Here is a 288,358-nt window from a genome sequence, read left to right on the forward strand (position 1 = left end):
CGTCATTAATGTTTTCCCATGTAAAACGGAGAAGGCCAAGGTTGTATCCTCCCTTTATTTTGAGTCACATGATTGTGTAACTTACCGAGATTCAGATTAAGTGTTAATTATATTTGTGCAATAAAGAAACCGAAGCTACCTTGGGTTTAATGAATATGTGCTTAATTAATTTTGATAGCTTTTATCTTTATTACCCTTGGAATCACCCTCACCAGAATAACATTTTTCAGTAATTAAAAATCACAACTCACTTAATGATAATATGTATTTACATTTCTTTTTTGAGTTCACATCAGGGAAAATAATGTAAAAGTTTGCTTATCTTCTACGAAACTTCTTATGTGAATGTTAAGTAACAAGAGAACAAGTTCTTTAGGGTGTTAGAGTTTTTCAAATTAGACAACTGACCCAAGTGTTTGAAAGAAACACATAGCAATAACCCAGAAACACAAAATCACGAGGTTACACCTATGAAACTCCAAACCTATTTTTATCTATGAAATAGTTTTAAAAACTTTTTTTTTCCTGAGGACGGGAAAACTGGGAGAGGTGAAACCCTAGGAAGAACTGACAAATTCGACTGAAATTTGAAAAAAAAATTTTTTTTACAAGGTAAGATCTGTAGTTTCCTATAGAACTGATGATATACTGTGCTGTGCTTAGTCCCTCAGTCGTGTCCGACCCTTTGCAACCCCATGAACTATAGCCCTCCAGGCTCTTCTGTCCATGGGGATTCTCCAGGCAAGAATACTGTAATGGGTTGCTGTGTTCTCCTCCAGGGACATAACTGATCAGTCCAAACGGAAGTATATAACTTTGTAATCAGCGAATATCATCATATAGTTTGTACTCTGCAGCAACATCTACGACATCAACGTAAGTCAAGGCAGAAGCTGTAGTTTCTGCTCCTTTTAACATATTCTAGGGCTCTTCTGGGCAGTGCTTTTTTTTTTTCCCATCTGAGCGATGCAATGCCTGCGGTAGTGGCTGTGGAACACAGCTGTGTATTGGAGAAGAGATATTCTGTGGCTTGTTTATTATCTGTGAAGCTTTTGAGTAGGGGAAGCCCACTTATCTTCAGTTCCACATTTAGTTAATTTGTATCAAACTTGAATTCCCAAAATAATGTCTTTGAAAAGTTAGCCTCTCCCCATACAGTTTTCGTAGGAAAGCCCCGTGGTTTCTTCTTTCCCTTTTATTACCCAGTTTTGTCACTTGAGTACACAAATGCCCTTGACTGGAAGCATTAGTTTTTAAACTTGGAGTTATTCATGAAAGAAAGTGAAAGTCTCATCCGACTCTTTGTGACCCACTGACTACACAGCCCATGGAATTCTCCAGGCCAGAATACTGGAGTGGGTAGCCGTTCTCTCCTCCAGCGAATCTTCCCAACCCCGGGATCAGGTCTCCCGCATTGCGGGTGGATTCTTTATCAGCTGAGCCACCAGGGAAGCCAAGTGCTTGGCTTCTTCCCCTGTGCTGTCTTCACAATAGTATCTGCAAAGTGCAGTCCACATGGGCCTCCCAGTGGCTCAGCGGTGCAGAACCCGCCCGCCAATGCAGCGGATGCAGGAGATGCAGATTGGATCCCTGGGTTGGGAAGACCCTTGGAGAAGGGAATGGCAACCCTCTCCAGTATTCTTGCCTAGGAAATCCATGGACAGAGGAGCCTGGCGGGCTACAGTCCATGGGGTCGCCAAGAGCTGGACATGACTGAACAACTGAGCATGCACACACACAGTCTACTTGGTGACTGCCCAGTGTGTGGGGGCCCAATACAGCATCCAGAGTGGTTTCCTAGGGAATGCATTACAACACAACTTACGGCCAAAGAAGCCCAGTGTCATGGAAAAGTGCATATAGCCTTTGGGGTCAGGTAGATCTGAGTTTAAATTTGGCCTGTTTCTCACTAGCTATGAGAACTTGGGTTTGACTTTTCTGAGCTTCAGTTTCCTCATGTTTATAAGGTATAATAATGCCTTGAGGGTTGGTGTGAGATTTAAAGATGACTGTGAAGTGCTCAGCACAGGATCACCTATAGTAGCTGCAGTAGAAATGGTGGTTACTATTGCTACCAGGCTTCCCAGGTGGCACGGTGGGAAAGAATCCACCTGTCAGTGCAGGAGGCACAAAAGAGGAGAGTTCAGTCCCTTGGTCCGGAATATCCCCTGGAGAAGGAAATGGCAACCCACTCCATTAATCTTACCTGGAGTGTTCCAGGGACAGAGGAGCCTGACGGGCTACAGTCCGTGCAGTGGCAAAGAGTTGTGCGCAACTTAGTGCATACATGCACACACACACCGTTGCTACTACACCAACACTTCTGCCCTTGAGGGCTGGTCTGCCTGTGCAATGCTGTGCTCCCCAGCGCACCTTGTTTTCTAATTGTGTGCTCAATTTCTAATTGTGAGGTTGTTATCTCACCTCCCTAAGGCTAATTAGTTCCTCCTCTCTAATATGGGGATGATAAGAATATATACCTTTTGTGCTGTTGGGAGGAGCAGGTGAACTGAGGGTGGTAATGTTAATAAGAATAGACATAATGACAACTATTGACATTTATTGAAGTAGAGCTCAGTCCCAGGCACTGTTGTTTTTTTTTTTTTAATGCACATTATCTTACTTAATGCTCATGGCACAGAATTTGAAACATAAATAAGTGCTATATAAATAATTAGCTGGCTTTGTTGTGCTTACTGAGAAGCCCTTGGAGTTGTTGAAGAATTTCAGCTCTGCCAGTTTCTTCACAGCAAGGAGATCAAACCAGTCAATCCTAAAGGAAATCAACCCTGAATATTCATTGCAAGGACTGATGCTGAAGCTGAAGCTCCGATACTTTGGTTACCTGAGGCGAAGGGCCAACTTATTGGAAAAGACCCTGATCCTGGGAGAGATTGAAGGCAGGAGAAGGGGATGACAGAGGACGAGATGGTTGGATGGCATCACCAACGCAATGGACATGCATTTGAGAAAACTCTGGGAGACGGTGAGGGAAGGGAAGCCTGGTGTGCTGCAGTCCATGGGGTTGCAAAGAGTCAGACAGGACTGAGTGACTAAACAACAACAACCACAACCTGTATCTCAGATTCTTCATCTATACAATTAAAAATTGTGGAGAAATAGTATTTACTTCATCAGGGATATTGCAGGATTCAGTGATATAGTAATATATGTAAAGTGCTTGGAACAGTCCCTAGAACAAAGAAAAAGCTCAATAAATGTTAATATTGATATGTTAACTACTCCCAGAATATTTCCATTCAGAAGGAGGCAGCATTTAATTGGGGAAAATGGTGGGATTTTTCAGCATAATCATTTGCCTGGAAACAGAGGTCAGTGAGAGAATTAGAAAAAGGTGATCCAGTTCTCTCAATCGTATGTTCTAGGGGACAATTTAGTGCTGCTGCTTATTCTGTAGTTTGAAAGGGAAACACAGATCCTAAATAGTAATTCCAAGCCACCTGGTGCAGTTCTGTCACAGAATGAGAAGCTTTTAAAACGGAAGTTCTGAGAACAAACCCACTCCCACTGGGCAGAACCTTCTTCTTCCGCCACTCTTGCCTCCTGCTCCGTGCTTGCCTGGCTCCCTCTTTTTTCTCTTCCTCCATCCCCCCTTTCTTACTGTCTGTCAATGTCTTCCTCCTTCCCCTTCCCTTTACCCTTCCTTCTTTACAAATTAGGTTGTTTGACTTGGAGAACAATGTTGGTTGGATTTCAAACCCATAGCTAGATGTCCTTGCGCAAGACAACTTGGTCAACCATCTGAGACAGCCCTCATCCCATTTTGAATTCTCCTATCTGAGCCCTTCTAGTGGTCATTGTTTTGTCTTATTTTTAATCGTGATAAAATACACAGAGGGCTTCCCTGGTGGCTCAGGGAATGCAGGAGACGAAAGTTCAATCCCTGGGTCGGGAAGATCCCCTGGAGAAGAGAATGGCAACCCGCTCTGTGGGAAATGGGGAAGGCCTGGGAAATCCCATGGCCAGAGGAGCCTGGTGGGCTACAGTCCATGGGGCTGCAAGAGAGTCAGACATGACTTAGCAACTAAAGCAACAACAAAATACGCAGAACATGAAAACTTATCATTATGATCATCTTTAAGTGTGCAACTCAATAATATTAAGGATATTCACATTGCTGTGCTGCCAATCTCTAGAATTTTTTCATCTTGCAAAATTGAAACTCTACACCCATTAAATAACTCCCATTGTGTCCTCCTCTCAGCTACTGATAACTATCATGTTACTTTCTGTCTCAGTGAATTTGACCATTGTAGGTACTGCATACAAGAGGAATCTTACAGTAGCTGTACTTTTGTAATGGCTTATTTCACGGTGTCCTCAAGTTTCATCCATATTGTAGAATGTGCCAGAATTTCTTTCCTAAGATTGAATACCACTTCATTGTACTTATATACCACATTTTGTTTATTCGTTTATCCTTTTAGGCATTTGTATTGCTTCTACCTTTTGGCTATTATGAAAAAGGCTGTGAACATGAGTGTACAGATATCCTTATGAGACCATCTTCTCAATTCTTTTGCATATGTACTCAGAATCGGAATTGCTAGATCATATGGTAATTCTATTTAAAATTATTTTTGGAACTCCCATACTCATACTGTTTCCTCAGTGACTATGCAGATTACATTCCTATTGTAATGCACAGGGGTTCCAGTTTCTCCTCATCCTTGCCAATATTTGTCTTCTGGTTTGTTTTTTTTGGCGGGGAGTGGGTAGTAGCCATCCTAATGACAGGTGGTATCTCCTTGTAGTTTTGATTTGCATTTCCCTAATGATTAGTGATATTGAGCATCTTTTCAGGTATTTACTGGCTATTTGCATATCTTCTTTGGAGAAATGTCTATTCAGATCTTTTGGGAATTTTTGTATTAGGATATTTGATTTCATTGTTGAGTTTCAGGTGTTTTTTATGTTGGACATTAATCTCAGATATCAGAGTTTCACATACTTTTTCCCATTGTGTGGGTTGTCTTTTACATGGTTGATCCACAAAATTTTTGTCCACTTTTTCTTTTTTTACCTACGCCTTTCACATCATATCCAAGAAGTCATTGCCAAACCCAATGTTGTAAGGCTTTTGTCAAGTTTTCTAAAAATTTTATAGTTTCGGGCCTTACATTTAGGTCTCTGATTCTTTTTTTTTCAAATTTTTTGACTGTGCCATGCAGGCATGTGGGATTTTAGTCTCCAACCAGGGACTGAACTTCTACTCTCTGAAGTGGAAGCCCAGAGTCTTCACCAATGGATCACCAGGGAAGTCCCTAGGTCTCTGATCCATTTTGAGTTGATTTTTGTATATAGTGTCAGGTGAGAGTCCAATTTCATTCTTCTACATGTGGATGTCCAATTTTTCCAGCACCGTTTGTTGAAAAGACTGTCCTTTCCTCATTGAACAGTCTTGGCACTCTTGTCAAAAATCATTTGACATATATGTGAGAGTTTCTGAGCTTTCTGTTCCATTCCATTGTTCTGTATGTCTGTCTTTATGCCACTACCACACTCTTTTGATTGCTGGAGGTTTGTAATAAAATTTGAAATCAGGAAGTGTGAATCCTCCCAGTTTTGTTCTTTTTCAAGATTGTTTTGACTTTTCGGGGGTCCCTTGAGATTCTCAATAGGACTGCATTGAATCTGTAGATCACTGTGGGAAGTATTAACATTTTAACACTATTAAGTCTTCCAATCTATGATAATAGGATTGGTTTCCATTTATAAAAAATGTGTTTAATTTCTTTCAAGCAGTGTCTTGTAGTTTTCATTATAACTTGTCAAATGCTTTTTCTACACCAGTTGAGATGATCATGTAGGCTTTTTGTTTGTTTCTTCGTTCTGTTAGTATGGTATAAAATATTGATTGGTTTTTGTATGTTGAACCATCCCTGAATTGCAGGGACAAGTCTCACCTGGTTATGGTCTCCGTGCTGAGAGTCAGACAGTATGAAATCTGCTCCTGGCACATGGCTGCCTGCCACATGGCTGGGGTGGGAGATGAGTGGCTGCTACTGTGCTAAAAACTGAGATTAATTAAAATTGTCTCAATTCACAGTCCAGTCCTGCTGGAAGTTGTAACCTTCAATGGCCTCCAGTGTTCCAAAATAATTCCATCAGACAGATTCTGCCAGTGTGATTATTGTCTATGTGGGGAGACAGATTTTTGGTGCTTTCTACTTCTCCATCTTCCTCAAATCCTTCTCATTTTCTTAATAATGTCATTCAAAGTGGAACTTTAAAAATTTTGATAAAGTTCAACTTATCAACCTTTTCTTTATGGCTTGCCTTTTTTGTGTTCTTTAAGTGCAAGCCGTAAAGAAAAGGTTGATACGTGAAAATTTTGTGCTTTCTTTTAGAAATTTTTAAAATTTAGTTCTTAAATTTAGATCTGTTTCCATTTTAAATTAATTTTGTTATATGGTATGAAGTAAGGACTGAGAGGTTCTTTTCTTTGCACCTGAGTATCCAGTTGTTCCAGTAATGTTTCCTGAAAAGACTGTCTTTTACTCATCGAATTACCTTTGCACCTTTGTTGAAAATCAACTGATGTATGTATGGTCTTTCTCTAGATTCTCTTGTGTTACATTAATCTACATATGTCTATCTTTAAACCAGTACTCCAGTGTTATGCTTGCTATATAGCTTTGTATTGTCTTGAAGTCAGGTGGTGTAAATCTTCCCACTTTTTTATTTTTCTAAATTGTATTGGCTAGATCCTTTGCGCTTCCATGTAAATTCTGGAATCCTGAGCTGCCCTTTGGATACAGAAAGTATGTCCAAATCTTTTAGTGTCACCCACAGTGTCTAGCACAATACCTACTAAGGTACTTTTCTATGTTTGTTGATTTATCAGTTAATAGGAACTGATGGAATGAGCAGGATTAACTCATTGAATCCTAGAATCTTAGAGCTGGAAGAGGACTTACAGGGATACTAAGATGCAGATGAAGCCCAACCTCCTGGTTTTTGACCCACCTGTTTCTAAATTAGGCACTGGGCTTACCTGGGTTGGTGGGTCTGTAGAGCTCTGTTTATAAGCCAGATATAAGATTTCATTTTGCCTTCACAGCCAGAACTCATCAATAATGTGTCGGGTCAAAAGGATACATAGAGGAATGGTTCGTGTCTGTTTACGTGTGAGATATTCACGATCTACTGGGAGCTACTTAAGTATGCTTCACTGAAAGTGCCCCCAGGCCAAGTCCCCGATGTATGTGTGTGTGTGGTCCAAGAAATGTTTCTAAAAGTGACTTTAGACAACTATGTTTAGTGGCAGACCTAAGGCAAGTCAACACCTGAGTGCGTTTGATCAAAGACTCTTCAGAGACACAGGCAGCAATGCCAATGACAAAATTCTAGAAAAACAGACAGCCTACCCATTACAGGTACTGCCATCTGCACACCTGTATTGGAGGTCTTGCTGAATATAGACCTTTTGACTTCTTAATGGACAACCGTGAAATTGACAAATTAGGAGGAGGAAAGGAAATTTCATCTTTGAAAGCTTATGTTACATCATTCTACCGAAATGACTCAGCTTCTTCCCTTTAAGCTGTAATTTCAGTTTCTTTTTCTAATGGATGCATTGATTTTTGTGTGTGTGCTTATTTCTAACCTTATGGCCTGAAAATTTCCTTAAAAGGAAATAGAGAAGTTAGGAGGTGTAATTTGAAAAATAGCTTTTAGGTGAAGTAACTTAATCAATATCAAGATTTAGTCAGTGTTTTATAGTAGAATATTTCTAGACTTGAATCACCTGTAAATAAATGCTACTGTTTTTCTGTGATAAATGAACATTTTCATTTCTTTTAAATACTTTTGTCCATAATTGTTAAACAAAAGCAAATGTTAGTTTCATCAGAAAGCATTAGAATATGCTGTTTGTTTCTCAAATAAAAGTTTTTTTATAAAATTTTGTATTTAGACTTTAAGTAAACAAAATTAGATTAATAATATGAATTTTTATGAAGTTAGCTTGAGAACTAGAAATTAGTAGTAAAACATAATTACCACTGTCTGTGTGTTCTTCCTTATTCCATTTTCACCTCTTTTTCAGAGGTAGAAATTTAATGTTTTTACACAATCCTAAATTTTGTGTTTATCATTACCATACTTCTAAGTTGTGAGATATGAACAATGTATTTGTATAAGCAATAAGTGTATATTTGCCTAAACAGTAGTCTTGCAGATATTTGAACTTTATGAAATGGTACATCATACAGTCTTTTGGAATTTGTTTTTTTCTATTCCATTTCAACTTCATTTATTTTTATTGCCGTATAATATTCTATTCTGTGACTATGTCACATTTTATCTGTTATCTTGTTGATTGTGTTCTTCCTAGATTTTTGCTATTATGAATGTTGATGCTATGAATATTTTTGAACATGTCTATGGATATACATTACAGTACTTTCAGCTATATATGTAGGAGCAGAATTGTTGAATTATAAACTGTGTCAATGTTCAGTTTTGCAAGTTACCATCAAATTATTTTCCAAAGTGATTATGGCCATTTAAATTGTGTCCCCATGTATAGGGCTTCCCCAGTGGCTCAGGGGTAAAGAATCTACCTGCAATGCAGAAGACATGGATTCAATCCCTGGGTCAGGAATGTCCCCTGGAGAAGGGCATGGCAACCCACTCCAGTATTCTTGCCTGGAGAATCCCATGGACAGAGGAGCCTGGTGGGGTACAGTCCATAGGGTCGCAAAGAGTCTGATGCAACTGAAGTAACTGAGCACGCACACACACTGGCACCCACACCACATATGAGTCCATTATTCATCTATTGTCAATTCTGCTATAAGACAACACTTGTGTCCTAGAAGTTACCATGCCATGCACAGTCACCATGCTATGCCTCAGTTCAGTTCAGTTCAGTTGCTCAGTTGCGTCCGACTCTTTGCAACACCATGAATCACAGCACGCCAGGCCTCCCTGTCCATCACCAACTCCTGGAGTTCACTCAAACTCATGTGCATGGAGTCGGTGATGCCATCCAGCCATCTCATCCTCTGCCGTCCCCTTCTCCTCCTGCCCCCAATCCCTCCCAGCATCACAGTCTTTTCCAGTGAGTCAACTCTTCACATAAAGTGGCCAAAGTACTGGAGTTTCAGCTGTAGCATCATTCCTTCCAAAGAACACCCAGGGCTGATCTCCTTTAGGATGGACTGGTTGGATCTCCTTGCAGTCCAAGGGGCTCTCAAGAGTCTTCTCCAACACCACAGTTCAAAAGCATCAATACTTCAGTGCTCAGCTTTCTTCACAGTCCAACTCTCACATCCATACATGACCACTGGAAAAAGCATAGCCTTGACTAGACGTACCTTTTTTGGCAAAGTAATGTCTCTGCTTTTTAATATGCTATCTAGGTTGGTCATCAGTTCAGTTCAGTTCAGTCGCTCAGTCATGTCTGACTCTTTGCAACCCCATGAATCGCAGGACGCCAGGCCACCCTGTCCATCACCAACGCCTGGAGTTCACTCAAACTCATGTCCATCGAGTCAGTGATGCCATCCAGCCATCTCATCCTCTGTCGTCCCCTTCTCCTCCTGCCCCAATCCCTCCCAGAGTCAACTCTTCGCATGAGGTGGCCAAAGTACTGGAGCTTCAGCTTTAGCATCATTCCTGCCAAAGAAATCCCAGGGCTGATCTTCAGAATGGACTGGTTGGATCTCCTTGCAGTCCAAGGGACTCTCAAGAGTCTTCTCCTACACCACAGTTCAAAAGCATCAATTCTTCAGTACTCAGCCTTCTTCACAGTCCAACTCTCACATCCATACATGATTACTGAAAAAACCATAGCCTTGATTAGAAGGATCTTAGTTGGCAAAGTAATGTCTCTGCTTTTGAATATGCTATCTAGGTTGGTCATAACTTTTCTTCCAAGGAGCAAGCATCTCTTAATTTCATGGCTGCAGTCACCATCTGCAGTGATTTTGGAGCCCAAAAAAATAAAGTCTGATACTGTTTCCCCATCTATTTCCCATGAAGTGATGGGACCAGATGCCATGATCTTTGTTTTCTGAATGTTGAGCTTTAAGCCAACTTTTTCACTCTCCACTTTCGCTTTCATCAAGAGGCTTTTTAGTTCCTCTTCACTTTCTGCCATAAGAGTGGTATCATCTGCATATCTGAGTTAATTGATATTTCTCCCGGCAATCTTGATTCCAGCTTGTGCTTCTTCCAGTCCAGCATTTCTCATGATGTACTCTGCATAGAAGTTAAATAAGCAGGGTGACAATATACAGCCTTGACGTACTCCTTTTCCTATTTGGAACCAGTCTGTTGTTCCATGTCCAGTTCTAACTGTTGCTTCCTGACCTGCATACAGATTTCTCAAGAGGCAGGTCAGGTGGTCTGGTATTCCCATCTCTTTCAGAGTTTTCCACAGTTTCTTGTGATCCACACAGTCAAAGGCATAGTCAATAAAGCAGAAATAGATGTTTTTCTGGAACTCTGTTGCTTTTTCCATGATCCAGCGGATGTTGGCAATTTGATCTCTGGTTCCTCTGCCTTTTCTAAAACCAGCTTGAACATCAGGAAGTTCATGGTTCACGTATTGCTGAAGCCTGGCTTGGAGAATTTTGAGTGTTACTTTACTAGCATGTGAGATGAGTGCAACTGTGCAGTAGTTTGACATAATTACCTAATAAAAACCACAGGGCTTATGGGGAAAAAATGGAGTTGGGGAAATGCTTGAAAATTTTGTCAGTGGCATTTCAGAACAGTAGCAGAGTTTTATACACATTACATACTTGAGAAATATATAAATATTATAATAAATATAGCCCTTTACCTTGAAAAAGACCTTAAGTTTGCTCATGGAAGTGGATTTTGGAAGGGAGTTTGTGAGTTACTGTGCAGTGATGGAAGGAAGGTTATCTGAAATTGTATGGAATGCTGTAGCACAAAATGTGGATGAGTATGGCTCATAATCCAAGGTGAACTGAGGTATTGATAGATATTATTAATAGAAGTGTGTGTGTAACGTATATTCCTACGTGTTTTGGTTCAGCTGGATGCAGTTTTCTGCATCTGTCAGGATGAAATTGTGCATAATCAAATACAAAATTATCTTATGCTCAAATTGTTCATTAATATATTAATTGCATTGGTGTTTTCATGACAAATATTATGGCACATCTGACTGTACTCCAATACTCAATTGTGTCAGTTTTTTACTTTTGCCAACAAAAAATGTATTAAATTATTTCTTATGCGGTCTTTACTCTCATTTCTCCGATTCTAGTAAGACTGAGCATCTCTATCATTTGTTCATTTGCCAAGTGTGTTTTTTTTTCAGTACCTTGCATATTCTTATATTTTATCTTTTTTTCTGTGAGTATTTTGTCTTTGTGTTTTCTGTAGCAGACTCTCAATATAGTCACTTAAGAAGTCCTCTCCTACATATGTATACCTATGGCTGATTCACACTGATGTTTGGCAGAAACCAACACAATACAGTAAAGCAATTATCTGTCAATTAAAAATAAATAAATTTTAAAAATTAAAAAAAGAAGACCTCCCCTAAAAGGGCACCATTACCTTGATACCAAAGCTCAATAAGAATACTTAAAGAAAAGAAGACTACAGGCCAATATCCCTGAGGGTTATAGATGCAAAATTTCTCAAAAAATACTAAGAAACCAAATTCATCACCACACTAAAAGGATCATACATTGTGAAAAAGTAGGGTTTACCCTTGATTTGCAAGGATGGTTCAACATATGCATGTCAGTAAACTTGATACATCACATCAATTGAATGAAGGATAAAAATCATATGATCTCCTTGATACAGAAAAAACATCTGACAAAATTCAATATCCTTTCATGATTAAAAACTCGATAAATTGGGCGTAAAAGGAGCACACCTCATATAATAAAGGCCATATACGACAAACCCATGTTGTTGTTATTTAGTCACCGAGTCATGTCCAATTCTTTTGTGACCCCATGGACTGTAGCCCACCAGACTCCTCTGTTCATGGGATTTCCCAGGCAAGAGTGCTGGAATGGGTTGCCATTTCCTTTTTCAGGGGATCTTCCCACCCAGGGATCGAATTTAAATCTCCTTCTTGGCAGGCAGATTCATTACTACTGGACCACCTGGGAAGTCCCACACTTAATGGTGAAAGGTCGAAAGCTTCTTCTCTAAATTCAACAATAAGATAAAGATACCCACTATCACCTTGTGGCTCAGCTGGTAAAGAATCTGTCTGCAATGCAGGAGACCTGGATTTGATCACTGGGTTGGGAAGATCCCCTGGAGAAGGTAAAGGCTACCCACTCTAATATTCTGGCCTGGAGATTTCCATGGACTGTATAGTCCATGGGGGTCACAAAGAGTCGGACATGACTGAGCGACTTTCACTTTCATCCACTCTCACCACTCCTATTCAGTGTAGTACTATAAACCCTAGCCAGAGCATTCAGCCCCCTAAAAAAGAAATAAAAGTCATTCAAATCATAGAGGAAGAAATAAATTGTCTTTGTTCGCAGGTGACATAATCTTATATATAGAAAATCCTAAAGATGTTAGCAAAAACTATTAGAAATAATCAATGAATTCAGTAAATTTGCAGGATACAAAATAAAAATTAGATATATTTATCTATACTAATGACAAACTATCTGATAAAGAAATAATTTTATTAATAATAGCATAAAAATAATAAAATATAAATTAATCAAGGAGATGAAAGATCTGTAGGTTGAAAATTATCAGATACTGATGAAAGAAATTGAAGAAAACACAACTAAATGGAGAAATATCACACATTCATGGATCTGCTAAGTCACTTCAGTCGTGTCTGACTCTGTGCGACCTGATAGACAGCAGCCCACCAGGCTCCGCCATCCCTGGGATTCTCCAGGCAAGAACACTGGAGTGGGTTGCCATTTCCTTCTCCAATGCAGGAAAGTGAAAAGTGAAAGTGAAGTTGCTCAGTCGTGTCTGACCCTCAGCGACCCCATGGACTGCAGCCTTCCAGGCTTCTCCATCCATGGGATTTTCCAGGCAAGAGTACTAGAGTGGGGTGCCATTGCCTTCTCCGACATTCATGGATAGGAAGAATTAATATTATTAAAACATCAACACTACCAAAGTTATCTATAGATTTGATATAGCTCCTCTCAAAATTCAATTGCATTTTTCACAGAAATAGAAAAAAATCCCAAAGTTTTTATGGACCCACAGAAGACCCCAAATAGCTAAAGTATTCTTGAGAAAAAAGAGCAAAGCTGGTGGCATCATACTTTATGATTTCAAACCACAATACAAACTATAGTAATCAAAACAATATGGTATTGGTATTGGCATAAAAACAGACACACAGACCACAGAAACAAGGTCCAGGAATAAACTCACACTTCCCCAGTTCAAAAGGGAACCAAGAATACTCTACAGGGGAAAGACAGTTTCTTCAAATAATGACACTGGGAAAACTGGATATTTACTTGCAAAAGAATGTAATTGGACCCCTGTTTTACACTGTGCACAAATATTAACTCAAAAGGCTTAAAGACCTTAACATGGGTCTTAAATATAAGACCTGTGTTATAAAACTTCTAGAAGAAAACATAGGGAAAATTTTCTTCACAGTGGCCTTGGCAATGACTTTTTGGATATGACAGCAAAGCATGAGCAACAACAACAGCAACAAAAATACTTCTACATCATACAACTAATTGTAGAGGTTTTTCTGCCCTTGAATCCTCTAGTGGATCAAGATAGTGGCTATACACACAGTGCCTTGTGCAGCAGTGGAAGAACAGAAGCCCAAAGGCTGAGCATCTTTTGTAGTAAGCAAGAAGCAAGCCAGTCCCCTTTCCCAGAAAGTGATCAGTTGCATGTTAGTCAAGCCATGGTCCTGTGTCCTACTTAATTTCCTGTGACTGGCTGCTGAAATAACTCAGGACAAGATGATGGTTTGACCTTGCAGTTTGACACACACAGCAAAGGTGTGCAGATATCTTCAGGATACATGGCAGACTGCTTCTCCCAACATTTTGCTTTTCTGGAAATATGCATATTTCAGGTTGGTTTTTGAAGAGTATTTTTACTGGGTATAGAATTCTAGGATGGCAGTTATTTATTTCAGCACTTTAAAAATGTTATTTCATAGTCTTCTGTCTTTCATAGTTTTTGGCTTCTGGTTTTCATAGTTGAGAATCCATCAATTCTTTGGGAGTTGCTCTCCGCCAAGGCAAAGCCTTTTGCTCTGTACATTACAGCTTCTTTCCATGAACCTAGATATGGCAAATACTTCATGGGAAAGGCTACAAAACATCAGTTGACTTCTGCACAGTTCTCTCCTCTCTGGAATCAGCCTCTTGGTCTTTGTTTCTATCCTGTGCCTTTTCCAACCCAGTGGTTGCAATAGCTTCCCACTCTTGCTGGTCCCAGGGTGAGTCCTTGTACCATATTGGTTCCCTGAACTCTGCCTAAACTTTGTCAACAGTCCTTCCTTAAACTTTCTTCAGTTACTCTCTTTGGGTGTGATATCTGTTCCCTGCTGGGATACATGTCCAACAGGTTTCTTTAATGTGGGACTTCTGATATCTTTTAATGTACTAATGCATCGTGTGAGTTTTTCAGAAGGGTCTTAAAATATGTATCTTTCTAACTGTTTAAGGAGCCTTGTCTTTAGAAATAGCATTACATGAATGTGGACCTAGAGCGAAAGGGCTGACATTTCTTAGAGTGTATAAACAGAGGCTTCCCTGGTGGCTCAGTGGTAAAGAATCTGCCTGCCAATGCAGGAGACCCGGGTTCAATCCCTGGGTCTAGAAAATCCCCTGAAGAAGGAAATGGCAACTCACTCAAGTATTCTTGCCCGGAAAATCCCGTGGACAGAGAGAAACCTGGCGGGCTACAGTCCGTGGGGTCACAAGAGAGTCAGACATGCCTTAGTGACTAAATAACAACAATGATAAGCCTCCCAACCTGGCTAATGAGGGATTTGATATCTAAGTCTTCATCCCTCTTGTCAGTTTTTCCCCAGAGACTTTCTACCTCAGTTAAGATTTCAAGGTACAGATCTTTACTCTGCCAGTTACTAGCTACATCACTTTGATAAATTACATAGTTTTTCTGAGCCTGTTTGCTCATTTAACATATAAAATGGTTATATTCTTATCTCTCTTATCCATCTTTTGGAGAAATTAAAGGAAATAATGCACTTCGTTCATGCAGCATACTCAATCATGTTTTCCTCTCTCCCTTCGTACCTTATTCCCTCATAATGATAACCAACTGAAGTCATTTGAGGGAGATGGTTAGAGATTCCTTTTTGCCTTTTCAAGTAGAACTTTCGTGGAAATATGAAATTGACTGTAAAATTGCTGACCCATATTTTTTCCAATTACTTAAAAAAAATGTTTGCTCTATTTTCAATTGGAGGATAATTGCTTTGCAATGTTGTGTTGGTTTCTGCTATACAACAACATGAATCAGCCACAAGTACGCATATGTATCCTCCCTCCCAACCCCTCTAAGCTGTCATAGAGCACCGGGCTGAGCTCCCTATGTTATATAGCAACTTCAATTCTATGTTTAAGAATTTGATCTTAAAACTCTGGCTTTTGGTTTATTTTATGAGTTGTATTTCTTCCGTATGCAACTGAATACATTAACTTTTATTTAGTTAAAAATAAACTCCTCTTGCATCAATAATAGTTAGTCTTTTTGAATGAAGTGTTTCATGTTTAAGAAGAAAATGATTTGAACTTTTATTCTTTTGCCACTGGTTCTTTTCTTCTTTTGGTCATGCAGAGTTAGTGATCAAATAAATACAGTTGATGATTCCTCCAAAGTGGAACCTTGTCCACCTAAATCATTATTTTAAAGATTTCCATGATTGCTCTATATAGGGCCTGAGTGCTCCAAATTCCTAGTTTTCCTCTCTGCCAGGGGCAGACTTGCCAATGAAAAACTCATTTTCCTTAAGTACACAGATGGAGATGTTCTTTACACAATACTACTGACAAGATCAGAAATTACATGACATTCCAAGTCTTTCTACTTTAACACCATTGTCTTCTGTCTAATACATACTCTTTAGAATCTCACTTCCTTTAATACCTGTTTCTGATCAGTCATTAGGGAAAAACTGACATCCTTCCCCACTGTTTGCTTGGGGAAAATCCTTTCAAAACTCATAACTCCTTTGCCAGTTAAGAAAACTTATTCCTGGAGGTGAGGCATTTTAGCTTTGTAACTGCATTCCTTCTGCAACTTCTGTAAAGGCTTTTGTGCTAGAGTAGCTCAAAATATAATATGAAAAAATAAAATGAGAGATACTGAGGTGTGAGCGTAACAATGAAAGCCCTTAAACTTTTCTTCCACTAAAATAAAGCAATAAAGTCAGCACACGAAACATAACACCAATGAAATTTTATGTATCTTATATTAATAATAACAGATACTATGTAGTTATATTCCATTTGCCACTCTTTTCTTCAGAATCTTGTAAATCTTTTTCACTTTAATACAGCTAATGTGCATATTCAAGACTTCTATATGACCTTTGGCAAATTAGTGAGGGGTATTCTTTCCTTTTCCAAAAGTTGAATGTTTTTCACATTCAATGATTTTCAAAATGAATATTGACTTTTCCTTAGAATTCCGAGCTTTGAGTCAGAGCTTTATTCAGAATAACTCTGGATGCTTGAAATGATGAAATCGCTTGGTGACTTTCATCTCTATGACTTCAGTAAACTTAGTAATTTGCCACCTTATATGAAATTATGGTTTGCAACATATTTATTTCTGCACAGTGTTTTGGGAGCGAGCTTGAGAATTTCTATGCCAGTGTTGGTATTATCAGATCATGGGTTTGGGAATGGAGAAGAGAGGTGAGTAAATGTTGGAGAAGGAGTGAGAGTCTTCCCAGTAAACTCCTGGTAAAGAGAAAGTTGAAGCCAAGAAAACTTGGGCCTTAGATCAGCAATGTAAGGATGTAACTCTGCAGCAAATCAGTTCTCTCCTTCCTACCCTTCCTGTCACTTTCCTTAGTTAGACAGCCATCACTTCCCTTTGTCTTTGTAACTGGTTTCTCTGTCTTCAGTCTTGGCCCATTTTATCTGTTTCTGAGATACCCAAAGTTATCTTCCTAAAATACAAATCATCCTATCAAGCTCTTGCTTGAAGTCTTTCAACACCTCTCTATTGCTCTCAAGAAAGTCTCAGGTTTTAAACATGACTTACACAGATTTACTGCTCTGGCCCTCTGTCTACTGTATCTCCTTTGTGAGATTATTCTAGTAATACTGATTATTATTATTGTTGCTCTAAGTGGTGTTTGTCATGTGCTTCCAACTCTTCTCTGACCCATTCTTTTCTTTTATGTTGTTGCGTTGTTCAGCCGCTAAGTCATGTCCAACTCTGCAACCCCATGGACTGCAGCACCCCAGCCTTCCCTGGCCTTCACCATCTCTCAGAGTTTGCTCAGATTCATGTCCATTGAGTCGATGATGCTGTCTAACCATCTCATCCTCTGCTGTCCCCTTTTCCTTTTGTGATAATTGCTTCTAATGATTAGTTTATATCTCCCACTAGATAGGAAAGTCTATGCGGGGTCAGGCCATGCTTGTCTTGGTCACCCTTGCATTCTCAATGCTTAGTAGAATGCATGGCATTAAAAGGTACCCAGAATTTATTTGGGAAATAATGAATGAATGCCGGAGCTGTAATTTATGTGACAGGCTGACCCAGAGCCATTACCATCTCAAATGCACAGGTTATTCTGTGATTTGTATGGAGATCACTATGTTGTTGTTCAGTTGCTAAGTCATGTGCGACTCTTTGCAACCCCATGGACTGCAGCACACCAGCTTTCCCTGTCCTCCACTATCTCCTGGAGTTTGCTCAAGTTCACATCCGTTAAGTTGGTAATGTTATCTAACCATCTTATCCTCTGCCACCCTCTTTTCATTTTGCCTTCAATCCTTCCTAGGCAGGGTCTTTTCCAATGAATCGGCTCTTCACATCACTGTAAGACCCAGGAAATGGAACTCAGGTCAGGAAAGGACAGCTATGACTCATCCCCGCACCTGAAAAGCCTCTATGTGGCTTGTGAAATAGTGACTCCCAGGATGCAGAGTATCTCCAAGGAAGCAATGAAGATTTCTGAATATTATATTGAAACTCTGAGGAAAGGAGATCCTAGAAATGTTCCTTACCAATCAGGAAAATGCAGATGAAAAATAATAGAACAGTGTCCATTTCTACTAACTTCAGATGTGTAAAATTCAGTTAATTATGCCTATTTTGTTTTATTTTAGAAAATACAAAAAGATTTTTTTGTTCATAAGACCTTCATTTTTCAACCCCAAATGTCCTGGAGGTGTTGAAGAGTTGAACCCAGGGAGGACGTCTCTATTTCTTAATTCCTCCAGTTGAGAGCCTTAACTTTGACCCAGATGATTTCAAGCTGTAGCAATGCTGTCTGCCCATCCTCCCTACAGACACGGGAGGGCAGTGCAAAAGCAGATTTATTTTTCCTGAACTTCTTTATTTCCCTCAAGATGTTGTGAAAAGTTCTATTCCTGTCTTGCCAACTACTGCATTTCCTGCCCCTATTCTCAGTTCCCTATTCTTCTAATTATCCCCAGTAGAAATGACACGAATGACTGAAATTGAAATCCTCATAGTTTCCCCAAGCAACACAGAAATAAATGTACACATATCAAAACTGTATAAGAGAGGAACAAAGGTTTGTGGTGGTATCACTGAAATATAGAAATTCTTGGTTGTTTGGAAGTTGTGTTTTATTTCAGAACCTGATGAATGGTAGAGATCCTTTCCCTAGAAATATACACACACACACTCAACAGTTTTACATACAGTTTCAGAAGGTTCATAAACTATGGATTAAGAGCCTCTGCTGGAATATATTTACTGAAGACGTCTCCTAAGTTCTAAGATTTGGGTACGGGGGGCAGGGAGTGAGGGTTATTAGAGATTCTTATGCTTATGAATTTGTTATTAAAAATGAAATATTTCCAAAACATGTAGCCAGAGTTTGATTACATGCTTTGATATGTACTTTATTAATTTATGATACTGTGTCAGCCCAAAGCCTATTCAGTTTCAGTTTCAGTTTAGTCGCTCAGTCGTGTCCGACTCTTTGCGACCCTATGAATCGCAGCATGCCAGGACTACAAAAAGAGGATCCTTTGGGGTTGCTGAGAGTGGTTGGATACCATCAGCCTTTTAGTGAACATACATGGATGTACAATTAGAAAAAGGAGAATTGGCTGAAAATAGCTAAAGGGGGAAACTATGTGCTTTAAACTAATATTTTCAAAATGCCAAGACTTAAAAAAGCCAGTGTCACTCTCCCACCTTCCACATTGATACTACCCTTTAAATCCAGGCAGCTGGGGCTCCTGCCCTGGGCAGTGCTTTGGAGGATCCTGCTCTGACTCTCTTCCAGCTGTGTCCCACTCCATGGGCAAACAGTTCATAGGCTAAAGGCACATGTCTGTGTCTGCTTCTTCTAGGCCTACTTCCGATACTTGAGATCCCAGGACTCCCTGCCCCAATAGCTCGAAGCAAGCCTCCAGAACTCACTGGGCTTTTCCCCAGGTCCATTCTCCCAGAGCTGGTCTGTGTCACTGGTGTACACACTCTGAGATTTTATGGTAACTGAGGATCTGCTGTGTGCAGAGTGGGAAGATGGGCACAGCTCAAATGTTTGAGCCAGGGTGTGTATACTGATGGCTGCAAGGTTCCTCGTGGAGTGAAAAATATGCTGCAGGTGGGGACTCTGACCAGGATCCTCTAATTACCCTTGCTTCTAATCTGGCAAATGTTAGAGACAGGCCAATATTTCCTTATGAGGATTAAATGAGATGTTACTTGTAAAGCTTTAGAAATGGGCCCAAGAACTAAACAGACATTTCTCCAAAGAAGACATACAGATGGCTAACAAACACATGAAAAGATGCTCAACATCACTCATTATCAGAGAAATGCAAATCAAAACCACAATGAGGTACCATTTCACACCAGTCAGAATGGCTGCTATCCAAAAGCCTACAAGCAATAAATGCTGGAGAGGGTGTGGAGAAAAGGGAACCCTCCTACACTGTTGGTGGGAATGGAAACTAGTACAGCCACTATGGAGAACAGTGTGGAGATTCCTTAAAAAACTGGAAATAGAACTCCCATATGACCCAGCAATCCCACGGTTGGGCATACACACCAAGGAAACCAGAACTGAAAGAGACACATGTACCCCAATGTTCAGTGCAGGACTGTTTACAATACCCAGGACATGGAAGCAACCTAGATGTCCATCGGCAGATGAATGGATAACAAAGCTGTGGTACATATACACAATGGAATATTACTCAGCCATTAAAAAGAATACATTTGAATCAGTTCTAATGAGGTGGATGAAACTGGAGCCTATTATAAGAATGAAGTAAATTAGAAAGAAAAACACCAATACAGTATACTAACACATATGTATGGAATTTAGAAAGATGGTAACAATAACCCTGTATGCAAGACAGCAAAAGAGACACAGATGTATAGAACAGTCTTTTGGACTCTGTAGGAGAGGGAGAGAGTGGGATGATTTGGGAGAATGGCATTGAAACATGTATATTATCATATGTGAAATGAATCGCCAGTCCAGGTTTGACGCATGATACACGATACTTGGGGCTGGTGCACTGGGATGACCCAGAGGGATGGGATGGGGAGGGAGGAGGGAGGGGGGTTCAGGATGGGGAACACATGTATACCTGTGGTGGATTCATGTCAATGTATGACAAAACCAATACAATATTGTAAAGTAATTAGCCTCCATTAAAATAAATAAATTTATATTAAAAAAAGAAAATGCCTCCTATACTGTAAAGTGCTCAGTAAATATTAGCTGTTATTATTATATCTATTGGCTTAGCACAGCACCCATTGTATAGTAGTTATTTAATGTTATTTTTTGAATGAGTGCATAGATGAATGATTGATTGAACAGCTTGTTAACTGGGATACTCTCTTGGTTCTCCTGCTAGGTAAAATCACCTGTGTGTTAGAAATAAAGCTGTCTTCATTTATTGTAGTCATGATTAGTTGACAGTAAGAAATCCTGGCTTGGCATTCATAGCCAAGTATCAATTGCAAACTTCTTATCAGGAAAAAGGTCTTAGCTGTTAATTTCACAGAATGGCAGTTTTCAGAAAGGGTCTGCATTTCATTTAAGCTAACAAATGATTATTGTTCATAAGAAAACCACAGGGGATTTGAATTTATATACTATTAGCTCCCTGTTAGCTTGAATATATTTGCAATGACATATAAAACAGTAGGATTGACAAGAGGGTTCTCGACCTTAAGACAACTGCAGTGGTTTTCTGGCAGCGTATAGGACCCTTAGCATAAAAAAGAAAGCATCTGATGCTCAGTTATATTAAATCTGGGTTGGTGAGCCGAGAGCCAAAAGGAGAGCTTCACGTCTAGACTGAACTTGTGCGTCCATTCAGGGGGCTGCAGCCAGTGGGACCCAATGTCAAGGCCTTGAGCTGCTTTCCCCCAAAGAGAATCTTTTGCTTGCCAGAATATGCAGACTTCATTATACAAGTGCTTCTTGGAAAAGAGGACTTAACACTCGTGATAGAAAATTAAATGACTGAAATCAGTTAAGTTCTTGGCCGTAATTTTGCTGGGGATACAGAAGATGAGGAGAAAAAAGAGTAAGAAAGAAGAGAAAGGCATATGGTGGAGGGAAGAACAGAGAGCAAGAGTTGAAAGGGAGCTCAGAGAAAACCTCCGCTGGCTGCAGTTTTAAATGAGAATCTGAAGTTTTGAAAGTCTTTGGTTCTAGCAATAGGCTTTGATTTAAACAAGAGAAAAAAAAGACCAGAATAGACACACAAAATGTACTTTATGTATCCATTTAGTGGTGGTTTGCAGCCATTTAACTAACATGCGTGGTATTGACTTCAGGGTCCATTATGGGCATCAACACAGCAGCCTGGATTTTTTTTTTTTTTACAGTTTGATTTTCAAGACTTTCCCATAGCTTTTAGTACTGTTTTTTGGACTCATCTTCATTAAGGATTTTAAAAGCAAAGGTCTTTGCTTACACTGAAAGTGCTACTTTCCCTTGCATCATAGTTCCTTGCTAATGGGTTTCTGAATACCATTTTCATTATTTAATTTTTATAGAACTCTACTTCCTTTATTATTAACATTTGCCTTTGTAATATGTACAATCTGTTGGCTACATATTGCTAGGCTTTAAATATTTTTCCTGTTTACCATTAATAGAAAATGGTTGCTGATTCATTTGCTTTGCAGAATAAATCATAACCTCGTCCATACCCAACAGAAAAATGGAATGTATTATTTCCTGATTATCTTCACTATCTATTTTGCTGTAATCTCTCTCTTTCCCTCTATACTGGTGAAGATATAATGTTCTTTGCTTATGGAGAGGAAGCAAGCAGAATGGGAAGGCTGCTTGGACTTTACAAATTTAATAGTAGTCATCTACCTACTTCATAACAGTAACATATATAACACCCAACAGTTTACTGAAGACTTTCCCTCATGTTACAGGGTTTGAATCCTGAAGGGTTGTCCTAATTATTATCCCATTTTACAGATATGACTTGTACAAGTTCATGATGAGTGACTGAGGGCACCTCTTCTTTCCTGTAAGTGGGCTCAACTCTTTTCCATCCGAAGACCCACAATTCCTTTCTCAGCCTCCAAAAGTTTTAGCTACAACTCCCTTTATCTCTCTTCAGAGCTCAGCTGCTTGAGAGCAATCTGTACCCCTTTTGCCATTTCATCATGTCTCATTTATTCTTCAGCTCACTGAAATCCAGCATTGGTGTCCACCACAGCACTGGACTGACTTGGTAAAGGGTGTTGCATCTATCTGATCCAGCTACCTGGTTGAGTTGCTGTGCTTGAGTCGTCTGTGCTATTTGATGCTATTGGTTATTCCTGCCTTCACACAGCTCTTTCTTGACTCCGGGGACCTCACCTGCTTTGGATTTTCTGCTATATCTCTGTCAGGCTTCAGGTCTCTTCGGTGACTTCTCTTCCTGTGCTTTTTCTTAAATAATGAGATGCTTTAGAATTTCAGCGTCCACTCACCCCACTCTCTTTTTCTTCCCTTTGCTTCTCATCCCAATTACCCAATTCTTACTGTTTCCTCTATAGGTAGATGACTTCTTTCTCTTAACTAATACAGATGTTTTCAAACATAAAAGTAGAGATAATAGTTTAATTAATGCCCATGGGCTCTTCACTCAGCTATAATAGTTACTGACATTTTGCATGTTGTCATTTCACCTGCAAATATATCAAATTTGTTTCATAAAGGCTTTTAAAAATAGCCACCATGCCATTTCTGTACCCAAGTAGAATTAACGGTAATGACTTAGCGTCGTCTAGTGCTCTCTAAACTTCTGTGACTGTCTCAAAGTTATCTTTTTTATAGTTGCTCTGTTTGACTCCAGCTTCAAAAGAGTTGATGGTTCTTAAGTGAGTCCCCATTTCTAATCCTGCCAGTCAGACCTCTCTCTGGGGCTCCAAACCCAAGTATCCAGCTGATCTTTGATACTTTCATTTGAAGGCCTCAAAAGTATTTCAGACTCTTTGTCCCTAAAATCTGATCCTCATTTTGGGTTTCCCCTCTTATTACTTGTCCACGCAGTTGTTCATGTCAGAAACTTGGGTTTCATCTCATTCCCTTCCTGCAACCAATATATTACCAAATAGTCCCAATTCTATCTCCTAAATATCTTTTCGGTCCATCTTTCCATCCTCCCTGCTGTCTTAGTTTAGGCCATAATTTGCCCCCAGATTTCTGCAACAGCCTCCCAAATGTCCCCCCTATTTCTAGTCCTGCCTCCTCCAAATATTCTTTTCATTACAGCCAGGGATCTTTCTATAAAGTGTAAATTTGGTCATATCACTCCTCTACTTAAAGTTCTTAAATAGCTTCCCATTGTTTTCAGGATAAATTCTAATATACCAGGCTTTTAAAACCCAGTGCTTGCCAATGTCTCCAGCTCCATTTCCGCTTTCTCTCCTGATCCTGTCATTCTCTGCCCTTTTTCACCTTGGGCCATGTGATGCTCCTTCTACCTGTAATGCTCTTCCATTTCCTCTTCCAACCCTTTCCATATTGATTTAAGTCCTTGTCTTTACATCTTTGATTAAACAATACTTTTGGGAAATCTTCCCTCACACCCTAAGCCTAAGTGAGTACCTGGTCTCCAGATGTCTGGAGTACTCGGAGGTACTCAGTTCTAACTCCTTTTGTAACATTTGTTCCATAGGTTTCTAACTGCTTATTTGATATTTTATTTGTGGTTATAGCCTAAATGTTAAGCACAGTGTCTGTGTGTGTGTTAGTTGCTCACTTGTGTCCGACTCTTTGCGACTCCATGGACTGGAGCCCTCGAGGCTCCTCTGTCCATGGAATTCTCCAGGCAAGAAGACTGGAGTGGGTTGCCATTCCCAGCTCCAGGGGATCTTCCCAACCCAGGGATGGAACCCAGTTCTCCCACATTGTGGGCAAATTCTTTACCATCTGAACCACCAGGGAAGCATAGTGTCTGTTAACAGACAAATACTCAAATTTTAGTTGAATGCATGAAGCAGTGGTTCTTCTAAGTCCCAAGTTCTTTCTAGTATGCCATTAGATTCTCAGTGTTGGAGGTATTATCTGACAGCCATTGCTCTAGCTTCAAGGCCTTAGAAAATTCCGTTGAATTTCCAGAAAATAGTTGAAACATGGAAAAATGGTAATGTAGGGTACAGTTTGTATGTTTGTTCCTGTCTTAGGGCTAACTACTCACTCACCTTGGAATATTTTCATAGTTGATTCCTTGTTGTTTAGACTTAACTATAAATATCACCTCCTCAGAATGGCATTTCCTAACCACACTATCTAATGTAATCACATGGTTCCTATCACACAGCCTAGTTTTAATTTTCTGCCTAGCACTTATGACTGTTTATTGTTTCTTTGTTGTTCTTTTGCCTCTTTCTCTCTTCTCAAAGGTGACAGGGACCCTGTCTATCTTGTTCATTCCTGCGTAGTGAGTACGCTATAAATATATCTTGAAATAATGGAAAAATGAATGAATGACTGCTCTAGAAGTTGAGGTGATACCTTGCAGGACTGATAAGAGAAAATGACAAGCTTAGTTCCTAAGGGGTAATTTTTTTAAAAGTAAACAGACCCTTTGTGGTCTTGTTATTAGTTAGACATGAGATCTTGTGTGTAACCTTTTTCTGTACTGTTCCTAATTTCCCTTTTTCTTATGGATATGTGGAGAGCTGTCTGATGGATGCTTTCCATTAAGCCATCTTACACAATAGCCAAGACATGGAGACAACCAAAGTGTCCATCAGCAGACAATTGGTTTAAGAATATGTTTATATATAATACACACACATAAACATCTATATGATACGATATTACTCAGCCGTAGAAAATAATAAAATTTTGGCCTTTGCAGCAACATGGATGATCTGGATAATCTCATATTCAGTGAAGTAAACAGAGAAAGACAGATATATATCATTTATGCTGCTGCTGCTGCTAAGTCGCTTCAGTCATGTCCAACTCTGTGCGATTCCATAGACGGCAGCCCACCAGGCTCCGCTGTCCCTGGGATTCTCCAGGCAAGAACACTGTAGAATCTAAAAACTAATACAAATGACTCTCTCTATAAAACAGAAACAGACTCATAGACATAGAAAATATATTTATGGTCACCATAGGGAAAAGGAAGGTGAGGAGGGGATAAATTAGGAGTATGGGATTAACATTTATTAATATACATAAAATAGATAAGCAACAAGGATTTACAGTATAGCACAGGGAACTGTATTTAGTATCTTGTAATAAATAGATGGAGAAGCTCTATACAGTCAGCAAAAACAACACCGGGAGCTGACTGTGACTCAGATCATGCACTCCTTATTGCCAAATTCAGACTTAAATTGAAGAAAGTGGGGAAAACCACTAGACCATTCAGATATGACCTAAGTCAAATCCCTTATGATTATACAGTGGAAGTGAGAAATAGATTTAAGGGCCTAGATCTGATAGACAGAATGCCTGGTGAACTATGGACTGAGGTTCATGACATTGTAAAGGAGACAGGGATCAAGAGCATCCCCAAGAAAAATAAATGCAAAAAAGCAAAATGGCTGTCTGGTGAGGCCTTACAAATAGCCATGAAAAGAAGAGAAGCGAAAAGCAAAGGAGAAAAGGAAAGATATAAGCATCTGAATGTAGAGTTCCAAAGAATAGCAAGGAGAGATAAGAAAGCCTTCCTCAGCGATCAATGCAAAGAAATAGAGGAAAACAACAGAATGGGAAAGACTAGAGATCTCTTCAAGAAAATCAGAGATACCAAGGGAACATTTCATGCAAAGATGGGTTCAATAAAAGACAGAAATGTTATGGACCTAACAGAAGCAAAAGATATTAAGAAGAGGTGGCAAGAATACACAGAAGAACTGTACAAAAAAGAGCTTCACGACCCAGATAATCACACTGGTGTGATCACTCACCTAGAGCCAGATATCCTGGAATGTGAAGTCAGGTGGGCCTTAGGAAGCATCACTATGAACAAAGCTAGTGGAGGTGATGGAATTCCAGTTAAGCTATTTCAAATCCTGAAAGATGATGCTGTGAAAGTGCTACACTCAATATGCCAACAAATTTGGAAAACTCAGCAGTGGCCACAGGACTGGAAAAGGTCAGTTTTCATTTCAATCCCAAAGAAAGGCAATGCTAAAGAATGCTCAAACTACTGCACAATTGCACTCATCTCACATGCTAGTAAAGTAATGCTGAAAGTTCTCCAAGCCAGGCTTTAGCAGTAAGTGAACCGTGAACATACAGATGTTCAAGCTGGTTTTAGAAAAAGCAGAGGAACCAGAGATCAAATTGCCAACATCCGCTGGATCATGGAAAAAGCAAGAGAGTTCCAGAAAAACATCTATTTCTGCTTTATTGACTATGCCAAAGCCTTTGACTGTGTGGATCACAATAAACTATTGGAAATTCTGAAAGAGATGGGAATACTAGACCACCTGATCTTGAGAAACCTGTATGCAGGTCAGGAAGCAACAGTTAGAACTGGACACGGAACAACAGACTGGTTCCAAATAGGAAAAGGAGTATGTCAAGGCTGTATATTGTCACCCTGCTTATTTAACTTCTATGCAGAGTACATCATGAGAAATGCTGGACTGGAAGAAGCACAAGCTGGAATCAAGATTGCCAGGGGAAATATCATTAACCTCAGATATGCAGATGACACCACTCTTATGGCAGAAAGTGAAGAGGAACTAAAAAGCCTCTTGATGAAAGTGAAAGTGGAGAGTGAAAAAGTTGACTTAAAGCTCAACATTCAGAAAATGAAAATCATGGCATCTGGTCCCATCACTTCATGGGAAATAGATGGGGAAACAGTGGAAACAGTGTCAGACTTTATTTTGGGGGGCTCCAAAATCACTGCAGATGGTGATTGCAGCCATGAAATTAAAAGACACTCCTTGGAAGGAAAGTTATGACCAACCTAGATAGTACATTGAAAAGTAAAGATATTACTTTGCCAACAAAGGTCCGTCTAGTCAAGGCTATGGTTTTTCCAGTAATCATGTATGGATGTGAGAGTTGGACTGTGAAGAAAGCTGAGCACTGAAGAATTGATGCTTTTGCACTATGGTGTTAGAGAAGACTCTTGTGAGTCCCTTGGACTGCAAGGAGATCCAATTGGAGATCAGTCCTGGGTGTTCATTGGAAGGAGTGACATTGAAGCTGAAACTCCAATACTTTGGCCACCTCATGTGAAGAGTTGACTCATTGGAAAAGACTCTGATGCTGGGAGGGATTGGGGGCAGGAGGAGAAGGGGACGACAGAGGATGAGATGGCTGGATGGCATCACCGACTCCATGCACATGAGTATGAGTGAACTCCGGGAGTTGGTGATGGACAGGGAGGCCTGGCATGCTGTGATTCATGGGGTCGCAAAGAGTCGGACACGACTGAGTGACAGAACTGAACTGAACTGAACTGAATAACCTATAATGGAAAGGAATCTGAAAAAAGATATCTATATACACATGTATATGTATATATATACCTGAATCACTGTTTTATACACCTGAAACTAATATTGTAAATCAACTATACGTCAATGAAAATAAACAAACAAATAAATAATTTTTATTTATTTATAAATAAATAAATAGTTATTCCAACTATTTGTTGGAAAAGTCTATCCTTCTCTACACTGCTTTTGTCAAAAATCAGTTGTCTGTATGTGTAAGGGTGATTTCTGTTCTGTGCTATTGGTTAATTTGTCTGACTTTATGCCAATATCATTAGTTCAGTTCAGTTGCTCAGTTGTTTCTGACTCTTTGTGACCCCATGGACTGCAGCACGCCAGGCTTCCCTGTCCATCACCAACTCCTGGAGCTTGCTCAAACTCATGTCCATCGAATATCACACTGACTTAATTACTGTAGCTTTTTAAGTCTTGAAAAAAGCTAGTGTTAACCCTCCAGCTTTGTTCTTCTTTTGATGATTCTAGGTCTTTTTCCTTTCTTTTTAATTTCATTTCCATTCTAGATCTTTCCCATTTTTCTTTTTCATGTAAATTTTAGAATCTGCTTGTCAACTTCTGTAACGATTTTAACTGAGATTACTTTGAACCTACATAGGTCAATTTGGGGAGAATTGACATCTTAAATATATTGGGTTTTCTAATCCATGAACAAGCTATGCTTCTCCATTTATCTAGTTCTTCTTTTGTTTCTCTTAGCAGTATTTAGTAGTTTTCAGTTTACAGATATTTCTCATCTTTTGCCACATTATCCATATTTCCTATTTTTGATGTTATTGTAAATGGTATACTTTTACATTTTTACTGGTAAAATTTTAACTTCTGATGATTTGTTGGCAGTATATAAGAATACAATTGAGTTTTGTATATTAACCTTTGCTAAACTCACTATTTCTAGTAGATGCTTTATAGATTCTATCAGATATTCCACGTTGTGGTTTAAAATGCTGAATGAATCAGAAATACTTCGTTGCACTGAGAGAAACTTGGTCAGAAGTGTTTTGAATTATTGAATTTGTTCCTCTAAGTGAATTTAAAAAGCTGAAGCAATAATAATTAGATTTCTGCTATTCTAATTGGACCTTAGGAGGAAATAAGACTATAAAAGAGAAGCCTCTGATTTCGCTATAACTACTCTAGGTGAGAGGACCCTGGAAAAGTGCTCTCTTGAAAAGATACTTTCTGTTAGTAAGGGACCTAGTTGTAGAGCTCGCCACAGAGTTCTGTGGCTGCCTCAGAGCCTGGGCCCACACTTCTGGCTCTTTCCAGAAGAGGCTTTAGGAAGTGCTCAGCACCTGGGCTCTGATCTAGGAAGGGTGAAGGGTCATTGTCCCTAATTATATTCACTGTCCGCAGCGGTTAACAGTCCCAGGTTCATGAGAATTTTTCCCCTGGGACCTGAGGTAGACCAGAGGAGTCAACAAGCAGTTTCTACCTCTTCATTTTAGATTCTCAGTATTGAGCCAAAAGACTTTCTTTATTCTTCTTTAAGTGTTCAACTGTGCTGGTGGCCTCTACGTTTATTTCGTTCTGGAGTATACCACAGCTCTGTCTGGTCAGATTTGGGTCATTTCAGGTTGACTGAGCTACACGTTGGCTTCCATCTCTTGGAAACTGGGGCTCATTCTTTTCTCATATCTGCCTGATTTAACCTCACAAAGCTATTGTAAAGATCAAAGGAGATAATGCTGTGAAGATGTTTTGTTTACCATTTTCTAAGTATGGGTAAAGGATACTTATTATTATTTAACAAAGACTTATTGAATATTGACTTTATTTGATGCACACCAAGTATAAAGCAGAGAACAGACCTAGTCTGTTCTTGTGTCCCTTAAAGTTGATAAAGGGAAGACAAATATTGAGCGAATAAGTAAACAAGAGATTCAGTTCAGTTCAGTTCAGTGGCTCAGTCGTGTCCGACTCTCTGTGACCCCATGAATCGTAGCACGCCAGGCCTCCCTGTCCATCACCAAATCCCGGAGTTCACTCAGACTCACATCCATCGAGTCAGTGATGCCATCCAGCCATCTCATCCTCTGTCGTCCCCTTCTCCTCCTGCCCCCAATCCCTCCCAGCATCAGAGTCTTTTCCAATGAGTCAGCTCTTCGCATGAGGTGGCCAAAGTACTGAAGTTTCAGCTTTAGCATCATTCCTTCCAAAGAAATCCCAGGGCTGATCTCCTTCGGAATGGACTAGTTGGATCTCCTTGCAGTCCAGGGGACTCTCAAGAGTCTTCTCCAACACCACAGTTCCAAAGCATCAATTCTTCCGCGCTCAGCCTTCTTCACAGTCCAACTCTCACATCCATACATGACCACTGGAAAAACCATAGTCTTGACTAGACGGACCCTAGTCGGCAAAGTAATGTCTCTGCTTTTGAATATGCTATCTAGGTTGGTCATAGCGTTTCTTCCAAGGAGTAAGCGTCTTTTAATTTCATGGCTGCGGCACCATCTGTAGTGATTTTGGAGCCCAGAAAAAGAAAGTCTGACACTATTTCCACTGTTTCCCCATCTATTTCCCATGAAGTGATGGGACCAGATGCCGTGATCTTCGTTTTCTGAATGTTGAGCTTTAAGCCAACTTTTTCACTCTCCTCTTTCACTTTCATCCAGAGGCTTTTTAGTTCCTCTTCACTTTCTGCCATAAGAGTGGTGTCATCTGCATATCTGAGGGTATTGAGATTTTTCCCAGCAATCTTGATTCCAGCTTGTGCTTCTTCCAGCCCAGCATTTCTCATGATGTACTCTGCATATAAGTTGAATAAGCAGGGTGACAATACACAGCCTTGACATACTCCTTTTCCTATTTGGAACAAGTCTGTTGTTCCATGTCCAGTTCTAACTGTTGCTTCCTGACCTGCATATAGATTTCTTAAGAGGCAGGTCAGGTGGTCTGATATTCCCATCGCTCTCAGAATTTTCCACAGTTTTATATGAACACAATTGTCATAATTGTTATGAAGGAGAAGCCTGAGTGCTGTGAGAATGTAAAATCTGATTTCTTGCGATTTGGGATCGCAAGAAAGACCTCTTTGAGAAAGTGACGTTTAAGCCGAGATCTGAAGGATGAATAAACATTGCCCAGGTGAATAATCTAAGGAAGAATTTTTCAGGTAGAAGGAATTATACGTGTGAAGATAATGAGGCATGATGGAGACTGGAGTATTTGAAGAAGTTTATTTCAAAGGCCTTGGAGAGTCAGAGAAAGACGATCAATAGAGAAGCTTGGGAGGTAGGTGGGGATACAATCATGTAGGATCACGAGGCCACAACAAGGGCTTTGGGCTTTTACAGAAACTTCTCTAGTTTCAGCAGAAGGAAATTGTTTACACCCCACTGGAGGGCTGAAAAGCAATGCGTTTCTTTCGAGATAACCTGATATTAGTACCACACTTTGAGGTTTCAACCCCATGGAACTGTGGTGGTAGAAGCCAGGAGTGCCCAAAAGGACCCATGTGGCAGGTGTTAGGACCATGGAGTCGGATGGAGTAGGGGCCTTGGCGTAGGAGCTACAATCCCCAAAGGACAGAGCTACTTAACTTGCTGTCAGGAGAGAGGCGAGTAAGAGAGAAGAAAGACAGTGAAAAGAGAAGAGAGAACTTTCCCCCTACCTTTTGCCTTCTGTTCTCCTGCCATTATGTTGTATTGTAGAAATTAATAGGAGAGTGTAGTTTTAAACTCTTGGCCACAACATTGCGAAGCAGAGCAGAAAAGAGTGGGTGTTCAAAAGAGTAGAAAATGATGGATTAGAGACAATGAGTGTGAGTCAGTACAAATTTTAAATGAGAGGAGGGGTAAGAATCCCTGAATTGCAGCATTGTGTATTATAATAACGACAACTTCCCTTCTGGGGCTTACAAAGTCATCTCCATTTATGGGTCACATTATCTAGTGAATTCCCCAGTTGCTTAACTTAAAGCCTATTGATTCATACATTCTCTTTCCAGTAGAGACCTATGAGTTCTACAAAAGGACCTGCTAAGTAGATATCATTTGTGAAGTATCTGTATGTTACAGTGCATTAGAGGGCATTCCATCTCATTTAATCAGCACAACAAACCTACAAAGTGAACACTATTTTCTCTATTTTTTGGTAGAGGTGACTGAGACTGAAGGAAGTAAGCTAACGTGTGAAACTAATACATGGCAGTTCCGGTGTTTGCACTAGGACTTTCTGACCCAAAGTCTGTGCTCCTACGATTCTAGTGCAGCATCCAGCCTAGACCTGGGATGAGTTCCTCACCATGACCCTCCAAATGTAAGTTTTCTCTCTGGTGAGTTTCTTCTCACTGGTGAGAAAATTCCCAATGGGAATTCTGTGTTAGGTGAGCTGGAGACCCACCACTCAGGATCTTTAGTGTCTCAGACTTACCTTTTTTACTAACGATACTTCAAATTTATAGTCAAGAAACTTTTTTGATTTTTGTTTTTACTGTGGGGTAAATTTTCTCACTTTTACCCACTAGTCATATAGTTCTCTTCATAGTGGAAATGTCATAAAATTTACTCCCCTTCTCTGTAGGTTTGTTGTGAGGATTAAATGAGACATTGTAATATCTATAGGGCTTCCCAGGTGGCAGAGTGGTAAAGGATCTGCCTGCCAGTGTAGGAACCAGCAAGAGTTGCTGGTTCAATTCCTGGGTTGGGAAAATCCCCTGGAGTAGGAAATGGCAACCTGCTCCAGTGTTCTTGCCTGGAAAATTTCTATGGATGGAGGAGCCTGGCCGGCTATGGCCCATGGGGTTGCAAAGAGTTGGACACAACTGAGTGACTGCTCAGGCACGTTGTGTCCTGTAACATAGTAGGTATTCAACAAATGATATTCAACAGTGTTTGACTTTAATATGCTTATTTTGTTGAGAACACAAACTTTAATTAAGATAGACCAGTGTAAACAGTTTTGCAGTATTTTGATGAGGCCACAGTGATTGAAGGGGGAAAGAATTCTTCTGGAAGAAGAGCTTAAATTCCTTTTCAATACCATCTGACCCTTTTTTGAGGTTAGTAGCAATGTAAAAGCTAAATAGTGCTTGGAGTTCATTTAAACCTGAAGAAAACCCACGAAATAGGTTATACTTTACCTACAGTTCAGATGAGAGAAACACCATGCACACATTAGTAAGGGAGTGCTGTTTTAAAATGTAGCCTGGAATATGGCTTATAGAAGTAGGTTAATTAGTTGCTATTGATTGTTAGGTTTCTCAGAAGCTTAAGTACAGTGACTTGCCCTTTCTGTATAAAATCTATAGAAAAGATAACTGTTATCTAGATACATATCAAAGTTTCAGGCAGTACAATAATTGTAGATTTCATCTTGAATATCCATAATAATAATAATGTATTAACATCATATGGACAATGCCAGAAAACATTGACCAATACGGGGAGGGAGGTAGGAGGGGGGGTCTGGATGGGGAACACGTGTACACCTGCGGCAGATTCATGTTGATGTATGGCAAAACCAATACGATATTGTAAAGTAATTAGCCTCCAATTAAAATAAATAAATTTAAATTAAAAAAATGTTTCTTTCAAACTGGATTCTTTGCTGGTTCAATATTAGTTCTTCTTCTCCTAATATTTTAAAATTAGAAGCCAACGTCTCTAACAGACAATTCAAGTAGAGATGTTTTGTTCCAGGCACTGTATTACTTCAGGATTTTGTTAGAGATGTGACCATTCCTAACCTTCCTTTCCTCTTACTTCCCATATGGAAAGTTGCTATATAACACAGGGAGCCCAGCCTGGTGCTCTGTGATGACCTAGAGAGGAGGGGTGGGGAGAGGGGAGGGAAGCTCGACAGAAAGGGGATGTATGTATGCTGCTGCTGCTGCTAAGTCGCTTCAGTCACGTCCGACTCTGTGCAACCCCATGGACGGCAGCCCACCAGGCTCCCCCATCCCTGGGATTCTCCAGGCAAGAACACTGGAGTGGGTTGCCATTTCCTTCTCCAAAGCATGAAAGTGAAAAGTGAAAGTGAAGTCTCTCAGTCATGCCCGACTCTTCGCGACCCCATGGACTGCAGCCCACCAGGCTCCTCCATCCATGGGATTTTCCAGGCAAGAGTACTGGAGTTGGGTGCCATCGCCTTCTCCAGGATATATGTATGATCATGGCTAATTTGAGTTTTTGTATCGCAGAAGCCAACACAACATTGTAAAGCAATTTCCCTCCAATTAAAAAAAATAGCAAGTTTCATGTTGTATATATTTTACTACAATAAAATATTGCAATGAAAGAATAAATAAATAAAATTATAAGGGAAAGTAAAAAAAAATCAGAACTTTCTGCAACATTAATTCTTGAAAGAGCTATTAGGCTGTGAAATAAACTTCAAGGCAATACAGTCATCATGAAAACAGCATCATCTGGTTGAAATTGGTTACCTTTTGTATTCCATGTTATCTACTCAAGGTGAAGTTCATGTGTATTGTGTACGCTTCTGGCATGTTGCCTTGGTTGGTTTACTGTTGGCAGCTGTTATATAGATAATCAAGGTTGGAAAGACCTTACATATCGATTACTGTTTCTTAAATCTTTGAAATCACCTGAGTTCCAAGTTAAAAAATCACTATTCATGCTTTGCCATGAATGGAGAAATCTGAATCTATTAATATTAGCTATAGGGCACAGGAGCAGTTCTGAAACTGTCCATTTTTAAAAATTATTGAGGACCCAAAGAGCTTTTCATTAAGTGGGTTATACTTATTAACATTTACTCTATTAGAAATTAAAACTTAAATTGAAAAATATTTATTTCATTCCATTAAAAATAATAATCTACCCACTAAATGTTAATAACAACATTTTTAAATGAAAAAATAATTTTATTTTTAATCAAATTTTTTATTTTGAGGTAATTATACATTCATATGCAGTTGCCAAGAATAATGCTGAGATACCTAATCCCCAGGTATCCTTTACTTGCTGCTGCTGCTGCTAAGTCGCTTCAGTCGTGTCCAACTCTGTGTGACCCCGTAGGCAGCAGCCCACCAGGCTGCCCTGTCCCTGGGGTTCTCCAGGCAAGAATACTGGAGTGGGTTGCCATTTCCTTCTCCAGTGCATGAAAGAGAAAAGTCAAAGTGAAGTTGCTCAGTTGTGTCCGACTCTTAGCGACCCCATGGACCTCAGCCCACCAGGCTCCTCTGTCCATGGGACTCTCTAGGCAAGAGCACTGGAGTGGGGTGCCATTGCCTTCTCCGATCCTTTACCTCATTTCCTTCAATAGTGCATCTTGCAAAACCATACTGTAGCATCACAATCAGGATATTGACATTGATACAGTCAAAATATAGAATACTCTCAATATGTTGTCATTGTTCAGTCACTAAGTTGTGTCCAACTCTTTGAGACCCCATGAATTGCAGCACACCAGTCTTCTTTGTCCAACACCATCTCCCTGTGTCTGCTCAAACTCATGTCCTTTGGGTCAGTGATGCTATCCAACCATGTCATTCTCTGTTGCCCCCTTCTCTTCTTGCCCTCAATTTCCCCCAGCATCAGAGTCTTTTCCAATGAGTCTGTTCTTTGCATCAGGTGGATTGGAGCTTCAGCATCAGTCCTTCAAATGAATATTCAGGACTGATTTCCTTTAGGATTGACTGGTTTGATCTCTTGGTCCAAGGGACTCTCAGGAGTCTTGTCCAACACCACATTTTAAAAAATTAATTAATTTTTTTAATTGGAGGCTAATTACTTTACAATATTGTAGTGGTTTTTGCCATACCTTGACATGAATCAGCCATGGGTGTACATGTGCTCCCCATCCTGAACCCCCCTCCCCACTCCCTCCCCATCCCATCCCTCAGGGTCATCCCAGTGCACCAGCTCTGAGCACCCTGTCTTATGCATCGAACCTGGACTGGTCATCTATTTCACATATGATAATACATATATTTCAATGCTATTCTCTCAAATCATCCCACCCTCACCTTCTCCCACAGAGTCCAAAAGACTGTTCTACACATCTGTGTCTCTTTTGCTGTCTTGCATATAGGGTCATCGTTACCATCTTTCTAAATTCCATATATATGCATTAATATACTGTATTGGTGTTTTTCTTTCTGACTTACTTCATTCTTATAATAGGCTCCAGTTTCATCCACCTCATTAGAACCAATTCAATCCAATTTAAAAGCATTCTTTTAAATAGCGGAGTAATATTCCATTGTGTATATGTACCACAGCTTTGTTATCCATTCATCTGCCGATGGACATCTAGGTTGCTTTCATGTCCTGGCTGTTGTAAACAGTGCTGCAGTGAACATTGGGGTACATGTGTCTCTTTCAATTCTGGTTTCCTCGGTGTGTATGCCCAGAAGTGGGATTGCTGGGTCATATGGGAGTTCTAGTTCCAGTTTTTTAAGGAATCTCCACACTGTTCTCCATAGTGGCTGTACTAGTTTCCATTCCCACCAACAGTGTAAGAGGGCTCCCTTTCTCCACACCCTCTCCAGCATTTATTGCTTGTAGACTTTTGGATAGCAGCCATTCTGACTGGTGTGAAATGGTACCTCACTGTGGTTTTGATTTGCATTTCTCTGATAATGAGTGATGTTGAGCATCTTTTCATGTGTTTTTTAGCCATCTCTATGTCTTCTTTGGAGAAATGTCTGTTTAGATCTTTGGCCCATTTTTTGATTGGGTCATTTATTTTTCTGGAATTGAGCTGCAGGAGCTGCTTGTATATATTTGAGATGAATTCTTTGTCAGTTGCTTCGTTTGCTATTATTTTCTCCCATTCTGAAGGCTGTCTTTTCACCTTGCTTAGAGTTTCCTTGGTTGTGCAAAAGCTTTTAAGTTTAATTAGGTCCCATTTGTTTATTTTTGCTTTTATTTACATTACTCTGGGAGGTGGGTCATAGAGGATCCTGCTGTGATTTATGTCAGAGAGTGTTTTGCCTATGTTTTCCTCTAGGAGTTTTATAGTTTCTGGTCTTACATTTAGATCTTTAATCCATTTTGAGTTTAGTTTTGGGTATGGTGTTAGAAAGTGTTCTAGTTTCATTCTTTTACAAGTGGTTGACCAGTTTTCCCAGCACCACTTGTTAAAGAGATTGTCTTTTCTCCATTGTATATTCTTGCCCCCTTTGTCAAAGATAAGGTGTCCATAGGTGTGTGGATTTATCTCTGGGCTTTTTATTTTGTTCCATTGATCTATATTTCTGTCTTTGGGCCAGTATCATACTGTCTTGATGACTGTAGCTTTGTAGTATAGTCTGAAGTCAGGCGGGTTGACTCCTCCAGTTCCATTCTTCTTTCTCAAGTTGGCTTTGGCTATTTGAGGTTTTTTGTATTTCCATACAAATTGTGAAATTATTTGTTCTAGTTCTCTGAAGAATACTGATGGTAGCTTGATAGGGATTGCCAACACATTTTGAAAGCATCAGTTCTTCAGCACTCAGCCTTCTTTATGGTCCAGCTGTCACATCTATACATGACTACTGGAAAAACCATAGCTTTGACTACACAGACTTTTGTCAGCAAAGTGATGTCTCCACTTTTGAATACACTGTCTAGGTTTGTCATAGTTATTCTTCCAAGGAGCAAGCAGCTTTTAATTTTGTGGCTGCAATCACCATCTGCATTGATTTTGGAGCCCAAGAAAGTGAAATCTGACACTTTTCTCACATATTCTCCATCTAAATGCCATGAAGTGATAGGACCAGATGCCATGATCTTAGTTTTTTAAATATTGAGTTTTAAGCCAGTTTTTTCACTCTCCTTTTTCACATTCATCAAGAGGCTCTTTAGTTCCTCTTCACTTTCTGCCATTAAAGTGATATCATCTGCATATCTGAGGTTGTTGATATTTCTCCTGGCAGTCTTGATTCTAGCTTGTGCTTTATCCAGCCTGGCATTTTGCATGATGTATTCTGCCTGTTAGTTAAATAAGCAGGGTGACAATGTACAGCCTTGACGTACTCCTTTCCCAATTTGGAACCAGTTCGTTGTTTCATGTCTGGTTTTTAACTGTTGCTTCTTGTCCTGCATACAACTTTCTCAGGAGGCAGCTAAGGTGGTCTGGTATTCCCATCTCTTTAAGAATATTCCACAGTTTGTTGATATCCATGCAGTCAAAGGCTTTGGCATAGTCAATGAAGCAAAAGTAGATTTTTTTTTGGAATTCCCTTGCTTTTTCGATGATCCAGTGTATGTTGGCAATTTGGTCTCTGATTCCTCTGCCTTTTCTAAATCCAGCTTGTACAACTGGAAGTTCTCTTCTATTGTCCTTTTATATCCACATTCCTCCTCCCCTGACCACCAACCCCTTGCAACCACTAATCTGTACTCACTTTTGAAATTTTGTCATTTCAAGGACATTATATAAATAGAATCATACATATGTGACCTTTCAGGATTGGCTTTTTTCACTTAGCATAATTCCTTGCAGATTCATCCAAGTCATTGTGTATCAGGAGTTTGTTAGTTTTCATTGCTGAGTAATATTCCATGGTACTGATGTATCACAGAGCATTTAACCGTTCACTTGTTGAAGGACATGTGGATTATTTTTAGTTTTTAGCTATCACAAATATGACTGCCATGAACATTTATGTATAGGATTTTATGTGAACATCTTTCAGGTTCTCTAGGATAAAAATGCCAAGAGTACAATTGCTGGATTGTATGATAGTTGAATGTTTATTTTTATAAGAAATTGTGTAACTGTTTTCCAGAGTTATTGTACCATTTTACATTTCCAGCAGTGTTCGAGTGATCTGGTTTCTCTGCATCCTTGCTGATGCTTGGTGTTGTCATTTTTTTTTTTTGGAGGGTTTATTTTCCCAATTTTTTAATTGTGTAAAAATATATATAACAAAATTTACCATCTTTACAGTTTTTAAGTGTGCAGTTCAGTGGTGCTAACAATATGAATTCCATCTCTAGAACTCTTTTTGTTTTATCACATTGAAACTCTATGCCCATTAAACACAACCTCCCATTCATTCCTCCTCTTGTCCCTGGTAAACATCATTCTACTTTCTGCTTCTATGATCTGATTATGTAGGTACCTCATATAAGTGGAATTATACAGTGTTTGTGATTGGTTTATTTCTGTTGGCATAATATTCTCAAGGTTCATCAATATTGCACCATGTGTCAGTATCTCCTTTTTTAAGGCTGTATAATATTCCATTGTATGTATATACCACATGTTGTTTATTCATTCGTCAGTTGGTGGACACCTGCTCTGCTTCTGTTACGGAACTGGGTTCATTTGCCTGATGCACAGCAAGCCAAAACAAGACACTGAGGTTTGCAGCAGAGAAAGGGTTTGTTCACAACGCAGCCAAATAAGGGGACAAATAGTCTCAAATCTGCCTCCCCAAAGGCAAGGGGCTTGAGCTATTTATGAGATAAAGAAGCAGGGTCTTAGGCATGAAGAAAGGTGATTGGCAATAGGGAAAAGGTAAGGTAATCAGTGTCTGTGCAGGTATATGAGTTACATGCTTCTTCATGTGGTGTGTTAAAAAATGGAGGCCCTTAGTGTGACATAAGGGTGGACTTTGCAGCCTCTGATGTCAACAGGCCTTTATCAGAAAACTGAGCAGGCCAAGTTTTGGGGTCATTGGTCGTGACCAGTCTTGGTAGGTTTGGAGCCAACTTCAAGTTCCTGGAAAACAACTTAATCTCTACCATTACTATCAATTCACTTCAGTCACTCAGTCGTGTCCGACTCTTTGCAACCCCATGAATTACAGCACGCCAGGCCTCCCTGTCCATCACCAAATCCTGGGTTCACTCAAACTCATGTCCATAGAGTCGGTGATGCCATCCAGCCATCTCATCCTCTGTCATCCCCTTCTCTTCCTGCCTCCAATGCCTCCCAGCATCAGAGTCTTTTCCAATGAGTCAGCTCTTCGCATGAGGTGGCCAAAGTATTGGAGTTTCAGCTTTTAGCATCATTCCTTCCAAAGAACACCCAGGACTGATCTCCTTTAGGATGGACTGGTTGGATCTCCTTGCAGTCCAAGGGACACTCAAGAGTCTTCTCTAACACCACAGTTCAAAAGCATCAATTCTTTGGGGCTCAGCTTTCTCCACAGTCCAACTCTCACATCCATGACTATTGGAAAAACCATAGCCTTGACTAGACAGACCTTTCTTGGCAAAGTAATATCTCTGCTTTTGAATATGCTATCTAGGTTGGTCATAACTTTTCTTCCAAGGAGTAAGCGTCTTTTAATTTCATGGCTGCAATTACCATCTGCAGTGATTTTGGAGCCCCCCAAAATAAAGTCTGACACTGTTTCCACTGTTTCCCCATCTATTTCCCATGAAGTGATGGGACCAGATGCCGTGATCTTCGTTTTCTGAATGTCGAGCTTTAAGCCAACTTTTTCACTCTCCTCTTTCACTTTCATCCAGAGGCTTTTTAGTTCCTCTTCACTTTCTGCCATAAGAGTGGTGTCATCTGCATATCTGAGGTTATTGAGATTTCTCCCGGCAATCTTGATTCCAGCTTGTGCTTCTTCCAGCCCAGTGTTTCTCATGAGGTATTCTGCATAGAAGTTAAATAAGCAGGGTGACAATATACAGCCTTGACGTACTCCTTTTCCTATTTGGAACCAGTCTGTTGTTCCATGTCCAGTTCTAACTGTAGCTTCCTGACCTGCATATAGGTTTCTCAAGAGGCAGGTCAGGTGCTCTGGTATTCTCATCTCTTGAAGAATTTTCCACAGTTTATTGTGATCTGCACAGTCAAAGGCTTTGGCATAGTCAATAAAGCAGAAATAGATGTTTTTCTGGAACTCTCTTGCTTTTTCCATGATCCAGTGGATGTTGGCAATTTGAGCTCTGGTTCCTCTGCCTTTCCTAAAACAAGCTTGATCATCTGGAAGTTCATGGTTCACGTATTGCTGAAGCCTGGCTTGGAGAATTTTGAGCATTATTTTACTAGCGTATGAGATGAGTGCAGTTGTGCAGTAGTTTGAGCATTCTTTGGCATTGCCTTTCTTTGGGATTGGAATGAAAACTGACCTTTTCCAATGCTGTGGCCACTGCTGAGTTTTCCAAATTTGTTGGCATATTGAGTGTAGCACTTTCACAGCATCATCTTTCAGGATTTGAAATAGCTCAACTGGAATTCCATCACCTGCACTGGCTTTGTTCGTAGCGATGCTTTCTAAGGTCCACTTGACTTCACATTCCAGGATGTCGGCTCTAGGTGAATGATAACACCATCATGATTATCTTGGTCGTGAAGCTCTTTTTTGTACAGTTCTTCTGTGTATTCTTGCCACCTCTTCCTAATATCTTCTGTTTCTGTTAGATCCATATGATTTCTGTCTTTTATCAAGCCCATCTTTGCATGAAATGTTCCCGTGGTATCTCTAATTTTCATGAAGAGATCTCTAGTCTTTCCCATTCTGTTATTTCCCTCTATTTCTTTGCATTGATCGCTGAGGAAGAGTTTCTTATCTCTTCTTGCTATTCTTTGGAACTCTGCATTCAGATGCTTATATTTTTCCTTTTCTCCATTGCTTTTTGCTTCTCTTCTTTTCACAGCTATTTGTAAGGCCTCCACAGACAGCCATTTTGCTTTTTTGCATTTCTTTTCCATGGGGATGGTCTTGATCCCTGTCTCCTGTACAAGGTCATGAACCTCAGTCCATAGTTCATTAGGCACTCTGTCTATCAGATCTAGTCCCTTAAATCTATTTCTCACTTCCACTGTATAGTCATAAGGGATTTGATTTAGGTCATACCTGAATGGTCTAGTGGTTTCCCCTACTTTCTTCAATTTAAGTCTGAATTTGGCAGTAAGACGTTCATGATCTGAGCCACAGTCAGCTCCCGGTCTTGTTTTTGTTGACTGTATAGAGCTTCTCCATGTTTGGCTGCCAGGAATATAATCAATCTGATTTCGGTGTTGACCATCTGGTGATGTCCATGTGTAGAGTCTTCTCTTGTGTTGTTGGAAGAGGGTGTTTGCTATGACCAGTGCATTCTCTTGGCAAAACTCTATTAGCCTTTGTCCTGGTACATTCTGTATACCAAGGCCAAATTTGCCTGTTACTCCAGGTGTTTCTTGACTTCCTACTTTTGCATTCCAGTCCCCTATAATGAAAAAGATATCTTCTTTGGGTGTTAGTTCTAAAAGGTCTTGTAGGTCTTCAAAGAACCATTCAACTTCAGCTTCTTCAGCATTACTGGTTGGGGCATAGACTTGGATTACTGTGATACTGAATGGTTTGCCTTGGAAATGAACAGAGATCATTCTGTTGTTTTTGAGATTGCATCCGCGTACTGCATTTCGGACTCTTTTGTTGACCATGATGGCTACTCCATTTCTTCTAAGGGTTTCCTGCCCACAGTAGTAGATATAACGGTCATCTGAGTTAAATTCACCCATTCCAGTCCATTTTAGTTCGCTGATTCCTAGAATGTTGATGTTCACTCTTGCCATCTCCTGTTTGACCACTTTCAATTTGTCTTGATTCATGGACCTAACATTCCAGGTTCCTATCTGATATTGCTCTTTATAGCATCGGACCTTGCTTCTATCACCAGTCACATCCACAACTGGGTATTGTTTTTGCTTTGGCTCCATCCCTTCATTCTTTCTGGAGTTATTTCTCCAGTGATCTCCAGTAGCATATTGGGCACTGACTGACCTGGGAAGTTCCTCTTGCAGTATCCTACCATTTTGCCTTTGTATACTGTTCATGGGGTTCTCAAGGCAAGAATACTGAAATGGTTTGCCATTCCCTTTTCCAGTGGACCACATTCTGTCAGACCTCTCCACCATGACCTGCCCATCTTGGGTGGTCCCACAGGGAATTGCTTAGTTTTATTGAGCTAGACAAGGCTGTGGTCCTTGTGTGATTAGATTGACTAGATTTCTGTGAGTATGGTTTCAGTTTGTCTGCCCTCTGATGCCCTCTTGCAACACTTACCGTCTTACTTGGGTTTCTCTTACCTTAGGCGTGGGGTATCTCTTCACGGCTGCTCCAGCAAAGCGCAGCCGCTGCTCCTTACCTTGGACGAGGGGTATTTCCTCACCGCTGCCCCTCCTGACCTTGAACGTGGAGTAGCTCCTCTAGGCCCTCCTGCGGCCGCCTGCGCAGCCACCGCTTCTTGGACATGGGGTTGCTCCTCTTGGCCGCCGCCCCTGACCTCGGATGTGGGGTAGCTCCTCTTGGCCGCCGCCCCTCGGGCATGGGGTCCTCCCGGCTTCTGCCCCTGACCTCGGATGTGGGATAGCTCCTCTCGGCCGAGCTTGTGCGCTGTCGCAGCCGCCCACGCTTGTGCGTTGCAGCACATCTTTAACCTAGGATGATCTAAAACTGATCTGTACCCTGTAGGCTCTATCAGTTGCCAAAGGTCACTTCTTTATGACTGGTTAGGGCTGTGGTTAGTTATTTTGAATACCTTCCCTGGCCTAACTATGACCGCAAATATCTCTGTCTGCCCCTTTCCATCGACCATTCTTTTAAAATACAATCCAAAAGTCTACAAGCAATAAATGCTGGAGAGGGTGTGGAGAAAAGGGAACCCTCTTACATTGTTGGTGGGAAAACAAACTAGTACAGCCACTATGGAGAACAGTGTGGAGATTCCTTAAAAAACTGGAACTAGAACTGCCTTATGACCCAGCAATCCCATTGCTGGGCATACACACTGAGGAAACCAGAATTGAAAGAGACACATGTACCCCAATGTTCATCGCAGCACTGTTTATAATTGCCAGGACATGGAAGCAACCTAGATGTCCATCAGCAGATGAATGGATATGAAAGCTGTGGTACATATACACAATGGAGTATTACTCAGCCATTAAAAAGAATACATTTGAATCAGTTCTAATGAGGTAGGTGAAACTGGAGCCTATTATACAGAGTGAAGTAAGCCAGAAAGAAAAACACCAATACAGTATACTAACACATATATATGGAATTTACAAAGATGGTAACGATAACCCTATATATGAGACTGCAAAAGAGACACAGATGTATAGAACAGTCTTTTGGACTCTGTGGGAGAGGGAGAGGGTGGGATGATTTGGGAGAATGGCATTGAAACATGTATAATATCATATATGAAACGAATTGCCAGTCCAGGTTTGATGCGTGATACTGGCTGCTTGGTGCTGGTGCACTGAGATGACCCAGAGGGATGGTACAGGGAGGGAGGGGGGAGGGGGGTTCAGGAGGGTAACACGTGTACATCCGTGGCAGATTCATGTCAATGTATGGCAAAACCAAGACAATATTGTAAAGTAATTAGCCTCCAATTAAAATAAATAAATTTATATAAAAAATACAATCTGAACCCATAACAGAGTAGCACCTTAGATTTGGGTGGGATGATCAACTTTTAAAGACTTCTCCTTTTGATCCTCACCAAAATGCCAGGCAGTTGCAAACCTCGATTGACAGATGAGGAAATTGAGACTCAGAAAGGCAAAGTGGGAAAATTAAAAAAAGAAAATAAGTAGACAGGTTTCTAAATTCCCACCTAAGGCCTTTACTCTTGCCTCAATCTCAGTGCCTCTTCATAGCTGACCATTAAATATGTTTTAAAGAGGGCAGAGTCCAGTTGTATAGGAGATCTGCCTGTCTGAAACATGATTATTAGTGGTAATGGTTGGGTATTACCTGGCATGCATGTGTTAGGTTTACAGTAAAGAATGCCTACTTTTTATTACCTGTCCTCTTAGATATATTAGTGACTGTCACACCTGAATTATAACAAAGAAGCACTAGAGAAAATTCAATGTGGGCGGCAAAATTCTTTGAAGAATAACTAGTTATAATTGGGGAGTCTGAACACATTTCAGAGTTGCACGTTTAATATGCAGTATGGTTAATTGCACTGTAATTACAGTATTTTAGCATGCCATGCTAAGTGTTTAATCCTTTTCAGGTTTGCCCTCCAATCAATGGCCTGCCTTCATTTTCCAGATTGATGAAGTCTGCCTCAGAGAAGGGGGTAGGTAACAGGATTGTGCCAATGTGTCTAATCAGCTGGGAAAGTTGTAAAATTCCGATCTGGAATTTATATTTAATCATAGCTATGTTCGCTTCATGAATGAGTGTTGATTATCTAGTTTTAAGAATATGAAAACAATAAGAGCTTTTATTTATCCAGACAAGTTAAGCTAGCATCATTATTTGGGTCTGATTGAGTTGATGGGGATATTTACATTACCTCAGCACATAGATCCACTTAATCTTATTCATAATGTTAATTATATATTCCAAGAGTTACTGTCATGCATTTTTGTTTATGTTACTTTTGTTACTATTGTTACTATTAGGGTTTGTTTGTACATGGGGTGTTTGTATGGTTCCCCTCACTTCCACTGGACTATGCCCCACCCCTTTTATAGTTGTAAAAAGCATTTCCACTCGGAGAAACCTGATCTTCAGGAGACTGTTCACATTGATATGATGACAGCTAATTCAAGGAAGGCAACTCAATTCTTTTTCAAGCGGGTTGGTTAAGACTATACCATTGAACTGACTTTTAGCCTTTTTTTTTTTTAAACCTACGTGTATTTGCATAATCTTTTACAGTGTCTGGAGTTTCTTTCTCTGCAAATCCCCTGCAAACTGCAATTTATTTTTCAAGATCTGCCTTGAAATTCCATTCCTCAAGAAAATATGTCCTAATTCTTACAGAGTGAATCATTGCCTCCTTTATCTCACTTACTGCCTCTGACTATTGATACCATCACAAATCCATCATACTGTACAGGTTTTGTATGACTATTCAAAAGTAGAACATCCTTCTGAAATCTTTCCTAACCTGAAATGGTATAAGGTAAAGAAGCAATTACCTTAGAATGCATCTTGCTAACATATGAACAAAATATATCAAAATAAAGCAGAGATGCTCACAGAGTTCAAAGCTATGGCAACTTGATGCTGAGTAGAGTTCCCAGGGAAGGAGCTTGGTGTGACACTCTTGCAGCTCCACTGGACTTGCTGCAAAACAAACACTGAACACTGTTTTTGCTTTACACCTCTTTTAGCAAAAGTGAAAACAGGTTCAGTTTCAGTTCAGTCCCTCAGTCTTTTCTGACTCTTTGTGATCCCATGAACTGCAGCACGCCAAGCTTCCCTGTCCATCACCAACTCCTGGAGTTTGCTCAAACTCGTGTCCATCGAGTTGGTGATGCCATCCAATCATCTCATCCTCTGTTGTCCCCTTCTCCTGCTTTCAATCTTTCCCAGCATCAGGATCTTTTCCAATGAGTCAGTTCTTCACATCAGGTGGCCAAAGAATTGGAGCTTCAGCTTCAGCATAAGTCCTTTCAACGAATATTCAGGACTGATTTCTTTTAGGATTGACTGGTTGGATCTCCTTGCAGTCCAAGGGACTCTCAAAAGTCTTCTCCAACACCACAGTTCAAAAGCATCGATTTTGCAGCACTCAGTTTTCTTTATGGTCCAACCCTCACATCCACACATGACTACTGGAAAAACCGTAGCCTTGACTAGACAGAACTTTGTTGGCAAAGTAATGTCTCTGCTTTTTAATATGCTGTCTAGATTGGTCATAGCTTTTCTTCCAAGGAGCAAGCATCTTTTAATTTCATGGCTGCAGTCACCATCTGCAGTGATTTTGGAGCCCCCCCAAAATAGTCTCTCACTCTTTCCATTGTTTCCCCAACTATTTGCCATGAAGTGATGGGACCGGATTCCATGATCTTAGTTTTCTGAATCTTGAGATTTAAGCCAACTTTTACACTGTCCTATTTCACTTTCACCAAGAGGCTCTTTAGTTCTTCTTCACTGTCTCCCATAAGGGTGGTGTCATCTGCATATCTGAGGCTATTGATATTTCTCCCGGCAGTCTTGATTCCAGCTTGTGCTTCATCCATCCTGGCATTTCTCATGATGTACTCTGCATATAAGTTAAATAAGCAGGGTGACAATATACAGCCTCAACCTACTCCTTTCCTGATTTGGAACCAGTCTGTTGTTCCATGTCCAGTTCTAACTGTTGCTTCTTGATCTGCATACAGATTTCTCAAGAGGCAGGTCAGGTGGTCTGGTGTTCTCATCTCTTTAAGAATTTATCACAGTTTGTTGTGATCCACACAGTCAAAGACTTTGGCACAGTCAATAAAGCAGATGTTTTTTCTGGAACTTTCATACTTTTTCAATGATTCAATGTATTTTGGCAATTTGATCTCTGGTTCCTCTGCCTTTTGTAGATCTTCTGTAAAAGTGAAGTTGTTGTACAGTGAACTTTCAAAAAGTAGCAGATACTTGTATTGCAGCTATCTTTTGCTATGTTTGCTTTAATTAACAGATTGTTGTGTTTGAGAGTGAGGGTCATTTCATGTTCATTTCTCTTATCACCCAAGTCTAACAGTGTACACGACCCATGTTTAATAATTTCTCAGTGTTGAATGATGTAAATTACTCTTTTTAAAGTCTTCCCCTCCATGTTTGAAGACTATTTATTAGAGTAGTTTCAGGAACACAGCAAAACTGAATGGAAGGTACACGTTTCTCATGCACCTTCTGTCCCAATGCATGCATGCTGCTGCTGCTGCTGCTAACTCGCTTCCATTATCAACATCTTACACCAAAATGAGATGTTTATTACAACTGATGAATTTACATTGACAGACTGTAATCAGCCAAGGTCCATAGCTTTTATTATGGCTTACTCTTGGTGTTGTACATTCTGAGTTTGGACAAATGTATCCATTGTTATAGTATCATACAGTATCATTCATTGCCTTAGGTTTTTAAAAAATTGAGATATAATTAACCGTATGTATTAGTTTTAGGTATACAACACAAGGATTCAATATTTGTATATATTGCAAAATGATCACCACAGTAAGTTTAGTTAATATCCATTACCATACATAGTCAGAAAGTTCTATTTTTAAGATAAATTTTTAAAGATACAATTTACATAGCATAAAATCACTCTTTTAAATTGTACAGTTTAAAAGTGTTTCTAATATATTAAAAACAGATGTCATAAAAATGCAGATGTCATTGCTATCTAATTTCAGAACACTTTCATCACTACAAAAAGAAACCTCATACCCATTCCTCATTCCCTCCTACCTCCAGCCCTTGGCAGCTGCTAATCTAATTTTGGTCTCCGATTTTCGATTACTAGACATTTTATGTAAATAGAATCATATAATATGTGTCTTCTTAGCATAATGTTTTCAAGGTTGTCCATTTACAGCATGTATCAGTACATCATTCCTGTACAAATACTATTCTATTGTATGAAAAAAGTGAAAGCGTTAGTCCTTCAGTCGTGTCCGACTCTTTGGGACCCCACAGACTGTAATTTGCCAGGCTCCTCTGTCCATGGAATTCTCCAGGCAAGAATACTGAAGTAAGTAGCCGTTCCCTTCTCCAGGTGACCTTCCCATTCTGTTGTATGGACATACCATATTTTGTTTCTCCATTTACCAACTGATGGACATTTGGGGTGCTTTTACTTTTTGACTGTTACAAATAATGCTATTAACATTCACATACAAGTTTCTGTGTGAACATATGGTTTTAATTGTCTTGGGTATATACATAGGAGTGAAATTTCTGGGTCATATGGTTACTGTTAAACTTTTTCAGGCGCTGCCAAATTGTTTGCAGAATGGCTGCAGCATTTTGCATTGCCACTGGCAATGTGTGAGGGTTCCAATTTCTCCACATATTCTCAAACACTTGTTATTGTCTCTCTTATTGATTATAGCCTTCTTAGTGAGTGTGAAGTGGTATTTCATTGTGGTTTTGATTTGCATTTACCTAGTGACTAAGGCGAGAAAGGCAATGGCACCCCGCTCCAGTACTCTTGCCTGGAAAATCCCATGGGCGGAGGAGCCTAATAGGCTGCAGTCCATGGGGTCGCTAAGAGTCAGACATGACTCTGTGACATCACTTTGACTTTTCACTTTCATGCATTGGAGGAGGAAATGGCAACCCACCCCAGTGTTCTTGCCTGGAGAATCCTAGGGACGGGGCAGCCTGGTGGGCTGCCGTCTATGGGGTCGCACAGAGTCGGACACGACTGAAATGACTTAGCAGTGACTAATGATTTTGCACATCTTTTCCTGTGTAAAATTGGCCATTTTTTTCATGGTCACTTTTTTGTTGACATTTTTGATATGACATTCCAACATGTAGATTTTTTTTGCATTCTGTTTGGTATTTTCTCAGCTTCCTGTCCTGCAGTTTGGTGTTTGTCATTAACTTTTGAAAATTCTCGGTCATTATTACTTCAAATATTTCTTAGATTTTTTTCTTTCTTTCTTCTGGCATTTCAGTTGGACTTCCCAGGTGGCGCTAGTTGTAAAGAATCTACCTGCCAATGCAGGAGACATAAGGGTTCGATCCTTGGGTCAGGAAGATCAATTATATGTATATTAAACCTTTGGTAATTGTCCCACATCTCTTGGATACTGTGTTGCTTTTTTTTCCTCTTTGCTTTTCAGTTTGGGAAGTTTCTTTCCTCATTTGTGTCCAGTTTGTTCAGGGGCCCATTAAAGGCATTCTTCATTTCTGTTGAAATATTTATTTCTCACATTTCTTTTTGACTCTTTCTTAGAGTTTCTGTCTCTGTGCTTACATTGCCCATCTTGTACATTGTCCACTTGTTTCATTCCATCCCTTAGCTTGTTATTTGTAGCCATTTTAAATTCCTGGTCTGAAATTTCTAAAACTTTGCCATATCTGAGGCCCGTTCTGAAGACTACTATGTCTCTTTAAGCCGTTTTTGTTTTTGATCTTTTGGTATGCCTTGTAATTTGTTGTTTAAACCTGTTCATGATGTACTGGGTAAAAAGAACTGAGGTAAATAGGCCTTTACTGTGAACTTTTACGTTTATGTGGCTAGGCAGTAAGCTGTGTTTACTGTTTGCTGTATCTGTAGCTGTCAGGGGCTAAATTTTCCTCTAGTGACCTTGTTTTGTCTCTTCTGTGTTTTGGGGTTTCTGTAAAGACTTAAGATCTTAGACATGTAATTCTTTCCACTGAAATCCCCTATTATTACATAGGAATGCTACAGATGTGATGATAAAGTTAAAGGGGAAGGGATGCATTCTATAGACCCATGATTGGACCTTGGTCTTTTAGTGAAACTGTGCCCCTGGGCTGTGACCTTAAAAATAATTTACCCCTTCCGGTAGATGAGAAGACTGGAGTTAGGTAATCCCTTATGCCACATGAAGGGACTGGGGTTGGATATTTTTCTTTCTCTGTGTGGGAGAGTGGACCAGGGCTCAGTTGGGTATTTTCATTCTCCAGGTTATTAAGCTTTAAAAAAATTTCAGTAAAATAGTTTCTGCTGAAGACAGGACTTGTTAAGGATAACAGAATTCTCTGGGTGTATTTCAAAATGGCTACCATTGTGACTGGAAAAGATACTTGATATGGTTTAGTCTTCTTAAATTTGTTACAACATTTTGTGGCTAAAAACACAATATATCCTGGGGATACTTGGTCATGTTGTATAATCCCTGTAATGTTCTGTTGGATTAGCTGCTAGTATTTAGTTGTGGACTTTTTATCTGTATTTACAAGGGTTATTTGTCTAAAATTTTTTTGTGATGTCTTTATTTGGCTTTGATATGACAGTAATGTTGACTTCATAGAATGAATTAGGAAGTGTTCCCTTGTTTTCTATTTTTTGAATGAGTTTAGAGGAAATGGTAATTGTACTTTAAATAATTGGTAGAATTTACTAGTGAAGGCATCTATCCTGGACTTTTCTTCACTGGAATATTTTTGATCACTGATTCAATCTCTTTACTTGTTAGGAGTCTACTGAAATTTTCTTTTCCTAAGTCAGTCTATATGATTTGTATGTTTCTAGAAATCTGTTCATTTCATCTAGGTTTTCTAATTTGTTGGTATATAATTACTCATATTATTTTCTTATAATTCTTTTTATTTTCATATTGTTGGTAACGTCTCCACTTTCATTTCTGATTTTAGTTATTTTTATCATCTCTCGTTATTAAGGTTAGCCAAAGATTTGTCAATTTTGTTAATATTTTAAAAGAAATAACTTTGGATTTCATTGATTCTATTGTGTTTCCTTTTGTGTTACTGTATTTATCTCCATTCTTATCTTCATTACTTCTTTCCTTTTGCTAACTTTGGATTTATTTTACTCTTCTTTTCCTTTTCTCTCAACGTCTAAAGTTAGCCATTTACAGCTATAGATTTCCCTGGGAGCACTCACCTGCCTTCGCTGCACCCCATACATTTTTGTATATTTTTGTTTTTTATCCTCTCCGTGTTTTAATTTCCCTTGTTATTTCTTCTTTGAACCTTTAGTTATTGAAGAGGGTGTTATTTAATATCTATATTTGTGGATTTTCCAGAATTTTCTTCTATTGCTGAGTTTCTAATATCATTCCATTATGGCTGAAGAAAATACTTTGTACCATTATATGATTTTAATCTTTTAAAATTTACTGATACTAAATTCTTGGCCAAACATAATATCTATCATGGAGAATGTTCCCATGTGCACTTGAGAAGAATGTGAATTGTGCTTCTGCTGTTTGGAGTGTTCTATATATGTCTGTTATATCTATTTGGTTTATAGTCCTCTCCGTCCTTACTGATCTTCTACCTAAATTTTGTATCCATTATTGAAAGTGGGATATTATAATCTCTATTATTGTTAAACTATTTCTCCCTTCAGTTCTGTCATGTTTGCTTTGTATGTTTTGGGAGTTGTTTGTTTGCTGTATATGTGCTTATAATTGTTATATATACTTGATGAATTGACACTTTTGTGAATATATCATGTCCTCCTTTGTCTCTTGTAATAGATTTTTGACTTAAAAGTCTGTATCTCTGATATTGGTGTACCACCCCATTTCTCTTTTGGTTACTATTTGTATGGGATATTTTTACATTGTTTTATTTTCAATGTATTTGTTGAGTGTTGAATTTTATTGTAATCCTTTAATGATTACAACATTAAATCAGTCTGCCATCACTTTTATTGTTGTTCTCCTGTATGTAATATGTATTTTTCTTTGACTGCTTTTAAGACTTGATTGTTACATTAAGTTTTTAACAATTTGACTATGAAATGTCTAGGAGTGGTCCTTGTATTTCTGTGGCATTATTTATAGAGGCAAATACTAGTAGCAAGTCAAATGTCTAAGAATTTGAGAATAGCTAAAGCTGAAACTCCAGTACTTTGGCCACCTCATGCGAAGAGTTGACTCATTGGAAAAGACTCTGATGCTGGGAGGGATTGGGGGCAGGAGGAGAAGGGGACGACAGAGGATGAGATGGCTGGATGGCATCACTGACTCGATGGAAGCGAGTCTGAGTGAACTCCGGGAGTTGGTGATAGACAGGGAGGCCTGGCGTGCTGTGATTCATGGGGTCGCAAAGAGTCGGACACGACTGAGCGACTGAACTGAACTGAACTGAAGTATTCATTGATATAATGGAGTGATACTGAGTAAGTATTCAGACTTTACTGATGCAAGATAATATATATATGACATAATGTTTAGTAAAAAGTAGAATTTATATAAATATTTGAAAAATGAAAACTACTTACACAAAAAGATTATAAATTTAATAGAGTTATTTAAGTAGTCTATTAAGGTAAAATTTTCTTCCTCTGAAAACCTGTTTTTTTAAATAGTAACCTTTCTGAGATAATTCACATACCACAAAATTTCCCATGCAAAGTATATACTGAAAGTGTACGATATGTTCACAGAATTGTTCAACCATCACCACAATCAATTTCAGAAAAATTTTACCACCCCAGAGAAAAATCCCATACATACTAGCAGCCAGTTACCATTTTCCCAACCATCTACAGTCCTGCTACTGCTACTGCTAAGTCACTTCAGTCGTGTCTGACTCTGTGCGACCCCATAGACGGCAGCCCACCAGGCTCCCCTGTCCCTGGGATTCTCCAGGCAAGAACACTGGAGTGGGTTGCCATTTCCTTTTCCAATGCATGAAAGTGAAAAGCGAAAGTGAAGTCGCTCAGTCGTGTCCGACCCTCAGCGACCCCATAGACTACAGCCTACCAGGCTCCTCCGTCCATGGGATTTTCCAGGCAGGAGTATTGGAGTGGGGTGCCATTGCCGTCTCCTATCTATAGTCCTAGACAACCACTGATTAACTTTCTCTGCAGATTTGCCTATTTTGGACATTCTAGATCAATGGAATCATAAAATGTCTGGTGTTTTCTGATTGGCTTTTTCACTTAATGTTTTCAAAGTTTATCCATGCTGTGGCATGTATCCATACTTTTATTTCTTTTTATTGTTAAATAGCATTCCAATGTTATTATTTTTATATCATAATTAATAATATAGTAAAGGCTTTTAGGGTAGATTACCTAATATGGAATTAGTGAAGAGGAAATGAACCTTCATTTCCTATTGTATTTCAGTCTTATTTGTCTGTATACCTCAAAAGATTACATAAATAATGTGATTTTACATTAATTTCCTGGCTACACAAACATTAAGAGAAAATCTACTGATTACTGCTCTCTCCCACTCCACTCCTCACCCCTTGGGCCTGTTCCTCTACTTTCTACCCCTAGTTGTTGTTTAGTTGTTAAGTTGTGTCCAATTCTTTTGTGACCCCATGGACTGTAGCCTGCCTGGCTCCTTTATCCATGGGATTTCTCAGGCAAGAATGCGGAGTGGGTTGCCATGTCCTCCTTCAAGGGATCTTCCTGACCCAGGGATCAAACCCATGCCTCCTGTGTCTCTTGCAATGGCAGGCGGGTTCTTTACACTGAAACACCAGGGAAGCCCTCTAATCCTAGAGGCAACCATCATCCCAAGTTTGGTACATATCCTTTCAACTCATTTTTGAAAAGTCTCTCCTTCCCCTCTCTCTTTTAGTATATATTAAAACCACATTTTTAAAGGTTTTTAATTACATTTTTTATGGAGATTAATGAATCCATTGTGATGCTTGCAACATAAATCCCTATATGCATTATTAAATAGAACAAAAACTAATTATTATCACTTCTATCCTTTCCATCAATATTCATATCATATAAATAAACCATAGTGTAATGGGAGAGCTGAATCCCTATAATTGACTCTAATAGCCATCCTAATAATTCATTCCCTGCCCTCAGGATAACACCATATTGTATTTCAGGAGGCTATTTTAATTTCAAGGAAGGTAAACAAGATTAATTTCAAGGGGGTGCAGAGTGGAACCAAAGCACTCATTTTGATTATAGATTTGATAATTAATTAACTCATTCTTAAAGTCCAAAAGTGATACCTAAATTACTGTATAATTGGAGTAGAAAAATCAGCCATTTAAAAAATGGAGGCTTGTGAACTAATCCGAATATTTAATGGGCACTCTACTGGTATTTGATTTAATGTAAGAAAATAATTGATTATTTAGATTTGGAGGAGGCCTCTGGCATTATCCAGCAGAGTGACTGATCAGTTATTAATATAATAGGTTTCCTGGCTGCAGTATGAAAGCTAGATGGCCGTGATTTGTTACTCAAATCTTTTATTTTTTCTGGAAAGAAATGATTTCTCATGATGCAAAATAACTGGTGGCAGCACATTTCATTCATGTTTCACGTACTTGAGTCTGAAGCAATTCAGGGTCTTCTTTAAACACCGAGGATTTTACTGGGCCTTCTTTAAACTCCGAGAATTAAGATACCATCTCAGATAATCTTAAGGCAAAGGCCATTTGATTATTATTATTTCTTAAACTGTCATGAAAAACTAGGGAAAGGACTGAACAATAAGACCTCATGCCAAAATTATTTTTAAATTTTCAAAATTTTAATTCAGTCTATTTAAAAACACTGTGCTGCCTTTTTTAGATCATTCTAACACTAAATCACTCATGCTAAAATGTTATATTGCCTTTTTAGAAAAAGAGGAAGTAGTGCTACCATCTTTTTCCAGTTTGTTTTGAATTAGAACTTGGGAGGAGTATCAGACAGATACTAGTTACAGTATTTACCTGTATTCTAGCACTCCTCCACCATCCATCATGGAGATCCATTCTGTAAACAGAGTTGGGTATTTACATAAAATAGCAAGTGAGGAATGAGCAGAAGCACTGTGCAGGTGTAGAACCTACATGAAGAGCTTTGAGATAGTGAGAAAACTCAAGATGTGTAGTGAGCCTAATTGAGTTTGGATTTACTTCGTATACTTAATGATTAGTGTAAAAGTGCCTGTGCCCATTTTAGCATCCACAACGCTTTGTTCACAGAGCTGTAAACTTTTTTTTTTTTTTTTTTAAAGAACACCTAGTGTATGTCAAATTATGGATGTGGCGTTTTGTGTGTCTTCCTCTCCTTGTTGAACACTTAACAACTCTTCCGGGAGAGTGGATATTCGTATTATTTCCTTTTTTTTTTTCAGACGAAGTTCAAAGAGATCAGGAAACTTGACTAAGGACTGGCTGCTGGGGGTAGGGGAGAGCCATTTTGAAATCTGGCAGGCCTACGGCCCCTCTTTCGGTCAGGCTCGAACCCAGAGCTGGGTTCTAACAGAGGAGAAGGTAGTCAAACGTCACCAGCCTCTGATGTCAGGCAGCTGTGTGACCTTAGGCATTCGGACTGCAGTGGCCTCCACCCTGAAGAGATCTTTCCACTACAGACCACATGATTTGCAGGGCCTGGCGATCTGCGGGCTGCAGGGCTCAGTTCTGACCATTTCTAAAACCAAGTGCAGGTGGAAGAAGCCAGCCCAGGAGCCAGGAGCAGTTAACTAATTTACCACGCCCTCCCTGGCTCACTGTGTACCTTACCGGTCTGGTATGTTTCAATATCTGTACGCTTTGCAAAATGCCAAACGTACAACACAGAGCCTGCTCCCAGGGGAAGAGGGGGGGGAACCTAGGTTTGTCCACACGGAGCCCCCACTCCCAGGGTCCACTATGCAAGAACTGGGGAAGAATCTGGGTGTTTATTAGCTCATTACGTCTCGCTCTCTGCATTATCAGCAGTTCGTGGGGAGAGGCCTTTGACAGCGTTCAAAGTGGGCTTCTCATAGACGCCGCAGACCCAGGGCAGGCTTCCTCCAGAACACGCGCCTGGCCGGGGTGGGGGGTGGGGGTGGGGGTGAGGGTGAGGGTCCAAAAGGAGGGTGGAGGCGGAGAAGGGGGGTGCAGGCGGAGACGGAGGGGGGAGGTTGGGGGGGGGTGGTGCAGGAACCAGCCAGCGCCACCTCAACGCAGGGCCTGCGCACGCCCTCCCGCCCGCGCATCCTGCGGCGCCGGCCTGGGCGGCGGAGGAAGCCGAGGGCGTCGGCGGCCGCCGCGGGCTAGCACGGTAGACGGTCCTGTGGTCACCGAGGGTGCCTCCGGCGTCCCCACCCTTCCCCGCTGCCCCCGGGGCTGCCGGCCTGTCTCCGCCCCCCTCCCCGCCTCTCCGCCGGCCGGCAGGTAAAGCCGCTGAGGCCGCGGAGTAGGTGCGCTGGGATGATCTCACCCGCGCGCCCCGCGCCTGCAGGAGGAGGAGGAGGAGGAGGAGCGGGAGCAAATCCAACTTCCGGGTAGCGAAGCCGCCCGCCAGCGGCATCTTGCTTTTTTCTTCCCCCCCACCCCCTACACCCCTGCTGCACCCCCTCTCCTCTCCCTCCTTTCCTTTTATTCCCGGCCCCACCTGCCAAAATGAACAGCTCGGAAGAGGAGAAGCAGCTGCAGCTCATCTCCAGCCTGAAGGAGCAAGGTAGGCGGGCGCGTAGCCGCCAGGTGCGGACGGCCGCGGCCCGTGGGCGGGGATGGCTCTGGGGCGCCGGGTGCGGAGCGGGTGGAAGCTGGGCGGGAGGGGTCGCGGCCGCCACCGCCGCCGCCACCGTCACCGTCACCGTCACCCCCAGTAGCTCCGTCACCCCGGGGAGAGGCGTCCGCCGCGCCCCCCGCGCTTGAGCCCCGGGGCAGAGGGTTAATGTGCCTGTGCCTGGAGGGTCGCGCCGGGCCGTGCGGGAAGCGCTTCCCCGTTGGTGGCTTTAGCTGGAGATGGGGGTTTAGGGAAAGGGACGGGGGTTCGGCGCGGACACGGCCCCACGGTCCCCCCAGTGCCACGCGGGAGAGGCGAGTGGGGCTGGTTGTCGAGGAGAGGGCGCAGTGTGGGCAGCTCCGCTGGCCTGGCTCCCTGGCCGCGGCCCCACCCTTGCACATTGGCGCTGGGAGGCCTGCCGCGCGGTTTGACAGCCTTTCTCCAGCTTTTCATTCTGGTTTGGCCTAGTTCCTCTTTCCTTCCGCAGCTGGGATTTGCAGGCCACGGTGTGCTTTATCGCTTCCCATTTCTAGCAGTGGATTCGACAGTGAGGCCGCACCCTGATGGTGTAGGGCTTCTTGATTTAGGACTTGGCTCTGGTTCGCAGAAAAGCCAGGCCTTGTAACCTGCGTTTCTACACTGCGGGGTAACTAGATGCAGAACTGTTTTAATATCCTAAGAAGTAACAGTTTTAGTTAGTCGTTTTCATCGCTTCGCCACACGTCTGAACAAAGCCAATTTAAGATCGCATGTGAACCGAACACCTTTTCAACTTAAAATGATTATGTCCCTGACCAAAGGTGCCCTGAGAATGCAGGTCAAGAAAGAGAGAAACCATACAGATTTAGGAAGTAAAAATGTGTGGGAACATACTTTTTTTCTGAATAACTTGCTGACACGACCAGGTCGTGGAAGGGGCCCGGCTCTGTGGTGAATCCTGGTGTTTAGTCCCAGCTCTTTCACTTCTCTTGACTCAACTCACCAACTCTGTGAACTTGGGAGAGTCACTTCTCTTTTATGGATCTTATGGTTAATCAAGGCTTACTTGACTACAGGCAAGAGCTAAACCAGATGATGTCATGAGATCTGTCCAGTACTAAGACCTGTTGCTCCCTGAGATCACAAACAAGCTGTTCATAGGGTATATGGATCCCTCTGGGGTCCACATTCCTGAAAACAAATCTCATCATGACTGTTTAGTAACTGGGTGACCTTGGGGAAATTATTTCAGTTCAGTTCAGTTGCTCAGTCATGTCCGACTCTTTGCGACCCCATGGACTGCAGCACACCAGGCTTCCCTGTCCACTGCCAACTCCCTGAGCTTGCTCAAACTCATGTCCATCGAGTCGGTGATGCCATCCAACCATCTTATCTTCTGTCGTCCCCTTCTCCTCCTGCTTTCAATCTTTCCCAGCATCAGGATCTTTTCCAATGAGTCAGTTCTTCGTATCAGTTGGCCAAAGTATTGGAGCTTCAGCATCAGTCTTTTCAATGAATATTCAGGACTGATTTCCTTTAGGATGGACTGGTTTGATCTCCTTTCAGTCCAAGGGACTCTCAAGAGTCTTCTCCAACACCACAGTTCAAAAGCATCAGTTCTTCAGTGCTCAGCTTTCTTTATAGTCCAACTCTCACATCCATACATGACTACTGAAAAAGCCACAGCTTTGACTAGATGGACCTTTGTTGGCAAAGATATGTCTCTGCTTTTTAATATGCTGTCTAGGTTGGTCATAGCTTTTCTTCCAAGGAGCAAGTGTCTTTTAATTTCATGGTGGCAGTCACCATGTGCAGTGATTTTGGAGCCCAAGAAAATGAAGTCTGTCACTGTTTCCATTGGAGAAGTTATTTAACCTCTCCAAAATGGGCACAACACATTTCTCTGTGGTATCCAGCATCTGGAAAGTGCTGGATACATGTTAATGGCTTTTGCCTTCCTAGTACCTTCAGCTCCCATCCTTGATTAGTCTAGTGGGTGAGCACAATGCCTTTATCTGGAATTTCTCAAGTGTTTTAGTGAGGGGCTGGATTTTATTAGTATTTTATTGCTAATAATACCACCCCCACCAACATAAGGGGTTCTTTGTAGCTCAGTGGTAAAGAATCCACCTGCAGTGTAGGAGATGCAGGAGACGTGGGTTCGATTCCTGGGTCGAGAAGATCCCCCAGAGGAGGAAACTGCACCCCTTTCCAGTATTCTTGCCTGGGAAATCCCATGGACAGAGGAGCTTGGCATGCTACAGTCCATAGAGTTGTAAAGAGTCGGACATGATTGAGCAACTGAACATGAATGCGTACCGCCAACATGCTTGTCTCAATTCATATTCTAGACTGTTGAAACTTTTATTATTGATGATATCTGTCAATGGATATCAGATCTTTTGTTGGATGGTCAGTTTTCAAATAATGTTAAAATTTTAAATTTCACTTTTTATTCTATATATAATTTCAAGGGTAATTTACCGATACACATAATCCACAAGTTATTTATATTTGATTTTGGAACACATCTCTATCTCTGTGTTGGATTTGAGAGCTGAGGAAAAGGGATGATTCTTTAGTTTCTGGTTCTTTTTCCAATTATATTGGGAAATCTGTGCATTGTATTTTTAGAGGATATATTTCTTCAATTGGGGCATGTCAAAGAGGGTAGAATAGCTGGACTTTGAAATTTGTGTTTCTTAAAGAGTACACTTTTTTTAAAAAAGGATATCGAGTCTGGTTGCACAGGTATTGGGATTTCTTTTTCAGCCCACAGTGTAATTTTTATACATTTCAAAATGGGGGCATTTATTTGTCAATGGACAAAGAGTTGGGCATGAACTGAGTGACTAACATCACCCCACCATAGACTTCGATAGCAATTGACTTGTTTCAAGAGTGTTTTGTTGCTGTTGAACCTACAGAACTAACTTGGGAAGCTAGGGATTTGAGGTGTAAAAATAGGCACCTAGGTGTTTGGACTCTTACCAATATTGTGATCAGTTTTGTAAGCTGATGTGTGTGATTTATTTTTGAAAGTAAACAGTACTTTTTACTGCCTGTTAACATTGTGAATAATTCCACTACCTCTCGTTAATGTGAACAAGAACCGTTATTGATTAAAAGCTTTTTTTTCTAATGCTGAGTAAACACATTCATTTACTCCTTTGACAAATAGCATGTACCTATCACATGTGAGGCCCATGTGCTAGGCACTGGGAGAGAAGATAGTGAACCAGACAGACAAGTTTAATGTCTAGTAGACAGTCATTAATCAAATAATCATACAGATCAGTTTGTACAATTAGAAGTTTGTTGTTCTAGGATAGATTTTTAGGCCTGTTTTGTTAGCTTAGAGGGCATATACACATAAAGTTTTGCTAGACATTGCAGAAATGCCCCCTTGCCCACCTCAAATGGCGGTACCAGATCACATTCCCCTCAGCAGTGTCCATTTTCCAGTGCATTGGTCAACACTGACCAATGTAGTCTTTGTTGACATCTTGACAGTTTGCTTAATTTTTGCCTATTCGATGAACAAAAATGGTAAACCTTTAAAAAACATGCTTGACCTGGCTATTAGTGAGGTTTGAAATCCTATTTACATGTTTATTGACTATTTAGGTTTCATCATATCATTCCTTCCCTAGTGCTTTAAGTCTAAAATTTGCGCCCATTCTTCAGGAGGGTGTTCAGAAAGAAAGTTCCCATCCACTGTGAATGGCAGAGCTGACAGCAGCCTTCCCTAATGTGAAGCCTTTAGTGGTATGGTGAATAAGGTTGCTTTTGACAAAAGTTGTGAAATGTAATGACGGAGTCTGTCATAATATGAACAATCTCTAATTTATACTTACCATTCCCTAAGCTCTATGTCTTATAAATCACACCCACTTCTGAATTACTTCAAAACATTGTATGTTCTCTTCTAGTGAATGGTATAATTAGCTATATTATGTCTTTCTAGAAAGTTATATTATGTCCCTTTAAAAAAAATTAGCCAGTGTGCGATTGCTTATGTTCAAGCAGATGTTGAGGTAATGAGGTAATGCTCCTTTTGTCTTTTGGGGGGCTTTTTTTTTTTTTTTGGACTGATTGACATCTTTAATGCACTGAGAAATGGCAACTTGGGATACTATTTCCAATGCATATATCCTAGTTTACTAAAGTGGACATTTTTCTTACAAAACATGTTACAATTTGCTCCCCTTCCAGAATTCTGCTGGGAAATGATAGACTTAGCTCAGCATTTGTTTAAGGTACATGATTTTCTTTGTATTTCATTCAGCCCACATACATTGAATATTCATAGCCAGGCACTGTGCTAGGCATCAGAGATGCAAAAAATCTTGTCCCTACTGATGGAGTTCCTAGTCTAGAGTTGGTGGCCTCATTTGGGTCATGTATTTAAAATCTTCTGGCCAAGGAAGAGCGGGGCATCTTGACTGGCAGCCTCCACAAAGACCAAAGGTTTGGAATAGTCCAAAATAGAATGATGTACCACTACCAGAAGAGGGGCCTGCAGGCTGGGCAGATTCAAACAGCAGATGTCCAGTAAGCTGTCACCGTCATAATGCCATGTCATTTGGATCTTGTGGAGGAATTTTGTAGAGAATGATTCCCACGTAGTAAAACTGGTGTTCTAACATAAGACCACCACCAACAAATAAATAAAAGTTTTGGGCTAGTCTTGGACTAACACTTTTAAATGGCAAGATAATTGATTTTAAGGCAGGGTAACCTTTCACCTTGAGAGTTGGTATTATTTTCTCCAAAATTATTGAGCCAGCGCTCAAAAGTTCAGATGAAAATTTAGTCAAGCTTATTCTTAAGGCTGAGATAGTAATTAAAAGGGGCTTCTTCCAGTGTTCCTTTGGCTTCTAGGCTAGAAAGTAGCTAAAGCATTATTTTGACAAAAGGGACTAAAGCTGTTGTCCACCACGATTACCATATTAGTGTGCAAAACCGAAGCATTGTCAATCTTGGATCCATACAAAGTCGGTCCCTAGAAAGCTGTTTGGGACTAACTGGTTGCCTTGGTGTCAAGTGCAAACTTGACTTTATACCACTATTTTCTAAGTGTGGTCAAGGGGCCAACTGTGTCTGAAAGAGTCAGGGAATATACGTACTTACTGAGTTGTTTATGAAAAGGCTGATAAATTTATTTTTCTTCATCTGGTTACATTTTTATAAGATTTATATTTAAACTTTTTGCTTTTACAACAAAGTATAGATTGAGGAAAGTCCACAAAATATAAATGAGCATCTCAGTGAATTACTTTTAAAAAGCAAATATGTTTCTAACAACACTTAAATCAGAACATTTCCAGAAGCCCCTCATAACCCCTTAACACCATCAGCTTCCTCTAACCAAAGATATTCAATACCACCAAAGATAAGTTTTGCAAGTTTCTGAAATTTACAGAAGTGGAATCATACAGTATGTATTACTTGCCTCTGTCTTCTTTTACTCATTATGTGTATGGTATTTATTAATATTGTTGCATATTGTAGTTCATTTGTTTGCATTGTGCTCAGTTGCTCAGTCGTGTCTGACTTTTTGTGACCCCATGGACTGTAGCCCACCAGGCCCCTCTGTCCATGAGATTTCCCAGGCAAGAATACTGGAGTGGGTTGCCATTTCTTCCTCCAGCGGATCTTCCCGATCCAGGGATTGAACTGCGTTGCCTATGTCTTGTGCATTGACAGGCAGATTCTTTACCATTTGAGCCACCTGGGAAGCCTGTGAACAGGCTCCACAAAATGGAAAAGGCAAGGAGATGGATTTTCCCCTCGAGCTTCTAGAAGGAACATAGCTCTGCTGACAGGTGGATTTTAGTTCAGTGAAACCTATTTTGCACTTCTGTTCTCCAGAACCCTGAGATAGATTGCTCATCCACTGTATGAATAAGCCAAAAAAAATTTTTTTAAGCTAATATGCTAGATAGAGATCAAGGGTCAACAGACTTTTTCTATAAATGACAGAGATAAATATTTTAGGCTTTGTGGGCTGTATGATTTTTTGTAAACCAGAATATTTATTGAAAAGGCATTTTCCTAAAGTTTTTGAGCCACTGCTGAAGAGACCTCAGCTGGGTTACTTGTCTTGAGATGGACGTTCAGCATGGCCCGAAGAACTAGATGGTCTAGTCAGAATTTCACTGTTCAGTTCAGTTCAGTTGTTCAGTCGTGTCCAACTGTTTGAGACCCCGTGGACTGCAGCACACCAGGTTTCCCTATCACTAACTCCCAGAGATTGTGCAAACTCATTTCCATTGAGTCAGTGATGCCATCCAACCATCTCATCCTCTGTTGTCCCCTTCTCCTCCTGCCTTCAGTCTTTCCCAGCATCAGAGTCGTTTCCAATGAGTTAGTTCTTCGCATCAGGTGGCAAAAGTATTGGAGTTTTAGCTTTATCATCAGTCCTTTCAATGAATATTCAGGACTGATCTCCTTCAGAATGGACTGGTTTGATCTCCTTGCAGTCCAAGGGACTCTGAGGAGTCTTCTCCAACACCACACTTCAAAAGTGTCATTTCTTCACCACTCAGTTTTCTTTATAGTCCAACTCACATCCATACCTGACCACTGGAAAAACCATAACTTTGACTAGATGGACCGTTGTTGGCAAAGTAATGTCTTTGCTTTTTAAAATGCTGTCTGGGTTGATCATAGCTTTTCTTCCAAGGAACAAGCGTCTTTTGATTTCATGACTGCAGTCACCATTTGTGGTGATTTGGAGCCCAAGAAAATAAAGTCTGTCACTGTTTCCATTGTTTCCCCGTCTATTTGCCATGAAGTGATGGGGCCAGATACCATGATCTTCATTTTTCAATTGTTAAATTTTAAGCCAGCTTTTTCAGTCTCCTCTTTCACTTTCATCAAGAGGCCCTTTAGTTCCTCTTTCCTTTCTGCCATTTCGGGGGTGTCATCTGCAGGTTGAGGTTTGAGGTTATTGATATTTCTCCCAGCAATCTTGATTCCACCTTGTGCTTCATCCAGTCTGGCATTTCACATGGTGTACTCTGCATATAAGTTAAATAAGCAGGGTGACAATATTCAGCCTTGACATACTCCTTTCCCAATTTGGAACCAGGCCATTGTTCCATGTCTAGTCCTGACTGTTGCTTTTTGACCTGCATACAGATTTCTCAGGAAACGGGTAAGGTGGTCTGGTATTCCCACCTTAACTCTGCAATTAGGTAGATCAGTCTTACTTTTTTGTTGTTGTTAGATGTAAGAGTAAACATATGCTTATAGAAGGAAAAAAGCATATGGACTAAAAAGTACAATTAGCTACTCCTTCTAACTCATTGTTTCCCAGTCTTTATTATATTCTCCAAAGGAGTTTTTTTTTTGGAGGGGGAGTGGTTTCCAGGTGGCATAGGGGTAAAGAATCCACCTTCTTGTGCAGGAGACGCAAGAGACACAGGTTCGATCCCTGGTTCAGGAAGATCCCCTGGAGGAGGAAATGGCAGTCCACTCCAATATTCTTGCCTAGGAAATCCCATGGACAGAGGAGCCTGGTGGGCTACAGTCTACCAGAGCTCACAGAGTTAAACATGACTAAGCATGCACTTAGGATAGTATATATGTACCTCTAATAGTTGATGAAAATGGCACTTCACCTGTAATCCTCTCCTAAAAACTTGTAGTCCAAGTCTAATGAGGACAACATCCCATGTTAAGGAACATTCTACAAAGTATCTGATCAGTGCTCCTCAAAACTGTCAAAATTATCGAAAACAAGGAAAGTGGGAAATTCGTCACAGCCTAGATACTCAATCGGTATGAGTTTGAGCAAACTCTGGGAGAGGTCAGGGAAGTCTGGTGTGCTGCAGTCCATGGGATTGCAAAGAGTCGGACATGACTGAGCAACTGAACAACAGCAAGATGTGTCTAAGGAGACATGACAACTAAATATAGTGTGGCATCTGAATGCTCCTCGAACAAAAGAAGAATGCTGCTGCTGCTGCTGCTGCTGCTGCTGCTAAGTCGCTTCAGTCGTGTCCGACTCTGTGCGACCCTATAGACGGCAGCCCACCAGGCTCCTGAGTCCCTGGATTCTCCAGGCAAGGACACTGGAGTGGGTTGCCGTTTCCTTCTCCAATGCATGGAAGTGAAAAGTGAAAGTGAAGTCGCTCAGTCGTATCTGACTCTTAGTGACCCGATGGACTGCAGCCCATCAGGCTCCTCTGTCCGTGGGATTTTCCAGGCAAGAGTACTGGAGTGGGGTGCCATCGCCTTCTCTGAGAACACTAGAAAACAACTAAGGAAATAAGGTATGGACTTTAGCTCATAATAGTGTGTCAGTATTCATCCATTGATTGAAAGAAAAGTAACACGATAATGTAAGATGTTAATAATAGGAGAAACTGAGTGTACGGTATATGGGAGCTCTACTCTGTGGGCAGTTTTGTTATGGATCTAAAGTTTATAAAATCAAAATTTATTAAAAACAGTAATGCTCACATCCTTGTATACATATAGCTGTAAGTGCAGCTGTAGGAAGAATTCTCAGGAGTGGAACTGTTAAATCACAAAAGTCTGTGTATTTTAAACTTTGTTGTGCTATAGATTTTATTCAGAGCTGTTAAGACAGCCAAGCTTCGCTTTAAAATGTGGAAGGAACACTCCTTTTGGTCTTCTCTGCTTCCCATGCTGGCTAAGCATTTTATTTCATTTTTTAAAAAATTGAAATATCTAAGTATTATAAACATTAAAACATGAGTTTTGAAATTTTTGTATGATACAGTGGACAGTAATATATTAGGATCCTTTTAGTTACTTGATTCTATCTCAGATCCTGTATGGTGTAATTCAGGGTATGATTCTGAGACTGATACACACATACACACACACATATATGTATATGTATTTGTTGTGTTTTTTTTTTAAATAAGACTTTGGGGAGCAGTTTTAGATTATAGAAAAATGGAACAGAAAGTACAGAGAATTCCCGCATAATCCCTCATCGCCCCTCACTTTTTTCTATCATTATCAGTTTATATTAGTGGAGTACAGATTATTGTACTACAGAACTGTACTACAGTTCTTAGAATTGATGAGCCAGTATTGCTACATTCTTATTAACTAAAGTCCGTGTTTTGCATTAGGGTTTATTTTTTATGTTGCACATTCTGTGGGTTTAGACAAATGTATGACATGTACCCATCATAACATTTATCAAACAGAATAATTTCACTGCTCCAAAAACTTCCTCTGTTCTACCTGTTCATTCCTCTTACGTTACCCTGGAACTCCTGGCAGCCACCCGTCTTTTTACTGGCTCCGTCAGTTTTGCTTTTTCCGTACCGTTGTATATTTGAAATTGTACAGAAAGTTGCATTTTCCGATTGGCTTCTTCCACTGAGCAATGTGCATGTGGGCTTCCTATGTGTCTTTTGTGCTTGAGAGCTCATTTGTTTCTCTTTATCACGGAATAATACCCCATTGTATGGGTGTACCATTGTCAGTTTCTCCATTCACTTGTTGATGAGCATGATATTTGCTTCCGAGTTCTGGCAGTTATGAATAAAGCGGCTGTAAACATTCACGCGGTGGTGAGGTAGGGGGAAGGGAAGGGACCTAGTAGAGGGTCTCCGTGTTTCAGCGAGCTACGCCCTAGGCTGTGACTTTCTTAAGTGCTTCTAGTTTTAGTTTTCCCTGCCTGTCAGACAAGACTACAAAGGGTTGGAAGTGGTTATTACGGTCTCTTCCATCTGTTAGGCTCTGATAAAAGAATTTCCCTTGAGGGAAGGCCTTGTTAAGAAGAACAGAAGGCTCTGGGCATATTTCATCATGGATCTTTTTCCTGTCCCCTGCCAAAACCAGTAGGGAAGTTTTCTCAGTATTCACTGTGAGGTCCTGGTAGCATTCCTGGAGGTAGAACTCATGAAAGTGTCAGGGCTTCCTAACCCTGCCCCTCACCTGGAGTTTTTAACTTCCAAACTTGTTGCAGCTGAACCTCTAGCAATTCGTCAGTTACAGTTTAATTTTTCTTCCCCTGGCTTGGCACGGGAGGGGATTTTGTACCTTGGCTTCTTCTCCACTAGGTTGTGATCCTCTGTATCTACCTGAGTGTATCTCTGATTTTTAAAGTAGCTGTTTGCCCAGTGTCTTCAATTCTCTCATGGATCTAAGAAGAGTTGTTGATTTTGTTTGTTCAGCTTTTTGTTGTTGTTGTTGTGAGAACCACAGTGTCAGCTTATAAGCTCCTTAAATGCCAGACCAGAAACCAGGCTAATAAATGTATTTTAAAGTTACCTAGTTTCCTTCCTTTCTTTAAGTTAACTTGAAGTCCTTAATATAGTTTATTGAGATTACTTCTTAAGCATCATTAAATCATTAGCTCTGTACTGTGTGTTCTATCAGGTAAAGATTGAATTTCAGGTTTGCCGTAACTTCTTTTCAAATATGAAATGTCTCACCTTTGTGTTTGATTAGGTTTTCCAGCAGTGTTTTCCCTGGCTCTTCTAATGCTTTCATTAACAACTGAGGTATAAATGACTTCTCTTTCTATTCTGCCTTTAAGAGTAGGACCTACTGGGATTTGTGGAGAAGGGAATAATGTGCTAATTGAACATCATCTCTTATGACTTTTGTCCTTATACTCCATTAGTAAGAGATGTTTCAAGGCTCCGTGGGTTTCAGAGATGCAGACTCAACAGATGAGAATGTATATTAGATGATCTCATGAGGCAGTGTTTTTTTTCCCTTTTGGTTATGTCTGATGGCTTTTTAAAGCTTCATTTTTCTAAAGTATCTTGTTGTAACATATGATATAAGAGGCCCTTTTAGTTTGGGGAAGAAAGTATGTGCTCTTGCATAAGTTGTTCATGTAAAGACCTGGGTCCGATCTTCCTTCTTCCTGAATTTAGCACACATTTATCAAGTGCCTGATAGCAGTGCAGGAGACCCTGGTTCGATTCCTGGGTTGGGAAGCCACTGGAGGAGGGATAGGCTATCCACTCCAGGATTCTTGGGCTTTCCTTGTGGCTCAGCTGGTAAAGAATCCGCCTGCAATGTGGGAGACCTAGGTTTGATCCCTGGGTTGGGAAGATCCCCTGGAGAAGGGAAAGGCTACCCACTCCAGTATTCTGGGCTAGAGAATTCTATGGACTGTATAGTCCATAGGGTCGCAGAGTCGAACACAACTGAGTGATTTTCACTCACTCACTTATCGAGTGCCTACTAATATGTCAGGCATTGTGCCAGAAGAGGGCACAGTGGATGGATAAAGACACAGTCTGCACCCCAGAGGATTATTTCTTGTCTAGTGCTTGGGCTTCCCTGGTGGCTCAGATGGTAAAGAATCCACCTGCAATGGGGGGAGACCTGGCTTCGATCCCTGCGTTGGGAAGATCCCCTGAAGAAGGAAATGGCAATCCACTCCAGTATTCTTGCCTGGAGAATCCCCATGGACAGAGGAGCCTGGAGGGCACAGTCCCCGGGGTCACAGAGTCAGACACGACTGAGCAAGTAAGCACACAGCACAGTGCACATCACACACAGTAAACGTTGTTTACATGGATGACTTTGTTATTCAGTAAACTGGTTCTGCTTCCACTATTTCTTACCGTGGGATTTGACTTTTCTATGCATTTGTATCTTCACATTTAAAAAGTGGATGTTACACCGAGGAAACCAGAATTGAAAGAGACACGTGTACCCCAATGTTCATCGCAGCACTGTTTATAATTGCCAGGACATGGAAGCAACCTAGATGTCCATCAGCAGATGAATGGATAAGAAAGCTGTGGTACATATACACAACGGAGTATTACTCAGCCATTAAAAAGAATACATTTGAATCAGTTCTAATGAGGTGGATGAAACTGGAGCCTATTATACAGAGTGAAGTAAGCCAGAAAGAAAAACACCAGTACAGTATACTAACGCATATATATGGAATTTAGAAAGATGGTAACAATAACCCTGTATTCGAGACAGCAAAAGAGACACAGATGTATAGAACAGTCTTTTGGACTCTGTGGGAGAGGGAGAGGGTGGGATGATTTGGGAGAATGGCATTGAAACATGTATAATATCATATATGAAACGAATCGCCAGTCCAGGTTCGATGCATGATACTGGAGACTTGGGGCTGGTGCACTGAGACGACCCAGAGGGATGGTATGAGGAGGGAGGGGGGAGGGGGGTTCAGGATGGGGAACAGGTGTACACCCGTGGCAGATTCATGTTGATGTATGGCAAAACCAAGACAATATTGTAAAGTAATTAGCCTCCAATTAAATAAATTTATATTAAAAAAATAAAAATAATGTAACTAAAGAAAAGTAGATGTTAATATTTGGCTTAATTGCTCTACAGCATAGATTTATATGAACCAGCCATTCATTCATTATAGGCATGGACTCTGGCTTACTATTCAGCTGAGTGTAAGGTTTACAGCAATGAATTAATTGAGTGGGAGAAAAGGCAAGAAAACAGACTTATTTTCAGACAACTTATTAACGTTGCGTGTAGATGCTCCAGTAGAGATATGTGAACAGTACACACTAGTGAAAATTAAAATGTGAGTCACTCAGCTGTGTCTGACTCTGTGCGACCCTGTGAACTATAGCCTGCCAGGCTCCGCTGTCCATGGGATCCTCCAGGCAAGAATACTGGAGTGAATTGCTATGCCCTTCTCCAGGGGATCTTTCTGATCCAGGGATCGAACCTGGGTTTCTTGCATTGCAAGCAGATTCTTTACCGACTGAGCCACCTAGGAGGTCACTATAAATGCTGATTTTTGCCCATGGTATATGGGGAGAGTTTCTTAGAAGAAATGACAGTTGAACTGCATTGAAAAGGAAGATGTGGGGAAGATGGGGGAGGGAAGACCTTGTAGACAGAGGGGAAAATATTTGTAAAGACACCAGAGTCTGAAAGGTCTTAGAGGATTTAGGGAAACGTTGGAACTTTGGGGGTGATGGAGTGAGTTGTGGTCTCTGAATGGAGGGAGGAGAGAAGAGTGGGGTTCCCAGATGTGACATTAACATCTTTGGTGGCTTTTAAACAAGAGAATGAAATAACCAGATTGCTTTGTTACAATGCTAACTATCTATTTTGTAAAGAATGAACTTGATATACAGAGAAACTAGAGGCTAGAGGAGTTGTTGTTGTTTAGTCGCTAAGTTGTGTCTGACTCATTGTGACCCCATGGTCTGCAGCACGCCAGGCTTCCCTGCCCTTTCCTGTCTCCTGGAGTTTGCTCAAGCTCATGTTCATTGAGTTGGTGATGCCATCCAACCATCTCATCCTCTGTCACCCCCTTCTCCTGCCTTCGGTCTTTCCCAGCAGCAGGGTCCTTTCCAGCACGTAGGTTCTTCACATCAGGTGGCCAAAATATTGGAGCTTCAGCTTCAGTATCAGTTCTTCCAATGAGTATTCAGGGCTGATTTCCTTTAGGAATGACTTGTTTGATCTCCTTGCTGTCAAAGGGACTCTTCAAGAGTCTTCTCCAGCACCACAGTTCGAAAGAGGCACTAACTACAGAGGAAGGGCAGGTTGGAGAGACATTTTGAGATCTGAGTAGGTTGAAGATCCTTTGGTGGTGAGGGGGAGGTGGGGAATCAAGGCGATGATTCCCTTGATGCTGCGATAGTAGCTTAAGAACTAGGTAGATGATGGTCATGCGTACAGGAAGTAGGGTGGTTGGGCAAAATTTAATTGAAAAGTTCCCTTTCTAACATGTTGAGTTTTGAGGTGCTTGTAAGGTATCTGGGCAGAGATGTCCAGAAATACTGTCCAGTAGAACTTCCAGCTGCGATGGGACTGTTCTGTGTTCACTCACCACAGTGGTAGCCACTAGCCACGTGTAGCTGTTGAGCAGCTGGAGAGCTGAAGTTTAAATTTTATTTTAGTTGACGTAAACGTAAGTAGCCACATGTGGCCAGTGGCTACCAGATTTGACAGTGCAGGTCTTTTGTGGTGGTTGGAAACACTGATCTGGAGCTAAGGCTAGGATGGGGTGGTTAAGCTTCCTGGGACTGAGAGGGGGCACTGGACTCTCAAATGCTAAAACTGGAAAGGTCCAGGCAAACTGACTGTTGCTCATCCTAGCCAGAGGTGTTATTGGCCTGTAATTATGACTTTAGTTGTCATGCTTCTCAAACAACTAAGTCTCCTCAGCTGCTTCCTGGGATGGCTATGGCATGGTCTGCAGCTTGGAAAGAAAATTCCCTTTCTTGGCATTAGGGGGTTAGAAAATAGAAAACCAGCATGATTCTTGAAGCACGTGCTTTGCCTGATATTCTCCTTGTTTTCTCCACATCTTCCTTGTTCTTCCATTCCGTTCTCCTCTGTAGTGAGTCTCTTCTTTGGCTGCACATTAAAATCACCTGGGGTGCTTACTTCTTATAAGAAATATGGCTGTCTAAGGTCCACCTAGTTAAATTAGAATCTTGGGTTGGGGTGGAGAGGAGAGGGAATTAGGTAGCTGTGGGATTTAAAAGTGCCTCAGGTGATTCTAACAGGCAGCCAGGATTGAAAAGTACAGCTTCAGACATGCCTACACTTCTTTGGCACCTTCTGTTTTTTACTACACAAACTACAATTGATCTTTAGCCCCCCTCTCATCTCCTTTTATTTGGTGGAGGGTAATAGTACTTAGCATTTCAGAGATTTTGCCATCTTTCAGGCCACGTATGACAGAAGTTAGCCTGGGACGGAAGGGTGTTAGGGGGCAGCCTGATCTCTTGTCATACATATACCTTGGGTAAGGATTGACATATCTTGATGTAACAGTAATAGTTTTAACAAAAACTCAGGATCTTTGATCTTACTTGTGACAAATGGGGTCCTTTAGTTAAGGCATGTGAACTCTCAGTTGTGGCACTGGAATCTAGTTCCCTGAGCACAGATCGAACCTGGACCCCCTGCCTTGGGAGGATGGAGTCTTAGCCACTAGACCTCCAGGGAAGTCGCAACAGTTGAACATTTACTATGCCTAAGCGTCCTTGTATCTTACATATTAGTCCACCTACTCTTAAGAACAATGCTATGAGAGATGTGCCCTTGTTATTCCTATATTCCAGATGAGGAATCTGAGACTCAGAATAACTAATCTGCCCAATGCCCGTGGATAAGTGAAGTGCTTGGGCTGCACTTTTAAATTGCTGTGCTATGTGACTTTATAGTGAAATATACTTTAAGGGATAACGTCTTCCCAAGCTGCAGGTATCTTTCCCGTGAAAGAGTTGGTCAAATAATTTCATCTTTTTTGTTGATTAATTCAGCATTTGGAAGATTTCTCTCATCAAATCACTTGAGTTGTGCAATTCATGGTAAAAGTTTTTGAAACTGTGAGCCAGGTATGAAACGATAAGGCTTACTCTGTGACACTTTGGCATTGCCAAAAATGAAGTAGCTGAATAACATAGGTCACGACAGTATTTACAAGTTTGCTAAAAATGGGGGTATATATGTATTCACTATGATGTATGTATATGTGACTGTTGTTTAGGGCAGTGAGCTTGGTTTTTTAATTTCAAAGAAATAGAAATATATGAGTAAATGTTTCTATGTCCTATTCCCCAAGTGCCCCTTCCCACTACTAAATGGTTGAATTCTTCCCGTACTTTTTCTACCCCTGGGCAGGTACCTGTTTTTTTTTTTTTTTTTTTTAGTTGTATTCAGTCATTGAAAACATATTTTCTGTGGTTTCCATTAAGATATGATAGGTGAAGGGTTCATAATTAATGCTTTTCATAAAGACCCAGTAATTGGGAGTTTGGACTCTACTGGCAGTGGAATGGAAGAACAGTATCAGTTTTTTTGAAAAGGCCTTCAAAGCCATTATCTAATGTTTTAAATAGGAAAAAAAATTTCTTAAGGTCAGTGTGAGATCATGGTTTAAAATCCTTTATTGCTTTGTTTTGTATATCTGTAATGTAGGTCATCAAGAATAGAGCAGTAAATCAATTCTGATTTTTCAACTTTATCTAAGAATACTTTTGAATGTTAAGTAAACTGAAGCAAAGTCTCTCACTAAAATATTTATTTCTTTTTTTGAAACAATATTAAATGTAGTAATAAGATTTGGGACCATGACCATAGACTACCCAGTGATGTAAGTGGATAGAATCTCTTAGTTCTTAGAATCTTAGTTTTTAGTTCTTAGTCTCAGAATCTCTTAGTTCTTGTTTCTTTTTGTTGAAAAAGGAGGGACGGGACATTTTATTGAATTTTCAGACCTGAGGACAATTTAGTTCATACTCATTGGTTGGGTTTGTATGATGGTGGCTGATAAGGAGCTGGTGAGCTTCAGTCTGTGATTAATCAAATCTTTTCTGTTGCAACTATTTTTAAAAGGGGGTATATCTTTACATGTATGCATTAAGCTATTAATGGGCTAATTTTCAAAGATTCTTTTTGGGTGTGGCTTTGCTAAAAATTGTCTATTAGTTCTTATTTAGATGAAGCGTTGGTAAAACTTCTGGGCATTGATGATACAATCCCATAAATATGTGTTTATTTGAATTGGATTTTAAGATTTCTGTCCTGCCATCGTAGTAACTACCCTTCAGATTGCTATTGAAAGAAACAGCATGTACTATACTATATGAATTGTTTTGGGGGTGTCTGCTCCAGTGGTTAGAATCATATGCTCTAGCATTAATGACCAGATTATTTGGAATGTCCTTAAAACTACAGATTTCAGATTTTTTTATTTCTGCCTTCAGGTTCTTCATAGATATAGAGAGCTCTTTTTTTTTTTTTTTTTTTAAGAAAAGAAGAAAAGCTGAGCTTTTAAATTAATTTATTTATTTTTGGCTGTGCTGTGTGGGCTTTTTTTCTAGTTGCAGGGAGCTGGGGCTGTTCTCTAGTTGTCATGCAAGGGGTTCTCTTTGCAGAGCACAGGCTCTGGACACATGGGCTTCAGTAGTTGCGGATCCCAGGCTCTAGCGCTCAGGCTCAGTAGTTGCGCCCACAGGCTTTGTTGCTCCGTGGCGTGTGGGATCCTCCAGGACCAGGGACTGAACCTGTGTCTCCTGCACTGGCAGACAGATTCTTTACACCACTGAGCCATCAGGAAGACCAAAACTGAGCTTTTGAAGATAAATACCTATTAGATTTTTTAAAAGTCGAAGTATAAAAATCCAAGCTTGGTTATTGCCTGGCTCTCTCATACCAGTCAAAATGGTGTTGGTCTGGGAGTAGACAGCAATTCTCCTGGGCCCACCTTAGACATTCTGCTCCATCATTAAGGCTAGATCATTCTCTTTCTTCCCACCGTAAACTCTGAACATCACATTCTCAACTGTGAGGATATCTAAAAATGGTGCTTTGGCTAAAAGTTGAGTGCGGGGGTTCTGATCATTTTTCTGGCAGTAGAGGATTTTAAGTAGAAAACTGCTACTTTCCCCACATAGTTGGATATATTTGCAAACAACTCCCATATTCTTGCAACTTAGAGAAATGAATCTGGCTAGGATCTGGTCATAGCTTGGTGGTTGATGATCTTGCAGTGCCTGAAAATAGTTGTTCTTAGCTGAATGCTCATAGCATAAACTTTCATCTGTGGGTAGAGCAGATATGTGACACTGAGTTTATTTTCTGGAGGCCAGTTTTCAAAAATACACCTCTGATTACAGTACTGCAGCCTGATGATTCTGGAAGGAACTTCAGGGAACACCCACCTGTCTCCTTTCACAATTGAGAAGTGCCTTGTCACCGGCATTTATGGCTCATAAGTCTTCCTAATGACCCAGAAGAACTGAAATTTGGCTCAGGGGACTCACATCCGCTCTGGTCTCTTTTTCTTCCTTTTTCTTTAAAGCAGGAGCCCATCTTCTGTAGCCTCTTCTCCACCCCACCCCCAGTCTAGAAAATAGACAGTAGGGGTTAGTTGGGTTCCCAGGTTTTTCCACAGTAAACTTTTAAAACCTTGTGACATTTCTTTCCTTTTTTTCTTTTAGCGATAGGTGAATATGAAGACCTTAGAGCAGAGAACCAGAAGACAAAGGAGAAGGTTTGTATTTTACTCTTTCTTTCCTCTCTTATATGTGTAAAAAGCCTAGACAGCATGGTGCATTGTTCTGCCACCAATTTCAGTTAAATGCGAATGAGAGTTGTTTTTTAAAAAATTTCTTTTCTCCTGCATGTGTGGTTCAGGCTAATATCAACTCCAGGCTCCAGATGGTAAAGAATAGCAGGCATGCCACAGTGGGCGCTGCTCTGGGAGATTAACTACACAGCTAAATGTGCAGCAAGGCACCAGGCCAAGGATCTCAGGCCCCCAAGAAGTGTACTTTTTCCAACAGTCAGATTTGGGATTCTAGTGATGGCATTGAAGGCCTGAGACATTTACCTTTGGGGTTTAAGCATCTTAGATCTGGAGGGAACTCTTTGGAATCAGTCCACTGGCATTTAGCTCAAATGTCTCCATAAACCCTTTGTATGTTTGCTTCCTCTAAATTTGTGAATAATATGTTGGAAATTGAAAAACACCCAATGTGAAGATGGTGGAGCCTGGTGAATATTTTCCTAGGCTCTGGCAGTTTTATTTTTTAATTGTTAAATAGTTGAATTCTACTTACCTTTATGTCTCTGAACATACCCATTTAAGATTCATGAGTGGTTTTTTTTTTTTTTTAAACATATGTCTTCTTTTCCCTATAAGTTTAGGGAAGGGACAAATAGAAGGGAAGGCTGAGTTTTAAGAAGTACAGGGACTAAGTAGAGAATGAAAAGGAGAGAGAGAGAGAGAGAGAGAGAGCTGTCCATTATTGTTATTTAGATATAAATGAAGTTTATTTTAGAAGTTAAAATTTTCTATTTTTAGAAATTTGTTTGCTAGACCAAATATTTCAAAGCATAACACCCGTGGTGGAAAATTAATAAAACAGATTCTTTGGTTATTAAAGAAGGTGCTCATCATTGCTGCAAATTATTCAACCTTGTCTTGAAAATTTCAGAGTAAGAGATGTAATGAAAATTGGCAGACAGCTAAATATTTTGGAGGGGTAAAATAATAAATTGTGGCATATTTGGGGGGTATTTATTGAGCTGTTAAGAATCGACTTTTAATATTAAGCTCTTAACATTTAACTTTTTAACTCATATTAATTTGCCACCTATATAGATGTTGATGTGGTAGTATTAATGGTAAGTACTCTCGTTCAAAGCACATTATAATGAATTTTTAGATCGTTATTTTTCACTCAGATTTCTTGCCTCTTTGCTCATTTGTAAATAAACCTTTGGTGTTCTGTAAAATTGTAAGTATCTTCCCTTCCTTTTACTAGGCAGTACAGGAAATGGTAGGTGGGTAATGAGAATATTTGTGATAGAAGATGGCTGGTACATGCATCTAATATGGTAAGAAGGTCACAGAATTAAGTTTGACAGGTTTTCTAGTTCTGAATTATTAGACAACAAAATCACAAATGTCCCAAGTCTGCCAACAGGTGGGGAGTGTGCACCTAGACCCTCAGTCCCTGATGCCCCATAATTTTAAAGCAAAGCTGATGGGTGATGCTTAAGCCAGATAGCTTGAGCCTCTTTGCTTAAGATACCCACCCATCTTCCAGCTTGGGGAGAAAGAGCCAAGACTTAGCAATTGAGTCTCCTCCATGGATGTTTCTGGTCCAAGAGAGAAAGAGCAAATCAAGTAGGAAGGGTTAATTCAGGAGAACTCTTTGATTTACATAGAAAATAGGACTAGGGATAGCAAACATGTCTCCATATGACAGAGAAAGAGGGATCTAGGAGAGCATGAATAGCATAAGAGGAACAAATTTTTTTGTATTTTTTCCTATGTTTCTTTAATCCTTGCTTATCTGTAGACCTAGCATTGCCCTAAAAATAGTAGACATTCTATAAACATCTGTTATTAGTGATGATGAAGGCTGTTTAACTGCGAGCCACTTTCTGCAGTGAGTTTTCAAGTGAACCATCTGTAATACAAGTGAACAGCAGATAAAATGCGTTTGGCGAAAGAAGGATTAAAAATTAACTTGGCCTTTTACCTGTTGACATGTTTCTCTACACAGAGTATGTCCAGAAAGTTTTGTAACATCTCTATTGACCTGCTCCTATACTCATTCTTTAAAAATAACTATTAACAGAAATGGGAAGAAAAGACATGAGAGCGATATGGAATGCTGTGTGGTCGATAAAACAAAGTAGGATGGTTTTAAGTTTACCACACTCTTGTTTATCTTGTGTTAAAAGACTAGCAGGCTTATTACTGCAGATTTTTCCCCCAAAGGGGGCTGTATGACAAAGGAGGGAAGCCTATAATAAAAGCCTTTTTATACAGCACAGAATAAGTAAAAGCAGCTTTAGTTCTGGAGGTGGTAAATGGAGAACACCATTTTCTCTGGCAAAGCACTTTCTTCTGCCTGGCTGTGTGAGCTTTGTGCAGACCACATCAGCAGATATTCATGGCTATTCTTACTTCATGACCCCAAACAAGTTCAGTTAAATGCGTCAAGGATAGGAGTCTAAAGTAAGACTCCTTTTGCCGTACTTAATTCAGTGTGGGCAAATTTTGCAGACATGGAAGGGACCAGAAAAATAAACAGCAAGGTTTTTCCTTCCTTATGTCCACATTGAGTTTAACCATCTGTGTTGTCTGGTCATGAACCTTATCAGCGGGAAGAGACACTGGGTATGATTCCTTTGGGTAGATCTTTTTATACCCTGTTTGGAATCTCCTCTGTTGAGACAAGTGGTGGGATGTGAATTTCCTCAGAACAGGTAGTTGCCGAAGAGACTGTTTTTTTAAGAAGCTACTGCAGGTCATGTACATCCCCTTATCTATCTTATCTGATGCTCCTAACAAACCTGTGCCAGCTTTGTTTCACAGAAATCAGGACCTCAGGGCTCAGCATGGGCTTCCCTGGTGGCGTGGAAGGTAAAGAATCTGCCTGCAATGCAGGAGACCCAGGTTCAGTCCCTGGGTTGGGAAGATTCCCTGGAGAAGGGAATGGCAACCTACTCCAGTATTCTTGCCTGGGAGAATCCCATGGACAGAGGAGCCTGATGGGCTACAGTCCATGGATCACAAAGAGTCAGACATGACTGAGCGAATAGCGCTTTCACAACCTCCTTTTCAGGGCTTAACAGAGTCCAGATTCAGACACAGGTATCCTGACTACAAATACTCATTTTGAAGCAGGTAGACTTAGGGGAGCCAATTGACTTTTCCCACAAAAGTCTTGGTTTTATTCTTTATTTTTTATTGTTAGCTCAGGAATTTTCCACCAGAAATGCTCAGACTCAATACTTTTCTGGATCGTTCTTCTTCACCATATATTGGTTTATATTTAAAAACTGAAAGTTAAATGTTAAATCAATCTTACGTTAGAAAAATTCTGATGTGTGTGTGTTTCTGTGTGTGTCTGCACATGTGTACCCGCCTGTGCCTGCGTGTGTATAGATTCTGACACAGTGCAACCCAAGGGTCAGAGTAGGAGATTTGGGAGGGTGGGCCAATGTCTTAACGGTCTTTCCCTTTGCAGTTCTCCCTTTTTAAGAACAGTGTAACATGATCATTTTGTGGTTTTTATCAATTTTTTTGAGGATGGAATCAGGATCTGAGTTGATGAGGAAACCTTGTATTGAAAGGAAAACTTTTTGCTGAATGCCTTCTGAGCCCAGGGATGTAAAGAAAAATGTGCGAATATCCCACTCTTAAGTATAAAACTACTCTAATGAGGGATACAGGCAAGTTGACAAATGACTGTGATGAATTGTGCTTAGAACATGAATGCACATGTTCTAAGCGTTCATATCCAGAATTTGGGGGTAGGATGGGAAAAAGAACAGAGACAAGATTCCTACCCAATTCCAAGCCACAAACCCTTATTATCTCTTAATGCTTGGCTTAAATATCACTTAAATTTTTTTTTTTCAAAGTCTTCTGTCTCTCACAAGCAAGACTGTTGCTTCTTTGTAGTGAAACACCTGTATATTTCTTATGTATTTATCACATCTTATCAACCAAAATTCATTATCAAAATATTATATAGGGCACAGGTAAGTTGTATGGGTTGGATTAGTTTTTTTTTTTTTTTAAGACATCATTAAAGGTGGAGATGATGGAAAGGTTGTTACTTTCCACTATTTTTTGCCTAAGTAGCGTTATCAACAATATGTTAGAAGCTGGGGAGGCCTATCACATTGATTTCAATAACCCTTCCAAATTATTTTGGGGGTAAAAGAAAAATAGAGGACTGTATATTTTGAAGTCAACCAAATGAAGTTTCACTCTGCTTGTGAAGCAGTTATCATATTTAAATGTGTTAGTCATGCTTCTACAATTGAAGGGCATTCTTTATGACTCATTCAGAATCTTTGTCATAGTCCTTTGTGGTTTTTTCCTATATACGGAGGTGGGGGGGGCAAAGCTTCTTTGAGCTTTTAATGGAATAGCTTTCACATTTCTCAGGGTGGTGGGGGTGTGTGTGGAGTGTGCATAAAAAGAAAGAAATCTGTAGAATAGAAGAATGTCTGCCTTTGAACAGTAAGTATTTATGTTTAATACTATGTTCTGAGATCGAGTTTTGAAATGAATAAATGTTTAAGTGGCTGATTAGAAGTCGTTTGGGTGAGCTACTGTAACCCTGCATCAGGCGGTTCTGTCAGCTTGCCAGGAACAATGAATGAAAAGGGAATGAGACAGACGCTTTCCAAGACTTAGGTTTCAAGAAGCAAGATAGATGATACTGTTTGCATCTTGGCTCAGTTGCCTATTGTTAAAAATTTCTTCATCTTGTGTAAATTTCAGAGGTGAAGGTCCCAAAGTATTTTATTTTTAAGAAATCAATAAAGAAGCCACTCTAAAGAGCAAGATATGCACCCATTATGCTAACTGTTCATGCATAATACATTCACATACATGCAGTTTCTTTAGAACAGAGTGGCAAGTGGTTGTGCCAGAGAAAAAGTAATTACTTAGCAGTTTGAAAGTGAAAATGAGTCTCTTATTAACAGCAATCTATCCAGAAACAAAGAGCAAGGATCTCTGTTCTGATGACATGTGTTTCCATCTAACACACAATACCTAGAATTTGGAGAATGCTGTAAGACAGCTTTAGGGGGCAGCTACTACTTTATTGCCTGTGAAAATTGGAGGGAAAGAACTTTGAATTGGAAGAAAGAACACCAGCACAAGAGAAAGAGAGTGAAAAGAATTCCATCCTAGTGGGAATGATTTAATTTACTGTGTTCTCTAAAGATAAGCTCAGCTGAGTTCTAGCCAGACTTACAGAGGTAGAACAATAGAATTGGTGATTTTTATTAAAAATGATTTGATGGTTTTTGAACTGCATCACCGAAGATACTAAAACAGGTAGATGTGCACAATTCGAATGCTATGCCTTTTTAAACTTTTTAAATATTGTAACTGGACAAAAAGGAATGAAGTTCAGGAAAAATAAGTAAAAAATGGTGTAGGGTTGAGACCTCTTCAGACTCAATGTTGTGGCCTCTGCTGTGTGTTCCCCTAGTGCAGTATTTCTCTCATTATAGCTGTGCTGTTATAAATTGCTCGTTTCATTGTTGATATTTCTTGGTTGATCGTAAGTTTTATGAGAGCACTTTGCCTGATTTGTTTCTCACTGTATTTTTTTCCTGCTTAACACAGTGCCTGTATGAATAATCTGTTCAGTACTTGGAGGAAGGAAATAAAGGCTTTCAGTGATTACAGTAGATACCTGCTTAGAAGTCTAATTCAGTCAACCATAAGATAGCAGTAGTCTTTGTCCAGATCCTCAGCTCTGTTGTCCTGTGTAGGCAGTGCATGTGTGCACTTCTTGGGCTCCAAACTGGTGTTTCTATAGGGTCACAGCCCTTGGTTAAATTTGTGCATCATGGAGATAAAAATGAATGTTTATGTTAGTGGAAGTTAGACACAATTCAGAACATCAGAGGTTTTCTTGCATAAAACATACACACAGCAAAATATGAAGATATCTTAGTGTCTCAATCAGTTATCTATACTTCTTCTGAGCCCCAGTGAGCAGACATCTTAGTATAAACTGGAGTTGGATGATATGTGAGGCAGAAAGAACAGAGCTGCCCATTTTGGTAGGGGAGAAGGGAGCGCCAGTTCACCCTGGAAAGACTTTCCTCTGTAAGTCAGCCTGCCATGCTTTGAAATGCTGGTGTAGTTTCCGAAGCCAGGTAGCTGCCTGGATGAGCCTCAAGGAAGAGTTCTGGAAAACAGTCAGGGCTTCTAATATTAAGAGCTTTCAAAACCAGCAAGGCTAACCACCGGCCAATTCGCCACTTCATGAAGAGCCAGAATAGAGACTCTAGAATAGATGTAATGTTACCCAGCTTGCTTCAGCCAGGCAGCACTCATGCTGCTGGGTTCTACCCCAGCCTTGAGCTGCAGAGAATCGTTGAGCATCATAATTAAAGTGATGTGGGCCCAAGAACATCTGTTGCTATTGCAGAGTCTTCACGAGCAATTCTCACACAAAAAGAAGCAGTTTCTCCAATTGGCACAGCTGCGCAAGCAGGAGAGAGGACGGGGTGGGAGGGATGAGGGGCTTCTGTGGGACATAAAGAGGTAACACCCTTCCAGAGTCTTTGCTCGTTTCTTCCTGTTGGTGGAATGAGATAAAGATATATTTCTGGGTTCACCTAAAATGATGAAAAAAGTAGATATTTGGATTTCTGCTTAGTAAACAGATGTATCCTCCATATTTTGCTCAGCTCTGGTTTGGAATAAATAAGTTGCTTTTGTAGCATGTGTAAATCTCCCCACCCCCCCACCCCCACAACCCCTTTCAGTATCCATAGCAGATGGTAAATTCTGTGGCTGCCAGTTCTATCATAATATGGTTGCAGAAAATAGAAAGCAACATGAAGACCTCTGATAGAACACAGCTGGTGTGTTGGGAGACCGCTTTGAAGCCGCTGGTGATGACTGTAGAGTTAGTGTGAAAGCATATAGGTGGACTGTAGAAACGCGTTGCTTGAATGTAAGGATAAGACTGTGATTGCTGAGACCTGTTACTAACCAAAGCATGTCTCCCTGGGCCTTAGGAGAGGAGAACTTGGGCATGGGTGGGCAGATTGGCAAACTGGTGGGGAAGTACAAAGCAAACAGGTGCCACATTCATGAAAATGAGAGGAGCATTCCCGAGTCAGCTGGCTAGCACACTCCTAAAGCTAGGTATTCCACTATCTGGTGGGGAAAGGATCTCATAAACTTAGTTGAGAATACAGGAGTCCAGTGCTTGGAACTTGAAACACCAAAAGACAGTAAATTCTGTTTACACGTTAAGTTGGGACTAGAAACTGTATTAGAATTACTCTTCTTCTTTTTTTTTTTTTTTTTTTTTTTTTAGCAGAAGTTAAATTTCCACCAGAAAGCTTTAATGAAAGGATATTCCTTTTCCTTTAGAACATGGTCCTGTGTGATCCCTCTTATGGAGGGTCTGAGTCAGGATTTAAGTAAATAGCTTTGCTAGTTTAGCACTGTGTACTCATTTTGTGTATGCTAGCCAGAATGGGTTTACCCAAATAGACGGAGGTTTTTAAAACTAAAACTTTTAAAAAGTTTCAGTTCTTGATAGACTAATGGCCAAAACTGAACAATAGCTTAATTTTTTTATTTTAAAAATATTTTAAAAGCATAGAAAAGGGCAGAGAATAATATGACACACATACATGTCACAGAATTAGCTTACTTTTTCAAATTTAAAAGTAAAATTGAAGGTCCCCGGTGTCATCCAAACCTAGACCCTACCCCTCCCTGGCTTTTAAGAGGCAACTACTCGCATTTATTTTATATGTATCCTTCTGTTCCATGTTCTTATATATATACCATATGTATCAGGAAATACACAGATGCAGTGTAAATATATGAAGTACTTTTGTGTGTTTAAGGTATCATTTGATATATATATTCTATAACTCCTTTTACTCAGCATTATGATTTTTGAGAATCTGGTTTATATTTATTGATAGATGTAAAACATAATAAAACATTGATACATAAAACATTAGTTCATTCATCTCTATTTATAGTGTATGATATGGATATACCATAGTGTATTGTTATAAATGCAGAACATGTTTGTATAGGTCATCTTGTACACATTACTAGAGATTGTAGTGATAGAATCTAGAAGTATAATTGCTGAGCCATAGGGTATATGCAATTTCATTTTTTTTGTTGCTGTAAGGCCTGTGGGATCTTAGTTCCCTGACCAGGAATCAAACCCATGCCCGTTGTATTGGAAGCGTAGAGTCTTAACCACTGAACCACCAGGGAAGTCCTTGCAATTTCAGTTTTGCTAGTTTATTTCTAAAGTAGATATGCCAGTTGACATTTCCACCTGAAGTATGTGAGAGTTTCTGACTCCTGGTACCAGACCTTTTCAGTTTTTGCCAGCCTGTTAGATCAGAAGATCTCATTATTTTAATTTGGGTTTTCCAAATTGTCAGTGACATCATAATTTTTAGCCACTGACATTTGAAAGTAAAAATATCCAAAGGTATGAAATCCCCAGAAACATATCCCAGATATGTTTATCTGACATGGTAGAATTAAAACATAAAGTTGTGTTATATTATATATAGTGTAATAGTATTCTCACACAGCTAAAATTTTAATTATCATTCTAACAGCTAAAATCACAACATTTTTGACAAAAATCTTCCTAAAATGTGTTATAATTCCTATTTTATGAAATTCCGTGCTCATAATGAATGTGTCTGATGTTGGGAAAGATTGAAAGCAGGAGGAGAAGGGGATGACAGAGGATGAGATGGTTGGATAGCATCACTGACTCAACAGACATGTCTAAACTGGCCCTGAAGGTATCAATGAATTTTTAAAAAACCTAACATTCCACTCATTTTCCAGTGAGTCAATTTTTCACATCAGGTGGCCAAAATATTAGAGCTTCAGTGTCAGCATCAGTCCTTCCAGTGAATATTCAGAACTGATCTCCTTTAGGATGGACTGGTTGTATCTCCTTGCAGTCCAAGGGACTCTCAAGAGTCTTCTCCAGCACCACAGTTCAAGAGCATCAATTCTTTAGCGCTCAGCCTTCTTTATAGTTCAACTCTCACATCTGTACATGACTACTGGAAAAACCACAGCTTTGACTAGACGGACCTTTGTTGGCAAAGTAATGTCTCTGCTTTTTAATATGCTGTCTAGATTGGTCATAGCTTTTCTTCCAAGGAGCAAGTGTGTTTTAATTTCATGGTGGCAGTCACCATGTGCAGTGATTTTGGAGCCCAAGAAAATGAAGTCTGCCATTGTTTCCATGGTTTTCCCATCTGTTTGCCATGAAGTGATGGGACCGGATGCCATGATTTTAGCTTTAATTTGCTATACCTTCTTCTACTCGAAATTGTAAGGATACAAGGATGGTTTCTTCTTGAGTGACAGAGGGCATAGGAAGTTGAGGAGTTTGTCTCCAGGTAGTGACCACTTCCTGTATTCCCCAGGGTTCTGGATAGTTGAAACGACCCAGTTTCAGGAATCTGCCCTGTGCATGAGTGGGGTTTTTACTATGCCAGCAAAATACCTGCTTGAGAAGAGGCACAAATATTCTCTTAAAGAATGAACACATTTTAACTCAAGGATGTTAAATTGGTCTGTTACTGAGGAGATAATAAGCAGGAAGGTGACTCATTATCTTAGAAGGTCTGAGAAAATTGGCCAGATACAAATGGTACAAGTATCATGCTGGTGAGTGGTTATAAATACTATGTGACCATTAATGCCTTTTTTTCTTCGTATTTTTTTATTTTTAAAAATATGTTTTCTTTTTTTATTGAACTCTAGTTGATTTATAATATTATGTTAGTTTCATGTACAGAGCAGAGTGACTCCGTTATTCTCTCTGTGTGTATTCTTTCCCAGTATAGATTATTACAAGATACTGACTTTAATTCCCTGTTGTGATTGTTGTGGTTTAGTTGCTGAAGTGGTTTAGTTGCTAAGTCATGTCCGAATCTTTGTGTCTTTATGGACTGTAGCCTGCCAGGCTCCTCAGTCCATGGGATTTTTCAGGCAAGAATATTGGAGTGGGTTGTCATTTCCTTCTCCGGAGGATTCTTCCTGACCTAGGGATCGAACTTATGTCGCCTGTGTCTCCTGCATTGCAGGCAAATTCTTTTACCCCTGAGCTATCAGGGAAGCCCACAATTCCCTGTGCTAAACAGAAAATCCTTGTTGTTTATCTATTTTATATATGCTGTGCTGTGCTTAGTTGCTCAGTTGTGTCTGACTCTTTGCGATCCCATGGATTGTAGCCCCCAGACTCCTTTTCCATGGTGATTTCCCAGGCAACAATACTGGAGTGGGTTGTCATGCCCTCCTCTGGGGGATCTTCCCAACCCAGGGATTGAACCCAGGTCTCCCACATTGCAGGCAGATTCTTTTCCAGTTGAGCTGCGAGGGAACCCATGATACGTATCTGTCTAATCCCAAACTGCTAATTTATCTCCCTCCCTCTCTATTTTGGTAACCATAGTTGTTTGTTTTCTATGTCTGTCTGTTTCTATTTTGTAAACAAATCAATTTTTGTATTATTTTTTAGATTCCGTGTGTGCGTGTGTGTGTGTGTGTGTGTGTGTGTGTGTGTTGAGTCACTTCAGTTGTGTCTGACTCTTTGCGACCCTATGGACTGTAGCTTGCCAGCCTCCTCTGTCCATGGGATTCTCCAGGCAAGATTGTGTGTGTGTGTATGTGTTGAGTCACTTCAGTTGTGTCTGACTCTGTGCGACCCTATGGACTGTAGCTTGCCAGCCTCCTCTGTCCATGGGATTCTCCAGGCAAGAATACTGGAGTGGGTTGTCATGCCCTCCTCCAGGGGATTTTCCTGACCCAGGGATCAAACATGTGTCTCTTATGTCTCCTGCATTGGCAGGCAGGCTCTTTACCACTAGTGGCCCTTGGGAAGCCCTGATTCCACATATAAGTGAAATATTTATCTCTGTCTGACTGGCTTAGTATGGTAGTCTCTCGGTCCATCCATGCTGCCGCAGTGGCACTGTTTCTTTTTTATGGGTGAGTAGTATTCCCTTACGGTGGATATATCCAGAGGTATGAACCACCCCCCCCCCCCGCCCCCAAAGCATATCCCAGATGTGTTTATCTGACATGGTAGAATTCAAATGTAAAGTGCTATAGTCACATGGTCATATATATATCAGTTCAGTCCCTCAGTCGTTTCTGACTCCTTACAACCCCGTGGACTGCAGCACCCAGGCTTCATGTCCAACTCCAACTCCTGGAGCTTGCTCAAACTCATCTCTATCGAGCTGGTGATGCCATCCAACCATTTCATCCTTAGTCATCACCTTCTCCTCCTGCCTTCAATCTTGCCCAGCATCAAGGTCTTTTCCAATGAGTCAGTTCTTTGCATCAGTTGGCCAAAGTTTTGGAGCTTTAGCATCAGCATCAGTCCTTCCAATGAATATTCAGGACTGATTTCCTTTAGAATGGACTGGTTTGATCTCCTTGCAGTCCAAGGGAGTCTCAAGAGTTTCCAACACCACAGTTCAAAAGCATCAATTCTTCGGTGCTGAGTTTTCGTTATGGTCCCACTCTCACATCCATACGTGACTACTGGAAGAACCATAGCTTTGACTGGACAGACCTTTGTTGGCAAACTAATATCTTTGCTTTTTGATATACCATCTAGGTTTGTCATAGCCTATATATATATATATGTATATATCACATACCTTCTATATCCATTCATCTGTTGATGGACACTTAAGGTTGCTTCCTTAACTATTGTACATAGTGCTGCTGTTAACACTGGGGTGCATGGATCTTTTTGAATTAGAGTTTTGGTCTTTTCTGGATATATCATTAATGCTTGTTAAAGATTTTTAATTTCTGTTTCTTTTCCTAAAACTGTTTATAAATTTTACTCTTTCTTGTCTGTCCAAACTTATGATACAAACTTAACATTTTTGTTTTGTTTTCGTTTCAGTGTGACAAAATTAGGCAAGAACGAGATGAAGCAGTTAAAAAACTGGAGGAATTTCAGAAAAGTATGTAAGCATTTTGGTGGAATTGTTCAAACACATACAGCTGTGCTTTGGGGTTATGTGGGTAGGCATGTACTCTGTGTTTAGTTGCTGATGCAATGGGCAGCCAAGAAAGGAAGAATTGTCTTCCCATTTGCCAAAAAAATGCTCTGGCATTATTGTGATTTTTAAAGAAATGGATTGATAATGAGCATTATCATTTCATAAGTATATTATTTATATATACATAAAGTACAGTTTGTACTTGTTATGAAAATTTTTACTATGCAGACCAGTTAAAAGAGAGCAAAAATTGTTACTTTGACTCTGATAAAAGCCAACATTAGTGTATTATAGTCTTTCTTTCCTGCTCTTTTATCTGTGAAATATATCAGCAAAAAATGCAGTCATGCTTTGCACTCAATCTTGCAGCCTACTCTTTTCAATAAATAGTATATCATGGTCATCTTTGCATGTTAGTAGAGAAATATATCAGTTTTTAGTGTTACCCATAGTATTCTATCATAAGATAGTACTGTAATTTATTTAAACAGTTCTTCAGTGATAGATGTATTATTTTTGATTTTTAGGAATTATCTGTAATGCCATGATAAGAATTCTAATTCATACATCTTTACAATGGTCTGATTAGTTCCTTAGGTTAATTCATAGAAAGGGATTTCTAGGTTTACAGAACTTATACATTTTAGGAATTTGAATGGTTGAAATAGCTCTTTCACTGAGGAAAGTGATAGTCTCACAAAAGGTATAATTTCTTAATTTTTGCTGTAATTTTTTTATGTGATGTAAATCTGTTATTACTTTATCCCCTAAAATAGAGCAAATCTGATCATGCTCAGAAGGTTCAGGAGGAAATATGTCACAGAAAGCCAGACTTTAGCTGGGAAAGTGACCCTCCCACTTGGAAGCAAGGCCTCGCCATCCTTCTCAGATGCCACGTTTGTCAGGTTGTTTGATTATATCATAAAGGGTTGACTTGGTAACTACACTACAAAACATTTCAACATTTATTCTTGCTGGAGGTAAAGCAGCTATAAAAATGCAGCAGGATAGTTAAATTTCAGTAGCTAGTTTATTTCAGGTGTCTGGCTGTAACAAGGAAAACCTAACAGGGATATTGTTGATAATAACCTGTCTTTGGTGGCCAGTATGCTATGACTGGCTTACTGTCATAGTATGCCATAGGTGAAAATATTTTTTTTATCTGTGAATGTGTGGATGGCAATTGTTTAGGACTTTCTCCTTCCCTAATAGAGGATTAATGGGAATTTCTTAAACTCAAACTGACACTGAGTTACAGCTGAAAGAGTTATACCATTGACATTTTTGAAAGTTAATGTATTTGAATTAGTTGTTGATATTGGGTTGGCCTACTGTGTGCAGTGGGAATAGTTCAAATTCTTACGATTGGAATTATCATAAAATGTTTTGGTCCAGGTAGGTAGTAGAGAGTTTACCTTTTGCATTATGCAAAAATGGAAGCAAATTTCTACCAAATCAACTTACCTTTTTTCCTTTGAAGAAATTTTAAATACTATCTTTTAAAAAACTTTTTATTTTATACTTTTTTCATTTTTATTGTGTTGGAGTATAACTGATTAACAGTTGTGATAGATTCAGGTGAACAGCAAAGGGACACAACCATATATATATATATATATATATATATATATATGTGTGTGTGTGTGTGTGTGTGTGTCCATTCTCTCCCAACTCCCCTTATATCTAGGCTGCCACATAACATTGAACAGAGTTCCACATGCTATACAGTAGGTCCTTGTTGATTGTTCATTTAAATATAGCAGTGTGTACATGTCCATCCCAAACTCCCTAACTATCCCCCGACTGGCAAAGCTCCTTGTCTAAGTCTGTGAGAGTCTGTTTTTGTTTTGTAAGTAAGTTCATTTGTATCTTTTTGTTTTAGACAAAGAAGGAAAGATTGTACGACATCCTTATTTTTTTTTTAGTGTAAATTTATTTATTTTAGTTGGAGGCTAATTACTTTACAATATTGTCTTGGTTTTGCCACACATTGACATGAATCTGCCACAGGTATACGTGTGTTCCCCATCCTGAACCCCCCTCCCACCTCGCTCCCCATCCCATCCCTCTGGGTCATCCCAGTGCACCAGCCCTGAGCACCCTGTCTCATGCATCGAACCTGGACTGGCAATTTGTTTCACATATGATAATATACATGTTTCAATGCCATTCTCCCAAATCATCCCACCCTCGCCCTCTCCCACAGAGTCCAAAAGACTGTTCTATACATATTTGTCTCTTTTGCTGTCTTGCATACAGGGTTATCATTACCATCTTTTAAAATTCCATATATATGTGTTATTATACTGTATTAGTGTTTTTCTTTCTGGCTTACTTCAGTCTGTATAATAGGCTCCAGTTTCATCCACCTTATTAGAACTGATTCAAATGTATTCTTTTTAATGGCTGAGTAATACTTCATTGTGTGTATGTACCACAGCTTTCTTATCCATTTGTCTGCTGATGGACATCTAGGTTGTTTCCATGTTCTGGCTATTGTAAACAGTCCTACAATGAACATTGGGGTACACGTGTCTCTTTCAGTTCTGGTTTCCTCAGTGTGTATGCCCAATAGTTGGATTGTTGGGGCGAATGGCAGTTCTATTTCCAGTTTTAAAAGAAATCTCCACACTGTTCTCCATAGTGGCTGTACTAGTTTGCATTCCTACCAATAGTGTAAGAGGGTTCCCTTTTCTCCACACCTTCTCCAGCATTTATTGCTTATAAACTTTTGGATAGCAGCCATTCTGACTGGCATGAAATGGTACCTTATTGTGGTTTTGATTTGCATTTCTCTGATAATGAGTGATGTTGAGCATCTTTTCATGTGTTTGTTAGCCATCTGTATGTCTTCTTTGGAGAATGTCTGTTTAGATCTTTGGCCCATTTTTTGATTGGGTCATTTATTTTTCTGGAATTGAGCTGCAGGAGCTGCTTGTATATTTTTGAGATTAAGTATTTGTCAGTTTCTTCATTTGCTATTATTTTCTCCCATTCTGAAGGCTGTCTTTTCACCTTGCTTAGAGTTTCCTTTATTGTGCAGAAGCTTTTAATTTTAATTAGGTCCCATTTGTTTATTTTTGCTTTTATTTCCATTACTCTGGGAGGTGGGTCATAGAGGATCCTGCTGTGATTTATGTCAGAGAGTGTTTTGCCTATGTTTTCCTCTAGGAGTTTTATAGTTTCTGGTCTTACATTTAGATCTTTAACCCATTTTGAGTTTATTTTTGTGTATGGTGTTAGAAAGTGTTCTAGTTTCATTCTTTTACAAGTGGTTGACCAGTTTTCCCAGCACCACTTGTTAAAGAGATTGTCTTTTCTCCATTGTATATTCTTGCCCCCTTTGTCAAAGATAAGGTGTCCATAGGTCTGTGGATTTATCTCTGGGCTTTCTATGTTGTTCCATTGATCTATATTTCTTTTTTTTTTTAATTTTTTTTTTAACTTTTTATTTTTACTTTATTTTACTTTATAATACTGTATTGGTTTTGCCATACATTGACATGAATCCACCACGGGTGTACATGCGATCCCAAACATGAACCCCCCTCCCACCTCCCTCCCCACAACATCCCTCTGGGTCATCCCCGTGCACCAGCCCCAAGCATGCTATATCCTGCATCAGACATAGACTGGTGATTCGATTCTTACATGATAGTATACATGTTTCAATGCCATTCTCCCAAATCATCCCACCCTCTCCCTCTCCCTCTGAGTCCAAAAGTCCACTATACTCATCTGTGTCTTTTTTGCTGTCTTGCATACAGGGTCATCATTGCCATCTTTCTAAATTCCATATATATGTGTTAGTATACTGTATTGGTGTTTTTCTTTCTGGTTTACTTCACTCTGTATAATCGGCTCCAGTTTCATCCATCTCATCAGAACTGATTCACATGTATTCTTTTTAATGGCCGAGTAATACTCCATTGTGAATATGTACCACAGCTTTCTTATCCATTCATCTGCTGATGGACATCTAGGTTGTTTCCATGTCCTGGCTATTATAAACAGTGCTGCGATGAACATTGGGGTGCATGTGTGTCTTTCAATTCTGGTTTCCTCAGTGTGTATGCCCAGCAGTGGGATTGCTGGGTCATATGGCAGTTCTATTTGCAATTTTTAAAGGAATCTCCACACTGTTTTCCATAGTGGTTGTACTAGTTTGCATTCCCACCAACAGTGTAGGAAGGTTCCCTTTTCTCCACACCCTCTCCAGCATTTATTGCTTGCAGATTTTTGGATCGCAGCCATTCTGACTGGTGTGAAGTGGTACCTCATTGTGGTTTTGATTTGCATTTCTCTAATAATGAGTGATGTTGAGCATCTTTTTATGTGTTTGTTAGCCATCTGTATGTCTTCTCTGGAGAAATGTCTATTTAGTTCTTTGGCCCATTTTTTGATTGGGTCATTTATTTTTCTGGAATTGAGCAGCATAAGTTGCTTGTATATTTTTGAGATTAGTTGTTTGTCAGTTGCTTCATTTGCTATTATTTTCTCCCATTCCAAAGGCTGTCTTTTCACCTTGCTTATAGTTTCCTTTGTGCAGAAGCTTTTAATTTTAATTAGATCCCATTTGTTTATTTTTGCTTGTATTTCCAGAATTCTGGGGGGTGGATCATAGAGGATCCTGCTGTGATTTGTGTCGGAGAGTGTTCTGCCTATGTTCTCCTCTAGAAGTTTTATAGTTTCTGGTCTTACATTTAGATCTTTAACCCATTTTGAGTTTATTTTCATGTGCGGTGTTAGAAAGTGATCTAGTTTCATTCTTTTACAAGTGGTTGACCAGTTTTCCCAGCACCACTTGTTAAAGAGATTGTCTTTTCTCCATTGTATATTCTTGCCTCCTTTGTCAAAGATAAGGTGTCCATATGTGTGTGGATTAATCTCTGGGCTTTCTATTTTGTTCCATTGATCTATATTTCTGTCTTTGTGCCAGTACCATACTGTAATTTCAAGATTTGTATGGAAATACAAAAAACCTCTAATAGCCAAAGCAATCTTGAGAAAGAAGAATGGAACTGGCTGGTCTGTATTTCTATCTTTGTGCCAGTACCATACTGTCTTGATGACTGTGGCTTTGTAGTAGAGCCTAAAGTCAGGCAGTTTGATTCCTCCAGTTCTATTCTTCTTTCTCAAGATTGCTTTGGCTATTCGAGGTTTTTTGTATTTCCATACAAATTGTGAAATTATTTGTTCTAGCTCTGTGAAAAAAAATACCATTGGTAGCTTGATAGGGATTGCATTGACTCTATAGATTGCTTTGGGTAGTATACTCATTTTCATTATATTGATTCTTCCGATCCATGAATGCAGTATATTTCTCCATCTGTTAGTGTCCTCTTTTATTTCTTTCATCAGTGTTTTATAGTTTTCTATATATAGGCCTTTTGTTTCTTTAGGTAGATATATTCCTAAGTATTTTATTCTTTTCATTGCAATGGTGAATGGAATTGTTTCCTTAATTTCTCTTTGTATCTTCCAATTATTAGTGTATAGGAATGCAAGGGATTTATGTGTGTTGATTTTATATCCTGCAACTTTACTATATTCATTGATTAGCTCTAGTAATTTTCTGATGGAGTCTTGAGGGTTTTCTATGTAGAGGATCATGTCATCTGCAAACAGTGAGAGTTTTACTTCTTCTTTTCCAGCCTGGATTCCTTTTATTTCTTTTTCTGCTCTGATTGCTGTGGCCAAAACTATGTTGAATAGTAGTGGTGAGAGTGAGCCCCCTTGTCTTGTTCCTGACTTTAGGGGAAATGCTTTCAATTTTTCACCATTGAGGATAATGTTTGCTGTGGGTTTGTCGTATATAGCTTTTATTATGTTGAGGTATGTTCCTTCTGTTCCTGCTTTCTGGAGGGTTTTTACCATAAATGGATGTTGAATTTTGTCAAAGGCTTTCTCTGCATCTATTGAGATGATCATATGGTTTTTATTTTTCAACTTGTTAATGTGGTGTATTACGTATATTGATTTGCGGATATTGAAGAATCCTTGCATCCCTGGGATAAAGCCCACTTGGTCATGATGTATGATCTTTTTAATATGTTGTTGGATTCTCTTTGCTAGAATTTTGTTGAGGATTTTTGCATCTATGTTCATCAGTGACATTGGCCTGTAGTTTTCTTTTTTTGTGGCATCTTTGTCAGGATTTGGTATTAGGGTGCTGGTGGCCTCATAGAATGAGTTTGGAAATTTACCTTCCTTTGCAGTTTTCTGGAAGAGTTTGAGTAGAATAGGTGTTAGCTCTTCTCTAAATTTTTGGTAGAATTCAGCTGTGAAGCCGTCTGGTCCTGGGCTTTTGTTTGCTGGAAGATTTCTGATTGCAGTTTCAATTTCCATGCTTGTGATGGGTCTGTTAAGATTTTCTGTTTCTTCCTGGTTCAGTTTTGGAAAGTTGTACTTTGCTAAGAATTTGTCCATTTCTTCCAAGTTGTCCATTTTATTGGCGTATAGTTGCTGATAGTCTCTTATGATCCTTTGTATTTCTGGGTTGTCTGTTGTGATCTCTCCATTTTCATTTCTAATTTTATTAATTTGATTTTTCTCCCTTTGTTTCTTGATGAGTCTGGCTAATGGTTTGTCAATTTTATTTATCTTCTCAAAGAACCAGCTTTTGGCTTTGTTGATTTTTGCTATGGTCTCTTTTGTTTCTTTTGCATTTATTTCTGCCCTAATTTTTAAGATTTCTTTCCTTCTGCTAACCCTGGGGTTCTTAATTTCTTCCTTTTCTAGTTGCTTTAGGTGTAGAGTTAGGTTATTTATTTGACTTTTTTCTTGTTTCTTGAGGTATGCCTGTATTGCTGTGAACCTTTCCCATAGCACTGCTTTTATAGTCTCCCACAGGTTTGGGGTTGTTGTGTTTTCATTTTCATTCATTTCTATGCATATTTTGATTTCTTTTTTTATTTCTTCTGTGATTTGTTGGTTATTTAGCAGCATGTTTTTCAGCCTCCATATGTTGGAATTTTTAATAGTTTTTCTCCTGTAATTGAGATCTAATCTTATTGCAGTGTGGTCAGAAACAATGCTTGGAATGATTTCAGTTTTTTTGAATTTACCAAGGCTAGATTTATGGCTCAGGATGTGATCTGTCCTGGCGAAGGTTCTGTGTGTGCTTGAGAAAAAGGTGAAATTCATTGTTTTGGGGTGAAATGTCCTATAGATATCAATTGGGTCTAACTGGTCTATTGTATCATTTAAAGTTTGTGTTTCCTTGTTAATTTTCTGTTTAGTTGAACTATCCGTAGGTGTGAGTGGGGTATTAAAGTCTCCCTCTATTATTGTGTTATTGTTAATTTCCCCTTTCATACTTGTTAGCATTTGTCTTACATATTGTGGTGCTCCTATGTTGGGTGCATATATATTTATAATTGTTATATCTTCTTCTTGGATTGATCCTTTGATCATTATGTAGTGTCCTTTGTCTCTTTTCACAGCCTTTGTTTTAAAGTCTATTTTGTCTGATATGAGTATTGCTACTCCAGCTTACTTTTGGTCTCTATTTGAGTGAAATATCTTTTTCCAGCCGTTCACTTTCAGTCTGTATGTGTCCCTTGTTTCTAGGTGGGTCTCTTGTAGACAACATATTTAGGGGTCTTGTTTTGTATCCATTCAGCCAGTCTTTGTCTTTTGGTTGGGGCATTCAACCCATTTACATTTAAGGTAATTATTGATAAGTATCATCCTATTGCCATTTACTTTATTGTTTTGGGTTCGAGTTTATACACCCTTTCTGTGTTTCCTGTCTAGAGAAGATCCTTTAGCATTTGTTGGAGGGCTGGTTTGGTGGTGCTGAATTCTCTCAGCTTTTGCTTGTCTGTAAAGCTTTTGATTTCTCCCTCATATTTGAATGAGATCCTTGCTGGGTATAGTAATCTGGGCTGTAGGTTGTTTTTTTCATCACTTTAAGTATGTCCTGCCATTCCCTCCTGGCCTGAAGAGTTTCTATTGAAAGATCAGCTGTTATCCTTATGGGAATCCTCTTGTGTGTTATTTGTTGTTTTTCCCTTGCTGCTTTTAATGTTTGTTCTTTGTATTTGATCTTTGTTAATTTGATTAATATGTGTCTTGGTATGTTTTGCCTTGGGTTTATCCTGTTTGGGACTCTCTGGGTTTCTTGGACTTGGGTGATTATTTCCTTCCCCATTTTAGGGAAGTTTTCAACTATTATCTCCTCAAGTATTTTCTCATGGTCTTTCTTTTTGTCTCCTTCTTCTGGGACTCCTATGATTCGAATGTTGGAGCGTTTAACATTGTCCCAGAGGTCTCTGAGATTGTCCTCATTTCTTTTAATTCATTTTTCTTTTTTCCTCTCTTTCATTTATTTCTACCATTCTATCTTCTACCTCACTAATCCTATCTTCTGCCTCCGTTATTCTACTGTTGGTTCCTCCAGAGTGTTTTTGATCTCATTTATTGCACTATTCATTATATATTGACTCTTTTTTATTTCTTCTAGGTCCTTGTTAAACCTTTCTTGCATCTTCTCAATCCTTGTCTCCAGGCTATTTATCTGTAACTCCATTTTGTTTTCAAGATTTTGGATCATTTTCAGTATCATTATTTGAAATTCTTTATCAGGTAGATTCTCTATCTCTTCCTCTTTTGTTTGGTTTGGTGGGCATTTATCCTGTTCCTTTACCTGTTGGGTATTCCTCTGTCTCTTCATCTTGTTTATATTGCTGTGTTTGGGGTGGCCTTTTCGTATTCTGGCAGTTTGTGGTTCCTCTTTATTGTGGAGTTTCCTCGCTGTGGGTGGGGTTGTATGGGTGACTTGTCAAGGTTTCCTGGTTAGGGAAGCTTGTGTCAGTGTTCTGGTGGGTGGAGCTGGGTTTCTTCTCTCTGGAGTGCAATGAAGTGTCCAGTAATGAGTTATGAGATGTCAGTGGGTTTGGAGTGACTTTGGGCAGCCTGTATACTGAAGCTCAGGGCTATGTTCCTGAGTGGGTTCATATATTCCTGTGTTGCTGGAGAATTTGCGTGGTGTGTCTTGCTCTGGAATTTGTTGGCCTTTGGGTGGTGCTTGGTTTCAGTGTAGGTATGGAGGCATTTGATGAGCTCCTATCAATTAATGTTCCCTGGAGTCAGGAGTTCTCTGGTGTTCTCCGGGTTTGGACTTAAGCCTCCTGACTCTGGTTTTCAGTCTTATTGTTACAGTAGCCTCAAGACTTCTCCATCTCCTTTCGAAGACAATGGGCTGCTTTTCTGGGTGCCTGATGTCCTCTGCCAGCATTCAGAAGTTGTTTTGTGGAATTTACTCAGTGTTCAAATGTTCTTTTAATGAATTTGTGGGGGAGAAAAGTGGTCTCCCTGTCCTATTCCTCCGCCATCTGAGGATCGCCCCTACGACATCCTTATACGTAGAATCTAAAAAGAAAATAATTACCTTTAGAATAACATGTAAACTTTGCTTTTATCTACCATTTCTCTTTTCCCTTTCTCTTCCTCTAAATATCTTTGATAATTAAAAAAATTTTCATTTCTCTTTATGAACAACTCAGAGCCTGAAAGAATTTACCTTTATTGTTGTATTCATTCAGTGTTTACCTTTACTGCGTCAGCCTAGTTTAAGTTTGGATGGCAGGGAGACAGAGTATTGACTCTTCACTCAGTCTGAAAAGAACAGAAAAGGAAAACTAAGAAAACTTCATCTGTTAAAAAACTGTGCCTGAGATAAATGGTTCATGACTTTAGAACAGAGGGTATCAATTCAGATTTGGAAGGGAATGAGGCAGTTTTCACCAGTGAAAAGCATGATTTGTTGTGAATCCCTGTATACCCCGAGCAATTAATTTCTGCACTGCTGCTGCTAAGTCACTTCAGTCATGTCTGACTCTGTGCGACCCCATAGACGGCAGCCCACCAGGCTCCCCCGTCCCTGGGATTCTCCAGGTAAGAACACTGGAGTGGGTTGCCATTACCTTCTGCAATGCATGAAAGTGAAAACTGAAAGTGAAGTCGCTCAGTTGTGTCCGACCCTCAGCGACCCCATGGACTGCAGCCTTCCAGGCTCCTCCATCCACGGGACTTTCCAGGCAAGAGTACTGGAGTGGGTTGCCATTGCCTTCTCCGAATTTCTGTACTAGTAAAAGTGAACTAAATGACCGTACCTTGTAGGCTATTTGAGGATTAAATGAGATGACCCATGTAAAAAGTGCTGAACAGTGCTTGGCACTGCACTCTACAAATACTAGTTGTTGCTACCACCATCATCTCATTTACTGTGCCATCCAGGGCTTGACTGCCCTTCAGTAGTGAGTTCATATCATTTACCCTCCATGAATTAGTTTTGGGACACAGTCTCCACATTTGGACAGCACCAGGGGAAGTTTTCTTTTGGTACCAAGTTAAAAGCTGCTTCCCTGTAATGTTTCCCTTCTAGCTCTAGTTCTCTTAGTGTAGGAAGAACAGCCAAAAGAGGGTGAGAAAAAGCTTTGTTAGACTGTCGGGATCAACTCTTCCTAGCCTGGCATACTTTTCCTAGCTGGTTTTGCCCATATTTCCCTGTGATTCTTGGCCCTCTGCCAGCTCTTCCTGAGTCTCTCTCTTGTCTTTCTGGACAAAGTACACCACTGCTGAGCAAAGCCATGTTCCCTGGAAAGACAGATGGAAGTAAAAGTGAAGTTCTTTCATGTCTTTTAGGCCACTCAGCATTAGATCCTTTGCTCTCTTTTAGGGCCTACCAATTTTCCTGCATATCTGCTAGCTTTCATGATTGTTTTCTCACTACATGAAAACCTTTCTAAGTAATCCAATACTGCAGGAGAATTTATGGTATGTTTGCCATGTATACATTAGAGATATCCTGCATCTAAAGATTGCTGAGAATGGGCTGAATGGAGAGGAATTTTGCTTAGAAAGCAGCACCCTGGGTGGGGTGGCACTTTTAAATATGAGCAATTAGAAAAGAACATAGAAAATTGGAGTCCTCTAGACATAGCTTTGGAGAAGGAAATGGCACCCCACTCCAGTACTCTTGCCTGGAAAACTCCATGGGCAGAGGAGCCTGGTAGGCTGCAGTCCATGGGGTCACTACGAGTCGGACTTGACTGAGCGACTTCACTTTCACTTTTCACTTTCCTGCATTGGAGAAGGAAATAGCAACCCATTCCAGGGTTCTTGCCTGGAGAATCCCAGGGACGGAGAAGCCTGGTGGGCTGCTGTCTCTGGGGTCGCACAGAGTTGGACACGACTGAAGTGACTTAGCAGTAGCAGCAGCAGACATAGCTTTGGCTGGCCTTTACCAGTTAGAACTATGTAATCTGGGATATGTTCCTTAACTTCTCCAGGCCTCGGTGTTCTCAAATACAAAAACTGCTATGGTAATGCCTACCTGGTAAGATTGTTGTGAGGATCTTTGAGCAGACACATGTGAAGGGCTCAGCACACAATAGACACATTGTTGGCCCAATAAACGGTGAGAGTGGTTGTTTCCTAAGCCATTCTGTGCTACAGGGAGCATTGCTATGAAAGGGGTGTTCACATGTGAACCTAGGCCTGAGACAGTTTTTCAGTCATCAGACACACACAGACATGAATACCTACTTTGTACATAGCATTGTGCTGGGTGTAAGAGAGTCAGCCATGAATGAAGAATTTTTCTGCCCTGATGCTCAACTCAGTGGAAGACAAAGCAAATTAAAAGAACCCCAGTGCCCCTACAGTGTGATACATTCTATGATGGCAAGTATATGAGAATGTTTTGGGGTCAGAGAACAGGAGAGACAGACTTTGCTAATTCAACTAGACTGCTGGAGGCAGCAGTTGATACTTTTTCAGGCTACACTTCTGAATTCTCAGAGTCATTAAGAAAAACGTTTATTATGGAAAGTGTCAAGCTTGTACAAAAGTAAAAAATACATAATGAACCGCCCCCATGACGTACCTACCACACAGCTTCAAAAGTTGTAAGTTTGTGTCCAGTCTTGCCTTCTTCTGTACATTCATACACCTATTCTCACTGACCTCAGATTATTTTGAAACTAATTCCAGTCATCATATCATTTGATCTGTAAATATTTCAGTATGTATTTCTAAAGTACTGCTGCTGCTGCTAAGTCACTTCAGTCTTGTCCGACTCTGTGCAACCCCATAGACAGTAGCCCACTAGGCTCCTCTGTCCCTAAAGTACTAGGATTTTTTAAAAACATAGCTGCACTAGGGTCACTTTATTTAAAGTTCATCTTTTTTTCTTTTTTAAACCTTTTTGTCATCCAAATTATAGGTGTTTTGAGTACAGCACTGGGTCATGGATTGTGGATATTATGAGGAAAGCCTGAATTTAGGGCTATAGGCAAATCATTATATGAATAGTTAAAGTTTTGAAAAATCTTTATCATTTGAAAGTAAATAAATTTATATATTAAAAAAAAATTCTGGGACTTCCCTGGCAGTCCATTGGTTAAGACTCCATACTTTCACTGCAGGGGGCACTGGTTTGATCCCTGGTGGCGGGACTAGGATCCCACATGCCACACAGTGCCACACAAAAAATAATTTGTTTCATGTCAGGTGACCTGACTTTTGGTTTTGGAAACTGGATCATCCTTTGTAAAGATATAAATGCCCTTTGAAATATGCTCGTTTCTTTTGGATCTAGAAAGTTTGTAAATAGGTTTCTCTGGTGTCAGCTTAGCATTGGGGTAATTTTTTAAACTGAAAATTAAAGCACAGTTTAAGTTTTCCAGTGTTCCTTCTCATAAGAAGAAATAAAAACCTGCCTGATGGAGTATACTGTATCAGAACTGGAGAAAATGTGGACTAGCATTGCCCAGCTAAGTTTATCAAGTTAAATTACAGGGCAACTTTTTACAAAATGTTTAGAAAATAAGTGTTGTTGTTATTGTTGTTTTCCTCTCTCTCTTTACTGGGGCTAAACCTTTCTAGTGTGGGGCTAAACCTTTCACTGTGGAATGATTTTTCTTACTCTTCCATGAGCAAGAATATTATTGAATAAAAAGTCAAATTCCTATGAAAAATGCAGAGTGTTTATGTTTTTGTTATGATAGTTGGAAATACCAGATTGTGGTAGAAGGTGTCAAGTAGTTAAAGCTAAAAATTTGAAGTAATATTTGATGTTGTAAAAATTGTGTGGGTTTCTTTTCTCTTTCCTTCACAGTTTTGAAGAACCTACCTTGTAAACATAGTGATAAAATGCCAGGAATATTAGGACTTTAAGGAAATAATAGAGCCTATTATTTAAACTACAATATAAAAGGCAATTATATTGATGAAGAGCTACATGGTCTTTGTGTGTGTGAATAAACTTGGCCTGTGTTCAGCTTCTATTTGTTCTTCTGGCATAAACACATATTGTGTGTGATTCCAGTTTAATGGGGACCCGTTTGTATGCCAAGCAGCTGCATTTTAGGACCTATTGCGTGATTTCATAGCTCTCTGAAAATTGGTTCTATTCAGAACAAGAGATAGAAGAGGAGAAGGGGGGGTGCTGTGGGGGGGTGGGGGAGAGCTTCAACACACAATCATTTCTTTTCAATTGGAGCCAGAAAGGTTGATGACAACATGACCATTGTGTTATAATGATAAGACCACTACGGCATCTGTACCTCTCATCAAGGCTTTCACACAGCAGCAGATACAATTTAATTCACTGCTCTGTCAGCAGTGCTGATACCATTATGCCGTCTGTCTCCACAGTTATAATCACTGTCCTCTGAGAAATGCAGTTGAAATGATCTTGAGCAGTCAAAGAAACTCTCAATTAAGGCTGCCACTTCCAATGTGTCAGATTGTGTCTTATGCACTTGGTACAATTTTCACTTCCAATCCTGTTTATTTACAATGTCTACCAGTAATTACGCTTAACGTGTCATTTAGTGAGGGGGGCCCCTGCCAAGCCGATTGTTGGGTGCTGCTGTACCATTGAGTGGGAGTTTCTCGAAGTCAATGCCATCAGCAGCTTTTAGGCCCTGATGGGACGCAGTAGTAATGTTGATAATGCAAGTATCGTGCTCATCAAGTCATAATTAGATGCCACTCAAATGTGCCACTTGTAATAACAGTGTTGATTCATGTTTTTCTCGGTGACTGCAACTACTAATTAGTTAAGTGGTTTTTGGTTGGCCTGCATTTGCTGCAGATCATTATTACTCCTGAAAAAATGTCAAGGTTAGAGATGTTTCTGGCCATTTAGTGCTGCTTTATGAATTTGAATATTAACATAATAAGAACTTTGGATGGACTTAGGAAGTAATACATTTTTGTATTTAATTTGGAGAGAAATTTTTTCCCCTGAGTTTAATCATAATTGCAGGTTAATTAAGCTTAAATGAAGCAAAAGTAATCTCTCTTTGTGTTATGTGAGCCCAGTGCTTTTTCCCTAACTTTGTTGGATTTCACGTTTTGGTGCCCTTAATTTTTCTTTTTTTTTAAGCCAAACAAATATCAATAAATATACATGTCTACAGTTAAGTTTGAGGTTCTGAGCATTTTCTTTTCAACTAGAATTATGGGTGAAAGGATTTGGCATTTTTCTTACTGATCTTCAAAGTATAACTCAAGTTCTAAATTATTTTGTACTTTTGAATCTCATTTATATAAACCAGCCACCAAAAAGTCTGAGAATTGCTGTTTTTGAAACATTGGTTAAACATCAAGTTTGTTATTTTTTTTAATCTTCCTGACAGTCTGTGATGTGAGAAGCAATTTGTTACCATCAACTTTTATCATCACTTAGTGCAAAAATCTTGTTGCTATAGTTTTCTGCCCTGGAGTTTATGAAATACTTTGTCAGTAATAAAGACTACTATTGAAGTACTCAATTTAGTTAAGCTGTCACATTGTTATTCTAGTTATGAGATCAATATGTAAGATTTATTTTTAAACATTTCTCTTTAGCTAGTTTTCCTGAGAAGATGTGTAAGTAGTATTCTGCAAAGAAAAGGAAATAATATATGCCACTTTTAATTTATGAGAGGTTCTTTTGTTCAAATTAGCAGACATGTCTATAGTTATATAGACAGCTACATAGAAAACAGACTCAAAAAAATTCTCAGTAGCTTTCCTAAAATGTGTGTAATAGCCATAAAAGTTCTTTGGTGTCTTCTTTCTTTCTACATTCAAATATTAGCTAAGATTTTATCAGAGCAGCATCTTCAACACTTTTTTTTTCCATGATAGCTAACGGTCTGGCCAGCTAAAGAATTACAGTATTCTTAATCATGGGACAAGATGTGTGGGCTTCTGGAATAGCTGACTAATCTCTGAATGCTAAGACTTTTCCCCCCTCATTCCTAGTTTCTCACATGGTTATAGAGGAAGTGAATTTTATGCAGAACCATCTTGAAATAGAGAAGACTTGTCGAGAAAGTGCTGAAGCTTTGGCAACAAAGGTGAGACATTTCATATAAAGGAATTCTACCTAAGCTTTTAAAGTTCAACTTGCTTTTCTACATAGTGACCTCTATTTTCTTCTGCTTTTCTAGCTCTCTAATCAGTTGATTCTGATCCTCATCAGAGGTCTCAGAATCCTGAAATGTGATTATGCAAATATCTGTCTTAATGCCAAGATTATTTCGATTATAAAAAAAAGAAGTGTTTGTATATGTGTATCTCAGTATTTCTGTGTGTGTGTGATTTTTGCCTATGAAAATGGTCCCAGAGTGGTCTGTTGAACTCGACTTTCCTGATGTCTGTGCGTTTGGTTAAAATGCTAAACAAGTTTAAAACTAACTGAAAGTGGCATAAAAGAGCAATGAGTGTTTCCTGTTTGAATCAGATGAAAAAGTCAGCCTCAGACTGTACATTTCAGGTGATTATTTGTGAAAGCAGAGTGAGGGCATGCTAAAGGTGACCTCCAGTGCACCACTGATTGCTTCTAGCTGATGAATTTACCAAGTGTGTAATTTTCTATATTCTATCTCATCAGAAGTACATTATTATTAAGGAATATTTTTTATCTCTGTCTTACGTATTTTGGGTTGGGCAAAATGCATCTGAACCACTTCATCAGAAAATGGATTACAGTGATTTTCAGCCAGATTTCATTAGTGATGCTGGTTTTGTTTCTTTCCTCTCTCCATTGTCACCTACCTCCATAGTGTTTCTTTGGATGCACCTGAAACTCTGTATATCAGACAGTCAATCAGTCAATTTAATCTATGTGCATTAGCATTGTGCTTGCTAGAGGTATTTGCTTAATTGTTTGCATAACGACACTCCATTAGAATTCATAAGATATGCAGGCAGAACCTAAATAAGTATATTAATGCGTGTATATAGCTTCTCTTCCGTTATTTGTCCAAAGAATCTATAGCGATAGAGGCCGTTGCTTTAAAAAGAATGATAACATGGAGGTTCTATTCTGTGTATCTCTAGTGTTCACAGGTTCATAATACTGTTTGAATTTCTTTTCATTTCCTTTTCTTCTTTTGGGCCAAGTAGGAAAAATGTATTTGGAGCATACTAGCTATTCTGAATCTTGTAGTGGGTAAGGATAGTTTCTGTATTTTCTCTTGTTTTTGACAAGTATTCCTGTTGCTATAGTACATCCACAGTGAGAACCCTATCTCTCAGGACTGGCAGTTTATGGAAAACAGTGGTTTGGGAGGTAGTATATACAGGTTTTATTACCAGTTATATAATTTTGGACCTACATGACTTTGACCAGGTTAATTCTGTTCCCTAGACGGCTGTTGTCTCATCTTAAATGACAGGATAACCTTGAATTAGGACTAAAGTGAAAATGGAATTAAAGTTTATGATAACTTTAATCATTGGTCCCCTTAAAAGTTATTTTATTATTTTCCTCCCTTTCGTATTTAACAGTTGATTTTGAGCAGAAGAATTCACGCATCTAACCTGCAATTATCATGTCATAATTTTCAAAGTAGACCAGGATTGATTTCTTAAGAATACCCAGACCCACTGCTCTAGGAATATGGCCCAGGCATGTGAATGTTGAAAAAGTTGCCAGGTGACTGTATAGTCATCCCTGGTTATGACTGTGTTACTAATCTCTGGGGCCATTTTTACAGTTTAGTATTGATAATAGAACCCTTAACGTAGAGTTTGTCTTCTTAAGAAGCCCTTTTGAAAATGGACAAATGGTTTGTTTTTGAGGCTACAGTGTACTTTAGGATACAGTGTATGTGGACTTTAGAATAAAAAACCAAAAAAATCTATTTGATTAAATGCTATCAATATGCTCATTAGATGTGAAAGAAGCTACAGCTTTGAATACAAAGTTTGGAAGCCTCATTATATGTGTGATCAATAAGTGAAAGTAACACATCCTGATTTAAGTATTAATTGTCATTTTTGAAAATAGTTTTCATTTTCTAAAAAGCAAAATTCCTGTAAGTTCTTATTTTTCTAAGTCTTTGCTCTGAAATTAAGGGCAAATAGAATGTTTAATTCTTATGATGCAATTTGGATTATTTCCTTAGAAGCAAGTATGGATGCTTTGCTTTGCTGAAATGTGAAAGTTAAACCAATAGAATATAGACCAGTTATTTAAATTGTATGATCCAGGTCTGTTTAACATGCTTATTTTGTATCTTTAACTATCCATTAAACTGTGCTCTATATAAAAACCTTGTTTAAATTTGAATATAGCATAAGGTTTTGTTCCTGTAGGGTTATGAAAGGTTTACTTTTGCCTTCTAACTTAGAAGAGTTCTGAGACAGAAGTAGCGTGCATTAACCTATATAATCTGATGGCTAATAACTGCAGTGACATTGCTTAGCTTAAATTTGTGAGTTCAGAGTTCTCAAAAATTTCTACTTCATATGGTCATAAGATTTCATGTGTATAAATCTTGTATATTCTTCTTTCAGAATATGAAAATGATGTTTCCAGAGAAGACTTGAAATTATGTTTGGCTTTTTTTCTTGAGAAAGTAACTTTGTTGAATAGAGTAATTGTATTACAGCCAAATAGTTGGTAGATATTGGTGCCTAGTTTGATAGGAGCATTAAACTCTTTTGAGAGCAGAACTGTTAACTGTTACGTTATCAAATGTTACTTTGATGGTGGCCTGGGAAGTAGTATGTTAAGCATCAGATGGCAAAAATGAGTATTTCCAGTTTTTCATGAATCCTGGGGAAAGGAACATTGTATAGATAAATGCCTTGGTTGAAGAATACTAGCTTATAAATGATTTCTGGAGGAAAATTAATTAGTAACAAGATTAATCTCTTTTGTTACTATTAGCTAATATTTGTTGAATTTTTACTGTAAGTCACTTACTATGTTAAATGCTTTATATATAATATGTCATTTAATCTGCATATTATGGGATGGAGACTATTTTAATCCTTAGTAGCTAATGAGAAAACTGACACTGAAAGATTATTCTAGAGGCAGAGACAGAATTTGATTGCAGAGCTGTGTTCTCAGCTCTGCTATAATACTGCTGCTGCTAATTATATAGGAATAAATACCCAAGTACTGCATTCCTCCATATCAATTATTCTTAGTGTTGATGTACATTTGAATCACCTGGGAAGCCCTGAAGAAGTACTATGCTGGACTCTATTGCCAGAGATTTTTGGCCTGGTGGGAGGGCCTGCTTCCTCAGGTCAAATATGGGAAGGTTTTTTTTTTTTTTTTTAACTCTACAGATTGTAATGTGCTGGGCTGGGAACCATTTGTTTATTAGGAGGCAGAATTACAAATTAGCTCTTGAGTTTTTCCACTCTTTTCTTAAATTATTCTTTTTTCCCTGCGTTCTGAAAAGATTTCATCCTTTGAGAACTGACAGTGATCCTTGAGCCTCTAGTGCCGTGCTCTAGCATCGATGTTCAAAGAAGCCACGACAGTGCTTACTGGAATTGTCCATCTGAAGGAAGAGGGACTGGGAAATTGTAGGTCTCTGATCATATTTCTGATCCTCTCCTGTGATAAGGAGAGCTAGAAGCTGGAGCTATGTCTGGGGACTGGGAGTAAAAGCCTGTGCCTGATTCTTTGAATGGATCTCGCCAGCCTTCCCAGGAAGAATCCAGGAAAGGGTTCATAGCCATTCCTGAGTGATCCTTCCTGATTCCCCAGAGAGGTCAGGGAACCTCTTGTGTTCCAGCCCTTGCTAGTGATATGGGCTGGGCTTTCTCTGAGAGAAATCCTGAGGGGTCCTAATCATGATGACAAATGAAGGACCAAAGCCAGACAAGTGCCATACTAAACATCTTATTCTGGTGTAAGGTTTACATGGAGAAGGGCCTTTAGCGTTCTGGTGAAATATTTCTATTTGTATTTATATTCAGTGTCAGTTATTAAATTCAGAACTTGTTTTGATGGCCAACAGCCCTTACTAACTGCAAGCACATTTCTGTATCTTACATTTTATACTAGAGAAAGCAATCTACTAAACACTTCCTACTTAAATAAGAGAAGATCTTTCATATTTGAGTCTTGGGAATAAAGCAAAATCATATTTTCCTTCAGTGGACTTTGGATCAGGTTTAGTCTTTATGTGTGCTTTGTATAACATTTATACGCACATGAATACAGGAGCTAAAGAAGGTAATGATAATTAACAACCAACTCATTTTTTTACATAAAGGGCGTGCTAAATACATCAATGAATTAGGTTTGCTTCATCTGCAGTGACATAGAGATAATAGAAACATAGCTTGAACTTTCTTCTGTTGTGTATTATTAGAATTCTAGGGATAGACAGAAACACGATTTGAATTAGTTTAAGCAAGAAAAGGGGGTAAAAAAGTAGGAGTTTGTTCAGAGCGATATTGGAGAATCCCATAGAATCCATGAGCTGGTCGCATTTTAGGAATAGACTGGAACCCTGTGGGAAACCCAGTGTCTTGCTTTTCTCTGTCTCTGCACAGTGGCTCCATTTTGGCCTTGCTGCAGACTGCCTTTCTCTATTCCTCAGTTGAGTCGTGTGGTGTGGTTGCCAGTAGCTACTGTACATCCAGACACATGGATGGGAGTTCCTGCCCAGGAGAACAGGAATTGCTTTGGGAGAACTTGGCTGTTCCAGAAATTGTGTGGAACATGAAGAGGCAGTGGCAGTGTCTCAAAAACAGGGAGTGTGGGACAAACATATAAAAGGTGTTCACAGCACAGCATCAAACCAAATAAAGTGTCTTAAATTAGGACTATTAAGGACTGGATAAATTGAAATTCGATATAATCTATTCTGGTGTTTTATCTTAATTCTTCTTGTATTTATCTGTTATAACTAGCATTTTCACATGTAAGGCATAGGTCTTAATTAGTTTAATGTTAAAAAGTATAAATAAAATAATATTTAGTGACTCTTCTGTTTCATGCTGTGAATGTTGATGCATGTGTAGACAAAAAGACACTTAATTTGACTGTTGTATAAAAACCCAAGACACTCATTTGCTATTAAAATAACTGTCTTTATATTTGCCTTAGTTAAATAAAGAAAATAAAGCATTGAAAAGAATCAGCATGTTATACATGGCCAAGCTGGGGCCAGATGTAATAACTGAGGAGATTAACATTGATGATGAAGATTCAGCCATGGACCCGGAGGATGTTGCCAAGACTTGTGTCTCAGTACAGTGTCAGAAGCAGATCAAAGGTAGGATTCCTGGCTTAATTATTGAACATGGTTTTGACTTCTATTAGGATAATGCTTCTCAACCCTGGTTGCACATTGAAACTACGTAAGGATTTCAATAAATACTGATGCCTGCGTCCTTTTTTGGAAAAAAATTCTGATTATTTGTCCCCGAGGGTAGTCTGGTTGAGAATCATGATGACTGTAGCTTTATGAGTTACTTTCTTGTTTGGGATTAGATACTTTTGAAAGCGCCATCTTGACAGGAACAGTCAGTTAACCTATACATGTCTTAAGGATAGGACTGTGTGTTAAGATATTTTTGTTAAATGAAAGAAAGAATGAATAAAAATTTATTTGGCCAACACCTTCTATTAGTCGGATTTCTCTGTTGAAATCTTTGGGAAGATACCTCCAGAAATTGCTTTGTCTCTGCCCTCTAAGAACTTCTCCTAAGATTCAGGCAATGAACTAGAAGCAATATGTAGTATTAAGCAACTGTGTTGGTCCCCAAATGATTCTATAAGACAAAACCACATAATACATCTGTGAAGTACACATTAACTCTTTTAATAAATAAACACGCACATATAGTTTAGGATATAGGAAAACAGTCTAGGGCTTGGTAATTATTGGAGCATTTTAACTTACTGTACATGTCAAGAATAATATTTGTTGGTCTGATAGATAAAACTTCAGTTGGAAACATAAAGAAGAAAGTAAAAAGAAAGCCATTTTAACCCTGTGTGTGCTCAATTGCTAAGCCATATTCAACTCTTTGTGATGCCATGGACTGACCACAGCCCACCAGGCTCCTCTATCCATGGGCTTTCCCAGGAAAGAATACTGGAGTGTGTTGCCATTTCCTCTTCCAGGGGATCTTCCTGATCCTGTAATCGAACCTGCGTTTCCTGCATCTCCTGCCTTGGCAGGGAGATTGCTTAACCACTGAGCCACCTGGGAAGCCCCTCTTACCCTCTCACCTAAGAAAAAATTGTATTTATGTTGGCAGGAATGGGGAGAGGAAGTTTAAAGGCTTTCCTTTTGTTTCTATTTCTCCTTTCTGTTAGATCTTGAATAGTATGGTCTCTGATTCTTTTTCAAGATTAGTCCAGCAGTGTAGAAAGTGGTTTTGAAATAAGTCTCTTGAGAGCCCCTTCATTAATCTGGGTTCATGTAAAAAGTTTGATTTAATTTATTAGTAAATAACCATATAGAGCGTTTCTTATTGTCCTTGGAGAAGGGTAAGAAATTAAAAGCACTTAAAAGCTAAGTGGCAAAACTATGTGGGCCTGGGTATAAATTTAAGTACTGTACTAGTCCATGTATTTTTTTTTTTTTAACATTTGAGCAGTAGAAGTAACTTTAATATAACACCAGAAGCTTTTGCTTTTATAGTGCCTAATATTTTTACTCTAGTAACACAATTTTCAGTTAATCTCAATAATATGAAATATGAAATAAATTAAGAAACAAAACACCCACAACTCTGGAGAGAAAATTATTAGAATTAACCCTTTTTCAAATAGGTTATATTTTGAGTCAGTTCAAATAATATTTAAGGGCTATAAATTGGCAGCACGTCAGGATTTTTTTTCTTTAAATCAAAATCTCCGAATTGTTAGCTGCCCCGTTTGTTTGTATTGCATTGTGACAAGAGCCCATGGCCATTATAAAATAAAAAAGAAATTAGTACAATGCCTTAATTTGTTTTGCCAAAAGCTTAAAAAATCCTTCTTCTAAAATGCCAGACAGTTTCTAGAATATAGGTTTGATACAATGCAGAGAAAACATAATCTAGTACATTTAACATAGTGAGAATGCCTGATAGAAAATTTAAGAAACGTAGCTATATTAGGAGTGGGGAACAAGTGAAATTTCCATTGTCTTTTGCTGCTTCCTTTTCCTTCTAATTGTTGAAAACCTTTGACAGTAAACTTATGGACTGGTATTTTCAATTCTTCTGACAAGATTGATTTCTTCTTTTAAAAATAAGGCTTTATTTTTTCTTTAAAAATGCAGAACTTCGAGATCAAATTGTATCTGTTCAGGAGGAAAAGAAGATATTAGCTATCGAACTGGAAAATCTCAAGAGCAAACTTGTAGAAGTAACAGAAGAAGTATGTATCTTAGGCCCAAAAGGGGGGACCTTTAGTGTTTTAAGATGTTTGGGGACAGGCTGCATCAAAAACTTGCTGTTGGAAGCTAATTTCTGACATGAGAACCATGTACCAATTTTAATCTTCTCTTGTCCCCACTATTCCAGACCTACAAAATGGTATAGAAAATAAGATCATAAGCATTCATGGGCCCACTCTGTAGCTCAAGAAATAATGTACTAAAACAGCATCGAAGTGTTTCCTGTTACCCCGCATGTTTCACTGTTTGCAGATTTGTGATAGTGATACCTGTATCTGAAATCAAACACTGTTGCTGCTGGTGAAGAATGATTTTGCTTCTCTAGTCGAGGGCTAACTCAGTAGAGAAAGGCTCTCCTCCTCTGTACCTCCCAACACAGGCATATATGGTAGATGGTAGAATGGGTTCAAGTGGGTATTTGGAGAATCTTTTTATTTTTCCTTCTGAATTGTCTGTAAAAGCAAGAGCACGTACTTAGCGTTCTTTGCACGTGACTTCAAGAATCTGCCTTTGCAGTCTCAATTTAACTTGTGTCAGTGGTTCTCAGAGTCAGTATCCCAAGGTTTCCCCACTGATGTGTTATAGCACCTTGATATCTTGCTAGTGATATCAAGTGTCCCAGAGTATTGGTCCCTTCAGTGAGCAGCCTCATCCAGTTCCCATACACATATTCTTAAGGACCAGAATGTGAAAAAGGTTGGGAAGCAGTGTCCATCTACCTCCCAGCCTCAGTTACTGTTTCAGTAAGTGTGAGTGGGAAGAAGGATAATGATATTTTGAAAGTACTGAGCAGGGTATACCAGTTACTAATTTAAACAGAAAGCAACAGTATACTTTGTACTAAAAGAGACCAGTTCACAGACTCTCTGGAAGTGCTGATGGATTCAGGGGCCCTTTCAGGACCATCATCTTAGCTTGTTTCTTGAGTGTTATCGTAGGAGAGAAAGACATTTTGATGCATTCCATTTCTCAGTTATAATTATTTATTGATGATTCACTTCCCTCCCATTTAGAGGTATTATTGGAAGCCATTTCAGAAGTTAGTTTTTTTATGATTATTTCAGACATCTGAAAAGTATAAAAAGTAAAAAAAAGTATGAGCATCCATATGCTGACCACGCAGTTCAGTCCATAAAACGTTAACATGTTACTGAAACACATGTGTATCTCTCCCTGAGTGCCTTCTGACTCCCTGCCCTGTTTCTCCAAGCAACCATTATTCTGAACTTGGTTTTTATGATTTCAGTGATTATATTTACATATCTACTATAATAACTAGTATTTTGAATGTTTTTAACTATATAAACTTGCTTCTTAAATTCAACATAATGCTTTTGAGATCTATCCACTTGCTATATGTAACTTTACATTCTTTTTTTAGAACTTTACTATGATACTCTCTTTTCCTGTGATGCCAAAAATTATTTCAGAAATTGAAGTTTTTTGGGGGGAGGTTTTCATATGTATTTTATTTAAGCCAAAGGTCAAAGCATTTTTTATTAAAAAAAAATCTGTGTATGTTTTACATAAGCCAAATGTCATCAAAGTGTAAAATGAATGCCAAAATTTAATGTTGTATTTCTGATTAAATGATTCAGGTATATTTTGGGTGCAATCTAGTTGGATTTTTCCTTTTGAAATATCATTTACGTTGGATGACTAGAACATTGCCATATTTAAGGAGCAATGCTAATGCTATTTGGAATATGTAAAGAAGTTCCAGATATATATCCTAAATTAAATAGATACTTTGAGGCTATAAAAATGCTTTAATAAAAGCCGAACACAGTGAAGGCAATTATTGCTTTAATGTAGCATCGTGTTGAAAATTGAACAGCAGTTTAAGTCACCCATCATCATGTCATGTTTTACAATTTTGGATGTTTTCTCCTCTCACAATATCACATTTTTAGGTAAATAAAGTTAAACAAGAAAAAGATGTTTTAAATTTGGAAGTTCTTGAACAGAGAAAAGTCTTAGAAAAATGCAATAGAGGTATGTGTTTCTAGTCTATTCTTTCAAATCTGTAACTTACTTTGTTTATATATATTTTGTATTATTTTATACCTGTGTCTAAAGAGTGTTGTAGCAGAAGTTTTCTATATTGTGTCTTCTTAACATCTAGCAATGAATCTCTCTCATTTCCTGTTCTTTTATCACCTAAGTTAGAGCGGAGGAAATTTAAAAGTGCTTCTGCTTAAGGAATTAACAACCCACTCATTTTGAAACTTCAGACCTAAATCCTCTTTTGTCCTACATGTATCCTGGGACCATGGCCGTACTGGTATTTATGTATCTGGTAGGGTTATTCAGTAAACCTCTCCTCAGTCCAGCAGAGATTGGGATAGCTACATAAATACATGCAACATTAGATGATAAAATTTTAAATTAAGAGGAAGAGGAAATAGTTTCATCAGTACTATCTAGATTCCATACATATATGTTAACATACAATATTTGTCTTTCTCTTTATGACTTCGCCATGTACAATAGGCTCTGGTTTCATCCACCTCATTAGGACTAACTAAAATGCGTTCTTTTTTTAAAAGCTGAGTTGCTTTCCATTGTGTATATGTACCAAAATTTCTGTATCCATTCGCTGTGGAGATGCAGACATAGAGAACAGACTCATGGACACAGTGTGGAAGGGGGTGGGGGCCAAGTCACTTTGTTCATGTCCGACTCTTTGTGACCCTATGGACTGTGGCCCTCCAGGCTCTTCTGTCCATGGGATTTCCCAGGCAAGAACACTGGAGTGGGTTGCCATTTCCTTCTCCAGGGGATCTTCCCAGTCCAGAGATTGAACCTGCATCTCTTGGCAGTTTCTTTACCACTAACGCCATATAAGAGAGTGGCATGGAAACATATACATTACCATATATAAAATATTGTCAGTGGGAATTTGCGGTGTGCCATAGGGAGCTCAAGCCCGTGTTCTCTGAACACCTAGAGCAGTGGGATGGGGTGGGAGTTGGGAGGGAGTTTCAGGAGGGAGGGGACATGGCTGATTCTGTTGATATATGGCAGAAACCAGCACGGTGTTGTAAAACAAATATCTTGCAATAAAAAATTTAAAGAAAAGAGGATATGGAAAACAGGACAAAGGGAAAGTGAAAGTATGTGTTCAGATACAAAGTGCTTCCTTGTTCCAAGTCCTTGCACATTTCCTGCCTGTGTGCCTGAAGTCTGCCTGTGAGCTCTCTGGGAGCCAGAGCCATGAGAGATTGGTGATCTTTTCTGTGAATCACAGAAAAACTTACCTCTTCGTCAGGAGAAGCAGACCTGCTAAGAAGGAACTTTCTTCTAGAGAAAATTCTGTGTAATTTGATTTTATCATCCTAGTCATAAAGCATAGCATCTAATCTCATGGTGCCATTTCTTATGTCTCTGCGTTTAGGACAAAGGAGTTATGCCAAAGTGCAAACGTAATTCTCAAGGGGAGCAGGGTTTCTTCCTGTGCCTTTTGTTCTCCTTTTTCCCTTCAGCCACTGTCTTTCCTAGTTCAGAAACTACCACTCGAAAAGGAAACCTTTCAGACCCAGGACCTTCCCTGTGGGTAGTGGTGGTGGTTCTCTATCTTTGTGTCATTCATGAATTGAGATTCTTTCCTTTTTAATAAATGAACTTGTAGCTAAGTGTGGGAGATGCACTGGGTTATAACATTTCCTTTGCTCTTTGTGCATTTAAGAAGATAGAAATGGCATAGAAGAATTTTCAGTTGTGATACACTATGCTATTGACAGGGTTCTACAAAGGTTAGTATGATGGCCCTTGCCTTCAGGGAGTCTCCTATCTGGGAAGAGAGAGAGATTATGTAAATAAATACATGACTGGGACCAACCCAATTTATTTCAGGATCCAAGAGGACCAGGACATGTGAAAATTCACGTTTTATCATAGTGTTCTGGTCATAGGAAAGAAAGTCAATTATCTTGCGCAGGACTTCTTTTTAAAAATAGGTTTGAGAATCATTTAGCTCTCAGGGACCTATAATTCACATCACAAACCACCACTTACATTGCTTCACTTGAGCAAGACTGTTAGTCTTTCCTCTGAGGAGGCGGTAGATTGACCGAGTACAAAGTTTGAAATTCTATGTCATTACACAGCAAACCAGTTCTTAGTCAGTTAAGACTGAAGTGCCCCGGAGGAACAGCTTGTGAAAGCAGCCATTAAGAGAGCCTTTTTAAAGCTTTTTATCGCTATGACTCAGCTCAGAGTTGAGAGTGCCTGGCCAGAATCTGATGGAGAGATCAATGTACTATCCACCCATGTGGTACCTAGTTGGTGATGACGCCATCACTCCCTCTGTCCCATCTATATCATTATTTAACAAAATGTCAAAAAGTAGGAAAGAATTCACGTTGCTTCTATTTGACAGGATATTCCCTTTGAAGGTTTCTGCCCACAGGGATTCTTCAGTTCAAAGCTCTGACTCTGGGTCTCTACAGATCTAAGGCTGTTTCTTTTCTTTATAAACATGGATAACACTTCGAAACAACTAATACACACACACACACACACACACACACACACACTTTTCTTTCTTTTTATTCAGGTAACATACTTTTTTTGGTGGGAAGTATAAATGCATATTGGAAAAGGAAAAAAAAATCTCAACTTTTATAGTCCAGGTATGAGCGCTGTTAACATTTTAGTGTTTATTCTTCTGGGAGAGGAAAGGAGGGGAGGGACAGTTTATAGGTAGGGGACTAAGAGGTACAAACTATTATGTAATAAGATAATTTACAAGGATATGTTACACAACACAGGGAATATAGTCAGTATTTTATAACTAAATGGAGCATAACCTTTAAAAATTATCAATCACTATACTGTACACCTGTAACATAATTTTGTGCATCAACTATATTTCAGTCAAAAAGCCTATATATACAGGTTAAATTGTTTGTTAAATATGTTTATAATATATATGAAGTATAACGAAAATACCAACAAAAAGGATAGTCTTTTTATCCATTGGTACTTTACAAGCCCCTGAACATCAATCTCTACTTATATTTCTTCATTGAATTTTTATCATAGTTTTTATTTGTAGTTTTTCAGATATGTATGTATCTCTGAACAGCATGTTATTTAATTTTGCGTGAACTTGCTATATATGCTGTCATTTTCTCTGTGTCCTTCTGCAACTTTTTGCATTTGTGAGGTTCATCCATATTAAGGGGTTGTACTGTGGTATGTTTCTTTTCACTGCTGTATAATATTTCATTTGATGTCTATACCAAAATTTGTTTATCCAGTATCCAATTGGTGGATGTTTGAGTTTTTTTCCAGGTTTTTGCTATTCCAAGTCATCCTGTTATGAGAATTCTTACACATGTCTTCTGGTGCAAATAATCAGAGTTTCACTAACGTACACACCAAATGTAATATTTTGTCTTCAATTTCACTACATAATGGCAGATTACTTTTAAAGTAGGTCTGTAAGTTTATATACCTGTTAACAGTGTGTTTGTTTTCATTGTTCTGTGCCCTGTCCAAACTTGATATAGCTATACTTTAAAATTTTTGGCAGTCACCTCTTTGGTGAGTATAAAAAGAAAGCTGTGGTTTTCCTTTCCATAGCTTTACTTTACTTTACTTTACTTGGTTACTGATAAAGATATTTGTTGGCCTTTTACATATTTCCTCCTCTGTGAAACTTTTGTTGATGTGTTTTGTATGTGGCTTTTAAGAAACAGGAATGAGTTCATTTTAAAGATATATCAAGAAGGTCTTTCCCATTTAGGAAATATGCCTCTACAATATAATTTTTTATGTTTTTATGTTGGTTTCTACCATACAACAGTGCACAACAGTGCAAATCAATCATTATATATAGCCTTTCCCTCTTGAGCTTTCCTTTCCACTCCCATCCCACCCCTTTGGGTCATCACAGAGCACCAGGCTGGCCTCGCTGAGCTATCCAGCGACTTCCCACTAGTTTTCTGTCTTATACACGGTAGTGTATATATAGCTACACTACCTTCTTAATTCATCCGACACACTCCTTCCCCCGCTGTGTCCCATCATCTGTTCTCTATGTCTGCATCTCCATTCTTCCCCTGAAAATATGTTCATCAGTACTGGTTTTCTGGATTCTGTTATCTATGCATCAATGTGCAATATTTGTTTTTCTCTTTCTTCACTCTGTATAAAAGGCTCTAGGTTCAGCCACCTCACTGCAACTCACTCAGTACAACATAATCTGTTGGCAGAATATTTCTTGTATATTTCTCTACTTACTGACCCCTCAATGTTGGGTCATCTAGATTGTTTCATTATTTTCAGCAATGATGCAGAGAGCACCTTTACAATTAGATCTCTGTAGGTTCGTGATTCATTCTTTTAGGAGAATAAATACATTTCTCAAAGTGGAATTGTTGAGTCAAAGGGTATGAATAGTTTTAGATTTTTGATTCACATTGCCAGGTTGCTCTCTGAAAAGGTGTTATCTAATTTATATTCCAGCCAGCAATGAATGTGGGTGTGTGTCTGTCTGAATAAGGAATCCTTTTGATGCTGTTTTTTCATCCATTTGCCTGATAATCAGTGTGGCCTATTGTCAATTTTCTTTTCCTTGTCTTCCTAAGTGTCCATGCTGGCAGTAGAAGAGTATGAGGAGATGCAGGTGAACTTGGAGCTGGAGAAGGACCTTCGAAAGAAAGCAGAGTCATTTGCACAAGAGGTAAATGTTTTGCAGAGACCTCATTTTTTAGTTTTATGTTTAAAGAGCTTTGCAGATGACATATGAAAACATTTTTTGAAGTTGAACAAACACTTGTCACTCTGAATAAAGATCATCTGATCTAGGGAGCTATTTGGAATAGTATCAAATTCACTGAACTTGGTGTCAGAGATCTGGGTTTACATTTTGCCATGTCATTTGGGTAGTAGTTGTTTGTTACTAGGAGTTCTTAACCTCTTTGGGCTTCACTTTCACCATCTGTAAAATGGGTGATGGTACCAACCTCACCAAGTGGATTGTAAAATCAAATGGCATGCATCTTCATAAGAATTTTATAAACTAGAAAATGCTATACTGTGAAAATAAATTGTATTTAGGGATGCCCATCCCATTACTTGTGATTGAAAGTCTGGTTTGAGTACAGGATTTTTGTATATTTTGTATGTTGAGAAACTAGGTTACATCTCAGTATACCATCTGAAAGAGCAACATCATGGTCTTCAGTGACTGTTCAGTGCTCTCATTGTATGCCTTGATTCTGCCACTTGCTGTGGAACATTGTTACACATGTTATACATCCATTATCTGAGCCTTTCCTCTCATGTTAGAGATAAGCTTTGAGCTTCTCATGCTCTGGGTTAACTTTGTTGACACGTGGTGGTTGGGTATTCCACGGCTCTGTGACTGGTTTCCAGGGAAATGATGAGGCATCAGTTGGCTGAGCTGTAACAGCTTATGACGTGCTATGTGTTAACAGCTTATGATATGATCTATATGAGATCTTCTCCATCATGTATAAATATTTTGAATCTGTGTGCCTACTGTGGGTTCAAGGAAGGTAGCTAAGGAAATGTAAGCATTCTTAGGTGGAAGTATCCAAGGTATAGAAGGAAGACAAAGTGCAGGGTTATGGGAATGACATTTGAAGATCAGATGATGGTTTTGTGCAAGAGTTTTTCCATATTTGAAGGTAACTGTGGTAGTAATGAACCCTATAAAAGTTTATTCTGAGAAAATATGATTTGAAATATTATGATTCAGTTTATTCAGAGAGTTTAATGAAAGGTGAGTAAATATTTATTCTCTTATTTCTTGGAAGGAGGAAAAAGAATTGAAGTGTGTTAGAGCCCTTTGGAAAAATCTACAGCATGTAAATAATGGAGCTAAAGAAATGGCTGAGGGGAGAGTAGAGAGAATGTGAAAATGCCTCCATTGCAAAACTAAAAATGTTGGCTGATTTTGACCTGCATGCAAGGGTCTTAATTTTGAGAGACATTTTCAGTTTCCATTTCTTGTTTGCAGAATGATGTTAGAATACAAAGCAGCTCAGAGAAAAACTTGAAGGCCATGCAATAACAGAAAGGATAGATGGAAGAAGTAAGATTCCTTTAAGAATATAAAAATGAATGATCATTCTGCCATGCAGCCCGTAGTGATTGGCGCAAGCAGTGCTGACAGGTTAATCCAGAATAAGGAGAGAGATGTTTGAGGAGGGAAAGCGAGAGCAGTGGTACTTACCCTGCTGGTGCGTGTGTGCGTGCGCGCGTGCATGCGTGTGCATGCGTGTGCTAAGTCACTCGGTCATGTCCGACTCTTTGTGACCCCATGGACTGTGCCCGCCAGGCTCCTCTGTCCATGGGATTTTCCAGGCAAGAATACTGGAGTGGGTTGCCATTTCCTGCTCCACATTGCTGGTAGCATAAGTATTTGCAACAGTGATCCATGATTTTACAGTATCTGAGGCTTGATCTACGCAATCGTAAGAAGAAAAGACAAAACTGAATTAGAACTGGTATATCTTCCCTTTTACATGGTTTATGGATTCTCAGGTTTTCAACAGACAACTGCTGATAAAAGGTATCTGACTTAACTAGAGAAATACCACTTTTGCATTTTGTTCTTATGGTGTTCAGCAAATATCTTTCAAGCCAGACACGGTGTGGGTAGTGGGAATATCATGGTGAAGAAAGCAAATACGACTCCTGCCCTGTTGGAGTATATAGTGTAGAGCCATGGAAATCATTTTTTAAAGTTAATTTAGGTCACCTTTTTTAACTACAAAAGGAAGATATATACCCTGTAAACATGCAAACAGTTCTCAAGTGTGTAAATTAAAAATTGAATGTTTCTTCCTTACTTCTACATTTGTCCAATTAAAAAACCAAAAGCTTGATCACTTACAAAGAGGGAACAGTCAGTTGTCCTCATAACTATGTTAAGTGTTTGTATTTCTTCAACATAATTTCAACTCTTGAAACCTTTCCTATAGTTTTTGAATGTATATGTTTTGCTATTTAGTGTAGTTTTTCTTTCCTCTGTTTAAAGATGTGAATACTTTTTCAACATGTAGCCCTAATATACTGAGGGAAGTTACATAATAAGTTTTGTTTTCAAACAACTGAGATGATAATATTTTAACGTTATTTTTGAAAGAATGAGTTATATATTAATGACACTAAATTTTCTTCTCATTCTTTGAAGAGATGTAGGAAAATTTCTCTGAAATTCTGATACCAATGTTATTATTTGTCTGATAAGGGACCCACTTAATAACTCTAACCAAGAAGTTCTTTCCATAGCTAAAAGCCAAATTTCACTAGTGTTCGGTAACTGAATTTTCTTTAAATACATCTTTAGAAAAGGCATTATGTAGTGTTTTATTTTAGTACTTTAAAGTCTAGAAAAGGTGGTCTAATGACTAATATTTTTCAGGTTGCCATTGTTATTGAAAGGAACTTCTTTTCTGTATGTTCTTTTCATCTTATATTGCAATTTAGGGATTGTTACAGGGCTTTGCAAGAGAAATTCATGTTATTAACATCCCTAAGACACAGTCTTTATTCTTTTCTCTCTAAAATAACAGTTGAAACAATTTATAATCATGTAAGTTAAGCAAGTTTTCCTGAGAGCTATAACTTTCCCCAGGAGAACCAGAGTACAGCGGAGCAGTGCAGGGAGTCATAAGGCCACCCCTGGCCTCGGTGGTCCTTGTGCCCTGCATTGTCTGACTGCTGGGCCCTTCGCCCTGCCCTGGTCAGCCCCGCTGGCTGCTTCCTCTCTGTCTGCTCCCAGACTCGGAGCACTCTTGGTGAAAGGCCTCACTGGCTGGGGAGCCAGAGAATCTCAGTTGTTTCACTTGCATTTGTTGGCCTTTCATGTTGACTGTGAGTTATTGTCTAAGATACCAACACAGGACTCCAACCAATTGAATTTTAAGAGGGGAAAATGTATAAAAAATAAATTACTGTAATATTATTATTCAATAGTAATCTGAAATAAATCATTTCAATTAGACTATTGGTCTCAAATTTAAGATACTATGATGGAATGTTGATTATGCTTCCCTAGTGCGTAGATTCTTCCAGTCTCACTTTTCTGCAGCCTGACACTTGTGCACTCATGGATACTTACTCATCCTCTGTTCCTATTCTTACACAGGCATCAGATGGAAGAAGAATGTAAATTTCGCTTGCAGATGTTGCTCTACTATAAAATGGGCCTGATTTCAGAATTTGTAAAACATTTTGTGTTCAGACTCGCCCACTGGCTGACTTTTATAGCATATTAAGGAAAAGAAGTAATAGGTGAATAGGAAATAATGTTGCTTTCAACCATGAAAAGTTGTGAAGATTAGGTTAAGAGTATATATAAATTGTTTAATAAAAGGCTCAGTTTAATTAATATACCTTTTTCCTTCTCCTCTTTACCCTCCTACTGTTAACTACTTTTGTCACTGGGGAAAAGCTGATTGGTTTAAGACAGAAATCTTAGGTCTAGTAAATAACAGAGAAAGAGATTAGCCAGATGGTGAAGAGCATGGGCCGGTAAATCAGACAGATCTGGGTTTAAATCCTGGGTTTTGCCACTCACTTGTGTCTTTGGGAAAGCTGCTTAACCCCTCAGAGCCTCAGTTATCTTATTAGTAAAAGTGGGGTAATAATTGTGTCTACTTGACAGTGGTGTTCTAAGGATTAGATGATAAACTGCATGTAAAATGATTGCTGCCACACCTATCCCGTAGTCTTGAATATGTTTTAGCTTCTCAAAGCAGATGCATTCACCTCACAGGGATTGATGTAAAGGATTAAAATAATGTGTAGAGCATATTTAGTAGGATACCTGGCACAAGTTCTTGATATATATTAGCTGCTACTACTAAGTATTAATATATTTTAAAGCAATAATAAAATATTAAAAGCCGCAGTATGGGACTAAACTATTGTATATATACTGTGCTGAGACAAAGGTAAAGGTTCTAAAGATTATATAAAAGCTATGAATGAAAACTTATCATAGTACTCATTACTTCTAAAATCATCATATGACCATTCAGAAATTGCGTTTACCTTTTTAATGAAAACTCCACCTTTCCTTTTGCTCGTTTCCATTGAGGAGGCTTGTGAGCATGATTGGTACAAGCATTTTTGTAATTAACTTTTGTAGATGTTTATTGAACAGAACAAGCTAAAGAGACAAAGCCACCTTCTGCTACAGAGCTCTGCTCCTGACCGGCAGCTTCTGAACGCATTAGATGAAAATGCAAAACTCGTCCAGCTCCTTGAAGAAGAGAGAATTCAGCATCAACAAAAGGTAACAGATTTTCTTCTGGGTTTTTAATGCACACACATCCTTAAACTGAGAGGAGTTAGTCCAGAAGCTCATTGTTCCTTATTTTGCTTGAGTTACTAAGTCTTTCCAGTGTTTTCACCTTTTAGGGAAAAAACTACCAAATGTACTTCTAGTACCCATCTAAAATTTATAGTGCACTTTTTGTAGGCTCTATGTTGCTAAGTCATGTCTGACTCCTTTGTGAACTCGTGGGCTGTAGACCACCAGGTTCCTTCTGTCCATGGGATGGGATTTCCCAGGCAAGAATACTGGAATGGGTTGCCGTTTCCTTCTCTAGGGGATCTTCTGACCCAGGGATCAAACCCACATCTCCTGCTTTGGCAGACGGACTCTTTACCACTGAGCCGCTAGTAGGGTTTATAGTGACTTTTAAACCGTTCAAAGGATCAGAAGAAGTGAGGCAGAGAGACAACTCAAAAAGAGCTTGAATAATGCAGTTTGGAAATCTATGAGTCAATTGTGTTTTTGGAGAGTGCATACACTAGGAGAGTGTATTGTGATTGGTCTCAAAGAGCTTGTTGGAAGGCATAGGTTTTATTCAAAGAGGGAGGAAAAGTCCGTGTTAATAGTAATTGTTTGCTTAGAGAAAATTTCTGATTTTGTAAACTTGCCCAAATGTATATGTTTAAAGGCTTCCTAAGTGGTTATTTCAATTTGTTTGAGTAGAGTTACTCCAGCTGACACAGCCTACCTCTGTGTGCTCGGTAGAAAGGATAGTCATCGTGGTGGGTGAGAAGGAGAGGCGGAGAGGAGGACAGGCAAACAGGTGGAACAAAGCCTTTCAAATTAAAGAAACCACTTAAGAAAAATTGCATCAATATTCATGCTACTTACAGTGTCCCTCGTTGGAGAGGGAAGGGCTATTAGCTGCCATTTGTTAGCACCTGTGGAAGTCTCTTTAAGCAACACTGTTGACATTTAATCCTTGGATGTTCCTGGAGTTTTTACCAAGTTGGTTGTGAGGTAGAGTTAAACTTTTTTTCCTTCAATAAGAAATGTGGGTATACATGTAGGGAAGCTCTAAATGAATACATGGTAATAGTGCTTAGCCCTGGAAAAGTACCTTGGGGGATAGGATGGAAGGGACTTTTTTTTTTTTTTGGTCCCCATATTCAGGAATTATCTTTTTGAATAAAGAGAATGGAAGAATGTTTATTTTTATTTAGCTTACTACTAGAATTTTCAGATTTGAAAAAAGCTCTACTACCGTTTTAGTCACTAAGTCATGTCTGACTGTTTGTAACCCCATGAACTGTAGCACGCCAGGCTCTTCGGTCCATGGGGTTTCCCAGGCAAGGATACTGGAGTGGGTTTGGGTTGCCATTTCCCTCTCCAGAGGATCTTCCTGACCCAGAGATCGAACTCAAGCCTCCTGCATTGCAGGTGGATTCTTTACTGCTGAGCCACCTGGGAAGCCCTCTTCTACATGTAGTTACCTCATTAAATAATGCGTGCCGAGAATCTAGTAAATTATATTGAGGATGGGACTAAATTGTTGGGTGTATACCTTGTTCAAGTAGGGTACTGAAGAGTATATATAAGTTATAAATGAAGTTAGAGCAATCAATACTTCTAAACCTGTTTTACTGTACTGTTATTCTGGATAATCTTTCAGGTTTGTGGTTGGAAAATATTTCTTACCTGTCTATAAGTTCCCTTGCAAATTCAGCTATCTTGAAAACACAACTGTGTTGTTTTTATTATTATAATAAGGAAATCTTAAAAATACAGAAAAAGCTAAAGCAGAAATCTAAGATTAATTAAAAATTCCATAGTTTGGTACATATCCAAACTTTATGTAAATATATAGTTTTATGAATATAGTTTAAATGGGATCATTGCAAGCATATTGTTCTACAACCTGGTTTTTTTTCTGTTGGTAATAAATTAATATCTTTCTATGTCAGTGTATAGTGAGGTATGTGATTTAAAATTTTTACATAGTATTGATATTTCACTTACTGAACACTGTAATTTATTAAATCAATAATATTGGTGGACATGTAGCTTATTTCCAAAATTTCCCTGTTGCAGAGAATGCTCTAATGAATATATTTGAATACCTGTCTACTTCTCTGAAACAAGTTCTAGAAGTAATATTACTGAATCAAAGGGGCTTTCCTTCCTTTTTTTTTTTTAATGGTTTTTGTTGTTACCAAATTATTCCACCAGGACTCATTTTACTATTACCTAAGTTTTTGTTTTCAAATGGGCATAGAAGTGTTAATCTGTTTTAAATGAATTTTTTACTTATATGAATATTAAAAACTAAATTTTCTGGGATATAAGTCTCCAATAAATTTATATGAATCACATTACTGATAATATAAGTATTATCTGTGGTGGTAGTGGTGATGGTTTACTTGCTAAGTCGTGTCCAACTCTTGGGACTCCATGGACGGTAGCCTGTCAGGTTCCTCTGTCTATGGAATTTTCCAGGCAAGAATTCTAGAGTAGATTGCCATTTCCTTTTCCAGGGAATCTTCCTGACCCAGGGATTGAACCCGCGCCTTCCGTATTGTAGGCAGTCTCCTACATTGCGGGCAGATTCTTTACCAACGAGCCACCAGGGAAGGCCCAGTATTATCTGTATCCCAGGATTTGTGTGATTTTTTTAAGATGAATTGGAATCTCTTTGCTCTGAAATGCAAAGTAATAGAGAAATATTTGTTTTTCCCCTTGTTTTCCTTGACAAAGGAAAAACTGTTATCACTGTATAAAAGTCTGTTTGTGATTTATAGGTCAAAGAGCTAGAGGAGCAACTGCAGAACGAAACTCTCCACAAGGAGATACACAGTCTCAAACAGCAACTGGAGCTTCTCGAAGAAGATAAAAAAGAACTGGAATTGAAATATCAGAATTCTGAGGAGAAAGCTAGAAACTTAAAGCATTCCGGTAAAAACATTGCGTAGGCTATTATGTCTTAGTATTAATATGCGAATCTTTCATGGCTAGTACATTTACTGAATGCTCTGAATTTGATAGAAAAATTCCAAGCTTTCTTTTAAATTCCCTCATTTCTGACTATTGCAGTTAAGTAGAATGATCACTGTAATGAGATGACTCATAAATATTTAGACTTACTTTTTAGACTCAGAGCTTTTATGAGCATCACATACAGAATTAAGAGACAGAGATACAATTAATATGGGAAGACCAAAACTTCAGCATTTCTCAGGGCTTCAGAGATGAGTGTTCATTAAGTACTTATTTTGTTCATTTTAGGGTGTATTTTTAAAAAGTAACTTTTCAGGTTCATACTACCTTCATCTTTGATGTCTAATTATACACATGAAATAATGCTTTCAATATCACACCTATCAATAAAATGGGCAACAATATGTATATTAAATGGAAAAACCTTTAAAACACCAAGGGGTACTTAAATGATGTATTCATTCAGTTCTAGAAGGCTTAACGGGAATGTGTGAGTTAGATTACTACACAGGGATAAATAATAAGTTTCTGTTGGAAAGTAAGTAATTTAAGGAGTCAGGTTGTTCCCTTTATAACAGCTTCAATATTCACTTCAGATATTTTTGGTTAATTTTATACTAGAATTTTTAAATCTGTACAGAAGAATCAAGTAGGCTTTTTTTTTTCTTTAAAAAATATTCAGTGCTTTCTAATCCACAATGAAAATGAACTATAATTTATTTTTTTTAAATTTATCTAAAATTAAGAAGTAGTTCATTCTTTTTGTCTACTGTGTATATGCTCAGCCATACCCAGTACCCTGGGGTGCTATAAGAAATATAGAAGAAAAGAAACCATGCTTTATTGTCCACGAGGATCTCAGATTCCCTTTAAAGAAATAGACACATGTATATGAAATAACTAGAGAATACTTGGTGTTGGAGAACCTAGCCTACCCTGCTTATTAAAGTGCTGGCAATAAAAACAAATGGACAGGTCATTGGAGTACAGTTAGTCATGGAAAGTAGAATGACTACATAGAGGGAGAGTTTTTCCTGAGAACAGTACCTGTAGCCCATGAGAGCTCAATTAGAGGCATTCACATCTCTGCTATAAATTGAGTTTTCTGGCAGTTAGGAACCATGTCTTAAACAGCACCAAGGACAGGCTCTTTTCACATTGTTGGAGCTTAGTAAGTACTTGTTTTATTAATGGCTTGAATGAATTGAATGAATAAATTATATTTCCAGAATGCTCTTCAAAAGAACAAGAAGTTTCTGAGTTAGACATTTGGGAGCCTGAGTCTGGTTAAAATGACAAATTCTAGGATTTGCAGCTTTGAAGGAGATTAAGTGGAGGAGGAAAGTATGCTATTAAAATTCATTACTAAATGCCATCTTTAAAATTAATTCAATTCTTGGTCTATACACTTTAAAAGTCAAATATTAACAACTTCTTAGTGTTTGGGTGGCATATTCCATTCTTAACAAACATTTCTTCAGCCTACTCAATCCTTACTTCCCACCCATCCAGCCATTGTCTTGATTTTTTTTTTCCTTTTCCATAGTTTGTACATATAGCAAAAAGATGGTAATTTTTTGGTAATGTATATAAGGTCTCTCTCACTGACAATAAAAAGTTTAAAAGATTCTGCAGCTTCATACTGGAATTTCTAACTTTGCCCTAGTAAAAGAATGTGATTTTGAACAGGTGGTTTTTTTCCTTTACATGTATGTAAGGTGCTAAGTTGCTTATTTCATCTTTTTTTTCTGAATGCTTGCTCTCTGTGCAGTTGATGAACTCCAGAAACGGGTGAACCAGTCTGAGAATTCAGTACCTCCACCACCACCTCCTCCACCCCCACCTCCTCCCCCTCCTCCCCCCAATCCTATCCGGTAAGCACATCCGGGAAGATGGCTCAACATCAAATGTTAGTCCTTGTCAGAGAAACTGAAGTTTATGTTATTGGTATCCTTTTTAAAAAATACTGGCTTAGAATGCATCATTAGACACGGGTAAAATGTTTGAAAGATATTAGCAGGTGTTTCAGAGAATTTTCTGAAGGCCAGTGTATCATTCCCTTCTTATAATATATTGTTGTTGTTTAGCTGCTAAGTCATGTCCGACTCTTTGCAACCCCGTGGACTGTAGCCCTCTAGGCTCCTCTGTTCGTGGGATTTCCCAGGCAGGAATACTAGAGCAGGTTGCCATTTCCTTCTCCAGGGGATCTTCCCAACCCAGGGATCAAGCATCTCCTGCATTGCAGGTGGATTTTTTTTTTTTTTAACCACTGAGCCACCAGGGAAGCCCATCTCTTGTAATCTATTTAGGGTCTTAAATACCTGGCAAAGACATCTTGTGGCCTACAGTGTTCTTATAGATATTCTGGTTTCATGTGGATGTTCCAAGCTGAGGAGCTAGACATAAAAAAAACTTTTTTTGATACCTCAGTTTTAAACTTTCAGTCCATGTCATTAGGATTTTCTTTTACCCTTTAACCAGAAGATCAAGGAATTTTGAGCTTGTCCAGAATGTTTTCATGTTTTTCTCTCACTAATTTGAAAAGCTACAGTTTGTTCAGTTATTAAAAAAAAAAAACTGAACTAATAAAAACCTTACAGCTCTTATTGTTGTAAACTAGTAATTAAACTAAAAGTATAATTATTTTTAACTCCTTAATCTCATATTTAAACCTTTAATAATGCTGAGTGAGTTGCATTCCATAAAGAGAAATTATGTTTAAATTCTTGCAACAGGAAATCACATATGCAGACAAAAATTTGCTTTTTCTGAGCCAGAGGTGACTTGATGATGCCAAGGAGCCTGAGCTAAGCACAATACACCCCAGGACATCTCAAGTCAAATTCTGCCTCTTGTGCTTCATCAGTCTAGCATCCGTGTACATAAGACAACCTACCTGCTGTGTGACAGTTTACCTCCTCATTTTATGCTGTTAACCACTTGTGTGTAATTTACTCTTGATCAAATGAAATTTAAAGTTTCGCTAAGAGTTTTACCTTTCATTAACTCATGTGATTTGTTTAATCCGTTCACACAGAGAGTCCATTTATTCGTTCTTTGCACCTTTGCGGATCCATCTCAGTAGAATGAGTAGCGTGGTCCTCCCACACGACCATGAAAATGGAACTCTGCCTTTTAAAAATATTCTCATTAGTTTTCCTTACTGAGTAGGGTATGACATAATCCACTTTAAGCCATTGAAGTAGTTAAGGCAAAATAATTTTTACACGTGATCGATCCAAGAGTCAATTGAAAGAATTTCAGGTATTTTAAATTCTTTCTCTCCTGGGTCGCTAAAGCTGTAGGAGATATTCTGAATTTGACATTTAAAATAGGAAATTCATCACTTTGATCTTTTGCTAAGGTCTAGAATTTTGAGCTTGATAAGAAAGGTCACTTGTGTCTTTGAGGAGAGGGAACTATTAAAAACCAATTATAATCCTACTGTTGGCCTTTAAGTTTTAGTCTCTGAAATCTTGAAAGCCCTTCAAATTAAAAGTAAACTATAACCTAAATAGAGTATTTTCTCAAAGAGCACCCTTCAGTTATACTGAGAAATGAAACTAGAATGCCGAATATGTATGTCTGAAACATGAACTCTTGTAAGGCCCATTGCAGAAAATTTTTGTTGAATAACATGAATGATTTTTCTTTTAAGATGAATTTAAATAGTATAAGACAAAGACATAATTTCTCAGTAGAAAGAGATTTTTATTTTTTGATAAGGAGTACTTTCTTGTCAAATATATTTGCATATGTATTGAGTTTCACAAGGTTTTCCAACGTTGTTCCTGAGCTGTTTGTTTTAAGGTGATGTAGGTCCTTGATAGAAGTGAAACTGGGAAAAAAACCACTAGGGCCTGTGGCTTCTTTCAGGGGTTTTATTGGGCCCCTCCACCCCACCCCCGTCCCACTTTCTGCTCATTTGACCAGGAGGACGGTTGGGAGACAGATAAGAGAGGAAGAAAGCATACCTTGGTCATTTTGTAGCAGCCGAATGAAAGGACAGGCTCATGGGGGAAGAGTAGGGTATATTAGTGTATAGGGTTATAGAGTTCTCCAGAGAAACAGAAGCAGTGGGGGGATGGTGTACATGTGTACATATACATCGTATACATAGAAAGAGAAGGTAGCCTGAGTAATTGGTTCACGTGACTGTGGAGGCTGACCAGTCCCAGGATCTGCAGGATAAATCAGCAAGCTGGAGCCCGAGGAGAGCCTGCAGTGTAGTTTCAGTCCGAAGGTCACCAGGCTAGAGACCCGGGGAGAGGAAGTGTTTCAGTTTTCGTGACTTAGAAGGCAAGAGAGAGCAGATGTCCTAGTTTCAGCACAGGAGAAATTTTATCTTACTTAGGGGTGCATGCTAAATAGCTTCAGTCATGTCTGTCTCTTTACGACCCTGTGGACCATAGCCCACCAGGCTCCTTTGTCCATGGGATTCTCTGGGCAAGAATACTGGAGTGGATTTCAAAATGCCCTCCTTCAGGGATCTTCCTGACCCGGGGATTGAACCCGCATCTCTTTCGTCTCCTGCATTGGCAGGCAGGTTCTTTACCACTAGCACCACCTGGGAATCCCCTTTATTTGGGGGAGGCTCACCCTTTTGTTGTATTCAAGCCTTTGACCAACTGACTGGGGCCCATCCCACATTAGGGAAGACATTCCACTTTACTGAGGCTACCAATTTATTATTTTTTTTAAAGATTTTAACATATATGAACCATGTTTTAGTCTTTATTGAATTTGTTATAATATTGCTTCTGCTTTTATGTTCTGGTTTTTTGGCCAGGAGGCATGTGGGATCCCATATGCTTGCATTGGAAGGTGAGCTCTTAACCAGTGGACCACCAGGGAAGTCCCCAGGCTACCAGTTCAGATGTTACCAGAACCCTCACAGAAACACCCAGAATACTGTTTGGCCATATATCTGAGTGGGCTTCCCTGGTGGGTCAGATGGTAAAGAATCTGCCTGCTGTGTAGGAGACCCATCTTCGATCCCTGAGTAGGAAAGATTCCCTGGAGAAGGGAGTGGCTATGCACTCTAGTATTCTTGCCTGGAGAACCCCATGGACAGAGATGCCTGGTAGGCTACAGTCCATGGTGTCATGAAGAGTCTTTAGCGCGCACACACACACATACACACACCTCTCTGAGTACCCTATGACCCAGTCCAGTTGACTCACAAAGTTAACCATCAAAGTGGGTGTGAAGAACACTAGAACAATTTCAAGATGAATATTTCTACCTGGGGCAATTTTCGCTAGAGATTTGACTGGTCCCAGATGTCTTGTTCTGATCTTCTTACTTGTCTTGTGAAACCCACACTGTCTATTTTCTCTTTAGTCTTAGCACCAGCTTGTTGGATAGTTCTTTATAATAGTACAGATGACTTTCTTGTAGACACTGCACCAGTCTTCAACTTGCACTTCAAATGTATAGAATATTTAAAGCTCATACTTTCTCTCATCCACTTAGGTGGTTTACAAGGAAGACCATCTATTCTCATTCATTTATGTAAATATATACAACTGTTCTAAGCAGTACAAATAACTTCTTGCTCTGTAATCTTTTTGTACAGCAACACACATTCCCAAAACTTCCTCTCAGAACCAGAGGTGGGGTGGTTATGGTGTTGTGAGAGGTTAAAGAGAGGTCTCAGACTAGTGAGAGGCCCCCAACTAGTGACAGCCCCCGCCTCCATGCACCCTACCCTGCTTTGGAATGTTAACAAGTAGACCCTGTATTCTCCTGCCTTTTAGTTGACAGAATTGTAAAAAGTAAACTTTACATTATTTCCTTCCTCCCCTTGAGTCCTTTCATTACCTTAAAAGTTTTTTTTTTTTTTTTTTGCCTACATGTATATCCCTAAACTACTTTAAATACTTATCCAGTCTGTTTAGTTCAGTTTAGTCGCTCAGTCATGTCCGACTCTTTGCGACCCCATGAATCGCAGCACGCCAGGCCTCCCTGTCCATCACCAACTCCTGGAGTTCACTCAGACTCGTGTCCATCGAGTCCGTGATGCCATCCAGCCATCTCATCCTGGGTGGTCACCTTCTCCTCCTGCCCCCAATCCCTCCCAGCATCAGAGTCTTTTCCAATGAGTCAACTCTTCGCATGAGGTGGCCAAAGTACTGGAGCTTCAGCTTTAGCATCATTCCTTCCAAAGAAATCCCAGAATTGATCTCCTTCAGAATGGACTGGTTGGATCTCCTTGCAGTCCAAGGGACTCTCAAGAGTCTTCTCCAACACCACAGTTCAAACGCATCAATTCTTTGGTGCTCAGCTTTCGTCACAGTCCAACTCTCACATCCATACATGACCACAGGAAAAACCAGAGCCTTGACTAGACGGACCTTCATCGGCAAAGTAATGTCTCTGCTTTTGAATATGCTGTCTAGGTTGGTCATAACTTTTCTTCCAAGGAGTAAGCGTCTTTTAATTTCAAGGTCGCAGTCACCATCTGCAGTGATTTTGGAGCCCCCAAAAATAAAGTCTGACACTGTTTCCACTGTTTCCCCATCTATTTCCCATGAAGTGATGGGACCAGATGCCATGATGTTAGTTTTCTGAATGTTGAGCTGTAAGCCAACTTTTTCACTCTCCTCTTTCACTTTCATCAAGAGGCTTTTTAGCTCCTCTTCACTTTCTGCCATAAGGGTGGTGTCATCTGCATATCTGAGGTTATTGATATTTTTCCCGGCAGTCTTGATTCCAGCTTGTGTTTCTTTTAGTCCAGCGTTTCTCATGATGTACTCTGCATATAAGTTAAATAAGCAGGGTGACAATATACAGCCTTGACGTACTCCTTTTCCTGTTTGGAACCAGTCTGTTGTTCCATGTCCAGTTCTAACTTGCTTCCTGACCTGCGTACAGATTTCTCAAGAGGCAGGTTAAGTGGTCTGGTATTCCCATCTCTTGAAGAATTTTCCACAATTTCTTGTGATCCACACAGTCAAAGTCTTTGGAATAGTCAATAAAGCAGAAATAGATGTTTTTCTGGAACTCTCTTGCTTTTTCCATGATCCAGCGGATGTTGGCAATTTGATCTCTGGCTCCTCTGCCTTTTCTAAAACCAGCTGGAACATCAGGGAGTTCACAGTTCACGTATTGCTGAAGCCTGGCTTGGAGAATTCTGAGCATGACTTTACTAGCATGTGAGATGAGTGCAATTGTGCGGTAGTTTGAGCATTCTTTGGCATTGCCTTTCTTTGGGATTGGAATGAAAACTGACCTTTTCCAGTCCTGTGGCCACTGCTGAGTTTTCCAAACTTGCTGGCATATTGAGTGCAGCACTTTGACAGCATCATCTTTCAGGATTTGAAACAGCTCAACTGGGATTCCATCGCCTCCACTAGCTTTGTTCATAGTGATGCTTTCTAAGGCCCACTTGACTTCACATTCCAAGATGTCTGGCTCTAGATTAGTGATCACATCATCATGATTATCTGGGTTGTGAAGATCTTTTTTGTACAGTTCTTCCATGTATTCTTGCCACCTCTTCTTAATATCTTCTCCTTCTGTTAGGTCCAGACCATTTCTGTCCTTTATTGAGCCCATGTTTGCACCTGTTTCTAAATTTTAAATATGGATATTGAAAGGTTTTCTGTATCTATTTTATTTTGTAGATGTCTCTGCATCATATTAATAATAATGTTAGCAGCCTCCTTCTTCCAGTAATTGGACCTCTTTCCTGGTGGCTCAGATGGTAAAACGTCTGCCTGCAGTGCAGGAGACCCGGGTTCGATCCCTGGGATGGGAAGATCCCCTGGAGAAGGAAATGGCAACCCACTCCAGTACTCTTGCCTGGAGAATTCCATGGACCAAGGAGCCTGGTAGGCTACAGTCCATGGGGTTGCAAAGAGTCGGACACAACTGAGCAACTTCACAGTCTTTCTTTCACTTTAGCAGTCTCCTTCTTCCAGTAATTAGTTTGGTTTTACACAGAAAAAGGATGGGACATCTTTCTCTTTCTTACAGTGATGAAAAACTTCACAGTTTATTAAAAGTGTAAGTAGGCTACTTATATTACTATACCACTATTAAGTAGTAGGCTACTTAAATTCTAGTTTTATATTCACATACTTAGAGAAAAGTTGGATTTTTACTGATTATTTGGAACCTGTACCTTCTATTTCTTGGCTCTTAAGGCATCTGCTAATCTCCTGTCAATCTTTTTTCTTTCTCCCAAAGATCACTCATGTCCATGATCCGGAAGCGATCCCACTCCAGCAGCGGCGGTGCTAAGAAAGAAAAGGCGGCTCAACCAGAAACAAGTAATTCTAACCCACTGCCCTGGGTTCACTTTTTAAGTTGTTGATGACATACAGTTTTTCAGCAATAGATGTGCTTGTTGAGCTCTTTGACTATGAACAGATTTTGGGGGAGAAATGTGGACTTAACAACTATAAGAATAAGCCAAAGAACAGCCATTGCCTTCATGTGGCTTACCATCTGGAGCAGATGGACACATGTCACTGTGATGTGAGGAATGCTGGAAACGTGTTTTCACTAAGGGACAAGGTACTTTGGGGTGTAATTCCAGATGAGGGATTTGGGAAAAGGCTTTTTACAGTTGATAGCAAGTGAACTGAGACTTTGTCAAGTATTTGCTATGTACCCTTCACGGCTGTGAACTGGAGATGCAAGATGTAGAGTCACATTTGAGTGGGGCAAGCAGGAAGTAGACCAATAATTACCAATTCAGTATATAATTGTTTAAATACATTTTTGAATCAGTACTGTGGAGGAGTGACTATTGGTACTGACTTAAGAGGTTATAGACATAGACTGCTGGGTGTCAGCAAGTGATGTTTCAGCTGAGTAGTTGTGGATTTAGAAGGTCAAGGTATTTCAGGTAAAGTATAATAGATCACACAGAGGGGCAACAATTCAAAGGTCTGGAGTGGGCAAGGAGCTTGGCATATTAGGAAACTGGAAAAAAAAAGTTGATATTATTAGAAGATGGATGCAAGAGAAGTCTGCTAGGAAGGCAGGAGCCAGATTCTAGAGGCAGTGATCAAGATTTTGGTACTTATTCTAAGGACAGTAGAAGTTTAAGTAGGAGTGTAACATGAGATGCATCTTTTGTAAAAAATCACACTGGCTACAGTGAGAACAGAGAGAAGACTGCATAGGACTGACACTGGAAAAGGGGAGACTGCTGCACTTATTCAGACAAACATCGCCTGGGCTGAGATGAGGGTGGTAGCAGAGAGAGAAAGAAATGGGTAAAGTCAGGAGCTGTTCAGGGAAGTAACATTCACAGGACTCTGATTCTTTGGAGAGAGAGATGTTGAGGATAGGGAGAGATGGGAATGGAGAGAGAAGAGCTTTCCTGCTGAGCCAAGGCACCAGGTGGGTAGGTGGCGAGTCAGTGCTCAGAGCCGTGGGTGGTTTGATGTGTGGCCCCCTTGAAAACAAAAGCTTGAAATGCTAGGGCCGAGTCTTGGCCCTTTATGCCTGAGAACCGTAGAACCTAAATTAAACTCCGCAGTGTTTGCTCAACCCCTGTTACTTATAGAGCATGGTGGGTTTGCCTGGTTCAGGCCCAGATGAGGGGACACTTCTCGGCTCCCTTTTCCTGCCCCTGGGTCTCCTAGCCCCATTCCAGCCATTTTCATACCTCTGCAGTGCAGTGTTCTCAGATCCTGGGTCTAACAAAGTTGTCCTTCATCTTACCACATTTCTGTGCTGCCCTCTGAGGCAGAATAGAATCCAAAGCCCTGTGGTCTGCTTAGAGGTGGTTTTCTGCCTTTAGTGTGTAGCCTCATTTCTGACAGGGCTTTCCTGGTGGCCCAGGTGGTAAACAGGTGGCCCTGGTAACACCTGCAGTGCAGGAAACCCAGGTTCGATCCCTGGGTCAGGAAGATCCCCTGGAGAAGGGAGTGGCTACCCACTCCAGTATTCTTGCCTGGAGAATCCCATGGACAGAGGATTCTGGCGGGCTGCAGTCCCTGGGGTCGCAAAGAATTGGCCATGACTGCGTGACTAACACTTCACTTTCATTTCTTATTACATGTACCTCACCATATGGTTGACCCTTGCCTATAAGTTCCCTGTGCTTTCGTTCCTGTCTTTCCTAATCCCAGAATTGTCCTCCTGCCCTCCCTCTACCAAGGTGCTGTCCTAATCTCCCATCAGATTCCAGGCATATTGCCTGGTGTGTTCCCTGGCTCTTCCTCCTCTTCTCTTATTTATTAGTATTACTAATCCAGAATGAATGGCCTCATTGCTATGTGTTGCTATGGCAGTTGGCTTCAAATTTTGTTCCCATAAGGATTTAATGTCCCACCCCAAGTCTCTGCTCTGGTGTTAGAGTTATTTCTACATCTCTCCCCCTGAGCAGATTGCAGACTGTTTGAAGGCTCACTCCTCTCTGCAGCCATCCACAGCTTTCATGCATAGTGATTGGGTCAAAGTTTAGACTTAGTCTTTTCTTCTTAAGCAAGCACCTTGCAGCACCATTACAGATAAAAGCTGTTTGATTGTATCTGTGTGGATTGACTTTTTTGGCTTGCCTCCTACAGCCCATTGTAATGCTGCTAAAAGATAAATTCTGCTTTGCCAGGGCATTGCAGGATTTAGAAGTCTTGACTTCTGTGATCTGCAGGGCAGCCATGTTCATGGATTACTGATTACTGGCTGTAAGTCTTCCCTGACACTTGTAATTAAGATTAAAATTTTGTTTGTTTCAGTCTCATTTTGGGGAAACTGGTTAAGTCTTACAGGGTAAGGAAAGCAGTCAGAATGAAATACATTCCCCTTCTCAATAAATTGAATATTAGCTTATCAAATTAGCAGATCAAACCAGTTAATCGTAAAGGAAATCAGTTCTAAATATTCATTGGAAGGACTGATGCTGAAGCTGAAGCTTTAATACTTTGGCCACCTGATGTGAAGAATTGACTCATTAGAAAAGACCCTGATGCTGGGAAAGATTGAAGGCAGGAGGAGAAGGGGACGACAGAGGAGGAGATGGTTGGATGGTATCCTTGACTTGATGGACATGAGTTTGAGCAAGCTCCTGGAGTTGGTGATGGACAGGGAAGCCTGGCATGGAGTCACCAAGAGTTGGACATGACTGAGTGACTGAACTGAACTGATGAACCTCAGCAGCACACTTAAATTTAAAATAAAAGTGTTCTGGAACTTACTCCAAGTATTAGAAACCATGCCGTTTCCTTAAGCAAATGATATTTCATTTACAATTCATGAAATATGGCAGCATTTTCTTCCTCATCCTTGAGCTATTGACTTGTTACTTAGGGAATCTCAGTAGTTACTTAGATATTAAGGCATTGCCCAGGAGACTTTTAGACTGGAGCCATCCTAAAATCATATTACCTTAATGATAGGTACCATATCCATACTTTGTCTGGCAAGGTAGTTGTCTATAGTGTCTTGTTAATCATTTGCACTAAAAACTGTCATTGAATGGACAGTGATCAAATGCATTATGAATGGATGTAGAGCGTCACACACTGGGGTCAGCTGAGACACTTTGGAGTTTGCATTTATAACGTAGGAACCAGCCCTGCTGTCACGGTGTTTTCCTGCATTAGTGTCACATTATGGCTTTTACTATACAGTCAGTCTGCTGTTTCATTTTGGAATGGAGAAGCATTTCTTGCTAGGTTATAACTCTTAAAAAGCTTGATTGTAGGAAAGGCCTGTGAAATATTTTAGAAGTAGTTGTAAGATCTCAATACAGGAAAGCATTACATACAGTTAATAACTCTAATTTTGATAAGAGTGCATTTATTGAACAAGTTCTGAGATTTGAGAGGTATGCTTGCTCTTTATCGTATTTGATATTTAGGTCACTTAACTTGTTGATATTATCTTACCTCAGTTTGCTAATCTGTAGAATGGGAATAATAGTTTCTATTTCATGGGATTGTTCTGAGAATTACGAGTCTCACCACACATAAAGTATTTAGAGTAGTGCCCAGAACATAGAAAATACTCAAAATGTTAAGTAGAAAAATAAACATGGTACCAACCACCATGAAGGGAAGAAGTCCTCATTTGGCAGACTCTTGTGATCATTGTCATTAAGGAAATATTCTTAACTTTACAATCTTAGGTCAAATCCAAACTTATTCAACCATGACGTGTTCTTTAGAAATTTTGTACCTCATGATGACATAAGATTTTTTAAATGCCTTTAAAAAAATATTATCGAAAGAGAAAAGTAAACCGGTGAAATTTAGAAATTCATTTTAGTTTCCTCTAGGTAGTAACAAAAGGTTTTACTGAGCAATAATGTAGTGGTTTTGTCTGTGTGTTTTTTTTTTTTTGAAGAACTAACTTATTTTTCAAGTGGGTCTTAAAATGTAAGCCTCAATTAATTACATGTAGCTTTCTGATCCAAGACTGACCTTGAAGCACTAACTCAAAGAACATTTGATTTTATTTTCCTGTGGCAGTTCAATAACATTACACCCCTTGTCTTCGTTTGTCCCTTTTCTTTAATCTCCAGTATCCTGCATATTTCTATTGTCCCCCTGATTACATGCTTTTGTGAGACAATTACCAACTGCGTGATTGCAGAAAAGAATTACAAAACATACCATGAGCTCTCTGTAGGTGATTCTTGCAGATTTATTAGAACTGCTTAATAGTTCAGAAGTTCGTGTAGATTGCTTTTTGCTAGTTCAAAAACAGGGTTGGTGAGAGAGAGAGCTTGTGTAGCTAACCAAGCCTTGTATTGTGCCTGAGTAGGGAATCTGATCAGAATGATTTCTTTTCCTTAAGACCAATTAAGCCTTTACATTTGAAAAAGACTGAGACATTCAAGCCTGGTTTATCATCTGTACACAATGCAGATAGTGGCACTTCTCTGAATTATCACTATGATTCTGGCAAGCAAAAATAAGAAACTACTTTAAATTCCTGCTATGTTAGATGCTGCAGCAGATCTGAATGGTGTTGACCATAATTCTCCATCTGTCTGCCTTAATTAGTTTTTGTATGGTGCATTTAATTGGGTTTCAATCATTCCTTACAGAGTGCTAATCTGTTTGTAGGCGGTGTTCCCGTTGCCGTGCGGCTCTTCCCAAGTCTTACTCAAAATGGCAGCCTTTCTGAAAATCAAATGTGTTTTGAAGACTTTTTTTTTTTTAATTCCCAGCAATAAATTCCATACCCACACCAGGTGCTTGAATGACAGATCTGGGTCTTACTTCCTCTCTTTCTGAAAAGGGTCAGCAAAAGCACTGTGTGATGTGCAATAGGTATTTAGATAGTGAATGAGGGAGTTGGTGAATGAGTGAGTGAATGAATGAATTTCTGTTCATAGTAATTTTTTTGTCTGTCCCCTTGTTGATGTTCGTGAGCCATCAGCAGAGGTGGCCCTAGAATATACTGCTTAAGGGCACATAGTTGATCCGTCTGCAGTTTCGTCATCCATCTGTTGGTGGGTGCGTTCTCACTTTGGTGCCATGTCTCCCATGTTGTCTGGCAAAAGATACGTTTTTGACTTCTAGAACTGTAAAATGCTGTTTGGATACTGAGAAATTTGAATTCCCAGCTTATCAGTGGCTTATGAGGATGCCCAAACACTATTTGAAATCAGGACTGTGTGAGAAAACCTAGGTTATGTGGTGGATGTAGCTGTGGTCCAGTCACTGTGATATTGCAGAATAGAGGATAATGAATCCTTCTGCATTCTCTGTGTCGCTCCCACCCTCCTCTTCCACCAGCCTGGGTAAGAGGAGTAGCTCCTGTGAGTTAGAGTGAAGTCTGCATGTAGCAATAAAAGAAGCCATGACTTAGGCCTCCTTAGCACAAAGCCTGACACCGCTGTGAATTAGCTGAGGGATATATAAGTAATTGTGATTGCCTACATTTAGAAGCCATCCTTTTGAGGTGTAATTATTTCTGCTCAAATAGTAAAACTATGGAGGCCATTTGAAGCCTGAACTTTTGGCAAGTCCGTCAATAGGTAGATACTTGCTGGGTGTCCACCATATGACTGCCCCACAGTGTGGAGTCCATTCAGGTTGCTAATTGGAGGGTCTTTGTGAGATATTTAAACTTAAATGTAGTGGATGCAGTGATTTAGCTGCAGATAAACACATCTAGAGCTGCATGAATAGTGATAAATGTTCCAAAATGATTCAGTGCTTTTGGTCAAGCTGTCCTGCAAGAGACAAATTTCACTATTCTGACAAACAAGTCTTAGTTCATCTCAGTTGTATTTATCTATTTGATACATTTTTCCACAGCTTTATTGTTTTTGCAGCAAAAGAGTATAAAGATTAAACTATAGACCCCGAATTATTTTTATCAAATTTAATTACTTAGTTGCAGTCATTTCTGTATGTATGTTTTCTTTCACATTGACAGTTTTAAAAGACTTGAAAAGGTTTGTTTAAATGTTTCCTTCCCATGTGATTTCTAAACAAAAGATGACAGTTTAAAAACAGATTTTATCTATTTGCTGCTCATCTTCTGACTGTGGATTTCTTCCAACAGGTAAAAAGATCTCTTTGATCCTTTATTTTCTAATGGGCTTTTCGATGATTATTCCTGCTTTGGGCTAATTTCTTTTACATAGGTTATACTACAAATTACAAAAATATCTCTGAGGCAAAGGTGAATGATTATTTGGAGTTAGGTACAAAATTGGATTTTTGAGTACCTGCAGAGATCCAGGTCTATTATTATGTTGACAAAGTGGAACAAAATCGGCTTTGTTTAATGTAGATGAGCCAATATTGATTTCCAGGCTAAAAATTAGACCTTAAGGTTTACAACTCTTATTTCTCAAAGCAAACTGCTTATTAAAAGGTTTTTTATTGAAAACATACTGCTACCTGGGAGCTGTTAACCTCAGTAAATTATTGGTGTTTTGTGACTCTGTCTGAAAAATGACTGTGGTTAATTACGTAGTTAATTACAATCTTTCCAAGTCCCCAGAAGCAGGAAGTAGTTGTTTTCTTGTAACATAAGATGATTTACATGTATGTTTTTTGAATAGCTGAAGAAGTCACAGACCTGAAGCGGCAAGCGGTTGAAGAGATGATGGACAGAATCAAAAAGGGTGTTCATCTCAGACCTGTTAATCAGACAGCTAGGCCCAGTGCAAAGGTATGGAATGACTAAATGCTTTTCCCCCTTGATGTTTCTTTTTTCAAATGTAAAATTTGATGAAAGCTACATCAGAATTGACTGTCAAATCTGAGGTTAAGGATAATGTGTCAAAAACATTTGCTTCCATGAAAGCACGTTTTGGAAGGACTCTGTTTGACTCATGGTAAACCTCGGACACTCCAGGAAGTATGGGGTTGGCCAGAAAGTTCGTTTAGATTTCCTATAAGCTCTTACGGGAAACCCAGATGAACTTTTGGCCAACTCCAAAGTCCTGTGATTGCTGCCATCTACTTGAAAGAGACAGTATAATACAACAAATATTTATTGAGTATCTGCTATGTGCCAGGTACTATCTTAGGCACTGGGAATAAAGCAGTAAACAAGAGACAAAGATTCTTGCCTTCCTGGGGCTTCTTTTCAGTGTGTTGAGGATAATAATATCAGAACAGACCTCAGGCAGCTTTTGAAAAATAGGTTTAGAAGATTGTCCTCATTAATTTCACAAACCCACTCCAGGTCACTTCAAGGAGAAACTCATTATAAATCTATATATTCTAAACTAGACCGCAGTGAGCTCCAGGACTATCAAGCACCCAGCGTCTAATTCAGAACTTTTCCTGTCCCCTGTATGTCTGTCCTATTCAAATAGACCCAATCATAGAGCTTTTGACATTTTTCTTGAAAAATGTTTTTTTCTTTCCTCACTCAAATAAGGTATTAGCAAAGTTCTCTTTCCTCTTCCTCTTCTTTTAAACTGAACTTTGTGGTTCTTTCTCACTCTCAAGGATGCCTCCTCTTCAGCTGCTTCAGTGTTCTCGAGTGTCATGACTATTTGTTAGAAATTCTGCTGGGCTTTTAAAGTTGCCTCTTTGTTACGAGCAAACAAGATCGCTGGGCAAGGCAGAAATAGCCATGGTGTGGGCGGTCCACGGGGAGGGGGCTGGGCAGAGGGAATGAATATTTCATTCCAAGAGAGGACTTACATCTCGTGCAGCTTCAGCCAGCTATGGAGAGTAATTCAGTCCTATGCTGGTGCTCTGAAAGCAACGAGAAGCTGAGCGTGTAAGCACCCAGTGCCAGTATCTAGTGAGTGAAGAACACTGTTGTTGGAGTTGGGTACTTGCACGTGAGTCACCCAGCTTCCCAGGCTTCTTCTGCTTGGAATACCATCTGTGACTCACACAGTTGTCAGCAGGGTCAAATGGAATAAAATGTGAAAACACTTTAAAATGCAGGGTCTAAGTAGAACCTTAGAAAGAGAATACATTTTTATGGCTTTCATGTCACAGCTATTTGGGAAAGAATAGCAAACCCAAATTATTACTAGAGGAAAAATGCAGTGTCATAAAAGAAACAAAATTAGAAAAATGTTGAAAACTTCTTAAATCGTAAGCAATCAGTGTTCTGTATGTACTTTCATTTTCAGAATATCACTGTGTCCTTTTTCTTTCATGCCGTGGCTCTTTCAACAGTTACACATTATTTAATGTCAATTCAAAATCTGGAAAGCACCTGAACAAGGATCAGTGGACAACTTTTTTTTTTTTTTTGCTGGTAATCATTAAACTGTGTAGATATAGTGCTGAATGACCTGGTCTGTAACCTTTAAAACAAATGGCCACCGCATGCCGCAGTCCACACTTCTTGCCCCAGAACCATCAGTGCTCCCCTGATATGTCACCAGTCGTGAGAGTATGCAGTCCAAGCTATAGAAAGCTTGTGCAGTCAGAGGGCAACTTGAATGGCATAGCAGCACCTTTGAGTATGCCTGTAGCCAGGGCATTTGTTCAAAAGTCGTAACTTCTCACCAAACAGTTTACCTGCAAGTCAGGCCTGCCTTGAGGGTACTCATTTAACTGCACATTACGAATTCCTTGATGCTGTTGGTGGTGCTGGTGTGGTTGAAATTAGTGTCTTAGAGCTTTTGACTGGCACCGATGGCATGTATACGTCACAGAAAACTGAGGCTCTGAAAATCGGATGCCTTAGTCTAATTTGTACATGATGAGCAAACCACCCCCCAACACACTTTTTCTGACTGTACAATTTTAAAAACTTGGAATAGGATCTTATTCTTTTATTACCTTTTGAGAGGAAAGGATTATAGGTTGCAATGAATCACCTCCCATTTCTTGATGCAAGATTAGCCTGGCCTCTTTTCTAGGAATGAGAGGCCTGAGGGATCCCTTTCACTGTGACTTGCAGGTTTTACCTCTATCCTTTGTGAACAGAAGTAGTATAAGGAAAATCAGAGATTTCTTTTTTTTTTTTTCCAGTCTTTTCATTGAGGGCCTCATGAACAAATTTTCCTTCTGTTAAATCAGTTGAGCGGTCCACAACTGTTAGGTATGGTGGGGCAGGCAAGTGTTACCCAGAACTTCATTTCAAATGATTTTATTCAGGGTGTTGCCAGATGAGAGCTGGACTTGTCATCAAGACACCTGCCTCAAATACAGAATTCCTCAAGGTGAAACTTTCCTCATAAATAAGATGAAGTAGGGACTTCCCCTGGTGGTCCGTGGCTAAGACTCCACACCTCCAATGCAGGGGGCCTGGGTTCGATCCCTGGTCAGGGAGCTAGATCCCACATGCTATAGCAAAGACCTGGCACAGCCAAATAAACAAATATTTTTTTAAAAAAGGTGAAGTGCTTGGACTACACATGCTCTGAGGTCTTTTACTGCTTTGAGAGCCAGTGATGCTAACGTTCTCCTATAATCTGGGTTCTTTGCTGATCCCTGTTACGAAATTGGTGAGACGAGACCTCCCAGGCCTCTGTGAGCTGGCCTCGCCTGGAGCTGATGGAGCTGAGAGGTTTCCTGCCCTGTCGCTTGCTTTCTGCTCTGCACTGCTACTTTCCTGGTCCTCCCTTGCTGGCTCAAGTCCAGCAATGAGAGTGGAGCAAAGTTTGTTGTAAAATGTTCTGAATCATTTGGAATTAAATCTTCGAAATTTAACGTTTACCAAATCTTTTCTTTATGTGATGATAACAAGAAGTAACAAAACATGTAGACGAATAGTGGCTCGAGTCCTTATGCTTTGACTAGCGTCTCTAATTTTCTGTTTAACTGCGCCCTTGGGAGCACTAACATGTCTAATATTTTTTTCCTAACTGTTAGACATCAACCTAATTATTAAAACACATAGTCAATATAATATAAGTTACCAACACTTTGCCGTGTAAAAATCTTTGTTTGGTATTTTAAAACCGAATTACTCAGTTGTTTTTCTTCTTTTTAAACTTGTAGCCGGAATCTGCAAAAGGCTCTGAAAGTGCAGTGAATGAACTAAAAGGAATGCTGGTAAGAATAGATCTCAGTTAGTTAATGGGAAAATGGAAGAATATTTTTAAACTCTATTTTGATGCATAATTGGTTTTGATATATTTTAGTTCCGTTTACAAGAAGCCCCGTTACTTGTGATAGTTTGCTCGATTGTGCTCTGGACTCCTGCATTGGGTGTGTTAATAATGTGTCAGTACTCTGCTCTTTCTGTTCTAAAAGGATGGGTACACTTCCCCCCAAATCATTGTCTCCTGTTCTTGACCTCCAATCCTTGCATTGCAGCTTGAAGATAAAGTGTCTGGCCAGATGGGAAAATCAGCAGATGCTTACTGATACCAAAAATATAGTATATATATTATAAATATAGTAGATAGATGTCTTATAAATATAGTAGATAATCTTATAAGTAAATCTCTATATAGATTATAGTAGATTTATTTATAAGTAAATCTACAATAAGTATAGTAGAAAATAACAGTTTATTCTGTAGTAGTATCTCACATGAATGGTAACTTTGGAGACTGAAAGCAGAATTCTTGGCACCTAGATATAAATCTGAGCTTCTACCCAAATGTGTTAGCATCAGAGTCACAGTCTGCTTCCCTCACAGTTTAAAAAAAGGCATTTGATCGTAAATTGAAGAATAAAATAAAAGTTCCTTTCTTTATGTTACTGATTTCATTCTCTGAAAGTAATTCACATCCACTGGAGAACATGCTTAATGCCCATCTCTAGTCATATTTCTTCTTTCCAAAGTCTGAGCTTTTGCCAACAGAATAAATGAATACTGTCCTGTCCAACAGTTTCTGTCAGAGACAAACGCCTCACTTAGAAAATGTTTCAGATGCTAAGAGCTCTATTCTCAGATCCCGTTACAGTCTCAATACCAGTTATTATGCACAGTAAGTCAACAAACATGGGGGCGGAGGTACAGAGCTAATATTCCCATGTTTGTTGTTACTGCGCTAATTATGCATTGCATGCAGACATCCACATAATTGTGGTAAACAAAATTATTTTCATCAAGCATGAAACAGTAGACTTAACTCAGAATGGCTTAATTAGTTTGCTGTAGTTTTTAGGTGAGTGGAATTAGTACTCAAGAGAGGTATGCAACGCTGGCTTAGTAGTGGTGGCCTCCCTGCAGAATAAAGTATTAAAATCTTTGAAAAGCTAGGCGGTTATTATCTAATGGTTTCTTTGGTGAGAACATTTTGTTATCCAGTGTTCTACTAAGGAGGGTGCCCTATGATGGTCTTCTTTGTTGTCTCTACATTATACTGTTAATTCTTGTTCATAAAGATGCCGTCAGGGCATTCTGAGGTTCTAGGGTTATAGTTCTGATCCTCAGTGAAAAGGTAAACTGCACTCAGTTTGTTGTTAAAATTAGGTTTATTGGAAAAATCAGTCATCGACATGAGACACGTGATATTTGATTACCCAAGCTATCCCACTTCCTGATAATGCTGGATGGTAGCAAGTTTATTGAACCACAGCATTGCTTTTAAAGGTCATGTTCACTAGACAATCATACTCACTATAGTTTTGTGCCACTTCAAGGATAGAAATTCATGAACAGATTTTTGTGGAATAATTTGCAAATTATAAAAACTGTCAGAACATCTTTCTTTTCTGCAGGTCGCCCCCATCCTCTTTTGCCCTGGATTTATGATTAGATTTCCCTTCCTTACGTGGTATTAATGTGTATCGCTAACAGCTGTTATTCTTCTCCTTACATTTTTAAGAAGTGGAACTCAAGATGCCCTCCCCTACTTTCCTCTGCCCAAATGGCAACTTTGCACCATCACTATAGAAGTTGTCTTTGAGGGCTGATGGATCACTTGGCGCTCCTAGTCACCTTGAGCCAAGACACCATACAACTTCTTTTAGGACGGAAACGAAGGGCCCCCCTCCGCCCCGCCCCATCAGGTGGGGCTCTATTGGTGCTTCCTGCTGGAGTTCAGACTATTAGGAGTTAGTACCAAGCAAAGCACATTCCACCAACCTCACAGTTGTGGCATGTGAGAAACAAACATGAAAAGAGAACATGAAAAGTCTGCCGATTGTGGACTGAAGTGGAAAATGAGCACTGGTACCAAGAGATACCAAGAAACCAAGAAGCGCTGGGTTCAGTTCTGTTCCTGAACAGAAACCAAGAAAGAGCTCAGTGTGCAGGTGTTTTTGCTGAAATGAAAGTGACCTGAGTTGTAAACCTACTGCTGAAACTTAGCACATGGGTAGAAAACACATCTCATGTTTTATGGAGCTGGAAAACCTCACTCTTTTGTACACTTTTCAGGTCAACTTTTAAAAGTCTCAGTGTTGACTGAACTTACTTTTCCAAGTCTATTTGCATTTAATTTTTAAAGTTGTATAGTCCGTGGATAGAAATATATACAGTTCACTTCTCATAGTCACACAAGGGTTTTGGAAATCTCTGGAGCCACCCCAGCCATTTAAAAGCCACTCTTAAGTGAAAATGATGATTTCCAAAGAATGAATCAGTAGAAATTAATCTGAAAGTCTCCTCTCAAGTTCAGTTGCCTCTAAATCAAAGAGACCAAACCACCTTTTAAAAAATTCTCTTTTAGGTCTTTTTGAACATTATGAGTTTATGTCAGATTACTCCCTGACAATTAGATTTGTCAGTTTTATGAACGTTTAACTAACATGAAGATTAACAATTTATTGACTAGAGACGTTTCAGTATTCACTTACATAACAAATCACTGACCACTGGCATTAATTTTTGCAAAATCTCCCAGTCAGTAATATGTTAAAACTGGTAAATGATGAAAGTGGCTTGAAGTACAAACAGAATACTGTTCTAGAAATTAGAAAAGCCAAGTTCAAGGTTCAGCCCTATTACCCACTTACTGTGGGACCTGGCCCCAAACCCCTAGGGATTCTTTTCTCTGTGAAGGAATTGTGTGTACCACGTGGTAATTTCTGATTCTCTAATTTTATGATTATAATATAAATAGATAATTAAGACAATCTCAATACTTTATTAGCTGAGCTCCTGGATCATGTCGGTTGAGATCAGTGCAGAAACCTTTCCTCCAGAATTGCCTCCATATTTAAAGTTTGCTCAGATATTAACTGAATCAACCATCTCAGTCAGTGAATGGAGAAAGAAGTTGGGAATTCAGGGATTAGAACTTGGAAAATGGATTCCTTCAAGTATCAGGTGTGATGAGAGGGTAGCTCGCCACAGTCAGGAGTTTGGGGAAATAATGCTTTTATCCAAACAAAAATAGAATATTGTGAAAGATAAATTCTTCAATAAAAGATGTCCCTGGACAGTGTATGGGTATGTACATGTACATACACAGACAGATAACTTTTTATTGAATTAACTCCAGCCATTGGAAATAGCATGCAGAATGTCCTTGATATTCAAATAATTTGAATATCAAATTGGATATCACTCATAGTTTTATGAGTGATTTTAATAGTAATGGCCGTGAATTTTTCTGTTTACAAATGGTACAACTTTTTAAAAATTTTCAGCACAAATGATTTGGGAATATTTTTTCTAATACATTAAAAAAATTTTATCTAAGTTGGTTTTAGTTCTGTTTTCATGACTTTATCAGTGTCAATCCTGCCTTACTGTATAACTCTTCGATGAGTGGGTATAGATCCTCATTAACTGTTAAATAAAATTATCTGATTTTTAAAAATTATAATTATAGTGTTACATGTAATATGATTTTCCTTTAATGTATTTTATGAATTTTTGCAATAAATCAAGAGGAGAAAGAGGTTCTTCCAGAGGGAAAATGTTAGATGCCTGATTAAAATGTGAGCCTTATGTATTTTACACATCAGTTTTGGTTAGCTAGCCAAACAGCAGAAGACTATAATCTCCTAATCTTATCAATTTCCTGTGACAACAGACTGCTTTTCTGTAACTTTGTGCTGTTAGGTGGAGAAAAACACCTTTGTAAACAAAACAGCATAGTAAATAACCTATATCATGTGAGATTTGCAACTACCTAATTTTACAAGCTACTTTTTCTGTTTTATAGGCTAAAGAAGAAACATGAGTTACCATTTTAGCCAGTAGGATTCTTAGAATCCTTCAGGAAGTTGGCAGGGGGCAGGGAGCAGGATTAAGGCAAACCCACAGTGAGCTGAGATGACAAAGGCTGGCCTATTAGCCTTGGTGGACAAAGGCTGCTTTCCAACTCTGCCATGAAGTCTGGAAAGTTATACTGACTTGAGGTTCTGATTTTTTCTGATCAGAAGATTGTGGTTCAACTGGTTTTTTTTTGTTTTTTGTTTTTGTTTTTGTTTTTTTTTTTTTTTAAATCCCCGCTCCCCTACAAGTCTGTGGCACAGCTGAGGAGGGCTATTTTGAAGAAATAGTGGGCATTTCTTAGCAAAGAAAATGGACCACTTGTGGTGGTGGGATGCTCAGTCCTTACCCCTTAAATCTGAGAAGTGCGTCACCCAGTGTTCTGTACAAACACTTGACCAGTAATGGGGCCAGAAAACCATAGCTGTCCTCTGTACTTCCTGGAGGAGGCAGGGCAGGGAAGCACTCCCTGGGTCTCTGTCAGTCCTCTTGAAAGTCAGCACTGCTTTCAGCAGGAGCCTAGCTCTGTGGCGTCCTTGTCTTGTTTTTCCTTCAGCGTCTTCTGGGTCCTAACTGATACATTCCCCGCCTCCTCCGTTGAGCAGTGTGGCATGGCGGTGCCGGCCGTTCCTTGCCTCCCTGTATGATTATGACCTTTCCTCTTGCACAATGAAGTCGTGGTGTGTTCAGTGCAGCACTTCCTTGGGTAAGCCACCGGAGAGCACTTTGTGCCTCCTTTGGCAGCGCGACACCATTATCACCAGGTGTGCAGCCAGGGTCATTCTCTGAAGAATCAGCCACATATTTCAGTGCCGCAAGGATATGGGTTCAGTAACTCGTGGCTGCCATATCAAGATAACCTTCTCAGGTGAGTTCAGTATATCCGTTCTCTTCTCCACGTGGTCGATCAACACACATCAGAATCTTAATCATCAATGTGCAAGTACCTTCCCGCCACTGAATTTCATATAGTTAGCCCATCGAGAGATGTTCTTGTGCCGTTCTTTTGATATGAAAGCTCGACATCTTACATCATCAGTAGCGTCTTCTTAAATGATCCAACACTATGTGTTGTTAAAGATGTGTACATTAAAAATACATACAGAGCAAATTCATTTTTAGTTCCTAATTCCATTCAAATCTGGTAATGTTTGGGTGGTTTGACTTTTATATTCTTTTGTGTATTGTATTAAGACATTAACCTTTTTGTTTTTGTTTTGTTTTCACTTTAGGGGGCACTTAACAAATCCACTAGTTCAAGAAGCTTAAAATCCCTTCACATTGAAAACAGTGAAACTGAGTTAGAAAGGATTTTGCGTCGCAGAAAGTTGACAACAGAAGCAGATAGCAGTAGTAAGCTGGCTTGAATTCTCCACAGTTCTCCTCTTCCTCTCTTAAGCATCTTCCTTTCAGTCTCTTTTTAACATAAAATGATCTTTCTAAAATTATTATTAACATTTTTTTGATGTGAATGAGAAGTAATGGATGGGCAAAGGTACTTAGGGATATCTCATAAGAGCTCTTATGTATTTTTATTTATTGGCATGTTTGTTTAGTTATTTGTAGGGAATGGGGGTTTTATGGATCTGCTTTGCTGAATGCAGGATGCCCTGTGGTTAAAAACATTCAGGTGGGGCTTTGGTAACAATGTTGTGGGAAGGCTCCCTAACCAGAGGGCATGAGTTTAATTCATTGCTTGCTCTACAAGCAAATTGCTCAACCTCTTTGTTTCTTCATCTATAAGATGAGAATAATAAAAGCACTACCTCAGACTTATTTCAAGGATCAAGTCATTACGTTTCAATATATATAAACAGTGCTTAGCACAATGCCTGGGACAAAGCACATAATAACTAGTAATAATAGTAGTAATTACAAATCAGTTACAAATGTAGAGAGATCGTCTTTATTTTTCATATCTTTAGTTTATTGCCTCTGCCTGTGAACCAAGTGAATGAGAAAGTCCAGCTCTATCACCCACTGTAAATGACCATCTGAGCATCTTGAAGTCACAGTTTGCATTGCTGTCATGACACACATGTATGAGACTTTATCATGTGTTCCAGAACTCAGTTTGTATGTCTACAGTTTTTTTTCCATCAGCTTGGTCATGGGAAGTAGCAGGAACCTTTGTGAGGTTTTCCCCCTTGTTGCCAGGAGGCTAGTTTTGAAAAACCACCGTAAACTAATATTAACTGTGACCATAGCTAATGGACTGAATCTTTCAGACCGTGTTAAATCAACTACAATTAGTCTGTCACAACAGCTTACATTTGCATTGCCATCATATCTAGCAGGTTTAAATTGCTAGAATATTAAGGATTTGGGGTTTTGATAATCAAGCTCTAGTTTACATATAGAAAGTGAAAGTGAAAGTCGCTCAGTTGTGTCCAACTCTTTGCGACCCCATGGGCTATACAATCCATGGAATTCTCCAGGCCAGAATACAGGAGTGGGTAGCTTTTCCCTTCTCTAGGGGATCTTCCCAACCCAAGGATCAAACCCAGGTCTCCCTCACTACAGGCAGCTTCTTTACCATCTGAGCCACAAGGGAAGCCGAGTTTGCATATAGGGATTTACTCAATTGAGTAAATTGGTTCGTTGAACCAGAAGCAGCATAAAACCAGCCAAAACTTTTTTTTTTTTAATAAAAAAGTGAAGCCTTTGTGTCCTCCTTAAAAAAAATTAGCCGTGCAGTTTTTAGTTTGGACTAGAAATTCTGTTAATATCCTATAAGAATTAACAACCTCCACCCCTAGCAAAAATAACCACCCCTCAGGAAAAATAAAGGATACCATAGAAGAGTTTTTGTCTTGACATGTGCTTTACAAGTTTTTACCAGCCTCCACAATGAACTGTTATTCATTTGCAACTTAATCAGTGCTGTGACTTTTCCAGCATTCCATCCGGGAAGTATTTGTGTAGTAGTCATTCATAGTCTTGATTCATTTTTTGGGACTTTGTGAATGCCATTTTAGTGCTCTGTCATTTACATTTTTTATTTTGCCACTGACCTTCATGTTCCTCCAGAAACATTCTTACTTCACTCTTTTGGTCAAACCCGTAGCACTCACTATTTCAGAGTTAGTTTTCCATGGGAGAAGTGAGGAAACATTTTCATTTTAGTCAGTATGGAAAGCTGAATATTTTAAATGTGGAGAAAGGTAGGAACATATTTTATAGGCATGGTGAGAATCTTTCATTTTATTGATTATATTCCACCAGCATACAGATATTCAAGGTATCATTTGAGGCAAGTTATAATAAGAGATTCAGTAGAATCATTAACATTTAGATAGAGAAATAAGAACTGTGTCACTGGCAGGGTAGAGAGGAAACATACTAAAGGAAGTGGCTTGTAGGTGAGCAGAAATAGTCTTTCGAGTAGCCAAAGCAAAAAAAAAAAAGGCAAGAGGAAACAAACTTCAATCTCTATCACCTAGTAAAAGAAATCATACCATTTTTTTTTTAAACATAGTTCAGATGTTTTCGAAGGATCAAGCTGGCAGAGGTATTTACTATGTAAATCTTTTTATAAAGGTCATGGAATGAGAAAGTGAAATTCCAGGGGAACAAATAAGGAGCTGAAGTAGCACAGCTGCATGGTGGGAGCGGATCGGAAATATTTGGACAGCTTAAACAGGATGCAATAATAATGATAATATTAAACATCATCATCATCTTAAGCATTAAGCATTTTTCTTCATATTTTTCTTTTGTATGTAACGAAAATACGAGTTCTGGCTCAGCTCGACCACCCTCCCCACTTTTTAACTGGCTTAGTTGCAGAACAAGCAGCAGGCGTTGGTGTATATTCAAAAAACTAGATCTTGCTTTTTCTACAAGGACAGATTGTTTAAAGCTACTGGGTGTTGCAGTCAGCAGTTACCCAAGAGCAGAATAGAGCTGCTCTGAAGCAAATCTTGAGCTCACCTTTAGTTGTTACACTTTTTGGACTTTTTGGAATGGACTTTTTTTTTTTTTTTTTACTTTCTTGATCTTTCTGCCCTTTTCTCTTTACTCCTTCATTGCCATGCAACATGAGGCTTGCCACAGGCAGGAGAGAAAGGCCTTTTGACCCAGAATATTCTATAATATCACAAATTTTTCTGCTTCGATGGTATAGAAGAAATCAATGAGAAAGGCAGACAGTGATGCTCTGTGAGCTGAGGCTTTCCACCAGACCAGGGGGGATTAAGTCTAAAGGAGCTGCAGTCACAGAATGGCTGAACAATGTTCTAGCCTCTCTTACACAAGTTTTTCAAATTAGAACTTCATTTTTGGAGTTCATATGTTATACTGCTGTAATACATGACACATTTATATGCAAAAAGAAGAATAAAATTCCAGAGCTTAATATTAGTGATCAAGGATTAGGTAACATTTTGGATTGTACCCACCAGTACTTTTCCATTTTAGGAGATAATATGACTTTGTTTAAGGATAAAGAGACTCCCAAGTTTTGTTTTCTTCTTAGTGATGCCTTTCACGTTTGTTCTTTAGCTTAATTTTTTAGAAGTTCTGATTTTATTTGTACCTTTGTGACATTTTATAAATTATTTTGTTTTAAAAGAATACCTAAGGATTCCTTCTGAAGTTTCAGGAAAGACATATTAGAATCTTGCTTTGAAAAAGCTGTCTAGGATGGCAAGCATCTTCCTAACAGAAGATAGAAAAAAAGTAATGGTGGAGTTTAGCTTCAATGCCAGAAGTTTCAGATTGATATGCCAATAATTGTAGTAACAAGCCCTATTACAGTTTTCTGATCCTATCTAAAAAGAGTAGAAAAGTCCAGAAGGTAAACAGCCAAACTCTTTGCCACTTAATTTTTATAATCCTGTGTCTGTATTTTAACAGGAAGTAAATCCACTTACTTCTCAATCACATTAAAATGAAAATGTTCATAAAAGCTGTTTAATGCTCAGGAAGCCTTCATGAGCCTTTTAGAAACAGCTTTTTGACATCATTCCATTTTCTCTTTAAAATCAGAACTGAGTTTGGGGAAGAATTAACTCTTGAGAGGCCAAATGATTCAAGTAGAGCTGCCAGAAAGCCATACTCTGTGAGAAGTAAAGACTTGACAATTCCAGTGTTACCAAGGACTCTGGTCAGTTGAGGGAACCATGGCCTGGGGTTTTATAGTTGCTTAAAGGTCTGTACACAGTTTCTCAGCATGGTCCTGCCACCCTGAAAAGCAGTGGTGCCAGCCAAGCAGAGTAGATTTCTAATAGGAAGATTTTCCAGCATGCTCTTGAAATTTTAGCAAGTCTTGGCCTCTTCTCTTCCTGCGGGGATTTTCAGCTAATCTGTTTTTCAGTTCCATATTAATAAGCATCGAACAGAATTATTAAACTTGAGGTATGTGTTTGGTTTTAAGGTCCACCTGGAATATTAGCCACCTCAGAGTCCAAATCCATGCCCGTGTTGGGTTCTGTATCCAGTGTAACAAAAACAGCCTTGAACAAGAAAACTCTGGAGGCAGAATTCAACAGCCCGCCCCCCCCAACACCTGAGCCAGGTGAAGGGTCGTGTAAATGGGAAGGATGCTCAAGTTCCAAGGTTACATTTCAGTAAGTAATGATGCTCTTTACTAAGTAGTATGTAGAATAAATCTGTGATGACTAATTTGTGTGCTACTTTGCTTTGTTTCTCTTTTAGAGAGCTTTTGACTTGGTTAGCCAATAGATACTCTTCTTTCTCTGTTTGATGAGCCAACTTTTGATTCTAGGCTCCTAGCTTTAGAGGTCTAATGCTGATGCAAAGCAAGTATATATAAAGAGAAGTCCATCCCTAACTGGTTTGGTAATCTGATTCTTCTTCTGCACAAAGAATTGACTTGGATGATCCTTATTCAGCATCAGAAGACATTTAATCATTCTTTCAAGATTAAATACTTAGATCATTCCTCTTAATGGTTCATGAGTGGCCAGAGAAGATACTAGATCTTTCAGAAGATACTAGGTCTTCAAACTTACTTTGAAGGTACGTTTTTACAACCTTATTTTCTGATTCTCAATTAAAGACGTACCTTAATATTGCTCTGTCCTGAGATTGAAGACATGCTATGTAAAGAGTTACCTGGCTTGAAAGTGGCACTTTGATTGTTAAAGAGTTAATCCTGCTATTGAATGTGTTTCAGACAGTTCTGGTGGAAGATCAATTTGTTTTATAACAATGGTAAGCTCTTTTTGAAATTAGTCTAGTTTTGCTTTAGTTCTCTTGCCAGGATGTCAGCTGGTTTGTCACACAAAGAAAAGGAAGAGGTGAGACAAATCAGATCAGCGAATATTGTAATCACGGTTAATTAAACCTCTGATTTCCTGTTCTATCAGGAAAGAAAGAACCCCCCTTTTTTGGTAACTCTACCTGTCTTAGTATTAAGGTGAAGCCTGGACAAATGAAGTTGAAATTCAGTTTAGATCTATTTTTGCCAGTGGGTATTTTCTTCCAGTCTTGTATTTCTCTTATTGGTACTATTAACTTTTTTTCCCCTTCTTTTGGAATGAATGACCTTCTTTGCTGATTTACAGTTTTATCTAATTTCATTGTGTTTAAAAGTACATTTTCTCCTGCAGTCATGCATTTCCTTCTTTTGACGGGAGTCATTTGAACAGTTCTAACAGAAAGATGATCTATATTCATTCTTCATCTTTCCTATTACATTTGTTTAGCACCTAATTTGACATCAGCAGTCTGGCTACATTTGAACCAATATCCAGACACAAAAGCAATTTGGCTGAGACAAGTTAGTTTCTGAGAAATGCTTCAGTGTGTGTGTGTGTGTATAGATTTTTTTTTCCTTTACCATTTTACACAGATAATCTTAATCAGAAAATACGGCAACTCCTTCCTCCTTTTGTCTGCCTTTTATTCTCCAAAAGTAAGTGGAAATTACATTTCCAAGAAAGGAAATGAAATAATTGCAGGCCCAAGGTCTGCAAAATGTGTGCTGAATTGACAGTGAAAAGGATCCATGTGTTGACAGACACAGTTGTTAGACACCATAAAGGCCTATGTGAAGCTCAATTTATTTCTCATCTTGCTTGTTCAATGACTGCTTAAGAGACACGTTTCAATTTAATTTATCTGCTTAAAGCACTAATACAAATACTCAGTGCTGCTGTATTAACTTTTAAACTTTGTAACCTAACGCTTGATTATTCAGTTCTTGACATGCTTTAGCTGAAATAACCAACGCCATGCATTTCCATATTGACAGCCATTTAGCAAAGAAGAATGGCTTTCTGAAAAATGTGTTTCTTAAGTACAATCATCCAAATCAATCCAAGTACCTTGTGTATGTCCATGGTAATTATTCATTTCCCAAACAGATGCGCTTCTAATCATTCGTGTTTAAACCTAGCTTTTTAATGAGTAAAAGAAGTTTAACTTAGTGTAGTTGGATGCGAGCTTGAAAAGTAAAAAATCCATGTGATTTCTCAGGATCTCCTGAAAGTGGTTTACCTACCAGGAATGGGAAGGGTTATTTCTGGCTGGCTTTGACCAATAGTTTCACTTTGTTATATAGGTTCACTCTGTTATACTAGCCATAAGGTAGAGGCAACAACATTGTCTTAGCTCACAGATCTGAATTGTCACTTTGAAGTGAGATCAGCAGTTAAAGGGCTTCCCTGGTGGCTCAGCTATAAAGAATCCACCTGCAATTCAGGACATGCAGGAGAAGCAGGTTCAATCCTTGGGTCAGGAAGATCAGAAGGAGGAAATGGCAATCCACTCCAGTATTCTTGCCTGGACAGAGGAGCCTGGCAGGCTACAGTCCATGGGGTCACGAAAGAGTCAGACACAACTTAGCAACTAAAAAACATAAAAAAACAATGGCACCATTATCTTGAGCTGTGGCAACTCCACCGTAGTGTATTTCAGGTGAGTGGCTTTATTGTCTCTTGACAGGTAATCAAGGTCAAGTGAAAGTGTCAGTCGCTCAGCAGTGTCAAGGTCAAGGGAGGATACCAATCACGTAGCCTCTAATACATAACATTATTTTTTGTGCACACGTATGCACGTGTACACACATACACACGAGTCCCTGCCATTCATGCTTCCTTCCAAGCCCCACTTTGGCCTCTCTGCCATAGTGTCATTCCTTCTACCCCAGTTCTTTGCTTTTCCTTCCCTTTGTCTGGGATGCCCTTCCTCCAGTCGCTACACTATGTTACCTCCATCATTTCTTTGCTCACATGTCAACTTTTCAGTGAGACCTACGCTAACCACCTATTTAAAACTGTAACTCAGCTCCTCTAAACTGCAATTCTTATTTTCAGTTAAAAACCCTTATCCTACTCCATTTTCCCCATAGCTGTTACCTTTAACATACTATATACTTTGTGTGTGTATATATTTATGCTTGTTTTTTCCTCTTCCCCTCCTAGAATGTAAACTCCATGAGGATAGGAAATTTTTTGTTACTCGTATATTTCAAACACCTGGAGAAACTCCTGCCTTATGGTAGGCTCTCAGGAAATACTGACTGACTGACTGAATGAATGAATACACTTTTTTATTAGTGAAACAGAATATCAACTCAGTTAACCTACATTACCCCATTATTCAACAGTCCCACATATACAGATATATGTGTACCCAAATATTAGATATTTTGGTTTGTTTGGTTGCTTATTTGGTTTTTTAAACCTTCTAAAAATGCCCCAGAGTCATTTACGTTGAGCTCGGTTTTGCATGTCTTCTGCATCTTTGGGCTTCCCTGGTGGCTCAGAGGTTAAAGCGTCTGCCTGCAATGCGGGAGACCCAGGTTTGATCCCTGGGTCGGGAAGATCCCCTGGAGAAGGAAATGGCAACCCACTCCAGTACTCTTGCCTGGAGAATCCCATGGAGGGAGGAGCCTGGTAGGCTACAGTCCATGGGGTTGCGAAGAGTCGGACAACTGAGCGACTTCACTTTCACTTCTTTGCATCTTTGTAGCTACACAAGATAGAGTGACCGGAGGCTGCAGAATGCCCAGTTGTAAAAGAACGTTTCGCCTGTGCTCATTTGATTGGCCTCAAGTGGACAGGAAAGTTTGCTAACTACTAAGAAACCTTGTAAAGTGAAGGCAGAAACATTGATGCTTTCTGCATACGATCTTCACTTATCCAGAAAATTAAGTAGCATCAAGCTCTTCCCAGAAAGTTTATTTTCCTTTTAATAAATCCCTAAAATTATATGTGTGTGTTCCAAATAACTGAGTAAGTCCTATTTGGTAAATTGTAGCGACAGAGATACATGGGTTTATTTCTTAGGGACTTAGGAAATGGCAGGAGACACCTTTGATACTTTGTTGTAAGAATTAATTATTCTTGTCACCAGCCTGCACAAGCAAGGTTTTTTGTTTTTCTGAAGAAAAATGAAAAAGAAGATAATCGGGACTTGGAGAAATCTAATTGTTTCTATTTTGCCTTTAATAATAGCTTTAGGAATATCTGTGTCCTCTTAATTATTTCTAATAAGTATGTGTGTGTGTGCCAAGTCGCTTCAGTCGTGTCCAACTCTTTGTCACGCTGTAGACTGTAGCCCTCTAGGTTCCTCTGTCCATGAGATTCTCCAGGCAAGAATACTGGAGTGGGTTGCCATGTCCTCTTCCAGGGAATCTTCTCAACCCAGGGATCAAACCTGAAATGTGTCCTGCGTTGGTGGGCAGGTTCTTTACCACTAGCACCACCTTGGAAGCCCAATAAGTATGTACTGTCTGGTAATAATATCTTAAATCTAACAGTGAATTTGAATTCCATTAATTCTGATTAGTAATTGTTCAGACAGGAATTATGTTTATAATCTCCCTTTATACTATGAAAGGTAAGGAGCTGGCCAACCAAATGAAGAATATAAGCTTTATTTTTGCTCTCACTCTCTCTGCAGCTGATCCAGAGTAAACTGACCATGTTAAAATAGAGTAAGACTCATTGATTCAAGCTAATCAATGGCCATGTTGGTCAATATAAAATAGGGAAAATTCCAAGTTACAGAATTTTTAAAAGATAACTTTCATTACTTTTTGATAGCCACAGTACCTGGAAATAAACTGGATGTTGCACAGGGTCAAATGAACAAGAACGGTTTGTATTTTCATCAGTAAAAGCCTGTACAGTGGGCAAGGAGTAACAAGGAAGCACAGTGTGGTCAGGTTCATAAACCAGTGTTTTCTCACATATGCTCAGGGTGGCAAGTAGCTTCGGATTATTTCCAGAATGCCAGCTCTACAATGATATCTTGGGTTTGCTAGCTATATTATCTTTATGGCCTCAGGCAAGTTATTTGACCAGTGACTGGTTCCTCACGTGGATGACGAGGGTAACCTTGTAGGGTTGTCATGTAAATTAAATAATAATGAAATTTCAACAAATTCCTTTTCTATCTTAATTAGAATGCTGGGCTATTACCGGATGATCAGAGACGAAAGTTAGAGTTGAAAGCTTAGATACTGAAGAAGTGAAGTCGCTCAGTCGTGTCTGACTCTTTGCGACCCCGTGGACTGTAGCCTGCCGCCAGGCTCCTCTGTCCATGGGATTCTCCAGACAAGAATACTGGAGTGGGTTACCATTTCCTTCTCCATTAGATACTGAACACCTGGGTTATTGGCTGGGCCAGGTTTTCTTGGGAAAATCATGTAACTTATTCCGTTTTGTTTTTGTTTTTCTTGTTTAAAATGGAGGCCAGTAGTTGAGGTACTCTCTAGACTCTCTTTCAGATCTAGAGCCCCAATGAGTGAAAGTGTTAGTTGCTCAGTCATGTTTGATTCTTCACAACCCCATGGACTATATGTAGCCCGCCAGGCTCCTCTGTCCATGGAATTCTCCAGGCAAGAATACTGGTGTGGATAGCCATTCCCTTCTCTAGGGGATCTTCCAGACCCAGGGATTGAACCTGGGTCTCCTGCATTGCAGATTCTTAACCATCTTAGTCACCAGGGAAGCCCAATAATCCCTCACAAATGTGGTTGCTTGATAAAAATGTTCAAAGTTAAGAAAAGAGTTAAGCACATGTTTTCTACTCCTAATATGTCTCTAAACATAGATTTACAGAAAACACACACAAACCTAGAAATGTAAAATAATTTCTTGAAAATTTTAAAATTTCAAACTATATCAAGGGAACTTATAAATCCCAATTGAAATGATTGTTATCCTTCATGGCCAGGATACTCATTCTAGCTCTGTCACTATTGCCCCAAATGCTTTCAGACCTACTTGGACTAGAGATTTCTGACCACAGAGGAAGTAAATTGGAAGGTCTTTCCTATCCATTTAATTTGGAGTGGAAAAAGTAGATGAGAAGTAGAGTGCTTTAGAGCTACTCAGCGAGTCCTGTAAGAGAATTAGTGTCAGTGTTCATTTTGGTCAAGAAACTATATGACCTATTTTAACCACCACTGTATGTTCAACATGTTCCCAAATGACTTGGCTTTTGCCAGCTGATTCAGTATTTGGAAATAGCCATCAGTTTGCCACCATTACAAATGCATTTTTAAAAAAATGTGACTCAGACCCATGACATCCAACCACATGCACAGAAAAGTACTGTGCAATACAGACAAATCAAAGCGTGTTTCTTTAACTCTAGTTAGGTTGACTGGTTCCAAATTTACATATTCTGGGGCATTGATTAAAGGGTAGCTAGGAAATTAATATTTCAGTAGCAAACATAAATTGAGCAATAAGTAAGAAAATGCAGTACAATACCTAAGTATGGGTAAAGTTGTCTTCCATTTTATCCCGTGAGACACGTTAGCTCTATTATCAACAGAATGGGAAAGCCTGATGTTCTTGATTGACATAAGTGAAGTGAATTGGGAAAACATTTGGGAATGAAAGCTTCCATTGTATATGTTGCACCTGTTTTTAGGTTAATGTTTTCTATTACTCTTCATCAATATATATTAATATGTATCCATATTATAGCACCATTCATCAGAGAGGAAATGTGCTTAAATTGCTGTAGGCAAGATGTCTGGTGGACTTTTCTAGGTAGTACCAGTGGTAAAGAACCCACCTGCCAATGCAGGAGACATAAGAGACGTGGGTCCAATCCCTGTGTGGGGAAGATCCCCTGGAGGAGGGTCTGATAAGCTACTCCAGTATTCTTGCCTGGAGACTCCCATAGACAGAGGATCCTGGTGGGCTACAGTCCACAGGGTTGGAGAGAGTCGGACACAACTGAAGCAACTTAGCGCAGCATAAGATATCCAATGGAGGCTATGAGTAATGGCGCCAGTTTCCAGTTTGGAGGTTCAGAGTTTTGGAATTTGCTTCTGTGATGTTTTGTTGTTGTTACTAATGTTTCACTAACATTTATTAAGCCAGTAGTTTCATGTGTTACTTTGATTCTCCCAAAGGTACAGATTGGACATTATCTCCACTTTACAGATAAGAAAACTGAGTTTTAGTGGCATAAATAATTTCCCCAAAATTCTATTCCTACTCGATAGTTGGGTCAGATTTTATTTGAACCTTTTTCATTCTAACTTCAAAGCCCATGCTTTTGAATGACAGCATATTCATTGAGTGTATTCAGAGCTCTAGGAATGAAAGTGAAGAAAATGACTATAAGGTTTCTCCTATAGGAAGCAGTGTAGTTCATTTGGCCTATGTTACTCACATCTGCTCCTCTGACCCTTCATACTCTTAGATGGTGTAATCTCTTTTATCTTTCCTCTTCCTAAGGCTAACCTAAACAATTAAAATACCTTTTGCCATGGGAAGAAAATGTTACCCAGTAAAACCAAGAATTCTGAAAAGCAGAGTCCATCTAAATTAGCAAGAAGACTTGAAAAAGTTGCTGGAAAGGAATTTGGAAAGAAATTGTTTTAATGTTTTTCATGTCAAATGTCCAGTAAAGGAGCATGCTTCTTTAAAAGTAAACTTTGGAAATTAATACATTAGAATACCTGCCTTAGCTCCTTTAGTCTTTGGCATAAATTTTATTTGTTGTTGTTTAGTCCCTAAGTTGTGTCCAAGTCTTTTGTGACCCCATGAACTGTAACCCGCCAGGCTCCTCTGACCATCGGATTTTCTGGGCAAGAATACTGGAGTAGATTACCATTTTCTCCTCCAGGGGATCTTCCTGACCCAGAGATTGAACCTGCGTCTCCTGCACTGGCAGGAGGACTCTTTGTCACCGAGCCACTAGGGAAGCCCAAGTTTCATTAACAAAATTTTTAATTTATTGACATTTCAAGCATGCTGAAGAATAGTTCATTCCCAGAAGTCAAGTACCTTGAACATATCTGACTGTAACCATTGGATTAGAAAGATGTTTTACTAAATGATAGTGTGATAATACAAAGATGAATCACTATGAATACTCTTTTTTCAAAACATACATTCTACAGCCCCAAGTAAATTTCACTGTTGTAGCCACTTCATGCTGTACCTCTGTCAGTCAGTTCCACCTTTGGTCAGTTCCCCGTTAGCTCCTTTGAGTTTGGGCTGTAGTGTCCATTGGTCATCATATTTTGGGACATCTCTTACATATAGAAAGATGGGTAGTTATAAAGAAAGGCAGGACGAATGGGCCAGCAGCATGGAGAAAGAAGTAAGCAGATATTACCAGAGTTCTGCAGCAGAGTCAGGCCAGAGGCCCAGGAGTTTGTTGTGTTTTTGCCATCCTGCCTTTTTGTCTCGGAACAGCCTCATCTTAGAAGTGGCCTTACTTGTCGGTACTGAGCTTTATTCATCTGTGTTCACTTTTTCTATTAATTACTTTTAGAAAGGTGAATTTCCTCCTGACAGTTACAATTAAAGTGGTCAACCTCACGGATGATTTTTCATTTCATCCAGTTATATCTAAAACCTTGTTTCACAGGGGAGAACCCAGTTTCTGTTGTAATTGGTGTGATTTGCAGTAATCTCGTAGCTGTATCCTCATCTCTTGGCCATTCTCAAAGATGCTTTTAAGCCACAATTGCCAGAGACCCTTCCAGTTAACACTTCTCTAATTCATCATGTTTCTCTTCAGTCCCAGATCTCCCCCAAACTCTAAGCTTTATCAGGCTTTTTAAAATTTCCTTTTTAACCATCAGACAGGTGGCTAGCTTGCCTTTTTTGTTTGGGAGGTCAAAACAGGTCAAAACTGTGCCCCATAGAAGAATTTAAAAAAAAACACAAAAACTAATGTAGCAATTACAGGACTTCAGTTTCAATAGAAAAATGACCGTTTCCAGTGAAGCCATTTTTATTTCAATTTGCATTTAATTTCTAGATCTATGGTATCTCTAAATACATGTGACTTTTGGCCCCACACATTTATTTTTATGAGAGTTCATCTTGTTTGAGCCATTAACTGACTACCGAAGTATAGTTGATAAAAGATAAATTTTAGATGTCTGATGGTTAATATAATCAGTCAAATGTTTCTATGAAAGAAAATCTAATTGCCATTTCTGGGTTTGAATTAAAAGATTGATTGACTTTTACGTAGTCTCTCTTCAGGGTTTTCCCCATTATTTCCAGTGTGAAACTGATGTAGAAAAATGAAATTGCTCTTTTGCATTGGAGCTGAGAATTTCAGCTTTTGAAATATGTTGCCAAATAGAAATTAAGATTCTCAACTCATTTTTAGGGAAGCTTGGCATAAAATTGTCTCAGATCTCACCTGGAAGTTAACTTGGTTGGTCATACAGCTATTTCTTTCAAGTCAACATTTTGTTCAGATAGAATAAAGCCAAGTTCTTTTAGTCCGAGTGCATTTTTTTTTTCCTATTACTCCCATCACCCCCCTCCCACCTCTTTTCTTTCCTCGTGTGTGTGTGTGTGTGTGTGTGTGCGTGCGTGCGTGCGTGTGTGTGTGTGTGTGTGTGTGTTTGCTTGTGTGGTGCGGAGCAGAGAAAGGAGGGCACCTTCCGTGTACTTAGTAAACATTTGTTTCTGAGAAGAGATGACTAGCTAGCAGAATGAACTGCATGGACGTCACTGCTTAATCTGATGCTTTTATACAATTAAAGGATTTGCTGTGCTCTCCACTGTAATCTTAGTACCCCTGAATTGTGTACGGACACTGCAGGAAACAGCTCTGCTCAGCTAAGCACTACGACAAAGGTTCTCCGTGTGTGCCTGCACATGGACAATTAAGTTTTAACAACAAAATTAGCGGAACAACTGGATGTTCTGGAAGTTGAGATTGCCTCACTCAGCCCCCTCCATAGGAGTTTTCCTGTGGGCTGCCCAGAAGACCCGCCTGTCGGTTTTGTCTCACAGGTGTTCCGAGTTGCTCCGCAGACAGCAAATGCTTCCAGATTAATTGTTGAGGTTCTGTTATACCCAGTGTTAAAATTCTGTTGAGTAAATCTCAGAATAACTGTTAAAAATACAGCTGAGCAATTCTCAGTTCTCTCAAAGAATGAATTGCCTTGTAACATTTGCCTCCCGTTGCCAACACCTATGATTTTTAGAAACTTAGCGTAAAATACATCGTTTCGGCATGGAGAACCAAATTGCTTTTGATGCTTTGTCATTTATTTTAAACCTCTCTTAGCAGTCTCTGCAGTATTTCTGTTTCCTGTTATTTTTATATAGTGGAGTAGTGGAGACTTAAAATCTATTCAAATAGAAGTTCTGGCTAAAAGTTAAGTGTAGTTTCAGATCTGAGGATAAATTGATTTAACTTCTGAAACCTGATAAATGCTTTTCATCTGAAATGTATTTTGTCATATAACTATATGAAAAGTAGCACACTGAATTCTTCACAACTTACCATCTTAAAAGAGAGTTTAAAGTACTTAATATAAAGAAAAATCTCTTAAACTTTAAAAATATTTTTCTGAAAATTACGAATGAAAATATAAACATTTTGTGCATGACAGCTTTCTTGAGGTGCTCATGTTATAGATGGTGGCTCTGGTGGAAGACTGTATGTCCCTTAAAATTTCTTTTTTAGATAGCATTCACATTTCATAGCTGAGATCTCAGTGAATTGTCCATGGTGACTTAAGTTGTACAAAATTACAAAAATCTTTATAAGTAGCCCCCAAAAGTGTCATACGCATTTACAAAAAGAATCTTTGCCTGAGCTACAATCAGTCTTAGTTCATGCTTTTGCTGGTGAGAATGGTCCAGTTTCCTGGCCTCCCTGGGCCAGTGTATTTGGAATCTATAAATGCTCAGAGCCCAGCTTACACTGGAGGAATAAAAGAACTGGAACAAGGCTTCGTAGCGTTCACTGTGGTCTGGGAGATAACCTGTGCGTTGAGAAGCTATGCTGCAGTTACTCCACCAAAGAAACTGGCTCAACATGGACACAGAAGTCTCTGCCCAGCCATTGTTGACCTCTGTTAAAAAGGGATTCTTGTTAATCCTGATGGCAAATCGGCATCCAGAAGGCGATGTCAGATTTTCAACCATGCGTGGCAGTATTCTGCTGCTTAACAATATTTATTTTTCATAATTTAAAACTATATCTATTTTCCCCTCAAACAGAAGCTGACCCAAATTGGCCAATTAATTTATTCTTTGATCTTAAATGCAGTTTCAAAAAGTACACAAAGCCAAAAGGAATTAGTTTCATTCTTACCGTCACGATGTTTACAAGTAGTAGAATGAGCAATAATATAGAAAGTTTCATCTCTTGTTTGAAACTCGATTCGGGGAGATTTTGAACCAGTGTGTTAAAATGCCCTGAAAGACAGGACGTTTAAGAGAAACAAAACTTCCTCTGGTTGCAGTGCCACTGTTCTTCACTGCTGCAGCAACTCTGTAAGGGGCTTGGGGATGGGCTGGCGTGGGGGCGGGCAGCAAGACTTCTTATTTTTACACAAGGGAAAATATAAAACTGACTTCCTTTTTGAAGTTTTCCCAGGAAACTACTTTATAAAGACACATTTAAATCTTTCCGTTTTCTGTCCTTGAAGGTGGTAAATACGATTGCGGCTTTACCCATTTTTATTGTAAATGAAGCAGAGTTCAGACCGTCCGGCTGTGCGTCATCTGTTGGATGGCTGCCACCAACTAATGCAGGCGTCCCACTGGGAGACCAGAGAAGAACTATACTTTGATTCACCAGATTGTGTTAAATAGTCCAGCTGTTGCGATTTGAAAGATAGTTACCTCAGAAGTGAAATAGAAATGAACTTGGCATTTATGCCTCAAACCGTTTTTATACTGTTTGGCAATCAGCTTTTCAGAGGTAGCATTTTATAAAATAACTCTCGCCGCTTAAAAGTTTCGTTCACTGTAATGTTCAAAATGTCCCACCTTTATATTATCAGTAGAATTAAGCTTGAGTGATATGCAAAATTTGCATGAAATAAGCATTTTACCCCCTTCATTTCATGAGCTTTGATTGTATTCAATTGAGCTCAGAACCATGTCTATTAGGGCTCTTTGGGGGCATTAGTTAATTTGAATTGAAGCCGAAATGTTAGCTAGAATGTTGTTGAATATAATTGGAACGTGGAAAGTTGATTTTGAATGAAATTTCATTGAATGCAAACAATGATGTGCTTTTTTAAGAATTAGAAAGCTGCACTTTCATCTCTTGTAACACAGTCTGAGAAATCACTGAGTCCCTTTATTATAAAGTTCAATTTTGGGCATTACCGTTTGCAATTGTTCTGATTCTTCTGGTACCAGTACTAGCTGGAGTCAGGTTTTCCCTTTTACTAGCTAGTGGCCCCATCTGCCCCAGCCTCACCTTCTGGCCCTCTTGCAGGGAGGGAAAAGTAACTGCTTTCTGAAAGGGCAACCAAGTAGTGTTGAGTTGGCCAAAAAGTTCATTTGAGTTTTTCCATAAGATTTTATGGGAAAACCCGAATGAATTTTTTGGGCTGCCCAATACTTGGGCTTTAGGCTTCATAGAGTGGCATAGATTAGTATATTTTCTCCTAGCTTTTATTTTGCTTTCTGGTTTTTCTTTTTGTCTTGGAATAGCACTTAACAAATGATTGAAAATGACTCACAAAAACACCTATTTGAATGGATCAAAAAATCACTGCTACTCTGTTGTGGTAAGAAAAAAAAATACTTGACAGGAAGTCAGGATGCCACAATGTTAATCCTTATCTGCTATTAACAAGTTGTGGGCCCACACAAGCATTTAACTCACTGTTCTTTGGTGTTTTCACCTGACAAATGAGAAGGATGGACTAGTTCATGTCAGTAATCCCTCTCAGCCTGAACAGTCCATGATTTGAGTCTTCATGTCAGCTCTAAAATTTAAGCTTTGCTTGGAGATTTTGCAGCTTACAGGAGAAGGTCTGCCATCCTTTTTATGAATACTGACTTTAATTCCTTATTTGGGATCATTGCTCTTAGATGAATTAAAGTAGAAAAACTGAACCAAACAATGTTATACTGCAGTTCCTATTGGATTGTTGTGTTTGAGCACCTGGGATTTTTCACCTTGGGGAGAAGCTTCAGTTTAACCTCCTAGAACCTGCCACTGTGGCTGCCTAGCGCAGGAGCCTGGGTTCTGGGTACCATCGCTGTGGGGCTTTCTGGCTCTTCCTATAAGATCAGACTGGAGGTACGATGAGGCCCCTTATTCCAGAAGGAGCCCTGGGCAGCTCCCCCGTGGGAACCAGGAATAGACTTAATGATGTCAAACCAGGAAGAGCTAGGTTTAAGTCACAAAGGAAAAAAAAAGAACAAGGGATAACTCCAAAGGATGAATTTCATATTTATAGATCGGAAAGATGCAGGTGAAAACAAGGATTTAGAAAGAATCTGTAAACATACCAGAATTAGCCTGTGGCATCATCATCGTGTTTTTAGAAGATGCCTTTGGTAAAAAGTTACGTGATATTGTGGGAGAATCAGGAACAGGGAGATAGGAACTTCTGCTTCTTGTCTTAGCTCTGCCACCAATAAGCTGTATGTTTTAGGTCTTGCCCCTCCCCTCTCCAAACCTCATTTTCCTTATCTGTGAAAGAACCAGCTGGACTAGATGATTGCCATAGTCCCTTTGAGCTTCAACCCTTTGGAATTCCAAGCCAGTCGTCGTTATCTTTAAGAAACTAGTTAACTCTGATTCTCAACACATGGATTCAGAGTTTTCCACTGTGCCAAGTTCAGTGATAAGCAAAGGAGTTCTCAAATTGGAGTCTACACGTGACTTAATAATAGGTTAATCTATTATTGAGAAGCTTACTTCAGGAAAGAACAGCAATTCTCTGGACTGAGACAATTCCAGGAAAATTGCAGCCTGGCCATACAGAGTTTCTGAACTTTCAGTTGAGTCAACATCATTTGTTGCTGTTGTGGAGCCCCAAGAGCACTTCCTGGAAGTTTTCAGCCTCCAGCTGATGAAGAAAGCATTTTTAGGATACGTTCACCGCCCCTTCACCTGCAGACACATGTGGGCATGAAAACATCCATGGTAGTTCTACAAAAGTGATGAATGAAGGTCAGTATGGGTTGATGGAAATTGCTCACCTGGAATGAGATGGATATCTCCATTGCATGTGTCGAGCAGACTGGCCAGCTTATCTGGTCTAAGCCAGCAATGGGCTTAGACCCAGTGTCGTGGAACCAGACTGGGGACTTGACTGGCAGATTTTATGTGACTTTGACTGTAACAGTTTAGCTAGGCTGGAACTTCATTTTCTAGAATTCCCTTGAATTCTCTTACCCATTTGTTTCCAGGTTAGGCTTCACCACAAGAGAAACTGGCATGAGATTTAGAAAGTGGAAGTGACATAATAGTCTTTTTTTTTTTAAATGCTCTGAAAGTGTGTGTAGGGCAGATGCTTTTACTGCTCATGCGCGTTGTCACCTAGTTGGCATGTGGCACAGCTGCCTCCATCTCCCCTTCTAGCTTCCCCAGATCTTGGGCCAGATGCATGTGTGATTCCATGTGGAAGGGCTCCAGGTTTACCCTGAAGCTCACTTGCATCATCAGGATTGGGGATTGTGGAAGAGATGGGGCTCTTGTTTGTCCTCAGCTTCTTGCTGCTTCTCACCTGCACGACGTGCTGATTTCAGGCCCAGTATCCTATACAGACTCACGTAGACTGCCTGACTGGCTCTCTCCATTGCCTGAGGTCTAACCTGTCATGAATCCTTATGCCTTTCATGGTGGTTCTGCTTCTCCAACCATGGGTTCGGGCTTTCAGGTGTTTCCTGGGTCAGAGAAAGTCAAGCCAGATACCACTGGGGTAAATTCATCCCATGGTGATTGCCAGAACACAGTAACAGATATCTTGAGAAGTGGATCTTTGGCCACAGTAGGTGGGCAGTGTCAGAGCTGTCTGCTAATGAAAAGGGTGTTGCCAGCTTCAGGCAAAAATAAAGCAATCTGTCCCCACTACAGCGTAACTTTCCTCTCAGGCCTCTGGTCATCTCTCTGCTTTTACTCCTCCAAAGAAGACAGTTACATGCTAGTTACTTATTGATGATAATCAAGTCATACAGTATAACTGGAAAGCCCTATAGTGGTTTTCAAACATCTGGACAGATCTCATAGTGCTAGGTGATAAAACCGTGGTCCCTGGGTTGGAGTTTTGTTACCTGGGGCTGGATCATGCAGGCCACTTTGTCTCAACAGTTGATCATTTGTTCTTGTTGCTTTTGCTGTACAATAGAGGTATCCAGACCTGCTCACACAAAAGCCTTGGTTTCTGAGCATTCATTCTGAGCCTTTCACGCACAGTAGTTCATTAGTATTCGCTCATTTGTTTACTCCACAAATGGGTCTGCTCTGGGTACTGGCGTATAACTATGAACAAAGCTAAACAGTCCAACTCACAGATGCTTACATTTTACTTAAAGAGACAGACATTTAACAACCAGTTATTTCACTGTAACTATGGTAAGTCCCAACAAGGGAGAAGTATGAGGCAGTAAGGGAGTGTCAACCAGCAGGTCTGACCTAGGGGTCAGGGAATAATAGACATCAGCTGATCAGGGAGACTAGTAGAGCAGTGGGGAGACCTGGCCAGCAGTTCGTCAGTACTCATCCTGACATCCAGAGGTGGACATGGGACAGAGGTGTGCTGGGTCATGGTTAACGTCCTAGCAACCACCAGGAAAACCAGATAAGTCTGAATAGCCTCTGCCCTGCCTACAACACACCCCTCAACCTCCAGGCATCAGATCAGCAGTCCAGCCCCTTCAGGTGGTTGCTGCTGTCCTGTCTTCTGAGAGGACTAGGTGCCCACAGCCTAATCTCCTGACACGTGGCAAGAGAAGAGCATTTCAGGACATCTCCATTTCCACAAGGAAATTATTGCCTATTTAGCTGGAGAAGCAGTAACTTCTTACATCAGAAGAGAAGAGAGGAAACCTAACTGCCATTTGAAATTCAATAAGAAATTTCTCAAATGTGATTCTCCGTTTTAGAAAAAGTGGTAACTTGGCATTTCAGCTGACTCTCTAGATTCTCCCATCCGCCCTCATTCCTCCCCAGGTCTGACCAGAATCGTTCCTGCCAGCAAACTGCAGCAGCTGGCATGTCTCTCAGCTGCCCATGGGGGTGGTGGTGATTTATTTCCCTCCTCCACGCAGTCTCCTCAGAGCGAGTCTGCAACTCTATGTGCCCTGGGCATACACGGGAGGGACTCGCTGCCTCCTTCCAGCTAAGCAGAGGTGGGGCAGGAGTCAGGGGCAGCAGGCAGTGGGGTGGTATGCGCAGAGGACCTGTGAGCTTTGTGCTTCTATGAGCAGAGTATGCGATTAAGCAGGTAGGTGCCTTTGGCTTTTTAACACTTCCGCAGTTAATTGCTCTGACTTTTTCTGCCTTTCTCCTGGCCTTGTGTTCCTAATATGTAATCTAATAGTTTTGTTTTTTTTTTAATGGCTGGCACCTCAAAGACCACTTTTTGCATGTTGATTAGACTTAGAATGTTTTGGGTTTTTTGCTCCTCTGAATCCAGGAATACGGAAAGATCAATGATTTCTCTCTTTGCTTTTAATTTTTTGTTTGTTTGTTTAACTGTTCACCCCCTAGGCCTCCCAGTAACACTGGATACCAGAAACAATACATTGGCAGTGGAAAACAAGCCACACCGGTTGTAGTTTTAGATCCTGTTTCCACACACGAACCTCAAACCAAAGCCCAGGTCGCTGAGAAAGATCCAGCTCAACACAAGGATGATGACGTTGAAACCAAACCAGGATACAAACAGAGAGAGACAGACACCAGCAGCTCCAACTGCTAATCCGTAAACCGAAGGTGGCACGTTCGGAAGTCCTTTTGTAATGAGCACATGATTCGTTTTGGTGTATTGGCAAGAGCTATAGACATTCTGTTCTTGTCACTGTATTCAGAATATAGGTTCTTTTCTGATGTCACTTTTGTAAGTAGTTCACCTATAAATATATAAGTAAGCTATTTAGCAAAATGCACATTCTTTGTAACTTTTTTTTAATGTTTATAGGGATAAGATTTTTTTCTAATTACTGTATTAAATGTGACTTCTTTTAGAAGATAACAAAAAATTCACATGTTATCTTCTTAGGTAATGTGCATACCGCTAATCAAATGTAATGATGAAAGGTTGCAGCACTTGTGTATAATTGGATAAACAGAACTGACTAGCTTAATAAGGTGATTTAAAAAAAAAACCCAGAGAAGCTTCTGTTTTGCGTATCTGCTCTTTTTTTTTTTTTTTTTTGATGGAGAAACTTCAGTAGCATGGAAATTGTTAGGCACTGTGGTATACAAATTACTTTCTAGGATATACTGAGATAAGCTTAAAATTTCGGGAGCCGATGTCAAGGTAGCAGTCTCATACTCAGTGTTAATTACACACATTATTAACTATGGGACGATTGTGTCCAAAGCCTCCCAAAGACTTTGGAGGGAATGCTCTAGTGGCCTGAATGCAGAATTGAGGTGAAGTCCAAAGCTTGAATTTAATAGAGTATTATCTTGGTAAACAGTGTGTTCAGTGCTATGAGTCAATTGTGTTTTCTCATGTACTCATGTGGCACAAGTACCATACTTTATCACAGTTCTTACGTACAGTGAAGATAAGTGACAAGCATACAATTTCTTGCTTCACTGCTGTTTCACATTACACAAGTTTGTTGTTTTGTTTTGTTTGTAAAGAAATTAGGTGATAGTCTCTAAAAATACAAAGTTTCCATCTACCACAGTGAATAAAGAAATGTAATCAGGGATAAAAAAAAAAGACTTATGCAGCTTTTCAAAGTTGATTGTTTCAAAATTGGTGTTTATTTAAAATAAGTGGTAATGTACTTGAATGCATTTTCTTATGACAATGATTCAGTAATGGTAATTTTACTATTAAAGAAAGTAAAAGGGTTAGTTTTGTTAGCATAGCTCAGCATGAAGCTGTCAGGTGTTTCTCACCTAAGGGCGGAAGAAAATGATAGTAATAATTGCAGTAGTTGTATTTTATTTTTGCACGTATGCTAAACATAGGCTTGAAAAGGTGGTTAGGCAGGTAAATGTACTTCCTAAATTTGGAGATAATTATCCTTCTGTAGGTTCGTTATGCTTGGCTGTTTCCATGTTTCTTCCAGTGATGTTTTTACAGTTACTTATCAGTTTACTCATAGGGAATTAAAATGTAAGGCTTTTCAACTGTGACTTCCCCTGATTGAACAATACTGCTGTATGATATACAAATTACAGACGGCATTAATTCACTGAAATAAGGTCTGTTATGCTGTGATTTGAACTCTCCTCAGCACATTTATTAAAAAGCACCAATAGTTTCCCACTAAAGGTCACTTGTGGTTATTGATATTTTTGGTTTACTTCCCCAAACTTGACATCCTTTAATAAAAACATTGTATAAGACTTGATAAGTTTAGTAATTTTTAATAATCCACAAAATGATTTCTTTTAAGGAATTTTACGCTACGTTTCTTCCTGCTTTCCCCATTCCTGTGTATATTGTCAGTCTGCTGGCATGTCTTAAAGGTATTTAGAAATTCAAAATTCTGTACATATGTAATTCCATCTCTCATCACACACCCTTTCCAGGGTAAAGAGTCAGTCATCTGGCGAAATGTGTTAGCTGGACCAGGCAACATTTAGTCATTGGTATTCTGAAAGGGTTCTTCCTTTTTCTGAGCTGCTTATTCCTTCACCATGATCACAAAGTATTTAAAATTACTTTGATAAAATTAATTCTAGTACCTTTTTGTAGCTGAGCTAGTCTCATATAAACTCACGTCCATTGGTTTCAGCACTTGGTCATTCCTGTGGAAATTCCTATGGTGTTGACAGGGCTAAAACCATGCAACCTTGATTGGCCTGAGTAAAAACAATGGACGTTTTGGCTCTGACTCTTTGTAGCTTCAGTTGTGTCTGACTCTTTGCAACCCCTGTCAACTGTAGCCTGCCAGGCTCCTCTGTCCATGAGATTTCCCAGGCAAGAATAATGAAGTGGGTTGCCATTTCCTTCTCCAGAGGATCTTCCCAACCCAGGGATCAAACACATGGGAGGCAGATTCTTTACTGTCTTCAGACTACTCGCCAGTAATTCCTCCTTCCTTACCTTTTTTGTTAACAGTAAAATGTCTATTAGAAATGGAGTAGGGCAGGTAAAGATTACTGTTCATTATCCTTCCATGCTATTTTTAGGATATTTGTCAGGTAAATGATAGTCTGTTTCACAGAATGTTAAAAACAAGGCTTGGATGATTTTTATAAATGCACACCATACATGTTTAGGGGCTTCCCTGGTGGCTGGATGGTAAAAAAAAATCTGCCTGCAATGCATGAGACGCAGGTTTGATCCCTGGGTTGAGAAGATCCCCTGGAGAAGAGAATGGCAACCCACTCCAATACATATTTAATCATTTTAATCACAGAACAGCTTCAGCTTATGTGGCAATAAGTTGTGAAGAATGGATAAACATCTCTCATCATCATTGACCTTAGGAAGGTCATCAAGCAGCCCTTACTTAAGGACTGGATTTGAAGTTTCTTCCAAGCACTAACATTCCCCAGTCCCCCTGCCATTTCTAATAAAGGGTATGATGAGTTTCTTTCATCTCTTTATATGCAATATCTTCAGTTCAGTCATTCAGTCGGGTCTGACTCTTGCGACCCCATGAACTGCAGCACACCAGGGTTCCCTGTCCATCACCAACTCCTGGAGTTTACGCAAACGCATGTCCATTGGGTCCGTGATATGGTTTATATCTATTACATGTCCTGTAACATGTGTAGAGAAAGAAAATATATAAATAGAAACAGTGCTTATCACTCTCACAAGCTTAAAATGCTAATGTCCATTTGGTGACCCCAAGCCTCAAGTGAGGTCAAGGAGAATAGGGAGTGCTCAGCACTGAAATTAGGGTTGACTTGGTTGAGGTAATAAGTCACCTCTTTGGTTAATTTAATTTAGTTATTCAGTTACTAACTTAGTTGTACTTTTTTTTTTTTTTTAAGTTGTACATTTTTGTTGTGGCTTCATTCGGTTATAATTTGTATCACAGTTTCAGGGCATACTCTCACATGACCTCCCATATTTCCTGTGTGTGTGTGTGTGGGGGTGTACATGTGCAGAGGCTATGTGAACACTTACCCATTGTTTACTGCTAAGAATCAGGAAAGGCAACCAACCACAATCACACACTGTGACACAGCTCTTTCAACTTAAGAGTGATACCAACCAACCCTCCTGCCTTGGGCTCTGAACGAACCTGCCACGGAGCCTGTTTTAAGTCACTGCTTTGAGAGTAAGGCCTTGGCTCTGCCATAAGATCATTACATCTCCCTGTTAGTACTCTTCAAACGGAGAGGTCCTTGGCATGCTTAGAAAACCTTAGAGAATACACCAGAAATCTAAACTTAGCCAACTTTCTCACAGGTCAGTATGTAGCAATTTATGTAATTTGGGGGGAAAACATGGTAACTGAACAGAGGATTTAAGTCATATAAAGCCACTGGATATTATTATATTTACAGGTCAGTGTTTGAATATGGTTGGTTTTGACTCTCCTCGATCACCCCAAAACCAGCTTTCAGAAAAGACAATCTATATGTCGTATCATTTTTAATCACCTACTAGATGCTATAATAAAAATAATTATGCATTTAATGGCTTTAAGAGTATTTATTCATTCACTGAATGAATAAATTCAGTGTTTACTGAATTTATACTCATTTATTTTCTCATTTATACTCATTCCAAAAAGGCTCTAAGGAGATTCCCCAGAGATATAAATGATAGATGAAGAATTAAAATTTAGAAAGAGGTGGGAATCAGAGAAAAGGGATTTGAGGGTAGGAAAGTTAGAGGAAGCTGTTTGGCTCTTAAAACAATATGTGAAACTCCCACAGTTTTGCACGAGGTTGGCTATAAAACTGTGTGTGTGCTTTCTACATGGATATTTAAGATAAAAAGAGAAGATGTATACCTTTCCCTGGCAGAGAGAGCTCCCAGTGTAAAAGATGTTTGTTTTTAGAGATGTTCTGACTAGTAAAGTATGAGGTGTTTGAACTGAGTGTGGAGTTGGTGGCAAAAATATTGGACTGTTCTACTGGGTCATGACCCCTCCCCCTCAAATGGACATATACGAACATGTGCAAGACAGTTTTTCCCTGAACCAGAGCATGAGCATGTACCAACAGGATCCCCACAGCAATGTGACAGCTGGAAGACAGGTTCACAGGTATAATTTCAGGCAAAATACTATCTCTGTCTTTCACCAAACAGTGAACGTAAAGGAAGAAAAAGCACACGAGTTAGTGAAGTTTTTGGAGCAAAAGCAAAATGAAGATTTCCTCCAGGTCAATCAGTCTAATAGTCTGAGTGGTGTGGCTGTCAGCTGGCGTGCGTGCAACCCCGGTGGGAAGACGCTCAGAGTTTGGCGTGTTCCTCCACAACCTCTGTGGGGAAGATGGGCTCAGGAACCTCGGGCAGCTCGCCAGCCTTTTCAGCTTCCTCATTCCAGTAGAAAAATGTGTGGTCTTCATTGAAGCCTATTAAAAAATGACAACAATAAGTTTACTAATTCAGTGGCTGCTTTCTCTTTTTTTGGCTATGTGACATGTGGGATCTTAGTTCCCTGACCAGGGATCAGACCCATGCTCCCTGCATTGGAAGCACAGGGTCTTAACCAGTGGACCAGCAGGGAAGCTCCTGGTCCCAGTTTTTATCTTTGTTACAGGATTTAAAGGAGAGCACCTTCAGAACTGTCCAGAGGTGTCACACCATTAGAAAGGATTCTAGAACTGCCAAAAAGCAGGCCTGTCATTGGTTATACGTTAGCTGCAATATATTCTGTTCAGTTTGCATTGTATCCTTAGACAACATTCTGGAACGTTTGGTGTACAGCGGACTTTGGGCAGAGGCTGAGCAGCATAGGATAAGAGGAAGGTGAACTGGAGGGAAGGCCAGTGCTCTTCATGAGACAAATCATTGCCAGCTAACTATTCCAAGGTCAGCCTCTGTCGACTTAGACTGTTGCACTCAGGTCCCCGTAGCAGGAACACTGTTTTAAGGGCTGAGCTTTTGCCAAGATTTCCTACGCAACCTCTCAGTGGAGTGGTTTGCTTTTCCAGTTTTTTTGGTCCCCCTTCACATGTATTGACCATTGCCAATTCAGCAAAATCCTCATTAATCTGTTAATCCATTCCGGAATGCTCAGGGGCCGGCACTGTCACTAGGGAGGAGCTGGGCCTCCGGTCACTAGAGTCCTTTTTGTTGCCCCGAAGCAGCTGTTCCCCTTGCAGTGAAGTCTGGTTGGAAATGTGATCAGTCATTTAGGGAATCTAAAGCTTCCACGAGTCAGGATGACAAAAATTAATCAGACAATAGGTAGGAGCCATATAATTTTACCCATTTGAAAAAAAAGCCCTCATGTTACACACTAAATAATACGAACTTTTGACTGCCCTTACATGACTGAGACATAGTCTCCCCATTATATCTTTTTTTTTCTATAAATCTTAGGATATGTGTCAAGGTCATTACATATGTTAAATGTGACAAATTTATAGTTACTATTTATACTGGTCCCTGAAAAAAGTGCCTATATTGAGTAGGACTTCCTTGCTTCTCCACAATACTTTCTGTAATATATCTGTCTCATTCAAGAGTTACATTTATGGCAGTGGCCAGCCCCCAACCTTTTTGACACCAGGGACTGGCTTCATGGAAGACAATTTTTCCATGAACCAGGGGGAGGGTGGTGAGGGGATGGCTTTGGGATGATTCAAGTGCATTACATTTATTGTGCACTTTGTTATTAATTACATCCGATCCACCTCAGATCATCAGACATTAGATCCTGCAAGTTGGGGACCCCTGGCCTGATTTATGGTAACAAGTATGTCAGCACTACTTAAATAACATCCTTTTTTGCAGTACGTCAATTCCATTTTAAAATGCAAATAGTTTTAGAATTTTGCAAAGACAAGTATTAGTCTCTTTAAACGTCTTTGCATGCTTTCTTTTGCCTGTCACAGTAATACATAAAGAGTAAAAATGCATATTGGGGGTTTCTCTCCAGGTAGCTGGTACATAAGCTGCTTCTATCCATGCAGATTTACAGTTTGATGTCATAAATGACTGGTTCATTTCTCTTGAGACTAGTCTTCCCAAGGTACATTAAATTAACATGCTGTCTACTTAAGACAAATTGTTGCCAAGAACCACCAGGGAAACATCTGTCTTTAACTTTCTTGGGCTGTGCAGAGAAACCTTAAGTATAATTTGGACCATAACAAAAGGTAGGCTTGGAAATTCCAATCAATTAAGTCTATTGAAAAGCATCACACAGCCTATTCATCAAAAAAAAAAAAAAAAAAAGGGCGAGAGTTTTAAACATTGAGGTAAACAGATAATCCATTAAGAAAACAAGGCACATTGTGGCGAATGCCATCCTGGTTTTGTCAGCACTTGTTTATAGCCTTTGGATTCCCCTGCCCGCCTGCTGAGAGACTTCTATTCCTCCCTCTCCCAATCTTTGTTCTCTTATTCATGGCTAAAGGAAAACAAAGCAGAAAGCAGCACATACCCAGTGTTCCATTCTGGCCAAGTTCTTCCTCTATAGTAAAGAGGCGGTTGTACTTGGTCACCCGTTCGCCACGAGAAAGACCTCCCAACTTGATAAACCGGACACCAAGTCCAACAGCCTAAAGGGATGAGGAACAGCTTATTTTAAATGGAGTCATATTTTGCTAAACTAAACTCTTTAGGGAGAAGGGACCCACACACTGCCCCTGTGTGTTTTGGTTTTACTCTCCTAAGTCAGTTTCTCATCTTACATGTATAAAGCGGCTTTGAAGTCAGTTTCTCACCTTACATCAGTAAAGCGGCCTGCTTACAAGCCGAGAAGACTCAGCGGTACAGAGACAGTGTGACTGTACATCAGATGCTATCCTAGTCATGTGAGTGTGCTGACTTTTATATAAGAACACTCTGGCCTTTATCACTTCATTTTAGGAGGTAAGATTGCAAGTGCGCATCCCAGTCATTTAAGTATGCTCATCATTTTCCCAGGACTTCAATTTTTCTTGTTTTTAAAAGTTCAAAGATTAGCTCTTTGCAAAAGGCAGCTGTCTGGGAGGAAGGAAATCTTTCATAAAAGGTTACATGACTTTGTCTGCCAAAGTCCACCGCTCTGAAACACCATTTTGTGATAAAAGCCGTGTTTTGGCAATTCTGCAACGGACTGGTTTTTAGCACTTACCAAATCGACAAGGCTGTCATCAGATGACTCTCCGTCTGTGCTTCCAAGGACAGCGATGAGCTTCTTACCTGTAAGCAGAGGAATTCTTTTCATTTTAGATGGTATGAATCTAATCAGCAGATACAAGCCTCCAGAATAAAACTTTAAAGTCTGCCAGAGGTTTAAAACTGTGAAGAGTCAATTCGTTGACCATCTGAGAATTCTAACTAGAAATTTGCATTTCTAGTACCCTGATTATATCTGTGTAGATAATGAACATTAAATGAATGCTATGTTTCATCAAATCTAAGATACCCTCGATTGTAAGAGGCACCATTATTACCACTAAAGAAGAAAAACGCTCAAGTTAGATTGACACATTTCTCAGACCACAGCTGTAAGACAATCATCCATGTTCAATGTAGAAAAATGTGCATCTTAGAGTCAAAATACAAGTAAGTACAAGGGCATCATATGCCTAAATAACAGATTTCACAATTCATGTAAAATTTTGGTCAAAGGAAAACTGTCTTTCTGAATGTTGACGTATTAGAAGAGCAGTGTTAACAGTACTTAATCAATCACGTTTAAAGATCTCAAACTCCCTTAAAATTTGCCAAAGCCCACAAAGACTGCAATCCAGAGTTCTTCCTGTGGTGACAGTGTTGTGTCTTACAGGCAGGAGTTACAGCAGTGATCTGGCATGGAACAGAATGTCTGCCAAGTGCCAGGCCCAGGGAGAAAGGCCAGGCCCGGGGCGTCTCTCCCACCACCTGCAAGCCACCCTGCCTGGGCCCTAGACCGGGGCAGGCTGCAGGTGAAGGGACCACAGGCATTTCATTCCATCTGCTGCCACCAGCCCAGGCCCCTGGCTCCCAGTCTCCATCTGAGTCTTGCACCAGCTCTAAGACTAGCCTTCTGCTTAGTCCCCGAGATCCACTCACGATACTCATGTTTCAGGCCCTGTGCATAAGTGAACAAGACTCCCAAGAACACCCTGGAAAAGGAGGCAACAAGAAGATGAGACGATTGGATAGCATCATCAACTCAATGGACATGAGTGTGATGTCTGGGAGATAGTGGAGGACAGGGAAGCCTGGGTTCTCAAAGAGTCAGACCCAACTGAACAAATTGTGGCTAGTTACTACAGTTGAAAATATGGGATGAGAAAGATTCAGAGTATCCAGTGAGGAGTGGGGAAAATTAGGAAAAGGCATCTGAAGAGGTTTCATTTAGGTCAAGAAGATCTGAAGGATCAGGACTAGTCAGTCAACTAAATGGTACAGGGCAAAGCATTCTAGGCTGAAGAAACAGCATGTTCAAAGACCTGTAGGTCGTAAAGAGCTTGAAACTTTTGAGGAACTAAAAAAAAGCCAGTGTGGGCTAATGATTGAAAAAAAGAAATCACTGTGGTGCTCTGTGAAACTGAGAGAACAGCAGCCTCAGCCACGTGTCTGTGGTAGCCCTCCCTGAAAGGGGCGACCTCCTGGGTGCGGCTGTTCTTAGAACATTATGAACTGAATCAGTAGTAAGGTACATTTTGCTATTTAGCACCAAATCACTCACAAACGGCTGGGGTGTTTTTTTCTTCCAAGATGGATTCCATGCTTTTTAGTGCCTGATACACTGTGTATTTAAGTTCATAATGAGTCTTTCAGATCTGTATTTCCACTCACCGTCAATGAGATGGGTTATTTCCACCAAGTCCGACATCGTGGTTTGGTTTGTGTGTTTTATGATCAGCCCGCTGTATTTGAGGATGCTGATGCTGCCCTCCTCTAGCAGTTTAGAGATGCTTTTGGATGCAGTGCCTGCAATTATGTAACACCTGGAACCAAGAGCATTATAGATGCTGTCCCACTGTTCAGAGTCCTGGGTGGATATTTAAGAATTGGTCATTACAGTGATTGGAGCATCATCACAAAACAACAGGAATCATATAGTAGACAATCAAAGTTAGACACCTTTCTGAGATATACAAGCTAGGGGTTTGGGGGGAGTTGTTTGTTTTTTGCATTTTTTAGCTGAATGCTGCTTGTACCACAGCCACACAAGTTAATAGGCTTCGTGGAATAGAAACCTAAAGTGATTAAATTTGAGCTTAAAGATATAATGAATAAAATGTTAATACACATTAAATGCTTTTCTCCACGTTGATTCTGACATCCTCCAAGCACAGGCTTTTCCCACCCACTGTGTTATCCACAATGCTGCTAAAGACTGGCTGGTTGGAGGATGTTAATGTTATTTCTGGTAAAAAGACAATGGAAAGAAATGAGCCTGCAGGGCTGTAGACCCTCATTCCCAACACCCTTATTTTTAATTGGTGAGACCACCAAATGAAATGAGATGCTTATTTAAATAGTAATATACAGTCTTCCCAGCTGTTGTACTAGAGTTCCACCTGTCCCATTAGGACAGACAATACAGGTGCATCTTATCACATTAAAAAAGAGCTGTGGCCAGAGCCTAGGGACAAGAAGCAGAAGATGACATCTGGTGGGATGCAAGATCTGGGCTCAGCATCTTCCACAAGTGCTGGGATGCAGCCTAGGCTGTGAAAGGAAAGATGGGACTCAGAGAGCCTAGGGCACCAGTAAGATCCAGCTCTCTTTCTGTCCCTCAAATTTTAATAGCTGAGTTATCTCAAAGAGGATATCTGCTCACTATATCTAATGGCTCTCAAGTTCATAAAATCAAGAATGTAAGTTTTGAAGTTTAAGTGGGTTAGGAAGAGAGATAGTTGTAGGCACACAGACAATCCTTGTTGGATGTGTGAACAGGTCAGAAAACCCCAATATCTCAAATCTTTTAAAGAATTTTTTTTTAATGTCTATACATGTGTAGTAACTGAATTTAGGTTAAAAAACATTTGGCCTAGTTGAAGTTCTGTTTCCATGAGTACTTGGAAATGATGTGTGATTAACCTATTGAAGCACCAGCCAGCACAGCAGGCTCATCTGCCATCACTTAGGCTGCTGGTAAACACACAAGTACTCTGAAGTGCTGGAGGATACGTGTTTTATCCCACAGATGGGATAATTCTGTTTCTGCTAGTCATTTCCCAGTAAGGGCCTTTTCTCATAAATGCCCAAATAAAATATCCCAGCCCAAATTACATTTCAAATCTACAGATCAAAAAGAATGAGACTTTGTTCTGTTTTATTATGAAATTCAAGGTGAATCCCGTTACCTCCTTCCTGAAAGGATCAATTAAGGCAATAATTGAAGGGAACTTGTTGATCAGATCCACATACAGGTCAACCATCTCAGCTGCATTTTTGTAGGTCCCCATCATCACTTCATACTTTCCTTTACTCTGATAAGTGTAAAGAAGATATTAAAGGCTGAATGATGAGTTCTTCCAACATTAAAGATGCAATTCAACTTCATTTTCATTCATTTCATATAAAAGACTGCGGGTTATTTTCAGGCCACCCTCACACGAGAAATCTGTGCCTTTTACTTTAAATATCTGTTAAATATCAACCTGAGAAAATCAAGTCTGCATTTCTCTGGATGCCCCATACAGCTCTTCCCACGGACTTCAGATGAAACCTTCTGCACAAAACAACTGCCTGCAGAGTAGGAGAGGAGTAATTCCTTACTTCAGTTTTAGGATGTGATGCCAGATACCTGGGTGCTTGGAAGATGGGCAATCACATAAATTCATAAACAGAATAGCAGTGCAAACCTGCCTACTCACTAGAACTACCATTGTTCAGCTCACAGTGAACGAATTTAGCTTGTTTCCTTTACTGTGAATATTTTAAATTTGAAGGCAGGGCTAGACTTTTGAGATATGAACAGTCACTATGAAACGTAAAGAGACTTAGGTGAAAGCAAGCAGGCATGTCCTAGTAGTAACTATTGTTTTGGAAGTGGAATTCTAGTGTAGCCTGTTCATCTGAAGTCTGGAATGCCCCCAGGTACTTTCATACAGGAGTGAACGGACCTGGAGAATTTAGTATGATGTCTGCAAACACAGCTCCCTTATGTCCAGTCCAAATCTGTGTCCAGCAGTGGTACCTGGGGCATTTGGTACGGGGAGGGAGGTGGAGTGCACCAGAATGACTCTGATTTACTAATGCCTTCCTATGGCTGCTAACAGAATGGATTCCATTAGAATTAAGCAGGTTCCTAAGAACTCCATCATTGAAGAGATTCTGTACTTTTTTCACGTTAAAAAGTGGCTAAGAACGCTTAGTTTCTATACTGCAAAACTTATACAATCTTGTCTTGTCAGAGAGGAAATGCTTTGAACTAACTTTTTCAGTGACTTTGAACTAACATAAGAAGAATTATCTGCTATCTAGCTAATGCATTTTACCTAATATAAGCAATAAATATCCAGTCTCATTAGCGCTAGCAGTCAGTATATTCATAGTTCATGGTATACGTTGTAGATGAAAACATGCAATTATTTTTCTTAATGGTATGCCTTGGAACCAATCATTATGTGAAGAATAGAAAATTACCTTAAACATTCTTTACTGTGCTTAGTTTCTTTAGAAAACTAAAAACTTTAGAAGTCAGCTGATACTTAGGTTTCGAATATACTATTCAAGATTTCCTTTGAAGTAAAAAATTAGAATTGCAAATTAAAGTGGAATCCTATTTGGTCATGTCCCCTGAATTTGACATTAATTACCGTTACTAATTATTCTCCAAAAACTTCAATAACTTGGAAATACTTTTTATATTTAAAAAGTGAGTCACCAGCAAAAACTCCAAGAACCATGTGTCTAGAAGAGCTTGTCAAGTCATAGTTACAACTGACTCACTTTTTATGCTTGACCAATTCAGCATTCATCAACCAAATGAATGTACTCAGCAGAACATACCAATTTGTTAAATTATTTTTCAGCAGTTCTCATGATTTCAATGTAAGCAATCCATTTAGTCACTTTTATTACAGAATTTCTCTATATAATTATTATGACATTTCCTATTAATATTTAAAGGTATATGGTTATGTTATTATTGTCCATCAGAAAAAGACTGTAGGCTTCCCTGATGGCTCAGATGGTGAAGAATCCATCTGCAATGTGGGAGACCTGGGTTCGATCCCTGGGTTGTGAAGATCCCCTGGAGAAGGGTATGGCAACCCACTCCAGTGTTCTTGCCTGGTGAATCCTCACGGACAGAGGAGCCTGGTGGGCTACAGTCCATAGAGCTGCACAGAGTTGGACGCAACTGAGTGACTAAACACAGCAAAGCACGTTGTCTGGTCATTAGCTAACCTGGCTTTCCCAGCTCCATTTATATTTGGACCCTTCCATGATATTACTTGAAAAAATAGAATTTGTTTGGAAATATAAACAGATAGGCTCCTCTTTTGAGTTCTAATTTAAAAAATAATGGGACTGAAACAAAAGGCAAAAACTCTGGAGTCGAAACTTACATAGTCCATCAGCTCATGTGCAGCACAGTTGATGGCTAGATGCAGGTTCGTTCCCAATTCTAGCCCCAGGTTCGCACAGATTCCTTGTATGAGGAGCAGTGGCTGCTCTATAGTGTCATAATTAATGGTCAAACAGCCAAGATGGGACATCTTGCTGGTGATCTGCTGCTGTGGGATCAAGAAAACCATGCATGTGAATATAACACGCTAAGGTTCTTGGAGCTTCTGGTGGTTGGCAGTTAATAACCAGACTCAGCTCTACAAACACAAGGTCCTCTGACTCTCCGTTCATCTTGTCCTAGTTCCCGCTCATGTCTGCATGACCTCTGGGCAGATAAGTGTTCTGCAGTGTCTGGGAATAGTTTTCTTACTCCCGAGGTTTTCAAGTTTGACCTGGGAACACACTCCTCTCTCTTTAGTTGCCCATGTCATCTCTCTATTGGCTCTACCACTGAACACGGGCTGACTTGAGCCATGACTACCAGGCTGGTGAGTCTTCAGTCTGTCCCTATAAGTGCCTGTCCCGCCTCTCCCTAACTCTGCCTTCTTCCTCTAGACCTGCTCTTTCCTGTGTCCCATTTTCCTTTAGAAGGATGTAACTGTTAAAAGGCCACCTGATGCAAAGAACTGACTCATTGGAAAAGACCCTGATGCTGGGAAAGATTGAAGGCGGGAGGAGAAGGGGATAAGAGAGGATGAGATGGTTGGATGGCATCACCGACCCAACGGACATGAGTTTGAGTAGGGTCTGGGAGTTGGTGATGGACAGGGAAGCCTGGCGTGCTGTAGTCCACGGGGCCGCAAAGAGTTGGACACAACTGAGTGACTGAACTGAACTGTTCAAAGGGCTTCTCTGGTGGTTCACACAGTAAAAGAATCCACCTGCAATGCAGGAGACCTGGGTTCGATTTCTGGGTTGGGAAGATCCCTGGAGGAGAGCAGGACAACCCACTCCAGTATTCTTGCCTGGAGAATCAGCATGGACTGAGTCCATGGGGACTCAAAGAGTTGGACACGACTAAGCACAGTGCAGCACATCTGTAAAAATGTTTTAAAAAATGTAACTCTTCAAGAAAGGTTTTAAAAAGGATGGGCAACTCCAGCTGAAAGGACACAGCACAGAGGATGCACAACAGTGGAAGGAGGTGTGAGGACCCAAATGATCTTGGGGAAAGATCAAAGTCTGAGATTTCAGTGGGCCAGACGATTGCAGGCAGTGGTGGCCCAGCAGCCTGTTGCCGGAGAAGCAGGGATGGAATGATATTCCAGCTCTGGGGGCTGGCCGCCTGGGTCCCAGTCCCCTTGAAGCCATATCACCATGCGATTTCTGTTTATGTGAGGCCTGGTCCTGGAGCAGAGTGACTATGGGAGAGGGGAGAGGGCGGGGAATAAATGACCTGTCATACAGAGTGTGGGAAATGCATTTACTTACTTGGCCTCTTTTGCCTCCATCGTGACTTTTTTTCGTCTCTGGCTTTGGAGGAGGGGACTGTGGGACAGAAGATAAAGATATGTCACTCGGGATTCTCAGACACGTCTGTGGCAGCAGGCAGAGCTTTTGGTCCTCTGACCTGGCAACTGCTTTGGGGCAGAGCTGGTCACGCTGCACGTCTCTCTCTCTCTCTCTCTCTCTCTCTCTCTCTCTCACGCTGCACGTCTCTCTCTCTCTCTCTCTCTCTCTCTCTCTCACACACACACACACACACACACACGGGTGATGCCAACCACTCTTTAACTTCATAAACCTCAAACCATTTCTCAAAATCAGGTATATGTTCCCTTTCATTCATTCTTACACTCTGTCTTTGATCACATGTGTGGGGTATGGGTATACATGTTCATGCATTTTTACTTATATAAGTAAGTATTCCCTCATCATGTCCTGACTCCTGCTGTGTTCAGGAATATTTCTTTACAGGAGGGTATTAAGTCCCCTTCTTGTCCATAAGGAATAACCCCAGTGTGGGATTTGCTTTTAAAGGCCCAACATATTGTTTTAAATATTCTTACGGTGCAAACACTCACCTACAGGATAGGTTTGACTTTCGGAAATAGCTGATGGTCATTAAATCTGCTGGATCTGATGTATGTAATGTCATGTGACACTAAAAGCAAAGCAAATTACCAATGATACGCTCCCACGGTTTGCAGTATTGACAGCACACTGTAACATGGATTTAGCCTTTTATAGGATGCACTTTGAGACTTCCTTGGTGGTGCAGTGGACAGAAACCTGTCCGCCAATGCAGGGGACAGGGGCTCGATCCCTGGTCCAGGAAGATTCCACATGCCACAGAATGGCTAAGCCCATATATGCCACAACTACTGAGCCCGAATGCTATAACTGCTGAAGTCCATGTGCCTAGGCCCTGTGCTCCGCAACAAGTTCAGTTCAGTTCAGTCGCTCAGTCATGTCTGACTCTTTGCGACCCCATGGACTGCAACACGCCAGGCTTCCCTGTCCATCACCAACTCCCGGAGCTTGTACAAATTCATGTCCAAAGAGTCAGTAATGCCATCCAACCATCTCGTCCTCTGTTGTCCCTTTCTCCTCCTGCCTTCAATATTTCTCAGCGTCAGAGTCTTTTCTAATGAGTCAGTTCATTGCATCAGGTGGGCAAAGTATTGGCGCTTCAGCTTCAGCACAACAAGAGAAAGCCTGTGCAAAATCAACAAAGACCCAGCACAGCCATCCCCCCAAAAAGACGACACACTTTAATGCCCGGCAGTTATTGCCTCTATAAGCGGGGGCGTGTTTGTCAAGAATCAACAAGGTTCATACTCAAGTATACACAAATACAGAAGTCATCCTGCTTCTTTTCACTGTGGAGTCAGCTGAGCTTTCTATCCCTTGGTATTAATAAAAATAATATAGGAAGCGAAGTGATGTGCCAAGAGAGACAGCGAGACACACACACAGCACTGGCTCAGGAAGCTGTGATCTAGTGATGGCAGATAGTGAGATGCAGGTAACAACCAGGAGGAAGGCGGTGTGATGGGGAGTGCAGAGCTGAAGGGGACTTGGAAGAAGCGGATACCTGGTGGGAGGGGGGAATGTGGGAGTGCCGAACCCTCCAGGTAAAGAGCAGCATATTCGTGGCCCAGAGCTGAGTAAGGGCAAAAGCCGTTTTGCAGCCATGGCACTCTTGATACTTTGACTGGGTGATCCTCTGCTTGAAGGGCGGCCTCGTGCACCGTTGGATGTGTAGCTGCATCCCTGATCTCAGTGTTCTAGATGCCAGGAGAGCCTCAAACTGGGACAACCTAGAACGTCTCTGGGCATTGTCAATTGTCCCTTTGGGCAAAATCACTCCCCACTAAGAACCACTGCCTTAGAAGAACACAGTGATACATTTCATTCTGTCGAAATTGAAAAAGAAAAAATATCTCTATGACTTCATAAAATACAGTTAAAAAGGCAGGCAATGTGGTAGAGGAAATTAGGTATTAATGTAACATGTAGAAAGGATTGAAGCCTTTATTACAGAAAGAATTCCTAAATTATCAGTAAAAGATGAACACAAAAAGGGTAAAGAAATAAAGCATCTGCAGAGATTTGTGCAGAATTTTACATGATTTTAAATACAAATCATGCTATATACTTGTATGTGTGATATTTGTGTGTATAAATACAAAACAAAGGCTAGAAGACCACACTCAATTTTTAACAGTGGTCAGCTCTAGAGATGGAACTGGAACTGAGGGTGGTGGTGAGTGTGGGGTCCAGGCAGGTAGAGTTAGCACAGGGGTGGGGTGGGGGGGACTGGCTCTACCAGAATTTGAATTTTAATAAGAACATGCATGATCTACTTGTATAATTAAAAATAAACTATATAAGTAAAAATTTGAAAGTCAGGATGACTGCAGAAAGCTCAAATATCCTGAATCTCTAATATTCTAAGCTGGGTCTCCTCCACCGGCTCTGACAGCCACCACCACTAGGCACTGCTCAGGGCTGGGTCGGCTCTGAGCACACTGCATATATTCAACTTGTATACTCCTCAAAATGTGTCATATCCATTTTGTGGGCGAGGAGCCTGAGGCAGAAAGGTTATGTCATTGGCACAAGGGCCCACAGCTGGTAAAGGGGCAACGCAAAAGGCAAGGTGAGGGTTAACTTGTCCAAGTCTGAATCTCTGCAGGCTGGTCCCCTATAAGGAAGTTGGCCTCCTGGAAATCACCCTGGAAACTGGCTCCAGTATGAATATGTGAAAGTGTTAGTCACTCAGTGGTGTCCAACTCTTTGTGACCCCTTGGCTCTTCTGACCATGGGATTCTCCAGTCAGGAATACTGGAGTGGGTAGCCAGGTGCTTAAAGCAATTCTGATCAACTGTAGGGCATGGGCGCCAGCCACCTGACCCCATCACTGATTCAGTGCTGGCAAGACTGCACTGGAGCCAAAGTTCCTTCACATCATATTGAGATGGCATCTTGGCCCCCATCCTGCAGGAGAATCAGCTAGTGCGTCCTAATCATGTAGTTTAGAAGCCTCACACGATGTAACTGTGGGCTCAGGACTGGATCCTGGAACAGAAGGACATTAGTGGAAAAACCAGTGAAATTTGAATAAAGTCTGGAGTTCAGTTAGTAGTAACGTAGCCTTTTGGTTTCTTAGTTGTGATAAATGTGCTTCGGTGATGTATCCTGTTAACCTTGGGGGAAACTGGGTAAGGGGGTATTTGGGAACTCTCTGCACCGACTCTGCAGCTTCTCTATAAATGCAGCATTATTCCAAAGTTAAAGACAAGGATTGGGCCCCTCAGCCTGTGCCCTGTGCATGACCCTGGTCAGAACATGACTGTACATTCCTGCATCTGAACACGTATTCCTGATGCATCCGTGCACAGAGATGCACTTTGTGGACACTGGAGGAAGGAGAGGGTGGGACAAATTGGGAGGGTAGCATTGAAACATATACACGACCATATGTAAGATGGCTAATAGGAGGCTGCTGTATAACACACGCAGCCCAACCCGGTGTGCTGTGACAACCTAGAAGGGTGGGATGGGGGTGGCAAGGGAGGGAGGCTCTAGAGGGAGGGAATATATGTATACTTATGGCTGATTCACATTGTTGAATGGCAGAAACCAACACAACATTGTAAAGCAGTTATCTTCCAATTTAAATTAAAAAAAGAATATGATGGAACCACCTGGTTCCTCTACAGCTGCCCTCGTGCAGCCTCTGTGACATCCCCCCCCCCCAAGTCTTCTCAGTCAAGGGTACTCATTTGCCCAACACTGGGATTCTGAGCAGGCACATGTGACCGTGCCTTCACCATCACACCAAGCAGCCTCTCATGATCCTAGGGGCCAAATCTTTCCCTCATAATCTTCGCACAGGGCCAGCTGCCTCAGAAATCAAAATGAGATGATTAAATTCCATTAGAAACTGGCCACATAGCCAATGAGGGAACATACGAGCTTGGGTCATGGTCAAAACCCAAAGAAGATGAATACGTTTTCCTATCTGTAGCAACAATATTGATCATGTTGCATATGAACTATAATTTCGACACCAGAAGGTATATAAGCATCAGTTATTACATACCATATATCCTCTTTACATACCATTTCAATTGCTTTGTTGATCTGTTTCTGAATTTCCAGAAGCATCTCCACACCCTGTAAGCAGAATAACCGTGATCTTCCATAACTGCCTGATAGCTCAGTTGATAAAAGAATCTGCCTGCAATGCAGGAGACCCAGGTTTGAGCCCTGGGTCAGGAAGATCCCCTGGAGAAGGGAAAGGCTATCCACTCCAGTATTCTTGGGCTTCCCTTGTGGCTCAGCTGGTAAAGAATCCGCTTGCAATGCGGGAGACCTGCGTTTGATCCCTGGGTTGGAAAGATCCCCTGGAGAAGGGAAAGGCTACCTACTCCAGTATTCTGGCCTGGATAATTCCATGGGCTGTACAGTCCATGGGGTCTGAGTCGGACACGACTGAGTGACTTTCACTTCACACTTCACTACTGCAGTCTAGAATTTTAAATATAAACACTTATACCACACATGAATACTTCTAACTCAGAATATTTGTAGGGTCTTTGATTAGACATCCTGGATAGTGAATTACATATGGCCTACAATATCAGAGGATTAAATGCTAATTTCAACTCTCCATTTTTATTTGGGTGAAAATGAATGAGAGGCTCTTCCTCCTTATCCTCTCTTCACTGTTCAGAACTGGCTGGTTTAGTTGGTTGAGTCACGTTAACTTCACTCTCTTTCATGGTCTCCTGACCAACCTTCTTGCAACACATGTCGCAGGTCATCAAGGGCTTCTGCATGGGAGTGTTTGAATTAGTATAAATCCACTGTCACTTAGAAAGGGGGAGGATGTATTCTGCTGAGGTGGGATCTGCATATGGAGACAGACGAAGAATGGCATGCCAAACACTCTGGTACCCAAATAGCACAACAGATATTAACTGAAGGGAAGATCCTGGCACCAGGATCTGCACGGGATCTGACAGATGGTGCGCCAGATATAAATCCGAGTCTTCCGAAACTGATATAAGCGAGGTAATGCCTATTTCCCTTAAAAAAATAAAAAGAATTCTTTATCATAAAGAAATCATCTTGAGATTAAAAAAAAAAAAGATTTTCACTAGGTTGGATAAAATATCAGTCACTATGTTGCCCAGAGGGGACGGAGCTTCCTGTCCTTTTCCTGTAAACATCCACTACAGAATACGAATGCTTAGTTCTCCCTAATGCCTAATTGGCAGAATATTTCATGAAGATATAAAGAGGTGTATTGACTCACTTACGCCACTGAAGAACAGTTAGGCACTGACAGACCTCTGAGTAGTAAACATGCCACTTAGGATTCCATAAACATGCACTAAACCTCTCTTATGTGCCAGGCAATCTGCTAGGCTCTGTAGTTCCTACTTAACAGAAGGGCTCCTATGAAAGTGCCAGCTTTCTCTTGTTGCAGCCATTGTGCATAGACTAGTAAATAAAGATATCTCAGTTGCCCCCAAAGAACATCCTTCTAGCACTCAAGGCTTCTCTCTGAGCCTCTCAGTTCATTTCAGTCGCTCAGTCATGTCCAACACTTTGAGACCCCATGGACTGCAGCACACCAGGCTTCCCTGTCCATCACCAACTCCCGGAGCTTGCTCAAACTCAACTGTGATCCTCTAGCAGGAGTCAATATTATAAAGAGCCGGAGATCCAAGGTGATCTAAATGTGGTCTCCTTTCATTTGTGGTCTTGTTTTCTTCCCGCTTCCCTAATTTCCTAAATTTTTTTCTCATTTTTAATTTAATTCCTTTTCCATTGGTATCATAAGCCTTGGGGGCATCCACTAAAAACTTACTGATGAAGTTTTGTTTTTTTTTTAAAGAAAAGGTAGTTTGAGATAATGTAAGGTACTTGTTTAGCTGTTAATCCAGGATGGGGTATACAGATCACTTCTTTCATCAAATTCAGCTTCCCAGGTGATGACTTCCCACAGCTGACCAGCGACACCATCAGAAGAGGTATAGTTAGTTTTTCTGGCTGTTCCTGAAATGGGGGTGGGGGGGGAGCAAGAGGAAAAGAGGAAATAAGAAACATGGTTCATTCGTATTGAGACACTCATGGTCCTTGTAAAGGTGTGTAATGGCCACTAACCTGGTGGTGCTTCAATAATGCAATGTTCAGGTAGAGAGGATTATTGTCCAGCACAGCACTGGTTTTGGCAACGGCCAGTGACACAGCCCCTATGGCCATGCTGCCACAGAGGATAGGCTCAGGAGGTTCTTCAGGTATAACTGGTTTTTCTGCAGAAGTCTCCATCCTTCCTGAAAAAAAAAAAAAATTGATAAAAGATTGCTTTCCAGAAAGCAAAAGTGTGACTATGATAAAACTGTATTTTTCAATGTTTTACTTACAGATGCAAAGGCTGAAAACTGAGGCTGGGAAGAACATATTCCCCACTTCCACCCCCGAGAAGTTTCTGTCTGATGTCACTACTCTCTAACGTCCAAACAGTCCTCAGCCATGGATTTTGCCGAAGACATTTTATTTTTTTTTTTAATTTAATTTAATTTAATTTTATTAATTTTATTTATTTATTATTTTTTTTTAATTTTAAAATCTTTAATTCTTACATGCGTTCCCAAACATGAACCCGCCCTCCCACCTCCCTCCCCACAACATCTCTCTGGGTCATCCCCATGCACCAGCCCCAAGCAAGCTGCACCCTACGTCAGACATGGACTGGCGATTCAATTCTTACATGACAGTATACATGTTAGAGTTCCCATTCTCCCAAATCATCCCACCCTCTCCCTCTCCCTCTGAGTCCAAAAGTCCGGTATACACATCTGTGTCTTTTTTCCTGTCTTGCATACAGGGTCGTCATTGCCATCTTCCTAAATTCCATATATATGTGTTAGTATACTGTATTGGTGTTTTTCTTTCTGGCTTACTTCACTCTGTATAATTGGCTCCAGTTTCATCCATCTCATCAGAACTGATTCAAATGAATTCTTTTTTACGGCTGAGTAATATTCAGTATTAACTCCTTCCACAGTCATATAAGGTAGAGATTGTTATCTCATCTAAATGAGGGCTTAGGCTTAAAGACTTTTCCCACATCCAGCAGAACATGAATTTAAGGAGAGCATTTGGACAGTCTCTGAATTCCAAACCCTTTGTTTTTCTATGTTCCACCATCACTCTTTCATACCCAGCTTTTCGTTGAACATCTCATGTGTATATCTAACTGGTTATCTTGCTTGCCAGCCCCAAGTGGATGTCTTTTTCTATGAGGAATTCCTTCCAGATCTAACCATCCACTCAGAATCCCCAGCCATCTTTCACCCTCATATATTCTCAGCCACTTAGTCTGATCAGGCACCAGAGCATCCATAATAAATCTCTCGCTCCCCTCCTGTTCTCTGCTTTCCCACAGCTGCTGACCTGAGTTAGGTATATAAGGTAAGTGGAGTCAGATGTGTAAGCACCCAGCACACATTAAACGTTTAGCAAATTACAGTTCCCTCCTACTTTTTCCCGTCTTACATTCCAAGTTCTATCAGTCAAAAGAAACCACCAAATGAACACCCACTGGTGGTCTCTACCTATGATTCAGCAGCAGCCATCCCCACCTTCCAGAAGATTCGTCTAACAAGATTTTTCTGCCTTGGGCAACTCTCCTCCTCTGTCTGGGCCTCAGCATCTGAATCTATGAAATAAGAGACCTTGTCTTCATGATCTCTTTGGTCTATGGTTCTGGTGGTTTCTTACTCAATGGAATCCACACTCATCTGGTATTTAGTCTATTCCCAGCATCATGCTAGGAACTGGCAGTTCTAACTTGAATGAGGCATGATTCATCCCTTCAAGGAGCATGTTGTAATTGGATGGACATACAAAACACTGTTACAACACTAGCAGCAGCTCTGGAATTAATATATTAGAGGAACTGAGGTGAACAGTATGTTGGAAGGCGTGGAGCAAAGGGCCATGATAACTTCAATTATATGCCTTAAAATGGCAAGGTCTTCCAAAGAAAGTTTTCATTAATATGTTACCTGGGACTGCAGAAATGTTGGTTATGCATATCAAAGGATACCATTAAATTTTAAAATATGGAGTGGCTTTCTGATGAGCTAATGGGAAATTGGAGAAGCAGCTGAAGGTCTCCATGTCACCCCCCACCGCCACCCTCTCTGCCCTTCAGCAAAGAGTACTCTTCAGAGTACTTTGTCCAAAGTATTGTTCAGAGTCCTTTGTTTACTAAGTGCTTACATCTGGGTAAGAAATATTTTTTAATCTTACAAATAAAAATGGAGGGCAAGATGGGGTAAAACCATGCTGACCTAACATTGTAGCTTCAAGCAAGGAAATGGCATGGAGGATGGATGGTACCTGGTGGGAACCCAACCCAGGTGTGCAGCAGAGAGACCTGAACTTGAAAAGGAAGTCCAAGCTTCAGCCTTTCTTCCCCCACATTTGTTACTTATGGTTGGTTCTACAAGATGATAAGCCACTGACCTTGCTTTTGTCCTTTTTTCTTGGATGGAGGTGGAGGAGGCGGTGGTGGTAGCAGCAGCTGGGGTGAAAGTGCTGTTGAGTCTCCTAGGTTCTTTTCCAATTCTTTTCTCTCCTTATCTTCTTGTACTTTATTTTCATAGAATGTCCTTAACGTCAAGAAAGTATGGATTTATAATGAGATTATTTAGGAAGATCGCTTGTAACTTTGGTCACGTTTTAGTGCTGACCCTAAAATATTTCAGTAGCTAACTCTGCTTTTAAAGCTACCTAAGAACAAATCTGCTTCAATTTCCAAGACTGAAAAATGACAGTTATAAAACCGTGTTCAAGAACTGAAAATCATTTTGGCCTGGAAATAAATGTATAAAGATTTCGGGTGCTCATTTTAAAAATTATCTGAGCCCTGTTTATTATTTTTAAAGTAAAATTTGAAGAAATAATTTGATTAAGGGCTACTGGATTTTCTTTTTGAATAAATGATCATCAGACAAAAAATGAGGCAAGCATAGACAGTGAAATACATAGCACTATATGCAGGACTAACTTTTTTTTAAATTTGAGGTGAGTGCTTAAAATGAACAGCTAAAAATTTTTTGGTAACCCCAACTGAGGTACCTCTAAATAAAATTTCAGTTCCCTGGAATAAAAAGAGGGTAAAAATTTCCAGAGACAAAAAAACAACAAGCCAAAATAAAAAAAAGATTTGGGGATCAAATTTCCATCAGATGCTGGTGGGGCTGTGCCTTTAAAGTAATGAAAGAAACAGATTTCAAATGAGAATTCTATACTCAGCTAAACAGTCAAACATGAAGGCAAAATGCTAACATTTTCACATGTAAGAATACCCTTACAAAAATTTATATCCCAAATACTCTTTTCTCATCCTTACTTAAAAAAGAAAAAATATATATATATTTATTTTGGCTGTTCAGTTCAGTCACTCAGTCGTGTCTGACTCTTTGCGACCCCATGAATCGCAGCACACCAAGCCTCCCTGTCCATCACCAACTCCCGGAGTTCACTCAGACTCACGTCCATCGAGTCCGTGATGCCATCCAGCCATCTCATCCTCTGTCGTCCCCTTCTCCTCCTGCCCCCAATCCCTCCCAGCATCAAAGTCTTCTCCAATGAGTCAACTCTTCGCATGAGGTGGCCAAAGTACTGGAGCTTCAGCTTTAGCATCATTCCTTCCAAAGAAATCCCACAGTTGATCTCCTTTAGAATGGACTGGTTGGATCTCCTTGCAGTCCAAGGGACTCTCAAGAGTCTTCTCCAACACCACAGTTCAAAAGCATCCATTCTTCAGTGCTCAGCCTTCTTCACAGTCCAACTCTCACATCCATACATGACTACTGGAAAAACCATAGCCTTGCTGGGTCTTCATTCCTGGGTGAGTATTTTCTCTAGCTGCAGCAAGCGAGGGCGACTCTTTGTTGCAGTGTGTGGGCTTCTTGGGGTCGCTTCTCTTGTTGCAGAGCACAGGCTCTAGGCACGCAGGCTTCACTAGTCGTGGCTCTCAGGCTCTAGAGCTTGGACTCAGGAGGTGTGGGCTTAGTTGCTCAGCAGCATGTAGAATCTTCCCTGACCAGAGATCAAACTTGTGTTCTCCTGCATTGGTAGGAGGACTCTTATCCACTGTACCATGAGAGAAGCCTTCATCCTTACTTTTACAGGATGTAATCCAACAATTCAAGAAAGAGGAAGATATGGGATCCAGGAAACAGGAGAACAATGAAGGGATATCTTATGACATTGCTGTAGTAGGTCTGCTGCTGCTGCTGCTGCTGCTAAGTCACTTCAGTCGTGTCCAACTCTATGCAACACCATAGGTGGCAGCCCACCAGGCTCCGCGGTCCCTGGGATTCTCCAGGCCAGAACACTGGAGTTGAGTTGCCATTTCCTTCTCCAGTGCATGAAAGTGAAAAGTGAAAGTGAAGTCGCTCAGTTGTGTCAGACTCTTCGCGACCCCATGGACTGCAGCCTTCCAGGCTCCTCCGTCCATAGGATTTGCCAGGCAAGAGGACGGAGTGGGGTGCCATTGCCGTCTCCGAGTAGGCCTAGAGAGGAACAACTCAAAGATGGGAGATTTGGGAGGGAAAGTTCCAGGAAAAAAAGGAATGTAATGAAGTAGAAGGTATGACCAAGAGATTAGGAAAACAATTAAGGATATGTTAATAGCAAATAACACACACAAAGAAGTGGAATAGCATTCAAAAACTGGAGGGCTACAATCCATAGGGTTATAAAGAGTCGGGCATGACTGAGCACACACATGTGCATGCACACGCACACACACATACTATTTATAAAAGACACAACTAGAACTCACACAAAATTATATAGCATTCAAAACCTGTAAAAAGCTATTCAAAAAAAGTTCACGATACAACTCTGATGCAAACTAAAATGTGAAGTTACACACAATTAAGCAAATGATAAAACTTAAAGAAAGAGAATCCAGTTGACTTTCTTTGGCCATGAGGATTGTGGCATTGATCTACACAAAAGGAAAAGTAATGGTAACCCACACGTGGTTGGGTTAGCTATGTGAACTATGCTCACATAGCCATTCTTCCTTGGTTTGCACATTTTAGAGTCAACCTGTGGGCAAGGCCTGGAATATCTGCCTGTGTTTGGAGATCAGAACATAAGCACCATCCACTGGGTCATACAAAAGGATAAGAGAGGCTCATGGGGATGACTCATGTGAGGAGGTACAGACGGGAAAAAGATGATGTCTGAATTCTTCATCCTTTTCCACAGAAACTTTGAATCCTAGGAAAGCCCTATGCATAAAAAGAGGCCAAAAGGCCTTATGTAGCCTTACACAGTAGAAGTTTAATAAGAGGGTTTTCAGGAGAAAAACAACACTTTATGCTGCATGTTGATGCTTTAGCATGTTTCCTAATTGACTTCCCAACTGTACCCTATAGATAGGACACACCTGTTTCATTGGCAGGTGAAGTGGAAAGAAAATAGGTACATAATTATATTGGACACTAACGTTTCAAGGTTTCATACTTACCTGAGTACCTGATCCACCTCAGCCTGGTTGGAGGGCACCAGGCCGTGGAGCTCCTCAGTGAGAGTTTCGTTGACCCACTGCACTGCGGTACTGACAGCATCCACCCTTTCTAACTCCTCGGCTTCAACTAGCTCAGGTGAAGTGTTCTCATGGGCTTCAAAGTGCGTTGCCATCACCACAGAACATATGTTCTGAAAACAATAGAAATGTGCTCTACATTTTCCCTGCCTTTCACAGGAAATAGGAAATTGAATGTATCCAACTTTAAGGTACATGATATTTTATCACCAATTTCAAAGAGAAAATAAGAATCTATAATTTTCATTGAGACATTTTTATAGCTATTGAAACACGGTGGAACCTGACTTCAAGGAATGTTTAAAATTATTACCTTGTTAAAATACTCTTATAAAAACCTTACATTGAACTTCATTTCTATCATTGCCTCTCTCAAAAATAGCAAAAAGGAGACAGATTTAATCATAATTATTTTCCTGGATGACAATGAATTTTTCTTTATGTAGATCAGTCTACATATCTATAATTCTATGTAAGTGAGAGAGAGTCGCTTAGTCGTGTCCGACTCTGCAACCCCATGGACTGTAGCCCACCAGGCTCCTCTGTCCATGGAATTCTCCAGGCCAGAATACTGGAGTGGGTAGCCGTTCCCTTCTCCAGGGGATCTTCCCAACCCAGGACTCAACCCAGGTCTCCTGCACTGCAGGCGGATTCGTCACCATCTGAGCCACCAAATCTATGTAAATCTTTATGTAAATACATGAATCTATAACCCTATCTGCAGATTATAGAACTCATGACATTAGCAGTGTCAGTTTTAAAACTATTTTTGCCCCATTTCATGTCTCAATCTTCAGATCACCTTCAGGTCTGTACCAACAGTGCGCATAATAAACCATCAGGGCAGATTGTATGATTCATGCTTTGGGTTCATAACTGCCTACAAATACTATATGTGTATTTCACAGACACTGAATTTCAAAACATTAATTTCCCACTATTTAGACAGTAAATGCTAATAAATGCAGTGGAGCCAAGACAAAGAGAAGAACAAGTTTAAGTTACTTCCTACCTTGGAAAAATTTTGAATGGTGCAGAATATTTCCACTTGGAGGGTTGGAAGCCCAAGTCCATCCAGCACATTTTTCCCCACAACTTTGCATATGGTGGGAGGTTTTGCAAGTTTAGAAAAGCAGTTTGCCTTCAACACACACACACATAAAAAACACACAAAAATACCACATCTAATTTATCTTTGAAAGGTCATTCACATTTACTCTAGTTTCTAGCAAAGCTCTCTGTGAATGTCCTCATTCTGGGATTAGTCTAGCAGCTCTGTGGGAACATAGAGACTTGGATTTAGCCTCTGGTACATGGGGAAATTTGTCTATTGAACTCTCATGGGAGACTCACAGGCATGTCTTTATTTAAAGGTCCTGGTTCATTCTTTATGGGCCCTAACCTATCCTTCCATCCAAGATGCTGAAGTCAATTGGCTTCTAGAAAACTGCGATGCATTCAAACCCAGGAAGCCTTAAGGGGGTTCATTATTATTCCTCCCCACAAAGCAGGTATTTGAAAAGGTGAAGACTTATACATTGGCTGTACTTCATTTACCATCAGTTCATGCATAGAACTACATGTTCAAAGAGGACTGTTGGAACCTTAGTGACAGCAGTTTCATTGATGTGGAAGAACAGAGGTCATTTGGAAGTTGATCCAGGAAACAGAAGAAAGAGAATGAAGCTGAGGGAGAAAATCCTCTCAAGGAGACTGAGTAAAAAGATTCAAGGGACTTCCCTGCTGATCCAGGGGCTAAGACTGAGCTCCCAATGCAGGAGGTACAGGTTCCATCCCTGGTCAGGGAACTAGATCCCACATGCTGCAACTAAAATAAGATTCCACAGGCCACCCCAAAGACCCAGAGCAGCCAAATAGATACAATAATAAAAATTAAAAGATTCACGACTGGGCCCCTGTGTAGAGAGCCGGGAGCTGGGAGGGAAGGAAGAGGGGTGAGAGAAGGCCCACCCCCTCACCCTCTTTTATCTTCAGACAGTATTCACTCTTTATTTCCACATAGCAGACTAGGCCTCTGATCTTTCAGTTCAAAATCCAATGACCACAACCTACCTAACTGGTCATCTCACATCCATCAGCAATGTGCCAGCGCCAAGGTGGTGCCCAGCAGAGCTAAAGCAAAAGCCAATTTTCAAGCCATCCATGCATTTTCAGGATGATAGTTTGTATATGACTGTGCGTGCATGTGTGCTCAGTAGCTTAGTTGTGTCCAACTCTTTGCCACCCCATGGACTGTACCTGTGAGACTTCTCTGCACATGGGATTCCCCAGGCAAAAATACTAGAGTGGGTTGCCATTTCCTCCTCCAGGGGAATCTTCCTGACCCAAGGATCGAACTGGAGTCTCCTGAGTCTCAGGCATTGGCAGGCGGATTCTTTACCACTGAGCCACCTTGGAAGCCCAGGTATAGAGTAAGTATTAATATTTACTTCCTCTATACCTGAGAAGAAAAATATTATCTAGTTTAACTTTTGTGTATTAGTGAGTTCAATTCAACAAGTAATGCCCACCTACAATGTACCACATATTGTGTAAGGAGGGAAATGGAACTAACTTTTTAAAAATGTTTAGTATGTACCTTAAAGGAGTGACTTGGTCTTGTTTATCACTGTATCACATTCCACAGTGCCTGGTATATTGGGGATTCCATAAATTGATTTGTTAGAAAAGACCCTGATGCTGGGAGAGATTGAGGGCAGGAGGAGAAAGGGGTAACAGAGGATGACATGGTTGGATGGTATCACTGACTCAATGGACATGAGTCTGAGCAAACTCCAAGAGATGGTGAAGGACAGGGAAGCCTGGCATGCTGCAGTCCTCGGGGCTGCAAAGAGTCAGATATGACTTAGCAACTAAACAACAAGAACAAAATTTGAATCCTGCATACATTAATAAAGGCCAGACACAACCTGTCTAATGCAACCTTGGGCACTTTGTATACATTATATTATTAACTTCTCAAAACAACTCTATAAGGTGGTATCACCTCAGTTCCACAGTTGAGCAAACTGAATTCCAGAGGGAAACCTGTCCGAGATAAAATAACCAATGTCTTCATTAACCAATGTCTTAAAATAACCAATGTTTAATGCTTTGTAACAGACTTAGTGGCTCAAGCCATCTACTTGCTCATGATTCTGCAATCTAGGCTGGGCTTAACTGGGCAATTCTTTGGTTGATCTTGCCTGGGGTCTCCTATACAGATTCAGTCATCTGTAGGCTTGATTCAATTCGGAGTACTCAAAATGCTTTCATTCATATGTACAGTGTCTCAGCCAGGATGGTTGGAACATCCAGGGGCTGCCAGGCCATCTGTCTTTCTCACAGCGTATCTGGGAGGTCTCTCACATCTGCTAGGGCCTCTCTACAGGATCTCTCTCTCTTTCACTCTCTCTAGCATGGCAATCAGATTTCCTTTCAGCATGACTAACTTCCAAGAGTATTCCAAGAGTACATCATGCCAGCCCTTACCAAACCTCTGTTTGCATCATACTTGCCAAGGTCCTACGGATCAAAGCAAGTCATAAGGCCACGACCCCAGTCAATATAGGAGGGACTTCCATAAGAGTGTTCATTCTGTTGGTGTGGTTCATTGGGGACCATCAGTTTAACAGTTCATTACTGCTACACAGCAGCAGAGCTAAGGGTCAAATCCAATCTGCCCGATTTCCAGTCACAAACTCTTAATCATAAGTTTTATGAAGGAGCAAATAGTATTGCTACTGCCCACAGGGATCTCTCCCTTTCCTGAATTCCTCTGCTATGTAAGAGAAGCATGGAAGAAATGGCATTTGAGCTGGACACAGGAGGTTGTGTAGTATTCCACAGGCAGACAACATGGAGAAGTTGAGGCAGATACTTTAGGTAGGGGGAATAGGATAAGTGAAGGGGAGGGAATTGGGAAACAACATTTTTTAAAAAGTCAGCGGGCCCATGTAGAGGAGCAGGGGAGGGAAGCATAGATAAGCCTGTGAACCAAAGTAGGGGCAAGCGCTGTGAGTCATACGCACTAGAATGTGTTGGATCTTACTAAGCATGCAAGAGGGAACCACAGGAAGTTCTGAGTGAGAGAATGATGGTCAGATTTGGGATGAGGAACACTACTCTGGCAGCATTCGTGGGATGAACTTGATGGGGAGGGAGAGAGACTGAGAATAAAGAGGGCCAGACCTGGGACAGCAACTGAGAAGAACTGGAGCAGCAACTGAGAAAATGAAATGGAGGTGCCTTTATGTCAACTCCTGAACATTCATCAAAGCCCAGGCCAAAACCCCCACATGCCACAGCCCACAGGCATATTGCCCACCCCTGAGTTTCTTTAACAAACCCACAGTGGTCTGTTCCTCAGTCTGGCACACAATTCTGTATTACCCTATCCATTACTCCAGTTATTTCATGTATCAGTGACCCTTGTCCCTAATTGAGGTATAAGTTCCCAAAGAGCTGTATAAACCAAAGTCCTAGTTGCCTAATAGACTGGGAAGAGCATTACACTAGGGGCAAGAGTCCAAGTTTCCAGGTTTAACTTCTGCATTAATTCATTGTGAGACAAGAGCTTGGGGTCTTTCTAAAATGAGGAAGTTGGACTAGTTAACTTTCAAGAATTCCTCTGGCTAGAGACTGGAAAGAGAATGGAATTGGGAGCTGCATTCACTTATTCATCGTGAGTGTCCACTATGCACTCTGCTAGGTACTAGGGACACAGACCTGGTTTGATTTCTGTCATTCACAATGTTCCTTGAGAAACAATTCTAAATTCACTGGGATACGGTTCCTTTATTTGTAACACGGAATCATAAGGTTTACTTCACCGTGGTCCTAGGGATGAAGTGATATCATAGTAACCACATAAGACAAGGTGCGTCGATAAACACCTCCCCTCCCCCCTCCCCCGATTTGATGTATTGGCCAAGACAGAAAAAAACAAATATTTGTGGAACATCCCCTATATTAACTTCTCTGACAAGATGTGATTTTGAACCCTGTAGACACATTGCTTCTTCACTGCACTTACATTCTCTGCTTGGTGTTGTCATTCTGCCTCGCTGTAGTGCGAATCCCTACCAGTTCCAACCATGATACCTTTCAGAAGGTGGGTGTTGGTTAGTACTTACGGGTTTGGAAGTGAGAAAACGCCTGCCTTTGTTTCAACTGCCCACGGCTTTAAGACTAAATATGCACCAGATGGTGCGCTGAGCAGAGGAGCTAAGGGGTATGTGAAAAGATGAACCCCCGCCCCGCCGCCCCCACCTCTCTCCACAGGAGCTCACAAGCTGCCTAAGGAGGGTTTCAATACAAAATAGGGGATGCTACAAGGCCGCTGCAGGACGATCAGTCCAGGGCGAAGGGGGGGGGCAAGACTTTGATCTGAATTTGAACTTTAGGTGCGAGCTGGTCAGGTGGGACGGGCATCCCCGGAGCGCACGCGGGGCCCACAAGTCAAGGAGCCGAGGTTTGAAATCGACCGAAACTTGGAAGCGATGGGAGCCTGCTGGGTACGAGGCCCCAGGGTGGGCTGAAGGCTACGCTGTAGCGAAAGCCAAAGGCGTTCGCTCCGTGGTCAAAAGGAGGCTGCTGAAGGTTGGTAAACTGAGCTATGAGGTATAAAGGACTGTGATTAAAGGAGATAACTGGCAGCCGGACAGGTCCGCCCCGAGGTAGTGAGGATGCCTGCCAGCCCCTGAGCTGTCGCGCCGTAGCTACAAATCCGCCCAGAACCCTCTTTCCTCCAGCAGTTTCCAGTCCACCACTTTCTCTCGAGATTCCTTTAGCCAGGTTTCCACTCCGCTTCTTCCCTTCAGGGTCCCGGCGCCGCGTCAACCCAGCCGGGACCCAGCGGCGGCGCGCGTGCGCGACTCTGCGGCGCAAGCGCCCCGCGTTGCCGCAGCGCGGGGCGGGGGGAGAGGGGCTGGAGGGAAGAGGGTTCTGGTCCCAGGTCCCTACCAGGTGCCCGTAGACGTCGGCAGGCTGGAGGTAGAAGGTGGAGTTGAGCAGCTCTTCCAGCCTGCGCGGAACGTCGTTCTCGCGGTAATACTCCATCGCCTGCTGCTTCAGCTTCTGCAGCTCCCTAGTGGTCCCACAGCTGCGGCCGCCGCCTTCTTCCCCCATGGTAGGAGATTTAAGGCTACAAGCGGGGGTTAGCCTGGGGGCCCGCGAGCGTCCTCCCTGTCGCTAGGCAACGCAGCGAGATTCCCGACCTCAGATCTCGCGAGGCTTTCTGGCTTGGGTTCTTCCCGCTTGCGGCAGACGCGAATGGCTCCTCCGCCTTCCTCCTTCCCTATCCCTGAGGTTTTGACCCCCCGCCCCGCCCCGGGTTTTGGGCTTATTTACTCTTGAGACAAGCGCCGGCCTGGCGGCGTTTTCCAGGACGTGTTTCCCTGACGGTTTTCAGATGGGAAAACGGTTAACACTCTCACGAAGCGCTTTTTGCGGAGACGTGAGAGAGGGTTAGCCCCTCCGCTTCCCAGCTGGGGACTCGAACCCCGGGTGGCGCCAGTTCTCAGGTGGCCCTGGGACTCGGGCCATCAGGCCTTCCCCACTTTCCCCCTCGTTCCTCGCGATCAGGGAGCTCTTCTGGGCCGGGCGGCGGCCTGTGCCGGCCCCCTCTCCTGGGGAGGTTGTAAGAACGCTGGGTGTCCTTCCCTAAGCTGTGGAGGACTCCGCAGTTCGTTCCTTCGGCTGATGTTTACCTGCCCTGAGCCGAGCAGTGTGCTGGCTGTGGATACCACGATGTCCAGCAGAGAACCGGCTACTCGACCTCCTCTGGGAGATTAGTGAGGTGAAATTTTACCGTAGAAGGAAGAACAGTGCCCCACCCCCCCGAATTTGGGATGTACGTTAAGGACCGGGCGTAGGGTGGAGGTGTTACAGGCAAGACTTGAGGAGGAGAAGCAGGAATGGAGAACTGTCATTGGGTCACGTTCCTTCTCCAGAACCTTCAAAGGCTGCCTGCGTCCTGCCCCTTTTAAATCCAGACTGCCTGCTTGGCTTCATTACACCTGCCAGGTGTCACGTGCACTTATACAGCTTCTTAATGTGCGCCCTCTGTTCTAGAGTCTTCTGTTGCAGATAAGAGCTGAGATGGACCCCGTGTCCTTGTTCCCCTCTGTCCTTGTTCCTGGCCTAAGCAGACCATTCAAAACATTGATCCTGCACATTTGCTCGTCTGGAAAACAATCTTAACCATTCTGCTACTAACTACTAACTAATCTTAACTATTCTAACTCACAAGTCAGAATAAAATGAGAAAGTGAGTGAGAAAACACTTTGAAACAAGATAGTTATTTGCAATAGAGGTCGTTATTTGTATAAAAATAAAGTGATTTTATAAATATTGTTAAAGAACCCGGAGGTGTATCTCCTTCTGAACTCTGGGTTTTTTCTCCAGTTCTCTAATGCAGGAGTCCCCAACCTCTGGGATCTAATGCCTGATGATCTGGGGTGGAGCTGAGATAGAAATAATTGAAACAAAGTACACAATAAATGTAATGTGCTTGAATCACCCCAAAACTTTCCCCCCACCTCTAGTCCGTGAAAAAATTGTCTTCCACAAAACCTCTCCCTGGTGCTAAAAGGTTGGGGACTGCTGCTAATGGAACATCTCACTTTCTGGGTTGTGATTGATCACCATGGGCCTACCTTGTCCTTGGTAGATGGAAACCTCTCCATGGTGAAGCCAAGTCTGAGTCATCTTCACAAGTACAGCAGAGCCTGGGCCTCCCACAGGGACAGAACATGTCCTCTGCTGAATAGGTGTTGAGAGAACTTTTATTCAAAATAAGCTATTGCTGTTGCGGCTGTTTCCATTCCGCCCTGCGCCTTTCCTCATATTTCTTTAGATAGAAGCCTCCCCTTCTCTCATGCACCCACCCTTCAATTTCTGTTGAGTCCCACATCTTCAAAAAAGCCATGCCCCACACTTACAGCTCTCACTGTGGCCAGCCCTTCCTTTCTACTGAACTCCTTCCCTGCTTGCAGTGTGGGTCACAGAGTTCAGCCCTCAGGGATGTCTTGACTCATGTGATGTCTTACTGGAAGATTGGAAGCATCCTGGGCTGGGACCATGATGTCTCAGAGCCTTCCCTCTCTGACCTACTGGCCTATTAGGTTTTTGAGGACAGGGACTTGTTTTGTCTTGTTCACCATTGCATTTCCAGCATCAGTACTTTATCTGACATAATAGATATTCAGTAAATGTGTTGAATGAATGGATGTATTTTACACATAATAAACACTTAACTCATAAAGGTTTTGTGGTTAGTGAGTAATGAGTACACCAGGCTGGCTTGAGCAAAGCCTCTCTTTTCAGGAACAATGAGAAATAAGAATGGAAAAGTCGTCTGAGGTGAGATCATGAAGGAACTGGAATACCATTCTGTAAGAGTGGAGAGCACCCCCAACCTTGTAAATATAGACTGGGCAAGATGGAAGTGGTATTGGAGGAGGTTAACTGGCAGCAGTGGGTAGGCTTATTGAGTGTTTGGTTATTCAAACAAACAAACAAACAAACATAGATGTAAGAGCCTAAACAGTAATGGTAGCAATGGGAAGAGAACGATGAGATAGGTAATAGGAAGAGAGGATAAAAATCCCTGAGTGGTTGGATGTAAGGTTGGGGAGCCAAAGATGACTCCAGAGGATAACTTGTAGAATTCTTTTTTGGTCGACAGAAATGTGGTAAGTGAGAGAGTGATCTGGTTTTGATTAAGGGAACATGGTGCATTTGGTTTTAGATGTGTGGAGCTTGGGATATCCCAGAGGAAACGGAGGACTGACGATGCAGATGGAAGGCATCCACAAAGAATTTACTGTTGCATGAGAATAGATAAATCCTCTGGAAGGAAAAGAGAAACCAATCATCCTGAACTCAGGACCTAAATATTCAGGAATGAATTTATCTTGGACAGGGGGAACAAACGAAAAAGAGAAACAAGAAAAAAGTGCACATACCAGAGTCTAGTGCAGAAAATCTGGGGACTCTGTTAGATGTGTGTGTACATATGCATGGATTAAAGTCTGAAAACATATACATTTGCATGTTAATTGTGTCATCCTTAGGTGATGGGGTCTTTTATTTTCTTCTTTTGTATATTGGTAGTATCTGATTTCCCTGAAATGAGTGTATCACTTCTGTCACTTTGAAGCGTTACATTAAAAATTTTTGAGAGAAAGATATTAGATCAAATGTTGTAGGAGAACTGAAGACAGAAAAGATATTTTTAGGAACTCAGTTCTTCCCTTATGGATCATTTCATCTTCTCAAATAAAAACTACAGGCAGGCTTAATAAGTAAGTAAGTGTTTGCTTCCCTCATTCACTCAATCAGCTGATATTTACTTAATGCTTACCATGTGTCAGGCACTGTTCTAGGCCCTGGAGGAAACACAGTGAATAAAGTGGGTAACATTTCTTCTCTTCGTGCCACTTAAGTTCTATTGGCACTTCAGTAGCACTTACATCCTAGTGAACCACTGGGACACTGAACTGAAATAGTAATAGATATGAAAGCATTTTGAAAAGTTGGTATGCTGGGGGTCTAATAGCCTATTGGTATTGATAGATCCAGAGTAAATACAATTATTATTCATGAATATTCCAATTTTCTTTTCCATAGATATTAGAAATATTAGGGTTATAGCTGTAAAATACATTTATGCATATACATAAGTTATAGACTTAACACATGTCTTGTGTCAGTACCTTGGTGACTGTATTTCCATTTCATCTTGAGACTAAATGTCCAAGGAAACTTAAAGAGCATCAGAACTTGAAAAAGTTTGAGTGCACCTCATCCTAAAGATGGGGAATACATGAGGGGAGGGAAATGAAGGGAAGGAAAAGCTCAGGTGATGTAGAACGTTCTGGAACATATCCAGCAAGAGAGGGCAGAACTATACTCTCCTCTTTTAGAGAATGGGGCACTCGCCCCATTGTTACATTTTCCTCATTGGAAAGGATGGACAGTGTGGGACAAGGACCATTTGTCTGGGAATTAGAAAACTCAGATTGGAGTCCCAGCGATCTCCAAGATCTTCTGGGACCTCATGAATGAAATGAGAGGGTTGGACTAGATCAGTGTTTCCTAACCTTTTTCATTATGAAGATTCCTTTTAAACAACAAAAAATTGAGACAGCCCCCTCCCCCTCCACAGCCCATATAATAGTGGCTGTGACTGTCATAGTGTCTATGAATTCAGCGGTCCCTCTAGAGGCATTTGTATTTCATTCATGGAAATTTTGTACATATGACAAAAATACATTTACAGGCAAGCCATTCTTCAGTGTCGGGGGTGTGTTTGGTGTGCGTTTGGAATTACAGACCACTTGCCCACGTCCACGGGTTTCTCACGGACCTTAATGGAGTGAGAAGCACTGACCTGGGTCTCTTCATGTCAGATCTGTACTACTTGTAGCTCTGAGTCAAGATAAAATACCAGGACTTGTTAGTCTGTTCCTATCTGCTAATTGAAGACCCTTCGTAGAGGAAATTAATCATTTTTCAGTCTGCATTTCAAAAAGATTTTCTAAGCTATGTCAGACATCTCCTAAATGAATGGGGATGAATAAAGATGGATTCATTTTTTCTTAATCCTTTCCAACACCTTTATATAAATTAGAACCTGTTTGCCATGACTTTAATCTTCAAAAGTGATTATTTAGATGTTATTTCAGGGTTGCTATCAAGTGCTTGTTAATTCTTCTTTCCTGCAGTTCCCATCTGTGTGGAATATAATTTTTCATAGGGAATAATGAACATGATTGCAGGTGCCTTTAATCATAGAATCATAGGAGCTGGAGACAGAATAGATGGAGATGTTGCATTTTCCTCATCTAGAAAATGGGAGTAATAATGTAACCCTTCCTCACCCAGTTGTCATGAATGAGAAATATGATTGCCAAGCTAATTGCAATATAAATAGCTGTAAATGAAATGCTAAGTAATAAAAGTAGGAATGATTTGACTAATAAAAAATGTTTTTCCTAACTCAATTTTTTCATTACTGATGCCTCCTGGCAGTAGTCATTTCCAGTGTAATAGTACTAACAACAACAAAAACCAACAGCAACTATCATTGATGGATCACTTTTATATGCCTGGGTCTTTCCTTGTATCATTCCATTGAATCTGCACAACAGTCACAAAAGGTAAGTGATTGGCCCAAGGTTACACAGTTAATAAAGAGCAGAGATGGAATTTGAACCAAGGTCTGGCTGACTCCAGTGCCCACACATTTCTAACTGTGCTCCACTGCCTCTCAAATCTAGAACTTTCAGGCAGATTCAGATGCCTCGTGTCATCTTTTGCAAGACTCTTGGCCAAGAGAAGCCAGCGGGGTTCCTCACACTGAGCTTAGAGAAAGGAGCCTGGGCAAAGGTGGTAATCTCTTGATCACTGGTTCTCAGTCGGGGCTATACACAAGAATTACCTGGGGATTCTACTAGATTCTGCCAGGATTTTAGCACCATTAGAATTAAGTACCACAAGAAGGATTACCTATTCTATTCACTGCTGTAGAATTGAAAAATGCTGATGCCTGGGCCCTTAAAATGGAATCTCCAGCGATGGGACCCAAGCATGGGTATTTTCTTTTAATATGTGATATTAATGTGCAGCCAAGGTTGAGAACCACTGCTCTAAAAGATTTCTTCATGGATTGTGTCATGAAGAGAATGATTACAGCTTTACCCAGGAATGGGTTGATAATGAATGCTGCCAAGACGATCTGGAAGTATTGGGTCTTGAATCAGACCCCATGGGTTCAAGTCCTGGTTCTTCCAGTTCTCAGCTGTGTGACCTGGTACAAGTTACTTAACCTCTCTGAGCCCATTTTTTTCCCATTGACGAGTATTTTCAAAAGAATTGCTATGATTTAAATTTAAAAATCCATGTGACCTTCTTCCTGCTGTGCCCCAATCATAGTAAATGATGTCATTCTTACCCAAGAAATTAAGGAAAAGGAAAATGTAGCATTTTTTGCAGTTTGGTGGTATTGTCTGAAAACCTTTATTTAGCTTTGTACCGGAATTCAGATGGAATTGAATTAAATAAGGGGACCCCTCCCGTAGAACAATATTAGTGACCTTTAAACCTTAACCATTTTCACAGAATTATAAAGTTGATGTGTTATTTCTCTCTTGCTTCCCAAGTGTAGCAGGAAGCTAGAGTCATAGTCATAAAGTGAGTGTTCAAAACTGGCATCCTGTCAAAGGCTGTTTTCGATTCAGCCTTCTGGTCATTTGTTCAAAGGGCTTTGACACAAGACCAAAAGATCCTGTTGGAGATGCTGCTGCTGGCAGTTTAATTGGTATTTTTCAGGGTGTAGACACACGATTTCTATATAGGCAGAATGAAACTGGAAACAGGGCAATTAATCCAGAGAGTTCAGACTGTAAGGAGAAAAGGAAAGAATTAGGCAAAAGAAATTCTTTTAAGCAAGCTATTTTGCCATTTTTAAATAGATACTTTTTAACTTTATAGAAATAGATACAACTTAAAGAGTATTTTTGTGACATAATTATGGGGCTCATAAAGCAAAATGAATGCATATAAAATATCCAACAAAGGCCAGGTTTTCTAATTTACTTTTTTTTAATATAAAAGGGGCAAAATAAATGTAGTAATTGCATTTATTATGAACAAAGAAAAAGCTAAATGTATTTTCCACATAGGGGGCAGCAAAGAAGAGAGGAATCCTGGTTAAGAGGACCAGTTAGATGTTTTATCAAATTATAGCTAAAAATGTTTTCTCTTATTACTGGCACAAATATTGATTGGGTTTGTCTCTTGGCCCCTGAAAGTTGTGAGCCTGCCTATTTTTTGTTGCACTTGAGCGAGAGCTAATATTAATAAATTGCTTGACTTTTGTAATTAAACATAAGAACCCAACTGAAGGGAATTTTTGCTTCCTAGAACATGTACTTTAATCTGCTTCAGAGGAATTATTTCATGTTAGCAAAATCAAAAGACTGTCCCTTTGTAATTGATCATTTCTACAGGCCTGGTCATGAATCTCATGGTAATGTTAAACCTTCAAAAAATTATTTGGGAGATTTGAAAAATTCACTTGTCAAAAATTTAGGATTTGACTCTTTACATTTATTATTGGCAAAATGCAGGATTGTTTGTTGTTCATGTTGTTTTCTCTTTTTATTCCTTGATTTGCCTTTTTTCTCATATTTGATAAGTTTGAGAATTTCTTTGAATATTAAAAAAAATTACCGGCATAGATGCAATGAGAATTATTTCTTGAAGAATTGTGACTTGAGGGAATAAATTCCCATGAATTTTTAGTGAATAAAATAGGCAAATTCCTCAATATTGATATAAGTACATCTCTTTCATATATGACAATCATATGTAAATTTTTATCATTGGTCTCCAAAGTTATTTAAGGAGACACTTGCAAATGATTCTCCAATGCAGATCTAATGTGTTAAATTCAATTCCTGTATAGTTTTTTTTAAAAAAACATATTTAATTGTGTTGTATATTAGCAAGGGGTAATGGATCCTGTTTTTAATTAAGTAATATAATTATTACATTTTGTGATTGTGCATTCAGTACCTTAGGAGGATATCATAGAAAGGAAAGTAGTAATCATCAGAATCAGTTTTTTCAGAAAAGCAAATACTGTTTCCATTAATACTTGAAGGAGAGACATAGTACGGTGAAAAATTAAAATATTTTTTCTAAAATGGAAGGAATTTTAATACATCATTAGTGATGCCTGTCTTTGTCTTGGGCTATAGTCAGCATAAGCGTATTTTAAATGCTATACAATTGGGGAAAGAAGGAAAAGAAACATACGAGAGAATCTAACACAGTAATACTCGGACAAAAATAAAGAGCTGAGGTGTATTAGGGTGATTTTGTATGATGGTATTTGCATTTGAAATAAGTAATTGAGGCTAAAGTAAGGTTTGGAATAGAAGTATCAGGGTGCCCACTGGTGTCCATTTCTTTTTGTGTGCAGAGATGCGGCCAAAAGCAGGATCGAGAGTAATCCAGGGTCCACCCTCTCCTCGGCTCCCAGAAGGAGCTGCACTTGTTCAAAGGCTACTGTTAGACTGTTGTAAGAATGTGAGTTGATTTATGACCAACAGAGTGACTTAATGTGTCCCTGAGCTTTTCTAAGGAAGCATCTCTCCCAAAGTTCACGGCCATGTATTTGTATGACCTTTCTGGGAATTTGAAAATGAAGAAGATTGTGAAGTGAACTCACGAGGCAGGGAATTTCACAGAGAAGAGCCATCTCGGTTAACTGTAGATGTCTGTACCTTCTAAAGAATTTTTCTACCTCTAAAATTTTAAAATTAGAGTCCCTGTTTGAGAGAACTAGTACCAGATTTCTTTTGGGGGGGTATAAAATTATTCCATGCCAGCACTTACTAGAATTTTTATTCACTTGTGGATTTGACGTGAACTTTGGTTGCCTAATCATAACTGCTTTCTTTTCTTTATAGCCAAGCTGACAGGATATAAGGGAAAAATAAAATTTCTGTGCTTGTTCTGAGTATACAAAATCGAAGGCTGTCTTTTGTAGGGTAAGAATCAAAGAGTATGTTTTATAGCATAAGAACAAAAATAAAGCTTTTAATGTATGATATTTGAAATAGGTAAAGTAGTTATCAATTTATAAGCTTAGAATGAATATTATCCTATGTATCATTTATTACTTTACTGAAAACAGTCATTTTGAATTCTTAACTAAGACCATTGATAGAAAAATATAAACATACAGATATCCAATTAATATTTTTTCTGTATATTTCTCATAAGCCTAATGTTAGAAAATTAGTTTTCTTTTTTGGAGGATAATTACAAATCTAAAAAAGCAAAAATGCAATCAAAATGAAGAATTCAAAAGTATAACTCTCTTTTCATTTATATTTGCAATAGACTTTTTGTCTCCAAGTATTATTTGTCCTATGAGAACGAAAGGAATCACCACATGTGTTTTTTTCTTAACTAGAAAGATAACCATTTTACCTTCCCCTCTGTCTGTTGCCTGGGTTTGATTGTGACTTGATGCTAAGATAAAAATATACTACCCTACTTGACATAAAACCAGACCCTGGCTGGTGGACCAGAGACCATCACACACACACACACACACACAGACACACACACACACAGACACACACACACACACACACACACACACACACGCCTATACCCTCTGGGGTAAAGGCTCAGCTGCCACCTCTGAGTCAGCCTACATGATTTTTATGTTTATGAGCAACTCACCTTGCTCTCCAAATTTAGACTTTAGGACTGTACACCTCACCCCATCCTATCTCATCCATTTTTGACAAAACGCATAGCTAAAATTTTAGTGTTTCTTTTTTTTAAATGAACTAGTCCTGTGGGTCCATCATACTTGTGTTGATGACTAATCTGTGTCTATTTCCAGTATATATTTTGTAATAAGCTATAACTCTGAAAGAATATGATGGGAGGAAAGGGGCCTGTATCAAACAAACTGGAGAAAACCAGTATGGGAGCACTTAATGCTTTCTGACTTTTGAAAGGAAGGAAACTTTGCAGCAAGGAAATTGTAAGGCACAAGAAAAGTAGGCTCCAGCTTTTCATGGGGGAGGGGAGTGAAGTCCCTGCTTGTATAGCATCTGTGATGTCTGACTTAGTCATGAAAAACTGCAGCTGAAGTGTCTCTCTGGATGATCCATGCATTGAACCAAGGGATAAAAGAGTAAAATCTTTTTCTTTCCTTAGCTCGTGGTTCTATATTAATTCAGGAACTATAAAGCAAGTTTCAAATTGACATCCTTTTCTAACTGGAAAGCAAGCATACCTTATATAGAGAATACAAACATTTCAACAGGTACTGTTACCCAACTGCCTGGTGTTAACTTTTATTTAAGCACAAAGGGTCTTAACATTTCTGTGTGTTAACTTTTAGTGGATGTAATCCGTGAACACTGAGTAAATAAAGGGCTCAGGCTGAGAAGCCTGTGGCTTTCATTGCGAAAGTAAATTTACAGAATCTGATTATGAAGCATGTTAGGTCTTCCCTTTCAGAACAGTAAGCATGCACCTTTCATTGGATAGGTGTGCATAGACATAGAGATGATATAGCACCTTAAAATGCATTCTTTTTTCTTTTTTTTTTTTAAACATGAGTCTGGGAATTCCCTGGCAGTCCAGTGGTTAGGACTCTGCACCTTGACTGTAGAAGCCCAGGTTCCGTCCCTGGTTGGGGAATTAAGATCTCAGAAGCCGCATGGCATGGCTAAAAACAAAAGAAACAACCCCTGCCCAAACCAAAAAGCAAAACAAACACATGCCAAACATCTCGACAAACTCTCTTTAGTATTAAGTTCAAACACATGTAACCCAAGGTTAAGTTCTACTTTGTAAAGTCAGATGGTTTAACATGTGCTATGAAGATCTACATGAGGAATAGGACGTGCAGCCCCGTTTTGTTGTCTCTGAACTTTGGAATTCTATGCAGACCTCTTGCAGGGAAGATGCAAAAGTGAAACCAGTCCTGGCTTCAGGCAGATTTTATATTCATTCCCTGATGATGCGCTGGTTTGGCTTATTTTCTTCCATTTCAAACATTCTTTCTCTTCCCCCTTCCAGAAATATGGTGAACCAGTGTCAATAGGGTCCATACAGGCTCCTGCTCCAGGAGTTCACATAGAGGACGCCGGGCAGGGCATCAGCCGCAGGCCAGCCACCCTCCCACCCCACCCCGCCCCAACCGTGAATGCCACCTTCCCAGCACTATTCTGCTCCTGCTATGCTTTACATATGTGGGATCTGGTCTTGGCCTCAGGGCCTTACTTAACTCAACCCACTTTTCCTTTTGTCTTGACTGCCTGTCTAATAGGGAGAGCAGCTAGAAATAACTGTGTGATCATGTTTAGTATTCATCTCACTATTTGCCATGATAGGAATCATTCTTATAGATAGGTAAATCACAGAGCCGGGCAGAACGTCCACTCCCTCATTTTACAGATCTCCCTCCCCCCAAAAAGAAAAAGATCTTCCCTTATAATAAGCACATAGAAAAAAAAAATTCTTGTTGCTGATGAAAGATTGATTGATGAACGTAATTCTTTTTATGCAGGAATCAGTTTATTTAATGGGTTAAATGTAAAGAGTTTTAAGATTTTCTTCATCATATGTGCAGATAAAGGGAAAACACCTTTTATTATATATATAGTGTATTTTGGTATAATATGTGTAATTGCCCTGGTATCATGTATATTCTGACAATATTAAAAAATTTAAAAGCCTAAAATCCAAAATTCCAAGAAAAAAGTGTTGTACCTGTTTATAGTTATGAAGCTTGTACCACGACCTTTTAGAGGGTTTAGATGTAAAAAGTTCTATGGCTTTCTTCAGATTTATACTTTTAAAATGACCTTTTTACAGCCAAGTTCCCTATACTCTTTCAAGTAAGCAGGCAGATGTTTTTGCCTTTTTTTTTTTTTTTTAAGTACAATAACAAGCATGTCTTTTGCCCTTCATCAGCTACAAAAAATATTTATGGCTCATCCAGTTGGAAGGTGATTCACCTGAAGCTTGGTTCCCAAATTAGTAACTGGGCAGCATCTCATTTAGCAAGTGGTGCTTCCCACCAACTGGGGGGGAAATAACCCTCTCTCTCTCCCGCTCTTATTCAGATACCAACTTAAGCTTTCACTTGTCAGAGGAAAATGAAACCATCACAAACCACTGTTTATTTCGCTCGCAGCTTCATGCCTACGACAAAGTAATTTTTCCCCAGGTGAATTACTCCCTTACGTTGGTGCAGCAATGACTAATAAAGTCATTTATGAAAACTCCCTAAGTGTGTGGTCCCCGTACCCACAGTGTGTCACTGCTGCCGCCAAGCGACAGCTCTGGAAAAAATCAGCAGATCTTGAGCAATTAGAAAATCGATTCCTCTTTCCAAGCGAAGGCCCCTGCTACCCCTAGACAGAGAGACTGTCTTCCTAGGTGACAGGAACTGAGGAAGAATGCTCTCCTCAATCAGCTCGACCCACGTGGGTGTCACACCCCCCCCCCGGGTGCCCCCCGCGCCGGAATTCAGGGCTTCTGAAAAAAGAAAGCCAGGGGTGAATCAGAAAACAGTTTCTTGGGCTTCAACGAATATATCCAATATTCAGGTTGAGGCTGTTTTTAGCTCAGTTTGGGTCGTGTCCCACAATCTCAGGCAAAATCATGCTTCGCTACAGGGAAGGGAAATTGTCCTACAGATCCACAGAGCGCACCCAAACTTGTAACTTTCGCAACACGCCAGCGCGGGGAGGGGGCGGCGGGAACCTATGCAAAGATTGTTCTCTTGAGCAATCCCATTCTTGAACTGGGCTAAGAGCTTTTCAATTGCTGTGACATTTTCAGCCAGGGAAGTAGCAGTCGTTGCAGAGCCATGTTTTACGGGCAATTACTTTATATGATCAATGGAGCAATTCCCCTTCCAGAAAGGAACCAAAGCGATCAAGTTAAATCATTAAAGAGAGAAAGAGAGAGCGGGAGAAAAGGACTCGTCTCATTAGCAGGTGCGGGGCTGCGGGCTCCGCGGCGGCGGCGCACAATGTCGCTGGCCCTTTAAGACAATGGCCGTGCTTCCCCCACAGCCACCCCCCGCACCCCCTCCCCGGTCGCTGTTGACAGGTCTAAACCTCCCTAGCAGCCCATTGTGGCCGCAGTAGGAGGCACCTGCAGAAAATGTGCCAAAACCAGGCAGGGAGCGAGAGCTTTTCAATAAGCTCCGCAGCTGGAGGGACGAAGCAACACCAAACAAGCCGGCGCGGAGCAGGCACGTGATGGGGAAAGGGGTCACCGCCAGCCACCTCCTATTGGCTTCCTGCGCACCCGTCGGTTCAATTTGCTGACATCCACTAGCCGGCTTTTCTCTATTTGCTTAATATGCTGAGGTATTTAGCTTAAAAGCACTAAATGCTCCATCACGACGAGCTGCTCTCTCCCTTTCCCATTTACTGTTATTAAGGACATTTTCCCCCATATTTTCTTTCGCTTTCCGCCCCAAAACTAAGATTGTTTTCTTTCGCTCCTCTCTCATGACTACTTACAGGCATTCTCCACCACACGCTGCTGCTGCCCGCTTGATTTTACTCGTCTTTAATTCAGGGACAAGTAATACTGATGGTCTCTGCTGCCTTTCTAAAGCGCACGCATCCTGGCTGCCCTAAGCACAGGTCTGGACAGGGCAATGGCGTTTCAACTTAGCAGACGTTTTTTGTGCATCTTCTGAGTACCTTCCCTGAGGGCTTCACGGTCAAGAATCTGCCTTCAGTGCAGAAGATGAAATGTGGGTTTGATCCCCCGGTCAGGAAGGTCCTCTGGAGGAGGAAATGGCAACCCACTCCAGTATTCTTGCCTGCCAAATCCCATGGACAGAGAAATCTGGCAGGCCCCAGTCTACCGGGGTGACAAAAGAGTTGCACTCGACTGAAGGACTGAACAGCAAACAGCTGTGTACCTACCACTGTCCTTGGGGCTCTTGGAAACCCAGACATGAACAAGACCATGCTCCCCTTCTTGTACTGTTTAAGGATCCAGCAGAGAGACGAAGTGGCTGATATAGCCGCATTTGTTTTGCATCCATGCACTTTTCTGTATAGTACTGGGTTGGCCCAAAAGTTCATTGGGATTTTTCCATAACATCTTAAGGAAAAAATCAACAACTTTGGGGCTAACTGGATACTTGCAGCCCTTCTGAGAACAGGCAGAAGCGGAGGTGGGGTAGGGAGGGACCTGGGAGGTGCTGGTGGTGCTGTGGCTTTGTGGAGCCTGCCTTGGGAGTCCAGAGGACAGACTGGCAATTTCAAATCTCCAAGATAAATGATAGATGAGTGAAGTCACTCAGTCGTGTCCGACTCTTTGCGACTCTGTGGACTGTAGCCCGCCAGGCTCCTCTGTCCATGGGATTCTCCAGGCAAGAGTACCGGAGTGGGTTGCTATTTCCTTCTCCAGGGGGTCTTCCCAACCCAGGGATCGAACCCAGGTCTCTGGCATTGCAGGCAAATGCTTTACCCTCTGAGCCACCAGGGAATCCCCAAATGATAGATGAGAACCTCGATTTTGGCAGCTCCTAAGCGTCCGGACTCCTTACTTTCATCCACCACTTCCCAGTTCTCATGATATTTCCATGTTGTTTTTTTTTCCCCTCACTTGAAGTAGTAAGGCATTATCTCTATCTTACAGATGAAAACATCTGAGATTCAGGGCAAAGCACCTTGCCCAGGGCCCCACAAGGAATAGGTGGTAAGTCAAAGGTCCACGGCAACTGCTCCCCTGCCCCCTCCCCTGCAAACGGTGGCTTCCCTTCTACCCTGGGCTGCCTCTCAGCCTGTCTGGCCCCATGAGCACACAGTTTGAGAGCAGCCTGGAGGCACCTGAAGTGATGTGTTCACAGTGTAACTCTCTTCCCCCTCCTACAGATGGAGAGTGTTGGCGTATACAGATTCTGTGGGTGTACAGCAAAGAACAAAATGAAGTGTGATTCCAGGTGGGAGATGACCGCTTCAGGTAGGAAATGAGCTGATGTGTGTAAGTATCAAGCGCGTCTGAAGTGGTCACCCCCAGCACGCCATTCCTTTAGAGAGGGACGAGGTACTTGTACATATGTGCACATGTCGTCCTAAGGTATTTGCTAAATCGTGGCTTGCTCAGAGTGGCTTGTTCAGAATCCCAACACGTGGTGAGAGGTGTGAGAGAAAGAGGATCTCAGGCGCTTGGCTCATGAAGTCATTTCCCACCTACCCGAAGCCCAGGGTGGTCAAGGTCCACTCTCACAAGCACAGCTCGTGGAGCGGGACTTGACATCCATGTAGCCTGCCTGGCCTCCTGCTCTCCGGGCACTGGGCTAAGGCAGGAAGAGATGGTCTCCCCTCAGCCAAGCTTGTTTATGCTTTAACACGTCTCTCCTCTCAGAGGACTGGTCCTCTTCTTCCTTCTTCCCCAGTGCACCCCCCCCCACCCCACCCAATTCTGGAGAAAACAAGCGGACTATTCATGTAACAAGAGAAAGAGTGAGCAGGGAAGGGGGGAGAGATGCCACCGACAAACTCCATTGAAAGCCGCTGGCTGTTCATTTACATTCACACTTTTAAAAAATGTTAACTAATGATGTTAAATGGTTTGCCAAAGGTCCTGGCAGGTCAGTTGTAGAAGTGTCATTTCTGCCTAATTAGGGCTCTTGTGGCTGCCCGGGGCCTCCCAGTGCAACTGGTGACAAGCCGGGAGCTGACAGCTTCAATTGATGCCAATAGGAAGGTTGGGCCGGTCATGTTTTCCAACTCAGCCAGGTGTTTGCTGAATGGGGGAGGGGGCCTGGCGAGATCTGAGCGCTTCTATGATCCTTTTTCTTTCAGGGCTCCCTCCCAAGTCCTTCCCCTTTGCCTGTCTTGTCTTGTGTCAAGGTCAAGAATGGGCTTTGCTAAATCAGCAGTTTGGGTTATCTCTGGGAGGTCATTAGCAATCCTCAGCCCAGACATTTCAAGTGGTCTCAGACCCCAGATGCTAGATATTTTTTTCTCCCTAAAAAATCAGAGGGTAGGGAAAGAAAAGTTTTAGGTGAAAAACAATAGTAGAAGAAAACAAAACAAAGCGAAAAAGACCCAGAAAGCTCTGCGTAGCCATCAACGCATTAAGCGTCTGAAGACATTCATAATAATAAAATTCCTTGAGGAGAAAACAGCTAAAGCATTAGTGCTTTAATGAATGCCTTTAACCTTTCACTGAAGAAAAGACAACAGCGAAAAACCCTAACATGTTCCATTGGACATTGAGAACCTGGCACATAGTAGGAGCTGAATAAATAATTTATTATTTGATTTTTCGGGAGAAAAATCACTGAGAAGCAAAGAGTGATTGATGGAGATCCTGCTATTTCTCATGCTTACTTACACCGGTTCTACAGCGCTCTTTGAATTTATTAGTTGACTGTGAAATATGTACTAAGTTGATGTGCCACATGATGGGGTGATATGATTATCTTATTTTTTGTTTTTTCTTTCCTTTTTTTTTTTTTTAACAACTTAAATCAAGCAAAATACCACTGGTGCTGGGGCGCTGGGCTATAGCAACTATGACACAGAAAGGCCGTCCAGTAACAGTGATAGGACATCAGTGTCTAGAATTTGGAGTTGACACCCTGGCCAATTTGTGCCTGAATTCAACCTACTAGCACTTGAGTGTGTGCGCAGGCACGCACGTGTGCACACGCGCATGCACACACACACACACACATACACACACACACACTAACTGAGCCTATTAGCAGGCCTAGTAGACAAGGAATGACTGGATTAATACATGGGGTTTTGGGAGCAGTGCTGTGTTAAAGGGGAAAACGTGAACTGAAAAAAGCCACGCTTATGAAAATCTAAGACCAGACCCCAGGATTGCAGTTCTAAGAAGGAGATGGGAGATTCGGGTGATGGGTGTCTGAAACTTTAAGTTTGCAGCTTCCTTTCTTCACACAATGATGCCTTTCCCACCTGCTGCCCCTGTTTTCTCTAACGTGGGAGAGTGAGAAGTAGGGCCGGAAAAAACAGACTGTCTATTGGTTTTATCAAGGAGTGTTGTGAAAATAAAGGAGACAGTGTACCGAGCACACCGAGGGTGATATCTAGCATATATCAGGTGCTGGATGGTGCTAAGTTCCCTCCCCGCTGGCCCAGGTTCTTCTCGGTTGGAGACCATGTGCTGTTCTGTGGTGTTAAGCTATTTTCTCAATACCCAGGACATATTTGAACAAAGAGAATTAATGGACTTGACTAATAGGCTGACTTCATGAATGGTGAATAAGCAGATTAATCTAGACATTTTCAACCAGTTTAGTTGCCTGTCTCACACTTTCCCTCCAGGGACCACCTTTGTCACTGAAAAAAGAAAAAGTGAAAGTGTTAGTCGCTCAGTCGTGTCTGACTCTCTGCAACCCCCCTGGACTGTAGCCCGCCAGCCTCCTCCGTTCATGGAATTCTCCAGGCAAGAATACTGGAGGGGGTTGCCATGCCGTCCTCCAGGGGATCTTCCCGACCTAGGGATCGAAGCCAGGTGTCCTGCATTGCAGGTGAATTTTTTTCCGTTTGAGCCATCAGGGAAGCCCCCTTTGTCACTAAATTCCCTTAAAAGATCCACTTTACATTTTTGTCTGTCCATGTTGTGCTGCAGCACATGCTCTTTTTCCTCTTCTTCAGCAGCTTCCTGTGTTTCCTCGTACCGCTTCTATCCTGGGATGTGGTTCCACTTCTGGCCCCAGTACTGACCCTTGTCTGTGCTTTGCCTCCCGCATCTGCCTCTGTCTCAAGTCCTGATCTGCAAGACCGCTGTGGCTGGGTGTGTCCTCTGAGGCCAACTGATTGCTCTCTGGTTCTTAAGGAACGCTCAGGAAGCGGCCACTTAAGACTGGCCTTGTGGTTAGGAAGATGAGCATTTAAAAATCATTCTGTTGGATATTAGTGGTAAAGAAAACCTAATGCAGCCACTAAACCAGCATGGAACAAGAAGCCAATTAGTTACTAAAACTGAAACAGAGAAAACTCTTTTGAGAACTTGCCAACAGAGGAAAGAACGTGTGAATTACAAGAAGTCCTCTGGCATTAATATCTCCTGACTGTATGCATGAAAACTGATCATTACAGTGGCGACCCTGGAAAACTGGAATTATGTTCAGCTGTATCTGGGGCTTCCCAAGTGGCACTAGTGGTAAAGAACCCACCTGCCAATGCAGGAGACATAGGAGATGCAAGTTCAATCCCTGGGTCGGGAAGATCCCCTGGAGAAGGAAATGGCAACACACTCCAGTATTCTTGCCCATGAACAGAGAAGCCTGGTGGGCTACATTCCAAGGGAGTTGCAGAGAACTGAAGCAACTTAGCATGCACAGATATTACCTAAGCCTTTCTGAAAGGCAAATCTGATTTTGTTTTTCCATTGTTTTCTTTGACCTTAAACCCTTACTCTGGTCGTCCTGACGTACTGGCAGTTCTATCGACATTTCAGGATGTTTCAAGGCTCAGGGCCTTTGAACAGATTCTTCTTTATCCTTAGAATGCCTTTCTCCACCTTGTTTGCCTGTCAAACCACCTACTCACTGTGCCACCTCCTCCACCAAGCTTCTCCTGGCACCCCCATGTTAGATTGACCTTTCTCTCTTTTGTATCCCCCTGCAGAGTCTCACCTTGTTCTCAGTAATCAGAGTGTAATCATGGTTCAGTTCAGTTTAGTTCAGTTGCTCAGTCGTGTCTGACTCTTTGCGACCCCATGAACTGCAGCATGCCAGGCCTCCCTGTCCATCACCAACTCCCGGAGTCCACCCAAACCCATGTCTATTGAGTCGGTGATGCCATCCAACCATCTCATCCTCTGTTGTCCCCTTCTCCTCCTGCCCTTAATCTTTCCCAGCATCAGGGTCTTTTCAAATGAGTCAGCTCTTCACACCAGGTGGCCAAAGTATTGGAGTTTCAGCTTCAACATCAGTCCTTCCTGTGAACACCCAGGACTGATCTCCTTTAGGATGGACTGGTTGGATCTCCTTGCAGTCCAAGGGACTGTCAAGAGTCTTCTCCAACACCACAGTTCAAAAGCATCATGGTACAAGTTCCCTTTTATTGAGGGCCTTCTGTTTGCCAGCCAAGTGTAAGTGCTTTTGCTGTTGTAGGTAGGTGCTCACTACTGATGAGGACACTCAAGGTGCATGTTTAAGGTGCGTGAAAGAGGACTGGAGCACGTGTACTAACCACCGTTCACCTAGAACCACCCACGTATGCTGCCTCCCATTATTAAGTGGCTGCCATGCTGATAAGCCTGGGTGTGTGGTTTCAGTTTTCTCCTCTCTGGATGGTGAGGCCCTGGAGGGTGGTGACACTGTTATTAAATCACTTGATGTTGTGGTGCTTAGCATAGGGCCAGCACATGGCAGAGACATGAACTGTCTCTTGTGGTCTACCCAGGGCTTCATGAGAGCCTCTTTTAAGGAAGGAGTTCTAGGCTAGGCTGAAGGTGCTATAAGGTCAAGGAGGTTGGGGCCCTGAAGGCCAGCTTTGCCCAGGATCAGCCATGCACAGCAGTGTTCTACATGTCTGTCTACAGAGGACAAGGAATGAACAGTTGTTCTGTATTTCATGTTCCGTAAGGCTTCCTGAGAGAGCCCTGTTTTTCACGTGGAAATACCAAGTCATTTGGGCTTCTGCAGTGACTCAGCAATAAAGAATCTTCCTGCAGTGAAGGAGACGCAGGGGTTACGGGTTCGATCCCTGGATGGGGAAGATCCCCTGGAAGAGGGCATGGCAGCCCACTCCAGTATTCTTGCCTGGAAAATCCCATGGAAAATCCCATGGACCCTGGCTGGCTTCTGGGGTCCATGGGGTCACAAAGAGTTGCACATGACTGAGCGAATGAGCATGCATGCACCAGGTCACTTGGCCAAGAATTTCTGCTTGTTTGAACTCTTCAGAAAGGACTCCCCATTGAAGCACACCAAATTTAGAAATGGGCTTTCCTTTCACAAATATGTGCATGTAAGTTCTCATTCCTGCTCTTCATTCAATTTCTTTTTGCTTCTGTCATCTCTCCTGTCTTGAAAAGGGACTTTTTTAGACATACATGTAATACAATAATAAAAATGATACACCCAAGAAAAAGGACTGAAAGGGAACCAAGGCAAAGTCAAGGGTAAATGAGGTCACAGATGCATACCATGAGGTCCTGTGGATTTTGAAAGATGAGCCACAAACATGTGTCTCAGTGTCTGTGCATCAGCTGGAAGGGGAGGGGATGAAGCAGGTCTCAGCTTGGCTTCCACTGTTTCTCCGTGGGATGCGGAGATATCAGGAACATGAGTTGAGTTTTCCAGGAAACTGTTTGCGTGAGGAACTGGTCATCTCCCAGGAAACCCCAAAGGTAGGGCAGAGTGATGCTTCTCTCAGAAGAGAAGGTCATTTTGAATATGTCGTGATGTCACTCAGGCTTCCCTGGTGGCTCAGACGGTAAAGCCTCTGCCTGCAATACAGGAGACCCTGGCCCAGGAAGATCCCCTGGAGAAGGACATGGCAACCCACTCCAGTACTCTTGCTTGGAAAATTCCATGGATGGAGGAGCCTGGTGGGCTACAGTCCATGGGGTTGCAAAGAGTCGGACACGACTGAGCGACTTCACTTTCTTTTCTTTTCTTTGATGTCACTCAGTCTGTCCCTCACCTTCCCATAGCCCGGGCTTGAGCGAATGACAGAAGCCCCTCGCTGTCCCATGTACCTCCCATTCTGAGAGCAGGGAGGCACCGGCCCAGCTGCTCACGGTGATGACTCAGCGACGTGGTGGTGGCTCCAGTGATATGACGGCGACGGCAGCAGAGGCGGTGAGCCCGGCGCTGGCAGTGTTGGTGGCACTTGTGTGGGGGCGGTGGCACCAGCACTGGCGGTGGCGGTGGCACCAGCATGGGCAGCACCTGTGCCAGCATGAGGTGGCACCACACCTTCCAAGTGGATGTAGCAACATCACAGCGGCTGCAGGGGCCGGTCAGCTTCAGCCAAGGTCGGGGGTGGGGTGGCTGGCTGCGGCCCAGAGTGGCTCTGCCTCCCGTGATGAGGGCCCTGCAGCAGCTCCGTGAGAGACAAAAGCCTGGACAACAGAGAGGAGGCCCATCCTAGGAGGCATTTGAGGCTCCCCTGGAGGAAGACTTAGGGGCTTCCCAGGTGGCTCAGATGGGAAAGTGTCTGCCTGCAATGTGGGAGACCTGGGTTCGATCCCTGGGTTAGGAAGATCCCTGGAGAAGGAAATGCCAACTGACTCCAATACTCTTTCCTGGAAAACTCCATGGACTGAGAAGCCTGGTAGGTCCGTGGGGTCACAAAGACTTGGACATGACTGAGCGACTTCAGTTCAGTTCAATTGGAGGAATACTCTTCCAGTAACAGGTGGGAATTGGAGCCAAAGAAATGCTGTTACATAACCCCATTTTGAGCCTTGGAATAGGGTGATCCAGATAGAGATGAGTGACGTTAAGATATAGAGCATTTGTGAGATAAAAACAAAGCACTTGGTTAAGAAAAGCTCAGTTCTTCCTCAGGTGGGAGCTGAGCCCTCATTCATCCATTCATCCAGTGACTCAGCAGGCATCAGTGGAACCTTTGCAAGAGTCTGGACTCAGGTTCCAGGGGATCTGAATGGGCTTTGCCATGTGCTAGTCTGAGAAGGCTACATGATTCTTTACACCCCAGTTTCTCCACCTGTGACATGGACTATGAATGATATTACGTATTTGCCTCAGTAGGTTTGAAGAGAATCAGACACACATGAAGTTTTTAGCAGAGTGCCTGGCACCCATTAAGCATCCAATAAGCATGAGCTACGTGAGAGGTTGTGAGGTGTTCATCATCCCTCATTAACTAAAGCAGTATTTGTCCATGTGAAATGCTGCATTACCATCATCTGGAAGGATGCGGCGCTCTGTTATCTGTGGCTGCTGCTTGGTAGAGAGTTTATGGGTGACTCAACTGACAAATTACTTCTGTTATCTGCCTTTCCCTGGTAGCTTTTTTCCTTGGTAGCTTAGTGACTTCCCTGGTGGCTGCCTGCAATGTGGGAGACCTGGGTTCGATCCCTAGGTTGGGAAGATCCCCTGGAGAAGGAAATGGCAACCCACTCCAGTACTCTTGCCTGGAAAATCCCATGGACAGAGGAGCCTAGTAGGCTACAGTCCATGGGGTCACAAAGAGTTGGACACAACTGAGCGACTTCACTTTCTTTCTAGTAGCTTAGCTGGTAAAGAATCTGCCTGCAAAGCAGGGGACCCTGGTTCAATTCCTGAGTTGGAAAGATCCCCTGGAGGAGGGCATGGCAGCCCACTCCAGTATTCTTGCCTGGAGAATCCTCATGGACAGAGAAGCCTGGTGGGCTGCAGTCCACAGGGTCACAAAGAGTCGGACACGACTGAGTGACTAAGCATGCGCATATCTGCCTTTCAGGGCTTTTCTGGAGCGCATGGACTATATATGGGATTTCCAACAGCAGGGAAAGAGATCCCAGCTAACCATCTCTTTGGCTAACCATCTCTTTGGTACATTACTCTGTTCCCTGGTGCCTCTGTCCCCCGCATGCTTGAACAGTTCCCATGAAGGGAGGTGCGGAGGTACTGAGGGCAACTTGTCCAATCTGCTGGCAACTCTGACTCTCAGAAGGTTCTCCCTCTCTCCACTCTCCCTTGACTACAGAATCTTCTGTTTACCCCCAGTGTCTTCAGCTTTTCTTCCTGGAATGTGGTTTTACAGTCTTTTGTCATTCTGAGACCCAGTTTGTTGATATGCTCCCCAACTTTAATGATGGTATTATTGAGCTACAATTCACATACCATACAATTCACTCATTTAAAGTGTACAGTTCAATGATTTTTAGTGTATCATGGAATTGTACAGCCATCACCAGATCAATTTTAGAGAACCGAGTCTCTCTCAACTCAGACTCTCAGACTGTTTGTAGTCTCTGATAGTTATATTTCTTGTTCATTTGTTCATTTAATAAATACATATTAAGCACTTCATCTATGCCAGGCACAGTGATAAATTCTGGGGAGACGAAGGTGATTGAAATTCTAGACGCTCCCTTCATGGAGCTGGTAATTCACCGAGTTCTTCAGACTGTAACCCTGTAGTTAAATAAACATGTTGTGATGAGCAGGTGTGCACAGCAAAGAGTTGGGGAAATGTCCCTAGGAGGTGACAGTTAAGCTGGAACTCGTAAATGTGGAGGAGATATTGGGGGTGGGAGGGCAGTGAACAATCCAGAAGGAGGAGCAGAGTCTTCTTGGAGACCACTCCAAGCACCTAATTCCCTTTCCACGTTGAGCCCTTAAATATTTGACTATAGCATCTTCTGTTTTATTCCCAGTGTCTTCAGCTTTTCTTCCTGAGATGTGATTTGACAGCCTTTTGTCGTTCTGAGATCCAGTTTGTTGATATGCCTCCTGCTTTAATAGTAACTTTATTGAGTTACAATTCACATACCATACAATTCTTTCATTTAAAGGGTACAGTTCAGTGATTTTTAGTGTGTCATGGAATTGTACAGCCATCACCAGATCAATTTTAAAACGTTTTTATTACCCCCAGAAGGAACCTCCTATTCCCAAAGCAGTCAGTCTCCATTCCCCCTCCCCAAACCCCCACCATGGGAAACGCCAGTGGTTTTCTGATACTACGAGTTGCCTATTCTGGATACTTCATATAAATGGAATCACACAGGATGTGGCATTTTGTAACTTGTTTTTTTTCTCATTTAGTGCAATGTTTTTAAGGTTCATCCATATTAGAGCATATGCCAATACTTGACTACTTTCTGTTGCTCAGTAATATTGCATGGTATGGAGAAGCCACAGTTTGTTTATTCATTAGTCAGTTGATGGGCATTTGAGTTGTTTCCACTTATTGGTTGTTATGAAGAATGCTGATGTGAACATTTACATACATGTTTTTGTGCAGATGCATTTTTTTTACTTCTTTTGAGTATATACCTTGGAGTAGAATTTCTGGGTCATGGTAACTCTGTGTTTAACTTTTTGAAATACTGCCAGATTGTTTTCCAAAGCCACTGCACCATTTTATATCTCAACCAGCAGTGTATGAGGGTGCTTATTCCCCTGCAACCTGGCCAACAGCTGTTAATCTGTCTTTTTGATTATAGTCTTTCTCATGGATGTAAAGTGATATTTCATTGTGTTTTGATTTGCTTTTCAAGGATGCTTAATGATAGCATCTTCTCATTTGCTGATTGGTCATTTGTAAAATTTCTTTGGAAAAATGTCTGTTGTTATCCTCCGCCCATTTTAACACTGGGTTATCTTTTTATTATTTATTTGTAAGTACTCTTTATATATTGTAGAAACAACTTCCTTACACCTGGCTCAGTAGTCCATGCATTCAATCCATAGGTCAGCCTCCCCTGAACTTACCAACTGAATTCATAAATCTTTGATCTGTTTCATTTCTATATAGCCTAATAATCCCATCAAAGAAGGAAACACATTTATGTGACAGAGCTTTTCCTCTATGAGTCCCCTGTGAGTACTAGTGATCTTGGCTTTCTACATGTTCATAAACCGTACATCTCCTTTAACAGCTAATCCTGAATCTTTTCTCCCAAACTCACAAGCCAGTTATTCTTTCATTGTAAAAGAATTAACTTCAGATGAAGAAATAGAGAATCACAAAGAGTAAAGTCATACTCAAGTGTGGTAAGTGTGGAGGGAAGACTAGAATCCATGGCATATGATGACTTATCCTGAGCCCCCTCCACTCATGATGGAGAAAGTTCATGTGTGGATGGTGGCAGGAGCCAGTATGAATGTGGGCAGAAACTCAGGAGCTCCACATCCTTGGTAAACTTAGGTGGACAGCTTCCTGTACCCACAGTGAAATACTGTTGCTGTGTGTTATGCATAGTGACACAGTTGCCAGAACAAACACCAGTGGATGGGAAGAACATGAATAGGGATCTTTTAACCCACAAATAGGAAAAGGAGTACGTCAAGGCTGTATATTGTCAGCCTGCTTATTTAACTTATATGCAGAGTACATCATGAGAACACGCTCCTGGGCTGGTCCCATCACTTCATGGGAAGTAGATGGGGAAAGAGTGGAAACAGTGTCAGACTTTATTTTTGGGGGGCTCCAAAATCACTGTAGATGGTGATTGCAGCCATGAAATTAAAAGACGCTTACTCCTTGGAAGGAAAGTTATGACCCACCTAGATAGTATATTCAAAAGCAGAGACATTATTTTGCCAACAAAGGTCCATCTAGTCAAGTCTATGGTTTTTCCAGTGGTCATGTATGGATGTGAGAGTTGGACTGTGGAGAAAGCTGAGTGCTGAAGAACTGATGCTTTTGAACTGTGGTGTTGGAGAAGACTCTTGAGAGTCCCTTGGACTGTAAGAAGATCCAACCAGTCCATTCTAAAGGAGATCAGTCCTGGGTGTTCTTTGGAAGGAATGATGCTAAAGCTGAAACTCCAGTACTTTGGCCACCTCATGCGAAGAGCTGACTCATTGTAAAAGACTCTGATGCTGGGAGGGATTAGGGACAGGAGGAGAAGGGGACGACAGAGGATGAGATGGCTAGATGTCCATCAGTGGACATGGGTTTGAGTGAACTCCGGGAGATGGTGATGGACAGGGAGGCCTGGCATGCTGCAATTCATGGGGTCACAAAGAGTCGGATATGACTGAGTGACTGAACTGAACTGAACTGAACTGAACCGACATCTGTGATTTCTTGTTATTTCATTTAATTCAGGTTCCTTTTTGACCTGAATTATCTGGATTTCACTAATTCAATAAGCATTTACTCACATTTTTTCCAGGCTCCAGGTAACTAGGGGCTTCCCTGGATTCTCAGATGGTAAAGAATCTGCCTGCAATGTGGGAGACCTGGTTTGATCCCTGGGTCAGGAAGATGCCCTGGAAAAGGAAATGCCTACCCAGTCCAGTATTCTTGCCTGGAGAATTCCATGGACAGAGGAGACTGGCAGGCTATCATCCATGGGGTTGCAAAGAGTTGGACATGACTAGGCGACTTACACACACACAGGTAGGCTCTGGAAATCCTGAGATATAACAGGCACAGAAAAGGTGGACAGGTCAATCCAGTGCCATCAAGCTCCACTGTGGGTACTGTGGTAGGATGTGACTTGTCATCCTGTCCCCTGAGGTCCCATGCGGTCAAGATGGCAAGTGACACAGATGAGCCAATGTGTAACTACAAAGCAGCCAACAGATATTTACTTAGCATCTATCCTAGACCTGAAAATACAGCAGTGAATAAGACATAGAAATTCCTGTCCTTGTGGAGCTGACATTCTAGTGTGTGTGTGTGTGTGTATACAAAATTTGACAAATAAATGATAAATGGTACAGAGGAAAAATAAAGATGAATGGGGGGAGGGACTTCCCTGTTGGTCCACTGGCTAAGACTTCATGCTCCCAATGCAGGGGGCCTGGGTTTGATCCCTGGTCAGAGAACTTGATCCCACATGCTGAAACTAAGAGTTTTCATACCATCACTAAAAGATCCTGCATGCCACAGTGAAGACCAAAGACCCCGTGTGCCACAACTAAGGCCCAGCACAGCTAAATCAATAAATAAAAAATTAGCCGATTATAGAGTGAAGTAAGCCAGAAAGAAAAACACCAATACAGTATACTAACGCATATATATGGAATTTAGAAAGATGGCAATGACGACCCTGTATGCAAGACAGCAAAAAAGACACAGATGTGTATAGCGGACTTTTGGACTCAGAGGGAGAGGGAGAGGGTGGGATGATTTGGGAGAATGGCATTGAAACATGTATACTATCATGTAAGAATCGAATCACCAGTCCATGTCCGATGCAGGATACAGCATGCTTGGGGCTGGTGCACGGAGATGACCCAGAGGGATGTTATGGGGAGGGAGGTGGGAGGGGGGTTCATGTTTGGGAACGCATGTACACCCGTGGTGGATTCATGTCAATGGATGGCAAAACCAATACAGTATTGTAAAGTAAAATAAAGTAAAAATAAAAATTTAAAAAAAAATTTTAAAAGCTGAATGGAAGATAGGGAGTGATGGGGTTCGAGGTGAAAATAGGAAGTCCAGGGAGGCCTCACAAAGAAGGGGACACTTGCAGCAACCTGAGGAGAGTGGGTGATCAAGCCATGTGGATATCTGAAAAAGTGCATCCTGGGTGGAGGAATAGCTAGTGCAAAGGTCCTGAGGTAGGTGTTGCCTTGAGTGTTAGAGGTCCAGCAGGGAGGCCCCATAGCTGGGAGGTGAGGCCAGGGAGGGCCTCAGTCAGGGATTCCAGCTTTACCTCTGAGACAGGAAATAAGGGTCTTGAGTGGACATAATGGCATGATCTAACTTACATTTTTAAAGGATCCCAGTGGTTGTGCTGAGAAGAGACTTTGATGAGGAATGGCCTAGGCAGTGAGACCAATTTGGAAGCTGTCTCGAGGTGTAGATGGGAGACATTGCTGGTTTGGGTCAGTACGACGGGGTGGAAGTGGTGAGAAGTGGGAATGTAGGCTCTAGGGATTCTTGCAACTGGATATAGGATGTGAAAGAGATGATTAAAAAAGATGCCGGCATTTTTGATTCAAGCAACTGGAAAGATGAAGTTAACAGTTACTGAGGTGCAGATGACTGGAAGGAGGGGAGGTGAGGGGGCCTGTTTATCAGAGTTGCCTATTACACGTGCAGGTGGAGGTGGGGGGCTTGGGCTAGAAATATTAAGGTGGGAGCTTTCACACATCAATGGGGTTTAAAGCCAAGAAAATAGAAGAGGGAATTCCCTGGCGGTCCAGTGGTTAGGACCTCTCACTTCCACTGCAAGGGACACGGGTTTGAGCATTGGTCAGGGAACTAAGATCTCACAAGCTGCGTGGCGTGGCTGAAAAAAAGATGGAAGAGACTCCCTCAAGAAAAGAGTGTTGATGGAAAAGACATGTCTGCTGATTAAAGCCTTGGGTATAGCCACATTTGGAGCTTGGGGGGAAGAGAAAGAAGAAAAGGAAAAGCCTGAGATGCTGTGCGAGTGAAGGAGAGGAAAAGCATGGGCCCTGGAAGTTGAATGATGAAGGTCTCCTAGGAGGAGGAGACGCTGCCATGGCAAGTGGCTGGCAAGTGGCAAGTGGCTGGCCACGGCTGATGAGCGCTGAGAACTGACATGCACTTGTGGCCTTCGTGGCCACGGCAGTGATGGAGACGATGGGCAGGGTGAGATGCAGGCTGCATCCCTCCCCAGGTGATCCCAGCAACTGTCCTCTGGGCTCATCTCCAGCTCCACCCTGGTCCTCCCGTCTCCACTGTGGTCCCTAAAATGGCAAAATGAGTTTCTTCTTCTTTGATATTCCTCTGTCAACAATGGTCTTCCTAAGATGTTTGTCAAAATTCAGAAACTGTATTGGTTTTCCTGTTTTCTGCATTTTGCTAACTTGGACATACTTGGTTAATTTTAATACGACTGGTCCAGTTCAACCTATTTCTACCACTTAAACACATATTCATCATTCCTAAACATGTTTGATCACATGCAAATTCACTTAGGAGGTACATTTCCTACACACATATTATTTAATATAATGATGTCCCCTGTATTGTCACTGTTCTCTGGATCACCCTTCCCATCCTAGGTCACACGTGATGGGAATTGGTTCTGTGCTGTGTGCTGAGGATGGGAGATGGGTGCGTCCAGGAAGAAGTGGGGCCATGTATGTAGGAGGAGGTTGGAGGGTCCCTGGTAGATGAAAGACATTTGGGGGAAGTGTTAGTCACTCAGTCGTGTCTGACTCTTTGTGAGCCCATGGACTGTAGCCGGTCAAGCTCCTCTGTCCATGGGATTCTCCAGGCAAAGATACTGGAGTGGGTTGCCAGTGCCTTCTCCAGGGGATCTTCCCGACCCAGCGATCAAACCTGGGTCTCCTGCTTTGCAAACAGATTCTCTACCATCTGGAGCTGGGAAAGTGCAAGTGAGATTGGAGCCAGTGAATAACCACTGTTGGCAGATAGAGACTCACAGGATGCAGGGTTTGGGCTGCCCAAGTTGCAACTATCTGTTAAGAGGAAGAAAAATCAGGGGTCCCTGAGTCGGGCAGAGACGGTCCTTTATGTCACTCTGTTCCAAAAAGCTGTGAACACTGGAGAGGCCCAGAGAGATAGGAAGTGAGCACCCCTGGGCACTGAGGACTGCAAAGGGTTAACAGACCAGGATAGGGTACAGACCCCGGAATGCAGGCAGGTGTGACTCTCCCCCTGGGAGGCATGCTGGGATGTGGTGGAGTAATCTCTCCACCATTTGGCATCCGTTATTTTTCTTTGTTTTTAATTTCTATTAAGACAAATTTGATTTTCACATTCCCTCCATGAACATGATTTACAGACCACATACCACCACGTTCCCTGCCCTGACATTTCTGTCTCTGACAGGTGCTGTTTTCCTCTGGAACATTGGGCCTTTTTGTGTTGTGGAGTAGGCTGCGGCATCCCCTTGGAGGGGGGCAGCGTTGGGAGATGTGCCTGTGTCCCTCTCCCTGACATCACTGCGGTTACGGTTGGTGTCAAGCATCTGAGCAGGATAAAGATTGAGTGGATGAGCTGGGCTTCCCCTGAGGGGTGGGCCTCGCCTTGATCCAGACCCTGGTCTACTTCTCAATCCTCAAGGGGCCAAGAGGGATAGCAGGGCTCATAGATTTCCGACCGGGATGGGGCTCATGGGCCAGAGCAAGGAGTTGAGACTTTATTCCACAGATCAGGGAGAACCACCCAAGCTCTTCAGAGGATGGATGTGATCAGGTTTGTTTCTGTTAGGAAAAACCCATGGCAGTGCTTGGGGCCTTCCTGGTGGCTAACTCAGTAAAGAATCCACCTGCAATGCTGGAGACATGGGTTTGATCCCTGAGTTGGGAAGATCCCCTGGAGAAGGAAATGGCAACCCACCGCAGTATTCTTGCCTGGGGAATGCCACAGACAGAGGAGCCTGGCGGGCTACAGTCCATGGGGTTGCAAGAGGCGGAGACCACTTAGCAACTAAACCTTCACTGCCATGGCAGGGTGTGGTGAGGGGAGAGGCAGGAGGCAGGGAGGCCAGACGGAGCTGACGCAGTAGCTCAGGTGAGAGGCAGTGAGGACCAGGCCCAGGGCCTGACCACTGGACGGGAAGAGGACGCTGGAGATGAGAGCATCATTGTGGAGGTCAGACAACAGGAATCGGTGCCTGATTGGATGTGCTGTGTAAGTCAGGATGACTGTCAGGTGTCTGACCTGGGCAATGAAATTGATGCCGCTGCTTTCAACTCCCTCAGGGAAAACAGTGAGACAATCTTGCACCATCTTCATATTCTGCAGATTATCTTGAGTGACTCACACGTTTGAAGTCAGGGGTTTTCTGCGGGGAGGAGATGCAGAGGGAGGGGAAAACAAGCCTGAAATATTCACGCAGTGGTTTCGACTCTCCCCTTCTCTTCATTCTGTTGGCAGCCTAACATTGCTAGTGTGGAGCCCAGAGAAATCTTAAACAGAGAATTGTTAACGTGTAGATATGAGGATGCCATATCCCCCATTGGATTTCCTCTACTGGAGCCACGGAAGCAGTGAATAGAAGACCAGCCTGTCCCTGAACTTGACAGCGTCAGGAGTGGCTGGGCTCTGATCACCGCAGATGGCTGTGTGGGGGTTACCGCTCAGCGCACTAAGCCAGCACCTTCTTTCCCATTGTCTGTGTAACTCCCATTGTTTTAACCAAGCTGACTTCGTAGCCAAGGTTCCATTCACTATAGACAAAGCCTCTGTTAGATAAAATAAGGTCTCTGAAGCTTTTAGAGAGCTGGGGGAAATCACAAGCCAGTAGCAGTGGAAGTTTCAATTCCAGATCCCTAGGGAATAATGACAGACGGCGGTTCTCCCTTGTGAATTCTTAAAAAAAAAATTAAATGTGAAGTAAACAGATCTGGATGGTAGTGGGGGGACTGGCTTCCAGTAATTATTTATTCCTGCCTGACTCTGGAATGCAGCTTAGAGTTAGCAATCCAGATGATTCTGGCAAACTATAACTTTCATTTTCAATGTTCAACAGTATAGTTGAGATATACATACATTAATATGTATCTAGAATAGTGGAGTGGATTGCCATTTCCTTCTATATATACATATGGAGGAGCAGTGTTAAATATGGATGCTATATATATGTGTGTTGTTTGTTATGACCAACCTAGATAGTATATTCAAAAGCAGAGACATTACCTTGCCGATGAAGGTCCGTCTAGTCAAGGATATCGTTTTTTCTGTGGTCATGTATGGATGTGAGAGTTGGACTGTGAAGAAGGCTGAGTGCCAAAGAATTGATGCTTTTGAACTATGGTGTTGGAGAAGACTCTTGAGAGTCCCTTGGACTCTAAGGAGATCCAACCAATCCATTCTGAAGGAGATCAATCCTGGGATTTCTTTGGCAGGAAGGATGCTAAAGCTGAAACTCCAGTACTTTGGCCACCTCATGCGAAGAGTTCACTCATTGGAAAAGACTCTGATGCTGGGAGGGATTGGGGGCAGGAGGAGAAGGGGACGACAGAGAATGAGATGGCTGGATGGCATCACCGACTCGATGGATGTGAGTCTGAGTGAACTCTGGGAGTTGGTGATGGACAGGGAGGCCTGGCGTGCTGCGATTCATGGGGTCGCAAAGAGTCGGACACGACTGAGCGACTGAACTGAACTGAACTGTTTGTTGTTCAGTCACTAAGTCATGTCCGACTCTTTGCACCCATGGATCATAGCCCACCAGGCTGCTTCTTCCTGAGATGTTCCAGGCAAGAATACTTGTGTGGGTTGTCATTTCCTTCTCCAATATATTTACACGGAGGAGTGGTGTTAGACGTGGGTGCCATGACTTGAATGGCTGAAATAGTACTTCAATTCTGCTTTCTTCAGGCGACTGGAATTTTTTCCCTCCTCACTGATACATTTGAGAATTGTTTTAAAGCAGCCTATCAGAAAAAAACAAAAACAAAAACAAAGTCACAGTAAAGAAGCTGAGCAAATGGGTAGCTGGAAGCATTTTGTAAGCTCCCGCATTAGCGGGAGTCTTTTAAGCCCTGTACCAAAAACTCTGTTGAAGACTTGAGGCAACCGTAAGCTGGGTATTTCTCATTAGAAAGACTGGTATCGCCAGGAAAGTAAGGGAAACCCTCCACTTAATGTTTCTGTGAGCAGCAGATTTTCCTGGAGACCTTGGCCACACAGGCCATTTGAATCAGGTATCAGAGTTTTCTCGTGCAAGCAAGATGTTACCTTGTATGCTTCTGATTACTCCAGGTAACATCAGCTGTGCACGCCTGAGTCAGGAGGGTGGCTGAAAAGCCTCCTCTGCCTCCTCCTTCAGGGAAATGATTTGAGTGCTACTGAAATCTCTATGCTTCTGAGAAAAGGTCAAGAGGGCGTGGATCAAACTGTAATTTGGAGCATTGTTTGGCCTGGCATGTGGCCAACATTCCCTGCTCTGACAGCGGGGATGCCTGAGATGGGCCAGGCGCCTTCTGTGTCTGGAGATGCCAGCTAAACAGGGAGAACAATGGTTTCGGGGATTTTACAGTCAGTCTTACAGTGAGCTCTTCCTCTGTTGGGCACCAGAAGATACAGAGGGTTCAGAAAAGATGCTTGGGGTTGGAGGGGGCCTCGGGGATCATCTAGGCAAGTTAAACCAACGGAGTTAAGCATGAGGACCCTGCAGTCAGATGACAATCAAGTTTTGGACATGCCACTCACTGCCTCTGTCGCCAGCATGAACTTCTCTAAACCCCCATTTCCTCCTTCCTATAATGAAGAAACAATATCCACCCAAGAGGATAAGTAAGAGGCTTGATCGAGATGATAAACCTAAAGAGTCCAGCACAGTGTCTGGCACACAGTAAATACTCAATTAATATTTGTTAATGTAAATTGCCCAACTCCTTCATTGTGCAGAGTGTAGAAATTAAGAGCTGGACCAAAAATGAGAATCCTACGGAGTTAACTTTGTCAGATGCATGCACCACTTAGGAATGCAGTCCTTCCAACCACAAACAAGCTTTCTGGTTTTGAGCTTCGTCCACAGGAGACGGTGAGCAGCAGGCAGAACGATTCATTCTAACATGTATACTATCATGTAAGAATTGAATCGCCATTCTATGTCTGATGCAGGATACAGCATGCTTGGAGCTGGTGCATGGGATGACCAGAGAGATGTTATGGGAGGAGGGGAGGGGGTTCATGTTGGGAACGCATGTAAGAATAAAGATTTAAAATTAAAAAAAATAAAAAAAAATAAAACATTTAAATCTAAAAAAAAAAAAAAAAAGTTAGAATCATCACTGGCGGCTTAGGCGATGTCCAAAGGAGCAGAAAGGGCAGATTCTGACCATGCCCTCATTATTTTGGACAACTGACTCAGCTTGTGTAAAGCTGATCTTCCAGTCCCCTCCTAGGGTTTTTGTTTGATTGCTTGTTTATTTTATTTTTGTATTTTGGATCTGAAATGGAGGAAATCCCTGACTCTGGCCAGATTTATAGGTGACCCAAAGCCTGATCTGGCCCTTCCACTGGGATACAGCTGGGAGTCATCAGGATGGGTGCAGGGTCTCTGCCAGCAGAGATCTGTACAAGTTAGCAAGCATTTTTAAGCCCGTGGGAAAAAGTTCATCTTTGTTTGCAGGTGCTTATGTACAGGAAGTGTGGCCTTTTACTTGCTGAGCTATGAGGCAGAGAAAGGGAGATACTAGGAGGCAGGGCTCCAGGCCAAGTGGACAAAAGGAAGGGTCCCCCAAATCGACTCTCACCAGGGGATGGCTTCCTTCTGTTTTGGGAACTCCGCTTACCTGTTAGACTTTTTCATGTGTTTCCATATGTCTCTTACCATCTGTTTTGGATTTCCCAACATTTTCCCCTCTGTCCTTCTGTCTGAATATTTTCCACTGACATGTTCAAATTCATGATCTTCTCTTCTGCTGCCTCTAATCTACCCTTCAAGCCATCTACTGATTTATTTTTGTTTTTGGGGAGGGGGGGTGCGTCATGAGGCATGGGAGAGCTTTGTTCCCCCACCAAGGATTGAACCCATCCCCCTGCAGTGGAAGTGCAGAATCTGAACTGCTGGACTGCTAGGAAATTTTATATTTTTCAGTTCTATAATGTCTGTTTAATTCTTTTAAAACTAAATTTTAATTTTCTGATGAAATTCTCCATCTTTTCATCTGTGTTCTTGAATATCTCTAGTAACCATTGTAAAGTCCTCATCTGCTGATTCCAGTGCCTAGATTTACCTGGGGATCTGCTTCTATTGTTTTGTTTGCTTTTTAAGATTTTGGTCATTTGGTTCTGTTAATAGACATTTGTAGTAATTTCTAACTGAATAGCAGACGTTATGTATACAAATGTGAAGACCAAAAAAAAGAAAAATGAAGACTCTCCAGATGGGCCCCTTTTCTTTGTGGCAGATAAAGTGGGAGCTGGTTAATCCTGTTAGGCACTTTGCTCTGTTTACCTGTTGGTAAATCAGATGCCTTTTAGGAGCCCTCTACCTGAGCCCAGGGTATTCACCAGGGCCCCTCCACTATAGCAGGACCTTCACTTTAATCTTCATTGGCTTGACATCCCAAGACTCCGCTCAGCATCTCAGAGCTTCCTGCTTTAGCTTTCCAGCCTCCTCTGTCAGTTTCAGAAGCTGGCAAGGGTCTCCAACAGGAAAGTGAGAAGTGTGTTGGGTTGACTTGTCTGTCCTGCTTCTCCAGAAGAAACCCGGCCTCTACAGATCCCTCCCTTTCTGTCCCTCCATTCTCATAAGGCTGACCAAAGCTCTGCTTGTTTCTCTGCCTCTTTGTAGCATCCACTGCCTGGCCCCTCATCAGCCCCTCTCCTCACTCACCAAGCTCTAGCCAAACCTGGGTTTCTGTTTCTGGAAGAGACCAAATGCTTTCTCACGCCAAGCTTTCTGCATCAGCTGTTGCCTCCTCCATCTGTTGCCATGGGCACCTCCTGCTCATTCTTTAAATTCAGTTCAAATATCACCTCCTCCAGGAAGCCTTCCCTGAACACCTCATCCATTGTAACTTTTCCTCAGTTAGCCTCAGTCTTATCCCCATGTTTGCTTTCTTCACAGCACTAACCACAACCTGTCATGATCTTCATTGTTCTTTCTTCATACAAAGTAAACTCCATGGAGGCAGGGCCACATGTGTCTTTTTTATTATGCACCCCTAATCCCTAGAAGTCTTGAATACTTGTTGAATGAGTAAGAGAATGACTGTGACTATATTACCATGGGTCTCAGTTTTAAAATCTGTTAAGTAGGGAGCACCTGTAGAGGAAATTTGGTTAGTGTAGTGGTTCTCAAACTTGAGCATGTCTCAGGATAATCTGGAAAGCTTATAGAAACAGATAGCTAGCCTCATGCCTAGAATCTCAGCAGCTCGGAAGAAATTTTGCATTACTAATATAATGTTGCTGTTACTGGCCAGAGGACCCCACTTTGAGAACCAGATCCCCTGAGGTATCTGTCTTTAACTTTATCAAATTGAAATAATGAGTGTAAGAGTCCTGTACTTATCTCCTCCATGGATCACAGCCTTGTCATGGTGAAGGGGCTTGAGGAACTCAGGGAAGCTATGAGCCGTGCCATGCAGGGCCACCCAAGATGGACGGGTCATGGTGGAAGGTTCTGACAAAATGCAGTCCACTGGAAAAGGGAATGGCAAACCACTCCAGTATTCTTGCCGTGAGACCCCATGAACAGTATGAAAGGGCAGAAAGATATGACACGGGAAGATGAGCCTCTCAGGTTGGAAGGTGTCCAATATGCTACCCAGGAAGAGCAGAGAAATAGCTCCAGAAGGAATGAAGAGGCTGAGCCAAGCGAAAACAGTGCTCAGTGTGGATGTGACTGGTGGTGAAAGGAAGGTCTGATGCTGTGAAGGGAAATATTGCGTAGGAACCTAGAATGTTGAGTCCATGAATCAAGGTAAATTAGATGTGGTCAAGCAGGAGATGACAACATTGAACACTGACATTTTAGGAATCAGTGAACTAAAAGGGACTGGAATGAGTGAATTTAGATGATCATTATATCTATTCCTGTGGGCAAGAATCCCTTAGAAGAAATGAAGTAGCCCTCATACTCAACAAAAGAGTTCAAAATACAGTACTTGGATACAGTCTCAAAAATGACAGAATGATCTCTGTTCATTTCCAAGGCAAACCATTCACCATCACGGTAATCCAAGTCTATGCCCCAGCCACTAATGCCAGAGAAGCTGAAGTTGAATGGTTCTGTGAAGACCTATAAGACCTTCTAGAACTAGCACCAAAAAAAGATGTCTTTTCATTATAGGGGATTGGAATGCAAAAGTAGGAAGCCGAGAGATGCCTGGAATAACAGTCAAGTTTGGCCTTGGAGTACAAAATGAAGCAGGGCAAAGACTAACAGGGTTTTGTCAAGAGAACACACTGGTCATAGCAAACACCCTTTCCAACAACACAAGAGCAGCTATGCATGTGGGCATCACCAGATGGTCAATACCAAAATCCTATTAATTGTATTCTTTGCAGCCAAAGATGGAGAAGCTCTATACATTCAGCAAAACAAGACCAGGAGCTGACTGTGGCTCAGACCATGAGCTCGTTATTGCAAAATTCAGGCTTAAATTGAAGAAAGTAGGGAAAACCACTAGGCCTTTCACGTATGACTTAAATCCCTTATGATTTTACAGTTGGGGTGACGAATGGATTCAAGAGATTAGATCTAGCAGAGTGCCTGAAGAACTGGGATGGTCTGGAGAAATTTTGTATGACTCATGTAATGATGTTGCAGGTCAGGAGGCCCCACTTGGAGAACCACTGGATTTGATTATTCTGCCTCAGGTCCCTTGAGGCACTCATTGTTAATTTTTATCAAATTGAAATAATGAATGTAAGAGTGTTGTAAATGCAAGGATGTGTAAATGCAAGAGATATTTTGAAACATTACTTTCAGACATAAAATGGGAGGGACGGCAGTAGAAGGATGAAAAAAACCTTTTCTCAATCAGGAAGTGTTAACACCTACTGATACTGTTAAACAGTATAGTTTATAATGGCAAAAGGTCAGGTACATGGGGGTGCAGATGGATCAGGGTGAGGGGCTGAGTGGGTTGCTGGGAACAATGCTTGAAATGCAGCAGGTGCTACAGCCAAGAGATTTCAAGAGTGCTTCCCACCAGCTTACCATTTAATCCCTGCCTTAGAGAGTACACCGAGAGATTCACAATTAATGAGGGAAGTGAGAGTCCAAACTAGGGAGAAAACAAAACGAGAGAAGCCCATTGTGATGCTAGAAGAAACAGCTCATGGGCATGACGTGCAGATTTGTCGTTTGTATCATAAACGTCATGAATTAAGTTTACCTCTGTGAGCCTCACAGGCAGAGGGGCACAGTCACACCTACCACCCCTATGTCATAAGGGAATGGTGATCATCCACTGACCTACATAAATGTACTGTCCAAGGATGTAGAAGTGTCACTACTTGCACAGACCATATTAAACAAAGTCTTGGTAGCACACATGGCATGCTCACCTTGATTAACTTGAAGGCATTTTGGTAAAGGGACTGTTTGCAAAGGTAGGAGCAGAGTTTTAGGGTTTCCTGGGTGGCTCAGCAGGTAAAGAATCGACCTGCAGTGCAGGAGACCTGGGTTCAATCCCTGGGTCAGGAACATCCCCTGGAGTAGGAAATGGCAACCCACTCCAGTATTCTTGCCTAAGCGATGCCATGGACAGTGGAGCCTGGGGGGCTACAGTCCATAGCGTTGCAAAGAGTCAGACATGACCAAAGCCACTGAGCATGCATGCATGCATGGCTAGTAGCAGCCAGGCTTAAACAGGCCTACACCTGCAAGGTGATGATGGAGCCGGTCCTGGGACCCAGAGTCCCTTGGGGAGGGCTGCTCTGAGAGGAAGTGCGAGTTGAGGGCACTGCCAGCTCACAAGGTGTATGCAGGGCTGCAGTACCCCCGGAGGCTCCAGGAAGAACCCTTCCGTGCCTGTTTGGCTCCCTGTGGCTCCAGGTGTTCCTTGGTTTATGTCTGCATCACTTCAATCCCTATCTCCGTCTTCGTATCATCTTCTCTTGTGTGTCTCCTGTGTGTGTCTCTTGTAAAGACACTTGTCACTGGATTAGGCGTGCTTTGCAGTCCAAAGGGTTGCAAAGAATCAGACTGAACAGCAACAACATTGGGTGAGGACTCACCCAGTTAATGGAGGATGGTCTCAACGCACAATCTGTAACTTCATCTGCAAAGACACTTTTATCGGAATTTGGTAACATTCACAGGTTCCAGGGATTTGATGTATATGTATCTTTGTGGGGGGGGGGGCGGGGGGTGGTGGTGGAAATCACCATTCAACCCACCATACCAACCTTGACTTTTGTTACCAAGTTGTCAGTTTGGAACTGAACCAACCCTCCTGAAGGCCACCCTTTAGCTCTGTGAGCTCCTTTGCATATCTGCTCTAACTAGATAATGATCCTTAAGTGGGGGTGGTGGGGAGGGTACACACTCTTACCTTGTCTCACAGAATGACTAACATTATGGCCCTGCACAGATCATGTCCGTTCATCCCTTGGCATCCCTGGGGGAATTGGTTCCAAGACCCCCTTCCCAAGGATACCAACCTTTGCAGATGCTCAAGCCCCTTATCTAACATGGTGTAGTAAGTACATGCTCATGCATAATTTAAATTATCTCTAGATTACTTATAATGCCTGAGACAATGTAAATGCTATGTAAGTAGTTGCCATTGTGCAGCAAATTCAAATTTTGGTTTTTGGAGCTTTCTGAATTTTTTTTCTGAATATTTTCCATATTGCAAAAATACGGTTGGTTGAATCTGCAGATGTGGAACTCATGAATACTGAGGGCTGTCTGGATCTTCTGAGAGCCCGTTTTACATGAAGCAGTGAGATTAAGTGATACCTAAAATAGTTTCTTTGCCTAGTGGTAAAGAATCCGCCTGCCGATGCAGGAGATGCAGGTTTGATCCCTGGAGGAGGAAATGGCAGCTCACTCCAATATTCTTGCCTGGAAAGTCCCATGGACAGAGAAGCCTGGCAGGCTACAGTCCATGGGGTCCCTGGAGTAGGAAATAGCAACTCACCCCAATACTCTTGCTTGGAAAGTCCCATGACAGAGGAGCCTGGCAGGCTACAGTCCATGGGGTTGTAAAAGAGTTGGACATGACTTAGCGACTAAACAACAGCAACAGAATAGTTTCTACCTCTAGAGAAGGCAATGGCACCCCACTCCAGTACTTTTGCCTGGAAAATCCCATGGATGGAGGAGCCTGGTAGGCTGCAGTCCATGAGGTCGCTAAGAGTCAGACACAACTGAGCGACTTCACTTTGACTTTTCACTTTCATGCATTGGAGAAGGAAATGGCAACCCACTCCAGTGTTCTTGCCTGGAGAATCCCAGGGATAGGGGAGCCTTGTGGGCTGCCATCTATGGGGTCGCACAGAGTCGGACATGACTGAAGTGACTTAGCAGCAGCAGCAGCAGCAGCAGCAGCAGCAGCAGCAGCAGCAGCAGCAGCAGCTGCAGCTAGAATCCCATGGTGCTGCAGGTAATGCCAGGGTGAGGTGAGTATCTCTCTGGTAACCCTGTGACATGGGTATCTTCCTCCTGCCCATGACATGCTTGCTGGCACCTGGGTATCAAGCTCAGAGCCAGACATCCACAAGCTCTCTAGGCCACCGCAGTCCACCAGTTAATCACAAAGTAGAAGCCCGAGGCTGAGGACCTGCGTCTGTCCTGCAGGACTGAAGGCCCACAGCCAGAGTGCCCTCCTGGTGGTCTACTGTGGCCTTTAAGCTCAGGCATCTTTAATAACTCAGCTCAGGTTTCCAGCCAAGCCATTCTTGAATCTTTTCACGCAGCAAAGTGTAACACTGACTCCATGACACCTTTTGTAATTGTGTTTTAATTGAAAAGACTTGATTTGATTATAGAAGCCTACACCATAGTTGAAGGGCTTGTTAAAACATGTATTAAATCCGAAAGATTGCAATGTTTCGCTGTGTAATTATGTAAACAGTCACGTAAAAGGAGCCCTTTACAGTCAGCAGGAATGCTTTTTCAGTCGCACACTGGCAAACTGGCACCGTTGATCAGTGACAGGTGAATTTCTTTTTCAAGGACAAACCCAAGTTGGTATCTGCCCCCCGATCCGCCGGGCCAGCTTTTTCATTTTCTCCCTTTGTGTACGTTTTTCCTTGAAATCCATTATGATTTTAAGTAATGTTTCTGTGTCCTCAGGTGTGCATGGATTCCCCATCATTGTGAAGGAAAATAAAATGCACCCCATCTCTAAAATGTTCAGATTTCTCAGCAGCAAAAAACGACCCAAGCATTAAAAAAAGAATCCTCAACTATAGTTTTAAAATAGGAATAGAACTACCTTAAAATTCCCTGCAGTTTTAATGAAAGTGTCCATTAAATTTACTGAGGATAAGAGAGTAATTTACCTCCAAACCTACTATCCCTGCCTTCCCGGAAGACCTGCGATGCTCACCTATCTTTTCTGAACTTCAAAAATAAATGAAACATTGATCAGAGCTGTCATTGAAACATTACTTCTTCCTGTCCATCACCTGCTCAGCCCTAGCTTCTTAGAAGGAAACAGGCTCTGCAATCATGATTTCCTCCCAGCCTCAAGAAAATAGAAGCCACAAATGGGCTGGTGAATTATGTACTTCCAGTGGTTTTGAAGGGAAGCATTTACTGAGGGAGAAAATTGTTTTAATCTTATAACAACCAAGGAGGAGAGTTTGTAAAAACACAGAACACCTACACACACACTTGATTTGGTTTCATGGGAACACTCAGGAACATTTCTTCCCACAAACATGCCTGATGCCTCAGCCGAGGGGTCTTGCTGGGTCCTAGGCAGGGGTACGCGGGGAGGGGAATGGGGAGCCCTAGGCGGGCAATGAGGGTACTGAGACCACAGTACAGTCAGCTGGGAATCGCAGAGACTTGGGGAGAGCAGATCCCATGCAGGATATGGGCTCTCCAGCCCCTTCTGGAAATTCAGGGCATACAGACACCCCCGAGCTTTGGGCCTCTCAAAGCTCAACCCCTCAAATCCCAGGATGGAGCAGTCCGGTGCCCCTTCTGCCCCAGGCCGACGAATAACTTCCTGCCAACCCAGCCTCAGTCCTCCTTACCCGTGGCACGCCTGACAGAACTCAACGCATGGGTGTTTTAAGAGTCTAGCATCCATGATAGCCAAAACCATTAAACAGGCAAGCAGAGAAATGGAAATCTTCAGGAAGCCAGTCCCGGGAATGGTTTGGAGGAGAAAAGAAGAGTCATGGGTGGTTTAAAAGAAAGATGCATGCTTCCCATTTCTGCGAGGAAGAGGAAGGAAAAGAGGGAAGGGGGAGAGAAGAAAACCAAGCGTGGATGAAGGCTCGTGTCTCTCTTTTCGGGAGTGAAGGCACGAGAGGTTGCACAAGCGTGTGAGTCACCAGGGAGAGGGTGGAGGTGTGTGGTCAAGGGACTTTCACATTTTGCTTAATGTCCTTTTGAATCTTTAACCGAGGAAACCTAATCATGGCTTGCTTGTGTCATTTTCAAAAAGGGGAGGGCATAAGATTTAAACAGAAATGTCTAGACTTGGAGAAGAAACTTACAAGTGACCTCTTCGTCAGAAGCAGGTTAGGAATAAGCCTTGGTCACCCGAGAAAAGAAGCGGCGAGGAGAAAACTTGGTATTGACACCCTCCTTCCAGCTCACACCCCTTTGGCTCCTTTAAGAGAATGCCTTTTGCACAAAAATGTGCTTTGTTCAAAGCGGGTAACCGCTGGTTTCCGGAAATACAGTTCAGACTCCGATCATTTCCAGCTGACACAGGATGTATCATCAGAGAACAGCTCACCCACAGTACGGAGAGTACACATCCCAGCAACAAGAGGCACCACACGGGATCTCCAGGTGGTGGGTGTTTTCTTGGAACCCTTGGTCTAACGCGGAGGGTGATTAGACTATTGTGGGCGGCTTTCCTGCCTCATTAGAGTGCCCCAGTCCTGTTCATGTGTGGGGGCATCAGATGCTGACCCAGAAATCACAGCTGAGACATGCCTGTGGGATCCTCATTCTTGAAGGGCCTCCTCCCATCGCCAGTGGCAGGCTCTCCTCACTGCGCTGCGTTGCCCCATGAGCTCCGAGCAAGCGTACCTTTATCTTTGCTTGTGTGAGCCTTGTCTTCCCAAGAGATGATATTGCATTGGAGGAAAAAACCTTTTGCTTCACCCCTCCTAGGTTCTCCATTTGGGGCCCCATGAAATTAGACCAAAGAAAGATTTGTTGTTCCGTTGCTAAGTCATGTTCGACTCTTTGTGACCCCATGGACAGTAGCCCACCAGGCTCCTCTGTCCATGGGTTCTCCAGGCAAGAATACTGGAGTGGGTTGCCATTTCCTTCTCCAGGGGATCTCCCCGACCCGAGGATCGAACCCACATCTCCTGCGTTGTTAGGTGGGTTCTTTACCACTGAGCCCCCAGGGCAGCTCAACAAAAGATTAACAACAGAAAAAAGTTTATATTGTGTGCAGCACCTCACTCAGGAGAAACTTTGAGATGAGTAACTCAAAGAGGTAGTTAGAATTTGGGCATACATAGCACCTTTGCTGGGCTTCCCAGGTGGAGCTAGTGGTAAAGAACCCACCTGCCCATGCAGAAGACAAAAGATGCAGGTTTGATCCTTGGGTTGGGAAAATCCCTCAGAGGAAGGCATGGCAACCTACTCCAGTGTTCTTGCCTGGAGAATCTCATGGACAGAGGAGCCTGGTGGGCTACAGTCGCTCTTACTAAGCCAGCACTTTCCTGTGGCTTTTGAAGTCAGCCTTTCCTAGACTCGGGCTTTTGTACTCTTTCACTGGCCTCCCAGTTTGCCTCCATTTTATTTGTTTCTTTTGTTGTTGTTCCAATTCTAAAAGCAACACATTTTTCCTGTGTTGTATGGGGTTGGCCAAAACATTTTCGTTTGGGTTTTTCCATAAGATAGTATAGAAAAAGCTGTACAAACTTATTTGGCCAACCCAATACTTCCCAGCAAAGTGAAGGTGACTCTTGCCATTCCAATGAAGAACTTTCCATCCCAGAAGCACTCGCTGTGACCTGTTTAGGGTGTATCATTTCAGACACTCTCCATACTTGTACAACCAGAATGTGTATACACACATAGATAGGACTTTAGGTAAACAGGATCTTTCTATCCATATCTATGATTTTGTGGTCACATTTTTCACTTAGCAGTGCACTGCAGATATCTCTGTGTTGAGCTGCTTTATTCTTTTTATGTTTGCACAGAAGGTTAATTTTTTTTCCTTTTTTTTTTTCACAACAGTGGTGCAAAGAATGTTCTATACTAGCGTGTACAAGCAGTTATGTAGGCTGAGTTCTTTGAAGTGGCATTGCTAGGTTAGGAGGTTTTGCATTCTGATGGACTCTTTGAGATTCTTCTCTGGAAGAATACGTACACCGTCACGAGTGTGGCTAAGTGTCTGTCCCACTCTACCCAGCCCATGTATTTTTAAAAGCTTTTAGTTTTGCTGTAGAAATTGCAAACATAGTTCAACCACTCATGGTACATTTCTTTTTTTTTTTTTTTTGTACACAAAATTGGTATGATCAGCATACCCTTTACCCAGTTTCCCCAAAGATAGCCTTTTACATAACCATAGTATATAGTCAGTTATCAGAAGCATGAAATTGACATTGGTACACTATTAACTAAGACTTGTTAGGATTTCACCAGTTTTTACATCACCTTTTTTTTTTTCTTTTGGTGAATAGTTTTATGAAATTTGATCTCATATATAGATTTGCTGGAGTTTGCAGGTGGCCCAGTGGTAAATAATCCACCTGCCAATGCAGGAGATGCAGGAGACCTGGGTTTGACCTCTGGGTTTGGAAGATCCCCTGGAGGAGGAAATGGCAACCTGCTCCAGTATTTTTGCCTGGAAAATCCCATGGACAGAGGAGCCTGACTGGCTACAGTCCATGGGGTTGCAAAGACTCAGATGTGACTAAGTGACTGAGTACACACACACACACACACACACACACACACACACAGATTTGCCACAGACATTTTAAACCAAACGTATTAATATTAGGTTTGTTTATAAGAAAGAGAACCTTTTCCTTTGTGCAATTTATTTTTGTGGTTGTTCCATCCTTCTTTTGAGTTACTATGATGGTGGGAATGTTTGAATCTCAATCCACTGTAAGCAGGCTGTCCAGTTTTCAGTGTGAGGTGACCAGATGCTAGGAATTCACTTTACCCAACCCAGTTTTCCCTCAAACCCTCAGGACAGGGACTCTGACACCCAAGATGACCTCCTGACCTTGGCAAGCACCAGGCTTCTGTTGTTAGCTAAAATGGAAACCTCAAAGAGGATTTTCAGTTTGCAAGGTGATTATTTGGCTCTGAAAACCTTTAATGAGTATATAAGACAACTTTATGGAGAATTAATTTCGGGGAAGTAAAACATGCCATCTCATTTTATTTAAAAAAGGAAGAAAATTGATGTGAGTGCCTGCGCTTCCTATGTGTTTATACAGAGTCCATTCACTTAGAATCAAGCCATTATTGAGGACATTTGCTCTTGATGAAAAGAACCCAACATTAGACCGGAAATAGCATGTGTTGAAATCAATTTAGTGTCAACCACATCAAGCCTTTCTAAAATTGTAGATTTTACAGAAATGTTAAAACACAGCTTGTTTATTTGGTAGAGTTTCACCATGATTCGTCTTTCTCTGAAACAGACAAAAAGACAGAGAGTCAGAGCAAATTGTAGGTGGGCAGTGTCCCAGGCAAGGACGTGTGACGTTGGAAGCATCTGTGCTCTGCCTCATCCCCCTCTTCACCTCACCCACCATTGCAGCTCTGGTACATTAGGAGTGAAATGAGAATTTTTCAAGGCTCAATATTTTGATGGTGGTCTTGCCTTGTGTCTCCAAACAGGGTCTTCATGGGGGCTTCCGTTTGAATAGAGAAAGTAATGGTGCAAACGTGTGACCTAGTAGGTGCTGGGCATCACTTAGTTCAGGGCAGCCTGGAGTGTGGGGCGAGGTGCCAAGCACATGTAAATTTTCTCTGAATTACCCTGTTCCCTCCAGCTAAGAAGTCAGGCCTGGAGGTGGACTGCAAAGGCGTTTTTTAATTTCTTGATCTCGGCTGGCAGTCAAGACAGAATGAGAAAGGCTCTGGGGTGCCCAGCGGGTGCAGGAGGGGTTGTTGCAAAACTGGGCAGTGCTGGGAAGTTCACAAATTCTCTCCCCTAAAAGTTGACCTCAGTTCGCATGAGTGAGCCTGAGGCTTTCCTGCTGAGCCAAGACCCCTGCTCTTGGGACACAGAGGGGTCTTAGGAGCTGGAGAGGACTGTAGAACTTGCCCAGTCTAACCCTTTTGTGATGGGGGCCTGTGACTGGGTGACACCCCCTCAAGTGTCAGTGAGCAGCCCCCTGATGGAGCAGGCTGGAGCGGGCGGTGTCATCAGCTCTCAGAGCTGGGGATGAGTGGGTGGGAGGGCTGGGGCTTCCGTAGGAACATTTTCCCCTTTAAAACCAGCTTGTTGCTGGCAGAATGTACTCTGCTACTACCAAACCAGAGCCACACATAGCTCTACCCTGGAGCCCTCTGTTAGCAAAAATCCAGTCGCTCACAGCTACCAGCTCCCATGCTTTCATTTTCTGGGAGGAGCGGGTTCCTATTTCATCCTCTTCCATTGTGGGTATTAGAAAGGAGACATGGAATTAGTGTAGGAGGAAGCCGTTTTCCTAATGGATACTGTTGGGGGGAAGAAAGCAAAGCAAACAAAACCACAGCAACAAGAAACCGTCACCACCCACATATCCATTTGCCCATGAGATATCTAAGTGCTGTGTAGGAAGAGGTTTTGGTTTTTTTTTTCACTGTCTGTTCACCGTTGTATTTCTGGCACCTAAAACCAGTGCCCAGCTCGTAATAAATTCTCACTACATATTTCTGAATGAAAGGAAGTGAGTCATTCATTAAACACGTGTTGGGCACTTACTCCATGTGTACCACTTGGAGGCAGAGAGAAAAGGTCAGTCCTTGCCCTCATGGAGTCTGCAGTCTAGACGAGAGACAAAGAAGTGAAGAGATCATTACTTTGCAAGTATAGGCTTGGCAGGGCCACCTCTGGGGGTGGGGCAGTGCGTTAGGAGATTTCTGGAAGCTAAGGGGTTTGATGTTCTCTCTAATGAGTTTCTAGACCCCTTTCCATTTAGTCGGGCCTTGTAAGAAGAGAGGAAAGATGCCGTGGTGTGAGTGTGTGTGCATGTGAGTGTATATGTTTGCTCAGGTCATCCAGTGTTACACGGGAAGCTAGAATCAGAACTCACATCTCCTGCTTCCAAATGCAATGTTCAATCCGGCAGCTGCATCCAAAGATGCTGTCTAGTAGATGAGCCAACAGAAGCCCTGACTTTCAAGGGATGGCCCTGAGCCTGTTGGAGGTGAGCAGAAGAGGCATCAAGAGTTGTGTCGGGAACGAAGCCCCGTCAAGGCTTCGAGATGCCCAAGGGCCTGGGCTGAGGGTCATGGCAAGCCCAGTCCGTGGCCAGGAATGGCAGACGGCTTCACATTCAGGACAGTGAGACATCCTAGATACCCTGGGTTGGGGGCGGGGGAACAGTGGTCAGGGTACAGGAGAAGACAGAGCTTTGGAGACCGGTGCGGGCCCTGACCAGGCTGTGGGAGGGAGCAGCCAGGCCCCCAGAGTGGCACGAGGCCCAGTGCTAACAGTGAGTGGGCATCCTGCCCCCTGCCCTGTCCGCTGCGTTCCCGGCCCACAGCCCAGGCCAGAGAGGATGGTCGTGGATAAGTCCGGCTGGAACTCAAGCAGAAGGATGTGACTGTTTGGGTAAAGGTCAGTTCATGAGCAGATTGGATTTTATTCCAAGACATTTACTAGGGAAACAATATGGATTTCATTCCAGTTCAAAGGAATGACCAGTTTTAGAGTAGGTTTAAATTTTAATCTTCAGTAGAGTCTACAATTGAATTGAAATACTGATCTGAGGTCAGCTGGGCTTTGAGTTCAGCACATGAATGTAGAGTCAGAAAGCTGGGGGTAGGGGGGCCCTCTGATGTGGAGGTCAGTGGTGGCCTGAGGCTGTGGTTCGTGGAGGTGAGTTAGGCCTGGATGAGAAGGGCAGGTGGGTCCCTAATCCCCCTCCAGCCCCATTCCCCACTTCACCCCAAGTGGCTCTGCCTTTCACTGTTCCCTATACTGAATTTCTGTGTGAGATTTTATTTAAAGATGGTGCATGTGTGTGTGCTGAGTTGCTTCAGTCATGTCAGACTCCTGACGCTGTGTGACCCCATGGACTGAAGCCTGCCGGACTCCTCTGATCATGCGATTCTCCAGGCAAAAATACTGGAGTAGGTTGCCATGCTCTCCTCCAGGAGATCTTCCTAAACCAGGGATCAAACCCAGTTTCTTGCTTCTCCTGCACTGGCAGGCGGGTTCTTTACCACTAGCACACCTGGGAAGCCCTAAAGATGGTGCTATTACTAAAACTCATCTGAGATTTGCTGATCTGGACTGTGATCACAAGTGAGAAGAGGAAGGGAGACAGCTGATTAGTGGCTAGTGACTAATTGGGTGACCAGTTTGTCCCAGTTAACTCAGGACTTTCTGGATCTTTAAACTGGAAATCTGAAGCCCTGGAAACCCCCTCAGTTCTGCATCAACCAGGCTGGTTGGTCGCCCTGGTGTCATAAAATATTAGCCGAGCTTTTGAATCATTGCAGTGGCCTCCTTACCAGGCTTCCTGCCTCTTCCCTGCCCCCCTTGCCAGTCCCCTCCCCCGCTGGTCCTCCCACCCAGATCCTTCCTCCTCCATCCTGCAGAGGAGTGGCCTGATCACCTCATTCCCCTGCAGAAAGCCCTGGAAGGTCCACCACCACCGTCTGACAGCCAGGATCTGTAGCCTCTTAGAAGGCCCTGCTTATCTCCCCTGCCTCTGTCATGGTCGCTCCAGAAACATCAAAACTGCTCTAAGCTGCAAACACCATGTCTGCATAGACTGTGCCCTCTGCTGGGGTGTCCTCTTCCTGGGCTTCTAGTTGAAGCCAGCGGTCCCTTCTGGTCCTCTGGGAAGCTTTCCCCTGGTACAGCCCTTCCAGGGAGATGACGATTTCCCTCCTTAGCCCCTCCATTGGGTGAGTGGTGTATGTGTTCCTGTGACACTGGCTACTTAACCAAAATGCAAATGCTGCGTTCACAGCACAGGTTCCGTTCCGCAAGCGACCCCCGGGTCCGCGGATCCTTCCACTACCCACCCCACCCCCATCAGACTGTAAGACCTTGGGGCCACCACCTAAGGGACCCTGAACGAGGTAGCATCCCTCAACGAGGCGCTGGCAGCTCTGTGCACAGTCAAGTAGAAGTAGATAGGACTTAACGCAGACACGCCCCCTGAGTTTATTAGGGTACCACAAGCCGTTCGGGCTTCCCTGGTGGCTCAGAATCTGCCTGCGATGCTGGAGACCTGGGTTAGATCCCAGGGTTGGGAAGATCCCCTGGAGGAGGAAATGGCAACCCACTCCAGTGTCCTTGCTTGGAGAATTCTATGGACAGAGGAGCCTGGCGGGCTACAGTCCATGGGGTCGCAAAGAGCTGGACTCGACAAAGCGACTTTCACTTACAAGCGGTTCTGCTTGCTAAAACGAGGAACGCCAGACAGCGGGGTCCTGGGCTCCAACGAGAAAGCTGGAGCTCCCCCTGGTGGCTGCAGAGAGTCAGTGCTGTCAGTCGGCTCCTGGTAAGGAAATAGGAAATAGAATACAAGTTGCCGTGAGTGGCTTCCGCATCTCTAGGGGTTCCTTCCTAGATCTCAAGAATAGGCCCCAGGCAGTAGGAGCAGTCGTTCAGGGAAAATAAAATCATTACAGTGGAGAAGCCTCGAGTATCTCTTAGAATCATCTTTGAATAGGGAGGGGAAACAATATGTTACTTTGAAAAGGACAATCGGGAAGTTCTCCTGGTGCAGAAAGCCCTCAAACACCCAAAGACATCATGCTTGTCAAATCATGAAGGCCAATTGCCCTCAGCTCTAGGACCCCGTCCTCCACCTCAGGCAGAAGGTCGGCGACTGAAGGTGTCCCTCTAGGAGATGCCCCGAGATGGGGAGGCCCACCCCTAAATCTGTCCTTCTCCTCAACTGGGATGCTGCAAGACCATAGCTGGACTTTTCTATCTCCCAATAGTAAAGGCTTTCGCTCCTTTAAACAAAGATTTTAGGCAAAGAGGAACATCTGAGTCCCGTGGTGTGAATGTCAGCATTCCTGCCAACTTGGTTTTGCTGGGGATGCGAGAGCAGGGGCCAGTGCTGCCAGGGACAGAGGGTGTGGAAGGAGGCATAGAGTGGAAGTGTTAGTTGCCTCCGACTCTTTGCCACCCCACCAGGTTCCTCTCTCCGTGGGATTCTCTGGGCCAGAAGTGGGTAGCCATTCGATTCTCCAGGGGATCAAACCTGGGTCTCCCACGTTGAAGGCAGATCATTTACCATCTGAGCCACCAGGGAGGCCTGGAAGGCGGCAGGGGCACTGTGAAAACCAGCTTTCTTCACTTTCTGCTTTGCCCTGCAGAGCTTGTCACTGGTCCAACGTTGGCTTTTGGAGCCTTACCGGATTGTTGTCGTTGTTATTTAGTCGCTAGGTCATGTCTGGCTCTTTGCGACCCCGTGAACTGTAGCCTGCCAGGCTCCTCTGTCCATGGGATTTCCCAGGCAAGAATACTGGAGTGTGTTGCCATTTCCTTCTAGGAATCTCCCCCACCCAGGGATCAAACCTTCATCTGCTGTATTGCAGGTGGATTCTTTATCACTGAGCCACTGGGATTAATGGTTTTCAAATTCTCATCATTCAAGTAATAATTACAATAAATATTATTATGATAACTAATATTTACGAAGTTTTCATTAAGTGCCAGCAACTGTTAGAAAGCTTTGGCACGCATGCCTGCTCAGTCTTGTCCGACTCTTTGTGACCCCATGGGCTGTAGCCCACCAGGTTCCTGCATCCAGTGGATTTTTCAGGCAAGAATACTAGAGTGGGTTGCCATTTCCTCCTTGCGGGGATCTTTCCGACCCGGGCATCGAACCCAAGTCTCCTGTGTCTCCTGCACTGGCAGACAGATCCTATAACACTGCACTGCCTGGGAAGCCCTAGAAAGCTTCACAATGATATGTTGATTCCTGAAGGATTATATTGTATATAACGTATTTAATCCTCATAACAATGTGAGAAAACAGAAACTATTATTATTCCTGTTTTATATATTTATTTTCACTTTACAATATTGTAGTGGTTTTGTCATACATCAACATGAATCCACCACGGGTGTACATGTGTTCCCCATCCTGAACCCCCCTCCCACCACCCTCCCCGTACCATCCCTCTGGGTCGTCCCAGTGCACCAGCCCCAAGCATCCTGTGTCCTGCATCGAACCTAGACTGGCGATTCATTTCTTATATGATATTATACATGTTTCAATGCCATTCTCCCAAATCATCCCACCCTCTCCCTCTCCCACAGAGTCCAAAAGACTGTTCTATACATCTGTGTCTCTTTTGCTGTCTCGCATACAGGGTTATTGTTACCATCTTTCTAAATTCCATATATATGCATTAGTATACTGTATTGGTGTTTTTCTTTCTGGCTTACTTCACTCTGTATGATCAGCTCCAGTTTCATCCACCTCATTAGAACTGATTCAAATGTATTCTTTTTAATGGCTGAGTGATACTCCATTGTGTATATGTACCACAGCTTTCTTATCCATTCGTCTGCTGATGGACATCTAGGTTGCTTCCATGTCCTGGGTATTATAAACAGTGCTGTGATGAACACTGGGGTACACGTGTCTCTTTCAATTCTGGTTTCCTCGGTATGTATGCCCAGCAGTGGGATTGCTGGGTCATAAGGCAGTTCTATTTCCAGTTTTTTAAGGAATCTCCACACTGTTCTCCATAGTGGCTGTACTAGTTTGCATTCCCACCAACAGTGTAAGAGGGTTCCCTTTTCTGCACACAAATTATTCTTGTTTTAGAAATGAGATTTTTTTCTTTTGCTAAATAACATTATTCTATTATTTAACATTATTCTTTGAATTTAATCCTCTTATTAAATTAAATGAATATATTTTTAAAAGAAATCTTATTTTCCTACTATAAATGGAAATCTACATTACATGTTCTTAAGTAGGAGGAAACTATGTTAAAAAACTGAAATAACTATACGCCTGAATACTATCAAAAATCATCTTCTATACCACCAGCAGAAAGCGTAACGGGTTTGGGGAAATACTACATTAGAGGAAAGGTCCCTGAGGGGGTGGGAGGGAGCCCTGCAGGGTGAATAAAGCCCATTTTGCATTTTTGGATTTGAGTGTGGACTGTACTCCATAGAGACTTGCTTTAGGAATGATTGGGTTTATTTTGCTTTTCTTCATCCAGTGTCTAAAATAGATGCTTAGTTCATTAGTCTTCAGCCTTTCTTCTTTTTAAAAAAATGTATGAGCTATTTAAGGCTATAAATTTCTTTACTGTTCTAGCTATATCCCATAAGTTTTGATATGGAATATTTTCTTTATTGTTTAATTTGTAAATATTTTCTTAATTTTGATTATCATCTTTTCTTTAAAGAAAGTGTCATTATAATTATTTTTATTTTTTGGCCATACCCTGCTGCACGTGGGATCTTAATTCTCTGAAGGGATCAAACCTGCAATGGTAGGCAGACTCTTAACCACTGGGCCACCAGGGCAGTCTCTGAAAAGGTTGTTTTTTTTTAATGGATAAATAATACAAATATTTATTAGAGAATTATAGAGCTTACTTTCAATAGACTAACTTTAAAAGAAAAGAGAAATAGAAACAGCAGAAGATACATCACCAAATTGTGTTTTGACCAACATCCAAACTAAAACAGTGCTGGGAAGTCCCATATAAAACATATCTGGAATCCCAATTGGGAAAATGTCAGAGACAGTCTGCTCCAAGGGTGAGACTTCAAAGATAGCAGTTTGGGGTTCCCGTTATAATCCAAGGACAGACACAGACTGATATCATCATCAATCTGTGATCAAATTGCAAGCCTGGTTTCATGCTAATGATGTTTTGTCTTATAAACTTGGATTGTTACTAAGCCTGGGGTTTGGTTGTCCAGGCTGCCTTCAGGGGCTCAACAACCTCAAGATTCCTCCCCCATCTTATCTAAGGTGCCGCAAGTCTTTCACTCAGGGCAAGCTGTCATTCCCAGTCAGTGTCCAGGCAGGCTAGAAGCAAGGCCAGAGATCTGCTCTGCTTTGTCTCTGAAGCCTAAATAAGACTATTTATTTAATTTTCCTAACTTTATATATATATATAAAATTAGTATTCTATTTCATTTTTTCTGATATATTGGTTTATATTATATCTTTTACTATATTACTTTTTATTTAACTTTACAATATTGTATTGGTTTTGCCATACATCAACATGAATCCGCCACGGGTGTACACGTGTACCACATCCTGAACCCCTTGAAAAGGTTATTTAGAAATATATTTTTAAATTCCAAACATATGGATTCTAAAAAAAGTATTTATCTTTTCATTAATTTCTAGTTTACAAATTGTGATCAGAGTTGTAAGTTGAGATCAGAATTGTGAACAGATATGACCTGCATGTTTTCAGTCCTTTATAATTTTTTTAGGACTTGCTTTATGCCCCACATATATATTGTTTCTGCTAACGTTCTGTTTGTTCACCCTGTATATCTTTTCCCACACTTACTTCCCACCCATCTCTCCCTTTAAGTTCTGTTGTAAGCCTTATAAATAGCAAATGGTTGAATTTTGGAAAATCTTTTTCTTTTACCATGAGCACTGGCCCTTTTACATTTAATGTGATCATTATACATTCAGATCTGTACCTACCATCTCATTCTATGCTGTTTTTCTTTTCTTCTCTTTTTCTTGTTATCTTTTGAATTGTTTGTTCTCATTTTGCTATCCCCCTCTACTAGATTGGAAGTTATGTATTGTTTCCATTAGTTTAGGGGTTACCCTGGAAATTACAATATTCCAACTTAATTTATCAGAATCTAAAGATAATGAATAGTTTTACCTTCCCTTCTGTGCCATACAAAGAGCTCAAGACATTTTTATTTCACCCTCCTTGTCTCATCTCCTTATTTACATACTAGTGTTGTAGTGTCTTTTAATTCTATTTGTTTTTCTTTAGCTTCACAAGGCATTATCATTGTTGCGTTACACAGTCAATATTCATTTAACTGCCTCTGCATTTCATTCCTTCTTACATCTTAGATCTTCACACTGGAATCACTTTCCTTCTGCCTGAAGTTCATTCTTTAGAGTTTCCTTTGCTTGGTTTTGTTGGTGGCATATTCTCTTAGTTTTTTGTTGGTTTGAAAATGTCTATATTTCACTTTGTTCTTAAAATGTAGTTTCAGTAGGTATAGAATTCTAGGTTGACACTTGTTTTTCTCCCAGCACATGGAATGTATCCTTTCATTCTCCTAACGCATTTGTGCTGATAAGGCGCCAATCCTTGGTCTGTTTTTCGGTTGAAAACCTACTTTGTTTCCCTTCTGACTGCATCTAAGATCTGCCTTTTGTCTTTGGTATTCAGCAGTTTCCCTATGATGTGCCAGGGCATGGATTTCTTTTCGCTTTCCCTGCTTTGGCTTTACTGGGCTTTGTGAACCCAGGGGGTGGCTGCGTCTATCTGCGCTGCAACACTCTCAGCCTTTATGTCTTCTTTTGCGGCCGCTGCACACTCTCTTTTCTTTACAGAGCTTCTTATCCTGTACTCTGTGTCTCTTAATCTCTTTTCATATTTTCCCATTTCTTATCTTTCCGTGGATAATTTCTTAAGGTCTGTATTCTGAATGGATAGCTTCTTCAGGTCTAACTAAAGATTCTTTTATCCAAGAGGTCCTAACTAACATCTTTCAATTCTAGAAATTCTGTTTGGTCCTTTTCCAAATCTCTATGGTTTTTCTTGTTTTCTGTGCATTTTCCCTGCTTGTTTGTTTGCTCTTTTCTTTGGTAAGCATGATTATAGTCTAAGAGTGTGGGAAAAAGAGAGACCATGCCCCAGTTCATCTCATCAGAAGCATCTTTTCCCCACAAAGGGCACCCCACATGTATGCCTTATCATGCTGCTCTACTTCCAGGGACAAGCCCCCAAATGGTGTCATTTCCTAAGGCAGCATTTCAGCCATGTAACAAGTCCAAGTTTGAACTGGGACTGTGGCTTGTTTTTCATCCTGTGTGTTCTCAACCATGTCTACTCGACAAGGAAATGGAAAGAGCATGGTTGCAATCTCAGATAAATGAGCCAAAATGGAGAGGGGTGCTCTCAAGTCACCCTAGGCATGTGGGACTAGACCTGGGATAGAACAGGACAGTGGACAGGAGAGTGGGGGCCTCAGACAGCCTGTGTGACAGAAAGGAAAACTGAAAGAGAAGATGACATTCTCACACACTCTCCCAGGCTGAGTAGCTGCAGAACTGAAGCTGGGTTGGGGTTGGTCCATTCATTTGCTCAGATGACCCATGTATACGGATGTACATCGCTTCATAGGGATTAAAATCACTCATATAAAATCCATTGGCACAGCGCTGGCAACATGAAAATGTTCAAAAAGCATTTTACAGCTCTCATCATTATTATAATTGCTGCTGTTATTTTTACAGACCCAGGAAAAGCGATCAGTTAACATCTCCAAGGTGCCAAGTTGTGGGTCTTTCTGAGAGAACAAGGTCACCTGAACTGGGAATATTTACGTCTTTTGCCCAATAGCTTACAACAGTGCTGGGGATGTGGAAGATACAGAGCAACACCTGGAGTCCAACTGAAGCTGAGAAAGGAGTTCCAGTGGGCGGTGAAAGAGGAGGGGGAATGTGGGGGACACTGGTGGGGGTCTGAGGTGCCAAGGGATGAATAGGAGGTGCCAACTTTTTCTCCACAATTTTGTTACACCTTGGGGCAAAACGGGGGGCTCTATGATGACAGCCTGAATTGGGTAAAATTTAAGGATAAGAAATTACTAATTAGTAATAAGGTGGAATACTTAAGTATATGAAATGAATAATATGTAGCTAAAAAATAATGATATAGCATTAGGCATTTGAGACATGTGGACTCCAAGCAATTAACCTCTATTCTTCTTCTGAATCACAGTCTAGCTAATTGGCTCCTTTCCTTTGATGGGGCAATATTAACCTTTCTATTTTTCTCTGAAGGAGCAAGTATGTGGGGGTAGCTGTGCTGCTCTGGTTTGGAGGGAAAGTCTTTTTCCTGAATAATACCCCATTTGCAATTTTTTCTCCCAAATGGTTGCACTAAAAAGGTTCTGTCAGATTTTCCTAATAAAGCTCAACAGAGATTGAAAGGATGATTTAAACACACTTGACCTCATTCTGGAGCAGATGAGAGAGATGGCATCTCTAGGCTATTCAAACTTCACTTTTCTATGTTATCAGCTTCTCATTCATTCACCTCAGGCTTCCCAGGTGGTGCTCATGGTGAAGAACCTGTCTGCCAATGCAGGAGATATAAGGGACGCAGGTTGGATCTCTGGGTTGGAAAGATCTCCTGGAGGAGGGCATGGCAACCCACTCCAGTATTCTTGCCTGGAGAATCCCCATGGACAGAGGAGCCTGGTGGGGTATAGTCCATAGGGTCGCAAAGAGTTGGACACGACTGAAGCAGCTTAGCATGCATGCATACATATATTGTTCAAATGACACATCCTCACTGAAGCTACATGTGCCTGGTGCTGTCCTGGGTACTGGAGACAGCAAGACAGCTCCCTGCTCTCATGGAGCTTATAACTTAGTGAAGGAGAAACACCAAAGGCAAGTGAACACGTAGATGTCTAATACAGTCTCAGGGCTAGAAAGAAAAAAAAAAACTGGCTGAGGAGGGAAGGGAGAGGTGCCTTTTAAGGCAGGGTGGTTGGGAAGGCTTCTATGAGAAGGCAACCTGTGAGTTGAGATATGAATAAATTGAGGGAGAGGCTTGAAGGTATTTAGGGCATGGCTATAGCAAGCAGGAGGACTTCCCTGGTGGCTCAGACGGTTAAGCGTCTGTCTACAATGTGGGAGACCTGGGTTCAATCCCTGGGTCAGGAAGATCCCCTGGAGAAGGAAATGGCAATCCACTCCAGTACTATTGCCTGGAAAATCCCGTGGACAGAGGAGCCTGGTAGGCTACAGTCCATGGGGTCGCAAACAGTCGGACACGACTGAGCAACTTCACTTTCTATAGCAAGCAGGACTTCCCTGGTGGCTCAGATGGTAAAGAGGCTGCCTACAATGCGGGAGACCTGGGTTCAATCCCTGGGTCAGGAAGATCCCCTGGAGAAGGAAATGGCAACCCACTCCAGTATTCTTGCCTGGAAAATTCCATGGACTGAGGAGCCTGGTAGGCTACAGTCCATGGAGTCGCAAAGAGTGGGACACGACTGAGTGACTTCACTTTCACTTTCTGTAGCAAGCAAAGGGAATAGCAAGCGCAAAGGCCCTGAGGCTGGTGTATGCTTAAGGTGTCAGGGACTGCAAGCCAGCCAGTGTAGCAGGAGCAAAGTAAGGACAGGAAGAGGAGGCAGACATGAGGTTGGAAAGGTCATATGGTATAGGGCCTCGCTGGGGCCATGGTACAAAGCTTGGTTAATTGCCAGTGTGGAGTAGAGTCCTGGGGGGTTGAGAGCAGGGTCTGCTAGGAAAGACTCACCCTGGCAGCTGTGGGAAAAAGGGAACAGGGATGACAGAAGGTGTGGAGCTGTAGCAAAATATGGAGTCAGGGCATCAAGAGGGACATCTGGGCCTAAAAAAGCCAGTGAACCCGACCCATAGTCTGGCAAAATAAGAGCCTCCGGAAATACAAAGTGTAGCCAGAGAACCATGCCTTTAAGAACCCCATCAGGCCAAGGACAGCCACGTCAGATTTGCTCTGTGATGTGTTGATAGTAAATATCAGGGGTGATACTTGTTTCAAACCTGACCAGGCAGCCCCACACCCAGGAATTGGCCCAGAGGAATAATCAGAGAAATGCACAATGAGTAACTCATATGCAGGGTGGGTCCTTGTAGGGAAGTTGTGAACAACCTAAAGGTCAATCAATAGGGGATTATATAAGTAAGTCGTGGTGCATTCGGGCTAATATCATCAAGATGATAATATAGTTTAAAATCATACAAATGGAAGAGACAAAGTGAAAGATAGAAATTTCACAGCTCCTTTGTCTTCCCAATCATGTGTCCTAAGATTGTTTCTATAGTATCCTTCAAGCAACATTTCCTCCTCAGGTATAGGACCCTATGGATGGTAGCCTGCCAGGCTCCTCTGTCCATGGACTTCTCCAGGAAAGAACATTGGAGAAGATCCCAGGGGATTTTCCTGACCTAGGGATCAAACCCAGGTCTTCTGCATTGCAGGCAGATTCTTTACCATCTGAGCCACCAGGGAAGCCAGATATAGTCATATACATATACATAGAGATAGCTAGCTAGCTATAGATTCATATATCTACATATTCTTTTAAACTAAAATAGTTCTGTAGCTATTCTATAAATTTTATAAATATTCAAATAATTCTGTAAATATTGTCTTATAACTTTATTTCATTATATGAACTGTCTTTGACACATAGCCACATCAGTACATTATATTAATAGCTGCATATTATTCCACTAGATGGATATACCATAATTCACTCAATCAGTCTGTTATTAAAAGATTTATATATAAATATATATAAACATATATATTTCATTTGTGTTATTCTCTGGGTATACTTTTGCAACTTGTACAACTGAAAACATTAAAAGTGGTGATTCAGTTCAGTTGCTGAGTTGTGTCTGACACCAGGCTTCCCTGTCCATCACCAGCTCCAGGGGCTTGCTCAAACTCATGTCCATCGAATCAGTGATGCCATCCAACCATCTCATCCTCTGCCGTCCCCTTCTCCTCCTGCCTTCAATCTTTCCCAGCATCAGGGTCTTTTCCAATGAGTCAGTTCTTCACATCAGGTACCTGTATTTATTGTAAAGGTGTCCAGTATGTATTGTAGAGAGAAAAAAATCAGGCTACAAAATAATATTTATTGCATCCTCCCACTGATGTAAATTTGGATGTGTCTCTGTGTGTATATATTTATATACAGCGTGGAAGGATGCTCACTAAAATGCTAACAGGAGTTATTGGTAACAACCTAATGATTTCAATTGTTTCTTCTCCTTAAGGCTTTACAGTATTACTGCTGTGCAGATTTGAATATATATTTGTTGGCAGGGGGAGCTATTTTATATTTTGAGAAGAGTTCACTGGGAGCTGGCTCATGTACTGTGCTTAAAACATGAGGTTTTTTTGGTTTGGTGTTTCTCCCCTTGAGAACTTTTCACTTAAGAATTAAATTGTGCTTTTTCCTTCTCCAGTTCGGAACACGTAGGCCGCACGATTGTAGACCTGATCGCAGTTCATCGGCTGCACCACCAGAGGGCGGTGTTTGCAGGCCATTGTGCGCATGACCGCCTCCCGCTGTTCGCCAGGGTCTAGAATTTTGCAGGATGTCATCTCTGTGACCAGAGCAGAGATGAGCTGTATGTCCTGTGACTTCCAGTTTGCGTCACGATACGCATTTTTTCTTTAACGGGGTTGCGTGGAGGTGGCACACGAGGGAGAGATCAGCGTGGCACCGCCCTCCAAGCCGTCCCTACAACCCTTCTACCCCGTCAATCCAGGTCACTGCACCCCCCCATCAACCCCGGCCCACCCTGCGTCTGCCTCCAGGGCCTAACTTCAGCCTGGGGGATTTAGGTCCCCCACCCCGAACGTGCACCCACACGGAGACGCTGAAGCTGATGTGGAGCAGGGGGGCCTGCCACCCCCTCACCCATTTTCTGACCAGCGTCACCCGCGTCTTAGTCTCCTTGCCAAGTAGCTGCCTCTTCTTTTCCCTCCTTCTCCTCCCTTCTCTCTTTCACCTTCTAATTATTTTTAAAGCAATACATATTCATGACAAAAATTCAAACAATACAAGAGGGGAAGCAGGTGAAAACCAAGTGTTCCCTCTGTCCATCCTAGCTGCCCGGTTTTCTCCCCTGTAACTGCTAGGAGGTTTTAGCAATGTACGCCTTCCCAGAGAATCTGGGTGCCTGTGCAAATGGAACTGTGTGTGGACCATGTTCACAAATCACACCCCCAGCTGGGCTCCTGGTTTGCTCTCACCAGCGATGATGGAAATCCTTCCACGTCAGTTCACAGAGCGCTACAGAGTATTTCATACTGGCTGCAGAGTTTCTATCGCGTGGATGCACCCTGCTTGATGGAACCACCCCTCTTAGGAGATGTTTCGGCTCTTGCCAATCTTTTATTCTCAGGAGCTGCAGGCAGTGGTGCTTTAGTATGGATAGCTGTAAGCTCAGGAGCAAGATCTACTGTAGACTCAATTCATAAAAGTGGAGCAGGCTGGTCAGAGGGTGCAGGTACTGGTCAAGTTCACATTCATTGCCGGATTGTTCTCCGAAGACGTTTTGCACTGGTCGAGACTCCCGTACAGTGCACAAGCTACAATCCCTGATTGAGAGCCCGTGGCTATCTTCCAGGTCACTGGTTCTCAGCCTTGACTGAGGTCAGAGTTACCTGGGGAGCTTTCTCAAAATGCCAGTGCCAGCGCCGTATCCCAGGCCGATTAAATCAGACAGTTTTGTCTCTGTTTGGGGTTGGGGGGACCCTTGTGGGGAGGAGAAGGCGACTGGCCACTGGCCCAGAATTCCCCAGGAGATTTTCATGGGCAGATAGGGAGGAAAGCCACCATGATAAGTGAAAAGTATCTCATTGTTTTAGGCATACATTTCTTTAATTATAAATAAGGGTGGACATTTTCCTTTGAGAACAGTGATTTAGATCTTTCTTAGACCTCAGATCCTTTGAGATTCTGACAAAAGCACTGGATCCTCTATCCAGAAAAAATGTGTATGTCTGTTGGCCTCAGTTCAGGTGATCACAGACCCTGGGACTCCTCCTTAGCCCCAGGTTAAGGGCCAGGCCTGGAATTGTCCTTTCAGTCTGTCCTTAGCCTCCCCCATGGCACCCTGGCCTTGGTGTTCTGCCTGAAGCCGCACCTGGACCCAGCTTTGTGTCCCACCAGCTGCAAGCCTCCGCTCCAGAATCCCCTCTGTTCTCCTGCAGAAAAACCTGGTCCTCCATGTGGGGCGGGAGACCTGGGTTGGGTCCCTGGGTCAGGAAGATCCTCCAGAGAAGGGAGTATCTCACCCTTCCAGTATTCTTGCCTGGAGAATTCCATGGACAGAGGAGCCTGGTGGACTACAAACCATGGGGGTTGAAAAGAGTCGGATTGAGTGACTAACACTTCATTTGACCTCCATGGACTTTGTGGGAATGCCCAATGTGCCTGCCCTCAGAGGGCTGTGCCGTGTGATGAGGACTCTGAGGATGGGGGTGACACGGTGCAGAGAAGGGTACAGGTAACTCAGCTGGGGCACGTTGAAGTCTCCTGGGGTCAGATCCTGAGCTAAGCCTCAGGGCTGAGCCAGAGTTGGCAGTGGGGATGAAGGAGCGCTGAGGGCGAGAGGGAGCTGTCTTCTGTTGAGATAAAAGCCACGGACATATGTGCACAGACACTTCAGGGAGCTGCCACTTCTCGGGAGCCTGGGTTCAGGGGAAAGGGGTTTTCAGGATGCATCTCTCAAAGGCCAGGAAATGCCCACTCTGGATTCAGCATCCAGAGCCTGGTACTGGCTGGTGGTCCTGCATTGGCCGGGATGCTCCTGATTATAACAAACCCTTCTCAAATCAGTGTAAGGAGACAAGGGACACCTAATTAGGGGATAAGGGCTCCGTGATGCCCTGGAGAGGACAGCACCAGGGCCCAGGCCTCCCTGGGTCCCTGCTCAGGGTGTCATGTCATCCCTTGACCCTTTGTGACATTACAGATTCAGCTGCACCTGAGAAAGTCCATCTCTGTTGACATCTGTTTATCTCATTTTTTTCACTCAAAGGTCCCAGGAAGGGACTGAGCTGGCCCAGCTCAGTCAGGGACTCATTCCTCAGCTGATCAACCAGAACAAGAGACATAGGCCCTGTTCTGAGGACATGGTAACTTGAAGTGCAGCCATATGGAGGGAGGGGTATTTCCTGCTAACAGGGGCGCTGGGTGGACACCCTTAGTGGCGTCAGCCACAAGCCACACCTGACTCCCCGGGCATATCTGCTAGACATTCATTCACTCATCCATCCATTTATTCAACAGATCTTAACTGAGCACCCGCAGCGTCCAGGCTCCACTCTGGGTGCTGGAAACAGAAATGAAGAAGCAGATGGAGTTACTTACACTCCTATAGGAGGAGGAAGACAATAAACCATCAATAAACGCAAGATGTCAGGGTACCTCCTGGCATCCCGTTACAGTCTTGCTTTGCCATGATTTGCAAGTAGTGTCTGGGCTTGAGCATCTCTGCAGATGTCTCTCTTTGCCCTTTGTGTGGCCTCGTCTGGGAAGTGCCCAGCCAGTTATTCCCCATTTCTTTTTTTTTTTTTAGTGCTTTGTCACTTTAAAATTGATTTGTAAGCATTTCATTCATCCTGGACTCCAGTCCTTTGTCAGTCACAGGTGAAATAAATATCATCTCCCTGTCTGTGGCCTGCCTTCTCCATGTCTACGGTATCTTTTGATGAATGTTCTGTTCTTAATTTTATCATAGTGAAATGTTGAGATTCTTTTATGATTTGCACGTTTTGAGTTTTAAGAAATCCTTTCTATGTTGAGTTGACATCTGGACCCAAGGACTCATGAGCAGCCGCTGGAGAGGCAGAGCCCGGGGCAGCCCCAGGGGCACTCGGTGTTCCTGGCAGCAGGGAGACTGATTAACGCCTGGATGAGGTGTGAGGGGAAGACAGAGTGCTTTGAGCTTGAGTGCTTTGAATTTGATCCTTTTAGCGACCATTAAGCAATCGCCATGAACGGGCTGAGGAAAGGACTTCCTGAGGACAAAGCACTGGCTCTGGCTGCGGGAGGGCCTGTCCCCTTGGCCTCACCTTGGCCCCCTTGCCACGTGCTTCCTGCTGCCGCCCCATCAGCCTTTACTGGCACATTTCATAGCGACAGGCATCTTTTCCCCAGGAAGGGTAAACTATAGAGTGAGGAGGGCATCTAAGCACGTGCGTGTGAAGTCACTCAGGGATGACTGCTCAGCCTGTGTAATAATAATTGATGGGGACACAGGACACTGATTGGGCAGTGGAGAGAGTGGGCCACAGGGCAGCCCAGAGCAGGAGATCTTAACCAGGCTATAAGCCAAGGCATCGGTGAATTGGCATGGCAACAAAAATGTACGCTCTTGTTTTTACTAACCTCATAGGTCAGTTGGTAAAGAATCCGCCTGCAATGCAGGAGACCCTGGTTAAGTTCCTGGGTCAAAAAGATTCACTGGAGAAGGGATAGGCTACCCACCCCAGTATTCTTGGGCTTCCCTTGTGGCTCAGCTGGTAAAGAATCCTTCTGCAATGTGGAAGATCTGGGTTCGATCCTTCACTTGGGAAGATCCCCTGCAGAAGGGAAGGGCTACCCTCTCCAGTATTCTGGCCTGGAGAGCTCCATGGAGCCTGGCAGGCTGCAGTCCATGGGGTCACAAAGAGTCAGACATGGCTGAGCGACTTTCACTTCACTAGCTAAAATTTAGCATAGGCAACAAAGCGAACAGTGCTAGGAATGCCTGGGGCTTGTTACTCATAAAAATCACAGGTATGTTTACATCACATTGCCCTTTTTGTACATATTTTGAAATATCTGCTTCAAGAGTGTAGTTGTTATAAACATCTACTAAGTCTTTGGTAGTTAATATGCTAATGAAGAAGCACATATACTAATTACTATGACAGCAGTTTAAAATGTCTTTTGATAATCGTGTGTGAAAAGTGAAAGTGTTAGTGGCTCTGTCCTGTCTGACTGTTTGTGACCCCATGGACTGTAGCCTGCCAGGCTTCTCTGTCCGTGGAATTCTCCAGCCAAGAATAAAGGAGTGGGTTGCCATTCCCTTCTCCAGGGGATCTTCCCAACCCAGGGATCGAACCCCAGTCTCCTGCATTGCAGGCGGATTCTTTACTGTCTGAATCACCAGGAAAGCCCCTTTGATAATCATACTGACAAATACTTATTTCTTTGTAATCCTATATGATGTCCAAGGTAAGGAGCAGCGGCTGTGCTTTGCTGGAGCAGCCGTGAAGAGATACCCCAAGCCCAAGGTAAGAGAAACCCAAGTAAGATGGTAGGTGTTGCAAGAGGGCATCAGAGGGCAGACACACTGAAACCATAATCACAGAAAACTAGTCAATCTAATCACACTAGGACCACAGCCTTGTCTAACTCAATGAAACCAAGCCATGCCTGCGGGGCAACCCAAGACGGGCAGGTCATGGTGGAGAGGTCTGACAGAATGTGGTCCACTGGAGAAGGGAATGGCAAACCACTTCAGTATTCTTGCCTTGAGAACCCCATGAATAGTATGAAAAGGCAAAATGATAGGATAACAAAAGAGGAACTCCCCAGGTCATTAGGTGCCCAATATGCTACTGGAGATCAGTGGAGAAATAACTCCAGAAAGAATGAAGGGATGGAGCCAAAGCAAAAACAATACCCAGTTGTGGATGTGACTGGTGATAGAAGCAAGATCCAATGCTATAAAGAGCAATATTGCATAGGAACCTGGAATGTCAGGTCCATGAATCAAGGCAAATTGGAAGTGGTCAAACAAGAGATGGCAAGGGTGAACGTTGACATTCTAGGAATCAGTGAACTAAGATGGACTGGAATGGGTGAATTTAACTCAGATGACCATTATATCTACTACTGCAGGCAGGAATCCCTCAGGAGAAATGGAGTAGCCATCATGGGCAACAAAAGAGTCTGCAATGCAGTATTTGGATGCAATCTCAAAAACGACAGAATGATCTCTGTTCGTTTCCAAGGCAAACCATTCAATATCACAGTAATCCAAGTCTATGCCCCAACCAGTAATGCTGAAGAAACTGAAGTTGAACGGTTTTATGAAGACCTACAAGACCTTTTAGAACTAACACCCCAAAAAGATGTTCTTTTCATTATAGGGGACTGGAATGCAAAAGTAGGAAGTCAAGAAACACCTGGAGTAACAGGCAAATTTGGCCTTGGAATGTGGAATGAAGCAGGGCAAAGACTAACAGAGTTTTGCGAAGAAAATGCACTGGTCATAGCAAACACCCTCTTCCAACACAAGAGAAGACTCTACACATGGACATCACCAGATGGTCAACACCGAAATCAGATTACTATATTCTTTGCAGCCAAAGATGGAAAAGCTCTACACAGTCAACAAAAACAAAACCAGGAGCTGACTGTGACTCAGATCATGAACTCCTTATTACCAAATTCAGACCCAAATTGAAGAAAGTAGGGAAAACCGCTAGACCATTCACGTATGACCTAAATCAAATCCCTTATGATTATACAGTGCAAGTGAGAACTAGATTTAAGGGCCTAGATCTGATAGATAGAGTGCCTGATGAACTATGAAATGAGGTTCGTGACATTGTACAGGAGACAGGGATCAAGACCATCCTCATGGAAAAGAAATGCAAAAAAGCAAAATGGCTGTCTGGGGAGGCCTTACAAATAGCAGTGAAAAGAAGAGAGGTGAAAAGCAAAGGAGAAAAGGAAAGATATAAGCATCTGAATGCAGAGTTCCAAAGAATAGCAAGAAGAGAGAAGAAAGCCTTCTTCAGCGATCAATGCAAAGAAATAGAGGAAAACAACAGAATGGGAAAGACTAGAGATCTTTTCAAGAAAATTAGAGCTACCAAGGGAACATTTCATGCAAAGATGGGCTCGATAAAGGACAGAAATGGTATGGACCTAACAGAAGCAGAAGATATTAAGAAGAGGTGGCAAGAATACACAGAAGAACTGTACAAAAAAGATCTTCACGACCCAGATAATCATGATGATGTGATCATTCATCTAGAGCCAGACATCTTGGAATGTGAAGTCAAGTGGGCCTTAGAAAGCACCACTACGGACAAAGCTAGTGGAGGTGATGGAATTCCAGTGGAGCTGTTTCAAATCCTGAAAGATGATGCTGTGAAAGTGCTGCACTCAATATGCCAGCAAATTTGGAAAACTCAGCAGTGGCCACAGGACTGGAAAAGGTCAGTTTTCATTCCAATTCCAAAGAAAGGCAATGCCAAAGAATGCTCAAACTACTGCACAATTGCACTCATCTCACATGCTAGTAAAGTCATGCTCAAAATTCTCCAAGTCAGGCTTCAGCCATACGTGAATCATGAACTCCCTGATGTTCCAGCTGGTTTTAGAAAAGGCAGAGGAACCAGAGATCAAATTGCCAACATCCGCTGGATCATGGAAAAAGCAAGAGTTCCAGAAAAACATCTATTTCTGCTTTATTGACTATGCCAAGGCCTTTGACTGTGTGGATCACAATAAACTGTGGAAAGTTCTGAAAGAGATGGGAATACCAGACCACCTGACCTACCTCTTGAGAAATCTGTATGCAGGTCAGGAAGCAACAGTTAGAACTGGACATGGAACAATGGACTGGTTCCAAATAGGAAAAGGAGTACGTCAAGGCTGTATATTGTCACCCTGCTTATTTAACTTCTATGCAGAGTACATCATGAGAAACGCTGGACTGGAAGAAACACAAGCTGGAATCAAGCTTGCCGGGAGAAATCTCAATAACCTCAGATATGCAGATGACACCACCCTATGGCAGAAAGTGCAGAGGAGCTAAAAAGCCTCTTGATGAAAGTGAAAGAGGAGAGCGAAAAAGTTGGCTTAAAGCTCAAGATTCAGAAAACGAAGATCATGGCATCCGGTCCCGTCACTTCATGGGAAATAGATAGGGAAACAGTGGAAACAGTGTCAGACTTTATTTTGGGGGGCTCCAAAATCACTGCAGATGGTGACTGCAGCCATGAAATTAAAAGACACTTACTCCTTGGGAGAAAAGTTATGACCAACCTAGACAGCATATTCAAAAGCAGAAACATTACTTTGCTGACTAAGGTCTGTCTAGTCAAGGCTATGGTTTTTCCAGTGGTCATGTATGGATGTGAGAGTTGGACTGTGAATAAGGCTGAGCGCTGAAGAACTGATGCTTTAGAACTGTGGTGTTGGAGAAGACTCTTGAGAGTCCCTTGGACTGCAAGGAGATCCAACCAGTCCATTCTGAAGGAGATCAACCCTGGGATTTCTTTGGAAGGAATGATGCTAAAGCTGAAGCTCCAGTACTTTGGCCACCTCATGCGGAGAGTTGACTCATTGGAAAATACTCTGATGATGGGAGGGATTGGGGGCAGCAGGAGAAGGGGACGACAGAGGATGAGATGGCTGGATGGCATCATGGACTCGATGGACGTGAGTCTGAGTGAACTCCGGGAGTTGGTGATGGACAGGGAGGCCTGGTGTGCTGCAATTCATGGGGTCGCAAAGAGTTGGACACGACTGAGCGACTGAACTAAACTAGACTGAACTGATGATGTATTTTATGTATTTAAAAACAACATTCTGAGTAGGGATCCGTAGGTTTCATGAAACAGGGAAGGTTGAAAATGGGATTCTGGGGTGAAGACTCTCCTCCCACAGGTCAGCTGCTGAATCTCACGTTCTCAGACAAACTAAGTGTGTGGGAAGGGTCGGGGAGATGAAGTGATAGCTTTGCAGACATGCAGGAATTCCCATTCTTCCTGGTGCTCCAGGCTTCACAGGCCTGTGGTCACCTGGATCCCAGCCCTTTGGGTGAAAACCTGTAGGTGCTTTCTGCTCACTCTGGGTCCTTCTCTAATTAGGAGGTTGGCCTCAGTAGACTAGGTTCCAGGAGGGGAGACTAGCCCTTGTCTGTGTGCTCCAGGAATAGGGTGTCTCCTTGCCCACATATTCTCAAGATTTCTTCCGCTCCCCGAGGAGCTGTGCTGTGGACTTAAGCTGTGCTGCTCCGGCAGCTGTGTGTAACTCCTAGAAGTTCATCCATGAGTTGGTGATTGCGATGTTGCAAAGAGAAGCAACAGCAGTGAAGGCCCTGAGACGGCTCTGAAACCACAAACCACCGCGAGTGACGGTGGCTGGTTTGAGCATTTTAACAAGGATGTTTTGCGGCTTAAGTTGAAGGGAGTGAACTGACCTACATCTGCGTTCAGCATCTTTGTGACCCAAGAGCAGAAGTACTCTTCCACTCTGCTGTGCAGTTTTCGATGAAGCCGGGCTTGCATTATGAGGATTATTGGCAAGACAGGAGACTCTCTCATCCATGTGTTGACATGACAGCGCAGTTTCAGAGTGCGGCTTCTTTTGATTGGTTTCTGGAGGGTGCAGGGCCTTTGAAGAACTAGAGCCTTTTCTGAGCCAAGGGCTGCTGTTAGAGCGCCACCTAGAGGCTTTGGTGAGGCCGGTCCATCAACGTCCAGTCCTCCTGGGAATTAACTGCCTTGCGCTAGAGTCAGTGCATGTGAGTCTGTGCGTGTGTGTGTGTGTGTGTGTGTGTGTGTATGCGCGCGCGCAAGAGCGAGCGTGCTTGGGGCGGCGAGGGGGCGGGGGGTGGTCGGAGGGGAGATCCCTCTCTGCATTAGTGAAATCAAGTGCGTATTTAAGGCTGTATGGTTTGAAAATGTCAAGTAACCATTTGTGTCTTCTCTCAGAGCCAGGTCCTTCTTTCCAACCTGCTGTGACGCCCGCGGCAGCCCGGTGAGGTGTTGTACCCGTCTAGTAGCAGCTCCTGAGAGTTGACTGCTAAATTTTCAGGAATTTTATGGGTCAGCTGTGAAAACACAGCTATTATTAAAAATTAAGTGATAGAGTATTACAACTGAATAGATTCTGCTGCTGCTACTGCTAAGTCGCTTCAGTCGTGTCCGACTCTGTGCGACCCCATAGACAGCAGCCCACTAGGCTCCCCCGTCCCTGGGATTCTCCAGGCAAGAACACTGGAGTGGGTTGCCATTTCCTTCTCCAGTGCATGAAAGTGAAAGTGAAGTCGCTCAGTCGTGTCCGACCCTCAGCGACCCCATGGACTGCAGTCTACTAGGCTCCTCTGTCCATGGGATTTTCCAGGCAAGAGTCTAGTCGAACCAAAAGTAGGGTACACAAGTTCAGCCCTTAAGAATTATTTTACTTTCCCGGTGGCTCAGCGGTAAAGAATCCGCCTGCAATGCAGAAGACCTGGGTTTAATCCCTGGGTTGGGAAGATCCCCCTGGAGGAGGGCGTGGCAACCCACTCCAGTATTCTTGCCTGGAGAATCCCATGGACAGAGGAGCCTGGCGGGCTACAGTCCATGGGGTCACAAAGAATCAGACATGAAGTGACTTAGCACGCACGCGTGCTCTGAGGTTTCCTCTGGAAAAGGTCTCTTGTGTGATGGAGACACTGCATCACCGCGCATCTCTTCCCAGCTCCACCGCTCGGTGACATCATGTTGGCGGCTAACTGGGCCAGGTGGGGTGTTTACAGCGAAGAAATCTGCACACTCCGCATATCAGCCTTGAGGCAGCTGGCTTGGGGGTGCATCCCCTCCGACCGCAAGTGTCCCCTTCGGGTCTGGGCCGGCAGAAGCCCAGCAGTGGGCTCCCGGGAAGGGTGTGATGGTGGGGAGATTAGAGGGATGGGGGAGGGACAGGCCCCTTGCACCGCGGCTCTGTCCACCTGAGGACGCCTTCTAAATGTTTGCCAAATGGAGGGTTTGGAAAAGAGAGGCAAGAACTATTTTAATTCAACGATTTCAAGTTATTTCTTTTATAGATCATTTTGACCACTTCTCAGGGTGGCAGGCCTGTCCGGACCTGCCCCTAGAAAGTACCCCCGGGGCAGCTTAAATGGGAAAGACTGCTGCGCTGGCCCCAAAATGCGGAGCATGCGCAGTGCCGCACAGCAGGGCTTTCACAGCCACGTGGTGACCACCGAAGTGAAAGGTGGTCTGCAGCTCCCCTCCCCTGGCTACTCCAGCCTGGTGGGCGGCTTCCACCGCTGGGCTTCCATCACAGGGCAACTAGGAGAGATGCTGTGACAGTGGTCCCCCCAGATGCTTTATTGGCTTCTGTTTATCCCTTGCGTTGCTTCGTTGATGCTTTGGGAGTAAATCAAATTAAAAGCAAACTTGAACCGAGTCCAAGTTGTCCACATCTCCAATTCTTGAACATAGTCCAGGTTCCTATTACAGTCATTAAGCAATTTATATGATGCATTGCACTCCCAAATTGCTACACCTGCATCACACTTAAAGATAATCTGTTAAAAATATATATATTCCTAAATGTTGTTTATAATTCTAACTAAGATTAGATTAAGTCCATTTGTACAAATTTGTAGAGTTTTAAGCATCGTATTTGGAGATAATTTTAAGGAATAAAATGGATGTATTTTTAATTGCCCTTAAATCCTGATGCTCTCTGGCGTCCATTGAATCGATGAGTTTAAGTGCTTCAGGGAATGGATAGGTTTCTGCTAGAGTAATAAATTCATTGCTCAGCTTTGACAATCAAAGTTGACTTTTTTATTTTGTGTTGCCTCCTTGGCAAAACAATAGTCTTGAAAGCCGGGCTTTGTTAAGAGATAAAGAGGTTTTCTAAATTCTAGAGCTTCCCTCTAAATATGAAGCGTCAATATCTCCGAGGAGCTTTGATCACAGAATTTCACTATGAGACACAAATAGAAAGATTTCAGGATACGATGGAAGTGAAGTTCTCTGAGGACAGGAAAGCCAAGAAGAGAGTATTGAGCCCTGTCCGGGAGAGGTCTCAGGGTGAGATACAGCGTGGGAACGCACCTGGGTGATGGGGAGCGAGACATAGGAGCTCTGAGAGAACCCGGAGGTGAGGGGAGGCGTCTGAATAGACGAGCCCAAGCTAGTGCCCCAGGTGTGCACACCTGAGACCAGTGTGTCTCCTACAGAAGGTCTGGGAGTTCAGGTGTCTCTGGAGGGACAGAGATGCTGAGAGGATGACAGTGGACAGGCAGAGGCGGGAGGGGCAAGGTGGACCGTGAGCGGGGACCTGGCAGCCAGGACCTCGGCAGAGGCCCAGGTTAGTGGCTGAGGGTGCTGGGGGCACTCAAAGGCTGGAGATGATGGGATGGCACACCTAACTAGAGGCCAGAGAGGATCCCAAGGACAGCAGTGCACCCGCAGCCCCTCCCCACACCACCCTAAGGCCACATCCCCGACTGCCCATCCCCTGCAGCCCTTGGTAGAGTCAGCACACAAGGGGTGTGTCCCAGGCCCGTCTGTCTTCAGGGTTCTGTGAAGGGGCCACAGGAAAGACACAGCCACACTTCCTGGAGCCCCCATGCAGCACAGCTCCACCCTCCACAAGAGGCCATGGACAGAGCGGCCATGGGGCTGCAGAAAGGCCAGGCTTTTTGCTCAGTGACTAGCTAGGAAAGGATTGAAATCTGAACCCTGGTGTTCCCCAGGGCTTTGGCCTCCAGGGCTCAGCCTTTCCCTGAACAATCAAAGGAAATGGCCCAGGGCCATCTTGAGATAGGAGGGGAGTCAGGGCTCATCCCAAGGGCTCTGGGGATCCCCGAGGCGGCCCGGAAGGCCATCACGTCTCATCAGGCACTCTGGAAGTCCAAGGTCAAGAGGCTATTCAGGGAGCAGACTTGTCCAGAAGGTCTGGGCTGCTGCTGCTGCTGCGTCAATTCAGTCGTGTCCGACTCTGTGCGACCCCATAGACGGCAGCCCACCAGGCGCCCCCGTCCCTGGGATTCTCCAGGCAAGAACACGAGTGGGTTGCCATTTCCTTCTCTAGTGCATGAAAGTGGAAAGTGAAAGTGAAGTCGCTCAATCGTGTCTGACTCTTTGAGACCCCATGGACTGCAGCCTACCAGGCTCCTCTGTCCATGGGATTTTCCAGGCAAGAGTACTGGAGTGGGGTGCCATCACCTTCTCCGGAAGGTCTGGGCAGGGGCGAACTAATACAGAACAGACAGGAAGCAACTTCTCGGTCAGTGTTAGCTTTCCCATTTCTGGAACGTATACTGCTTAGTTCCAGCCATCGAGATTCTCTCTCAGGAAGACAGGCAGGAGTTCAAAACACACACCTTCCTCTTGCTTGCTGTGTGGCACTGTGTGTCTCTGGGGATGTCACTTCCCTTCTGAGCCTCAGTTCACTCATCTGTAAAATGGGGTCATAAGAGCCATTTGCAGGTTTGATGATCATGGAGATACTGATGTGAAGGACTTTCACATTCTTGGCCGTGATGAGTACAGTGTTGATGGCAGCAATTACTGTTATTGGCTTCTGGCCCAGCCCCTTAGAGGACCGCTGCCAGACTTTCTGGAGGACATGGATGAAGGGTGAATCAGCACTCATGCAGTCCACAAGATGGGAGGGAGGGGGTGGGGAATGCTGGAGTCTTCCAAAGAAGGAGCATCGCTGGTAGGTGATAAGAAACTGTTAAGAGAGAGGAGGTCAGTGGAGGGGGCCAGTGGTAAAAATCTGGCTAAGGGAGTGGGGTCACCTGAGACCCCTGGGGAAGAAAGGCGAGAAGGACAGGGCATCAGAGTGACCTGGGTCATGGACAGTGCCTCCAAGCAGCAAGCCAGGAGGCAGGGGTGGAGGACTGGGGAGAAGGGGCTCAAGGCCTGAGTGATCTGCCCTGTGGAATCAGACCACTGCCATGTGGGTAGGACTCCGACCCTGGGAAGAAGCTTATTAGATGATGGCCTTCAGGTTTTCTGGTGGCAGGGGCTGAAGACACACAGATCTGCTTCTTAATTCCCACCCTCCAGTATTTCCTGCTAAGACTCTGCTTCAAAAGGCAAATCCCAACAAGGAGAGACCAAGGAGGGTACCATTGATGTTTCCTGTCCCACAGGGTCTCAGGCTGTGACAAGAGCTGATTAAAGCACAGTGACTGAGACTCACTCAGAGTGTCTGGTTCTGTAGATATACAGTGGGGCCAGAGCTTACATTTCTAATAAGTTCCCAAGTGATGTTTCTGCTGCTGGGACCACAGTTTGAGAACCACTGATATAGGTCTTGGGTCAGTATCTTCTGGGATCCTCATAGCATTCTCTCTGTATACTCACCCCCACCCCACTTCATAGCTAATGATACTCACATCAGAGAGGGTAAGTCATCTGCTCAAGGTCACACAGCTGAATGGTGGTAGAGTCATCTTTTGCAGTTAGGTCTGCCAGAACCTAGCCCCCTGCTCTTTCACCATGATAGTGACCTTCATCCCTTGCACTGTAAATTCCTGAGGCTGGCCTGTTTTTCAGCTTTGCCCTTATCCAGGGCCTGAGACCATATAGAGCTTAATCACTGTTAGCTAAGTTGAATTCCTTCCTGGAGTGGGTCAGTGAGAACCAATTTCTCAGGCTGTAATTGATGACTGTTGGCTGAGGCACCCTCTAAGGGCTTGGACGGGGCGTAAGGAGGTGGGTCAGAGTTGGGTTTTGGTTTACTTATTTATTATAAGCAGGGACAAGGAGTGAAGGCGAGGTTTAAAGGTGACAGAGAGAGGTGTCCCAGCTCCCTTCCTAGGAACCCACTGGGAGCAGCGAAAGCAATTCTCACTCACCAGGCTGGCTCTGAGGGGCTTCAGTGGTAAAGAATCTGACTGCCAGCGCAGGAGATGCAGGTTCTATCCCTGGGTCAGAAGATCCGCTGGAGGACAACTTGACAACCCACTCCAGTATTCTTGCCTGGGAAATCCCATGGACAGAGGAGCCTGGTGAGCTCTGAGGGTCCATGGGGTTGCAATGAGTCCATGGGCTCACAAAGAGTCAGACACGACTGAGCTCAGAATGCAGGCATGCAGGCTGACTCTGAACAAGGCTCAGTGTCCAGGCCTCCTACCCTTCACAGGCCTGCTGGTCTAGTTTTGCCTGGGGTGGGCGGGGAGTGTCTTGGCCAGAGCTGAGGGTTTGAGAAATAACACGCTCTTTGCTGTTTGTGTGTGAGGCCTGCTTCTGTACCACTGCAGCTGCTCAGCTAAACGAACCTCCGTGCCTCAGCAGGGCCTCACATAGAGCCCAGGAGTCTGTCCTGGCCTTGAGGGGAGGTGGGGCAAATATCCTGGGCCTGGGTGGGTCTGCCGTTGGCTTGCTGAAAGTTGGCTCTGCGGAGGAAAAGGAGAGAAGGACGGAGGGCCCACGGGGGCGGGTTCACAGCTCACGGAGTCAGCAGAAGCAGCTGTAGCTGCAGGACGCGCATGGCCGGGGGTGGGGCTGCAGCCTCTGGAACGGCCGCCTGGACTAGTGCTGCCATCAGTGTGGATGTGAAGGGACCACCGCGCTTCCACAGGCCTCTCAGCTGTTTCTAGCCCCCAGGCTCCTGGGGACAGTCTCCCTTCACTCTCATCACCCTCCAACCTGGGGGCCCAGACCCTGTGACAAGCTCCCTTGACTGGGAGGGGCCCACCGTCCACTGCAGGGGGACACTGCCTGTCTCCTCTCCTCCCTTCCCCAGAGGCCCCGTCAAACACACTGGGCAGGCTGGGATTCCCCGTGATTGGATTCCTCCCCCAAAAGCCCCGTCAAACACGTTGGGTGGGCTGGGATTCCCCATGCCCGGATTTCAAAACTGCAGCCCCACCTCTGTGGAGTCCCTCCTTCTGGAAATACCCTTGGTGGCCCCTCTGTCCAGGCCCTGGAAATGATTCAGACTACACTTTATGCCGGGTACCCATGCAGCTTAAAATCCTTTTTCTTCCATCAGTTCCCATTTCAGCTTCTAGAAGATGCTGGCCCCGCCAGGCCTGACACTGACCTCATGGCAGGGCTCATCCCTAGGTTTCCGGTCTGGGCCTCTGTCCCAAATGGCCATCAGGGCTTCCATCCACCCTGCCCCCCTGCTTGGATGAGCAGGCCTTCCGAGTGAGCGTGTAGTTTTATTTTCTCTATGAATGTGCCTCAGCTGAGACTATGTCAGTGGGGCAGCCCAGCCAGGTCCCCTGGGGGGGAAAAATATCAGTGGCCTTTGACCTGTAGGAAAGGGGATCTCTAGGTTGTCCCGAGCCTGTACCACCTCTGCGTCCACCCGCCACTCTCCCTTGTACCCCCTGCTCTCCAGGAGCCCTGGATTGCCTTACAAGCCCCTTGACCACACTTGAGAAGTCCCCAGTCTGCTCTCAGCTGCCCCCTCTCCCAGTATACACAGAGCCTGTGCAGAGAGGGAGAGTTCTTCCCTTTAAAAATGCAAATCTCACCCAGAGAGATTCCTGAGTGTCCTTAGAAAAGGCTTTCAGGCTGCTGGGATGTTTATGTTTGAAGAAGATTCAGAGAAGTGCTCCTTGTTCTGAAAAACAGGGCCGGTGGGGATTGGGCACACAGAGGGATGGGGAGGGGGAGAAACCTGGCGACACCCAGGCGGGCCAGGTGGGCCTTTAGGAAAATGGGACCCTCCAACATGGCAGCTGTGGCTCTGAGTGGGCCCCGTGGGGTCTCAACCTCTCTCTCCGCCACCTGCTCCTCCCACCTGGCCCCAGTCCCCTGTTCCACCCTCCCCCTTGCCTGGCACTGCCCCACCCCACCCCCAGCCATAGGCCTCATGGCTTTGAGCCGTTCTGCCTCCTTCATGAATTCACAAACCCAAAGAGGACCTGTGACTGGTCCAGCCAGGGCTGTCCACAGGGAGCTGGCTCTCACCGCGCAGGGTGGTCTCTACGGGACTTAACGCCCCCACCCCAGCCCTGTCTGCTCCTGCCGCCTGTGTTGACAGCACAGGCAGCTTTTCATCCTAGGATGTACTTTGAGCTTCCCCAGGAGGGCTCGCTAGGGCCCACGTAAGCCAAACTCTTAATAAGCACGTGAGAGCCGGGGGTCCTTGCTCAGTTTTTGGCAGCTGTGTGACCGTGGACTAGTCACTGACCTCTCTGAGCCTCCGTTTCCTCCTTCACAGAGAGGGGATAACCGCACACCTTGCTCACCAGACTCTTCTGAGGACTGACGGGGACACAGCACGTTGAGCACCTGCACGAGACCACACAATAAAAGCCGCGGCGCCTCCCTGCTTGTTCTCCTCTTTCTGAATGAGGTGGGGTAGAGGTCTGAGTTCAGCATCTCTCTGAGGCAGGGGAATGGCTTGAATGACCTCAGGACTCTGAGGCCACTGTCTCCCTGAGCTTTCTCCCAGCGAGCTGGCACTGATTAAGGAGCTGAGGCCTGCGTTTGTTGTCTTCCCCTAGAAGGCGTTTTCTTTAAACAGTTTGCTATGAAACCAAGCCTTTGCGGAGTAAATGGGCTTCTTGGGTGATTTCTTTGTTTCTCCTCTTGTCTTTGGAGCCCTGCTTTGTGCATCTCTGGCAGAGCTGATAACTGTTGATAAATCAATAGCTGTTTTACTCTAATTTATCCAGCTCTATTGCCTAAACCTAATTAGCATGTTTCAGCGCCACGAATTGCTTCCGAGTCCTGGGCTTAGATGGGAGGATTGATTGTGAAGCTGGCCCGAGCCAGGCAAATCAGGGAAGAAGGGAGGAAGGGGGACAGATCTTACCCAGAGAATCATTCCAAGTATAAGTAACAGCCAGACTGGAGACATGGCTCCTGAGGGCAAATTCCTGGTGCTTTTGGCCCCCTTAAGCCCCAGCCCCCACCATGGGAGGCCCCAAGTATCTATGTTGGAGACTCACACCCACTCTTGGTAGCTGGGTGACTTGACTTTCTCAAAGTCTCCGTTTCCTGGGCTGGAGCAAAGGACCGATGACGATGTCATAGCAGGGAAGGAAGAAAAGATATTTTAAAAGAAGTGAGGCCGAAGTAAGTGAGAAAGGAAAACACCAATACAGTGTATTAACACATACACATGGAATTTAGAAAGATGGAAACAATGACCCTATACGCGAGACAGCAAAAGAGACACAGATGTAAAGAACAGACTTTTGGACTCTGTGGGAAAAGGCGAGGGTGGGATGATTTGAGAGAATAGCATTGAAACATGTATATTACCATATGTGAAATGTATCGCCAGTCTAGGTTCGATGCATGAGACAGGGCGCTCAGGGCTGGTGCACTGGGATGACCCAGAGGGATGGGATGGGGAGGGAGATGGGAGTGGAGATCAGGATGGGGAACACAGGTACACCCATGGCTGATTCGTGTGAATGTATGGCAAAACCACTACAATATTGTAAAGTAATTAGCCTCCAGTTAAAATAAATTAATTAATTAAAGAAAGAAGAAGTGAGGCCACACCTTGGACCTCACAGTCCCGCAGGGAGGGCCTGCCCTTCAGGAAGGTTGGTGGCTGGAGAAAGGGGGGTGCTGGAGTGATGGCTAGTGAGAGGGGAGACCCTGCTGGAGGCTGGGCCAGGAGACTTCCAGGGATAGAGACGTGGTGTGGCCTGATTTGTCTCAGTACACCCTCTCAGTCTCTCCAAATCTGTCTGCTCCCCAGCAGCAGGGGTGTTTGGGGCAGGGAAGAACTAGGCAGCATCTGCAGGTTGGGCCAGTGCAGAGGAGAGCCTGAGCGTGGGAAGCAGAGGGAAGCACAGGGACTTTCAAGACCATTTAGAGGAACAGGCTTGCCAAGAATATGGAGCAGTGCAGGGGTCAAAGTCAGGGTGACCCCAGAGCACTGCTTTCTTTAAAAAAAAAAAAAAATGAGGACTTCTGATGGTCCAGTGGTTCAGAATCTGCCTTGCCATGCAGGGGACTCCAGGTCGACCCCCTGGTCCAGGAAAATCCCTCGTGCCTGGGAGCAACTAAACTCGTGTGCCGCAACTACTGAGCCTGTGCTCCAGAGCCTGCGATCCAACCCAAGAGAAGGCACCACAGTGAGAAGCCCGTGTACTGTGCCTAGAGAGTAGCCCCCGCTTGTCACAACTAGAGAAAGGCCATGTGCAGCAGCAAAGACCTGCCACAGCCAAAAAAAAAAGAGAAAAGAAATACCAAATCTTAAAAAAAAATCAGGCATAATTCACAAAACATCAAGTTCACCAGTTTAAAGTAATACAGTTCAGTGGGATTTCAGAATTTTCTGTGTGGTGCAGTTATCACCACTGTCTAATTCCAGAACATTTCTTTCCATCATCCCAAAGCGAAACCCCATATCTATTAGCAGCCATTCCTATGCCCCTCCCCCAGCTCCGGGCAGCCATTAATCTGCTTTCTCCCCGAAGGATTTGCCTACTCTGGGCATTTCACGTAAATGGAATCATGCAATATTTATCCTTTGGTGTCTGGCTTCTTTCACTTAGCATATATTTTCAAGCTACATGCTATAGCTCATGTCAGGCTTCATTCCTTTTTATTCCTGAATAACATTCCGCTGTACAGATAAACTACATCTTATTTATCCATTCATCAACTGATGGAATTTGGGTTGTTTCCACCTCTTGACTATTGTGAGTAGGGCTGGTATGAACATTCCTGTGCTACTCATTGTGTGAAAATGGGTTTTCAGTGTACATCTAGAAGCAGGCCTGCTGGGTCACTTGATAATTCTCGGCTTCACTTTTTAAGGAACTGCCAAACTGTCCAAGGACTGCTTTTGTAGCCCTACATGTCAGAGACTGGGGTTACAAGAGTTTAGAAGAGGTAGTCACCCCCTACTGAAAGGGGGTAATTAAGGAAAATTTCAGATTGTGGTGCTGGAGAAAACTCTTGAGAGTCCCTGGGATAGCAAAGAAATCAAACCAGTCAATCCTAAAGGAAATCAACCCTGAATATTCATTGGAAGGACTGATGCTGAAACTCCAACACTCCGGCCACCTGATGCGAAGAGCCAGCTCATTGGAAGAGACCCAGATGCTGGGAAAGATTGAGGGTAAGAGGAGAAGAGGGCAGCAGAAGATGAGATGGTTGGATCATATCACTGACTCAATGGACATGAGTTTGAGCAAACCCTGGGAGATGGAGAAAGACAGGGAAGCCTGGCAGGCTGCGGTTCTTGGGGTTGCAAAGAGTTGAACACGACTTAGTGACTGATGAACAACAACAAGTAAAACAGCCAAGAGAAGCTGTCTCAGGACAGGGGAGAAGGAGAAGGGAATAACCTTCAGCTGGCTGAGCACAACTTCCTTAACAGACTTGAGACTAGACTGGCACAGAGCCCTAGGGGGTAAAGGTGACAGGAAGAGCAGTGCCCGTTGGCCCTCCCCCGGGGGCAGATTTCTGCCATCACTGGTGGGGAAAGCATGCTGACACAGGACCTGGACCATGGGTGAGGGAGGAGTCAGAGCATCAGCCTCCTCCCCTGCAGCCCTCCAGCCCCTTCCAGCCTGTGAGGTCCACCTGGTCCCAGGCCCCTGTCCTCTGTTTGTCTCTGCAGCCTCCTTCCAAGGACCTGTGTCTCCTGGGCCAGTTTTCCCTCCAGGTCAATCAGGAGATGAGGAGATGCTCTGGAACAGACACATTGCAACCTACTAGAACCAGGCAGGGCACCACCCCCAGCCACAGAGGCTGGCAGCCCCCTGCTCCCCACTCTAGCCCATCTCAGGGTCACAGGTCTGGAGCAGATCTTGGCAGGTGTCCCCGGGGGCCCTGCTGCTCTTCACTCCCCGCCCAGGACGCTGTTGGCTGTCAGCCTGATGGATCTTTCTGGGGATGACTGGTGGAGGCAAACCCAGCATTTCCCTGGGGACTCACATTTGCCAACATTCCCTTTTCCTTTTTAAGTCTCTGGCATATTATTTAAAGCGAGTCACACAATAAAATTACTAGCTCATTAAATTACAAGGAAAGACAAGGTGAGAGATGATTTGAACCAAAGATACGTGAATGGCGTCCCTTGCTCGTAGCAAGAATGATTTTGAAGAGAAACATGATTAAAACAAGGGGATTCCCCTGAGCCAGGCCAAGCTGACTGAATCTCAGGGAGGAAACGACAATCTGGGTTACTTTATTATGCCATTTCCAGGCATTTAAACCACTTGGGGAGCTTTGGACTTTTATGTGAACGCCTCTGAGAGGGGGTCAAGCAGTCGTGGTGAGGGGCTCAGGGATGGTAGATTGGCAGAAAGTGTTCCTTTCTCACGAACAGGTCTTTAGATGCTGAGGCCTCGACAGAGGTGTCTGGGGGAGCTTTATGGAGCGGGGTGAATTCTACCCGGGAGAACGGTTTGTCTTCTCCTGAGGCCAGCAGCCATTTTGCTCCCAGGTAGAGTGAACAAACCAGCCTGGTCTACCCAGGACAGGGGGAGTTCCTGGGATGCAAGATTTTGTTTTCAAACCAGGACAGTCCCAGGCAAACCAGGACAAGTTGGTCACCTTACACGTTCAGAGTGGACATTGGTGATCAAGCCCAACTTTGGGTGTGGCAAGGAGGTAAAGAGGTGAAGGATGGGAAAAGGAGAGAGATGGGCACAGCCAAAGCATGAGAGAGAGTGAGTGCCCTTCATACAGGACATGGTAGCGTGAACTATGGTCTGTTCATGCAATGGAATGGCAAGCAGCTGCCGAAAGGAACACAGCAGTTCCACAGGCCATGCAACAACGTCCAAGTTCTGTGTTTCAGGAAGAAAAAAACAAAGGTGCATAACAGAGTATAGTGTATTCCCACTGGGTAAGAAAATGGAGAAAATACGTATGTATGTGCTTGTCTGTCTGTCTCTGTAACTGTTAACACTGGAGAACACGAAGACTTTACATTGTAAGGCCCTCCTCTAGGGGGCGCTATCACCTTTTTGGGAACAACTGGCTCCTGGGGATCTCCTGACCCATTTGCTAACATCTGGCTGACATGTCCTTCCCTTAACTCATGTGTCTTTTTCCCTTTCAACTTTTATAAAATTTGAATATCCTTTCCCCCCCCGCCCCAGTTTTATTGAGGTGTTTCCTGATCTGAGTCACGGCAGAAGCCGTACTGCTCATAAGCACCTCACTGTCTGGGGGTTTCCCTGGTAGTTCAGATGGTAAAAATTCTGCCTGCCATGAGGGAGACCTAGATTTGATCGGTGGATTGGGAAGATCCTCTGGAGGAGGGCATGGCAACCCACTCCAGTATTCTTGCCTGGAGAATCCCATGGACAGAGGAGCCTGGCAGGCTACAATCTATGGCGTCACAAAGAGTCGGACACAACTGAGTGACTAACATACAGCTTTATTGAGGTATAATCAGCATATAACATTGTGTATGTTTAAGGTGTTCAACATAATTTAATGCTTTTATATGAAGTAATTACTCTAATAAGCTTAGTTGGCACACCCCTTTTGCTTGTTTTACTTAATGCTACGTATGCTGGAAATTGTTCCATGTCAATTCAAAGGTATTTTCTTCATTCATTTTTATGGCTGCATAGAATTTCTTTCAATGGATTACCATAGTTTCTATTTAACTAATCTAGGAAGGTCATTTGTGTTGTTTCTAGTATTTTGCAATTGCAAATAATACCAATTGCAAATTTTATATCGTTGTTTCGTCTATGTAGGTAGATGTGCGATTACTGGATCAAGTTATAAATCCATATGTAGTTATGGCTTCCATAGGGTGGTGCCAACTGATGGATTTTCCCCAAAGTAGGTTATGAAGGAATTCATCACTTCCTTGACAACCATAACCGAGGACCTCCAGCCATGGCATTGAGCAAATCCTAACATTAACTCACACATATCCTCCAGTCCTAGATTTCCTTATTATGAACACCCCACTGGAGGACACCAGGAAGTGAGAGAGACTCATTGCTGAGTCCCTCCCATAACTCAATGGTCCTTTCAGAGTCATTTCCATGGTCCCATCAGTGGGTAGATCTTACCCATACTCTTTTTTTTCTTCCACAAAAGCCAGCTGTTCCCCCAGCTTTCATAATTCATGATAATTTTGGACAAAAATAAAACTTCAGTCTGTGCGGTCTTTACATCTGACTTTCTTGGGAGACCTCAAATGATCTTTTCTAATTGAGTTGAATCTCATAACCCAGAAAAGCTCTCAGTCTGGAGCACACTCTGTACACGAGGGAAAGAAAAATGCCCCCTTTGTGCTGGCCTGGAGGTGGCCCCAAGTTGGGACTGGGGCCAGCTATGCCTTTGCCCAGGGCCAAAGCCCCAGATGGAAGGTCTCTTGGCCCCACCCTACTGGAGGAAGTTCCACCGAGGTTCTGGGAAGCTGGGGTGCTTTGGGCAGGGAAAGACTGGATCATAAAACACTACACAGACACATATAACACACACATGGAAAGAGTTCTGAAGAGCCCACTGGAGGAATGTCAGTAGTGGCTACTTCTAGGTGGGGTGTTCCAGGAGATTTTGATTTTCTTCTTTATGATTTTGTTTGAAAACGTTTCATTGTGTCATCTGAGGACATTTCATTAGCTGAAAGGTCATTGACTTTTCTTGGTCCACATATGCCATGAGATAGAAAGAAATATATCCATTCAAAACAGCAAGTTTCCACCATGCATAACTTCAAGTGGAATTACTAAGTTGGCAGTGCCAACCCCTCCTAACAGCAGGATGTGTCTTTCTGCCCCCAGTCATCTCTGTCACCATCAGCAACAAAGCTTCTTTATGCATCTGCCCCATGCCTAGAGCTATGCTAAAGGTGACCATGATACATTATTGTCCCCAAGTTGGTGGCAGTTGAGTATGAGGCGCAGATGGACACAAATCACTGAGTGTAAAGAGAGAAATGCCCTAGAAGGGGAAGGCTTCACTTTGTCTGAGGTGGGGGCAAGGTGAGCAATACCCAGGGAAGAGGGGTGAAGGCCAGCTGAGTTTAAAAGAGGACTCTGGTGGGTCTTTCAGACAGTGTGAACATTTGAGAATATGAGATGCAGAGGGTGTAGGGGAAGAGGGGCCAGATCCCGAGGGCCTTATGACTTCTGCTGGTAAGGGGTAAAGAGGAAGTCAAGATTGAAAGATTTAAAATAGAGGCAAGTCATGATCAGATTTGCATTTTGGCAGCAGCATAGAAAATGGATTTCGAGGGAGGGGTTGGGACCAGAGGCAGGAAGCCCATTGACAGAGTTTAATCCCCAGAGAGATGGCAAGGGCCTGACCTGAGGAGGTGCTGAAGGGGCAGAAGAGGAGTGAATGTGGGTGTCTGTAGGGGTCTGGTGACCCCCAGCATGGAAAAGTGGGGTGCAGGAAGGGCCAGTTGCTTATACTGCATCACAAACTCGGAGAAGACCTGAGCTTGTGTGTTCAGAGCCCAGCGGCAGTGCCTGGCGTGTAGAGAAGCTCAGTTATATTTGCCTGCCTCTCCCCACTCTTATTTTCTCATATCCATAGCAGTCACCTCCAATATCTCTCCTCCCTTTCCAGATCTGCAAACTTCCTTCTTAGTGTCCATTCTTTTTCTTTTTCCACCTTCACCTTTTAGATTACGGCTGTTTTTTTTCCTTTCCTTCTCTTAAAAAAATAATTCGTTTATTCATTATTTGTTTAGTTTTGGCTGCGCTGGGTCTCCGCTACCATGTGCAGGCTTTCTCTAGTTGCAGTGACCAGGGGCTACTGTGTGGGCTTCTCATTGCTGTGGCTTCTCCTGTTTCGGAGTATGGGCTCTAGAGTGTGGGCTCAGGAGTTGTGGTGCAGGCTTAGTTGCCCTGCGGCATGTGGGATCTTGGTTCCTGGACCAGGGATCGAACCTGTGTCCCCTGCATTGGCAGGTGGATTCTTAACCACTGGATCACCAGGGAAGTCCCTTCTTTTTCTTTTTAACTCCAGTGAGGTTTATAGTTTTCTTTCCCACATGCATCAGCTTGTCTCTAGCTTCTCAAGTTTTGTGTGTGTGTGTGTTTGTGTGTGTGTGTGTGTGATTTAGCCTTCATCCCATTAATATCGTAGAAAGTCAACACCAAGTACATACACAGAAGCATCCTTTTAGAAGCAAGGAGAGGGGAAGGCTATGCATACTTACAATTTAATATCATTTATCTAGTCATTTTGAGCCACGTTGAGCCATGTCAGGTGCCCAGCATGAGCCATGCTTTTCCACCCACCCTGTCTCTTAGCCACCTATCCCACGTCTACTGATTCAGTTTTAAAGAGTCATCTCTTGATTTAATTCTGACTCTAAAAGAAAAAGATACTATCTGCTGAAAATGTGGGAGATGTATATGGAAAAAAAATCACTCATATCAGCGTGTAGAGATCACCACTAGTAATGTGTCTTTTCTTCCAGTGATTTCAATGCACATGTAGTTATTGTAGAGAGAGAGGTAAACCTATATTATTTGTATTTATCTGGATATGTGGATATGCCAGCATGATCCTTCAATCTGTGATCATTCAACTGAATAGATCATTCAGTCTATTGATCGTTCAAAAGAATCTGACATTTTTTGGTACTTACTGCATGCACGTATATTAACTCATTCAATCTTCATACCATTCCTATAAAGCAGATTTCTATCCCCGTTTTAGAGATGTAGAATCTGAGATGTCAAGAAATGCCAAAATCACATTGTAAGATATCCAACCCAGGCCTCTTTTTTAAAAAATTTGTTTCTTCTAAGTTTTTTCTTTGATGTGGAACATTTGTAAAGTCTCTGTTGAATTTGTTACAATACTGTTTTCGTTTCATATTTTGTTTTTTGGCCAAGAGGCATGTGGGAATTTAGCTCCCTGACTGGGGATTGAACCTGCATCCCCTGCACTAGAAGGCAAAGTCTTAATCATTGAATCACTAGGGAGGTCCCAGGCCTCTGTTTTAACCTGTGACCTCCATTAGCTGCTATTCTTTCTTCCTAGTTTCAGCCTAAAAAACATTCTGTCTCTTAACGTGATTGTATTTGTACAGCTTCATCCAGCATGTGTGGACTTGCTGAGTCTCATTCTGGAGTCACCCTGTGCTGTGGAAGAGAAGGGGTGTTTGGAGGGAGGTCAAGTGACCCCAGGGAGAGGAGCCTGGCTGTCCATACACGTGCACTTAGCATGGACCTAAGTGAGCAGTTTCCTGTCTGGGGCCCGATCCTCTCCCCATCGCTCAGAAGCCAGAAGGGTCAGCCCTCCTCCCGGGGGACTTCTCCCAGGGAGGCTCCAGCTATTAATCCAGCTCAGGAACGAGGCGTAATCCAGGACACCAAGGCATCTGTTCACAGGGGGAGCCCAAGGAGTCCTGCGGACCTCCTTCCATTGGCTGATCAGCCCCTTCTGTGCCTGAGTGAATCAGAGAGTGACAGGGACTGCTTGGTTATCAGCCTGAGCATTGTCGGGGTCCACGTCTTAAACTTAGCCTGGAACCAGTTATTGCATTTTTCTTGTGCCTCAGTGAACTCATTCGTAATAAGATAATATTGGTATCTTCCTCTGGGGTTGCTGGGAGAGTAAGTGAATTAAACATAACTCACAACCCGCATAATCCGTATAGTCCACAATAATCCACATAACTCCCAATAATAATAATAATAATATAGAGAGTCTAGAACCAAGCCTGGAAGCTCATTCATAAGCACTCAGTAAATATTAGCTTTTTATATTAGCATAACTTTATACACAGAATATCCCAACCTATATTCATTGGAAATTGCATTTTCTTGTTGTCTCTCTACTTGTAGACCCTGTGATTCCTCCAGGGCAGGGACCAGATTTTCCCACTGTTGTATGGATCCTCAAGGCCTGGGTACATACTAGGCCTTCAATATATGCTTGTTTTAGTGCACAAATGGGTGAATAAATGAGTGAATGGACTCCCAACAAATAAATCGATGAACATTTGAAAATGATTAGCAAAGTCTGAGCATTTAGCAGATTCTCAATGGGGCATGTGACTCAGAACGGGCTGAGAGGTGGCCACAAGCTTGGGCCGGGGAGAGTAACCCCCACCCTGCATGGCCCTTGCTTGGGGCCTCCAGCACCAAGGCCAGCGAGCTCGGGGAAGGGCAGCATTCTGAGCTCACTCCTGGGGCCTCAGAGGGCCTTTTGTGCGGACTGACATTTCGTGTCCAGATGTGAAATTCCTTGGCCCCAGCACAAGGTTGAATGTGTTGGCTCTAATGAAGTATTTGCTGGAGCTCTTTTGCTGTCTGAACTCACACACCCTCCGATCAGCTTGTTTTGAGAACTGCAGTTTCAAGAAACAGCAACACTATTTAGGAACCAAATCAAATGGGGAGGGTTGGAGCAGTGATGGAGGCAGGGTGTGGTTCCTCGCCCCTTCCAGGAAGGAAGGGCTGTCTCAGGGCAGAATTTAGAGAAAAAGGGAGATAGAAAAGAAGGATAAAGCCATAAAGGAAATCTGAAAAGGACCAACGCCTCCCTCACTACCCATTCACGTAATACAACGTTTGACTTTTCTGCATGCCAGGATCTGTCTGTTTTCAGGCATCGTTTTAGTGGTTATGATCATTATGCATATATGCTTCTTCTGCTCTTTTTCACTTCATATTATATTGTGACATTGTCCCACATTGCTACACCTTAATATTTATATTTGTAATCTTATTCGATTGTACTCCTTGCATGAAAAATACATTCAATTGTACTCCTTTAATTTAAAAATACACAGATAAATATATGGGTTTTCCAGGTGGTTCAGTGATTAAGAATCCACCTGGCAATGCAGAAGCCACAGGAGATGCAGATTGGATCACTAGGTTGGGAGGATCCCATGGAGGAGGAAATGGCAACCTGCTCCAGTATTCTTGCCTGGAGAATCCCACGAAACAGAGGAGCCTGGCAGGCTACAGTCCAAAGGGTTTCAAAGAGTTGGGCACGACTGAGTGACTGAGCATGGATAAATGTAGTTATTTTCTTTTGATGTAGAATACATTTCCATGAATTTTAATTGAAGTGTTTTTAAGGTAACCATAATAATTTTCTAAATTGTGAACCTACTAGGTGTATGATGGCACTATGTATGTATGTTTGTATGAAAGTATAGATTTTAACATAATCTCATAATTATCAGATAGATATATATATATTATTGATTCACAGTTTAATAATTTACACCATGTTTATTAAGTGTTTAATCACATGCATGCTTGATGCTAAGTCGTCCAGTTGCGTCTGATTCTTTGTGACCCCTTGGACTGCAGCCTGCCAGGCTCCTCTGTCCATGGGAGTCTCCAGGCAAGAATACTGGAGTGGGTTGCCATGCCCTCCTCCAGGGGATCTTTCCTACCCAGGGATTGAACCGGCGTCTCTTATGTCTCCTACACTAGCCGTAGCGCTCTTTACCACTAGCACCACTTGGGAAGCCCTTAACCATATACATACATGTATAAATTACTGATGAGACTGATAACTTTTCATGCGTTTAGCTGTTTGCTTGCTCCTTGGGGATATTTCTTGGTGATCTTTGCATATTTAGTTCTCATACTTTAATAATCATACGCACTGACTCTCCTATTAGATCACATATGATGCCAACTATTTCCTCAACTTTTTTCCTTCTAACCTCACTTTGTTTTGTTTCTGAAAAGCAGAAACAATTTTTTGGGGTTCAATATTTTGTTTGTTTTTTTCTTTTTCTTTAACTTCCTCTCTTGCTCTGAACATAGAAGCTTATCAGGACACAAGACAAAATGGAAAATGAAGAAAATGACAGACTTTTTAGAAGGTAAAATAGATAATACCTTCTTACTTTTACTCAGACCTTAGCACTTTACATCCTCAGGGAGAGTTAGGGATTCAAGACAGTACGTTTTCTCCTCACTTTATGGGTGAAGACTGTCCAGGGGCAGACTTGTTATGGGAGGAGCCTACTTCCTTCTCTGCCTTCTACCTCCTGCCAGCTTGGGAGGGCCTTCGGTGGGACGGTTTTAAGCCCTGGCTCTGTAACCAGTGGGGACTGAACGGCATGTAGCTGACCCATGTAGGGGTGTGGCAGGAAGAGGCTGACCTGTGGACTCACCATGTTGCCCAGGAAGGCTGTTCCAGTCCTGTGTATGAGGCCAGCTGTCTTGTGAAGGTGAAATGAAATACCGTAAGTCAAATGGTTGGCTTGGTGCCCAGCATAAAATAAGCAAACACAAAAAGGAACTGATGATGAAACTCAGTGTTACAGTCACTCTTTACCATGGAACATCCATTCTCCATCACTGAACATTTACTATGTGGCAGCCCCTGCAGGTGACACAGTGCTAAAGAATTCGCCTGCTGATGCAGAAGGTACAGGAATCCCAGGTTCGATCCCTGGGTCGGGAAGATCCACTGGAGAAGGAAATGGCAATCCACTCCAGTATTCCTGCCTGGAAAATTCCATGGTGGACATACATTCTGCCATGGTAGGTGGGCTACAGTCCATGGGGTTGCAAAGAGTCAGACATGATTGAGCACACACACGCACACACAAACATACAGCCCCTGGGCCAAGCATTCTACACACATTGCCTCATTTAATCTCAGCAGCACTAGGTGGTGGATGCAGTCATTATTCCCATTTCACAGATGATGAAAGTAAGGCTTCAAGCAACTGAGGTCACGAAAGTGGCAAAACTGGGATTCCACTCCAGGTCTGTGGCAGGCAGGATGAGATAGCAGTGATGATTTTTATGTGCTGCACAAATGGGGAGACTGGATACCAGAGAGCTTGGTGACCTGCCCGAAGCTGCACAGGAAATATGCGCAGCCCCTGGTTCTTGGAGCTGGGGGTCTGGAGACCAGGTCTGGTGCTGTCTCACTGCTAAAACTGTGATGACCTTTGCTGGCAAAGTGCATACAGTGTGTCTGGTGCTCTGGAGTCTTCTTGGTCCTTATCAACCTAGGAGGAGATCCTGGAGAGAAGCTGGATGGGACCCAGGATGGCCTGAGTCTGAGGTTTTGGCTCTGGACACTCAGGCCTGCTGGTCATAGGTTTGCTTCTGGATTCACAGACTGGGCCAGCGCTGGGCTGGGAAACATCACTGCCTCCTTGTCCTGGCTCCACTGACCACCAGATTGTTCTTCTCACAAGTGGTTGACATCCTTGGCCAGCTGAGTAGGGAAGGCTGAGACTTTTTTTTTTTTTTTTAATTTTCCAAATCTGCAGACTTTCTGAGGAGAGGCTGATTTAAAAAAAATCCTACTGGGAACTGTGTATACTCTTTTAGAAAGATGCCTCATTCAGGCAAGGTGGGACTCATGACTGGGAACTGGTTGCAAGTAAAAGCCAATTGTAATGGCCAGCATTGATGGAAAGCTTCCTTTGTTGAAGGAACTGGGTTCAGTATTTTCAGTATTATCTAATGTATGCTCCAGTGGCTCAAAAGTATGCGGTTTTGTCAACGCTCCTTTACAAGTTGCTTAGAGAGGATAGGTGACTTACCCAAGGCCACACAGCTAGGAAAGGATGGAGCTGGAATTAAACCAGTGCATGTGGGCATGCTCAGTCATGTCTGACTCTTTGCGACCCTTTGGACTGTAGCCTGCCAGACTCCTCTGTCCAAGGAATTAATCCAGCTCCAAAATCCACACCTCTTAACCACTCTGCTCTCTGCCCACTGCCTTCCAGAGCCTTGCTCCCTGGTGGGAGAGGCAGAGGGTAGGTGAGGCCCAGAGCATATCCCTGATAAATTTTGCATGCTTGT

The 288,358-nt window shown here is 41.9% G+C and overlaps 2 protein-coding genes across 4 annotated transcripts; one reads left to right on the forward strand and one right to left on the reverse strand.

Moving 5' to 3' along the window:
- SHTN1 (shootin 1) lies at positions 56,713-169,964 on the forward strand. 3 transcript variants are annotated; one of them, XM_018041468.1, is made up of 17 exons: positions 56,713-56,813; positions 74,771-74,823; positions 86,777-86,837; positions 102,141-102,235; positions 107,245-107,413; positions 109,415-109,512; positions 111,445-111,526; positions 116,128-116,222; positions 120,666-120,812; positions 123,593-123,746; positions 125,560-125,662; positions 131,982-132,064; positions 138,775-138,884; positions 142,136-142,189; positions 147,488-147,608; positions 151,633-151,825; positions 168,144-169,964. In XM_018041468.1, exons 1-17 carry the CDS (start codon positions 56,756-56,758, stop codon positions 168,352-168,354), a joined length of 1,887 nt encoding a protein of 628 aa, XP_017896957.1. In that variant the 5' UTR covers positions 56,713-56,755; the 3' UTR covers positions 168,355-169,964. The 3 variants fall into 3 exon arrangements, with proteins under 3 accessions (XP_017896957.1, XP_017896958.1, XP_013830711.2); XM_018041469.1 differs by having other exon boundaries at positions 120,681-120,812; XM_013975257.2 differs by lacking the exons at positions 147,488-147,608; positions 151,633-151,825 and having other exon boundaries at positions 168,144-169,816.
- Positions 172,240-200,482, reverse strand: ENO4 (enolase family member 4). Its single transcript, XM_005698518.3, has 14 exons — positions 200,261-200,482; positions 195,309-195,437; positions 194,219-194,409; positions 191,194-191,339; positions 188,824-188,993; positions 188,584-188,715; positions 186,772-186,825; positions 182,632-182,688; positions 181,200-181,367; positions 178,989-179,114; positions 177,472-177,667; positions 175,817-175,884; positions 175,142-175,259; positions 172,240-173,102 (listed from the first exon to the last, which is right to left on the reverse strand). The coding sequence occupies exons 1-14, from the start codon at positions 200,423-200,425 to the stop codon at positions 172,981-172,983; spliced, it is 1,842 nt and encodes a 613-aa protein (XP_005698575.2). The 5' UTR covers positions 200,426-200,482; the 3' UTR covers positions 172,240-172,980.

Source organism: Capra hircus, chromosome 26 (genome assembly GCF_001704415.2).
Source record: "Capra hircus breed San Clemente chromosome 26, ASM170441v1, whole genome shotgun sequence".
NCBI classification, from domain to species: Eukaryota; Metazoa; Chordata; class Mammalia; order Artiodactyla; family Bovidae; genus Capra; species Capra hircus.

Bases quoted from the DNA above. Each gene is read 5' to 3' on its own strand.
- SHTN1 (XM_018041468.1), top strand. From the start codon at position 56,756: ATGAACAGCTCGGAAGAGGAGAAGCAGCTGCAGCTCATCTCCAGCCTG. The intron at 102,236-107,244 runs GTGAGACATTTC...TATTTGCCTTAG, and splicing joins CTGAAGCTTTGGCAACAAAG to TTAAATAAAGAAAATAAAGC. The intron at 125,663-131,981 runs GTAAGCACATCC...TTTCTCCCAAAG, and splicing joins CCTCCCCCCAATCCTATCCG to ATCACTCATGTCCATGATCC.
- ENO4 (XM_005698518.3), bottom strand. From the start codon at position 200,425: ATGGGGGAAGAAGGCGGCGGCCGCAGCTGTGGGACCACTAGGGAGCTG. The intron at 188,716-188,823 runs GTTAGTGGCCAT...CCCCCATTTCAG, and splicing joins CATTATTGAAGCACCACCAG to GAACAGCCAGAAAAACTAAC. The intron at 186,826-188,583 runs GTACCTTACATT...TTCTGCTTACAG, and splicing joins CTGGATTAACAGCTAAACAA to GGTGTGGAGATGCTTCTGGA.